Below are 235,945 nucleotides of genomic sequence, written 5' to 3' on the forward strand. Positions count from 1 at the left end.
TCACATGCATTGTCACAAAGGAAAGAAGGATGGAAGGCAGGATGACATGCAATGTCACAAAGGAAAGAAGGATGGAAGGAAGAATCACATGCATTGTCACAAAGGAAAGAAGGATGGAAGGAAGGATCACAAGCATTGTCACAAAGGAAAGAAGGATGGAAGGAAGGATCACATGCATTGTCACAAAGGAAAGAACGATGGAAGGCAGGATGACATGCAATGTCACAAAGGAAAGAAGGATGGAAGGAAGAATCACATGCATTGTCACAAAGGAAAGAAGGATGGAAGGAAGGATCACATGCATTGTCACAAAGGAAAGAAGGATGGAAGGAAGGATCACAAGCATTGTCACAAAGGAAAGAAGGATGGAAGGAAGGATCACAAGCATTGTCACAAAGGAAAGAAGGATGGAAGGAAGGATCACAAGCTTTGTCACAAAGGAAAGAAGGATGGAAGGAAGGAAAGATCACAAGCTTTGTCACAAGTGCAATACTTTAATTTTCTGCTGCTCATTCCTGTGCAATATCCCATCAGCCCTCCCGTCATATTTCTTTTCAAGATTTTCTTATTTAATCACTAATGTACATATATTTATATTTATAGATACATATATATTCAGTCATCTTTTCTCTTTTACCATGTCTCTCTAATATTTTGCTCCTTACTATTTTTCTATTTTCTTTATTGTTTTATTTTATTTGAATATATTTTCTCCTACTGTGCATGCTGCTGAGTGACTGCTGCTCGTCAAACACATTTAATTGCAATGTTGACCCTCTGCTAACTTGCATATGACAAATAAATCTGAAAACTGAAACTAAACTAAGGAAAGAAGGATGGAAGGAAAGATCATAAGCTTTGTCACAAAGGAAAGAAGGATGGAAGGAAGGATCACAAGCTTTGTCACAAAGGAAAGAAGGATGGGAGGAAAGATCACAAGCTTTGTCACAAAGGAAAGAAGGATGGATGGAAGGATCACATGCATTGTCACAAAGGAAAGAAGGATGGAAGGAAGGATCACAAGCATTGTCACAAAGGAAAGAAGGATGGAAGGAAGGATCACAAGCATTGTCACAAAGGAAAGAAGGATGGAAGGAAGGAAAGATCACAAGCATTGTCACAAAGGAAAGAAGGATGGAAGGAAGGATCACAAGCATTGTCACAAAGGAAAGAAGGATGGAAGGAAGGATCACATGCATTGTCACAAAGGAAAGAACGATGGAAGGCAGGATGACATGCAATGTCACAAAGGAAAGAAGGATGGAAGGAAGAATCACATGCATTGTCACAAAGGAAAGAAGGATGGAAGGAAGGATCACATGCATTGTCACAAAGGAAAGAAGGATGGAAGGAAGGATCACAAGCTTTGTCACAAAGGAAAGAAGGATGGAAGGAAGGAAAGATCACAAGCTTTGTCACAAGTGCAATACTTTAATTTTCTGCTGCTCATTCCTGTGCAATATCCCATCTGCCCTCCCGTCATATTTCTTTTCAAGATTTTCTTATTTAATCACTAATATACATATATTTATATTTATAGATACATATATATTCAGTCATCTTTTCTCTTTTACCATGTCTCTCTAATATTTTGCTCCTTGCTATTTTTCTATTTTCTTTATTATTTTATTTCATTTTAATATATTTTCTCCTACTGTGCATGCTGCTGAGTGACTGCTGCTCGTCAAACACATTTAATTGCAATGTTGACCCTGTGCTAACTTGCATATGACAAATAAATCTGAAAACTGAAACTAAACTAAGGAAAGAAGGATGGAAGGAAAGATCACAAGCTTTGTCACAAAGGAAAGAAGGATGGAAGGAAGGATCACAAGCTTTGTCACAAAGGAAAGAAGGATGGGAGGAAAGATCAAAAGCTTTGTCACAAAGGAAAGAAGGATGGATGGAAGGATCACATGCATTGTCACAAAGGAAAGAAGGATGGAAGGAAGGAAGGATCACAAGCATTGTCACAAAGGAAAGAAGGATGGAAGGAAGAATCACATGCATTGTCACAAAGGAAAGAAGGATGGAAGGAAGGATCACAAGCATTGTCACAAAGGAAAGAAGGATGGAAGGAAGGATCACATGCATTGTCACAAAGGAAAGAAGGATGGAAGGAAGGATCACAAGCATTGTCACAAAGGAAAGAAGGATGGAAGGAAGGATCACATGCATTGTCACAAAGGAAAGAACGATGGAAGGCAGGATGACATGCAATGTCACAAAGGAAAGAAGGATGGAAGGAAGAATCACATGCATTGTCACAAAGGAAAGAAGGATGGAAGGAAGGAAGGATCACAAGCTTTGTCACAAAGGAAAGAAGGATGGGAGGAAAGATCAAAAGCTTTGTCACAAAGGAACGAAGGATGGATGGAAGGATCACATGCATTGTCACAAAGGAAAGAAGGATGGAAGGAAGGAAGGATCACAAGCATTGTCACAAAGGAAAGAAGGATGGAAGGAAGAATCACATGCATTGTCACAAAGGAAAGAAGGATGGAAGGAAGGATCACAAGCATTGTCACAAAGGAAAGAAGGATGGAAGGAAGGATCACATGCATTGTCACAAAGGAAAGAAGGATGGAAGGAAGGATCACAAGCATTGTCACAAAGGAAAGAAGGATGGAAGGAAGGATCACATGCATTGTCACAAAGGAAAGAAGGATGGAAGGAAGGATCACAAGCATTGTCACAAAGGAAAGAAGGATGGAAGGAAGGATCACATGCATTGTCACAAAGGAAAGAATGATGGAAGGAAGGATCACATGCAATGTCACAAAGGAAAGAAGGATGGAAGGAAGAATCACATGCATTGTCACAAAGGAAAGAAGGATGGAAGGAAGGATCACAAGCATTGTCACAAAGGAAAGAAGGATGGAAGGAAGGATCACATGCATTGTCACAAAGGAAAGAACGATGGAAGGCAGGATGACATGCAATGTCACAAAGGAAAGAAGGATGGAAGGAAGAATCACATGCATTGTCACAAAGGAAAGAAGGATGGAAGGAAGGATCACAAGCTTTGTCACAAAGGAAAGAAGGATGGAAGGAAGGATCACAAGCATTGTCACAAAGGAAAGAAGGATGGAAGGAAGGATCACAAGCATTGTCACAAAGGAAAGAAGGATGGAAGGAAGGATCACAAGCTTTGTCACAAAGGAAAGAAGGATGGAAGGAAGGAAAGATCACAAGCTTTGTCACAAGTGCAATACTTTAATTTTCTGCTGCTCATTCCTGTGCAATATCCCATCAGCCCTCCCGTCATATTTCTTTTCAAGATTTTCTTATTTAATCACTAATGTACATATATTTATATTTATAGATACATATATATTCAGTCATCTTTTCTCTTTTACCATGTCTCTCTAATATTTTGCTCCTTACTATTTTTCTATTTTCTTTATTGTTTTATTTTATTTGAATATATTTTCTCCTACTGTGCATGCTGCTGAGTGACTGCTGCTCGTCAAACACATTTAATTGCAATGTTGACCCTCTGCTAACTTGCATATGACAAATAAATCTGAAAACTGAAACTAAACTAAGGAAAGAAGGATGGAAGGAAAGATCATAAGCTTTGTCACAAAGGAAAGAAGGATGGAAGGAAGGATCACAAGCTTTGTCACAAAGGAAAGAAGGATGGGAGGAAAGATCACAAGCTTTGTCACAAAGGAAAGAAGGATGGATGGAAGGATCACATGCATTGTCACAAAGGAAAGAAGGATGGAAGGAAGGATCACAAGCATTGTCACAAAGGAAAGAAGGATGGAAGGAAGGAAGGATCACAAGCATTGTCACAAAGGAAAGAAGGATGGAAGGAAGGATCACAAGCATTGTCACAAAGGAAAGAAGGATGGAAGGAAGGATCACATGCATTGTCACAAAGGAAAGAAGGATGGAAGGCAGGATGACATGCAATGTCACAAAGGAAAGAAGGATGGAAGGAAGAATCACATGCATTGTCACAAAGGAAAGAAGGATGGAAGGCAGGATCACATGCATTGTCACAAAGGAAAGAACGATGGAAGGCAGGATGACATGCAATGTCACAAAGGAAAGAAGGATGGAAGGAAGAATCACATGCATTGTCACAAAGGAAAGAAGGATGGAAGGAAGGATCACATGCATTGTCACAAAGGAAAGAAGGATGGAAGGAAGGATCACAAGCTTTGTCACAAAGGAAAGAAGGATGGAAGGAAGGAAAGATCACAAGCTTTGTCACAAGTGCAATACTTTAATTTTCTGCTGCTCATTCCTGTGCAATATCCCATCTGCCCTCCCGTCATATTTCTTTTCAAGATTTTCTTATTTAATCACTAATATACATATATTTATATTTATAGATACATATATATTCAGTCATCTTTTCTCTTTTACCATGTCTCTCTAATATTTTGCTCCTTGCTATTTTTCTATTTTCTTTATTATTTTATTTCATTTTAATATATTTTCTCCTACTGTGCATGCTGCTGAGTGACTGCTGCTCGTCAAACACATTTAATTGCAATGTTGACCCTGTGCTAACTTGCATATGACAAATAAATCTGAAAACTGAAACTAAACTAAGGAAAGAAGGATGGAAGGAAAGATCACAAGCTTTGTCACAAAGGAAAGAAGGATGGAAGGAAGGATCACAAGCTTTGTCACAAAGGAAAGAAGGATGGGAGGAAAGATCAAAAGCTTTGTCACAAAGGAAAGAAGGATGGATGGAAGGATCACATGCATTGTCACAAAGGAAAGAAGGATGGAAGGAAGGAAGGATCACAAGCATTGTCACAAAGGAAAGAAGGATGGAAGGAAGAATCACATGCATTGTCACAAAGGAAAGAAGGATGGAAGGAAGGATCACAAGCATTGTCACAAAGGAAAGAAGGATGGAAGGAAGGATCACATGCATTGTCACAAAGGAAAGAAGGATGGAAGGAAGGATCACAAGCATTGTCACAAAGGAAAGAAGGATGGAAGGAAGAATCACATGCATTGTCACAAAGGAAAGAAGGATGGAAGGAAGGATCACAAGCATTGTCACAAAGGAAAGAAGGATGGAAGGAAGGATCACATGCATTGTCACAAAGGAAAGAACGATGGAAGGCAGGATGACATGCAATGTCACAAAGGAAAGAAGGATGGAAGGAAGAATCACATGCATTGTCACAAAGGAAAGAAGGATGGAAGGAAGGATCACATGCATTGTCACAAAGGAAAGAACGATGGAAGGAAGGATGACATGCAATGTCACAAAGGAAAGAAGGATGGAAGGAAGAATCACATGCATTGTCACAAAGGAAAGAAGGATGGAAGGAAGGATCACATGCATTGTCACAAAGGAAAGAAGGATGGAAGGAAGGATCACAAGCTTTGTCACAAAGGAAAGAAGGATGGAAGGAAGGAAAGATCACAAGCTTTGTCACAAGTGCAATACTTTAATTTTCTGCTGCTCATTCCTGTGCAATATCCCATCTGCCCTCCCGTCATATTTCTTTTCAAGATTTTCTTATTTAATCACTAATATACATATATTTATATTTATAGATACATATATATTCAGTCATCTTTTCTCTTTTACCATGTCTCTCTAATATTTTGCTCCTTGCTATTTTTCTATTTTCTTTATTATTTTATTTCATTTTAATATATTTTCTCTTACTGTGCATGCTGCTGAGTGACTGCTGCTCGTCAAACACATTTAATTGCAATGTTGACCCTGTGCTAACTTGCATATGACAAATAAATCTGAAAACTGAAACTAAACTAAGGAAAGAAGGATGGAAGGAAAGATCACAAGCTTTGTCACAAAGGAAAGAAGGATGGAAGGAAGGATCACAAGCTTTGTCACAAAGGAAAGAAGGATGGGAGGAAAGATCAAAAGCTTTGTCACAAAGGAAAGAAGGATGGATGGAAGGATCACATGCATTGTCACAAAGGAAAGAAGGATGGAAGGAAGGAAGGATCACAAGCATTGTCACAAAGGAAAGAAGGATGGAAGGAAGGATCACATGCATTGTCACAAAGGAAAGAAGGATGGAAGGAAGGATCACAAGCATTGTCACAAAGGAAAGAAGGATGGAAGGAAGGATCACATGCATTGTCACAAAGGAAAGAAGGATGGAAGGAAAGATCACATGCATTGTCACAAAGGAAAGAACGATGGAAGGCAGGATGACATGCAATGTCACAAAGAAAAGAAGGATGGAAGGAAGGATCACATGCATTGTCACAAAGGAAAGAAGGATGGAAGGAAGGATCACAAGCATTGTCACAAAGGAAAGAAGGATGGAAGGAAGGATCACAAGCATTGTCACAAAGGAAAGAAGGATGGAAGGAAGGATCACAAGCTTTGTCACAAAGGAAAGAAGGATGGAAGGAAGGAAAGATCACAAGCTTTGTCACAAGTGCAATACTTTAATTTTCTGCTGCTCATTCCTGTGCAATATCCCATCTGCCCTCCCGTCATATTTCTTTTCAAGATTTTCTTATTTAATCACTAATGTACATATATTTATATTTATAGATACATATATATTCAGTCATCTTTTCTCTTTTACCATGTCTCTCTAATATTTTGCTCCTTACTATTTTTCTATTTTCTTTATTGTTTTATTTTATTTTAATATATTTTCTCCTACTGTGCATGCTGCTGAGTGACTGCTGCTCGTCAAACACATTTAATTGCAATGTTGACCCTGTGCTAACTTGCATATGACAAATAAATCTGAAAACTGAAACTAAACTAAGGAAAGAAGGATGGAAGGAAGGATCACAAGCTTTGTCACAAAGGAAAGAAGGATGGAAGGAAAGATCACAAGCTTTGTCACAAAGGAAAGAAGGATGGAAGGAAGGATCACAAGCTTTGTCACAAAGGAAAGAAGGATGGGAGGAAAGATCACAAGCTTTGTCACAAAGGAAAGAAGGATGGATGGAAGGATCACATGCATTGTCACAAAGGAAAGAACGATGGAAGGCAGGATGACATGCAATGTCACAAAGGAAAGAAGGATGGAAGGAAGAATCACAAGCTTTGTCACAAAGGAAAGAAGGATGGAAGGAAAGATCACAAGCTTTGTCACAAAGGAAAGAAGGATGGAAGGAAGGATCACAAGCTTTGTCACAAAGGAAAGAAGGATGGAAGGAAAGATCACAAGCTTTGTCACAAAGGAAAGAAGGATGGAAGGAAGGATCACAAGCTTTGTCACAAAGGAAAGAAGGATGGGAGGAAAGATCACAAGCTTTGTCACAAAGGAAAGAAGGATGGATGGAAGGATCACATGCATTGTCACAAAGGAAAGAAGGATGGAAGGAAGGATCACAAGCATTGTCACAAAGGAAAGAAGGATGGAAGGAAGGATCACAAGCATTGTCACAAAGGAAAGAAGGATGGAAGGAAGGAAGGATCACAAGAATTGTCACAAAGGAAAGAAGGATGGAAGGAAGGATCACAAGCATTGTCACAAAGGAAAGAACGATGGAAGGAAGGATCACATGCATTGTCACAAAGGAAAGAAGGATGGAAGGCAGGATCACATGCATTGTCACAAAGGAAAGAACGATGGAAGGCAGGATGACATGCATTGTCACAAAGAAAAGAAGGATGGAAGGAAGAATCACATGTATTTTCACAAAGGAAAGAAGGATGGAAGGAAGGATCACATGCATTGTCACAAAGGAAAGAACGATGGAAGGCAGGATGACATGCAATGTCACAAAGGAAAGAAGGATGGAAGGAAGAATCACATGCATTGTCACAAAGGAAAGAAGGATGGAAGGAAGGATCACATGCATTGTCACAAAGGAAAGAAGGATGGAAGGATGGATCACAAGCTTTGTCACAAAGGAAAGAAGAATGGAAGGAAGGATCACAAGCTTTGTCACAAAGGAAAGAAGGATGGAAGGAAGGATCACAAGCTTTGTCACAAAGGAAAGAAGGATGGAAGGAAGGAAGGAAGGATCACAAGCATTGTCACAAAGGAAAGAAGGATGGAAGGAAGGATTACATGCATTGTCACAAAGGAAAGAAGGATGGAAGGAAGGATCACATGCATTGTCACAAAGGAAAGAAGGATGGAAGGAAGGATCACATGCATTGTCACAAAGGAAAGAAGGATGGAAGGAAGGTTCACAAGCTTTGTCACAAAGGAAAGAAGGATGGAAGGAAGGAAAGATCACAAGCTTTGTCACAAGTGCAATACTTTAATTTTCTGCTGCTCATTCCTGTGCAATATCCCATCTGCCCTCCCGTCATATTTCTTTTCAAGATTTTCTTATTTAATCACTAATGTACATATATTTATATTTATAGATACATATATATTCAGTCATCTTTTCTCTTTTACCATGTCTCTCTAATATTTTGCTCCTTGCTATTTTTCTATTTTCTTTATTATTTTATTTTATTTTAATATATTTTCTCCTACTGTGCATGCTGCTGAGTGACTGCTGCTCGTCAAACACATTTATGTGCTAACTTGCATATGACAAATAAATCTGAAAACTAAAACCAAGAGCACCTGGCTGCAGCCACTGTCCACTGTGGAGCTCCACAGTAACCGGAAACACGTGACCTCCACAGTAACCGGAAACACGTGACCTCCACACTAGCCGTAAACACGTAACTTCGGTTAAATCGACTTTGACAGCGAAAACTAAATTGCGTTTTTGTTACTATAAAATGGTTTTAAGTGGGGGGTTTTTAACACTCTGGGTTTGTTCAAAAAAAATTCACCATCCCCTAAATTGTTCGTGGCCAAAAGTGACACTTGCTGTTTCGCTGATTTATTATTATTTTTACAGTACATCGTGTTGTGCGTTCTGATTGCTGTAGACCATTGTCAATCAATCTAGTCCAGTGTCTCCTGTACAGGAGCGGTCCCTAATAGGCCCACGGACCGGTCCCGGTCCGTGAGTCCTTTGGTACTGTTCCGCGAGGGTTGATCCTCCGGTGTGAAATGTATGGTTGTAGTTGTGTGTCTTATTTTGAAAGAACTATTTACGCGTTACCATAGCGACCAGAGAGCGTTAAGAAGCAGAGAGGAGGATGTCACTGTCATTGTTGTTGGCGCACAGCTCAAGTCACGTTTATTATTATATTTACAAAATACCACAGTTTCTTTTTTTTATTCTTTTGTTGTATTTATCCGCGACACCTTAAAGGTAGTTCCCTGAAAATATTGTCTGACATTAAAGTGGTCTGTGGTGCAAAAAAGGTTGGGGACTCCCGCTGTACAGTACAGAATGCGTTTAGCTTGTCGAATTTACATAAATCTTCGATCGCTAGCAGTGTAACTCTGAAGTGCTGTACTGTACGTTTGGAAGTTTTCTCCCAAACAAACACAACAATGCCGACGAAACGTTTTGCACCCTCAAATGCACCTTTAGGTTTCATTCCATAATACTGGACTTGTGTTTCTACAAAGGTTTGAACTCTAAGAGTGTTTAAACAAAGAGAAAAGTGTGAAAATGTTCATTCCTGTCTGAGAAAAGTGTATAAAGCATGTAGTGAGGGGTTTTACAGTCTTAACATCTGTAATAATTGTAAAAAATAAAGTTGGCTATGGATTTCACCTACCGCGGGTTATTTTTTGAACGTAACACCAGCGATAAACGAGGCACCGCTGTATTATTAATAGTAGTGTCTGGGACATCTAATTGATTAACATCAACATTGATTATTATGCACTATTATTTTTGTTCAAGGAGAGCCAAAAATATACAACTCTCTCTCAGCTTGTTTGTTGCCAAAAATGGCCACTTTTTGTGTATGTTCACAAAATGCTATAAAATGTATATTTCTTAAAACATTTATCTACTTTTACCGACGTGACTCTTTAAAATAGCACCAGTCCTTTTCATCAAAATCAAAATTGTATCTAAATGTTTTACTCTTTATAGCCAGTTAGGTTATATATTACCATTAACTTTTCTGGTAAAACGGTGATAAAGTCCTAATGTTTTCATGAAACTTCCTTTTTTTCCCCATCTGAGCATCGGGGAAAAGGCCGTCTTGCAATTGTTGAGGTCACTAGTGTGTGCCCCATTTCTTCCAGGATCACTCTCTTTATAGGTTTTAGTGGACTCCTAGTACTGCGAAGTGGTTTCATGGTACAAAGGGATTGTATTCCAAGATCTGGGAGACTGTAGAAATGAGCAGTGATGCCCTTCCTACCATCTTTCCAGAAAAATAAGTGATCTGTAAGCTGTTAGGCTGACTTACAGCAGCAGCACTTTCTGCACCTGCATAAACTCCAGGACACATTTACTAACGGTGTTTGTTGCTGTATGTGCAGCTTTGAATTTTTTAATAATATATATTTTGTTAATATTTTGGCTATGGTGTCTTGTTATGAAATGTAAAAGAGTAAAAGTGTTTTTAGCAGGTGCTTCAAAGCTAAGTTTGACTGGGAAACTCAAAGCTCAATTGGCTGTATCAACAGAAATTCACTGCAGCCTATGTAATATTTCATGCGTCATAATTTATTCTACTCTATCTTGCAAATACATATTTGTGTGGCAATGTCATGCACAACACACATAACTATTAGATCCTTAAGATCAAACCCGTGTCATTGTTTTGGTCCACTGCAGTGCAGTAGTCAAAAAAAAGAATAAGTGAAGTGTCCACAGATAGCCAGGATAGAGCCCAGAGTGTTAATGTTTAAAATGTATAAAAATATTATTGATTACAATTCTTTACTGTTAATATCAACAATAAGCTTTTTATTTTGAAATTACAAGTTTAAAAAAATGCTGTTACATTTACATTTAATGCTGTTTCACTGTAATCATTTATTATAAGTATGGACACAGAATCAAGTGAACAACATTTTGAAATAAGTTTAATTGGAATTTTGTACTATGCAAAAACAACAACAACAACAACAACAACAACATATTAAACAAACACAGCCAGTGCCTTCATTTGTCCATTACATGTCAAACATAGCACTGACCCTTAGCCCCTGATCATCAGCACATGCTTTCAAAAAGAGCTCCATGTCCTTTGCAAACTGAAAAACAAAGAGGAACAAGTCCCTTGCTCCAGTGTCTTCTTCCTCTGACATGTCTCTTAAGACCCTCTGCTGGTCCCCTTGATTTAAGGACAGATATTTGGGCATTGTTACATGTGCCTTATTTTGGACAGCCCACTGCACAGCAGGACGCAGATCTTCAACAACTGCTGGCTCCTGTGTCAGGCAAATGGGGATGAAAACATAGTTATTTCTCTGTTGCAGAACAGTTTTTTAACAGTTATTCAAATGTCACTAACCATGTAATTACACTACTGTTTAAAGTGAATACTGACCTGACTGACTTCCTGGAACTTGCGCTTTTTCAGTCTGAAAATGGGCACGTGTTGTCCTTCAAGCACAGCTTTGGCTTCCTCTCTCCAGTGTGCAAATAGCTTGCCAGAGCTACGAAGAGTAAGGCCACAGTGAGGGCATGTCATTTTCATGGACTTTCCATCAGCTGCAGTTTTATTGAACACAGAGGGTAGAGCTTATGAATGTTCTAACAAAGACTCAGAAAATGGTTCAGATACCGAAGACAAAACCTTGGGGGGGGGGGAGACGGGTCTCCTCGAAGAGTTCAGCGGGGAGCAGTCCTGATAATGGTGGCTGACTTGGCATTGAAGAATGCTGACAAGACAATAAATGCCTTGCCATATCCCCACGCCGTATGATTGTAATCTTACAGACAGGGCAGTGAAAGTGTCCTGTTGTCCTACAAGGCTGCCTGCACCGGCATATCATTTTATCTGTAAGAGAAAAAAACAAACAAACAAACAGATGTAATTTAAATGTAGTTGTATAGAATGCAATCAATTTGTCTAACAATCAGATTGTACATGTTAACAAAAACATCCAAGCCAACCTCAATAATGAAAGCAAAATGGTATGGATCACAAAAGTTATGTCAAGAAAAGTGGTGAAAAGTAAATAAAAATATATTTTATAAAAACACTATTTTTGTTGCAGATGAATGCACTGAACTGTACAATATCAACAGCAACTTTTAAGTCAACAAAGATACTGCAGAAGTGCTTAAAAAAGTGCATATTTATAACTATAAAGTATATTTAATACAAACATACCTTTTAAAGGCAAAGCATTTTTTATATGCACACTTAGATGCTCCTCAATCTTTGCCCTGACAGTAGGGCTGAAAGTGGGGCACAGAGGGCAGTGAAAGAGTCCTCTGCAACACGTGTTGCATTCCTGCAATTCTGGCTTTAAGCCTGAATTCCAGATTGATGTGTGCATCTAAAACACAGAGAGAAACAGATAAACACCATATACACATTTAAGTTAAGGTTTTAGCAGAAATAACAATTTACACTTGGCATGTAATAGATTTGGGAAGAAAATTCTTGAAAAAAAAACCCCAAATATTTTAAAAGACACTTTAATCTGTGAGATATGTTTCTATTGACATATAACAGTCAATTGAACAGAGGCTAACTAAAATCTGGGCAATAAAAAAGCTGTACAGAAAAGAATGACGAATAGAAGTATTGATAAATATATAAATCTGTTTGTGACGAAATTTGCAGTGTTGACGCTAACCAAAGGTGTCACAAGTACACACGTTCCTTACTACAGTTTAGATACCTCTGTTTAGAAAGCACTGGCTCGACTTTTTAGTCAAGTCGAAGTAAGAAGTACAGGGTCTAAAATATAATTTATGTACAAAATTTTGAAGTAATCTTGCGTCCAAAGCACGCGTGCTGATTTACAAATGTACGGATTACAAAGTACAGATACGCGTGCTAAAATGTGAGAAGTAGAAGTATAAAGAAGTATACAGTAGGCACAAAAAAGTACAGCAGTAAAGTAAAGATACCAGAAAATTCTACTTAAGTACAGTATTGAAGTATTCGTTATTTTGCATCTCTGACGCCAACAATAAATCATACTCTAATGCAAAATGTGGTTTTTGCTTCTTCTCGCCCACAGAAGCCGTTAATCCAGCTCTCTTACTAAAACCAGGCCCAGGAAAAAGCATATCTGTGTGTTTCTCTGCCATGGAGCACGATGAAAAAACATTAAAATAAGGAGGAATGTTGTTGTAACGCAAAAAAAGTGGCAACATGATCATTGTAAGAAAACTAGACGATTCCTAGAATTATGAAATCACTAACGGCAAATTTATATAAGAAAGACTTAACTAACCTTTGCGATCAACTTGCAAGACTTCCACGGTATCCATGCGTGTTTACGGCTACTGTGGAGGTCACGTGCTTCCGGCTACTGTGGAGCTCCACAGTGGCTGCAGCCAGACCCTTCTCACTAAAACTAAACAAAGGAAAGAAGGATGGAAGGAAGGATCACATGCATTGTCACCAAGGAAAGAAGGATGGAAGGAAGGATCACAAGCATTGTCACAAAGGAAAGAAGGATGGAAGGAAGGATCACAAGCATTGTCACAAAGGAAAGAAGGATGAAAGGAAGGATCACAAGCTTTGTCACAAAGGAAAGAAGGATGGAAGGAAGGATCACATGCATTATCACAAAGGAAAGAAGGATGGAAGGAAGGATCACAAGCTTTGTCACAAAGGAAAGAAGGATGGAAGGAAGGAAAGATCACAAGCTTTGTCACAAGTGCAATACTTTAATTTTCTGCTGCTCATTCCTGTGCAATATCCCATCAGCCCTCCCGTCATATTTCTTTTCAAGATTTTCTTATTTAATCACTAATGTACATATATTTATATTTATAGATACATATATATTCAGTCATATTTTCTCTTTTACCATGTCTCTCTAATATTTTGCTCCTTACTATTTTTCTATTTTCTTTATTGTTTTATTTTATTTTAATATATTTTCTCCTACTGTGCATGCTGCTGAGTGACTGCTGCTCGTCAAACACATTTAATTGCAATGTTGACCCTGTGCTAACTTGCATATGACAAATAAATCTGAAAACTGAAACTAAACTAAGGAAAGAAGGATGGAAGGAAAGATCACAAGCTTTGTCACAAAGGAAAGAAGGATGGAAGGAAGGATCACAAGCTTTGTCACAAAGGAAAGAAGGATGGAAGGAAGGATCACAAGCTTTGTCACAAAGGAAAGAAGGATGGGAGGAAAGATCACAAGCTTTGTCACAAAGGAAAGAAGGATGGATGGAAGGATCACATGCATTGTCACAAAGGAAAGAAGGATGGAAGGAAGGAAGGATCACAAGCATTGTCACAAAGGAAAGAAGGATGGAAGGAAGGATCACATGCATTGTCACAAAGGAAAGAAGGATGGAAGGAAGAATCACATGCATTGTCACAAAGGAAAGAAGGATGGAAGGAAGGATCACATGCATTGTCACAAAGGAAAGAAGGATGGAAGGAAGGATCACAAGCATTGTCACAAAGGAAAGAAGGATGGAAGGAAGGATCACAAGCATTGTCACAAAGGAAAGAAGGATGGAAGGAAGGATCACATGCATTGTCACAAAGGAAAGAACGATGGAAGGCAGGATGACATCCAATGTCACAAAGGAAAGAAGGATGGAAGGAAGAATCACATGCATTGTCACAAAGGAAAGAAGGATGGAAGGAAGGATCACAAGCTTTGTCACAAAGGAAAGAAGGATGGAAGGAAGGCTCACAAGCATTGTCACAAAGGAAAGAAGGATGGAAGGAAGGATCACATGCATTGTCACAAAGGAAAGAACGATGGAAGGAAGGATCACATGCATTGTCACAAAGGAAAGAAGGATGGAAGGAAGGATCACAAGCATTGTCACAAAGGAAAGAAGGATGGAAGGAAGGATCACATGCATTGTCACAAAGGAAAGAACGATGGAAGGCAGGATGACATGCAATGTCACAAAGGAAAGAAGGATGGAAGGAAGAATCACATGCATTGTCACAAAGGAAAGAAGGATGGAAGGAAGGATCACATTCATTGTCACAAACGAAAGAAGGATGGAAGGAAGAATCACAAGCATTGTCACAAAGGAAAGAAGGATGGAAGGCAGGATGACATGCATTGTCACAAAGGAAAGAAGGATGGAAGGAAGAATCACAAGCATTGTCACAAAGGAAAGAAGGATGGAAGGAAGGATCACATGCATTGTCACAAAGGAAAGAACGATGGAAGGCAGGATGACATGCAATGTCACAAAGGAAAGAAGGATGGAAGGAAGAATCACATGCATTGTCACAAAGGAAAGAAGGATGGAAGGAAGGATCACATGCATTGTCACAAAGGAAAGAAGGATGGAAGGAAGAATCACAAGCATTGTCACAAAGGAAAGAAGGATGGAAGGAAGGATCACATGCATTGTCACAAAGGAAAGAAGGATGGAAGGAAGGAACACATGCATTGTCACAAAGGAAAGAACGATGGAAGGCAGGATGACATGCAATGTCACAAAGGAAAGAAGGATGGAAGGAAGGATCACATGCATTGTCACAAAGGAAAGAAGGATGGAAGGAAGGATCACAAGCTTTGTCACAAAGGAAAGAAGAATGGAAGGAAGGATCACAAGCTTTATCACAAAGGAAAGAAGGATGGAAGGAAGGATCACATGCATTGTCACAAAGGAAAGAAGGATGGAAGGAAGGATGACATGCATTGTCACAAAGGAAAGAAGGATCGAACGAAGGATCACATGCATTGTCACAAAGGAAAGAAGGATGGAAGGAAGGATCACAAGCTTTGTCACAAAGGAAAGAAGGATCGAAGGAAGGATCACAAGCTTTGTCACAAAGGAAAGAAGGATGGAAGGAAGGATGACATGCATTGTCACAAAGGAAAGAAGGATGGAAGGAAGGATGACATGCATTGTCACAAAGGAAAGAAGGATGGAAGGAAGGATCACAAGCTTTGTCACAAAGGAAAGAAGGATGGAAGGAAGGAAAGATCACAAGCTTTGTCACAAGTGCAATACTTTAATTTTCTGCTGCTCATTCCTGTGCAATATCCCATCTGCCCTCCCGTCATATTTCTTTTCAAGATTTTCTTATTTAATCACTAATGTACATACATTTATATTTATAGATACATATATATTCAGTCATCTTTTCTCTTTTACCATGTCTCTCTAATATTTTGCTCCTTACTATTTTTCTATTTTCTTTATTGTTTTATTTTATTTTAATATATTTTCTCCTACTGTGCATGCTGCTGAGTGACTGCTGCTCGTCAAACACATTTAATTGCAATGTTGACCCTGTGCTAACTTGCATATGACAAATAAATCTGAAAACTGAAACTAAACTAAGGAAAGAAGGATGGAAGGAAAGATCACAAGCTTTGTCACAAAGGAAAGAAGGATGGAAGGAAGGATCACAAGCTTTGTCACAAAGGAAAGAAGGATGGGAGGAAAGATCACAAGCTTTGTCACAAAGGAAAGAAGGATGGAAGGAAGGATCACAAGCTTTGTCACAAAGGAAAGAAGGATGGAAGGAAGGATCACATGCATTGTCACAAAGGAAAGAAGGATGGAAGGAAAGATCACATGCATTGTTACAGAGGAAAGAAGGATGGAAGGAAGGATCACATGCATTGTCACAAAGGAAAGAAGGATGGAAGGAAGGATCACAAGCATTGTCACAAAGGAAAGAAGGATGGAAGGAAGGATCACATGCATTGTCACAAAGGAAAGAAGGATGGAAGGAAGGATCATAAGCTTTGTCACAAAGGAAAGAAGGATGGAAGGAAGGATCACATGCATTGTCACAAAGGAAAGAAGGATGGAAGGAAGGATCACAAGCTTTGTCACAAAGGAAAGAAGGATGGAAGGAAGGAAAGATCACAAGCTTTGTCACAAGTGCAATACTTTAATTTTCTGCTGCTCATTCCTGTGCAATATCCCATCTGCCCTCCCGTCATATTTCTTTTCAAGATTTTCTTATTTAATCATAATCACTAATGTACATATATTTATATTTATAGATACATATATATTCAGTCATCTTTTCTCTTTTACCATGTCTCTCTAATATTTTGCTCCTTACTATTTTTCTATTTTCTTTATTATTTTATTTTATTTTAATATATTTTCTCCTACTGTGCATGCTGCTGAGTGACTGCTGCTCGTCAAACACATTTAATTGCAATGTTGACCCTGTGCTAACTTGCACATGACAAATAAATCTGAAAACTGAAACTAAATAAAGGAAAGAAGGATGGAAGGAAAGATCACAAGCATTGTCACAAAGGAAAGAAGGATGGAAGGAAGGATCACATGCATTGTCACAAAGGAAAGAAGGATGGAAGGAAGGATCACAAGCATTGTCACAAAGGAAAGAAAGATGGAAGGAAGGATCACAAGCTTTGTCACAAAGGAAAGAAGGATGGAAGGAAGGATCACATGCATTGTCACAGAGGAAAGAAGGATGGAAGGAAGAATCACATGCATTGTCACAAAGGAAAGAAGGATGGAAGGAAGGAAGGATCACAAGCATTGTCACAAAGGAAAGAAGGATGGAAGGAAGGATCACAAGCTTTGTCACAAAGGAAAGAAGGATGGAAGGAAGGATCACATGCATTGTCACAGAGGAAAGAAGGATGGAAGGAAGGATCACATGCATTGTCACAAAGGAAAGAAGGATGGAAGGAAGGATCACATGCATTGTCACAAAGGAAAGAAGGATGGAAGGAAGGAAGGATCACAAGCATTGTCACAAAGGAAAGAAGGATGGAAGGAAGGATCACAAGCTTTGTCACAAAGGAAAGAAGGGTGGAAGGAAGGATCACAAGCTTTGTCACAAAGGAAAGAAGGATGGAAGGAAGGAAAGATCACAAGCTTTGTCACAAGTGCAATACTTTAATTTTCTGCTGCTCATTCCTGTGCAATATCCCATCTGCCCTCCCGTCATATTTCTTTTCAAGATTTTCTTATTTAATCACTAATGTACATATATTTATATTTATAGATACATATATATTCAGTCATCTTTTCTCTTTTACCATGCCTCTCTAATATTTTGCTCCTTACTATTGTTCTATTTTCTTTATTATTTTATTTTATTTTAATATATTTTCTCCTACTGTGCATGCTGCTGAGTGACTGCTGCTCGTCAAACACATTTAATTGCAATGATGACCCTGTGCTAACTTGCATATGACAAATAAATCTGAAAACTAAAACTAAACAAAGGAAAGAAGACAGTTCGACCAAAGACTGCAGCCAATGATTGATGAAGTTGAAAAGCTTAAAACTGAGCTTGACTACTTCAAAAAACAGGACACAATCAAGAACAAACGGATCGAGGATCTAACTAAAGAAAACAAAGAACTTTGGCAGAATAATGAGATGCTGTCTTCTGTTGTGGACGACAGGACCAGTATCTCAGACAGGTTGGACTCGATAAAAGATGACAACGAAGCTCTCATAAAGTTCCGCGCTGAACTTAATAGGAAACATGAAGAAGATGTTGAAGTGCTGCAAGCACTGCTGGAAACGGAAAAAGAAAAATTTGCGCGTCAGCAGTTTCACAACAGCCAAGTCGTCGACTTACTGGTGAAACGCCACAAAGAGGAGAAAAATCGGATGCAGCAATTTTATGACGAAAATACATCAAAACTCACAGACAAAGCATATGCTGCAGAAACAAAGTTAAAAATCGTCATAGGCATTTATGATAAATATATTGCAAAGCTTGAGAGGAAAATGGAAATTGGTAAACGTGTGAGCATCAATGCAGTCTATGAACGTGAGGAGGAACATAAACCCTCGCAGTTTTGGATCGAGGACATTTTGGCGCATAATGCGAAGCTGCAGGACCTAAATGAATTCATGGGTAAAACTGTGAATGATTTAACAGATGAGAAAGCTCAAATGGGGAAGACCATCAACGAAAAAACGGCCCAGCAAATGGAGATGAAACAAAAATGTCAGAGAAATATTAGGGCTCTGGCCTTTGAAAAGAAAATGAAGGCTGTGGTCGAAGATGAAAATGATTCTCTGAAAAAGAAAAATGAAGACATAAAAAAGGCCCTAAGCAAAGAGAAGGAAGAACACAGAAAGACAGCAGTGGACAGGCATAAAGTAAAAACGGCACACAATCAGGCACTGGCTGAAAAGATCTCACTGGAAGAGCAACTGCGCGCCACAAAAAAGCAAACAGAAATATTCACACAAAAAACGAATTGCCTGGAAAAGAAAAAGCGCCACTTCCAAGAGGAATTGTACTAGTGCGTTTTGTCCTTTGAAAAGGCATTTCCACATGCAGGTCACTTCAGAGAAAAAGAAAAGGTGGAATTTAGGGATATGTTCCACAACTTGAAAAAGAAATACGTAGACGGTGTGGAAGGCATCCCCTTTGTTGGAACAACGAAGGAGTTTCTTGAAAAACAGCTGAACTGTCTACGTATCAGATGCAAGGATCTAGATGCAGCTTTACTAGATAAAACACGGGAGTTGGAATCATTTAAAAAGCAGTACAGTGATATGGTAAAGTCTTCCGAATACGCTTTATTCAAACAAAAACAGGAGCTCATTGGACCAGTGAACCAGATGATCAGAAAGGCTGCCAATGAAGAAAAAGAGATAGGTCATCTAAAATCTAGAGTGAAAGACGTTCAACTCCAGCTTAAATTAGAAAGACAGAAAGGACAAAAGCTCGCACCGGTGGTCCATAGAGGCGTGATGGGGAGATGTTATGAGGAGACTCCGACTCCGTCTCAGATCTTTCCACAGATTAAACCTCATCCACCTCCAGTGCCTCCAAAACACCCTGGCAGACGAAGGCCTTCCCCAGAGTCTCCATCAACACCACCTTTCCTCAATTCTTATGATGTATTACCACCAATTGGAATAGGCCATTAGAAGTATACTTCATCTTGTCTCCCTCTATTCTCTTTCCATCACCCCCAACCGGTCGCAGCAGATGGCCGCCCCTTCTTGAGCCTGGTTCTGCCGGAGGTTTCTTCCTAAAGGGAGTTTTTCCTCCCCACTGTCGCCCAGTGCTTGCTCAAAGGGGATCATTGGGGTTTTCTGGCTTTTTCTGTAGTGTTTTCACCTTACAGTATAAAGCAGCTTGAGGAGACTGTTGTTTTGCCATGATGCAATATAGTATTAAATATTGCTAAATTATAGCATCAAAGTAAAACAAAAAATACTTCAATGAAATTAATCAAAATGTCTAATCTGGCAAAAAAAAAAGAAAAGAAAAGATAAAAGGTTTCACCTTTAAATAAAAATCCAAATCACAAACATTCTGATTTTTGTTGTGTTTTTTTTGTGTGTGTTGTCAAGTATAAAAGTTTTGCACTCTGTCACGGTCTCGATGTCTGCCCGGCCGGCTCCGCAAGGTTACATATGTTTATTGTGTTGCTGCTTTCTTCCACTCGTCATTCTGCCTGGGCGGAGCTCAGGCCCACGCACCTGTCTGCAATTACGCTGCAACGTGTCCTGTCTGTATGAAGACTGAGAGCTGTATTAGATTATAATATTATTTTATGCCATGTTAGACCCCTAAGTAAAGGTTGTGAATTATTATGTAGTTTTAGTTGGCATTATTCTCCTGAATTAGAATAAGCTGATAACTATTGCATTAGTTAAACTGATTTGCATTACATTAGACTGCTGATTTATTGTGGATGAATGATATTGTTTTATGATGCATTATACTGCTGAGTTATAAGAAATACTGTTTGCAGAAAGTCATCGCCTTATTTGTCTGATTAGAAGAGAACGGAACATGCTGGAGTTTTCTGCCCCATCTCAGCAGGAGCAGATAGACGGGGAGCCAAGGTCGTAGCTTAGGCGCTGTGTGAGAGAAAGCATGTGAATGTTTAGGCTTTTTATGATAAGGTGGAGGCACCAGAGGCTATAAGAGTTTGAGCAATGCTCCACCATTTTGAGATCTGAGGCTCACTGCATCAGTGTCCATCTCCCACGTGTGTGACCATTAAAATCATCGTTTGACTCAACCCGACTGGACCAGTGTTGTTATTGTGGTTTTTTCTCTTGTCTCCATCCCCAATATTTTGAACCTTAACATTTTGGGGGCTCGTCCTGTGGTATTGGGGTGGAATTTAAAAGTTTGGACGGTCTGAGGTTGTTGAACGGACAGGCACGAGCCAGTGGTCTGATGTGAGTGGGCACAAGCCGGCTTATCTAAAGGTAAGGCACTACCTGTTGAATTATTTCCAAAGTGTGCCAAATTGGATATGACTAAATTAAAGTCTACTCACTGAAATTACTGGTGGGTGTCTGTTTTGATTTTGATGAGGATCCCCGTGTGTGTGTTATGCAGTTAAAGTCGGCTAAGAGTCTTTAATGAAGTTTAAAAAGTATGAAAGAAATGCTGGGTTAGAGTCCCAAGGAATTGAGTAAAGGCTCAAGTAGTTTGGTAGGGAATTGGTCATGTTGTTGGTTAAAGTCCAAATTGGTTATAAGTGTGGTCCTGTGTGATTATAAGTGAGGGAAACGGCTCCATTGACCTCTAGGTGGCACTTGCCTTAGTCAGACTCTTGTTTTAGGGTGTTGACTGTTGTTTCAAATTTTTATAAATTATTATAGGACGGCACTGGAAGATGCTAAGAAGCGCATAGCCCGGAGGTTATGCTCCCTCCTGGCCGTGGACGCGCGGTCTTGACCTGTCGGCGAAAAGGGTTAGTTCAGTTTGGCTTATCTGTGGGGTACAGGGCATCCTGAAATAAGCTAGGAGTTCGATTCTCCTCACCGTTGGAAACGGTGTGATGTGCTTTTTTGGACACAGTTAAATTGAGTTAGGGATTTTAGAAATCAGGCCATAGGCTGTTCTGGAGGAAACAGATACTGGTTAATTGATTACAAAAAAGTTATCTTTCTTCGGTTAGACCCGTTATGGTAAAATTTGTCAAAATTGTTTAGGTTCTTTAGAAATCAGGCCATAGGCTGTTCTGGAGGAAACAGATACTGGTTAATTGATTACAAAAAAGTGAGACTTTCTTCGGTAAGACCCGTTATTTTAAATTTGTCGAAATTTGTTAGGTGCTGAATCTGTCAGGCCTGTCAGTGATTGTAAATATAAGACGTCTTTGTAATATAAGATAAAAGAGTTTTGTCTGAGCTTTGTGTGACCCTGTGTGTGACGACAGCGCACTGCAGCGCTGCGAGCTATTTTTAGACTGTGTGTGAACATGCAAATGAGCTGTGACGCGCACAGAGGACTTTTGCTTCCTGTTTAGCGTGTTATTGAGTTTTATAATTTTGATTTGCAAATAATGATACATGCCTGTAATTAAAACGCTGTTTTTGCTGATTATAATAGTACAGATAAGGTTTTGAATGACTACGCTGAATGTTTGATGTTTGGCTGAGTTTTGATATAGAAGAGACAAATCGTGCATGATTAAGACCGGCACGTCAGCTGGCAGAGTAAGATTGTGATGAAAATGATATTAAATAAATCTCTCAGTGTGTTGATACAGGTGGCCTGAGGATGAAGTTCAGGGTGCAGAGCTCGAGAGTTCTACAGTTTCTGCTCCGACCCTGCGACTCCTCAAGAGACTCTTTCAGCTCCTAATAGCGGCTGCAATGGAGAGAAACCCCACTCAGTTTCAGCTGGATTCAGGATGTCATCGCTCTCCAGTGTAGTATCATGCAACACCTATCCATCAAACAGAAGGCCTCATCAACAGAGTGGCACTTTGAGAAGAAAATACACAATCAAGTGGAACATCAGAGGACATGAAAAAGGCTGAGCTACAGAACAGACTGAAGGCTGGGAAAACGCCATCAGCTTCTGCCTCTGGACTGGTGAACCACATTGGAACAGAAACGGTTAAGAAGGAACCCGAGAGCACTGTAAATGCATGTGCCCAACAGAACTGCCCCACTGCCCCCACGATATGGCCCCACAGTGGCCAACAGAACCACAGGAGCCAGACAGAGCCCCAGGAGGAGTGTGTGAGCACCGATGAAAAGCCCTCCTTCTCAATCACCAGCAGTTCCTTCACAGATGCACCATCTAGAGGCAGCCAGGAGCACGACACAGTAATGTTTGGATCAGCACCTACTCCAGGTACACATCAGAAATGTCAAAGCTGCAGTCTAAATGTATCACTTTATACAGCTAATAATAATAATAATAATAATAATAATAATAATATACTCAAGTACGGTAATCATTATGTTACTCTCTCCTCATTATACGTGTAAGGGGACCATGGTGTGCATGAGAGAACATTTAATTTGAGGCTATAGCAACATTATTTTACATATTTAAATTAATATAAATACATTTTTAACTTTAAGAAATTGTGTTAATAGTCATGCTGTTAGGCTGAATTATTATTAGTATTAACATCTCCACTTTCATAACGTCTGTTTTGCATTAAAGCACAGAGAATGCCTCAGAACTGAGAATGGTTATATGCTCACCTTTCTTCACTGCAGCCACTACATGCTTGTTTGAAGGCTTACACACATTCACTCGCACACTTTAACACACATGCAGGGGCAGGGATAGCTCAGTAGGTAGAGCGGTTGCCCCATGATCGGAAGGTCAGGGGTTCGAATCCCCTGAACGGCTACCCTGAGGTACCCTTGAGCAAGGTACCATCCCTACACGCTGCTCCCTGGGCGCTGCACTGGTGGCTGCCCACTGCTTCACTGAGTGAATGGGTCAAATGCAGAGAAGAATTTCCCCACAGGGATCAATAAAAGTGTACATTATCATTATTATTCACACGCGTGCACACTGACCAACTCTGCTTCATCCAGGAGATGCGTTACTGTCAGAACTCTTTTTTCCCCTTATAATGTAAGAAAGAGCTCCAAGCAGATGGGAAGAAGGCCTTTTTATTTCATGCCTCAGTCTAGGATGGATGGGATGCATAGCTTATTTTATTTGGCAGATCACTTAAAATTGTGATTCTGTTATTTCTACTTTTAATAATTTATCAGTTTTTTGTCTTTAGGAAAATGTTTCTTCAAGAAAGTGGAAATGTGATTGTGATATGGGATGTAAATACAGTGAAAGAGTTGAGCTCTTTTGGCAGATACTGTGTATTGTTAAACTATCAAAACAAGCATTTTCTAAAGTGGAAACAAATGAAAAGTTCATTTTAAAAGACCTGAGTTTTCTCTCTTTTGAATGTTTACTGTTGCTATTAATTGAATACTCACTGCTGACATAATCGATAGTGCTAACAATTTTCTTGCACATTTTGTATCGTGCAGCCCCATTTATCCAAAGGATACATGGCCATTTAAGAGCACATTTTATTTTCAGTTACTGAGTTATGAAGAAAAAAAAGGTATTCAGATACAACTTGCTTTGCCTTCTATCTCAGTAATAGTTCCTGTGCACTTTTTTCCTTTATAGTGAACTATCAAAAACTGTGTTTTTTCTGGTCCTTCTTTTATCTCATCTCATCAATTTGTCTGTTTTTTTTTCTCTCCTGTCCCTCAGACATAAAGGCTGCTCCTGCACTGACGGACTCACTGCTGCCCAACACACTGCCCTCCATCACCAACCTGTCCAGCTGCATGAAGGATGGAAAAGAGGAGGATGGGGGTGAGTTTGTCACTCTGCGGCCACATGTGACAGTTTAAGAGCCTTCATATTGCTGTGTTCTGCTATGAAGCACACGAAGATGTAATTAGCTTTCAGCGGTTGTGTGTGTTTGTGTTTTTGTGCACATCGATCGAGCTGGACAAACTGGATACAGAGATGATCAAGCTCTTGGCACATCAGAGGATCCAGCAGCTCTTTGCTCCCAAAGTGCCCAGCACTCAACCTCCCCCCACCACCAGCACTACCCCAAAAACCTCAGCACCCCACCCAAACAGTAAGACACCTTTGCACTACAGTTTAGTCTGTTTACTTGTCAAGAAGTCAGTTTTTCTGCTGTTTGATTGCTGTTTTGTTCTAATTATTAAAACCTACACGCTCCTCCTTCCAGGTCAGAAAAAGGTGCAAGCCAGAGCGGTCTTTTACCCTCTGACAGGAAGAGGAGCAGCTGTCAGCATGTGCTATAGGACGTTACACATAGGATCAGGTAGGACATTCAGTCGCTGTGACTTTGACCCTGCTGCATTCTGTGCCCTGGCTCTGAGCCACTCTTAGGTTTCACCTGTGATGTGGGAAAGGTTCACGTAGGAGAACAGCATTAAAGCTGGTCTCACGTAGTTTTTTGAAATTATACCAGTTCACCAAACTCAAGTCAATCATGTTTGATTTAGGTTATATTCTTGCCTTGTGACTAAAGTTTAGTAAGACCGAAGTAGAACATAGGTAGGGCCCCATCATACCTGCTGTGTGGTGCCTGGCAAATGTCACCGTACAGCAAAGTTGATGTTGCATGTTGTAAGCTGTCATCTCTGCTGGTCATGCACTTCTCCATTTTTATAATCTGGTGTGTTGTTGCATTGCTGCTGCAGCTGGGTTAAAGTCTGTTTTTAATGGCATCCTAACATCATATCAGTACAGAAGTTTAGAGGTTCACAGGTTTCACAGAGGGAGATGTTGAAACTTTGAAACTTTGCAAAAACTTTAAAATTCCTTGTCTTCCAACTTTGACTTCTTCTCCTTCTATACCAGCGCTGATTTGGAGGACGGGCAACACCTGTTGTTCAGAAGAATACTGCAGCACGTACATGCACCGTAACAGCTAGCATGAATGGATATAGCTGTGTGATGGTATTACTGGTGACACGCAAAGCTGCCAACACAGCAGGTATACCAGGGCCCCTGGTTTGGTGTCTTTGCTCTGAGCTAATCACTCCTACAGATATAAAACTGGGAAGTGATGCAGAAGCAGTGTGTGGAAAAACTAACAACACCCCATCGTTCATCAGCTTGCAGAACCACCAGACAGATTTGCTGACGTGCTTGGAGTCATTGCACTGCCTGAGCCTTGGTGGCAGTTTTTGGACTTTAACTCCTGGGAATATTTTGCAGCTGTCTTGCATGTTTTCCACTTGAATAATGAATAATCTTTCTCATGGTAGAATTATGAGCATGTTTGGGACTGGCTTCATGCAACTTCAGATACTGACATGCAGCACTCATTTATTCTTTAAGACATCTTTCCTCTTTGGCATTATGTCGACAGACACCAGAATGCTTCTGAGTTTATAGAGGTGGTCACTCGTGCTGATAATCAGTTAATCAGCTACTGGTCATCTTTATTTATATGGAAGCAACAGGGGTTTGCTTAGTGCTTCATACACTAATTCTGCATTTTGGCTTCTTTTTTGTCAAATACATGACAGTAGTGTCATATTTTATAGTTCATTTGAGGTTATATATCAAGATTTAATTTCAAGACCTGCTAAAAACAAGATAATTTTTATTTTGTCCTAATATGTAAACCTTGACAGAAGGTATCCTTTTAACCATGACTGTACTTCTGCACGACATGCAGCAGTACACAACAGAGTATAATATAATATAATAATATACTGAGCCTGTACTAACTCCCAATCTCTGTATCATTAGTCAGGTTGAGTGATAGTTGATACCGTCATCTTTAAATCAGAGTATTTTAAGCGAGTTGTCTGTGAAAGTAAGTTCTTAGACCTGTGAGGGTCACAACAGGACCATGTGGAATAAAAACTACTGAACAAAAACACAATATGTCACATTGGAGTGCAGGTCATTAAAATACATTTTGACACGTCAATATTGCAGAAAAAAAATCCATGTTGCAAATCTGTATTCTTTGTGTTGTGGGAAAGGGTGTTTAAGTCTTTAACTGTTTCTTTAAGGTGCTGACATGGATGTGTGCCTTACAAACTACGGTCACTGCAACTACGTATCGGGGAAACATGCCTGTATTTTCTATGATGAGGTGAGGCCGTTAAACTACATCACTCTGCAGAGCACTCCTGTGGTTGTCAAAGGAGCTTGCAAAGAAGCTTGCAAAGCTCCTTTGACTACGATGACCTGGATGACTGAGAACCTTCACAGACACTCCTGTGGTTGTTAGTGACCAAGATGTAAATTATGTGTGTTTGTCGTCCTTCAGAATACCAAGCATTATGAGCTTCTGAACTATAGCGAGCATGGCACCACAGTGGATAATGTCCTGTACTCGTGCGATTTCTCTGAGAAGACCTCACCATGTCCACCCGGTGGCCTGGTAGCCAAAGTCCAAGGAATCATTCGTAAGTACATCTCCGTCATCTGTTTGGATTGGCTTGAAGGAACCCAGGTCTGCGTGCCCAGTTTGACCATCTTCATCCACTTAGCCACTCATCTGTATGTGTCCTGGTTAAAATAGTTAAAATTTTATTTGTGAAGAAATCATAACATCATTGCTTCTGTAAATTAAAGGAATACTTTAATTTATACTCTAATACTGAAAAGAATCATTTTTAGTTTGGCTAGAATTTCAGGAAGTGTAGCCCCCCATGTGCTTAATGTCAGTGTCCTGTTTGTTACACTGACACTGCTCCTGCAGTATTGGACAGCTTTTAGTGTTCTTCATCCAAATTGTGGTCAAGGTCACATTTGTCATTCTTAATGGGTACATGTAATTAGTTTATGCAGTGCAGTGAACCAATGACAAGAAAACTTATCACCTTCTTGCTGTAATTCATACCTTACAGTAGCCTATGAGATGTGCTGAGCTATACGTGCTTATTTTTAAGTGAATAATATTAAATGGTAAATGGCCTGTATTTACAGTGGGGCAAAAAAGTATTTAGTCAGCCACCGATTGTGCAAGTTCCCCCACCTAAAATGATGACAGAGGTCAGTAAGTTGCACCAGAGGTACACTTCAACTGTGAGAGACAGAATGTGAAAAAAAAAATCCATGAATCCACATGGTAGGATTTGTAAAGAATTTATTCGTAAATCAGGGTGGAAAATAAGTATTTGGTCAATAAGAAAAATACAACTCAATACTTTGTAACATAACCTTTGTTGGCAATAACAGAGGTCAAACGTTTACTATAGGTCTTTACCAGGTTTGCACACACAGTAGCTGGTATTTTGGCCCATTCCTCCATGCAGATCTTCTCGAGAGCAGTGATGTTTTGGGGCTGTCGCCGAGCAACACGGACTTTCAACTCCCGCCACAGATTTTCTATGGGGTTGAGGTCTGGAGACTGGCTAGGCCACTCCAGGACTTTCAAATGCTTCTTACGGAGCCACTCCTTTGTTGCCCGGGCGGTGTGTTTTGGATCATTGTCATGTTGGAAGACCCAGCCTCGTTTCATCTTCAAAGTTCTCACTGATGGAAGGAGGTTTTGGCTCAAAATCTCACGATACATGGCCCCATTCATTCTGTCCTTAACACGGATCAGTCGTCCTGTCCCCTTGGCAGAAAAACAGCCCCATAGCATGATGTTTCCACCCCCATGCTTCACAGTAGGTATGGTGTTCTTGGGATGCGACTCAGTATTCTTCTTCCTCCAAACACGACGAGTTGAGTTTATACCAAAAAGTTCTACTTTGGTTTCATCTGACCACATGACATTCTCCCAATCCTCTGCTGTATCATCCATGTGCTCTCTGGCAAACTTCAGACGGGCCTGGACATGCACTGGCTTCAGCAGCGGAACACGTCTGGCACTGCGGGATTTGATTCCCTGCCGTTGTAGTGTGTTACTGATGGTGACCTTTGTTACTTTGGTCCCAGCTCTCTGCAGGTCATTCACCAGGTCCCCCCGTGTGGTTCTGGGATCTTTGCTCACCATTCTCATGATCATTTTGACCCCACGGGATGAGATCTTGCGTGGAGCCCCAGATCGAGGGAGATTATCAGTGGTCTTGTATGTCTTCCATTTTCTGATGATTGCTCCCACAGTTGATTTTTTTCACACCAAGCTGCTTGCCTATTGTAGATTCACTCTTCCCAGTCTGGTGCAGGTCTACAATACTTTTCCTGGTGTCCTTCGAAAGCTCTTTGGTCTTGGCCATGGCGGAGTTTGGAGTCTGACTGTTTGAGGCTGTGGACAGGTGTCTTTTATACAGATGATGAGTTCAAACAGGTGCCATTCATACAGATAACGAGTGGGGGACAGAAAAGCTTCTTACAGAAGACGTTACAGGTCTGTGAGAGCCAGAGATTTTCCTTGTTTGAGGTGACCAAATACTTATTTTCCACCCTAATTTACGAATAAATTCTTTACAAATCCTACCATGTGGATTCATGGATTTTTTTTTTCACATTCTGTCTCTCACAGTTGCAGTGTACCTCTGGTGCAAATTACTGACCTCTGTCATCATTTTAAGTGGGTTAACTTGCACAATCGGTGGCTGACTAAATACTTTTTTGCCCCACTGTATATAGCGCTTTACTAGTCCCTAAGGACTCCAAAGCGCTTTACATATCCAGTCATCCACACATTCACACACACACATATTAGCTTAATATAAAACTAAAATAAATGGTAAATGGCCTGCATTTGTATAGCGCTCTACTCAGTCTCTAAGGACCCCAAAGCGCTTTACACTACATTCAGTCATTCACACACACACAGGCAATGGTAAGCTACATTGTAGCCACAGCTGCCCTGGGGCACACTGACAGAGGCGAGGCTGCCGGACACTGGCGCCACCGGGCCCTCTGACCACCACCAGTAGGCAAACACGGGGTTAGTATCTTGCCCAACAATATTTGGCATGCAGCCAGGAGGCAGCCTGGGATCGAACCACCAATCTTCTGATTAATGGCTGACCTGCTCTGCCACATGAGCTACAGCCACCCCAAAATAAATAAGTGAACATCATCATTAGCTGTCTTCAGTCAGCCCATGTTCTTGGACTGCAGCTGCTGGCTCTTGTTCTGCTCTGAGTCCCAGTGAGCTCATTGTATTCTCATTGTGTGAGAACTGCACACGAACCAGTTCTCCGTCTGTTGTAGGTTCTGGTTAGAGTGCCAGCTTGAAGTGCAGGAAAAAAACAAACCATGAGTTTGGTATTGGAATTCATCTCCATCCATAATGGCGATCTAGCCAGCGAGCCTGCTGGTAGAGAAAACACCAAATGGGAAAGAACGGGCTGGCTTATTATTAGCTATTGCAATTTCAAAGTAAAAGTAAGGATGTAGTAAACGTACAGTACAGTGGTAAACTTGGTGCATGTGGCATTGTAGCAATGAGAAAGGTAAATAAAGTGCTAAAATGAGCAGTCAGATATACTTGTTCTGTGGCAGACCACGTTATGTAAAGTCTGAATGTTGCTGTATCACATAAAGCTTCCAGTCTTAATCTGTTATTAAAGATCATTTGGACAGATGTTTGATTAGTAAAGAGCTGCAGTGTGAAACAGCATTAAATCAAATTTCTCTGAAACTGTTTATAGATGATGAGTGTAAAACATGTTTGCCAGAGTTCAGCTTTCCACATGATTTTAGTCTCATTTTCAAAACAAAGTGTTCATTTTTTATTTTGTGGATAAAATGTAATCAGTGAAATCTTTTCATGGTTGCATTGTCTCCACATTAATGGAGTTTACTGTGAGACTAGTCTGGACAGACGTCTTTCTCAGACCTGCTGCATTTCTTCTTTGCGTAGGTCGCAGTAAGAAACGGGAAGAGGACGAGGGAGCCAACTCCATGGTGGGGTTGTTGCCAGTAGGAGGAGTGATGAGTAGCCAATGTCAGGGTGGTGCTGAGCCGTCTTGTAGCTGCAAAGCGAGTAGCTCCAGTCTAATTGGAGGCAGCGGGGCAGGCTGGGAGGGCACGGCGCTGCTCCACCATGGTAGCTACATCAAACTGGGCTGCCTCCAATTTGTCTTTAGCATCACTGAGTTTGCCAGTAAGCAGCCCAAAGAGGAGCAGGCCACTACACCTGCTGCCAGTTGCACAAGCACCAACACCAGCAGCAGCAGTGTCATCAGCACCACCCTCACCACCACCGCTAACACCTCCACACCACCACCACCCAGCACTGCCACAACAAGCGGCTTTTCCAACCAGGATGAGGCTGACTCTGAGACTGTACCTCCCCACCAAGTGCCCGTACTGCGTTTTAACTCTGTTCCATAATCCGCACAGGAAGCCCCGCCCTGCCTCTTATTTTGCACCTTCTGTGTCACGACGAAGGGAAAGCTGCACAGCTGGTTGGTCAACAGGGAAAAGTTCTTTTTTTTTTTTTAATAGTTTATATCTTTGCATGAACTTGAAGTATTATTGACAATCTCTTTTTTTCTTTTTTCTTTTAAATGACTGACGTAACCGTTAGGACCGTTAGGTCTTTGAGCAAACATTACTTCCTTGCGCTCAATCTTTGTTTTTGCCAGTATATTAGTTATGTATGGTGTAACCTTTTTGTCAGTCAGCCCATTTAGCACAAACATTTTTTGTTTTTTTTCCTTTGTAGTATTCAATTCCATACATTCTAATTTCTTTTGCTGCTTTTGCACCACAGGTAGCTATATATGTATGAAAACATACATGCTTATACACTATAACATGTATATATAATGTAAATACATTTTAATTCAGTGCCTCTCGATTGGAGAAACATTGGATTTCATTTAGATTTGCCATTTTTTGGTTTTTAACTGTACAGCTCATTGAATTTGTGATACTGTGTAGAGTACCAGACGTTTTGTGATAAAACTCGTTCTTAGTCTGTACTTTCCGCTGTAGTCCATCTGTAAATACCGTATAGTTTTAGCATTCATTTTAACATCTTGTGCTGCTGTGTATATAAGCACTCTTTGTCTGTACCTGCTTGTCTGTTCAAACCTGTGAATACAGAAAGTTTCTAAGAACAAACTCAGTGTTTATGCCTGTTATTTTCAGCCTTGTTTTAGGTCCACTTTGAGCTCTAGTTTGGTTTTCACTTTCTGAGACAGCAAGTTCAGTACTGACAGGGGTGGATCTACAGGGGTGGCATTGGGTGGGCATGTGCCACCCTAAAATAATCTTTGCCACACCCTAGTTGTTTGCATATGACATGTTGTTTATTAAAATAAGCTAGCATTAACACTTTGAGCCTAGCTGCAATTAACGTTGAATATAAATTCTAAAAAATGAATATATTGCATAGCGTTACCCTCCCTCCCCTATTAGAAAATGGTTCAGCCCTGCTTTATTTCTTGTTGTTGGTAGCAACCAATGCCTATGATTGGGCAGAGCACATTTGGAATCAAGAGTTTATCAATGAGGTCGACGCGGACCTGGTCATCATACTGTTCATTCAGAATGCTGGTGGGCTCGGCTTGTTTCAGGACAAAAAAATAAATAAATAAAAATGGACAAAGTGATGACGTGCTCCATGAAAAGCAGACTGTGGGTTGGAACAGAAATAAACAGAGATGTGTTTTGTTTTCATTTCTGTACCTCATGGTTGTTTAATTCAAAAATACAGGAAGCAGCAACAGATGCAAATACAGTTATTAAGGTGTCACACATTAGGGCTTTCACAAAGTTGGTACATTAACTGTTTAGAAATGACAGCTTTAAAAAACATTGTTGTCTCTAGCATGATTATATCTTTGATATGATTTACTTTTAAACTCAAATGTTGCACATTCTTCACAAACAACTACGCTTTAGTTACACCACTTGACACAACATTTTACTATTTATGTAATCTGGTGTATCTGGGTGCTTCACACTATATAGCTACATTTCTTTAGTCCACCTGACAACTTACACCGGTTTAGTCTAGCCCATTGTTAATTATACACCGGCTAGCGAACTACACACCTGAATGCAGCCAGGCTGATTTCATTCTGGCTACATTCCTGTTTCCTATCCTGTTTCCTCAGTTGTCGCCAAATCGTTGCACTGGACTCATTACTCAACCTTGGCTCCCTCGCTTGCATACTCACTTTGCTTAAATTCACCTTGGTGTCCTTTTGCCAAAGCTGCTGCTGCAGAGCTGAAGAGCTGTGGAGAGAGGGCTTGAGTGGAGCGACGTGGAAAGCAGCAAGCTGCATGGTGTTACACTCAGTGTTGGGGAGTAACGCAATACATGTACCAATGCTACGTATTTAAAATACAAAATATGAGTAACTGTATTCCGTTACAATTACCGTTTAAAAAGGTGGTATTCAGAATACAGTTACTTTGTTGAAATAAAGGGATTACACGGTGGTCTTTTCCTGTTCCATATGTTAGGCTATGCCCTCTCTATTTTTGGTAATTCCACGCTGGTGGAAACCCAAACAAAACACGCATTAAGAGGCTCTTATGCCTGTGTCTCAATCTCGTGGCCCATGTCACCTCTAATGACATGAAGAAATATTTTTAAAAATTATTATGCAAGAAATTATTTAATATGAAGGCAATAGCAGAGTGTTACAGGCATCGCCCTAAAGAATGTAGCCTCATGGGCAGTGTAGTCCGTGCTGCAGGGAGAATGGACTGCCATACCCGTTATGTGTCTGTGAGCGAGGGAGGGAGAAAAAGGAGAGTGGAAAAGTACGAGCTGTCACTGAGCAGAAACGGGAGCTGGAAGCATGTAAATATAATAATAACCACTGCAGCCAAGAAGAGTGCCTGACGAGCCCAGCTGTAAGTAAGCTATTAAGACTCGACTGTACAATGTGTGCGTGTTTTCCTCCGAAACAATAAGTTTTGTTGGAGCAGCCTTTCAACGCCTCTCTCTGTCTCTCGCTAGCAAAATTGACCCAGACAACAAAGTAAAGCTAGTTTTCAGCTACGAGCCCGACACGAACCCGACGTATTAGCCAGAGGTCCTTTTACTACGGTTCGGAGCCGCGGACCTGTTTTATATAAGCGAGGAATAGTTTTCTATATGAGATCGCTGCAAAAATGGTGAGTACCTTCAGTAATAGTAATAAATCACACAGAAATAGTACATTCATGTAGTTGTAAAAAGCATGATAATATCTCAAGTATTCCAAAGTATTCAGAATACGTTACTCTCAATGAGTAACGTAACGGAATACGTTACAAAATACATTTTAGGGCATGTATTCTGTAATCTGTAGTGGGATACATTTGAAAAGTAACCTTCCCAATGATGTTGCCTCTCCTGACACTTTTCATGTTCCTTGTTTGCCTTGAACTGCTGCCAAGCCTTCCCGTTTCACCAAGTCAAGACTGTTTTTACAAGTTCTGTCATATCTGGGATAATTTTAATGGTTAAGTCAGTCACCTGATCTCAGAGTGTGCTTTTCAGTTTCTGAAGTCAGCAGGACCCACAAATAAGCACGATGAACAACTGAAGGTTTAGCACAAGTAAGGAACACATAAACGGATGGTGTAACAGATAAAATGCAGTTCCAATTACTATTTTTCTCATTCAAAGCAATCAAAAACACTTTGGGAGCTTTTAGCCAAAAGAACTAATACTTAGCAAAGACAAATACACCAAATTTAAACGTATAATTTAGTACAGGGAGAGGAGCTATAGAAAGTGTGCCTCACCAGTGTGGAGTCCATGCAGCTCAGGCTGGGAAACCCCACACATGCAACATGTTTACAAGTGGCGTCACACTGATTAATGCCCCACTTCAACAGTGACACGTGGGACCTTAGTGTAGATAACCTGCTGTTAGTTTGGTATTTTGTCCTAATCCGCTTGCCGTACCTCCGAGTAGGTGTGTATGTTTTGAGTGGTATAGGCGCCATTCGTTTAAGGAATCCAAGCATGTAAGTTCTCTGCTGCTGTGCTGGTTAATAAAACCACGTTAACCGAGACTACTGCTTCATCATTATCATACTGGTGAACATACAACATGGTGTCAGATGGGATAGAACACGTACTTCGTAGTTGAGGGTATTTTTTCTTCCCGCCTCAAGTCTTTTTTGTGTGTGCGTTTTTTTGTATCCGGACTGCAGACAACATGGCGGAGGGATTCAGGAGGCCCGACCCGCTTGTTTTCTATGGTAATGTTGCTGAAAATTGGCGCATTTTTGAGCAAGAGTATGACATTTTTATAGCGGCGGCACACTCTGACAAGCCAGCGCGCACACAAGCCTACATATTGCTCAACTTAGCAGGTCCCGAAGCTATAGAACGAGAGCGGTCTTTTGTTTACGCGCCAGAAGTGAGAGAGCCCGGCGATGGAGGACGAGTTCTCATTCCTGCAGAATCGAAGGAGGATCCTGAGTGTCTCAAAAAGAAATTCAGACAGATGTGCAGCCCTCAAACCAACGTCACGATGGAAAGACACAAGTTCAACACGCGGAATCAGAGGACTGGCGAGACTGTTGAATCCTATGTAAGTGATTTACGGATTAAAGCAAAAAGCTGCAGATTTGGCGATCTGAGTGAAGAACTAATAAGAGACAGACTAGTTTGTGGCATCAACAATGACAATTTAAGGAAAGTGCTACTGCGTGATAGTGATTTAACGCTAGCAAAAGCCATATCTGTCTGCCAGATTCATGAAATGACTGAAGAGCATAATAAACCACTTGCTTTTCCTCAACAATCTGCATCAAATGTTGATGTGCTCCAGCCCAAATTTACAAGAAAGCACAGAGGAGATAAAATGAAAATACAAGGAGACAGGTCTGAAACACAGCATGTTACTAACTGTACTAACTGTGGGGGCGCTCATGCTGCAAAAAAGAGCAAATGTCCAGCTTTTGGGCATGTCATGCATGCAAAAAGTGGAATCATTTTAAGAAACGGTGCAGAGCTGTTCAGCCTACCCAAAACGTAGCAAGACGCAGAAAGTCAGTTCATCATGTGGAACCAGAACAAGCTGATCACAGCGGAGATGACACCTTCTACGTTGATGGTGTAAATCTTCAATATGCAATCCATGCGACTGATGTGCATGTGGAACACAAAGAGGAAGTTTTTGTCACCGTACAGATTAATGGGATTCCTGTTGAGATGAAGGTGGACACAGGTGCTAAATGTAATGTGCTTCCCAAGAAAACGGTTAACATTGTAAGAGCTGCCTCCAAATGAAAGCACACCCCAAGTCCGTTAACCTAATAGCATTTGGAGGCAGCAAGATTCAAACCTCAGGTGTAATTAAGCTGCAGTGTTTTCTGCATGGACAGCCACATGTGTTATCATTCTTTGTTATTAATGAAGATGTACAGCCAATACTTGGACTGTGTGCATGCAGAGAAATGGGGCTTGTATCATTCAGCAATGACGTCGACCAATTGAGCACGTCTGCAGATGACCTGTCACAACAGCTTATCACAGAATACAGCGACTTATTTTCTGATGAGCTTGGGAGGTTGCCAGTCACCTATCGCATGACACTGAACCCAGATGTGAAACCAGTTGTTCACCCAGCACATCGCATCCCTTTGGCCATGAAAGACAGGGTCAAGGCAGAGCTGGTCAGGATGGAGAAATTAGGCATCATTACTCCCGTCTCAGAGCCGACAGACTGGGTGTCTTCCATGGTAGCCACCAACAAGAAGAGCAAAGATGAAACCAGGATATGCATAAATCCTCGAGATTTAAACACTGCTCTGAAAAGACCACACCATCCCATGCGCACAGTAGAAGAAGTGGCTGCAATAATGTCAAATGCTACTGTGTTCTCTGTTTTGGATGCTAAGAACTCTTTTTGGCAGGTGTCATTGGATCAGAAATCATCCATGCTAACCACCTTCAGCACTTGTTTTGGTCGTTTCAGGTTCCTCAGAATGCCTTTTGGTCTTAACGCTGCCAGCGAGGTGTTTCAGAGAGCCATGGAGCAGATATTCGCTGGATATCCATGTGCCATCATTGTTGAAGATATACTCATCGGTGGAAGAACCATGAAAGAACATGACGACAACCTGAGAAAAGTCCTTGATCGTGCCAGAGAAGTAAACCTGCGACTAAACCCATTAAAGTGCAAATTCTGGCTGAATCAGGTCAGTTATGTCGGACACATTTTCACAAGCGAGGGGCTTAAAGCAGACCCTTCCAAGAAAGCCGCAATCAAAGAGATGCCGGTTCCAACAGATGTCCAAGCCCTGCAGAGGTTCCTGGGGATGGTCAATTATCTTGGAAAATTCATTCCAAACTTCAGCCATCTGTCAGCTCCTCTGCGACAGCTCACACACAAGGACAGCGAGTGGATGTGGGACACACAGCATCAGACTGCGTTCGAAGCACTTAAAGAGCACATGTCTAATCCACCTGTTCTGTCATATTACGATGTCAGCAAACCTGTGACACTAACGTGCGATGCATCACAGTATGGTCTTGGTGCAGCTTGCTTACAGGAAGGGCGACCTGTGGCGTATGCTTCACGTACTCTGACAGACACTGAAACCAGATATGCTCAGATAGAAAAGGAGCTGCTGGCTGTTGTTTTTGCATGTACAAAGTTTCATGACTACATTTATGGCAAGCCTGTGGTCGTAGAAACAGACCATCAGCCACTAGTCACCATACTAAAGAAACCTATTCACGCTGCACCAGCCAGATTACAGAGGATGTTGTTACGGCTCCAAAAATACAACATCACCCTCACATATAAATGTGGAAAACACATGTATCTGGCTGACACACTGTCTCTCCCAACAGCTCCACTTTCCAGCAGTCTGAAGAAGAGGACAACTTTGATGTCATGACGGTGAGCTGCATCTCTTCTTCACGCCTGGAGGAACTTAAAGGACACACAGCTGAGGATGAGACACTGCAAGCACTCAGCTCGCTCATCAAACATGGTTGGCCACAACGACTCCACAACCTTCCCTCAGCAGTTCATCCATATTTTCCTTTCAGGGATGAGCTGATTGTGGATGACGGCATCATTCTTAAAGGTTCCAAAGCTGTGATCCCAAAATCACTGCAAGGAGACTACATCACCATCGTGCACAGAGGACATCCCGGCGTAGAAGCTACCAAGCAGAGAGCACGGGGATTGTCTTCTGGCCGTTCATGTCAAGAGATATTGAGCAAACAGTTACTTCCTGCTCGGTGTGTAACAGCACTAAACAAAAAGAGCCCCTTCATCTTCATGAAGTTCCAGAGCTTCCTTGGTCAACTGTGGCTGCAGATGTCTTTGAGTGGCACTATTTAGTAGTAGCCGACTCATACTCAGGCTGGTTTGAGATTGACCTGCTAAAGGATTTGACATCGGCGACAGTCATCAAGAAGCTGAAAAGACACTTCTCAGTTCATGGTGCTCCACACACTCTGATCTCAGACAATGGAAGGCAGTTTACAAGCCAGCGTTTCAAAGACTTCGCTTCACAGTGGGACTTTCAACATGTCACCAGCAGTCCAGAGTATCCTCAATCCAATGGGCTTGCTGAGAGAGCAGTGCGCAGTGCTAAACAGCTGATGGAGAAATCACACAGAGATGGCACTGATGTATTTCTCAACCTGCTGAATCTCAGGAATGTTCCACGTGATGTGAACCTGGGTTCTTCTGCAGAACGACTTCTATCCAGACAGACTCGAACTACGCTCCCAATCACAACGAAACTGCTCGAACCACAACACCGTGAATCTGAGAGAGTGAAAGCCCAACTACTCAACAAGAGACTGACTCAGAAGGTCTGTTATGACAGATCCAGCCGACCACTTCCACCTCTCAACGAAGGACAAGTAGTGAGGTTACAGACCCCACAGGGTTATGACCGCACAGGTGTGGTCAAGGAACTTTGTAAAGAACCTAGATCCTACCTGGTACAGTCAGATGGAAACACTTACAGGAGAAATCGCAGACACATATTGCCTATGTCTGAGCCCGTTACTGTTCAGGAAGACACTGATCATCATCATTATGATAGACTGCAGGGTGTGGATGAAAACAATGATGTAGAACAGTTTAAAGACAGCACTCATGTTGAGAGCTCTTCTGATGTTTTGCATTCTCCAAGACCTTCCAAGAGTGATGGTGCTTACAGGACACGCTTTGGTCGTGTGTGCAAACCAAATCCAAGATATAGGGATTAATTTGGTGCTAGTTAAAAAACACAGAACATTTTCAGGTTTGATGTTTGAGCCAACAGTAACTGATGTCAATGCCTCAAGATAAATTCTGTTTGAGGTGTTTTTCAGTTGTAATCATATTTTACTTTATACAGCAAAATGGTATTTTTGTCATGTTTATTTCTTCCATCTGCTTGCAAATTTAAATGTTCCTAAGGGTCAGCGTATGTCACCTTTTATGCTGTGAGTTTTATTATTCAATATGCACTAAACTTTATATCCGGTTGGGGAAGTACTAAAGAAGGGGGATGTAGATAACCTGCTGTTAGTGTTAGGTGTGGCTGTGTGCAGACAGGAATAGGACCCAAGGTGCAGACTCCGGAGACAGAACTTAAACCAAAACAGCTTTAATGCTGAACGCAAACATCATATAACTAGAAAAAACTCAAAATAAACTTACACCGGTGGACGAGTAAAACACACAGCAAAGTAAACGGTAGATCGCGACACAGAGAAACACAGGGCTTAAATACACAGAGGGAGCAATCAGGGAATGGGTAACAGGAGGGAAACACAGCTGGGGCAAATCAGGCCTAACGAGACAAGGGGAAGCAAAACCAGACACATTAACATCAGACATGGACTTTCAAAGTAAAACAGGAAACATAACACAGACTCACAGGCAGGCACTATAACAAAGGGAACAGAGATGTGGGACCAGGGCAGACACAGACACTGACTGGATGTGGGGATACAGCAGACAGGGGAGACAGCAACATGACACAGACAGAAAACCAGAACACCAAAACTCTAACCAAATCCCACCCAGAGAACCTAAACTAAGAATAATCCTAAAACCCATAAAGCAAAGCTAGAATATAATGAAATAACAAAAACACAAAACACTGGGTCAACGACCCAGGGACCCTAACAGTTAGTTTGGTATTTTGTCCTAATCCACTTGCCGTACCTCCGAGTAGGTGTGTGTATGTTTTGAGTGGTATAGGCACCATTCGTTTAAGGAATCCAAGCATGTAAGTTCTCTGCTGCTGTGCTGGTTAATAAAACCACGTTAACCGAGACTACTGCTTCATCATTATCATACTGGTGAACATACAACACTTAGTTTTACAAAAATTTAATTTACACAATAAAAAAAAAATCTATATACAATACAGTTTTGAGAATGTTCACACTCCGTATATTATACCTTGTTTCTGTAGAGAAGGTGATCAGGGTTTTTCTTCATTTCCTGAGACCAGCTGCTCTGGATCATCACCAGCTTTTCTCTTCATTTTTTTTTTTCACTCGGGGAAGTCTGTCCTTTTCTTGGCCATTGCTCTGCACTGTGTTGAGAAATCAGTTTTACCCCGGTTCTTTTTATTCCTCGAGCATCCAGAGATGGCACCGGACTCAGTAGTCATTTTTACAAAACTTTATTCATCTTCATTCATCTTTACTCATCTTCATTTAAGCATGCACTTCTAGAAGGGAAGATGAGGCCGGTGTCCCTCTCCAAAAATCTTCACCCCTTTGTTAGTTACAGCCAGCTTTATAGAAGTAACCCCATCATAAAACCCCCCACGGTGTGCTGCAAACTCTGTCTTTGTCTATGTGCACGAGCACGTGAATGCCTACATGTGCACGTTCCCACGTGTCTATGTGAGTGCTCGTGTGTGACTGTGTACGCATACCTGTGTGTATGTGTGAGTGCACATGAGTGAGTGTGCGTGTGGATGTGTGTGCGTGACAGTTAAAACACTGTGGGTGAAGATATCTTCCTAGAGGTCATAACCCCCCCCCCCCCCCTTGCATCCTCTGGGGAATTTCCACTCAATGGGGGAGAAGCCCTCTAAAATCTACTGCTAAATTCACAACACAATAAGGCCTTTATTACTCTACAAACAATGTCTCTACAATAATTCTACTTTCTATGATAACACATTTCTAAACTCTACATCAGCTAAACATTCAGCTAAACAGATATAATTGTAAATGTGCTGAGGTGAAACTATACTTTCAATAATATAACCACCGAAATAATCTATTTATATATATATTAGGGGTGCAACGATAAGGCTTGTTAGTGTCGGTAATCGATTGTTCGTGAAGTACCCTCAGAAGGTCTGCTAGATGATGTTAATGCAGCACTACGGACGATATATATATATATATATATATATATATATATATATATGTATATAGTATGTACATTGGGTGAATGTACAGTAGTAGCAGCAAGCAGGTGAATTCTGTACATTAATATGAATAGACATCTGACTATTTTATTATTATTATTGTTTTATGTGATAGAAGAACTGAATTGGGCATGTATGGCGTTATCACATCATTTGAAACTTAGCCCTGATTGCAGAAATTGGAAGTGTTACAATTGACCCACGTTACAACTATCCCCGGTCTCCCTACTAGCACTTAATAAAGTGGTCAGTGACTGTATGAGAAACTGATGCATAAAGCTCTGTAGCCAAACCCACATGTTGTATCTATAGCACAGTAAAGTGGAAAGTTACAGGAGATCCTACAAAGCATTGTTTTATCCAGGGGCAATTCTAGGATCAGAGCTTTGGGGGTGCTGAGCACCCAGAGCTGCTCAGCCAGGCAAGATAAACTTTACTCGTCACGATGAGACTTCTTCCCTGTCTCTGTTAGTCCCTGCATTCCACTCCAGTTGTCCTGAGTTCCCTGTCTCCTTGGTGCATTTAAACCCCTGTTCCTCCCTGGCCTCATCATCTGTTGTCTTCATCTCCGTTATCAGTCATCATAATTTTACCCTCTCTGTGCAAGTCTGCAAATTTCTTTATTAAATCATAAGATTCTTAAATTCATCAAGTCTCTCTGTGCCTGGGTCCACGTCACAAAATATGACATCGCTGTTTTGTACATTTTAACACAATTTAATCCCCACATTTGTGAAAGAAAAGCAAAACACTTTTTTTTTTAAAGTCTGTAACAAAACCATCAAATCTGATAAAGGTTATTTAAATGCTGCAAACGAAGAATGGATTGGAATTTAAAAAACAAACAAACAAACAACATATCCTAACCTTAATTACTTTACTGGGGGAAAATGATGAATGGTGATCATAGTGAGTAAGAAGTAAACTGAGTGCATTTTTTGGACAGAGATTCACTTTTAACTCATTCACTGCCATTGACGGCTATAGACGTCAATTGAAAAACTTACGTTGAACTTACGTTACTTACTTACTTAAAAATGCACAAAAACCCTGGCAGTGGGGAGTTACCTGATTTGAAAATGGCTGGCAGTGAATGAGTTAATGTGTATGGTAAATGGTCTGTATTTGTATAGCGCTTTACTAGTCCCTAAGGACCCCAAAGTGTTTTACACATCCAGTCATCCACCCATTCACACACTGGTGATGGCAAGCTACATCGTATGTATAATAAAATACAGATATATGAAAATAGACTCCAAAAATAGAGTCCTTGAAATGTACAAATTATTGATTAAAAGAAAATTATAAAAATGGAGGCAACTTTGCCTATGGTACAATGTATGAAAATATCTTTACTGCAGATACTACTATGGCTCTGCAGATTTATTCCTTTCATTTTAACCTGTGTTGCCTCACCTTAAAGTTGGCAAATACTTTTGGTGGTCAACTCTCACAAACAGTTTAGCAGTTTCTGTTTTGCCTGTCACTGTTCCCTGTCTGTTTTCTTACCTGGTTCTTTTCTTAGGACAATTTTAAATTTTAGATTTTAAATAGGCTGTATAAATTTCAATGGGAACAACAGGACAGTCAAATGTCGCTGATTTTACTACACAGTAGGATGGATTGTAGGGTAGCTAACATTGTCGCAAAACACGTTTTCAATACTGCAGGTTACCTGGGTGTAATGTTTTTCAGCTAAAAAGAAACATGGCCTGACTCCTACCTAACTAAATAAAAAGTAACTGAAGGTTAAATGCAGTTAACATGTCCCGTTTTAAACCAGGCACTTACACCTCCGACCCGCTGCGTCTCAGCCACCATCGCTCTGGCAGCAACGACGGCGCAAGAGCCAGAGTAGGTGAGAGCCGAACTGGAACAAACCATTTTGGGACGGGGGGGTATCTATACTTTTGTTGTTAAAATGTTACATCTCAACCAAGTACTGCATGCTTTTTTATATTTTTAGTAGTGTGTAGTAGCAAGTATTGTCAAAAAAGTAAGAAATATTTGGGGGTGCTTTGATTCATTTCGGGGGTGCTGAAGCAACCCCAAAAATGGGCTAAAATCACCCCTGGTTTTATCCAATCTCTGTAAGGAAATCCTGAAGTTCAAACAGGAACGTGTAGGGCGAAGAGAACTACATTTCCCTAAAGCCATCGCGCGAGTCTGAAACGAGGAAGCGAGCTGTTTATTAGAGAGAGGCAAACAAGAACAGCTAGCAAGAGAAAGGAGGCTGTAATAATAATTATTAGGCTGTCAAGGCAATATTGAATATTATTGAATGTAACAGACTCAATTTGGCGGTGACAATGAGCGAGGTTTTCTCGTATGAGAGTTTGGTTCATGCTGTCTCAGGAGCAGTGGTAAGTTGATCTTAGTTTCAGTATGCGCTGCTTAATTTTAAGTCACAAATGGGAGTTGCTGTAGCGTCACTTCTTATATGCTTTATCCAAACAGAGCTCAGTTCAAAATAACAATTTCCACTCCCAACTTTACCAAAAACAATAAATAGTAGATAATGTAGCTGTAAATGTGGAAGTGTTTACAATAATAATAACCTCTTTATTCGGCGAAATGTTTATGTACGTGTAACTTATTATACGCACCGAATTGAATACTGAATAACAATCATATATAAAACGTCTTATTTTAGATCCTAGTGTGCATTTTAAACCGTTTACATGTATGTTCCTGTAACTTGCTTGATTTTTATATGGGGTTCATTCGAGGATTTGTTCCATATGTCAAAAAAATGGCATGCCATGGATTTCTTACTGTTGCCCCTTTAGGGAAGTGTGACTGCAATGACAGTGTTCTTCCCTCTTGATACTGCCAGACTACGGCTCCAGGGTAAGAGAGCAGAAATCACAGTCTCATTTCCAAAAGTTTTGGGGTTTTTTGTTTTGTTTTTACTGAAAGAAAATCCCCATCTGTTTGTGTTCAGTGGATGAAAACAGGAAAGCCAAATCAACTCCAGCCATTCTGGCAGAAATTGTGAAAGAGGAAGGATTGTGAGTATAAATAGTGAAAATCTCAATGTGTTTCAAGCCAAAACTATTTTAATAAATTTGCACGCATCCCCTCAAACATCAAAATACAGTCTTTCAAGCAGTAGAAGGCTGCTAAGATGTGTTCCTGTGTTTACCTCTGCCCCCTAATTCAGACTGGCACCCTATAGAGGTTGGTTCCCTGTCATCTGCAGCCTGTGCTGTTCCAACTTTGTCTATTTCTACTGCTTCCACTGCCTCAAGGCTAGCTGGCTGAAAGGAAAACAGTCAGCACCAAGCACTGACTTGATCATAGGCATCGCAGCAGGTGAGGTGGTCATTGGCAAGATCTGCCATTTCAGACGAGTCCCTCATACCTTTGTCCTAAGAATGACTAGCGTGAACTCCTATTTAGTAGCCTATTCTGCACAGTGTATAAAACCAGTTTACATTATTTACATTTCTAAATGCTGAAACCGGTAGTAAAGATTCAATTTCATCTGCCTCTTTGTCTCTCCAGGGGTTGTAAATGTACTTGTCACCACCCCTTTGTGGGTTGTCAATACCAGACTGAAGCTCCAGGGCTCTAAGTTTCACAATGAAGACATCCATCCCACCAACTACTCTGGGATTCTGGGTAAATGACCTTACATTTTTCTTCTAATGAGTATTTGTGCAAACCTTCTACACATGTGCATACTACAAATTCTCTCTTTCACGCGTTTGTTTCCAAATTGTTTTGATTTTGCAGATGCATTTGTGCAGATCATCCGTGACGAGGGCATCGCAGCACTGTGGAACGGGACCTTCCCGTCCCTGCTGCTGGTGCTAAACCCCGCTATCCAATTCATGATTTATGAGGGCCTGAAGAGGCAGCTGAGGAGAGGCATTCCCAAGGAGGTGAGTAAGAAAAGGGAAGGGAAGTATGCAGACATTGTCTGGTTAGTAATTCTGTTCACATGATTTGTTCAGTGGCTCTGCATGTGTTCCCTGATCTTTTGAACACCACGTTTTGAGACTTTTTTGGACACTACCGCAGCGTTTGTTGGTATGTTTATTAGCTAAGGAAAATCTGATAGGCAGAGTAAAACTTTAAACTACACCTGTTACTGAGGTCATCTGAACTCAAAACTTTCACCTTTGGGATACGTTTGTTCCTCTGATGATACACAAAAGATTCAGGTTCTTCTTTCTGCCCAAAGCTGTCATCACTGGAGGTCTTTGTGATCGGGGCCATCGCCAAAGCCATCGCCACCACTGTGACATACCCACTGCAGACTATACAGTCCATTCTTAGGGTATGTCTACATTCTGTTGATCACTTTTAAAGTGACACATATAATCTTTTAGTAGCTAGATTTGTGAATGTATGAACCTGTAACAAAGAAAACATTAATCTCAGAGATGCTTTTCTTTTTTGTTCAATCACCACAGTTTGGACAGTACAACAACACATCGACAGAGAAGTCAAAGCTGCTGTCCAGTCTCAGAACTATAAAGTGTCTGCTGGTCAACAGGGTGAGGTAAGTGTTTACACACGCATATTAACATACTTGCAGTGCAAATTGCCACCATGACATATGGGTTAGAAGGTCCTGGGTTTGAAGCCGCCATCTGACTAGCGTGTTCTCTGAGGTTTTGCCTGTGTCTGGCTGTCGTTCTATGAAAAAGTGGTGATTGAATTGGATAAGGAGAGGAAAATGGCTGGATGGGAACCCCAAATATGGTTTTGGGTTTTGTTACATCCACATTAGAATCTGTTTGATTTTGGGTGACCGCATTTAAACAGAGCATACTAGGCAACATGGGTTAGAATTACTATGAAGAACAAGATGAAAAAAATAGCTCCATTTGGTATTTAAAAAAATCTGTATGCATACAGAAGCTGCTCTGTTTGTTTTTTTTGCGTTATTTTTTTTTATTTATTTACAACAGAAACCATTGCAAATGCATTACCATACACATCTGTAATAATTATATACAACTAACTGTACAATCAGACTCTAGAGAACTCATCAGGAAAACACACTGAATAATCTCTGCATTTATATTTTAACAATTAGATTAATTATATCCAGCATAACAAGCAAATAATCCCTGGTTTAATTCCTTGATCGAACCTTATGAATTAGGGAGTATGCTTTATATGGAGTATGGGCATTCATCACTGGGCCCTCGTGATGTATCATCTGAGTTACTGAATATTAATAATTTTGCTCTTTCACCTCTTGTTCTTTAACGTTTTCATGCTGGTTTTCTTCTGTAGGAAGTATGGCATGTTGGGTCTTTTTAAAGGCCTTGAAGCAAAACTGCTGCAGACGGTGCTGACTGCTGCTCTCATGTTCCTTCTCTACGAGAAGATCGCAAGCTGCACCTTCAGAGTGATGGGACTGAGCAACAACCACTACAAGAGGCGCTAGCTTACAAAGACACTTAACAATCCTGCACACTTGACCACAATAAAGGACAGATGAGCAATGGAAATCACTGCTGACAGACTGTATGAGTGACGGGGGCTTCACCTGCCTGGACACCAGTCACTTTTTTAAAAAGGTGAAACTGTAACTTGCGTAAGCCATCCAATAAAACATTACAAACTAAAGAGTCCTTTGGGAATTTATAGGTAAAGAGATAATGTTTGATTATGTGGAAGATGAGAAGTGCAAAGTTTTGGGTGTTTTTTGGAAACAGCCAAATCAGAAAAGTTCTTCTGTCTCTCTGGGTTCTGTCTCCAAGTCATCCATAGACACAAGAGAGCACCAAGATCTGGGTTACGGCATTGACTCATCTCTTTAGAAGCACAAATAGAAAATCCTTGGTGGACCTGACTGTAGGAATAACTGTAGGAATAACTTCCTGTTTACCAGCAGCAGAATAAAAAAGATGAGTGTGTGGATACAAAGATTTTAAGAGGCAATTAGAAAAACGTAAGCACAAGAATTCATGTTAAAAACCAAAGCTTTATTAACACAGCTACTTTCAACATGGATGTGTTTGATTCAGATGACAGGCTTGGTTTGGAATGGCCCTCAGCAAACAAACATTTTAAGCAGCAGTTTTATTATGACCTGGTGGCAGGTATAGTTTTTAAGATGAGGGCATTTTACAGACATTGAAGGCCTTAAAGGAAACTGTATCAGGTGGAAGTGCATTGCAAAGTATTTGGGCAGGGCAACTAAAGGTTCTGAGTCCCATGGAGTCCCAAGTGGAATAGACAAAAGACATTGAATATCAGATAAATACTAAGGAGCAAGGTTATGAAGGTCTGTGAAAGTGGGAAGGAGGATCTTGAAGTTGATGCATAGGTGAACTGGAAGCAGTAGGTATTAATGGGCCTAAAGTGTGGCAAGAAAATATACACCACCAGCATGATCTAGACCATACAACGATTTAAAATAAAAATTATATTTATATATATATATATATATATATATATATATATGTATATATATATATATATATATATATATATATATATATATATATATATATATATATATGCGCATGCATCAACTTCGAGATCCTCCTTCCCATACATATGTATATACACATATATATATTCCAAGGTGGGCCCGCGTGAATTGTAGCTTCAGTCTGCTGTTTTTAGCCGCAGCTTTAATGAATGTTTTCCAAAGTACAACACCTCCTATCAGCACATTTACCGGTTCCCACCAAGGTACGCACGTGGGGCTCGCACAGATCCCACAAGGTGTGATGGGTAAAAGCACCGCTGCAGCGTGCGCTCGGTCCATCCCTGTGGTGTGTTGATCGCTGGTGTAACACTTACGTGACGCGGCAGTAGACTTTCATAATTACGTAAGCACCTCAGCTCTGTGGCGCTCCCAAATAACTATTAAGCTTGACTTGTGCCTTTTCACCAAGATGGACTCAACAACGACAAAAGACGCGGAGAAGAACTGTGTTCTGTGCTGCCAAGAGGTCGAGATCTTCGCCTTGGGAAAATGCGACCATCCCGTTTGTTACCGCTGCTCCACCAAGATGAGGGTGCTGTGCGATCAGAAGTACTGCGCCGTCTGCCGGGAGGAGCTCGACAAGGTGCGCGTTCTTCTGCTACGTTAACCCGAGGATGGAGCCTTGTGGCATTAGCTAGGCCGTAGCGTTCTCATAGTTTTTACTCTATAAAAGTAGGCACAAGTTGTGTGTTGGCATCCTAACTGTGTTCAGAATCAATTAAAATAGTCACCAGGGGAAAAAAGAGGTGGCAGCTCATTGTGCGTACCCACTGTGGAGAACACTTTTTCTTAGCTGTCATTAACTTAGCTAAGCTAACTAGCGAATATTAGCAAGTGCATAAGTTAGCTTATCTGTTAGACTGACACTGGTCAGAAAGAGTTGGTTTAGAAGCCGGATTTTATAATTGAGCTGATGACAGAGTGCTTGTCTATCCGACGTTTATGGGTATACCTCATTTAGCCAGGGTGACAGTAAACTCTATAATACATTTTTAATTGAACACGTTAGCTGTCACCTCTCAATTTAGCATGAGCTTTAGCGGCGCTGGTATGCTACCTGTTATTACTGGGTTGTGATAAATGTTTAATTGATATAGTTTTAGAGGTCATTGTGATGTCTGCCTACTGTCAGCCCTGAATAAATTCCGAATCTTGATTGCAGATGACGGAATGAGTCAAAACAAGTGGACGGTGGCCCCGGCTTCATAACACTCCCCTAAAGGCCAAATACACCTGTGATCAGAAGTTTACATCCACTCACTATGGGAATTAATGTCATGGTCGTTTGGGGCTATAAATGATTTCGTTCTTTCTCCAGGGTAAAATGATTGTATAGCACACATCTTTAATGACTTTGATAAAACAAGATAGGGTTAAATGTGGACACAGTTCCAGTAGGACAATGATCCCAAACACACATGAAAACTGGATTTAGAATAGATAAAGCAGGTTAGTAATAAGCCTCTGGAATGGCCTTCCCAAAGTCCCTACTTCAGCCCCACTGAGCATTTGTTGACTGTGCTTAGAAAACAACTCTGAGACTGACTAATTTGATTGAAGTCTAACAATTTTGTCAAGAATAGTAGTCAAATATCCAGCCAGGATTACAGAGAGCATTTCAACCTTTCAGCACTAAATTAACACGACATTCATGGCCATGATGAGCGGACGTAAACTTTCCCAACAGCTGGATGTTGTAATGTCAAACTGTGTTGAATTGCCTAGATTAGACGCGTACCAAGTATGCATCCTCTGTACTGACGTGGTTTTGCTCGTGCATCATTTCATGTGATATTACAGTAGGTGTTTGTGTGACATCACTGGTATGCTTTCTATTTCTAAAACAATCATCTTCCTCCAGTTACCACAGGTTATTACTAATAAGACTGTCATGTTGTTTTCAGGTGGTGTTTGTGAAAAAACTGGAAGCCTTTCATTCTCTGCCCTATCAGCAGTTCCACTGTGAGAAAAAGTATGACATCTATTTTGTGGATGAGAAGATCTATGCCCAGTACAGGTACTAGATGTCTCTATTCTTTGTGCTTGTGTTGCTCTTTGGCATTTCAGTTCATTTATACTACAAAACCCAGAAATAGCAGTAAGAGAATTACAGTTAATATAGCTGAACTGTTGCTTGAAAAATACAATGGAAATGTGTATAGAGAGCCATGCTGGTATTAACTAATGCTATGTGTGGTTAGAGATGGTGCTCTTGCTGTCTCAGTATATGGTCATATTGTAAATGTATACAAGCATGTGTATAAACCGGTATAACTAAAAGTCAGCTTTTAAAGCCTTTAGTGTTATCTTCTTGAACACTCCATGCTGTGTTCTTGTTTTGATTGCTTTTAAAGTGAGTCTAAGTTTGTGTGATGACTAAAGTGAGCGCTTTTATTTGCAAATGTGTAAATGACTTGCTTTAGCAGGAAGTCTCCTCAATCTGATCTGTCATTTAACTAAACAAAAACTTGGCTTGAATTTTGGGTTTTTCCTGCTGTATCCAACTGCCTTTCATGCCCCTTTTGATTTTTACTTGACTCCGACTGAACTTTTCCTCGATGTGTGTCTGTCAGGCATCTGCTGTTGCCCGAGTGTCTCCGCTGCTCGGAGCCCAAGGTTTTCTCCAGGTTTGAGGAGCTTGAGCAGCACATGAGGAAGCAGCATGAGCTTTTCTGCTGCAAGCTCTGCACAAAGCATCTAAAGGTATCATCATCATCATCCCTAAAGAGTAAATAAAGGGGTGTCTGAACGGGTTCTCAGTATTACATGACTGGCCAAATGTACATGGAAACTTTGTAGCACAAACGGTTCTTTTTGGTCTTTTTCCTTTTAATTTACTGGAGCTACCACCAACAGTGTTCAGATATAAATATGAATGTTTAGTTAGTTACTCTATTTCAGTTTGAAGGCATTCGGTCATTGTCCTTGACAACAGTATCTGCTACTAAATGGTAACAAAAGCACTTACACAATACAGTTGTTGAATTGTATTAAATTCACCCTCCTTTTTAAGGTTGTTATTTGATGTATTGCTTTTCACACCGAATGAGAAACCGTAGCGTTGTTCAAGTTGTCTGTTGATAACTGAAAGTGCTGTGCATCAGGTCATTAACTTAAACGGTTTTGCTTGTACCATTAAGTCAGATTTACAAATTTTGCAATTATTTTTTTATGCATTTGTTGCTGTTGCATATAAAAATGGTGAGTTGGACAGACTTACATTTGCAGGCAAATAAGGGCTGGTTGAAGGAAGCCAGATATAAAGAAGACAGATGTCAATATCCTGATAAAGAGCTTTGTTTGCTGATCTCCTGAATAATTATTTACTTTAAAAGTTACTCTTTCCCTGCAGATCTTTTCCCATGAACGGAAGTGGTATAATCGTAAGGAGCTGGCACGTCACAGAGCGCATGGAGACCCAGATGACACCAGTCACAGAGGCCACCCGCTCTGCAAGTTCTGCGATGACCGTTACCTTGATAACGATGAGCTGCTGAAACACCTGCGTAGGGATCACTACTTTTGCCACTTCTGTGACGCAGACGGCTCTCAGGAGTACTACAGGTGTGTGTGACCCTTTCACCCATCCACACAAACCCTCCTTTGTTTTTGTTACCTAATGTAGAAGAATATTAAACCAGACTTTTGTTTTTAACCGTGCTACCAACAGTGATTACCAGTATCTGAGTGAGCACTTCAGAGAGAGTCACTATCTGTGCGAGGAAGGTCGCTGCGCCACAGAACAGTTCACTCACGCGTTTCGCTCCGAGATTGACTACAAGGCTCACAAGGCTGCAGCACACAGCAAGAACCGAGCAGAGGCTCGACAGAACCGCCACATCGACCTGCAGTTTAACTACGCCCCAAGACAGCAGAGGCGAAATGAAGGTCGGTCGGTCGAGACGGTGGTGTTTTTGTATTGCCATACCACCAGGATTTCTGTTTGGCATTTGAGATGATCAAAACACATGCGTTCTTACAGGTATGGTGACAGGCGAGGACTACGAGGAGGTGCGTCACAACCGAGGAGGAAGGGGAAGGCCTCACGGGGGACAGAAAAGCTGGAGGTACTCGAGGTGAGTATAAATGACCAGCTCCGAGTTAATTGGAAGGGAGCATTAGTGGTGGAGCTGTCAGAATTGGAAGAGATGGCTGTTGTTAAAGGGTACATTCGTCTTTGTCTGTGACATGGAAATTTTGCAGGATATAAAAAGATGGATGGGTGCAGTTATATGCATGAGTACTGGACTGCAGAGCATCCACTTGTATTGAGAGACAGACATGGAAAACATTTGAAGAATGACTGCACGGCATTGTTGCACCTGGGTGTCTCACATTGTGCTGTTACTGTGTTTGCGTGCTTGTGTATCTGTATATTACTTTAAAAAAACTTCAGCAGCTGTTAGAGTGGGAGTAGTTTCTTGCTTTTTACCGTTTTGTCTGCTTGTCTGCACAGAAATGAGGAAGACAGGCAGGTGGAAGCTGCTTTGAGGGCATCCATTGCAATGCGAAGACAAGAAGAGAGAGCAGCAGTGCAGGAGAGGAGCGCTCCCAAACACTGCAGAGAGGAGAGGGCCGAGAGACCAGAACCAGAAGAGCTCAGACACCCGATCGGACATGCCAAACAAGCGAGCAAACCTCCAGGTAAAAAGTAAACTGAAAAAACATACATAATGGTTATGGTTGCTAGATGTCAGGCGTATTTGTCTGCTAGTTTTAGTGTATTTATTTCTGCCTCTTTAACAGTAAAAACAATGAAGAGCCAGAACCCGCGAGATGTAGAAGATGACTTCCCAGCTTTGGGAGCCACAGCTGCTGCAGCTGTGTAAGCTTCATCAGAGTACAACGTTTTCATTATTCAGTGTGTATGTGAGCATAGTGTGACACAAATCTGTTATTTGTGCTGTTTTTTGTTTGTCCCTGCAGTGTAAAGCCAGCTCCTGCAGTGACTGCACCATCCCACGTAGCTTTAAAGGAGGACGACTTCCCCAGCCTGTCAACTGCCACGCTCACAACCCCCATGACTCCAGCTTACTCTGCACAGCCTAAGAAGACGTCCTCTTTTCAAGAAGAGGATTTCCCTGCTCTCGTCTCCAGAGTCCGGGCCCCCAAACCTGCAGCTGGTACCACCTCTGCTTGGTCCAACCACACATCTGCAGCTAAACCCAACACTCAGCCTACTCCTTCCTCCAGACCTCCCCCACCCCTTTCCTCTGTATCCTCTAGCCCTCAGCTCCTTTCCTCCTCATCCTCGTCGTCTTCACGGAGGAAAAAGAAAGTGGGTGAGAACGGGAAAGCGTTGTCAAATTACTCTCCCCTTCATTCCGACGATGAAAGCGGAGGAATGACGCAGCAGGAGTTCCGCTCAGTGCCCACCATGTTGGATATTTCCTCTCTGCTAACTGTTAAAGCAGGCAGCAGCAAATCCTCAAACCCAGCTGTGACCCTGAGCGCTTCAAATCCAACCCCCAACACCGATCTCCCGACCCCAAAAGCCAACAAGAAGAAAAAACCGAAGAACCCAACTGCTCCCCCTACATCTGCAACTACAACATCAGACCTGGGAACAACTGTAAATCCAGTCTCAGTGGAAACAACGGCACAAAAGGAAAATGTTCCTGAGAAAACGTGGAACAAACCGCTTTCCGGTCCTGTGACAGCGGCACTTACAAGTGGGCTGGCTAACGGCTACGCTGAGCAATCGCCACCCACTAGCAAAGATGACGCTCCCGTAACAAATCATCCCAATGCGGAGCCTGCAGATGAACAAGAGGAGGAGTTCCCTGCCCTCATGACCAAAAATCCACCACCAGGTACGGAATAACAATCCACAGTATTCATTTATCATCAATTTACATGTACTGTTGCTTCTTTCCACCCAATATATCCACCATACAGGTCTGTTTTACAGGACCTCAAACTACAAACGACTAATACATTTAAAACTGAATGTACAGCTGCTTTAATGACTGATAGCTGCCATCACAAAGAAGCGGTGGGGAAGACTTCCTGGAAATCATTTGGAAACTCTCCAACTTAGCTCTTACAATAAACAGAGTCAATAAGAATTATGGAAAGTCATTTCTGTTCTTTGGTTGTGTGGTTGATTGGAAACCAGGAATGTTTCATTATTAGGCAATATGATATTTGATTGATATGAGAGCGGTCCGGCAAGCAGTGGTAAAAAGGTAGACAGCTAAGGTTTTCCATAGACTTCATATAAAAGAAGAGTCATAGAGTTTGACTCCTCATTTAGTGAACGGTTTGGCTAATCTAATGTTTTGGTTTGGTTTGGGGTTTTTTGTTTGTTTGTTTTTTAGCCAGATGTTACTACAAAGCACCCACATCCCTAAATTTAAAAAAACAACAACAACAAACAAGTCACCCACCACACAGTTGTTGTAAAGAGGGAAACTGGTTAAAACTTTTTTATACCCGGCTGTGAACATGCTCTTCAAAATGTTCTTAGGTGAATATTTAAACCCTGAGCTCTGAGCTTTGATTTGACTTAATTTTCGGTTTTCATCAAATTAATGATGTAATGATGTTATACTATTGTAAAACCGTATAAATGCCTCACAAATAAGCATTTTGTTTGAACACTGCGGTGTTGGTTTTATAGTTAAAACCCTGAGAACTGTTTTTCAGAGTTGGTACTGCATCATTCAAAGTTCACGATCTCTTTGTTTTTCAGGCTTTAAGACCTCTTTCCCAATGAAAGCCTCTGCTCCAGCCCCATCCTCCACCATGCCCCTGCCTCCACCTGGCCTGGGTATGTCAGCCCCTAAACCTCCCCCAGGGTTCACAGGGATCCCCCTCAACAGCAATGTGGTGGAGTCTACACCCCCAGTAGTCAACCTGTGAGCCTCTCGTTTTTCTACATTACATGATCACTGCTTGACACAAAGGTTTTTGGTTGGCCTTGTTGGTACTTAGTGTTTTTTGTCTGTTCCCAGGCCTCCCAAAGTGCCGAGCAATGGTTACCTGGTGCCAGAGGACTTCCGCGAGAGGAACCTGGAGCTGATCCAGTCCATTAGGAAGTACCTCAATGATGACGAATCAAAATTCAACCAGTTCAAAAACTACTCTGCCCAGTTCAGACAGGTACTCACTACATAAGAGCTAAATACTCTGTTGGTATGGATATTGTGTCTGGGTTTTTTTTGTTTTTTGTTTTTTGTTCCCCGTCCCCTTTAAATGCCCCTGAAGTGGTTACAGCTCTGTGTTAAGGTTGTGCATCCCTCCAAGAGTTGTGAGAAGTAGTATCTCAGGGACAGACTTTTATTTTATTTTTTAAATTCTAGTTCACTTTGACTTAAATCAGTAAGAATTTAGTTGTATTTGGTCTTATACATCAATTATGACATAATAAATAATAACTGTCACTGCTTTATCATCCTCAAATGAGGATAAAGTGATTATGAAGGTCAAAGGTTAGCGTACATCATCGTAATCTTGCACATAAACACAACCATTATTCAGCACCGTTAATCAGAGTCAGGAGGGTAGTGTGCGTGATTACCATAGAGTAGATCAAGAGAATTCATTATAATGATGTCATGATTTTCCACATTTATAAAGAAATGTGCTGCCAGCTAAAAATGTGAATACGTATGTGCATGTACTACCGGATTTTTATGGCTGCAACTTTATTTTCTCTCTGAATCCGATTTTTTTTGGCCAAACATAATAAATTTAAATACCTTTGATTGGATTACATTAAAGCCTTCACCTCTATATTTTGCTCTAGTTCGGACAGATGTGGATGTAAAGTGCCACTCCCCTGGTTGTAGGACTGTGTAGTCGATCAGTAAAACAAAACTGCAGCTGATTTCTGCATTATATTAATTATTATTAATAATATAATAATAATAATGCTTCCATGTGTTGAGTGAAAAATGTTTAGCCCAGTGGTTATTTTGTTAGGGCTTACCTTTTCCCAAGACTATGTCTTTATTTAACATGAATGACAAACGAGAAGAAGCCCACTGAAAGAACCTGCTCCTCACATTTGGCACTTCCTGTTTGTTTACTTTGCTCATATGTCCTTTCTGTCTTTCCAGGGTGTGATATCAGCAGCCCAGTACCACCGCAGCTGTAAGGACCTGCTTGGGGATGGCTTTAACCGCATCTTCAATGAGCTGCTTGTGCTCTTACCGGACACGGGCAAGCAGCAGGAGCTTCTGACTGCGCACGGAGACTGTAAGGCACTGGAGAAGCAGTCTGGGGCTGGAGGAGGAAAGAAAAATAAAAACAAGAAGAATGCCTGGCAGACGCCTGCTACAGCGGTTAACATGGCAGCTGAGCTGGACTGCCGGGTGTGCCCCACTTGCAGACAGGTGCTGGCCCCCAAAGACTTCAACTCCCACAAGACCCTGCACATCACGGAGAGCGAGGAGTTCCCCTCTTTGCAGTCGATTAGCCGCATCATCAGCTAGCCCCCCTTTCTCAGCCTTCCTCTGGTCCGTTTGCCATTGCGAGGCGAATTCAGTTCTGTGGTTCTGACACAGCCACGCAGCAGCCGGTGTGGGAAAGCAGCCGCTCATTTCCTCTGGGAGGAGTCGGAGGCCTAGTGTAGCAAAAGAAGATGGTTCATGGTGTTTCCACTTTGATGGGGATTAATATTGATAGGTTTATGTGATTGGTTTACAATTCAAGATGCACAGGGTCGCCACATCTTATATCTTCTTTCAACTCTCATCGCTTGAGGACGTCCCCAGCTGGCACTGGCACCGGCAACGTCTAATCAGAACTCTAAATTTATTTAATGAAAGCGGAGAGGCGAGCCAGGGCTTTACTTGAAGAATGCAACGCTCCCTAATGCTGATATTATATTGATTTTCTTTTCTTTCTTTCTTTTTTACCTTGCTCTGGCAAGTTGATAAAGTCTGCATGAGTCTCCAGCTGTGCTGCTTGGTTAAATAAGAGGTTCAGTTTGAATATTTAGCTTTATATTTATAGCTGTCTAATTGCTTTTAATTGTTCATTGCTCTATGCAGGCCTGTCAACAGTGTCAGTGAATGGACTCCTCATTCAGGATGGTGTGTCAGAAAGTGAGCTGCTTCAGAAATTGGAACAAATTATGGATTCATCAGTTGAATGCTTTTTTTTTTTTTTTTTTTCTTTCAATAAACCCCATTCTCTTTTATTCCGTTTGCACAACTCACCAGTAGATTTCATAATTTTGTTTATGGACTGGTACAAATGTGGCCATGATGTTGCACAAGGTTTCAAAAGGAAATTAAAGAACTGAACAATGAGTCTTGTTGTATATTTCTCAACAGTTTTGTTCAAATTGTCTTTTTAAACATGGGAGAAACAAGATGGTAACAATTGAGATCTCCACTTCTGACTACACATTTGGTTATGATGAACAAATTCAGCTGAAGGCATCGTTGTTTCCACCCACACTCGGTCTGCGTACTCAAGTAAAATCAAGCACTGACACAAATTGAAAGGTAATGGATTATCTACTCATCTCTTTGTCATGCTTGTACTGTTGTCAGCAGGGTGTCTGTGTATTAAAGTGGCAGACTAGTTTTCACAGAGTAGACTGCTCTATTTTTGACCTGCTGCCAAAAACACAGTTTCTGTTGACACTGCAAAGTTCTCCATGTTTGACTTGATGGCAGTTTGTTTGTTTTTTTAACCATTTTTCATTATATTGCTCCAGTGGTCTGCTGACACAGTGCTGTGCAGGCTCACGAATGACCTTTTAACCCTTAGTTTTATGAATCGTAGTGCTATCGTGGTTCCAACATTTAGCTTGCTGTATTTTGGGTAACTAGTGAGGAGCATAAGGAGATCTAATATATGTACTACTACACCCCACACACATGATGGCACATTATTTAAGCACAAACAAAAAACGTCTTCATGTTTGATTTGACACCAAGATCACATAAAAAGCAAGTGCAGTGCAAGTCTAACTATACTGAAAATGGATCAGAAAAGCAATAATAAAACAGGTTTTGTACCAGTTTTGGTACTTGTATCCACCTGTGAATGATTTCCCTCTAAAGTTAAGTTATCTGGTGCACACTTAGAGCTTTCTTATTGAAGAAGTGTAGGGGTTGGCACAGCTTCCATTCTCTAAAGCTTTGGAAAGCCCAGGGAAATAGTGTGTATATGGAAAATAAAGTAAATGGTAAATGGCCTGTATTTGTATAGCACTTTACTTAGTCCCTAAGGAGCCCAAAGCACTTTACACTACATTCAGTCATTCACCCATTCACAAAGTCACAGGTCCTCACCCACGAAACCCAGGGACACAAACAGCCAGTCCAGAACATGGTTTCTTTTTTATTGGAGTGATGGTCAGACTGCAGTCCAGAGACATTCAGGTAATAGACAGTGATACACATCTCTGTACACGCGTTTTTACACTGAAGAGGTCAAACACCTTCAGGAAAGGAAGAAGCAACTCAGAAGAAACGTTTAAGGGGTAACACGCCATAAAATCAATGTTCACTTGAATTCTTGGTTGATGTATCCATACAACGCATTATACTATATGACATGCCTTCTTTATGACCTCGGTCTAACAGATTAATGGCATGAACGACTGATTTTAGCCCCTTTAAGAGTGATCGGACAAAGTATTTCCAACAGAGAGTGCTTTCTAGTTATAAATATGCATTATTGACATAAATTTATTTATTTGTTGTTGTTTTTTAAATTTTCTGTAGTAGTGGACACATCAGACCCTGAACAGCATCACACAATAATTTCATTTACTTCAATAACATACTGAATTTTACAATCAAACCAATACCACGGTGGTGTACATGGGCCAGAGCACGAAACACAGAGAATGCTTGTATTATTATTATTATTATCTACCACAGTGACTGAAGAAGAGACTGAAGCACTGAGAACATCAATACAACCTGACCTGACAGCAACCCAATCTACCCAGTAACACCCCAGCAGCACCTCTCACCCAACCACAGTTATCTGTTCACTACCATCCCGGCAACACTGAAGACTTAAAGGACTACATCGGTGCTTTCTAACACATAACGACAGACTATTTTCAAAACTCATGCCATAAACTGAACTTAAACTGTATCCATAGCTGCTTAAATCCGATTTCTCAGAATGGCAATGGCAGACTCCACCAGCAACAAAGCTGCTTTCAACTATGTCAAATGTCTCCTCTAGAAAAATGGTGTCAAAAATAGTATAAAAAAAACCCTATATTTATGATTAAATATTTTTTCAAAGTTTTTATTTATTAGCAGGTTGTGGTTTATGGTAAGCCAGCGTCCTTAACAGATAAATCTGAACAAACAAACAACACGTAAACCAAGCTGGAGTCTGTGAGAACATATTCAAAGCATTTTCAAATAAACTAAGACCAGCCCGTGTGAAAAGTAGGGGATCTGTGCACAATTTGCAGCTGGTGGGCTAAAACACAAAGTGTAGTCCTTTAACTCTTACAAATAGACTTAACGGTACTCCTCCTGTCCCCTATTCTAGCTGTAGTCCAGCAGCCAGTGGCGTTGCACCCTGTCCCAAAATAAAACTGAAAGACAGGACTGTTGGATTATCCCACGGTTTTAAAGACATGCTTAACTTAACACTCGCTGACAGACGGCGAGGTGAGTAAAACTGGGTTTTTTTTAAAGATCACAGGTAGATCAGTGTTATTCATTTGAGTGCTGGAACTGAGGACACACAGAAATTCTATTATTGCAGAATAAGAGTTTTTTTTCTATAACTACATATCTACAGTAGTTAACATTTTCAGTCTGTTGGCTTCCTGTAGCTCCAGTCCATGAAATCAAGGGCCGGATCTGGATTTTTAATAATACTTTAAGTTGTTTTTTTTTTTTTAATGTGTGTACACACTTGTGCAAAACTACAACTGAGGAATCAGAAAGTAAATTTAAAGTATGGATACATTGGCGGTTACAAACGTATAAAATGATCCTGTCAGCTTCACCGATGCTGCCAGTCTTTCTAAAACATCCTATCAGAGTCGGAGTGACACAGCATTCGATATATAACAAACAATTTTCTTTCCTTATTATGATGATTGCTTCAGTTGTCCTGCCGCAGCAGAGATAACCATTTACACTGGATCCATTAGAACAGCAAGCAAGGCTTTCGACTGGTCATGTGTGTCACTTTAACTAGAATTCTTTTAGATTTGGCCCAGTTAATTTGCTTTGCATTATGTATACCTTATCAGTGACACTGAGGTTAAATAGTGTTTTTACTGAGGCAAAATGATTAAATATCGTAGCACGCTCGTGATTCCCCCTCTCTGATAAATGCACGTTAAAGAAAAAACAAACTTCGATGCAGCACAGAACCCAACTGACTGCACACACTCACGGCTTTGGACACAAGCGTGCAGACTTACACGTCCCTCGTGCACGACGATGGTGCACGTGGACACACTCGCACGGTCGCACACACACCACACGACACCACAGATTCACTGATGAGAGCGTGCACGCGAAGCACAGCACAGACACTGCTACACACCGACATGGTTGGCATGGGTACTATCTACATCAGGGCCCCTGGTGACCAACATCCACACAACCCTGTCGTCATGGCAACTAATTATTACACCCCAACCCGCCGCTCTCTCCTTAATGTGGCGGGATTGCAGGATCAATGAATTAGCCAGCGAGCGATCTGTAACACCCCCCAACTATATTCTTTCTTTTGCCCCCCCCCTCCAGAAGATCCTATTAACAACATAGTAGTAACGTAGTAGTAACGTGGTAATCAGAAGACAGCAATAAGAACACAGGGCAGTTTGGCAGCTTCTAAAACGTAAACATAAACGGACCTACATAATTTACCCAGAATATCTCCCACTCTCCTGATTTTTGTACACACAGCAGTCAGCACAGGGCGCTGTCTCAAATAACACACTGAATACATTCCCTGGCACCGTGGATTGATTGTGAGACAAAGGCCCCCTGGGCACAGGCTGTAAAAGCCCCCACCCTCCCCCCGAACTCCTGATCAGTTTGTGTGTGTGTGTGTGTTTTTAATAGTCATGTAACTGACTTTCCAGGATTAATAATCACTTCCAGCGCAGGAGCCCATTAGGTCCATTTAATAATCCATTCATGCCAGGCACAGAAATATACCAGACTGAATGGTGATTCAATAAGGATGAAGGTTTCCACACTGAATTTGAAGTGTAATCAGGCTGACCCCCAAAATCACACCGGCTCAGTCAGGGTGACACTGTACCATTTATATTTTGCACCGTGAGTGTCGTTTGCTTTAAAATGTGCGATAGATTTCATTAAGGGAGACTAAAACATGTCTGAAAGGATGATATAGCACAATTTGAACTTTTCTAATTATATATATAATAGCTCAGCTTCCATGGAAGAGAAATTCCCTCTTTCTCTCTCTCTCTGGAGCGCTTTGATCATCTGATACAACTTCCATTTCCTGCAAAACATCACCAGGGTGGTCAGATCGTCGAGACTTATCAGCACAATCCAAAGAATTGCATGTGATTTGAGACAGCACCTGAAATTGACCTAAACTAGTTTACCTACAGTACTGCATCTACCTACTTACATAAGAATGTGAAATATTGCACTTGGTCACAAAAACATTGCCGTTGTGTTTTTTTTGTTTTTCTTTTCTTTACAGCATGTGGAAAACTACTAAATTAAGTCACTGTCTGAAACACACAGTACAGTATGGCACTTAGTTGATCTCTAAGTTTGGAAACATGCAGATTTAATGCAGATGATGGTTTCTAACTGCAGCAGGGAACATACGAGGAAAGACCAGACTCTAGCTAAAAAAGAAAAAGAAAAACAACAACCAAAAAAAAGAAAAAGAAAAACGATTCCCTGCAGTGTTTGGCATGAAAGGGGATTTGGAATAAATGAAAAGAATAAGACAAGGGTGCTCTCTGGATGCGAGTGCCTCCTGCACTATTTTTAGGGATCTAATACTGCTTTGTTGTGGTGGAGTCACTGACTTGTTGATCACTTTTTTTTCATACTTATTTTTTGTCAAAATGCGTTTGAAGTCGGCAAAAGTGGCCTCCTGCTCTGCATTTCCTCCACTTGTTTTTCTTTTTGATTTATCAGCTCTCGTACCTGTGCTGTGGCCTTGCTCCACAGAGAGGCGTACAAAAGTGACGATAAAACTGGAATGTTCGGGAAGGAAAAGGTACCAAGAGGAAGAAATGAGGAATCAGAGGCCGCTAATTCAACGCTTACTGAAAACTCAGCCCGGATCAACATAAACAACTGCACGTGTAACATCACAGAAAGCAGTTTCCTCTTATCTGCATCCCTCTCCCCTGTCGTCTTCTTCTTCTTCCACCACCATCACCAGGTCTATCCTTTCTAGTAAATGGGAACCTGGTATGTGGGTGCTGCGTTGTTTTCGGTGAATGGTGGGCTCTGGTAGGTCTCCGTGGTCTCGATGGTGGTGCCGCCGCCTCCCGGAGAGTTGGAGGGGTATGGCTGGGTGGGTGCGCCACCGTCCATGTGTTCGGTGGTGAACAGTGTCATGTCTGTGCCGAGCAGATACTTCTGGACCGCACGCACTGTTAGACCAGCCTGGAGGACCGGGAAAAGGGCCACAGAGAGGGAAAAGTGAGTCTGAGACTCAATGTGAGGTATTCCTAATCATAAAAGCACATTATAACTACACTTTAGCAACAAAGGTTTTAAAAAGAAGAATTTTATCATTTATTTTATAGAATTTAGTAGAAATAAAGCCAGCTAATTTATAGGTAAGCTGGCTAGCTAGTTATACAAGCTAGGTAGCTTGTCTGTGCCAACAAAATGTCAGAAAGAAGAAGGGAAAATAGTGAACTGAGTTTACAGCTAACAAAACAGCCCATCATGGAAACCAATAAAACTTCAAGAAGAAGCCAAGAGAGAGTCCAAAAGAAAAGCCTTAAAACAAATAACATTTCTATAGTTAGACTTAAACTAGCTACACTGCAGTATGCGCTAATCGAGAAGTGCTTTAGCAGGTTTTTGTATACTGTGAGCCAGGCAGTTATTACAGTTTTGTAACTTCTGATTAGTTTTTATTTATATTTTATAAAGGCAATGTCAGAGGTAGCATTTAGGAAAATCAGTACAGCTATTACAATAAAAAAAAAGAAGCTTTTTGAAAGTCCAAAGTCTCAATAAATACGTACATCAATGCCTCATAAGGCCAGTTGCTGCTGGAGTTTCATAATTAACTTTAGACATGGAATCAACTCAGATAGAAAGATTTCCAGCCTCAGCTCTTGGGGTTAAAGGTGGTTTTGCTTTTAGGTGGTTGGAGGGGCTTACCCAGGTGATTATGGAGAAGAAAGAGAAGGCGATTGCTGCCCGAGCGGCATCTGCTCCTTGGTTGAGTGGCAGCTCTTCAGCTCTGGTCCGAGACCACTGATTGGCGAGGAAGCAGAAACTTACAAAGTATAGAAAGGTCCAGAAACCTGTCAGAAACCAGCAGAGCAATTAATAGTTTATTCAACGTTAGCGTTCCACATAGATGAAAGAGCACCTGTAGGTGTTGATTTCTCCAATTTTTGGACTGGAAGCACTTCTTTGTTCCCTTTTAGAAACATAAAATGCTCCTTAATACTATTTAAAACTTAAATTCAGGTGACAGGTTTCATTCCTTTGAATGTTATTTGAAATAAAGAAGCAAGCTGGTATCTGTAGCATTTTTGTTATTTTTGGGGAACTCCGGCCTTTTGAATCATGATTCCAGGCTTCGTTCACTCACTTCAGTTTCAGACCCTTTAGGCATTCAGTGGTTAGCCTGTGATTTGTCAAAGTGCAGATCTGATTTGAGCAAGGAAATCAATGCTAGTCATGTATATAATTGGTTTTATCCACTCATCAACCAACTTATTTAGGTACACTTTGCTGGTACTATGTTGGACCCCATTTGTTCTTCAGAACTGCCCTAACTCTACCTGGTACAGATTCAACAGTGTGCTGTGGTCATAAAGTTATGGACATGATCAACACCAATCAGTTACCCACAGAGTTAAAAGCCAGGGAATAAAAATAGGTTTTTAACCCTCGGAGGCTTTAAGTCAAAAAAAGCTTTTTTGACTTAAAGCCTCCGAGGGTTAATAAAGACTTAAAAACTGGCACTGATGTAGCCTGTCTAATATGGAGAGGAAGGTTATTCCAAAGCATCGGCACAGCAACAGAGAACGCTCGGTCTCCTCTAAGTTTCAGCCGTGACTTTGGGACCGAAAGCAGCAACTGCTCAGCTGACCGAAGGGAACGAGTGGGGACGTGGGGCTTCAACAAGTCAGACAAATAAACAGGTGCCAGACCATTTAGAGATTTAAAAGCCAATAAAAGGACTTTAAAACGGATCCTGAATTAAATTGGAAGCCAGTGTAAAGAGGCCAAAATCGGAGTGATGTGATCAAATTTTGTTCTGCCAGTTAAAAATCGTGCCGCAGCATTTTGCACTAATTGCAAGCGTGACAAAGTGCCCTGCCCAACCCCTATTAAAAGAGAATTACAATAATCTAAACGTGAGGTAATAAAGGCATGAATAACACTTTCCAAGTCACACTTGGAAAGAAAGGGCTTAACCTTTGATAAACGTCTGAGGTGATAAAATGCTGATTTTACCACCCCGTTTACATGGTCATCAAAGGTGAGTGCAGAATCAATTTTAACTCCAAGATTTGTGATCGAACTCTTTAGTTGGGAAGTCAAAGCTGCAAGATCAACATCCAGAGTATGAGAAGAACGATTTGGGCCAAATAAAATTGCTTCTGTCTTCCGATCATTAAAATTTAAAAAGTTTTTTGCCATCCATGCTTTGACATCAGTAAGGCAGTCAAGCAGAGGTCCAGTTGGGAGACTATCAGAATGACTAAAAGGTAAGTAGAGCTGGCAGTCATCTGCGTATAGATGGAATGGCACTTTATGCTTTCGGAAAATCGCGCCAAGAGGCAAGAGGTACAATGAAAACAATAACGGCCCAAGAATAGATCCCTGTGGCACACCCCAAAGCAGAGGAGCCACAGAGGATGAAGCCGACCCCAACTTAACACAAAAGGTCCTATTTAAAAGATAGGACTTTAACCACAAAAGTGCCGAACCATTTAGATTAAAAGTACATTTTCCAAAAACATCCAGTGCACAGTCCCATTACGCGGTTTGGCATTATGCACTAGTGATGATGTATTTTGTTTGATTTCTTCATTTTTTCTCACAGCAAGACCTTTTAAAAACGAATCACTTCCTGTAGCTGCCATAACTCAGACACACCAGGACAGCCTGGAAGAAATGCTCTGTGCCTTCCCTGTTTGCTTGTGTCTGCGAACAAGACCTCCCATCACATGTCACATCCTCACCTGAGAAGCCGATCTCAAGCATTACAGCCTTCTTCCTGTCTTTAACAGAGCTGATGGAGGAGAACTTGTAGTCAAGCAGGAAGAAGAAGGAGCATGCCAGCAGGCCAACCAGGCCCACGAACACGCCGTAGTTGCACGCGTCTGTGTTCTTATTGAAGATGCAGTGGAGTCGCTCGCTGCCCATGTTGACATAACCCTCGTTCACGATGGAGGCGAAGACCACCAAGGAAAATATCTGTTGTTCGAAGGGAAAGTAGAGGGTGGAGTCAGAGTCAGAACAAAGTGAGCGACAGGAAGGAAGAGCTAGATTAAAGAAAACAACAAAAACAGATTACCATTTAAAGCGATACTGTTTCAGTTTTCTGTCTATCCAGCAAACAAACACTGCTTGCAGACTCACTGGAAGCGGGATTGTGGCTAGACTACTCAAAAGCATCTCTCTGAGCATACTCAAACCAAAAGGCATTAACCTAATTTCCCCTCTTTCTCTCTGACTGACTGGAAGAGGTGGATGCTTCGCTTCCCCTAAAGAATCACACAGTCCCGAGGCAGTGTGTGTGTAACTGCACGTAAACCTACTACCATAAACTCCAACTTAAATTTCTCAAGTTCATTTTCAGCCTTTCTTCTTCCCTCTGTTGATCAGCTGACTAACACTCATGGCAGAGTAGGGCCATGTGACTGACACACACACTCACAAAGAAAAAATGCACTCCTACTGGGGGGGGGGGGCTTGTGGGTCATATGACAGAGGTGGAGGGGACACACAAAGGAATAATGTCAGGTCCACATTTTAAACTAATCACATGTGTGGATTTAATCTGAGTAGACGCACACTCGGGTGCTTTTAGTGAATCGTTGTGATAAAAAAAATAAAAGCTGCTTAAAAACAATATGTCTTTTTAAGGGTTGGCTTCTCCTTTTACCTGCCTGCTCTAAACTTTGATTCGCTTCTTCCTTAATTAAAAAAATCCTGCTGTGAGATTTCTAACTGACGAATAGCTTTTTTTTTTAAACAAACGAGAGGAAAGGGCATTAACATAATTGCCTGTTTACTGTGGATTCCCACTACAGACTAGAATTCATTTCCCCCTCCTCCTGAAATAGATTCCTGGTATACTGTCTTCTGTAAACTGCCACTGCAGTGGTGGGAAGTACCACATGGGGCTGGAAGCACAGGGCTACCTTAACGTATATCAAGCAGAGTTTAAAAGGCTCCATCTTGAGTGGCCACAGCTATAAAGTGAGGCAGCTTTTTCTGCATAAGTACATCACAGCGCGTATCTTAACTCGACGTGGCAACCTCTGCATCCAGTCAAATTCTTTAAAATCACGTGATGATGATGACATTAATTGCATACGATCCACTGGCTTCCTTTTGAGGCCCTGGCACCACTGAGGAAGACCTTCTCTGTGTCACCCAGAGGTGATGCGTTTAGCCTACACGAAACGTCAGGGCACGAAGCTTCTCGTGGCCCTCCGTGCGTAACGACGATCGCGGACCAATCACAGGTGGGATGACGAACGGCGACGGCAGTGTAGGGGTAAATCAGCAAAATCATGAGCTGAAAATTGTGACTTAACAGTGTAAACGACAGGTGAAATGATAAATAAGAAGTGGTAGGTCAATGGGACCGTAAATAAGTAGCACAATTGCCCAGAAACGTGAATGCTGATGAGTGAATATGGATGTGCCTCTCTTATTTTCAGCACAACCCGGTCTGCTGCTCAGTGTTTGTTAAACACTGGCAGGTGGCATGTAAAAAAAAAAAGGAAAAAAAGGGAAAGAGAATAGGTGAGGAGAGGTCGTTTACACCTCACAAACACACACATCTGTAGTGAAATCACTGGTCACGGTGTCAGATAAGCACCAGGCCCTGGTTACACCCTGTACAGCACATTTCTGTAAATCACCCCCAGCATTAACATTGATTTCATGTCTCCATTTACACCGCATCCTTATCAGCTTTTAGTGGATTTCTCGAGCCTGTATTTACAGGGAAAACACGTCACTGGTTTCGCGCAGCAACGACAACAGAGAGGACCCCCCACCCCCCGCACACACACACACGGCAGCACCGTGAAAACCCGCTCTCACCCAGGACAGCACTCTGAGGATGGTCTGCGGCTGCTTGGCGAAGGTAATCGGGTCGATAGTGGACCCGGACCGGCCCGCTCCGAACGATCCCACTCCGTCCATCTTCTGTCGCTCTGTGTGTGCGCTCCTCGCGGCTCCACGCTCCCGGCTCCACGGCAGGATGGATGCGCTGCTGCTGCTCGCTGCTGTAGGGACGGGTCCTGCGCGCTCCCAAACGGCGCGCGGGCGCTCGGTGGAGAACGTGCAGGAGCCAGAACGTGCCCACGCTACGGACGAGCGGGATAGGCCATTTATGCCAGAGCTCACTTTAATGTTGTTACACAGGAATAAAACAGGATAATGGAATACAATTATAGGAGGATAGCGTGAGAGCGGGGATAAAACGATGGAGGCCACTTGGACCAATGTTGTTGGTTCAAAATAGAACAGGTTAATGAAATACACATTTATGTTTGACCTCAAAGGGCTTTTGCAGTAGGTTAGTGGGATTAATAATGGCAAAAACAGAGTACACAATACCCGTGTGGGACAGCTTATGTTGCCATACTTTTCCCAAATCTTTGGCCAAACTTTATGTAAACAAATAAAAGTTTAAAAGAAAGGAAACCCAAGCTGGGATAAGGTTATTAAAGAGCGCTATTACAAATTACTGTAAGAACTACATGATTTTATTATTATTTTATGCTGTATTTTTAAAAATACAGTAAACTTCTACAAACAACAATGCATTCTGGGAGCCTGTGGAGGACTGTCCGACATTAAATCAAGTATAAAACCTTTCTTGTAAATTTTAAATTAACAGATGCATTGTGGGATTTCCATTTTAGTGTTTCAAGTTCTCTGTTTAGGAGGTTTAAATTTGGCATGTTTTGTAATGTTAAGCACACATTACCACTTATCGTCTGCTAAAAAGGTTAAGGTTAGGTTGGTTGTTGGTAATGCAATCAGTGAGCTTTTGGAGCTTTTGGCACCTCAGATATTTTACGTGGATGAACTGGATTTTATTCTATAAAATTACTGTTTTGAATTACTAGTAAACTTTGCTTAAATCTCCTAACCCTGAGCATATGTCTTTGTTGTCCTGAGCACCATCTAAATCTACAGGTTTACAACTATTCCAAGAGTTTCATATAAGTTAGCATCCAGCTAAGCAGGCTATAAACAATACAGTGGGTGAGACTGTGCGTGCCCCAGTCACAAACACTCTGCGATTATGAAATATGGAATAAAGAAAAGTCTTATGATGGTACAGGAATGCCAAATACCACAGAAAGTATAGTCACAAGTGTCTCATCATGGGATATTTATTCATTCATGAATCCTCAATGATGACTGAACCATAAAAATCAACATTATCAGCCTTACTAAAAATCCCAGCACAGGTTTACAAGTCATTCCTGGTAAATTTATGTACACTGCCTGAGGACACGTGGTTTGTGATTCAATAAATACTACATAAATTAAATAAATGCAACTTGGCTGTACAACCAGTGCATTGTGAATACTAAAAAATATTATATTATTACACCTGGAGAAAAACAAATGTGCCATTTTTAATATTCAGTGAATTGTTTTATGTAAAGTGTTCTGAGAAAGGCCACTGAAGCAGTAGATGTGTTGATTTATACAATGAGGTGCATTTATGGCTGACACCACTAGAAGTCACTAATGTTTTTTGTAGTTTAATAGTCTATGTTTGAGGAAATAAAATGAATGTGTGATGACACTAGGGTTATAAAGGAAATAATTCTAGACAAGATATGGCAGGAGAATATGGCATAAATAGAGAAAAAATTATATGATCAGTAAAACAAATATAAGAACTCTTCAAAATAAGAGCTTTTATGTAGTCTTTTGAGTCAGTGTGCTTAAATTTTCACAAATGCAATCATTTTGATTAGACATGTTTTATTCCCTCTGGAAAACAGACACATTTCTGTCACACGTTTACACAGTCTAGTGATTTCTGTTGAGTGATTACTTTGTCAGACCAGCAGACAAAACACTGCATAGTGTATAGTAAAAAATGAAATGACAGAAATTTAGAAATTTTACTGGTCCAAAATTTACAGTACTTTAACAAAAGTCTTGACTCTTCATTTCTCTATATTTTGCTGGGAAAATGGGAAATAGGTGCAGTGATATACTGAAACATGCAAAAATACATGAAAATATAGTATACAAGACAAAATGAAAGTTAATATTTCCTATGACTGCCTTTATTCTTCAACACAGTCTGAACTCTCTTAGGCAGCTTTCTTGTCTTTTCTGTGGGTAAGGGGTGGGGGAACTCCAGGCCTCAAGGTCCAGTGTCCTGAAGGTTTTAGATGTATCCTTGATCCAACACAGACAATTTAAATGGCTAAATTACCTCCTCAACATGTCTTGAAGTTCTCCAGAGGCCTGGTAATGAACTAATCATGTGATTCAGGTGTGTTAACCCAGGGTGAGATCTAAAACCTGCAGGACACCGACCCTTGAGGCCTGGAGTTCCCCACCCCTGCTTTGAGTAGTCTTCATTAATAGTTCTCCAGGTTTCTTGAAGGACATTCCCAGCTTTACTTTGGATGTCCAAAGATAAACTTTGAAAGACTTTCAGAAAGCCTGGAGAACTATTGCTTAGGACCACTTTGAAAAATTACAAGAAAATCTGGCTCTTGGGAAGCAAAATATAAAGAAATGATGACTCGATATGTTTCCACAGCACTGAAGGTTGGTGATAACGAACCAATACACAGGTGTCTTTGCTCTAATGGTCAAGTGAGAGTCATACCTGGTTAAGCACTTCCAACAAGGAGAGGATTATAATATAACCCAGAATCTTGAGTTTAGTGTTTTGAGTTTCTCTCTATAATATTGCAGAAAACTGTTTTTATGTTTCAGTGCTTTACAAATAAAACTGAACTGAAAGGATCTGAACTCAAGAAACACTGAGGAAAACTATTATGTAATCTTTAATTTTATTAATAGATTAATTATACTATATTAAAACAAAACCAGAAAAACCCAACACTCAAACATGAGCTCAGTTTAGTGGTGTTTTATACCGACGACGGGGTTTACTCGAGTCTTCAAATCTCTCTCAGCACAATCACTCAATCACAGGAGCCATCTTTCCATCCATCTCTCCACCTCTCATCCACACGGGAACAGTCAAACTCAGGCTTCCCCAACCTGACGTTGATGTTGTTGTGAAGACGACAGAACCACTGAGAAAGAGCGTGGCGGCTGCTAGTGTCTGGCTGATTGGTTTTCAATCTGTGGAGAGGAAATGTGGTTTGGTGATCGTGGCATTTCATCCTAAAGCATCTGAAAGTGTGAGGGTGGTAAATAAAAGAGTAAAATATGCCAAATCATTTCTAAGATCCTTTATGTGTGAAGATGTGCGCAAGTGCCGATATGTGACTTTCAGCCCTGTACATTAAATCTGGCAGCACTCGTGTGGTTCTGACCTGTCCCTGAGGTCTTGTGCACATTCATCACATGGGAAGAACTTGGAGAAAATGTTGATGAACTGCCCCATCTCTTGCTGCTGAGTGGTAGATGGATGATCCGGGTAATACGCGGCCATAGTGTGCAGAAAGGACCAAGTGCTGCGGCCCAGCTCTTCCCTGTCCAGCGGACACTGGGGATCTTGTGGCTCTGAATCTGCAGCTTTTGTCTCCTGCAGGATCAACACAGACAGTCACCTGATGAATTCAAGAGAGACTAGTGGCCTGCTGCCCCGTCTGAATGAATGATTTATGGTTGTTTGGTTATCACAAATACATATTGATATCTCTCCAGTTTGCTGGCTGCCATCACAACCAAATCTTAAAACAGTGAATCACAATGTTACGACATCATAAACTTTACACCGTCGAAGTAATTTGTCAAGTTTCCAGCCTGACTCCATTGTGTCACCTGTGCGGTACCACCACTAGCAGTTGTCGCCTGCTTCTTCTGCATCTTTATCCACGATTTAAAGTCCGTACAAGCCCTGCATGGCTTCTTTTTCACATCCCCGGTCTGCTCCTGCTCTTTACCGGAGCTGTCCTCCGGTGGTCTGCTAGCCATTGGAAAGGGGAATCCTTCAAACGCAGAGGGCACCTGTGATCCTCTCGGTCCCGTGGGCGCAGCCATGCTTACTTTACGTATAAGCTAATACCGCTAACTGAACACTTGACAGGCATGGACGTATAGCTGTTTAAAATGCAAATGCCTCTTAGTGGACGGGTAATTGCTCTTTAATATTTCCTCTACCGTGGCGACAGTGTCATGGTCACAAGCGGTCACTTCCCCGACTGATGTAACGACATCGACACACGCGGTAAAAGTTTCCCCGAGTTTTCTTGTTTCCTCCCGGACATTTCACTGGAACGGACGGTGTTCCGGTTGGTGATGTCGGTTAACTGTGCATGCTGTTGAGTGTATCCTCTGCTAAAGTGTAATTTTCTACAGTATTTCAATAATTTAAGCTGTTGACATTACCCGTGTTGTATTCGGGTGCTCGCTTGCTTTATCATATCCTCACTCTCTGTTTTTGTTTCTCAACTGTTAAAGTGTTACTAGTTGCCCGGTTAGCCGGGCGGCTAACAAAGCTAACAACTCTGGAGTGACACGTTTCTTTTTTTTTTTTTATTTGCTGATTTTTTTAACAGTGTAAGCGTTGACACCTGTCTGAACTTCAGCCATGGGAATCCTGGAGAAAATCGCGGAAATAGAGAAAGAAATTTCTCGAACACAGAAAAACAAAGGTGAGAGGGAGAAGTCGCAGCGCTAACTGTTAGCGCCACAATGGACCAACTTGTACCCAGCTGTGTGTGTTTGTCAGCTATGAGTGTTGCATTATACCTCAAGACGAATCAATATTTAGTCTTATTTCCACATTTTGTTTATGCATATGTTAAGTACAATCTAAAAACAACTGTATTGTTGTTATTTTAATTGCAGCATTAACAGCTCCATTATCCCCCCTTTCCATTCACTCTTACTTCCAGCCACTGAGTACCATCTGGGTTTGCTCAAAGCCAAGCTAGCCAAATACAGAGCTCAACTTCTGGAGCCCTCCAAGTCAGCAGGGGCCAAAGGGGAGGGGTTCGATGTCATGAAATCAGGAGATGCCCGTGTCGCTCTCATCGGTTTCCCCTCTGTGGGTAAGGTATGTCAACATGGTGGACGGTGGGTTGTGTTTCCTGGTCTGGACGTAGAAGATAAAGGAGTTTGTGCTTGTCTTCCTCTAATAATGTCTTTATTTTTCCATAATCCTACCACGAGAAAGCAGGGTAAATTTTAGTATGTTCAGGTTTCCTTGAAGCATGCCTTATTCTGATCATTTGCTGGATCCTAATTTATTTTGGAATTTTTTCTGGAATAACTTTTAAAGGCTTTAAAAAGGGTAATTTTGAGCATTAATGTTTGCTTGTACTTTGTAGCAACACCTCTTGTCACCCTCTGAAGGGCTTAGCTTTAAGTCCTGTCTCTTTAAAAAACCCTTCAGTCCAGTTTGTTCTGATTGCTTAGCCCTTATGACAAAGCTGAGGCCAAAATAAAATTTAGTTGCATGCCATAACTCTTATTTGTTGTTTAAATTAGTGTTAAGGGGAGTCTTTGTGATTTATATGGACAGAATTCATAGGCATAGCTAGTTGGTGGTCTCAGAATCTCGTCTCTGCTGGATGATGATATTCTTTGGCTTCATTGAGCAGCAACCTCGAGCTTGTTTAGGGAGCTTTGCAGCCGAGTACAAGGCGATGGAAAAAAGAATTAGCATTTCCAGGTCCAAGGCCATGGTTCTCTACCAGAAAAATGTGGAGTGCTCACTCCAAAGCTGGGACAAGTGGGAATTTCAGGGTCTTGCTAATAAGTAAGGGAATAGTGGGGCGAGAGATTGACAGTTTAATTGGTGCTGCATCAGTACTATAACAGACTGGTAGTCGGTTGTGGTGAAGAGAGAGCTGATCGTGAAAGTAAAGCTGTTGATTTACCAGCTCGTGTTCTGATCCTCCACTGTGGCCACAAGCTCTGGACAGATGGTTCAGGCATCTGACTGGGTTGCCTCCTGGACCATACGTAGGTGATGTGTTTCAGGCATGGGAGGAGGTCTGAGGCCCATCTTTCAGGTGGCTTGGGAAGGCCTCAGTGTTTCCTTAGATAAGCTGGAGGAGGGTGTCAGGGTCACCTGCTGCCCCTGCAGGTGAACATCAGGTTATGTAGAAGGTTGCAGCATAGGGTTAGAATGGGGTTTCTTTTATGGCATAGATCTGATGCAGAAGTATAATTCACGTGTAAGGCTTGGCGCATTTTGGTGGCTGAAGCAAGTAACAGAAGAACTCTGGAGTACACAGTGTTTCATGTGAGAGAGAAGGACTCACTTTGCCTTTTGTAACACTACAAACATGTCAAAAGGCTGCGTAACATACTAAAACACCATCTTTGACTAACGTTGACACTTTCATTCTCTGCTGTGTTCTGCAGTCCACCTTCCTTAGCTTGATGACATCAACGGAAAGTGAAGCTGCTTCCTATGAGTTTACAACCCTCACCTGCATACCTGGTGTCATAGAGGTACACACATCTACATTAAAAATATTTTGACACATACAGTGTGTTAAGCGCTGTATCTTGAAACTCTTCTACTCTGTTTTCCCTCAGTATAAAGGGGCCAACATCCAGCTGCTAGATCTGCCGGGAATCATTGAGGGTGCTGCTCAAGGTACACTTAGGATTTATATTTTTATATTTTGTCGCTTTAAATTTAAAGTGTACAGAGACTTTAATATTTAGGTATAAGGGTGTGGTTTTTATAGTTGTGGTTAGAATTATTTATAAACAGATGAATATGATTTTACATGTATTTGTTGCTGTGTTTAATATTGTGGGGAAAGGGAAAACCAAATCATACCTGTGGAAGTAAGTGCTTCTAAAAACTGTGGAAAAAAACATGAATAAAAGACCTTAATTTGTAGTTGTTGTGTTAAGCTGATCTCTAACTTTTATACTTCTTATAGGCAAGGGTAGAGGTCGACAGGTGATCGCTGTTGCCAGGACGGCAGATGTTGTCGTCATGATGTTGGATGCCACCAAAGGAGATGTTCAGAGGTTTGTGAGTTTGGAGAGCTTGGATGGAGTTTCAGGGACACACAAGTGTTTATTTAGAATTCTTATCCAAACATATTCTTTGTTTGGTTTTTTGTTTGTTTTTAGGGCACTTCTAGAAAAGGAGTTGGAGTCAGTGGGCATCAGACTCAACAGAACAAAACCCAATATTTATTTCAAGGTACAGTGTGTATATTTGTCTTTTTTTTGTCTCACAGTTGGAATAACTGAAATAAGAAGATTGTAAACAGCATCCACTAACAGCCATTTGGCTGTTTGTTCTCTATATGTAAATGTTGATTTGATGGTGGCAATAACTACTGAAGGGGTTTAGCAAAATATCAACACAGCAGTCTGCTCTTTCCCTGACTCTTGCAATACATTATCAATACACTAAACATTTGCAGATATTTATATTTTTATCAATACATCTGTTCTGAATTCCTGCCAGTTTGAGTTACCGGAGTTAATCTTTCATGGTGCACATTAAATAAATAGAGTTGACTGTCTGAGACGGTGCAAATATCAAACATCCTGGACGGCAGAGTTATCTTTGAGTTACCTAATTGAACTGAGATATTATTAACACCGAATAACTCTAACTATACTTTAACTATAATAATCTTTTTATTATTGTACAGCTGGTCCTTTTGGAGTTCACAGCAGATCATCTGCCTCCATCTAACCCTGTCTTTAGCATCCTCCTCTGTCATACCAACTCTCTACATGTCCTCCTTCACTTGAGTCTCCTCTCAGGTTTTCCTCTTTGCCTCCTGCCTTGCAGCTCCATATTCAGCATCCTTTGTCCAGTATAGCCACTGTCTCTCCTCTGCAAAAGTCTGAATAACTATACTAATAATACCCTATATGCACAAAGCAGTGATTTGATGTTTTCCTCTAAGTGATTCTTTGTGATGTGCGATTCTGCTTTTAGCTACAGACATCACGATATACCACAAATGACCACGTTATGTATCACTGGTATTTTTGAAGCTGGAAAACAAACATTAATTTCAGCGCAAATGTGCTTTTTTTTCTTCCCCTGTAGCCCAAGAAAGGTGGCGGCCTCTCCTTCAACTCCACAGTTCCTCTCACCCAGTGCTCGGAGAAGCTCGTTCAGCTCATACTTCATGAATATAGTATCCTTCGTTGATCTCTTTGATGTACATTTAGCCCAGTTAGCATTTCTGTGACATAATTTGTGAGTAGGCTGCAGAAGTGTCTGGTTATTCCTTTAATTCTGCTCCTCAGAAATCTTTAATGCAGAGGTTCTCTTCAGGGAGGATTGCACACCAGACGAGTTCATTGACGTCATTGTTGGGAACAGAGTTTACATGCCTTGTCTATATGTGAGTCAGTTAAAGCCTTGGACTTATTTAGAAGCTTCCTTGTCATTTTAGAGAGATTTGAGATGATTTTCTGTTTTTTGACTCATAACAAAAGGGAAATAATTTTGAGATATTGGGCAAATCTCTTGAACTTTGACTTTGTGTGTGTGTGTGTGTGTGTGTGTGTGTTCACAGGTGTACAATAAGGTGGATCAAATCTCCATTGAGGAAGTGGACCGCCTAGCACGCAGACCTCACAGTGTTGTCATCAGGTCAGATATCTTTCCACAGGTTCACAAGAAATAAACACCATAATGTTGTTGTTCACATGTTGAAATAAATTGCCAATCAATCAATCAATCAATGTAAGTTAGCTAACTGGCTCCAGAGTAGAGTCCAAATCAAATCATGATATTTTAAGAAACTTTGCAATAACGCTCACAATTTCCGACAATGAAGGGGGAAAAAAAATGCAACGTTTTATTGATGTTTGCAGGAACCAGTGTTTGTTCGTGTCATTAAATGAAGGATATTTTCCATCCTCCTTTTCCAGTGAGCTGCCACTGATGACACCACCTAATTTGAGTGCCAGCAGCAGCATTATATCCATGATATAATGGATATAATGTAATATAATATAAAGCATGATGCAAATGTGAACTCTAAAGCAGCTTAAGTTGTGTTAGTAACTTCTACCCACATGAAGCTAAGCTTGTGTGGGCTCCAGTGGCACTCGTCGTCTCCTTTGTTTACCTTTAAAAAGTATTTTGACTAGTTGAAGGTCTCTGAAATAGCTCCCTTTAAGTGCCTTATTACTAAGTAATTGTAATCATGGGGGACATGCCTGGGAATCTAAACACATGACGTTGCTATAGCACTGATATTGCGATATGACATTTTTATATTATATAAAAACTTTGTATGTGCACAGTCCAGTTTCTTTAGTCACTTTTAAAATACAAGAAACAGACACATAAAACCTGCTGGCTTAAGTAAAACAATGCAACTTATAATTGTGATTCACTCATGCTCGTGTAGTTGCAGCAGCACAGAAGGAATTCCTTTATTTTGCCTCTTTGGTCCCATTTTCAGCTTAATTAGAAGGTTGGAGGGATTCACAGAGTTTTGTTTTTTTTTTTTTTCTCAAATGAGAGCAGTCACTTCACACCTTTTCTGTTTGTATGAAGGAGGTAAAAGTATCCTATTTTTCTGACTGTATGTTTCAGTTGTGGGATGAAGCTGAATCTGGATTACCTTCTGGAAAGGTTGTGGGAATATCTGGCTCTGATCTGCATTTATACAAAGAAAAGAGGAGGTATCCACATGTGCACACATGTATTTTTCTCTTAGTCATTTGTGAGACTTTTGTCTTACATGGATGAATATACACTAGATCTAAATTAATTTACCCTTTTCTGCTTTCTCTGTTAGAGCGCCCTGACTTTAATGATGCCATCATCATGAGAAGAGGAGCAAGTGTAGAACATGTGGTAAGGAAAGCGCATTTTCAAGTCAGATGCTTTTACACGCATAATAAGTTAGAAGCAAACTATGTGTACAGTGGGGCAAAAAAGTATTTAGTCAGCCACCGATTGTGCAAGTTCCCCCACTTAAAATGATGACAGAGGTCAGTAATTTGCACCAGAGGTACACTTCAACTGTGAGAGACAGAATGTGAAAAAAAAATCCATGAATTCACATGGTAGGATTTGTAAAGAATTTATTCGTAAATTAGGGTGGAAAATAAGTATTTGGTCACCTCAAACAAGGAAAATCTCTGGCTCTCACAGACCTGTAACGTCTTCTGTAAGAAGCTTTTCTGTCCCCCACTCGTTACCTGTATGAATGGCACCCGTTTGAACTCATCATCTGTATAAAAGACACCTGTCCACAGCCTCAAACAGTCAGACTCCAAACTCCGCTATGGCCAAGACCAAAGAGCTTTCGAAGGACACCAGGAAAAGTATTGTAGACCTGCACCAGACTGGGAAGAGTGAATCTACAATAGGCAAGCAGCTTGGTGTGAAAAAATCAACTGTGGGAGCAATCATCAGAAAATGGAAGACATACAAGACCACTGATAATCTCCCTCGATCTGGGGCTCCACGCAAAATCTCATCCCGTGGGGTCAAAATGATCATGAGAACGGTGAGCAAAGATCCCAGAACCACACGGGGGGACCTGGTGAATGACCTGCAGAGAGCTGGGACCAAAGTAACAAAGGTCACCATCATTAACACACTACAACGGCAGGGAATCAAATCCCGCAGTGCCAGACGTGTTCCGCTGCTGAAGCCAGTGCATGTCCAGGCCCGTCTGAAGTTTGCCAGAGAGCACATGGATGATACAGCAGAGGATTGGGAGAATGTCATGTGGTCAGATGAAACCAAAGTAGAACTTTTTGGTATAAACTCAACTCGTCGTGTTTGGAGGAAGAAGAATACTGAGTTGCATCCCAAGAACACCATACCTACTGTGAAGCATGGGGGTGGAAACATCATGCTATGGGGCTGTTTTTCTGCCAAGGGGACAGGACGACTGATCCGTGTTAAGGACAGAATGAATGGGGCCATGTATCGTGAGATTTTGAGCCAAAACCTCCTTCCATCAGTGAGAACTTTGAAGATGAAACGAGGCTGGGTCTTCCAACATGACAATGATCCAAAACACACCGCCCGGGCAACAAAGGAGTGGCTCCGTAAGAAGCATTTGAAAGTTCTGGAGTGGCCTAGCCAGTCTCCAGACCTCAACCCCATAGAAAATCTGTGGCGGGAGTTGAAAGTCCGTGTTGCTCGGCGACAGCCCCAAAACATCACTGCTCTCGAGAAGATCTGCATGGAGGAATGGGCCAAAATACCAGCTACTGTGTGTGCAAACCTGGTAAAGACCTATAGTAAACGTTTGACCTCTGTTATTGCCAACAAAGGTTATGTTACAAAGTATTGAGTTGTATTTTTGTTATTGACCAAATACTTATTTTCCACCCTGATTTACGAATAAATTCTTTACAAATCCTACCATGTGGATTCATGGATTTTTTTTTTTCACATTCTGTCTCTCACAGTTGAAGTGTACCTCTGGTGCAAATTACTGACCTCTGTCATCATTTTAGGTGGGGGAACTTGCACAATCGGTGGCTGACTAAATACTTTTTTGCCCCACTGTATGTGCACAGTCTAATTTTTGTCTTTAAATACTTGCAGTGTCATCGAATCCACAGAACTTTAGCCAGCCAGTTCAAATATGCCCTGGTTTGGGTAAGTTCAAGTTTCCAGGGTCAACAATCTTCAGAGACACATTTTCTGCTTGTCCTATGAACCGTTTGAGCTAACTCTGTACAATTGTACTCTTGACTAGAGTAAACATAGTCTGCTGACGTCCTGGTCACAGGGCATTTAGAACAGACACTTTCTTTCTACTAGAGATGTAAAGCAAAATTCTCATTTTGAAACATAGAGCAGAGAAGGCAAATAAATATACAGTTTACACTTGAACATGAAGCCCTTTGATTGAAGGGGAACTAAAATGTGTTGTCTCTCGGTCTTTTAGGGAACCAGTACCAAGTACAGCCCTCAGAGAGTGGGCCTAACGCACATCATGGAGCACGAGGATGTCATCCAAATTGTTAAGAAGTAAAAGAAAAGAAGAAGAAAAGCTTCTGTTTGGACAGAGGAGGAACTCGCCAGGAGAGGAGGAAAAAATAAACTGTATAGTAGAGAATAAAAACAAAATAATACCCACCATCCTTATTTTGTATATGGAAATTAAGAGAGGCAGTGAATCAAAGACCTTACAAGAATTGGATAAGGACAGAAAATGGTGCATTTTACCTTTTGATTAAGATAAAGAGAACACAAGATGCATTGATTCAGAGAGAACATGGATAGAATAAAGTCCATACAACATTTCCAGTCTTTTTATGTGTGTTTTATTTGTAGCCTTATCTCAATCTTAGATTGAGGCGCATGCAAACATGTATGTTTTTGTGTCCTTTATTATTATTATTATTATTTTTTTTATTTTTTTATTTTTTTTTTTGTTACACTTCTTTTGTCAAAGTAAAGATTACTTTTTGGCATTTTATTGTCTGACTTTGAATTTGGTTATTTATAGCAATAATAATCCAGTTAAATTGTATTTGTATAGCACAGGTTCACCACAAAAGTCGTCTCAAGGTGATTTGTAAAGAGAACGCCAACAATCAGAAAATCCTAATGAGTGACATTCAGCTGTGGTGGGAAGGAAGAACTCCCTTTTAGCAGGAAGAGACCATCCAGCAGAATGAGGCTCAAAAGTTCATTATGTGAACATGCAATTATTTTTAATGAATTTGTTTTGCCATGTGAACTTTTTCCATTGTCAGAGCAATGATGCCTTTGAATTTATAAGCCGAGTAAACAAACTTGTAGCAGCACTAGCGGTTCTATTTTATTCTACTTTCTGCTTTTACTCATATTTCTGTTGTAATTATGATTGTGTTTTGGACTTCATACCATTTATTTTTAAAGAATTAATAGTTTTCAGTTTAAGTGCATTATTAAGCAATTCAAGCTATGTAGCAAGCAATAGTACTATCCAAAAACCTCGAACCACCCTTTATTTTTTGAATAGTTTCATATTTTCTGGGTAAAATGGCTGCAGTAATTTATGCACACACATAAGTGTAAATGGAGTATATAGGGCAAAAACAGTGTTTCAACGATTCTAACAAACTTGAAAGTCAGTATTTGATGTGACCACCTCAGTCTTCAGGAATAGTTCTCCACATTTCTTCAAAGCTCTTCTTTGAAAAGTCGAGAAGTAGGCCAAAATAACAAAAATTGTCATTGTCCAAAAATGTATGAACCAAACTGCATGCCTACATCATCATAAGCTTAAGGTCAAGGGTGAGAAAAGGCAAGTCTTTTCCCTTCGTATGTGTCAAATTAGATTTGCACTAAAGCCACAGGCAACTCCCTTTTAAGTAGAAAGGCGTAGTGGTGGTCCCAAATAAATGGGAATCCTACAAAGGTCTAACTAACAGTGATAAAGACTATCACAAAAGGCCAGCTGTGACTTTAAAATGTTTTTGTCACATGAATCCTTCAGGTGCACAGTAGCTGATGGGGATGTCCCCTCTGAGCTCCCCCTCCCATACTGCCTCCTTGCAGCCGAATTGTTTGTATAGCTGTATCCAACGCTCCAAAGCAAGCTGACCATTTGTCTTTCAGAAAGTGTGGACTCCCAGCCAATGGACCCCATTCACTCGCGCACACACAAGCATAATAGGGCCATTAAAAATTCACAAGCATCTCTTCAGTCTAGGAGACGAGGACTGAGTGGATGCTTTATACTAGAAAGAGAGAGGGGGGCTGTGAGTTGACAGGGTTGTACTTCAAGATGCCTTAAAGATGTCTCATCGAGTGTGTCATGGATGGAGACATTCTGCTTTGAAATTACCTGAGCAGGAGAGGAGAGATGGTGGGATGATATCGTGGTGCAGAAACAGAAACAAAGGTACTGTTGGCTGGGTGTGTGCTGAGTGGTGCAGGTATGACACTTGATGCTGTTTGGCTCCATATGGCATGGCTAAGCGTGAGTGAGTGTGTGGGGTGCAGGTGTCCATGAGCTAGAGTTGTGTCCTTGTTCATTAGCTGTTTAAAGCAATGAGCTGAGAGAGCACATTTAGTGTGTGAGAGGAAGAAGTAGCTTGTAATTCCTGGATGTAAATAACTTTTTTCACAGCTTGGTGAATAACCGTTAGAAACACTTGACTGGGTTACCTATGAGTCACCAACGCATCTATAGCTCCACAACTGCTGCACCTTGTGGTTAACTGAAACCAAAAGTGCATCTTACCTTTGAGATAAGACAATCATAACATGAGGGCCAGGGTCATGACCTGCTGAGACAGTGTGGCTGTTTTTCACACTAAAAGTCTTTCCTGTCTCTCTACTGCAGCTATCATAGTCTGTAATTTTTTTCTGTTCTTATATATTTTTTTCTGTTTTTAGTTTAGACTGAGGTTGTTTGTTTTAGTTTAGTATTTACTCTTTGGAAACGTTTAGCTTTATTGTGATTTATATTAGTGTCAGAGACAGTTTTTAACCATGGTATGCAAAGTCAGCCCACCAGGGGGCAGCACAAGCGAGGGAAGGAAAAAAAGGTGTGACTTTCACTATAAATACTATTAACCATTAATCTGGAAAAATAATCCCACATTATTTAACTGTACAGTAATAATAATATTATTAGACTAAACCTGCTCTCTGGAATTGTATTTTTTTAGATAATAAAATTTAATTACGTTATATAGTCTGCATCTATTTATTTATTTATTCCTAATTCATTTTATTATAATAGTCATTCACACTTTCAGTTTTTGGTTTAGTTTTAATATAATAATGGGGTATTGAGTTTTGTGACCCCTGAAAGCATTATGACAATGTCAAAACTGCCAAAACAGAAGAAGACAAAAAGAAAAGAAGAGGGGGAAAAGATAACAGAGAGAGAGGTACAATGAAGTTAATGTGATGAAAATATTTGTCTGTTGTTTTAGCTATCGAGCAGAGTGTAGCGTTAACATGCTAATTTGCTAGTTTTGAATAGCAGTATCCTTTAGCCTAGCATGGCTTGCTAATCAATAAATAGCTTGTTTTAACATAAGCTAAAGTACTGCAGCATTTTATAATAAATATGTACAGTACAGATATCAAAGACAAAGCTATTCAGTGTCTTGTGTGTCTTAAATCTTGCCATGGCAAAGTGTTTAGAGGCAGGACTGATGGTACAGTGAGGTATTTGTCAGGGAAAGGATTTAAGAAGTCCATAACACCTTTTAACAGGGACAAAGGCTTCACTCACAATTTCCTTGTCCCAGTTTTGATAAACAAATGCACCAAAGGATCTTCAGGTACCTTGTGTTGATGAATTGTATATTTTTATTTTAGTTAGATTGTAAGTACAAAGTAATTTTTTTTTTTTTTTAATATAGTCTAGTTTAGATTTTTTTTTAATTTAGTTTAATATATTCACACTTTCAGTTTTTGGTTTAGTTTTAGTTGACTATAATAATCTGTAATATATTTGTAACTCCCTAAATGAGGTAGACTATGTTTATTTACGCAGATAACAGTTTTTCACAAATTTTACTTAAAGAAGGGTACAGTGAGGTTTTTGGACAGTGACCTTTTATTGCAATTTTGCTTCTCAACACCATTATAGTGGATTTGAAGTCCAACATTTAAGATATACCAACTTTCAACTTTAATTCAAAGGATTTAGCAAAAGTGTTGCATTGTCTATTTAGGAATTGCAACTATTTTTAAATATTCCTCCATTTTCAGAAGCTGGAAATAAATTGAAGTAGCCACCTTCAGTTGCTGCCTGTTTGTGGGTTGTTCTGCATTCAGTTTTGTATTTGGTAATTGAAAAGCACGCTCTGTTGGGTTGATATCGGGTGACTGACTTGGTCTTTGAAGAATATCTAATTTCTTTTCCTTGTCTTTGAGAGACTCTTGGGTTGCTTTTGTAGTTTGCTTTGGGTCATTATCCAGCTGCACTTTGAAGAGGAGTCGGTTTAGCAGCGTTTGGCTGAATCTGAGCAGATAAAATAATAATAATATAACTCTGTACACTTGACAGTCCTCCTGGTACTTACATCAGCAGTCACATTACTCAAAAAAACAAACCCAAACTGACTTGATTCAGTTAGCATTCACACCATAATATTGCCTCCACCATGACTTAAAGACATTGTATTATGGTTTGGATCGGGAGCTGTTTGTGTCATCTTCCATACTCTCTTCCCAGTGTTCTGGTACACGTGGTTTCATTTGTCTAAAGATGTTTTTTTCAGAACTGGGCAGGTGATGTGGATTGTAGACTTTGACAATGATTTGGTTAGATGCTGTGAAATTGTGTTTCCTGACATGAAAATAACTCTGTGATTGTGCACTTTAGCTGTCTTATCTGGTCCTTCAGGCCATCATTATTGATTTGGCCACTCCTAAACCTTCTTCTATCTATCTCTAATAGGTTTATTTTCTTCTATTTCAGCCCACTGATGGCTCTTTCATTTGCATTGATCTCTGGGCCTCATTGAAAAATTCCAGTGAAGAGCTGCTAAATGCAAGCTCAAGACTTGGAATAAACTTTAAATGTCTTTAACCGTCCACAGGTCTCGTCTGTCCATGAAGCTGCACGTTAGTCGATGGTTTAAATTATTTTGAGCCTTCATGAATGTTAATCCAACGATAATGTTATCCCCTTTGAATTAAAGCTGAAAGTCTACACTCCAGTCACATCACGATTGCTTGATTTAAAATCCATTGCGGTGGTGTGCAGGGGCAAAAGTACAGAAACATGTGTCACTTTACAAAAAACCTACATACCTGACTGTATGGGCTGAGAAAACTTCATTAAAAATAGTAAGCAGACATGCAAGTCTCACGAGACTCTAAGTTGAATAGTAGTTAGTGGGAACCAAGCTTTGCTTTTTTTAATAAATATTTTTTTAGGGTGCCTTGAAAAATAATTACAGACAAAATCACACTGTGAATAATCACATTTGACAAAAAGTGTAAAATTACAAACGTACAAAACAACATACAGAACTCAAGCGTTGATCTGAGAGCCTGGATCACGTTGTCTCTCCTGCCCTCTTGTGCTTCATTTTGCTCACTACATGAAGTTGCATACTTGAGTTAAGAGTCCAGTTATCACTGTGTTTACTGCAGTGAAAAGTTAACAAACAGAAGATGACTAAATGTCACCTACAAAGAAATCTAAATGTTTAAAAGTTGCCAAATGAGAGCAACAGTTGAATTTATCTGACAGTATAAAAAAAAATTATTATAAAACAAAAAAAAACCCCTCTAGCAGATCATTACATGAAGGAACCTTTTAAAAAACAAAAAACAAGCGCGTCCATGCTCACAGGTGTACACACGGGTGATCACACCCACAAACTACACCCTTTTTGGCTCCTACCTCAAAGCACACTGTGTTCTGTTGATCTTATGTGCTGCACAATAATGTTTAACATTTAGTATTTACTGTCATATTCCCATATATCATTGTGATGTTGTTTATTCTATTACTCTTGTTCTCTTCTGCTTGTTTTCTTTTTTCTTTCTCAGCAGGTGACCCAGGTGATTGATATATGCATTTTTTTTTCTTTTTTTCTTTTTTTCTTTTTCTGCTCATTCTGTTGGTTTTTGGTTTTTGCCCTTCTCCCCCGTCCCTCTTCTCAGCTGTTTCTCTTTCCCTCTTTCTTTCTCCCCTTCTTTCCCCCAGTCACGTCTGTCCCATATTCAGTAAGTGAAAATAAAATAAACAATAAAAGGTGAATCAAATGGACCATTATGGCAAGGCTGGGATGGTCAATTTGGTAAAGTAAATCCGTTGGGCATCTTTCTTTGCCTTTAGACAACAATTCTGATGGCAAAAGAGCCAAACGGGACAGGCAAAAAAAAAAAAAAAAAAAAAAATTGGACATTGTGAAAGAGTCTATATTGTTTTAGCCAATTGGTTCAACCATAAGAGATCAAACCAAGTGTTGAATGTGCAAATTAACTTTTTAGAAGTTGGACATTTCTGTATTTTGATCCTTCATTGACCTTAAGAAATATTCCAATGATTTGAGATATTGAATATCTTATTTTCAAGAGATATATGCCATTTTCTTCCACTTGGAGCCTGTCCCATGTTTCCCATAACCATGAAAAAAGGATTGAGACTTTTCATGGATACAGAATATGTAAGTTCACCTTTTTTGAAATACTTTTTAAAATGAAAAAATATTCTAGCTGTGAAAGATTAAGAAGAATATGATTACAAAATACAAATGTCTCATTGCTTTTGATGTTTTTATCCTTAGTTAAAGAAACATTTGTGCAGTTTCATGTCTCTATAGACAGCAAGACATATTTAACTACTCATATTACCACTACTTCAGTTGTCAGAAAATGTTTGCTCAGCTGCTACAAGAATAGAGTTTTACCTTTTGCACTAAGTTATATAAAACACTCTGCAGTAATATCTGTGGATGTTAGTTTCTATAGACATTGTTTGTATTGATCATGTGTACTTTTGTAAGGTAAAGAATGGCAGACTGCTAACAGACATTTGCCTTTGTGTGACTTATATGCCTTTTAAGGCCAGTAATAAGTGGTCCAGTTGTTTCTCTGTCTAAAGCATCAGTGACATCCATAAAGAAGCAGGCCCGGTACAGAGAAACGAATCCAGCATTGTATTCTCTCTTCTCACATGCAAGCCCAGTTTCTGTTTTGTTAAAAGCACAGATTGAATCATTAACAGTTAAACACACTTAGTAATTTCCCTCGCAAATCCGATTCCTATTGGCCCGCTTTAAATTTTATTTTAATTTGAAATACTCACAAAGTCATGAAATATTTCAACAAACCTAAAAAGTAACCAAGTGAATGCAGTTTTCACATAACTGTCGTGTTTCCTGTTTAAAAAAAACATTTAAGTAAAGAAGAAAATGGAAAGCAGGAACTGTTGTGTTAGAATTATAGCCATTTGCCACTTTATTAGGTACATCTGTGAATCAGATGGTGCAAATATCTAGTCAGTTTAAGATGACCTGCTGAACTTCAAAGCAAGAATCCAAACGTGGAAGGAAGCAATGCAATGTTGATATTTTGTCCCAAAAATATAATTTTCCTGTAAAAACAGAGTTAATAGAGTTCGTCATTTTATCATTAGTATCGTTACTTCTGCAGATATCATCTGATGTGAAAGATATTCTCAGGTCTGTGAGGCTCTGTTGTGATGCTATTGTTATCATAGGCATCCTATCGCGCTCTATTATTCTGGCATCTGCAGAATGTGTCGATACACACACACACACACACACACACACACACACACACACACACACACACACACACACACATATATATATATATATATATGATCAGAGCTACAATCTTGTGATTTATCTCTGTGTGTGTGTTTGAAAGAGAGAGACAACTTCTGAAAAGGCACCCCAACAGAGAAACGCACACACACACACAAATGTCTCACAGCTATTGTCACCGCACAGGATTTATAACAAATACGCTTTGGCAATGATGATAGCGTGATATGTGTTTGTGAGTGTGGTAAGGAGAGGATGCTTGTGTGCCAGTCCTGCCATTAATACACAAAGGATCCACCCGGTTGTTTGCTTAAACACTTTATTGGGACAGGAAGCTGGGTAATGCTGCACGTTGACATTTGTAAGTGCAGCGTGTTTACCTAGAAACCCAATCACTGCGCTAATGATGCGTGGGACAGCAAAAAAAAATGCATATGTCTGAATCACCACTGTTCTCTCTCTGCTCCCTGTTGTGCCTTTGTTCTGTAGATGTACAGGTGGATACTGAAACATCAGAAGTTATGTTTACCATTCGATCTGCTCATTTCATTTCAGAGAAGCGAGGTGAACTTTGTGTGTCTGTGCGTGTGTGTGGCCACTATATAAATGTCCAGAAGAGGAGTCGGTCCATGCACAGAGGAGTCGGCGAGTTTAGTGGTTTTATTCCAGACGGTGGGTGGGTTGGTTCATAAATTGATGGATTTTCGTAGCAAACAGATGATCTGAATATCAGTCACAGTCACTCAGATTAACAGATGAGGTAAGCTACTTAAAAGCCAGGGGCTTATTGTGCTTTTAGAACTAAAGAAGGGCCATCAACTTCACTGTCATGAGATGTTTTATCCACTTGTGCTGCTGCTTTCTGTGGAAAAAGAAAAAGGGAGATCGGTGAAATAGCAGATGCCATTTAAGGCTTTAAAACTGTGTTTTTAAATTTGGCACAAATCGCTGTATAGTGAATTATTTTTAGCTGCTGTGTTCCAACTAACAAATATTTGCACTTGTATATCTTTAGTCGGTTAAACTTTTACAACTTTGTGGAAAACTTGTTAAAGAGAAGTCCCAGTGAGGAACCTAACAGTTGTTAAAAAAGATGTTATTTTCACAGTTACAGTTTTAAAGTAAAATTTGTAGCACAAAGTGTCAGATCTCTTTGTGACAGTACTGGAGGAGTTACAATACTGTAACAGTGGCTCGTGTTGATTTAGCACTGTGAGTTTGTGTTTGTGTGTCCTCATGCAAATCTGGATCTGCTGATGCCTTCTGTAGGAGGAACTAAAGACCTTTTTAGTTTTTTTAAACAAGTTTTTAACTGTCTTTCGGCTCCTCAATAGACAAACAATAGTGTTGCAATGACGAAATTAAAACCGTTAAAGGGAATCAAGGGCACCTACGTCAGTGTTGCTGTTTGAATGAGCTGATGGGTCATTGCAAGTATCTTTATAAGGAATGTTTTTGAAAATAAGGTCGGAGAGCGCACAGGCATTCTGCTTCGTGTGGTCTGATGACAAAATGGTATATATAAGAACCAGTCTATTCATTCATGTCCTCTGTCATGTCATTCATGTGTTTTTGGTCTATATATTTTGACTTATTTGAGCTACCATACTGATCCTGATGTACTAAATAGAGGACATCCTGAGCTTTCCACTGACATCTCATGTGTTTGGGTGGCCTCTTTTAGCTCCAAAGAGGCAGGAAATCAAAAAGTTCAATGGGAAGATCCTTTTTCCTTGGATCTTAGGAGGCTATAATTGGTCAATTTTCCATTGTCATGGATAATCGCCCACATAATATAATTATTATCTGAAAAGAAAGCATGCTCACGCTCAATTCTTTTAAAGATAACATTATAAATGCTTTAAAAAACCTCACATCAAAGCAGAATATTCTCAGCCTGCATAACCTTTATCAGTTTTTGACATTCAAAGGTTCGCTTTAGTTGTTTGCAGGGATAAAGTTGGACCCTGTTATTGACAAAACTAATGACTTCTCTTCATTCTGGTCATAGGGATCAATCACAAGTACAGAATTACATCTTATATTTAATATAAGCCTCACACACTGAGGCCTCATATGAAAGTCCCAGTTTTGGAATACAGCTATTGGGTTTAGCCAACAGCCCTGGGCCCTGCCTCTGCACCACAATGTTTGTGATTGTTTCATTCTCTGTAGAATGTAGAAATATAAAACATAGTTGGCTGGTTTTACACTGAAGACCTAGGATTGGCCCAAACTTTAATTCTAGACTTCTAGGCTTATTGAACATGAGGTTTGGGGGTTATACTTAGTATGTGCAATCTTCAAAACTACATCCGTGCATGTACTGCAGGAAGTTTGTCAGTATTACTTCATCAAAAATATTTACAAAGCTGTGAAGTATTCTCTCTTTTCTCGAGGTCTGTTCTTTTTGTGAAAATTCTGACTAATTTTCTAAATGTCTGTGTAAAGTCTGAACTTGTACATATTTTATTATGCATTTATTTTCTTTACCACTTTGTGGTAAAAGCTCAGTTTTTTACAGAGCGATAAGCAGGGTACATAAGTGAATAGCCAGAACATTTACACCCAGTAACATTAAACAAGTCAAAGTGTGTGTCTTATCTTTAGTGAGTCTGTTCAAGCAGTCAAACCAACCAAGAAATGATGTCTGATCCTCTGAGACAAGTCTTCAGTGAGTTACTAGCTGCTGGCATTTCCTGCATTGTCAAGTCTGACAGCGCAGGTTAAGACCTGAATGGGGCTTAAAGGCTTACAGGAAACCTGAATCCAGCCTCCTCATCCTCCTGTCTTTCCTTCAGTCTGAAGGACACTCTCCCTCCTTAACTCTGTGTTTCTTTCTGTCAGTCATTTTCCTCTTTATGTTTTACACCCATGTTTCATAAGCAAATATGTCACTGTGGAGTATTATTCTGTCACTTTGACCGTATAGCAGGTTGCGTGATCATCTCCAGCATTGTGTTTGTTTAAAGGTCAATTGTAGATCCATTACTTTGGTCTGTTTATATTATATTTATGGCTTGTGAGCAAAACTAATGATGTCATCTAAACTTTGTGTTTAGTGCTGCTATGTAGTAAATGTTAACATGCTAACATGCTAAGCCAAGATGCTAAGATAATTAACATTGTTATTGTGAAAATGACATGATGTTCATCAAGGTTCAGGGTTCACATGTCTTGGTCTCTGGGCCTATCAGTGTGCATGTTCTCCTCCATGTGCTCAGGTAGTGATGCTAAATATGCCATAGTTTTGAGTGCAAGGTAAATAAAGCTCTTAAGTGCTTAGATTAAAGTGCTGTATGAATGTGACTGATAATATGAATGGCCATTGGGGAAGTCTTTATCAACAGGAAAAATGTATTCAAATACATTTAAAAGTCCAAAAACGTATACCCTTCTTCACTGTTTCCAGTGCTGTCCAGTTGGTTGAAACCCCTGAGGTGTAGATGCATGTAGCAATTAACTAATGCAATCATAATAAACGCTGCTGCTTTTCCTGCAAATAAATTGCCCCTGTAACACTAGTGTGTGTGTGTGTGTGTGTGTGTGTGTGTGTGTGTGTGTGTGTGTGTGTGTGTGTGTGTGTGTGTGTGTGTGTGTGTGCGCACGTACCCCCACTCACTGAATGAGCTTGTTGGCTATGCTCTGCTCAGGTGATCTCCTTTATTAGTCTTGTATCAGTGAGTGGGTTCACTGAAAGTCTGTTGTCAGTGGTTGGCACACGGATGAAAAGACTTGATCGTCATCTCTCGTTCACTCTCTATCTTCCTTTCCTGCCGCTCCTCGTTTTCACTTCTTCTCAATAACAGTTTTCTCTGAGGGACACCTATCACCACATAGTAATCCATAGTTTATTTGGAGTAATCTGCAGTTTACACACTATTACAGATTCTGTCTTTTACATGCCTTCTACCTCCCCTCTTTTTCCACCTCAGTCATTTCTGTCACTTGTGCTCTGTTCATTGCACATTCACTCAGTCAGCAGGCCACATCAGTCAGACAGCAGATGCATATCACACATATCAAATAGAGCATTTTGTGTGTCTTGTTACCTGCCTGGTGACCAACAGTGTTCACATGGAAGGAACTTTTGAACTTTCCTCTGGGCCCGTTCTCTGTCCTGTCTTCACCCTCTTATCTCTACCGGCAGTTAGATGATACCGACAACTGCTGTTGTTATTGCTGCACAGGCTGCAGACAGTTTAGAGTGTGCTATGGTCACTGCCTTCGAGGAAACGTGATACCCATTTCTGCTTGGATGTACTCTCAGGTCAAGACTATTAGTCATTCCAATTCAGTGGTTAGAAAAGTTAGAGGTCAACCTGTTAACTGTGGTTGGCATTAATAACCACAATCCTTATTTTGTTCATTGTAATTTTCCTTGTAGATGAATGGTTGTAAATGCCAGTATTAAACCATTACTTTCCATCTGCTGTATGATGTCTGGCTGTTAACCCCTGACAGCAGTATGTATAATATATTGGTTGGGCAGCGGGCCTGGGTGGGGTTGACCCTTTGTGATATATTTAGAGGAGCCCTTGCTGAATGTTTTATCCATGCTACGTAGAAAGAACACAGGGCAGTCATTAAACATTCATATCTGCCACTGAGATGACCTCCTGGAATATCAGCCCATCATCAATGAATCCACGACAGACACTTCTGTAATTCTCTCAGTCTTTTGCACTTCCCATTGCGCATCTACTGACAGCCCATACATGTATGTATGTGTTTGTGTTTTTACCAGTTTAAATATGCCAACATGCCACAATAATGAGGGGGAAAATAATAAAAAGGTTTTTGTTGTTTGGCTGTTCTTTAGTTTGCCTCATAGCAGCCATCATTAATATTTAGAAAGATGCATAATAGCCAGTTTATGGTCACGAAGCAAACTGAGTTTTTAAAAGATCTGGGCAATATCAATAAGAAGCAAAGCGACTTGATTTTCTTAAATCTTTCCTAAATCCTTACTTGCTTTTTTAGTTGACATTTTAGATCCTTGAATGGTGTCTTTTTCCATAAAATGTATTGTGCATATGCACTGTAGGAACCTAATAGAAGGCATCACTCTCAGCTGTGGTCCATGCTGCTTCTTGTGTGTGTGTCTGTGTGCGTGTATGTGTGTGGTTAAGCTATTTGAAGCTTTGCCTCTCAGACACAGTTTAGCAACAGCTCAGCCAGCTTGCATTATTCATACAGAAGTGAGGCAGCAGATAGTGTTACCCCAAGCCAGTATAGCTGGGACATTATGGTTCCCCTTTTCAATTGTAACTGGAGAGACTCATATTCTGATGCACATGCACGCACAGACATACAATATATTTCTATATTTCTATATATGCTCCTATGTCATGCAACTGGATTGAGATGCGGAAGAGGCCTCGTGTTGAGGTGAACTGGGCTGTGGAAGTTTCAGTAACCAGAGAGAGATGGAGAAGGTTGCAGGAGGTCACAAAGGCAAGCTGACGCGGTTGTGGGTGGATACAACCGCAAACGCAACACTTGTGCACACTCATTCTGAGACAAAGAAGAGGACATCCCTTGACACGGAGACTCACTCTGACGCACTTGCATCGGCTCTCCTTGTTGGGGGGAGCATTGCGCCAAAGTTGGTGCGGTGGCCAAGATGAGGATTCACTGCTGGACTCACAGGACGAACTGACAATGGGAGACACACAAAGGACTACACAGAGTCTGTCAGTGGGATAGCAGGGTCTTTTATCTGTCGTGTGAACCTGGGAAATTACTTACAAACCCATACAGACCATCGGGACCAGGAACTTGCTTTGCCATGATGGATTATTTTCTTATTTTAGATGTTAAGTGGAAAAACTCAGTAAGTGGGTAAAACTTGGAAACAATCAGCACGATTTTTTTTTCCATATGTGATATTTGAAAATCAGTAAGCATCTGCAGTTTGGGGAGTTTTTGGGGGGTTTTTTGTTTGTTTTTTTGCAATACTCCTGGAAAGGAGGTTTGTTTCTCTTTTTGTGCTTAGAAAACAGCTCTTTTGCCGAGGATTGAGGACGTATTGTAATGCGAGCGAGCACTGATGGCTGAGATTCCGACTCTGTTACTAGATCGTCTTTTGAAGGACTGTGGTTTGTGTTTATCTTGGTGTGCATTATAGAACAACTGACTCGAGACAGAGTATCCTGAAGTGTGTGTTTGTGGTGTCACACTGACAGATCGGATGGAGGAAAAAGGAGAGAAGACATGAAAGCAACTGGGGATGAGAGGATGTCGCTTCTGTTTAAACTGCTCTTCTCAATGCTGCATATCAACATTTACATTAATGCTGCCCTGTCCAGCATGCGTTTGGGAACTTCCTGACCTTCTTTGAAATGATTTGACTCAGAATTCATCATGCCACCCAAAAAAGGTGACCCAAAATCAGCTGCCAAGAAAGGCAAGTCAGAGGAACCAAAGAAGGGAGGGAAGGATGATAAAAAAGGAGGAAAAGATGACAAGAAAGGGGGGAAGAAGGTGGAGGAGCCCCCAGCTAAGGGGAAAGGAAAGGATGATGGAAAGAAGGGAAAAGGAAAGAAACCTGTCAGTGAGTCGGAGGAGGGGTCGGAGGAAGAAGAAGAGGAGATGAAGACTGAGGAAGAAGAAAGTGGTGACAGTGAGGAAGAAGTAGTGACCAAGAAACCAGATAAAGGGAAAGGGAAAGCAGCTCTTAAAGGTGCATCCAAGGCCATGGCTGTAAAGGGTTTTAAGCCTCCTTCTAAACAGCCTCCTCCATCAGATGATGAGAGTGATGATGGAAAGCCACAAATCAAAAAAGGAATGGGTGCAGTAAACCTGAAAAAGATGAGTGATGTACACATTAAAGGAGCGTCTAAGGCCATGATGGGATTTGCTGCAGAGGGGCAGAAGAAGACCTTAGGAGCAGCAAAAGTACAGAAGACACCCGATGTGAAATCTCACCTGAAAGGAGCTTCCAAAGCCATAACAGGCCTTACAGGAAAGGCATCCCCTTTCAGTTTTCCCTCTAAACAACAGCAGCCAGAGAAGGCAAAACCAAAGAGAAACCTTAAAAGCACATCCCGTCTCTTCCTACGACTCTCCAAAAAAAAGAAACCAGCTGCTGGTAGTAAACCACTTCTAGGCACCAGTAAGCTTTTTGCTGGTTTTGGGGCAAAGTCTGCTGACAAAAAGCCAGGCTTGTCTGGCTTCAGCTTGCTTAATAAAAAAGACAACAATGCAAAAGAAACCACACCACCTAAAAAGACAATAAATCTATCCAGTTTAGGGGGTAAAGGAAACATGGCAACAGAGGCAAAGGGACTAGGAGGGAAGTTCAAAGGCATGTTTGGCAAAAAGAAAACCACACCAGGCTTTAAGGCTAAAAGTTCGATGTTAGGGAGGATAGCTGCAGCAACAAACTGGTTGACAGGGAGGTTCCTGACTTCAAAGGGCCATGGTCAATTTGGTGCAAGGGCTGGAGGACGAGGCCGAAAGCGCTTGTCATTTGCCAACAGGGACACTAGAGGGAGACAGACACATTATTACAATGGAGAATATGAGTATGATGATAATGAGCATGGATATGAGGATGATTACCATGACAGGTGGAGGCCTAGAGGCTTTGGTAGACAACCAATTGCCTATGACCCATATGACCCTTTTGGAGAGGAAATGGATTACTATGATGATGATGAGTGGGAAGATGAATATGGTTACTATGATGAGGAAGGCAACTTTTATTACGATGACGAGCTTTACTATGATGATGAAATGGATTACTATGATTACCCTTATGGCTACTATGAGGATGAGTATGACGATTACTATGGTGATGAAGGGGTGGAATACTACTATGGTGAGGATGGAATGCTATATGCAATAGAGTCAGAACCATATGGCTATTATGGTGATGCCATAAATGGTTTCTCTGACCCATATGACCCTTGGCCATATGAAGAATACTTTGACCACAATGTGGGATCTGCCTTTGGCCTTTCAGACTCTTATGGACTGATGAACGGTGGAAATGGTTTTGTTTCCGGTCTATATAATGACCCAATGCTGGGATATCCACAGCCTGCTCCTACTTATAATCATTATCAGCAACCTTTCCATATGGATTCTGGGCTGATTCCAGTTGAGATTGGGCAGCTATATGGACAAGAACAGCTGTCTTATCCTCTACCTGAGCCAGTTCCTACACAGCAGTTCAGGTTTCCCAGGCCCCAGGTTAGGTTATTTGGAAAAGACAGACTAGAGGTGGAAACATTGCCACCACCTCCTCTTCATTCTCGTCCCCCATCCCCTATGGTTCCTCCTCCCTCCCCAGTTCTGGCCCTCAACAATCAGGAGATGATGTCAGATATACAATATGAGCAACCCATCCACACATATCATCCCACACAGCCAAATTACCCTACTGTCATGAACCAACAACACACTTCCATTCTTGCTGGACACGCCCCTTTTCTTACAGCCGCAAGCATTCAACAAGAACACATTCCTTTCCCTCAGCACACTTACCCTCCTTTCCCTGTTTCTCCTAGTCATCTGACCCCATCTCCCCTGCCACCTCAGTTCTCCTCACAAGTCTATCAAGATCCCCTTGCACAAGACCCACAGACATTCCAGATGGTTCAAATGACACCACTGGGTCCACCAGTGCAGCCAATGATGCATTCACAGCTACATTCACCTGTTGCCTCACCTAGGCCAGTGCGCCGAATGAGTCCCCTTCCATCCCCACAGCTATCACTGAGGCTGGGATCAACTAGGGCAATGGCGCCTCCTTCATCTCGCCTTTCACCACATCACATGGACTTCCAAACAGGCATCCGGTCTGACCTACACCTCTCTCCTCACCCTCATAGGCGGGTGCTCAGTCAGCGGGCCCCAGTGCCAGGTCAAAGGCCAACATCCCCAGTTAACAGGCGCAGACCACACAGCCCACCACCTTCTTCTCCACTACAACATAGGAGAGGTATGTCAGTGAGAACTCAACCTTCAATGACAAAAGAGAGGGGAGATATTCGGTTGCGTCGAGCACCTTCATCTGTCCGACCCCAATCCCCAATTTCCAGCCCGCTAGCTTCTCCCCGGGGATCGCTAAGGAAGAGAGCAAGCCCACCACCTTCCCCAAGACTCTCCTTTAGACAGCAACCTCCACCAGATGCAGTCCATTTGCCTTCTACCAGACCACAATTGTTCAGAGGAAGAAAACAGACATCTAAGATGAGGCGTTCCCCCTCTCCACCCCAGCCACATTCACAAAGAAGGAGCCCGACTCAACCTGAAAGAGCTGAGTCGCCTCCGCGATCCTTCCGCCCCACCTCTCCCCATCGCCCTCCTTCTCCATCGCCGTCGCGCATCACCAGTAGACCCCTCCCCACCCGCTCCTCTACTCGCAGAATGAGAGGTGGTGCAGGGATTCGAAGTCATGTGCCCATGGGGGCTGTGAAACCGTCTCCAGCCAACCCCTACTTACAGAGACACAGTCGACACGGGGCCCCTGTTACTCAGCATGTTGCCCCATTTAGGTCCTCCATCCATAGTGGTCCCGCCCCTCTTTCAGGTCAGATAGAGGATATAGCTGGAACACCGATGTTAGCCAGGGCAGGCTCCCGGCCTACAGGGTTAAGGGAGTCCAAGCGAATTGGTACCCCCCAACGAGGATTCCACAGACCTGTAGGTAGAGGGCAGCCATTAGTCCGAATGCCCAGAAACCAGTCCTCTCTTCAGTCTAGGCAGTCATTCAGAGCACCTCCTCCAGGTCCCCCTGCCCCTCCACAGCAATCATTGAAACAGAGTGGCCCTCTTTCTTCCCAGCCATCAGTGCGCCGGCTTCAGAGTACACCTCCATCTCCACAGCCCTTGCAGCAACAATCTCCAATGCTGTCCCGTTCTGCATCTCCCATGCACCATTTGTCTCATCCACCCTCCCCTTTGCCTCACAGGGCAATGAGTCCCCATGGTTTCAGACCAGCATCTTTTCAGCCTCCTGTTCCTAATGCTAATATTTCTCTTGCTACTTTTCCACCATCACAGAATATCACTCATTATGACTATACATTGATGGAGCCAGGCCCATCTCCAATGCTTACAAATGCTTTACCAAACGGTCAAATTGTAGGCTCACCCTTTCCTACCTCTCCTCTCCCTTACTCCACTATAGCTCACACTTCACCTTTACAAAGGCCCAGCTCCCCACAAACACAACATGAGATTTACCCTCAGAGCCTCCCTCAACTTACACCCTCATCACCTAATCTTGGACGCACACTCCAGAACCCTTACCTGCACAATGTCAGCAACACCACAGCTTTTCAGAGGAGCCCGTTACCTGTCATGCCTGGTGGACAGGAGGAGATATCAGCTAATGTACAGGAGAGCCAGATGATGCCCCAGTATCCCACTGCTGGTCTATCCAATGCTTTAATGCAGAACTCACGCCTACGGAGTGCCTCCTACTCATTTCCTCTGCAACGCAATGCCAACCTCTATACAACAGTTCTCACGCCACCTGAAGCAGCAGTCCCTCTTGCCCCTTCTGTCCCTTCCTCCCCACAGTTGTCCCCTGCTATGCTGACCTCTCAGCTACGTAATGCTTCTTTTGCTTCACCATTTCAGCGACAACCCTCCCCCACATTGCCAGGCTCACCTGCTCCTCCACCTTCCCCACAACAACAAGGAGGTGTCAGAGGTAGCTCACCACTTCTCTCAGGTGGATTGCGAACTTCACACATCCAGGGATCCATGTTCAAGCTTCCAGGTGGCACTTTGACAATGTCCCGGGGCCCTGTTGAGACTCCAGTTAACACTGATAGTGTAGGTGGTGTTAGCAGTGGGATGCTCTCTAATGCCTTACAGAACCAAAGCCTACATCGGGCGACCTATAGACTACCCGATGGCTCTTTTGTCACAAGAAATGAACCTGCTGAACATGTCTCAGGTCCATCTCCACTGTCTTCCCCTATGCTGTCCTCTGCTTTGCTCAATCCCAATTTGCGACAAGCCACATATCGTTTACCTGATGGTACACTTGTTACCAGGACAGAGTCCACACCTGCACCCTCCCTTTCCTCTTCTACACTCTCCTCTGCTCTTCTCAATGCTAATGTTCGTAACGCCTCTTATCGATTACCAGACAGTTCATTTCTCACACGTCCAGGAGAGCAGACGCAGAGTGCAGAGAGCTCAGTAGCCTCCCCTGGGCTTTCTAGCGCCCTGATGAATGCTAACTTGCGTAAGGCAAAGTTTCAGCTCCCAGAAGGATCTTCATTGTTCTCACGGAACCAAGCTCAACCTTCTTCCTCTGCTTCTTCCGGCCCTGTCCTTTCTGGTGCATTGTTAAAAACCAACATCCGTGGTGCCTCTTATAGGCTTCCAAACACATCATTATTTAAGCAGCCTGGATCTACTGATGCCTCTCAACCGCGCTCACTTGACCTTTCCAATGCTCTTCGCAACCAGAACCTCCGATCTGCCACTTACCGTTTGCCAGACGGAACTCTCATGACCCGCCCTCAGCCGGCTTCGACACCCAAAGCGCTTGACCTATCTAATGCCTTATCAAAAAACCCAAACCTTCGTGGGGCGAAATACCGCCTCCCTGATGGCAATATCATGACACGACTCGGTGCCCCCAAAGCACCAGAACCTCGAACACTCAACCTATCTGGTGCTTTGCAGAACCCTCACCTTCGGGGGGCCTCCTTTCGCCTACCCTCCTCATATGCAGTAGTATCACCCCAGGTGCAAGGATCTGGCCCTAGACAGCACTGGGCACAGAACGCTGGAGTTGAAGCCCAACAAGATGAAGATGTGTGGGGGGCAGAGAGGGTTTTACCTCATGGGACAGTCCAAAACTTAAATAAGTGGTCCATGTATGGTGAAGGGGAGCTGCTGGACCCCCGCAGCTTGATGGGACAGGAAGGCTTGGGGAATGAGCAAGGAGAATGGAATCTCCGCAGGGAGGGGGAACCACATGGGCAGTGGTTTGACAAGGTAATTTCTAAAAACGAATGTGGCATGACAAAACTATGTATCCACAATGGCTAAAATTGTCATGGTGTCAACCTGTGAAGTGCTTTTGTTTATGCAGTGAGTTCGAAATATCTAGTGTAACATTAGAGTGAAAAAGTTCCATAAATGATTAGGTATGTCTTGATGTTTTTGTTTTGAAAAAGCAGAATGTTTTGCTAAACAGCAAAAAAGGTAAAAATTTCTGAAATGTTTTTCATAAAGTTTGAGGGTAAGCAACTAATAATAATTCAAAAGTAAGAGAATCAACAGTTCCTTGTGAGTGAATGTGTTCTTGTAACATGTACTTGCATTTAATTTCTGAATGTCTGTGCTTGTTTTAGATGTATGCTATCAGAAGCCTGCCCACAATGGTTCAGCGGGAGCAAAGAGAGGAAAATGGTGTTGAAGATATGACACAGCTAGAGTAAGTTAAAAACAAAAATGCCACAGTACACCACAGTTACACTTAGAACAAAGCAGTGGGGACCTTGAACACTGTCTGGTTGTTCAGTATTTGTATATATTTAAGTCATATTTTTGGTTATCAGATTATGGAGGCAATGCATTGTGCTCAGCAGGCAGTGTTGCACAACACATTTTATAACACCTTTATAACTAAAGAATGATGAAAGGGTGGAGAAAGTATTTGGCTGTAAGAAAAAAAAAAGCTCAATTTAAATTCAGTTGAACTCAAACATGAAAAAATAGTGTGGTTTTGGGTTGCTTTTTTTGTTCATAACCCCATAAATAATACTCTAATTGCTTCTTTCCCCTAGTGACATGCATGAAGTGGCTGTTCTGCTGAACATAAGGAAAAGGTTTGAGAGAGAGGTTATTTATGTAAGTATTTAAAGTATTTAAGCAATACACACATTGCAAAAACAACCCTAAGGATGTTTTTTTGTTTTTGTCTTTGCAGCACTCATGTATGGTCAAGTTATCTTGTTGTCTTAAAATTTTCCTTAATTTTTATTTAGTTGGATGACAAAAACGTTGTCTATAAACATCTATGGCTACTTCACAAACTACATTGAGTTTGAAAGACAAACAAAACCTGACCTGTAAACCTTGGGTTACACCAAAAAGCGTACATTTTTAACCTGGAATCAAGAGTTATAAAAGGGACATAGTGCATGTATTTAATTCTTTGGTCAATAATTTTAGATACCAGTTTTAATACACATTGTAGCCAGATGGATTTACATCTTGGCTGTACATCTAAATTGACCCACAGGCTGATCATTTAACCTACGTCTGCTGCCTTTAGCAGTACTTGCTGTGTATGGCGTTATTTTTGTGCCACTATTCTGAGCGCATGTAAAAACAAATTGCAGGTGCAGGTGTTGCATTTTGAGGAGAAATTTATTTTGAGTGAAGAAAAGCTAAATTAGAGTGAACAAAATTCATTGCTGCTTGCAAAAAATGTATTTCAGTGTTTGCTATTATCCACACACACACACACAATAGCAGCCCCTCTCGCTCAGTTTTTGCATTTGTGCTCGCTCGCAATGTGTTGCTCGCGCTCTCAACATTTCTGCCTGTGCGTGCTCAACTCTTTCTGTACACCGCTATATTTGTGCCACAAAACCAGCCAATCACAGACTTGGATGCAAAAAAAATCTGATTGGCTGTTTTGGTCTCCAATCAGTTCGAAATGACGAAATGCAATATCCCAGAATCCATTTCGTCCAAAACTCAAACGAGGCAGTGGCGGAGGAACACAGAGTGGAGGAGTTTGAAATATTACTCTTTCTGGGTCACAAAATAAACTTTTAAGATATTTTCATGCGAGAATGGTGCTGTGTAAACTTCAAATATCTGCTCGATTTATCGAGACATCACATATTTGCATAAGTGCTCTAACGTTTTCGGAGATGCCTGTTACCCACCAGCTGACCTGGTGGTCACTCGGGTTAAACATAATATAAAAAGCTGAACTGACAAAAAATCGGCCGACTGCACCACCAGGTATTATAGGAAAAACCATAAAGCCTTTCAACTAAAACAAACGCTGTTGTGACAGTGATGTACACTGTCTTGTTGGTATATATGTATGATTTGTATCACCTTCATGTTTCCCTCTCACCACATATCCAAACCGATATCATGACCAGCAGCTTTTACAGCTGTGGCTCCAGCAAACATCAGCTGATACTAGAAAGTAATATTAAATAAATTCTAACAACAGCTTATCAAGCTTGAACGTGCTGCTGTTGTTTAGCGCGACATCCGCTGGTTTCCTGTTTCTGGTGCAAAGTGGGCGATAAACAAACAAGAGAGACGATCAGCTGATCATTGATCAGTTTCATGATTGAAATAGCAACAGGAGAGGGGGGGGGAGAGAATGAGAGAAGAAGAGGAGCTGTGCGTTCCTTTTCCCCTCAATACGGATGTATTGTAATTGGTCCAGCCCAGAGTTGATCATGACCAACTGGCTAATCCACCACCTTTCATTGTTTATATTGTTACAAAAACAAACATAAAAATGAAAAATCACCATCGGCCCACCGGGCAAATGTCCGGTATGCCCAACGGCCAGTCCAGCTATGCGGTCAGCTGGTGGGTAACAGGCATCTCCGAAAACGTTAGAGCACTTATGCAAATATGTGATGTCTCGATAAATCGAGCAGATATTTGAAGTTTACACAGCACCATTCTCGCATGAAAATATCTTAAAAGTTTATTTTGTGACCCAGAAAGAGTAATATTTCAAACTCCTCCACTCTGTGTTCCTCCGCCACTGCCTCGTTTGAGTTTTGGACGAAATGGATTCTGGGATATTGCATTTCGTCATTTCGAACTGATTGGAGACCAAAACAGCCAATCAGATTTTTTTTGCATCCAAGTCTGTGATTGGCTGGTTTTGTGGCACAAATATAGCGGTGTACAGAAAGAGTTGAGCACGCACAGGCAGAAATGTTGAGAGCGCGAGCAACACATTGCGAGCGAGCGCAAATGCAAAAACTGAGCGAGAGGGGCTGCTATTGTGTGTGTGTGTGTGTGTGTGTGTGGATAATAGCAAACACTGAAATACATTTTTGCAAGCAGCAATGAATTTTGTTCACTCTAATTTAGCTTTTCTTCTCTCAAAATAAATTTCTCCTCAAAATGCAACACTTGCACCTGCAATTTTTTTTTACATGCGCTCAATTTTTTTTACGTGCGCTCAGAATAGTGGCACAAAAATAATGCCATAGCTGTGGGGTTCATGCAGTCCTGGTCACCAAAAACATCGCCTGTCAAGTTAAATGTCTATGATATTTCAGGATTTTTTTTGTAATTCTTTATTCAATATTTGGTGGTGACTAAATGATGACAGTACGGTGGCCCTGAGAGGCCAAATGGACTGCAACTTAAGAAAACACCAGCAATAAGAAAAATGCTGCAAAAGCACACAAAACACAACAGAAATAGGAAAAAACACAAGGGAAGTGTTTCTGGGGAGACAATAACCCGACAGACCAGTTCCAGGAACCCAAAACATGGTAGGCGTGTTTTATCATGATTCATATAATACTGATGACGGATTTTTAGGCTAATAGTTAGGCTAACACACTTAGCTCTCATCTTTTCTTTCCTCACAAAACCGATAGATCCTCCACTTCTGTTAAGTGTCTTCCAGCGCAATTCTTAACATATTTTGGTTCCTGCAGCTGGTCCGTCAGATCTCCCCAGAAACACTTCCCTTGTGCTTTTGGATATCTGTTTTTTCCTATTTCCGTTGTCGTTTTTCCTATTTCTGTTGTGTTTTGTGTCCTTTTGCAGCGTTTTTCTTATTGCTGGTGTTTTCTTAAGTTGCAGTCCGTTTGGCCTCTCAGGGCCACCGTACGACAGATACAAATTTTGATGTCTTTTAAATTCCACGCAGGTGATGTACAGGGAGTGCAGAATTATTAGGCAAGTTGTATTTTTGAGGAATAATGTTATTATTGAACAACAACCATGTTCTCAATGAACCCAAAAAAATCATTAATATCAAAGCTGAATGTTTTTGGAAGTCGTTTTTAGTTTTAGCTATTTTAGGGGGATATCTGTGTGTGCAGGTGACTATTACTGTGCATAATTATTAGGCAACTTAACAAAAAACAAATATATACCCATTTCAATTATTTATTTTTACCAGTGAAACCAATATAACATCTCCACATTCACAAATATACATTTCTGACATTCAAAAACAAAACAAATCAGCGACCAATATAGCCACCTTTCTTTGCAAGGACACTCAAAAGCCTGCCATCCATGGATTCTGTCAGTGTTTTGATCTGTTCACCATCAACATTGCGTGCAGCAGCAACCACAGCCTCCCAGACACTGTTCAGAGAGGTGTACTGTTTCCCCTCCTTGTAAATCTCACATTTGATGATGGACCACAGGTTCTCAATGGGGTTCAGATCAGGTGAACAAGGTGGCCATGTCATTAGTTTTTCTTCTTTTATACCCTTTCTTGCCAGCCACGCTGTGGAGTACTTGGACGCGTGTGATGGAGCATTGTCCTGCATGAAAATCATGTTTTTCTTGAAGGATGCAGACTTCTTCCTGTACCACTGCTTGAAGAAGGTGTCTTCCAGAAACTGGCAGTAGGACTGGGAGTTGAGCTTGACTCCATCCTCAACCCGAAAAGGCCCCACAAGCTCATCTTTGATGATACCAGCCCAAACCAGTACTCCACCTCCACTGGCGTCTGAGTCGGACTGGAGCTCTCTGCCCTTTACCAATCCAGCCACGGGCCCATCCATCTGGCCCATCAAGACTCACTCTCATTTCATCAGTCCATAAAACCTTAGAAAAACCAGTCTTGAGATATTTCTTGGCCCAGTCTTGACGTTTCAGCTTGTGTGTCTTGTTCAGTGGTGGTCGTCTTTCAGCCTTTCTTACCTCGGCCATGTCTCTGAGTATTGCACACCTTGTGCTTTTGGGCACTCCAGTGATGTTGCAGCTCTGAAATATGGCCAAACTGGTGGCAAGTGGCATCTTGGCAGCTGCACGCTTGACTTTTCTCAGTTCATGGGCAGTTATTTTGCGCCTTGGTTTTTCCACACACTTCTTGCGACCCTGTTGACTATTTTGAATGAAACGCTTGATTGTTCGATGATCACGCTTCAAAGCTTTGCAATTTTGAGACTGCTGCATCCCTTTGCAAGATATCTCACTATTTTTGACTTTTCTGAGCCTGTCAAGTCCTTCTTTTGACCCATTTTGCCAAAGGAAAGGAAGTTGCCTAATAATTATGCACACCTGATATAGGGTGTTGATGTCATTAGACCACACCCCTTCTCATTACAGAGATGCACATCACCTAATATGCTTAATTGGTAGTAGGCTTTCGAGCCTATACAGCTTGGAGTAAGACAAGATGCATGAAGAGGATGATGTGGACAAAATACTCATTTGCCTAATAATTCTGCACTCCCTGTATGTTGAACGTGACAAACAGTGAAAGATAGCATTTGCAGGGGGATAGTGAAATGCACATATAGTAACACAGAAAATCAAAAGAATTGGGATTTATAATAAGTGTTTTTAAAACATATATTAATAATTGTGGTATGTGTGACAATGTTCATGAAAAGTTTTTGTTCAGATTGGTCCACGTGTTAAGGGATAGATAGGGTACACAGACACATGTTCCTACACACATACACTATGATCATTATGGTAAAATTACTTTCTTTGTGAACCTCTTCTTTCTTTTTTGTCCAGACATACATAGGCAGCATTCTGGTGTCTGTGAACCCCTATAAGATGCAAAACACCTATGGGACAGACATGGTGCTCATGTACAAGGGCTGTGCCTTGGGAGAAAACCCTCCGTAAGTTATTTTCACTCTAAAATTGTTGAACCGTGAACCTTATATTTAAAAAACAAAACAATAAATGTCAAATTATTAAGTATGTTTCATCCATGCTGACAGCTGTAAATAACTGTCAGCAACAGAGGATCAAAGTGCAGAAAGAGGGAAGCAGAATACTTTGTTGCGCTTCCTTTAAGAGTCTGAAGGCTTGTTGTGTATCTCTTTCTCCTTCAGGCATTTGTTTGCCATAGCAAACGCTGCTCATTCCCAAATGATGGATGCCAAAAAAAAACAGGTCATAATAATCAGGTAAGAGGCTGACTCTCATTGTTTCTTCAGTCACTTTCTCTGTAAATATGAATCAGACAACAGAGACGTGCATGCAGTTAATTATACGGTGCATTGTATTTTTAACATCTGAGTCTTGCAATGTGAAGCTTTTCTTTTGTATCCTTTGATATATCATTGGTAACCTTTCAAGGTTGTCCGTGAAGCTTCTTGGTTAAAGGTTTCCATCTACAGATGGATTAGTGTTTGTAAATTCATGAGTGTCTGTCTGTGGTTTACTGGCCAGCAAACTTAAGATGGAGTGTTTTGCTCCATGTCAGAACTGATCTCTTGGAAGAAAAAACACACACACACACAAACACACACACGCACATAAACCAGTGAAGTTAAATTTACCAACACTTGAGTGTGACTTCATTTAGTGGCTGCGCTCATCTGTGAAAACAAACACACCGACATCCAGAGGTTTGCACAAACATAGGTCTATGCTTTTGGATATGACAAAAGACACTCATAATATACACATAAACGCACACTCACACATGCACACGCCCTCACAAACCTGGAACACTTTAGCCGTATTCGGAAGGAGACACCTGTAAGGAAAGCCCAGCCAGGTCTGAGTTGGAGCAGGTTATGTTTCAGAGGTGTGTGTGTGTGTTTGTGTGTGAGTACATTTGTGCGGGCTGTGTGCTTGCAAGTGTGTCTTTGTGTTTCAGTTAGTATGTGTTAAGGGGTAACTGAGGTCTGGTGTACAGTGACCAATAATGGTCCTGTTTTTAGCTAAGCAGCCATTGAGCTGAAACCCTATGCTGGAATGCGGTGAAGGTGCCAGCATCCCTAAATGCACACACACACACACACACACACACACACACACACACACACACACCCTTTGGCCAAGCTTACATAATGGTGGTATTTAGTGCTTGGCAATGGTAGATCAATGGACCTGTGTGTGCATGTGTGTGAAACTCTTTCAGGTGGTTTAATGCAAAAGTGGAACCGAAGCCTTGCCTAATGCAAGATTAGCCTTGTCTCACATCACTTAGTCAATTAAGTCAAACACTCTGCAAGCACCACCACAGAGGTGAAAAGGATCAAATAATGGACGCTCTAAATGATTTCTGGAAGTCCTGAGAAGCTGTGCTCTAATTCAGGGTAATGTTCACACTTGGTGAGCTTTTCCTTGCATCAAACCTGTTTTTGTATTTCCACTAGTAGAATGCAGATGATCAAAATAGTTCAGAGTTATTTTTGCCTACCATTAAAGAATATAATCTTTTACACTGCTCAAAAATAAAAGGAACACTTTTTATTCAGAGTATACCATCAAGTTAGTTAAACTTCTGGGATGTCAGCATGACTGGTTTGGTGGTGGGTCAGGGATGGTCTGGGGGGGCATATCCATGGAGGACACACCTCTACAGGCTAGGCACTGACACCATGACTGGCGTTACATATCGGGATGAAATCCTTGGACCCACTGATACACCCAACTCTGGTGCAGTGGATACTGGATTCCTCCTGCTGCTCAACTCATGTACCAAGAGTATGTAGGCAGTTCCTGGAGGATGAAGGATCTGATACCATTCACTGGCCCCCACGTTTGCCTGACCTAAATCCAATAGAACACCTCTGGGACATTATGTTTCAGTCCATCCGACGCTGCCAGACTGCACCTCAGACGGTCCAGGAGCTCAGTGATGCCTTGGCCCAGATCTGGGAAGAGATCCCCCAGGACACCATCTGTCTCATTAGGAACACCCCCCGACGTAGTCAGGCATGCATGGAATCATTTCTATCACTTGATGTGCCATCATTTCATTGAGCACATTGCCCAGTCCATATCTGTGTAGATATCAGCATCATTTCTTTCCACTGAGATCAGTGTTTCCAAAGTGTTCCTTTATGGAAATGGCACCTCATAATTAACCCATCATGGCTGTATAACAATAAAGCTTTTTGTATCTGGGCTTTGAAAAAGCACACACAAATTTTAAACATTAAAAACTGGGCATTGTAATGTTTGATAAGCTCAGTTTGTATGCACTAATATTCAAACTTTCCAGGTGCTGGTTATCTGAGGAAAAGTTGTCTCCAGCTCAGCTGAGCACTGGGGCAGTTCTTGATTGTTTTCATTGCCGTGTTGATGGGTTTTCTGTATTCCCAGTGAGACTCTGTTACTGTGTTTCAGTGGGGAGAGTGGGTCTGGAAAAACCGAGTCCACCAAACTCATCCTTCGCTACCTAGCAGCTGTACTTCACAAAACTAATCTTGCGCAACAGGTATGCACACACACTTCCTGACATGAATAAAGAACTGCCATCAGAGTTGGATATTTGCAAACTAAGACACTCAAAGTTTTCCTTCTTGTAATGACGACTAATGTGCTTGTGCATATTTTTTATTTGCCTGTATCTCCGGTGGCTTTCCTTGGGTGCAGATTGAGGTAGTTGGGGTTTTCTGCATGCTGCGTGTTTTATATTTTACAAGTAATTTTCATCAATGGCCATAAGAATATCAGGTTACTGTGTTTTGCCGTGGTGTGTTTTTCTATGATTCATTTGGCCAGACATTCCCACTGAAACAGCTTCTTTCCTGTGTGTTGTACAGTTACAGTTACTGCTCCCTTTATAAGGCGATCTGATAAAGGTTTATATATTGTTTGTGTGTTTGGCATCCCTGATAGATACTTGAGGCAGCTCCTCTTCTGGAATCTTTTGGAAATGCCAAAACCGTGCGGAACGATAATTCCAGTCGCTTTGGGAAGTACATTGAGGTCTTTATGGAGAAGTGAGTTGTTGTTTTTTTTAAAAAGCAACAAGCAAAACTTTGACCTCTGCTCTGATCTCATTCCAGCTTCTTTTACTTCTGAAGCTGCTTCTTTTTCACGTGTGTTTTCTGATTCCTTGTTTTCCCAGTGGTAGGATCAGTGGTGCCATAACCTCTCAGTATCTGCTGGAAAAATCCCGCATCGTCTTTCAGGTGAGGCAAGCTGACACAAAGGTCTCGATAGCTTGTTTATTTCTGTATATGGAAGTGTTGCTGTAAATGTGCCGCGTGTGCTTCAGGCCAAAAATGAGAGGAACTATCACATCTTCTACGAGATGCTGGCAGGTCTTCCTTCGCAGCAGAAGCAGGCCTTCTATCTACAAGAAGCTGAAACCTACTATTACCTCAACCAGGTAGAAGAAGTTTGAGTTTGATCATCATCATTGTCAGTGATTTTGGGTCACGACCCTTCCAAAAATCCTTCTCGGGTCACGTTTAGCACTGCTGGTCTTCTCGTTCTGCACACAGGGAGAGGATTGTGGGATAAAAGGGAAGAACGATGCAGAGGACTTTCTACGTCTGCTTTCTGCCATGGAAATCCTTCACTTCACTGCGGATGACCAGTCGTCCATCTTTAGAGTCCTGTCTTCCATACTGCACCTGGGCAATGTTTACTTTCAGAGGCATGAGGTGTGAATTATTTTATTTCTCAGGTTTTTCTCGTATGTCATCCCTTTTTTAAAATTTTGATTAATATAATAATAAGGTGCAAAGTGTTCAGTCACCTAGACTAATGAGTTAAATTCTAAAATAAACTAAACTTTATCAGGACAATAAAAACTATGTAAGATAAGCAGCAAAGATTTTCCCACAGGTAATTCTTCTTTTCTTTTTTCTTTTCTTTTTGCATTTCTATTTTCCTCCTGAACTGCAGGCTGATGGCCAGGAGGTGGCGTCAGTGGTTAGCACTCAGGAGATCAGAGTAGTCGCAGAGCTGCTGCAGATCTCACCAGAAGGACTACAGAAAGCCGTCACCTACAAAGTCACAGTCAGTATCAAACCGTGTCCCGTCTGCATGTGCACTGATGTTCTGTCTTTTGTTCGTTCAGTGCTTGAAAACAACAAGCATAGCACTGCAGTCTGTGACATTCCTGAACCTGGAGGTGATTTTTCTACATTGTCAACAGGAAGGTGATGTGGCACTATGCCAGCGTTTCTACCTTACTTACACAGCTGTGGTTACATTAAAGGCATTGTATCGCCCAGAGTGTCGCTTACGCAGACACAAAGGAGACACATGTGTTGATGCCACACACAGAGTGAAAGAATGAAAGACAAGAAAGAGGCAAACTGCTGTCATCGACCTGCTTGGATGGTTCTTTTCTCATCCTGACCTCCTCTGGTCGGTTATTAGGATCGTTTCTATCCAACCTGACTATTTCTATAAAGCAGGGGGTTTTGTGGAGTATTTGGTTATCAATTCCAATGAACCATGCCATGTTTTAAAGGGGAATTTAAATATACTGGAGTGCAAAACATTGGAAGATACTTTGTATATGTTTGCGTTTTAAGGCCTTAAACAGAACAATGAATTTAGAAGTGAAAGAATTGAAAAACAAATCAAACATGTGCATATAGCAGCCTGTAAACTAGGAGAGCCTTCAGCATTTGTGAAGGAGGTGCATGATTATTTATCGAAGGACTTCACTGCTGATTTAGTTTAAATCTAGGACAGCTCATAGCTCTGTGTAGTGCAGGAGAGTGACTCAGTTTATCAAAGATTTATTGGAGGAGTCTGATTAAAATTGTTCCCTTTTTTAAAAAAAAGTTTTGATTCCTTTATTAAGAGCCAAACATTCAACCCAGTAACTTTTTTGACCCAGCTGATAAACTACCAGCAAAATGGCAGACATCCTCAAGTGAATGTACAGCATGAAAAAAAAGTCTAAAACTGAGTTTTGCAACTTTAGCTTTTACCTTTGTTGGTGTATTAGTGGTATTCAAATAAATGCAGATGTGCCTTTAATAGGTCACTTTTAATGATCTGTATCACTTTCACATGGTGAAAACAAGACTTTGCAACATTATACACAAACAGCACAATTTGATTAAGCTCTTGACATCATTGAGGAGGAAACGTCTCTCACCAGGACCAAGATCAGGAAGGGCAGCCATCTGCCTCAGCCAGTGAAGGCAAAAGGGGCAAAAAAGTATGATGCACAGACAATATATATAAAAAAAAACAAACCAAAAAACAAGGACGGGTCAGTCTAAATTAATTCAGTTCTATTCAGTTTTATTTTATATATCGTTAGCTTCATAGCATAAGTGCCTAAGTCAATGACTTAGGCACTTATGCTATGAAGCTAACGATATGGATCAAATCACAACAGTTGCCCCAAGACACTTTATATTGTAAGCTAAAGACCCTAAAATAACACAGAGGAAACAGAGAACAACAATAACCCTCTGTTAGCAAACACTTGGGAACAGTGGGAAGGGAAAACTCCCTTTTTACAGGAAGAAACTTCCAGCAGAAAGAGCCTCAGGGAGGAGCAGCCATCTGCTGTCACCGTTTGGGCCTGAGCGGTGGAGACAGGACAAAAGACAGACTGTGGAAGAGAGCCAGAGATTATTAATAACTAATCATTAAATGGAGACTCCTAAAACGAGTGACTGAAACCATCAACTCAGCAGGAAATTGTATAGAGTGGTCAAGTCAGAAAGTCCTCTTTCTTATAGGCCTCTATAGGTCTGAATGTCTTTTTTGCAGCCATCTGGTGGTCTGCAGTTAGAATGCAATTTGAGGGCACTTTCACACTGGTTTAATTTTTCCAACCCAGAACAGGAGGCAGCCCACAGCGCTGGAGACTCGCAAGGGGGAAAGCATGAATGTAAACGGCTGCACACATCCACACATCCTCGATACATCAGAGGACACAGAAAAAATTCATATATAGTATTTAGACTGAGCTATGCTATTTTAAAAGGGAAAGCATCTTTTTACTTCTTTTATTTTTAGTGTGCTGCAGAGATGAACAGCCACATTCAGCTTATAGCTCCAGGGCGTGAATCTGTCAGTCATGCTTTTGTTGTGATTTCAGCTTTTTATGCTTCTGGTTTTTGAATCTAACCAGCTGGGAATCCTCTTTGTCCAAAGAACGCAGTTACTTATTTCCACGAGGCTTTGCTGTTTGCATCTTAGTGTCTTCATTTCTATACCTTACACATTCTCCTGCATAAAGAAGAAATGCTGTTTTGTTTTCATGTGAACTTTCTTGAGGTCCATTGAATTCAAACTGGGACAGGATGGTAAATTGGTCATTTTTTTTATGCTCTGAAGGAACTTCTTTAAAAACAGTAAACAGTTAGGTGGTGACAATTTTAAAACCTAGATTGTTTGCAGTACAAATAAATAAATTTGGTTCCATTTTTCCTTATTGTTGCCCACATGGTCAAGTGTGATTAAAAAACAAACTATTTTTGTTATTAATTCCAAACTAACCCAAACTGAGTGTGGAGAAGTGTCACAATACCAGTAAGTATTAAAACCAGAGAGCATAAAAACCTTTGCAGAAGCCTGGCTTTACTTGAACTTATCTCCTTTATTATTTTAAAGCAGCATAAGAGATTTCACAGCTCCAGAAAGTTTGATGGAGCTTTTGAAGGAACTGTCAGTGTTAACAGCGCAGTTAAAGGACTTGCACGTGACTTACAATAGCCAAAAAAAGAGAGGATCCTCCATCGCATTTGCTGTTCAGTTATCCTTAATTACCAGTACATGAGCTATTGATGTGGTCATTATCATCCAGCTAGGAAATGAAGTGAATCCATACCAAATCCAGGAAAGGAACAATTAAAATATCCCACTGTCCATACAAGTGTTCCAGTTGGTCATCCACCTATTTGTGTATTTCCTTGTTTGCTTAATTTCCATCATATCCATGAACAAAGTAGAAAAAAAACATATTTTTTTTGTTAAGCAAAGTATTTCTCCTCTTAGTATTTCGTTTTTTGGATCCATTTTCTTTTATGTGTAAGTGTCCAGTAGTTTCTCTGTCCGGTTTAAGGGCTGATTCAACTCGTCCTGACCCCTCTGGTGCTGCCTCTGGTGAGGAATGAGGGTGATGGGAGAATTAAAAGAGAGAAACATCTAATTATCACCCACCTTATATCTTCCACATACACATGCTCCTATACACTAACCAAGGACCTTTTGTATAATTGAATTCCTAATTACAAAGGTGCCTGAGTAACAGGAGAGGGGTGAGTCGTACCCACTCATTTCCTCTCACTGGAGGAATCATGTGTACACATTAGTGTCTTTGTGTGAGCGCACACGTGTGTGTGTGTGATAATTAAGTGTGTTTGGCAAGAGAGGGTCTCAAGTCTCAAAGCATTCTTTATCTGATCAGATCTCAAGTTTAAGACACCCGAATCAATGAATAAGAGAGTAGAAGAAAGGGAAGAAGGGAAGAGCTGAAAGGATGCAAAGGAGTGGATACAAATATAGGAAAAGAAGTTAAATAGGAAGCAGTTCAGTAAAAACAAAGGGTGAAAAGCCTAACTCTTCAGCCCAGAACTTATGGCATCCTGTTGTGATTCTTCAATTGCAGAAGAAAAAGTTCTGCTTCTATAAAATATATATTACAGTGCAGGAAAAAAAAAAAGGAAAAACAGACTGGAAGAAGCAGGAAGCAGGTGGAGGATAAGACCACCTGATCTGTCAGCCCAAGATGAGAGCCTCACCACAGTTACTGAACAGGCACCAATGAGGGGCACATTAGCAGGAAATTTGGGTGCAATTCCATTTTTAATTTGAACTTAAAGCCTTTCAACTTCAAACCAAGATGAAAGGAGGCTTGAGACTCTATATTATCAGGTAGACGCCTGCGTAAAACGTGCTGACTTAATGTTTTTTCACAGGAAACAATGAGGGACAAGATCTACACCCCTCTGAGTGTAGAAAGTGCTATTGATGCCAGGTGAGAGACAGCTACACACAGAACATGCCGTGCATAAAAAATCATTACATTTATTACCGTTAATTTATTTAAATAACATGTTTGCATCTTTATCATTATGTATGCATGCACACTAATACATGTGCACTAAATTACTAACACATATGCAATCTTAAAATCCCTTTTGTCTTAAAGTCTTACCTAATAAAATTCTTGCTAATAACAATGCATATGTTTTCTTTCTCCTTTTTAATTTCTTATATCATTGTGTCACTCGCTGCCCACCACTCACACACATCCAGAGATGCTGTTGCCAAGATCCTATATTCGCTGCTCTTCCGCTGGTTAACAGAGAGGATCAATGGTCAGGTGTACCCTCACCAACACACCCTCTCCATCTCCATCCTGGACATTTATGGATTTGAGGTAACGGAGCCTTGTTGTATGTTTGACCTTAAATCCCTCAGAAAAAACTAGAATGCAATGAATCCTTAGTAGGTTCTAAAATTATTTTAAACTTAATCACAGATGAATAACAGCGCATGATATATTGCACCTTGTCATTATTTATTTAATAATTATTAAGCCAAAATGCAGAGGCAGCTTTACTTCTTCTATAGGAATTATAGGAATGCTACTTTCAGCTGCTCCTTTGCCACATGGGGTCGTCGCAGCCGGCAGCTCTACGTCTTTGATTCATTAGAGTTTTGCACCAGATACCCTTCATGACACCACCCCAAAGGGGATTTGTGGCTTTGGCTGGAATTGAAGCAGCAACCTTTCACTCACACTACATCATGAGAATGATTAGTCACAAGTGGAAAGTATTAAAAACTGCTGCCAATCGACACAGGAGTGAACGACCCAGCAAATTCACCCTGAGGTCATACCGTGCAATATTCAGAAAAACTGCAAAAACCCAAGAGCTCCATCTCAACTCTACAGGCCTCAGTTAGGATGTTGAATGTTAATGTTCATGACAGTATAGTTATAAAAAAGACTGAACAAGTGTGGCCTGTTTGGAAAGGCTCACAGAAGGAAGCCTCTTCTCTTAGGACAGTTTAAGTGTGCAAATTTGCGGTGCACGAGCAGCTTATCAACACAAACACCTGATACCAGCTGTTAAACATGTGGTGCAGGGGTGATGATTCGGCTTGTTTTCCAGCCACGGGGCCTGGACGCCTTGCAGTTACTATGTTGACTATGAACTCCTCTGTATACCGAAGTACTCTAAAGTCAGATGTAAGACTGACAGCTAAAGCTAAAGCATTTGAAATAATCCGTCGCATTCCCAGTAATGCAGTCAAAGCTTTTATTGACATAACTTATAACTATAAGAGAAAAGATTCAGATTACTATCAGCAGGGAAGGAAGGAAGGAGGGCTTAACAATGTTGCACGTTAAAGATAGAGGGACGTCCAGATAATCACTTTGTAGGCATGATGATGAGACAGAATTACCATAAGAATTACCATATATATGTGTGTGTGTGTGTGTGTGTGTGTGTGTGTGTGTGTGTGTGTGTGTGTGTGTGTGTGTGTGTGTGTGTGGGACAACAGGATCTGGTCCTCAACAGCTTCGAGCAGCTTTGCATTAATTATGCAAACGAGTACCTGCAACTCTTCTTTAACAGGATCGTATTCAGAGAGGAACAGGTGAGTCCACGTCACACTTGCCGATGAAAAGCACACACTCACGCACTTGTCCTATAACAATTGAGGACAAAAAATGCACATATTTGAGGCATCATATGCACGCAAATGGATCTCATTAAGTGTAGATTAGTGGCATATAAACATGTGAATCCTTTGCTTATTTCAGGCGTTGGCAACGTTCAACATCAAAACAGCCATTTTACCTCCTCCTACCAAACAGCAGGAGTAAAAGAGCAGCACTTGGGGGATGAGGGATAGACGGGTGGATGACAGATGTAACTGGGGGAGGATAAATGAATGTATTGCATATAGTATATGTATTAATAGGTAACCCTAACCTGTACCTCGTGAGCTGCAGGTTGCCAACATCTGGCTTAGGTAATAATGCAACTAATATTTTATGATCTTTTATGTGATCCTGTTGAAGGAGGAGTACAGCAGGGAGCAGATCCCATGGCAGGACATCACATTCAACGACAACCAGCCCTGCATCGACCTCATTGCCACTAAGCCTCATGGGATACTGAGGATTCTGGATGACCAGAGCGGTTTCCCGCAGGTGAGGATGAGGAGAAAGTACTGACAGACTTTCAGATTCCTTATATGGATTATAAAACTGGGACTTTTGGTGTGGTAATTTGTTGACAGGCAACAGACAACACTTTTCTTCAAAAGTGTCACTATCACCATGGCAGTAATCCACTGTACATGAAGCCAAAGATGCCGGTCCCAGAGTTCACAATTAAGCATTTTGCCGGGCGGGTCACTTACCAGGTACTAAGCTCCTCACTGAGATTCTCTTGGCTAGTTTCATTGTATTATAATTCATTGAAGTATTGAAAATGTGGTGAACTGTAATGACAAACAGAGTGATCATCTGTCACTGATGCAGGTTTACAAATTCCTGGATAAGAACTACGATCAGGTGCGTCAGGATGTCCTGGACCTGTTCATTCAGAGCAAGAACAAGGTCGGCTTGGTCTTAAAACTTAATCTAATCGACACAATCGCTAAGCAATGTTTTTGTAAAGTCTGTATTAATCTGTGCATTTGTGTGTTTCCAGATGGTATCGAACCTCTTCCTGGTTCATGCAGAGGCCACGGGTCAGCAGAGAGGTCACATAAGGAAGAGCAGCACAGTCACCAGAAAATACCAAGCTCCCACCGTCAGCAGCAAGTTTCAACAGTCCCTGCTGGAGCTGGTGGAGAAGATGGAGAGGTGAAGTACACATGTTCTCTCTCAGATCATAATTGGTTTTTATTGTTTTCATTAAAAAAAAATTATCATGTTTTTGTTGTTCCATTTCAGGTGCAATCCTTATTTCGTTCGCTGCATTAAGCCAAATAACATGAAGGTAGATCTTGAAGTGTCATATATTTAAAGTTAATTACCTGCACATACATTAGTGTTTCTGAGCTTTTGGACACCTGTCTTTAGCAACCAGGTGTGTTTGAGGACGAGCTGGTGAACAGCCAGCTGCGGCACTCTGGTGTCATGGAGACCATTAGGATCCGCAAAGAGGGATATCCAATCAGAATGCCATTCTATGTCTTCCTGTTCAGGTAACATGAACTCTGATCCTCAGCGTATTTGTTGAGTTTGTGAAGCTATTCAGGACTTTGTGTTCCCAAAAAAAATGAAGATAATTGATCTCACAGCTGAGGCAGAGGAGAACCTTCTATAACAGAAAATCCCAGCAATAACTGAGCAGACCGCGAAGTGGCAACTCATAGCTGATGCTCTTCTGATTTGCAAATATCATATGTCATGCCTTATTTAAGCTACTTCAACTGGTCCACAGTTGCACGTGTCTCTGCAAGTCACTTTGCAACCCAACTTTAACTAATTTTCTTCTTCTCATGCTTTGTCTGACTTAATCAGTGTCATAGCTGCTGTCATTGCGCTGCTCTTTGGTGGGGTCTTGCTGCTGCCCTCCCAGTACAAAGCCATGCCACCAAAGTTTAAAATTTTAATTCATGTGTAACTTTGTTTATGGTGTTGTCTTATTTGGCAAAAAAAAATGAACTATGGAAGATTCTGTAACCACAACCACAACCATAAAAGCACACAAAAAGAATAATTACACATTTCACACAATATACACTACATTGACTATGAGGACACGTACACATTATACCTACAGGAGCCTTTATTACATCCCATTATAAATCCACAGCCATTCATAATGTGTCTGTTAATGCGTCCATAATGCGTTTTCCTTCCTCCACCAAATTTTACAGTTGGCACAATGCAGTTTGGTGTTCAAACCCAGACTCATCCATCAGACTGCCTGATAGAGGAATGTGATTTGTTATGCCACAGAACTATTTTCCACTGCTTCAGAGTTCAGTGGTGGCATGATTTACTCCGCCTAGCACTTGGCATTGTGTCTGGTGATCTAATGCTTAAAGCATGGCCTTCAGCTATGGAGAGCCATGAAGTGAAGCTGCCAGTACTCCAAGAGCTTTGGTGTAAGTTGGCGACCCTGCTCTGTAACTTTGCATGGTCTGAACTACTTTGGCTCCTAAACAATGCAACTGTTAAACAACAGTTTAACAGCTGATCGTGACCCAATACCTCTGTCCATATTACGTGTCTGAATTGCGACACAGTCAGTATCAATTTATATCAGGACTTCTTTTTTAAAAATCACTATTATCGACTGAGCACCCCTAATTTGAATGTGTGTCTCTGTCAGGTACAAGTCCCTGGCGGGGATACAGACACTTCCTGTGGCAAATGGAGAGAACTGTGTGTTGTTGCTCGGTAAACTGTGTCCTCTCCGACCAGGAGCCTACCATGTTGGAGTCACAAAGGTGAGCTTGTTCACATTAAGCCTCACAGTTAAAGACAGACCCAGCACCAACTGCTGGTCTAATGGCTGAGTAGAGATTGTTTTCCTGCTTTGTAGCTTGAAATTTGAGATACTATGGTTTGTTGGATCAATGTTATATCTTTTTTTTTTTGCATGAACTCACACATGTATTTGAATAATTGCACTTATATGTGTGTGTGTATGAATGGCAGTTGTTCCTAAAGGAGGACATCTACCAGCTGCTGGAGTGTAAGCGAGAGCGCTCTCGTCATCTTGCCGCCCTCACCCTGCAGCGTTACACTCGCATGTTCTTCGTCAGGAAACGCTACGTTGAATTCCGCAACAAAATCAGCAGGTTTCAGGCACACTGCCTAGGCTTCCTCGTTAGGTGAGGTGTCCCACAGAGATCTTACATTTTCAGTAGATTTTATTACAAAACAAAACGCAAATTCAGATTCTGATTGGAGTCCTGCATTCTTTCAATGTAATGATTCTGAATTCCAGTATGTGCTCAACCACATAGTTTAGGTTAAAAGGGCAGTGAGGTAAAGAAAATGTAAATTGTGTCTTTACATTAAAATCACTATAATTAAGAAATAAAGCTTTCAGTGAACTGTTGTGCTTGAGCTTGTAGCATGCTTGTGAAGTTTACCTCTGTGAATGTGGCAAATGTTAGGAAACAAGATCAACAATCAGTGCATTAGGATTCATTGTACTGAGATTCTCTTCATCTTCTAGGAAACGCTATGTGAAAATGAGGGAGAGTCTGGTCCGTTTCCGCTCTCTGGTCCACATGTATGTCAACCGGAAGCAGTACATTAAGGTACACTGAGATACTGTGGTTTGTTGGACTGATGTTTATACCTTCTGCCTGTGATTTTTTTTAAGTAACACATGTATTTGATGCAGTGTCCTTTCAAACATCTTCATGTTTTCTTCATTTCTAAGAAAATAATTTCAAATATGACCCACCCTTAAGCCTGCTTTGTGCTTTTGAGTCTTTCTGCTCTGGATTTACATTAAAACACTGACCGTGTGTTTTTGGGATCTCATTGAAGATGAAGTTTGAAGCCAGGAGGAAAGCAGAAGAGGAGAGGAGGAGGAGAGAGATGGTAAGATGAAGGACTAGCTAAGACAAGACTTCAATGAGAAAAGCATCCGTGTTTTTGTTTTTGCACACTGGCATGAGTTCAAACCAGCAGCCTATGTTAGAGCTCTTCTAACCTCATTGTTAGTTTGCAGATAGATTAAAAGTGGTGTTTCTTTCAGGAGCTGACCAAAAGGGAGGTGGTTAATGTGACCCACTTGGTGATCCCTGCAGAGCTGGGCGCTTTGCTGCAGACAGCAGGAGGTGTGTAGACGTCTGTCCGTCTTTCCCGTCAGTGTGCATCACATGCACATAGATTATTCATGTGTGTGTGAGTGCTCCAGCCAGCTGTTTGTGTCATGCTTCGGCCGTGTGGCAGGCAGGATGAGGACCCAAATTGCAAACTCAGACACGAGGGGTAAACTCAAAAATGCAGCTTTATTGCTGATAAGTGATAAACAATAACGATGATACAAAAGCAATACAAAACTACACTAAACTGGGAAAAGCTAAAGTAACATATACCGGAAGACACGGGGAGAACCACACACGGCATGAGGGAGAACGCGACGCCGAACAGAGGAAGACGCGGACAGAAATACACAGAGGGTTAACGAGGAAAGTGGGAACACACGGGGAACACAGGTGACACAGATAACCATAACGAGACAGGGCGGGGTGAACATAACACTGACGGGTACAGGCACAGAGGTTCAGACAGGAGGAGAGAGAGCACGGGGAAAACACAGACATAACAGGCTGGGGAAACATGAAACAACCACAAAGGGAGACGAGGGCTCATAAATACATAGAGGGGCACACATGGGGGGAGAGAGAGCACGGGGAGAACTTAGACATAAAGGGCAGGGGAAACATGGAATAAAACATAAGGAGAGACGAGGGCTCACAGATACACAGAGGGGCACACAGGGGGTAAAAGCCATGAAGGGAAAACACTTAGGGAACAACACAACAGGGCAACTCAGAAAACATGGTCTAAATAAGGAACGAAATACAAAAATACAAGGAACTAAGAATACTGGGCCCACATGGCCCAGGACCATGACATCACCCCCCCCCTAAAGGGCTGGCTCCCGACAGCCCAAACCCGAGAAACAAAAACAAAAACAGAAAACAACCCACCCAGGGCGGGAGGCGGGGGACCAGGACGGAGGGACCAGAACGGGAAACAAAAACAAACAACAGAAAACACAGGAGCACATGACCATAGTCAAAATAAAGTTCAGGGGGCCGACCCAGAGCCCACAGGCACAAGAGTTCACGGGTCACACGGTCGGGGGGCCGACCAGGCGGGTGGCACAGGTGGCAGAGCTGGTCCGGAGGCCGGCCGCGCGGAAGGCAGCGGCGGCGGCGGAGGAGACGGCAGAGCTGGTCCGGAGGCCGGCCGCGCGGAAGGCAGCGGCGGCGGCGGAGGAGACGACGGAGCTGGTCCGGAGGCCGGTCGCGCGGAAGGCAGCGGCGGAGGAGACGACGGAGCAGTTCAGGGGGCCGGCCGCGCGGAAGGCAGCGGCGGAGGAGACGACGGAGCAGTTCAGGGGGCCGGCCGCGCGGAAGGCAGCGGCGGAGGAGACGACGGAGCAGTTCAGGGGGCCGGCCGCGCGGAAGGCAGCGGCGGAGGAGACGACGGAGCAGTTCAGGGGGCCGGCCGCGCGGAAGGCAGCGGCGGCTCTCCAGTGTCAGGCGTGCTGGCCATGGCCCGGTGAGCACAGGACCAGACGAAGCACAGGCCGGAGCTGCGGCAGGTGAGGGCGAAGGCTCTGAGGCTGGGCCAGACGAGGGCGAAGGCTCTGAGGCTGGGCCAGACGAGGGCGAAGGCTCTGAGGCTGGGCCAGACGAGGGCGAAGGCTCTGAGGCTGGGCCAGACGAGGGCGAAGGCTCTGAGGCTGGGCCAGACGAGGACGAAGGCTCTGAGGCTGGGCCAGACGAGGACGAAGGCTCTGAGGCTGCAGCTGACGAAGGCTCTGAGGCTGCAGCTGACGAAGGCTCTGAGGCTGCAGCTGACGAAGCACAGGCTGGAGCTGCAGCTGACGAAGCACAGGCTGGAGCTGCAGCTGACGAAGCACAGGCTGGAGCTGCAGCTGACGAAGCACAGGCTGGAGCTGCAGCTGACGAAGCACAGGCTGGGCCAGGCGTAGCAGAAGGTGGCCGGACGGGCTCCTCGGGCCCTCCAGCTGAGACAGGAGGCTGAACGGGCCCCTCGGACCCTCCAGCTGACGTGGCATGAGGCTGGTGCGGTTCTCCTGAACCCCCAGCTGACGAGGAAGGTTGCTGAACGGGCCCCTCAGACCCTCCAGCGGAGACAGGAGGCTGAACGGGCCCCTCGGACCCTCCAGCGGAGACAGGAGGCTGAACGGGCCCCTCGGACCCTCCAGCGGAGACAGGAGGCTGAACGGGCCCCTCGGACCCTCCAGCTGACGAGGTAGAAGGCGGCGTGGGAGCCGCGGAGTCCTGGATGAGCTCATCCGAGCTCCCAGCAGGAGCTGATGCAGAGCCAGAGAGATTTGAGACCCCTGGCTGACTGTTAAGCTGACCAGCGGACCGTACTGCTATCGGGGACTGGGCTACAGGAGCTACTGGAGCCTGCGCTACAGGCGGCACTGGAGCTACTGGGGCCTGCGCTACAGGCGGCACTGGAGCTACTGGGGCCTGCGCTACAGGCGGCACTGGAGCTACTGGGGCCTGCGCTACAGGCGGCACTGGAGCTACTGGGGCCTGCGCTACAGGCGGCACTGGAGCTACTGGGGCCTGCGCTACAGGCGGCACTGGAGCTACTGGGGCCTGAACTGAAACAGGTGGCTCTGGAAACTGAGCTGAAAGTGGCTGCGGGGTAGGTGACACTGGGAGCTGAGCTACTGGAGACCCAGGTGACACTGGTGTACTGGGGTGAAGGCAGCGAGGACGCAGTCTCTCTCTTAAGGGAGGATCGAATGATTTAGCGATAAACCTAGACGGGAAAAGATGCCGATGCTGAAAACACCAGGCAGCGGGGCTTCCAGGAGGGTAGCTGACTGAGCTGTGAAGGGCTGCGAGGGAGCTAACTGAACTGAGCGTGGCTGCGAGGGAGCTAACTGAACTGAGCGTGGCTGCGAGGGAGCTAACTGAACTGAGCGTGGCTGCGAGGGAGCTAACTGAACTGAGCGTGGCTGCGAGGGAGCTAACTGAACTGAGCGTGGCTGCGAGGGAGCTAACTGAACTGAGGGTGGCTGCGAGGGAGCTAACTGAACTGAGGGTGGCTGCGAGGGAGCTAACTGAACTGAGGGTGGCTGCGAGGGAGCTAACTGAACTGAGGGTGGCTGCGAGGAAACTAACTGAACTGAGGATGGCTGCGAGGGTGCTAACTGAGCCGCTGGTAGCTGCACAGGCGATAAGCAGCTCGCTTTAACATCCGCCACACAAGACACAGCTCCTGAATGAACAGTCATAATGTCTGGAAAAGACACAGAGTCCTCACTCACCACAGCAGGTGAATTAGAAGTCCGAATGTCCGGCTGTGGGGTGGTACGACGGCGGCGTGAACGCCGTTTTCTCCGGGATGGTGGAGGAGCTGAGCCGGGCCGCGAATCCTCCAGCGGACCGGACTGAACGTCCTCCGACTCTTCCCACCGGAGAGGCAGTTCCGGGCGGATGCCCATGGTGGACACGAGGAAGTCCCAGATGCGGGGGTGTAGCGCGCCGAATAACCAGGGGAGTCCGGACACCATCCGCTGTAGACGGCTGGCTAAGATCTCCCGGTATCCTCCCCTTGGCAGCGTCAACCACTTCTGACAGTCATATACCACCGTGTGGATTAGATCCTCACGGAGCTCAGCGGAGGGGTTGTGAATCGCTGGGTCCATGTCGAGGTTCGCGTTCTTCTGTCATGCTTCGGCCGTGTGGCAGGCAGGATGAGGACCCAAATTGCAAACTCACAGACACGAGGGGTAAACTCAAAAATGCAGCTTTATTGCTGATAAGTGATAAACAATAACGATGATACAAAAGCAATACAAAACTACACTAAACTGGGAAAAGCTAAAGTAACATATACCGGAAGACACGGGGAGAACCACACACGGCATGAGGGAGAACGCGACGCCGAACAGAGGAAGACGCGGACAGAAATACACAGAGGGTTAACGAGGAAAGTGGGAACACACGGGGAACACAGGTGACACAGATAACCATAACGAGACAGGGCGGGGTGAACATAACACTGACGGGTACAGGCACAGAGGTTCAGACAGGAGGAGAGAGAGCACGGGGAAAACACAGACATAACAGGCTGGGGAAACATGAAACAACCACAAAGGGAGACGAGGGCTCATAAATACATAGAGGGGCACACATGGGGGGAGAGAGAGCACGGGGAGAACTTAGACATAAAGGGCAGGGGAAACATGGAATAAAACATAAGGAGAGACGAGGGCTCACAGATACACAGAGGGGCACACAGGGGGTAAAAGCCATGAAGGGAAAACACTTAGGGAACAACACAACAGGGCAACTCAGAAAACATGGTCTAAATAAGGAACGAAATACAAAAATACAAGGAACTAAGAATACTGGGCCCACATGGCCCAGGACCATGACAGTTTGAATGTGTCTTATCTCATCAGCACTGACAGTATCAAATTAAGAAATGATACGAACAGTTCTGACAGGGTGGAGCAGGAGGCCCATCATCTAATAAATAAACCAGACACTGAAAAATTGTCAAGGAATGTAAAAAAGTTTTAGGATTTTGTACATGTAAGTTTTTGGTGCTCTTGCATTACTCCTGGCTGACTCCTCGTTTAACCTTGTCTGTTACTCCCTTCAGTCCGGAGGGAGTTGCACTCAGACTGCTTGGCTCTGCTTCAGGCTCCTCATATCCAGGATGATGCTGAACTCACGTTGCCTCTGGACATCAACAACTACCCTTTCTTCCGCTATGTTCAGATTTACTTCAGGGTGAGATGCACGTGCATCAGCATGTCGTCATATGCTGTGTAACATACTGTGTATGTGCGTGGTTACTCAGATTTGAGGACAGCTGTTGAAGTTTGTGTTTAGATTTATCGGTTATAACATAATTTTGAAAGGTTTTAGGTAGATTTGTTTGAAAAACTGTTTATTAAACACAGCAAATCTTTTGTTGCTGTAGGAGCCAAAGTTTGGGATGTTGATGGCTCCTCTGGAGTCATCTCTGACCCGTGTGGAGGACGACCTGAGAGGGGAGGCTCTGGAGCTTTTCAACATGGTAGGGTGATCTTTGTTCTCCCCTTAAAAGGCAGAGACTATGTAAACTGTTCTTTTTGGTTGTTTGTCTGTCCGTCGTGCACAGTTTTGAAACATCGAAGAGCTCGAGCTGATTTCAGTTGGGTGGAAATCGCCCCAAGGTCAAGGTCAAATGTGAAAATCAGTAAAAACCTTCCTATTACCCAGTTTTTATGAATCGTCTTCAAACCTCTCAACAGTATAGCAGGTCTTGGGGAAATGAGTACGTAAGTTAGCTAAGCATTTGACCTTAATCTTCATTGTTAGTGCCGAAGGTCAAATTTAACCTTGAACACAAACTTCAAGAAATCATATCAAGTGTCATACACTTTTTTAATGCAACGCCCTACGACGTCACAACTATGCCATAACAGGTTGTAATGAAAGCATCATAAAACATCAGTTTAAGTTTCCCATTTACCCTGAATATTCTTGAGCACTGCAGTAATTTAAAATGATAACAGTTTCACAGAGACACACTTGCATCATGTCATTATGTTACTCTCGTTACACAGAAGCAAACCATCCTCTAATTATGAGGTTCTGCTACTAACTGGGAAGCAAATAAGAAATTTGGAACATGCTTTTTACATTGTAAAAGATTTAACAGCAGAATAAAAAAGTCTCTTCTATTTTCTCGTGTTTGTAGGACAAACCTACAAAAACACACACAAATACGTCACCAGACTGCCATAAAGCTGTAAAACCGACAGAGTTAGTTGTTACAGCTTTCACCTGGATTCTGTTTTCTTCAGGTATTACGGTTTATGGGGGACCCTCATCTGAATGGGGCGCAGGAAAACATGTTTGGGAATTACATCGTCCAGAGAGGCTTGTCGTCGCCAGGGTTACGAGATGAGATCCTGGCTCAGGTTGTCAACCAGGTGTGGAGGAACATAAACTCTGAGAATGCAGAGAGAGGCTGGCTGCTGCTGCTGGCATGTGTCTGCTGCTTCGCCCCATCGGCCAAGATGGACAAATATCTGCTCAAGTGAGAAATCATAAAATGACCTCGCAACTAATTATTTAGCAAATAGTTTGAGAGGTTAAAAAAAACACATGTTAAGAAGCTATATGCTGTAAGTAAGAGACTTCTACTCCACTGTTGAACCTCATTTCACCTCTGCTCCAGGTTCGTGTCGGACCACGCTCCTGCTGGCTGGCAGGTGCTGCTGCAGCACAGACTCATCCAAGCGAATCAGAAGATGCAGCTGGGATCAGGCTCCGCCCCCGAGACTGCGCGGACGTATCCGCTGTCGCTGCTTGAGTGGACCGCCAATAGGAAGAAGGCTAACATGGTGTTGCACGTGCACTGTCTTGATGGTAATATCTCACCTGCTTAATGTTGCGTTGTTCAACTTTTCATCGGTCTGCTTCTTTGCTCTTTTCCAAGAACTCCAAATGATTCAAGCAAAGTAAATAAAAAATTCACAACATTTTCCTTTACAATCAGTATCTTTCTTTTGAGGAAAAAAACCAGGAGCTGTTCAAATATTTAGGAAGTCTTTCACACCCAGGGTCTAAACTGGCACACACCTCAGAGAAAAGAAAGAGGGACGACCTGGCATTGCTTTTATTGTGTAGGATCAATTACATCCCCAGATCATTGATTATTCATTGTCATTCAGGATCAGGTGATGTGACTGTGGGGCTCATGTGCTTTGTATTGCGCAATTAACACAGTTTGTTAGTTAATGAGTGTAATTTAAAGCAGCAAAGGAACTATTTGTTGCATTTTTATTAATTTATCTCTCCCTGCAGGAGGGTCCTTCCTGTGTCCTGTCCATTCCTGGACCAATGGAGAGGATTTAGCAGGAAACATTCTGCGTCACAGGTTTGGTTTTGTATTTTTAGCTCCATAACATTTAATGTAAACATCTGAACATGCCATGATAATGTTTAGAGAGTAGTTTTAACACGTGTGTATAGATATTGTGAACATCTGAATCATGCATCTTGCAGGGGAGTGTCTGACTGGTGGAGGGGGAGTTCAATTCTGATGAAGGAGCAGGGTCAGTGGGTGGAGTTAGCTGGTCATGACTATGTCATGGACCTGATTGCAGATATGGAGCTTCCTATGGACTTCCCAAAGCAGAAGAGTTACTTCATCATCAGCACTGACAACCCAGCTAAAGTCAGAGCTAATGCCAGCCTGTTAGTATGCAAGATGCACACATGCAGTTCATTACTCACGTGACTAAAGCTACACCACGTGGCACATTACTCCTCTCTCCTCTCATCTCTCAGTGCTTTGTTTGGCAGTGGCTTTGACTCAGATGAGGAGCTTCCTTCCTCCCTTCCTCTCAGCAGCAGCAGACCAGCCTACAGCCTGCCTGATTCAGATGGTTACTACAGCCACGGTACACACACACAGTTAACTCTTAACTGCATAACTGAATTTTTAAGCACTTACAAATTAAAGATTTTCAAATGATCTGATCAAATGTACAAACTAATCTTTCTGTGAATTGAAGCCCCCATCGGCTGTTGTTTTTAACTACTTACTAGCGTGTATCACTCCCAAACTGCTGAACCCAAAACTTTTATGCTCTTTGTGTTTAACAAATGCTTCAGCTGTGTTATAGATGAATCCCACCTGTCCAGATGTTTAAAGCTGAGTACCAAGGATGGCACTCAGAAAATAGCTTTTTTGAGTCGTGAAATCAGAGGTTTCAGGTTTCCAACTCACTCTGGGTTCCAAGAGATACAGTTAGCAGGATTATATGCAAATTTAAAACTTGTGCTAGTTTGAGTACACAGTCTATAAGAGGAACACTAATGAAGCAAGCTTGATCCTTGCATATTTGCCACTGCATTTTTGATATGCAAGAAAACACATGGATAGGCCTGCAGGGTGCTGTGAGTCTGTTTATGGACTGATGAGACTAAAGTGGACCTGTATTGACCTCTGGATGGGCTACGTGTGTGGTGTAGGAAGAGTAGGCACTATTTTACCATCATGACAGCCAATCCCTCTGATGTTCTTTGATGGGACTTAAAGAAAGCAGTGGATTCATAACTGAGCTGGATGCTTTTGGCTTCTTATTAGGAAATTACCGGAATGTCTTATTGTAGATTTTAACAGTTAAAAGGTGCCCAACAAAGTAATGTATTTGTTGATGATAACCTTTTTTGGAGAAGTTCATTAAAGCTTTAATTAAAGCTAATTTGAATAATTTTAATCACATGACCGGAATGTCTCTTACATTAATGCAGTTGAATAATTGTTTGTACAAGTTTCTGTATTTAAGTAGTTTTGTTTATTAGAGTTTTGGTTATGATGTATGCTCACCTAGTCCTCACCACTGTGTTGTATGTTTCTAACTCTAATTAGTTACTTCCTGGTTCATTTTGCAAGCACTTGTTTTTCTGTGTCTTGTGTTTGTGTTTTCATTAGGTTATTGTCTTCGTTTCCCACATTATCTGGTGTGTTTGTATTGTGTGAGTCTCCATCTGTTCCTTGTCGCATCATCCAGGTTGTGTGTTTCCTTTGTTCAGTGTTTCCCCTACGTTTCCTAGTTTTGGGCCCTTTGCTTCAGCTGTGCTCTTGTTTTGTATCTTTGTATCATTTGAAAGCATTCAGCACTACAGCTGCTGTTTGAGTTTACACGCTGTTTCATGAGCCCTGGATGTGGGTCCATGTCCTGCTTGTCACAGAGCTGCACTTTGGCAACAAAAATGGAAGAGTTGGGAAAGTTTGAAAGTCTTGTGATCTTGAAACAGTTTCCTGTGTGTTGTCCGAAGAGAGAGAGAGACGTAGATAAAAAGCTGGATCAATTAATCAAGGTTTCTGCAACAAATGTGACAATCAAAACCGTGAAAAAACAATGAACTGACTTAGGTTGCATTTTTGAGAATAAGACATTTTGATCAGTGACTAACAACCTTTTCTCTACAGTTAAAGTAAACCTGATCACCTGATAAAACATGCTTGATTAAAAGAAAGAAAATATCAAACATGACAGTTTCTGTGCACTAAAAACACTGAAAATACAATGTTTAAAGCATTATTGCTGTTTGTCTGTGTTCAGAGTCAGAAACATTGAGCGAGGGTCAGCCTCAGAGAGGGATGGACCGCTACCTGGACAGCCTGTTTGACCCTGTGCTGTCGGACAGCAGCACGGTGAGTGCTCGTCCTGATTTCTCATAAACTACACATGTCAACCAACTATTTCCTCTTTGTTTTTAAAATTGCTGTAGTGTTATGAAACTAACACGCAAAATAGTAATAAATGATTGCTTGGTATAATCTTTTAAGTCATCTACCAGGTGAAATACTCGACAGATGACCATATTACTGCATTGCCACTGCTTTCATTTTGACAAAGACTTTTCACTATAAATGTGTCTATGTAGAGCTGCAAGTGCTTTCCTGCCACTGCAACTCAAAGCTTATTACTTCTTTGTTCAGTTATATTAATTATATTATAAGACCAATCAGTTAATTGCCGACCTAAAAGAAAAGTAATAATACAGGTGGATAGCTCTGTGTCATTGATCTGTCCTCTGAGTGTGAACAGAAGAGTGCTGATGGAGGAATTGAGCATGTGATCCTCGGCTTGTGTTTGGGTATGAATGGAGCACACGGGACGGCTGATTAGGTTACCGAGTGACCTACCGTATATGACCGCAGCAGCAGTCAGCATAAACGAGTCACCGTGTGGGGAAAAGATTCCGCTCATAGCTTCATCTTTTGTTTATTAGTGGAAACAAAACGAGTTCAGCGTCCTCATCACTCGGGTTGCACAGGAAAGGTTGCATCAGGAATGTTTTAGGGCTTTGAGTAGTATATATCAATGGCAATAGTTAAAATAAAAACATAATATCTGTGTTTGGCAGAAGTCTTGATAGACCTGTTTAGATTTTCTTGAGCAGTTTTGGCTTTAAAATCATCTGACACTGGAAACAAAGTAGCTGAGAATTTCAGTCAGCTCAGGAGAATGAGGTCTGTCATGTAGTGGTGAATTTTGTTGTAGTCCATTTAGTGTCTTTATGCTGGAGCCTCTCCTCCTGCGTGTACGGTACTTCCTGGAGAGTATACTGTTCCTGCAGCTCTGGCTCAGAGAGGGTCTAAATCAACCAATCCAGTTCACTCCCTCTTGCTTGTTGTCTTAGTCCCTCTCCTTCCCTCCCTGCTTCTGACACCTTTTCTTTTTCCACTTCAAGCCCCTTAAACTCCAGTTTCTCAACTATAAGCATCCCTTTCCTTCTGCTGAGTCTCCTGCTGCTCTTTGCTCACCAGGACATGGAGAAGAGTGGAAGTTTGTCAGAAAGGATGAAGGGAGGAGGAGGTATAGGCATCACAGGAGAAGGAAGGGAAGAGGGAGAGAGTCGTCCAGCTTCCAGCCGGCCTTATCCACCAGGAATACATCCTGGAGGTAAACACTGAGTGCTGTGTGTATTTGTTGTTATGTGTGTCAGTGCTGATTGGCCATATGTTTGTCTCTGGACTTCTATTTTTTTTGCTGCCTATATTTTGTGTCTAAGCGGATATTGCTGTTTCCAGAATTAGTGGCACCTTTCTCCCTTTTTGTCTGTGAATATTTTGCTGGACTTTTCATTTTCAGACATTTCTTTTGTCCTCACAGCTCACTCTCTCTGCACTGACATTAATAATTCAGCTTAACCTAAGCGCTCCTAAATCATTGGCTTTTGTCTCAGGCTAATAGAGTTTCCCTTTGTTTCTCCTTTGTAAGCTCCTCCTCAATAAATTAATAATAACGCATTTAAAATGTTTTGGTGATGCTTTATTATCAACCTACTTTCATTCCCATAGTAACAGGCAGACAGAGTATTTCTTTATTGGTATCTTAAAGGCAATGAACAGACCTGAACTTTAAAAGTTTAACTTTGAGCTGTTGGCTGTATTGACTGTCCTCATAGATAATACATTAAAAGCCATTCACTATAACAGGTGACTGTTATTTCTCTTAAACACCAGTCATTACAAATTGATCACTTTCCACACATCTAGTAATGTTAAGTACCTGGTACTATTTTTACTGGCTCTTGTGTGCTCGACTGTAAAATTCCAGAATTTTTATTTATTATTTTACCTTCACAGTTTCCTCTTTTTTCCCCTCTAATGTACTGATGCCAGGCTTACGGCACTGAGCAAAACTCACATAGTGACAGTGCCAACATGCTGATGTTACACTGGTTTGATGTTTATCATCAGCAAGCATGTTTGCTTTACTTCTAAAGCAGGGTATTGGACAAATTGAGATTTTGACCTGACATGTGTTCAAAACGCAAATCTAAAAAGAGGAAACCATACAGTATCAAACAGCACATACTGTAGAGAAATATTGGACTTTTAAGACCAACACTGATAACAATATTTGGTGATTTAAAAATCTGATATCCTGATATATCACCAATGCTTTTTTTCCCCCTTTCAGACACATGAACAAACAGATTTCCCTAGCGCTTGCTTATTTACTTGCTTGCATATTTCCTGAGTCTGATTGGATAAACTGGTTGTTATGCTTATGGTGTTTCAAACATGTGTGTTGCCCTCTGCTGGACGACCTAAACAACGTCAACTCCCAGGACACGATTGAAGCATGTTTCACCTGTCTTTACTTTTTTGTTACATTCTCATTTGTCAGCCGTTATGTTATAAGTGTGACAAATAGCTGATATTGGCCAGTAATATCATTCCACTGATGTGCTCTAACAGTTACTACTACTTTACTCAATAGTAAAAATGTTAATTTTACAATGGCTCCAGCGTAAAGCTGAAAAATAAACCGAACATTGGCATGAAACTAATTTCTGAGATTTGTAGAAAGACCCTTTGCAACAGTGTTAATTTTGACAGCAAATTTTGATTTAGTTGTAGTCACAGACTTGACTATGATGTCATTTAGTTTTAGTCGACTAAATAGCTCATGATGAAGTCAAAAGCTGCCCAGCAAATTGGGGAAGTTGGTTGTGTTTTCACTGATGAGATTTGCTCAACACGATTTACAAAGTGTCTTATTTTCCTTGCCATCAAATGTAAAATGTGTACATGTGTCTACTCTTCTCTTCCTCCCAAGCGTTGACATTTTGTCGTGTTTTCATGAGAATCGGGGAGCATGGGAGCTGGTTGTAGTTTCCCTGGGGCGGCTCAGACGTGCGTGTCCAACCTCACAGCACAAGATTAGTTCTGCTTGGATCACTTCCAAACTCGCTTTTCTGTACAACTTAATTAGTTCTGATTGGATCTCGTCTCTCCAGAATGTTTTCATCTTGTTTTTTATTTGTTGAATGCATCAATACATTTTATCATAGATTTTGTCGTCCTGCATAAGTTTTTATTAAGTTATTGTTCTCATTCGAAAAAACAAGGTTGTTGATGAAAACTATAATTAAAATTATTTTTCAACATAATTAACAAAGCGATAAATACAGCACAAACATCTTCACACCAGCACTGATACAGAGCAGAAAAACATAACAGCTTCTTCATACAAATTGTATGAATACAGAAGTTGTTTGCTCAGCTTTAAGGACTTTTCTTGTCGTAGTCATGTCAGCACCTGCCTGATAACAAAGACACGGAAAGTGCCTCATGGCCTTGAACAGAGTTTACAGTTAGATTTGAACCTGTTGCTTCCCATCTTCACACACGCACACACTTTGTACTCTTTGTACAAGATGTTACAGTCACATACCAGCAGAACACAGAGATTAGAAAAGCTGAAACAGGTTTTCCATTACACACTCAGCAGGATTTGTCTGGGTCAAAGTTGGGGAGTAATAAACACATTAATATTGATGTTCTATGAACCACAGCATCAGTGTGGCTAATAACGACCACTCTGACATATTTTATTTCTGAATCTGAACTTGATCATACCTTGTTTGTCGTAAAATGTGAAATATTTCCCAGTCACTAACAATGTGTGGACTAACTGCCACTTAAGACCTGTCTATCTTCCTTTTCCCTGCCTGCTACTCCTCAAGCTGTGCCAGTGCTTCCAGTAGCAGGAGGAATGATGCCCCCAATCCCTGCTATGCCAATCCCCTCCCACCACCATCATCACGAGCAACATCAACAACAGCAGCAACAACAACAATACCACCAATACAACCGACCCCAACACCCCTACCACCGTCAGCAATCGTTTTCTGCCACCACTCCTTCTAGTCGTGTAGCACCCACGCAGTCACCCACTCGCACCCCCGCTGCTGCCCCCGCAGCTACCCCTGCTGTTGATACCAATGTCGCTTCCAACGTGTCTGTTGTCCCGGGTCTGCCTGCGGCGCCCTCACTCCCAGCCATGCCTGTGGTTCCAGGCTTGCCTGTGATGACAGGTGTGCCAGGTAGAATAAAAGGATGTGTGTTAGGTTTTCCAGCATGTTTGGCCTGAAGTGTTTGGGCATGATGGACTCCTTTATTTCTTTTTTCTTTAATTAAAGCCAGTTTCAAGTTTTTTTGTGTTTGTTTTTTATGTGGGGTTGCAAAGTTCATTCGTGTGGTTTGTTTTAAACAGATAATTCTGTTTCTTGTGCTCTTAGTGCAGCAACAACATAACAGTTATATGTTTGTGCTTCTCCAGGATCGGAGCAAGTGGTACTGACTCAGCAGCAACAAGCCATCATCAACCAACAAGCCATCATTCTGGTCTGACATCATTTCTCTGAACAACTCTGATATTAAAACCACTGTTCGTACTGGGCGATACAGTTCTGTGTAAAAGAGAGACTGTACAACACTTACACCTAATGATTCAGTAGTTTGTAGGAACACATCTAGCAGCAATAACTTGAAGTAATCATTTTCTGTGTGACCGGTTTGTCACATAGTTGTGGAGGAATTTTGGCCCGCTCTTCTTTACAGCGTTGTTTCAGTTCACTGGGGTTTGTTTATGCTTTCTCTTAAGGTCACATCACAGCTTTTCAGTCAGGTTTCACTGGACCATTGCAACACATTGATTCTTTTCTTTTTCAGCCATTCTGTTGTAGATGTGCTGCTATGCTGGGGATCAATGTCCTGTTGAATGACCCGGTTTAGGCCAAGTTTTAGCTGCCTCATGTAGACAGACATCACATTGTATTTTCTTTCTGCACCAAAAATATGACACAACAATCTAGTTTTTTGTTTGTTGGTTTTTTAGACTTGTTCAGTATATTTCCAACTTTCCAACTTACCTAATATTCATATTTAACATGCTAACTGATGGCTGCAGAGGCTTACATGTAGCTAATGGGTGTTTTGCAGTTCTTCTGAGTATTGCACTGTCTGACCTTAACTCGTGAATGCACCAGAGCAGCAAAGCGCCAAAACATCTGATTTTATAGATGTGCTCACACTTGCTGATGATCAGCTAATCCATTACATTTGATTTGCTGCTACTTACCCTCTCAATTTCAATGGAAACATTAATGGTGAACTTTTTTTACAGGACTGCACAGAGTCTTTTTCACATGGCTGTACGAGCAAATGAAGTATGATAAAACTGTCTTTATGCAGTCAAATGCTAAAAAGATAATGCTGCACTCTGAGCCCTTAAACTAATGTTTAAGTGAAAGATACCATAATCAGTACCACTTTCACATTTGTATGTCACAGTACACATGACGCTAAAGGCTGTACTACCAAAATACTTGGATAATCTAAGCAGTTAATTCATTTATTGAGTGAAAATTGACAACTTTACAAATGTACCACATTACTTTACTGACTCCTGACATCAAATGTCTTGCCTAAACAAATGATATCAAGTTACAAATTGACACAGTTAACCTAAACATTAAGTTAAACCATAAAAGATGAATATGTTTTAAACATAGGTATAAACTGTTGTTTACTAAATATTGAATATATGTTGGATTGTTTGTGTTGCAGGCCCAGCAGATGACGATGCAGGCCATAGCAATCCAGCAGCAAATGTTGTCTTCTTTCCCCCCAGCTGCTCCAGCCCCACAGTCACCACCCTCATACTATCACGCGCACTCACAACAGCGCTCACGCACAGCCAGTCCTGTGAGTAAACACACACGCTGCTGTGTTGATGTAACGTTCAATACACTTTATGCATGCAAATCTGAAATATAATCTTGAAGCCGTATCACTTATTGTTGTTTTTCCTGCAGACCAAAGAGAGTGAGGCGTCTCTGCACAAGCCAAGCGCTGCCGCTGTTCAACGGAAAACGAGTATGTGGTACACTTGCTGTGCGGTTTCTGAATCAAAAAAGAGTGGAAATAAAAATATTGGTGCATTGCAGCATAGTGATTTGTGGTTGGAAAGCCCACTGCAATAATTGAAAATGCAGAATTGAGTAACTGTCCTTAAATAAGTATATGATTATCACTTTAAGGAGTTCTCCCTGTGTGTCATGAGTCGCTGTGTGGCAGGCAGGAGTTGGACCCAAAATGCAGGCACTCAGGCATGAGGTTTAAACACAAAAAAACTGAGCTTTATTTGCTGGCAGGGGAAAGTCATAAAAAAGCAACCTAAACTGGAAACTCATAAACAAACCTCACAGTGAGCCACAGGGAGATCCACACAGCATGAGGGACAACGCAACACTGACTCAGAGAAACACAGGGTTTAAATACACTGGGAAGTAACGAGGGGAATGAGACACAGAAGGAGAGCACAGCTGGGGGAAATCAGAACTGACGAGACAAGGAAGCGTAAACTGAACACACTGAGATAAGACAGAGACCTTCAAAGTAAAACAGGAAACACATAACACAGACTGAACAAAAGACACAGACTCACATGCAGGCACTACAACAGAGGGAACAGAGACGTGGGACCAGGGCAGACACAGACACTGACTGGACACGGGGATATAGCGGACAGGGGAGACAGCAACTAAGGATTACACAGAGACAAACCATAAGACATGACTCTAACAAAGAAACCAAAGACTAGAAATGATAAATAATATATAAACTCAAAACCCTGGTTCAACGACCCAGGCATCCTAACACTGTGGCTACAGGGGTTAGGGATGAACCCTGAACAAACCGGGTTCGTGTGTAATCAAACTTTTTATTCCAGGTCCATTACGTGGCCCCCCTCCTGAGGATGTGGTCCGCTCCACTGTGAGTAACACTGAGCACTTGGACCCCAGCCATGATATTAAAGACATTATCAAACAGCACCAGCCTGAAGGCACAACATCTTCCTCTGGATCTCCCACGCAAAGGTTAACACACACACACACACACGATGATGTGAGATATTGACGACTGTCATACTCTGTGGTATTTAATCTGTTCTGACTACTGTGGTGTGTGTAGGAGAAGTGATGGAAAGTTGTTTGGAAAGAAGCCAGACCCTCATGATGAAGCGATGGAGATCCTTAAAGATCAAATGGCAAACCCACCACAACCGGTATCCTAACTCCACACCTACCACACACACACACACACACACACACACACACGGCAAAACAATATCTAACCATTTTCCATATCTCAGACTCACAGAAAGACTTCGTCCGCCCAATCTAAAGAAGACAGGGGACACAAGACTAGCCAGAAAGCCAAGCCTCGCCCCCAAGGGCCATCTAGCTCCAACATAAGCCCCGCCCCTCCTCCAGGTAAATTTACACTGTAGAAATACCTGTGAATAAGCTCCAGATTAGACTGATACAGGTGTGTATTGTTCATGATATAAATAAATAAATGAATGTTCTTGCTTCCAGTCTCCAGAGAGTTGCCAGTTGAGGAGGAGATCATTCAGACTCAGCTCCACAGCAGAACCAGTGATGAATATTACACTTATTCCAACGTCCCGTGGAAACTCTACATGAGGAAAGAGGTTTGTTTTTACCTCAGTTTTTTTTTTAGCTAAGTACAAAAAATGGAGCTGTAAACCCCAACGTCAATATAATCATTTACATAAAAATACAGTTTATTTATGTCTGTCCTCCATTTACAGGTTTTTTATCCTAAAGAGAACTTGAACAATCCACTGATCCTGGATCTGATCTTCAGACAGGTTGGTTTATAAATCCAATAACTGTCAATATTCATCATCTTTATTTATTTTGCTTTTATGCAATTCTTTGTGTAAACTTGTGTAAATTATCATAGAGACCTCAGGGTGTCTTCCAGCTGGTCTAGTTAACAGTAATTATGGCAGTAGTTCAGATGGTCATGATTCATTAATATTAAAATGCTAAAATAGTGTCTGTGATGTAGTTATTTTTCACTCCAAGTGTTTCCCATTAGCACATTCCTATTCCTGGCTGTGTCTTCCCAGATTGTACATGACACCTTTTCTGAGGCTTGCATACGGATCACGCAGGAGGAGAGACAGAAGATGAAAGACCTGTTGGGTATGAAACTAGCATGCATGCTTTAAGGTTTATGACTTACTTGCATCTATGTGACGCTCTCTGTTGGTTCTCAGGAGTTCAAACCTTTACTGATCCTCTGTTTCTGTGACAGCGGAGAACAAGGTGGATCAGGTTTCAGGAACATACAATGAGAACGTGAAGAAGAAGGTGGTCACCGTGGCTAGAGACGAATGGGAGATCTACTTCTCTCGCCTCTTTCCAGCCTCTGTGAGCTGTTGTTTTGCTTGGCATAGATAAACTGAATTAATAAATAGTTTCATGTGTTTATATTGTGGTGTGTGTATATGGTTGTGTGTGTTTTCCAGGGCAGTGTCGGGACAGGTGTGCAGGTGTTGTCCGTGTCTCATAAAGGTATCAAGCTGCTGAAGATGGTGAAGAGCAGCTCTTCTGCTTCAGACTACTTCAGAGTGCTGAGGCCTTACAGGTGAGTCTCATACAACATATTCCTGTTAAAAAACCCTGTAAGTTAGATTGTTTTAAATGCATTTTCTTGTTTTAAAAACACAAATCAGATGCTAAAAAGAAGATCTGGCCATAGATCTTATTTAACTTTCTGTGTATACATGTCAAATGCCTGATTGCTTTGAACTATGACTTTAAGTTGACTTCCTGGTTTGGCGTATCACTTCCTTTGCAGCTATTCAGACATCCTGTTTGTGTCTATTCCATCTAAGAACATGCTTGAGTTCAACCTGACTAATGAGAAGCTGATCTTGTTCTCCGCCAAAGCCCCGCACGTCAAGCATATGACCGACTACTTCCTCACAGAGCTTAAGAAGGTCAGAGGAATGTTGTCAGTGTCTGCGTGTGACGAAGTGTGAATTATGAATGGATGAGTTTTTGTAATGCACACTGATTGGCACAATTAAATTAGATAACATTACTGTGTAAAAAAACTCATATAATTTTTTTTTAATATATGTATGCATGGGCTTTACTCCATGTCCTCTTTGATTTGAGTGTTTTTTTATTAACTTTCTATTTATTTATTTTTTTACTTTAAAAAGATGAAATTTCAGGTGTAATCCAAATTTATACTGATGCCATAACATTGACATCTAAGCGCGTTCACAGGGTGTGTAGTGCTCTTTATCCACGTGTGAAACTGGCTCAGTTTTCAGTGTCTTAAAATTATGTGCAAAAATAATTTTTTTTAATATTTTGCTTCCAAGAAGCCAGACTTTCTTGTATTTTTTTTAAAGTGGTTTTGAGCAATACTTTTAGAGTTTTTCTTTGGACATTTTCTTCTTTTTCCCTCATTTTCACTCCTTGTACCTGACCATTTTCAGAGGAATTTTTTGTTTTGTTTGTTAAGCCACTTAACACTGACCTCTGAATCATTCAAGCACCAAAAAAGGCGCTTGAGTCAAAGGATAAGTCTGTATTTTGTCTACATGTGACACACAACTTAGCAAAAAAAAAAAACAACAACAACAAAAAAACCAAACAGGCACTTTGTTTCTAGCAGCCTGTAAAAAAAAAAAAAAAAAAAAAGAAAATCCCCATTTCTGGAGCTGGATCTTCAAAAAATTCCAAAGACAACAGACATGAAATAGCAATTAGCAATTTTACACCAAACAGGTCCTTCCCAAAGAGCTGCTAGCTGAAACCTGGGTGTATACCGGCATGGTGTGCAGTGTGTCCTGACACGTGACCTCATCAGAAATGGTTTGAGTGGAAGCCATTCTTAAGGAACGGAAACGGGGAGAAAAGACTGAAGTGTGCCAAATAACCCAAGAAGTGGACTAAAAGTCAGTGACAACAGGTGTTATGCACTGATGAATCCACATTTCAAATGATCGGTTCAAATCATCATCAGTATGTACGGAGGAGGAGGTCGGGAGAGATGTACAACACTGAGCGTCTCCAGCCATCTAAAGCATGGTGGAGGCGCCGTCATGGTTTGGAGCTGCAGACTACTTAAACAAAGCTTGCCTGATGATTTCAGGCTGTGCTGAAGAATAAAAATGGTCACACAAATCTTGTATTTCTTGTATGCTTGCACATGTTTCAATAAATCAATGCACATATTTCCCATTTTCTTTGTAAAATACAAAACCATGAAGTGTGGCTTAAGACTTTTATACAGTACTGTATTATATGGCACTTTAACTATAAAATATCACTACCTTTATTTCTTTATTTTTTACTTATGGAGATGTGATCAGTACGCAGGAATAACTATTTAAGTTTATAAACTTTAAAACAAACCTACAGTGAGTAGCGCTGACAAACCCATGAATTCAAAGTGGACATTAAGCTGTGAGTGAGGAAAGGGATTTTCTTGGCACAAATGTTCTTTGGCTCTCTGCTGGATGTCAGCGTGCCCTGTCTTTGTCAGGACTCGGAGTATGTGGTGGCAGTGAGGAACTACATCACTGAGGACAGGACTCAGCTCAACTTCCACAAAGGCGACATCATCAGACTCCAGCACATGGACGGACTGGAGGCTGGTGAGATACAGGAACAATCCAACACTGAAAATTGTCACAGTGATAGATCTGCGTTCTGCCTCTGAATTATTTCACAGTGCCCATTTCATTGTGTGGTTGTATCTCAGGTAAACGTTATGGCTGCATTGTGAGGAAGAAGGTGATGCTTCTGGAGGAGCTAAAGAGAAACACCGCTGAGTTTGGTGCGTGTGGCGTGACCTTTCTTATTCTAGCTTTCTTCTAACATTTTGGAGTTTATTTATGTTGGTTGTGTGACGCAAAATCTTTACGACATTGAAGAGTCTCTATTTTGTGTGCAACCTTTTACTTATTTTGTGTGTGTGCATGTGTGTAGGCTGGCGGTTCGGCGCCGTGTATGGAAAGTCTGGAGTGTTCCCCAGCGAGTTCATCCGTCCTGTGGCTGCTCCGGACTTCTTGGTCCTGCCTCCTGAACGCGTGGAGCCCCGAGACCGGCAGGGACGAGTCGCTGCCTCTGCTGCTGTTGCCGTTGCGATGGGCTCAGCTGTAGCTGCTCATGAGCTCGACCTCTCTACCGAGGTGCTAACTGCATTTTTTTACTCTTTTTTTCTGCTTTTTCAAGCTTCCCACTGTCAGAATAATAGATTAAAGGCTAGTGTAACCTACAGAGCTCAACATGAAAAGTACCCTTACATTATGGTATTAGCCAGTGTTTATACAGCATACATTGGAATGCTTTGGTTAGCAGAAATGGAAATATTTTTTAGATAATTACACTGTTGGTGCTCCCAGTAAGTGACACTCTTGCTTTTGCTCCTCATGCTGTGGATTTGTGTGTGTCTCAGGTAGTGAATGAGATCTATGGAGACAGCCTGGGTGTCGAACTGGACGACCTGCCTCTGCACAGCAGCCAGTACCACATGGTTGAGTTTGCCAAGAAGTACTTCCGAGAAGCGCAGAGGAACAGGAGGTCAGACACACACATGTGCAGTGTCAAAAACAAAAAAGAGTTAGAAGGGTTCAATGTAAAGCTAAAATTTGCACTTACGGTGATAAATAAATAACCAAGAGTTGATTGTCTGCTTTTCCCCACAGTGATCAGAAAGCGAAAAAGGGGAAGGAGCTCAGGGACCCTGCTGACATGGTCAAATTCTCCAAGGTAATTCAAATCACAATCATGTCTCTGTGTTCAAATATATAGGATATGTTTCTCTGTGCCTGTGCACAGACATCTAAAATGTTTTTCTTGCCATCGTGTTCTGGTTTAACATCTTGTTTCTCTTTCTAGTCTCCAATCCAGGAGTCACTGATCGACTTCTCAGACAGTGGGATGAACCGAGTGGCTGCTGACATCTTCTTAGGTGAGAGCAGAGTGTGGAAACGAAAAGAAACATAGGAGGTTGAAGCAGAAGATAGCAGCATAAAATACGCATATATTTCGTGTTTCTTTGTGTTTATTTTTAGTTTATTTTTAGTATAAAAGCATTAATGTGCTTTAAACGAAATACATCTGAAAAGATGTGGTCCAGCTCCTTCTGTTTCTTTTGCCCAGCTATAATGAAGTTTATGGGAGACTTCCCAATGAAAGGCCAGACCGAGCAGGACCTGGTCACCACTATATTAAAGGTATGCTTACATCAGCAAATTGTCTATCCATTGTAATACTAAGACGAGGTCTGTGTGTGTGATTTTATGTTTTTCTTCATGCATGTGCTTAAACAAATCTAGTTAAGTGGTGACCATGGCCTGATGAAGGATGAAGCCTACTGCCAAGTGATGAAACAAGTTACTGTCAACACCAGCTCCAAACCGTAAGGCTTCCAGCGCTCGCTTGTTCTTAAAGAGCGGTGACATGATCGTGGAGAGGCTTTAATCTGTGGCTGTGTGCGCGCTTCTCTGTGTGCAGGGACAGCTGTCAGAGAGGATGGCGGCTGATGTATATTCTCACATCTTTCCATCGGTGCTCTGATGTTATGAAGCCGTTTCTGTTGACGTTTCTCCAGGATGCATGTGCCAGCCCTGGTTTGCAATACCAAGGTGGGCATCGTGTTCATCAGTCCATCTCTTTTGATCTTCACTGGTCTAAAGTGTTTACTAGCTGCTCTTCCAATTGACAGGTATTGCCAAGGCATGCGAGCAGAATCTGAGGAGGACTTTTCAGTATGGCGGGCGTGTGCAGTATCCCAACAGCATGGAACTCAAAGCAATGATGGTTAGTTTGTAAATAAGCTACACAGTGTTCCTTTGTGGCTTGAAATATGTCAAAATTGTAGGGATTGCTAACATTTATTAACTTAAAGTGTCAACACGTGTTTAAAAATACGGAAAAACAATCGGGATAGTCCTGTATAGTCTCCTTTATCAGGTAGATCAGGCCGTGCTAATTAATCTACAGCGATATCTTTCATATTGTGGTGTCTGTCTGTCATGTTCAGATGTGACTTTGCTACATGACTTCTCAGTAACAGCTGTGGATAGCAGTGTGTGACGTTTCCCTCTGATTTGTTGTCCGTGTACAGGCCGGGCGTAGCTCCAAGAGACAGCTGTTCCTGCTCCCAGGTGGCATCGAAAGGCACTTAAAAATCAAGACATGCTCTGTGAGTGGAAAACACACACACACACACACACACACACACACACACACACACACACACACACACACAGAATGGCTGCAGTCTCTAAATGTAAAACACAGATGCCGAATTTGTAGCCTGTAGTGGCATATTTGCTTTTTCCTTATCAGGTTGCTTTGGATGTGATCGAGGAGCTTTGCTTTGAGATGGGACTCCAAAGAATGGAGGCACTGGATGAACATGCCGTCTTTCTGGTCACACACAAGGGTAACAAGGATCTCTTGTTTTAGTGGAGCTCTAAAATGCTAACATTTCCTTTTGCCGAGTTAGATATTGTTACACGTTTTGGATAATAGATGGTTACTAAAGTGTCTTTCTGTGTAGGTCAGAATGTACGTCCCCTGAACAAGCGAGAGTACATCCTGGACATCGCTACAGAGGCCGAGCCCGTGGATGCCAACTACAGTCTTTGGTTCAGACGGGTTATATGGAGTCTAGCTCTCAAACTTGACAATGAACTTTATGTCACCATGCACTATAACCAGGTATAAATCTCATTTCACAGAGCTGTAGATTGAAGCAGTCCTGAAATTTTAGCTCACGTGCTAAAAATTTGTGACATCCTAATATTTCATTGGATAGCTGACATCTTTTTTTTTGTGGCCACATACGTCATCACCACCTGATGAGGGTTTGTTTTTTTTTGTGGTCGGGCGGTGTGCATAGAAGTACATCTTGTTTCGTCTTCTCATCAGTTGATATTTGTCATAGAAACAAGACGGACTAATGCACATTGTGCATCTCTTTTCAAGGTGTTGCCAGACTACCTGAAGGCCTTGCTGAGTGTGGTTCCTCAGGGTAAGCCCAGTGAACAGCATCTGCAGCAGATTACCAGGCTGGCTGCCCTACAGCATCGTGCCAAAGACACCATCTACCTCCCCACCCTGTAAATATATCCATTTGTTGTTGGAAACCTTTTGCATGCTAATGTACCAACTCACACTTGCATATCAATTACTTTTGGGCAAGTTACTAGTGATACAAGGGACAAATTAAAGGTAGGTTTATGTTGATTTTTTGTCACCCATCATATCTAATCATATCTATGCAATCAACATGTGACTGAAGTGCAGACTTTTAGCTTTAATTCAAACGGTTTAATGAAAGTGTTCCATTCACTTTTTAGGAATTAAATTGATTCAAAGTGATTTAAATTAAAGTTATCTAAAGAAACCAGTGATTGAGACTTTTAGTAGCTTAATTTTTTCCAAACAGTAAGACATGGCTGACTTACAGAAGAGCATGTTTGGCCCAGATATCCCTTTTCTACTATTTCTGATATTGTGGCTATATCACAAAGGGCTGAGAAGGTTGCTGCTGCATCCAGGGACTAAGTTAGTTACCTAAGGGTTTTATATAACAACACTCTTTAAAATGTAGTAAGATAATAATAGTAGACCCAGGACTGAACCTTGGGGAAACCTACAGGTTGGAGAAGCAGTGGAAGAGAATGTACGGTATCCCTGAGAGGTCAAACGTACTGCAACGTAAAAGAACACAAATAGAAAAATGTTCCAAAAGCACACAAAACACAATGAAAATTCATCAGGTTAGACCATTACATGGTATGTTGAACAACTAATATAAAACATTCATCTACAGTGTTATATGTATCATTCAATTACAACTTTACTTCCTCACAACAGCTACAAATCCTCAGGTTCTGTGTCTCAGTCGAATCCTTTGGATGTCTCTGTTTCTCTCATTTCCACAGCTGTTCTGTAAGATTTTCTGCTAAAAAAACACTTTTGTTGTGTTTTGGGAGCTTTTTTCCCCCAACTTCCACTGTGCTATTTATCTTTTTATTTTTTATTTTTGCTTTACATCTGTTGTGTGTTTCTTTTTTAATTTCATTGTGCATTTTTGTGTTTTTATGTGCTTTTGTAGCATTTTTGTATTTTTCTGGCCTTTTCTTATGCTGCAGTCTTTTTGACCTCTCAGGGCCACCATACTCTGCTTTGCACATTGTCGGCTTGCACAGAAAAATACACCTAACATGCACATGTATAATTTGATCTGCTGTCTCTCAATTACACCTTGTTCCCTCTTTGTGTGTGCGTGTGTGTTAGCCGTGAGGTGCAGGAGTGTATCCCTCCGCAGTTCTACAGCAAACAGGGTTCACAGCAGTGGCTGAACATGACAACACAACACATGCAGCAGGTCCAGCCCTTAAACCCACACCAGGCCCGTGCGCAGTTCCTTGGTAAGACAACAGTTCTTTGTGAGTGTGAAAGATACTCACAATTTGGCCATTTAACTTTTACATATGTCCTATAATATTAATAACTTTTGTATTGTTAATAGCAAAGCCCATTGCATGTTCTGTCACAATTCTATTAGGATAAACATCTGAAACATCTGGTAAACAAAAAAAAGGCTTATTCTGATCCCAAATAGCAGTTCTAAGTTGATATGAGTGCAGCAAGGTGTCTTCTTAGAGCATTTTTGTTGGACCAGTGGGAAAGAAAATGTTCAAAAGCACGCTGAGTTGTCGCGACATTTTCTGTAAACATCTTTACCTCGCAATTTGAATGCGGCAGCTTATCAGAAGTGAGCTTTGGTGTGTTTTTGCCCAGGTCTGGTCAGTGCCTTCCCCATGTTTGGCTCCTCCTTCTTCTACATCCAGAGTTCTGGCTCTTCGTCCGTCCACGCCCCATGCATCCTGGCTGTTAATCTGAACGGGCTTCATTTTCTTAACAAGGACACACATGTGAGTCAAACAAGCATTTTACCCTTTTACTGATCTATTGTGATTGAAAAATACAAAAAAGGCAGGAATTTTATTATATTTCAACAAAGCTTTTGGCTCCCCCTCTTGGTTATGGTGTTTACTGGCTCTCCCATCCATCATTTTTTAATAAAATCTAAATTACAAATAAAAAAAAAATCTGTGCAAGAGAAAATATAACCTTTAAAACTTGAGATATTTAATTTTATATTTTATGTCTCTGTGTCCCCTGAATGCCTATTTATATGCACATTGGTGTGTTTGTGTGTGATTAGGAGACTATGGTGCGTTTTCCTCTGAAGGAGATTCAATCAACTCGCACTCAGAGGCCAACATCTGGCTCCAGTTACCCATATGTGGAGATCATGATAGGAGACCTGCTTAACCAGCGTGTCACACAGCTGCAGCTGGAGCAGGTGGGTGTATAAGACATAGATGGAAGATTTAGATGTGTGTGTGTAACAGTGTCTGTATTTACAGTGACACATTTCTGCAGTCAACATGTGACTGAGGTGCAGACTTTTAGCTTTAATTCAAGGTGTTTAATGAAAGTGTTGCATCAACTTTTAAGGAATTAAAGTGATTTTTATACGCAGTACCCCATTTGCGAAAATCTTTCGCAGTCAACGACAGCTTGAAGTCTACAACCCAGGGTCATCACCAAATGCTTGGTTTTCTCTCTTGAGATGCTCCCCCAGGCTTTTACTCCAACCACATTCAGTTGCTGCTTATTTGTGGGTCTCTGCCTTCAGTTTTGCATTTGAAAACTGAAGAGCATGCTTTATTGGTTTCAGAAAGATATCCCATTTCTTTGCCTTGAGAAACTTTTGGGTTGCTTTTGCAGTTAATGTGTTATAATCTGCAGTTTGAATCTGCATCAATCTGAAAGTCTGGACTTCAATCAAATATTGATTCATTTGAAATTCACTCTGATGGTGTACACACGAAAAATTACAAAAGGAAAAAGTGTCCACAAACTTTTGCCCCTTTCTCCCCTAACTGTACCACTGAGCAGTCTATATTCACTCTTCATCTTAAGTCCAGTGTTGTTTCTTTAAGGGTCTATATGATGTTTTCCAGGGCCTGGAGCTTTGCCGAGTCATCGCCATGCACGTGGAGAACATGCTGTCAGTCAGAGAGAAGAGACTCACATTGCCACCAAGTGAAATCACCCTCCTATAGCACAAACACGAGGATGACATATACATAGAAATCACAGTTTATGCCTTAAAAATGTACTCTACCTCTATTCGTAAGACAGGTTATTTTTGTATGTAAAGGCACTGTTATGTAAGTTGATAACTTGTTTATTGTGATGATTTTGAAAAAGTGCTTTTCCATTATGGCCATGAAAATGTTATTTTTTCTTAATTGATCAGCTGTTTTCTTAATGAATGATTTGGCACATAAAATGTCATTCATGTCAGTCACATTCTAGTTTTAGGAGAAACTTGAATGAATGCCTTAATCTTTAATGTTTATAATTTTACATAATCATCCAGAAATGTTTAAGATCTTGTCCAATATAACTATAAGGGTTAATGTCTCCTTGTTTCCATGCCCCCTCTTTAGAAGAATAGCATGATTTGCTTTGTTCTTGGGACAACATTAATTTAGTGTAATGGTGGCGCCAGTTTATTGCTGTATAACAAACAAACCCTTATAACCTCATCTTGGTTTTGACATTAATGGAAACTTTTGGTTTGATAGGATAAAGAACTTTTTCTGACACATCTCTTATTCTCTGCTTTGCCAAGGGGCAAAGTCTTTTTGGCACATAAGCTTTGAGGCCACATCACTAAGAGTTTGCACTAACTTAAATATTTTATTTTTACAATAATTTTTTTTTGCAAATAGCAGTTTTACATAATTATTGCATGTGAATAATAAATTAAAGCTTTAGTATAACAGTAGTGGTGTGTGAGTACTTTATTTTTTAGCAAATACACAGCAATGTATATGAGTTAGGTGGAATTAAAGAGTATGGAAAATCATTGGTGAATACAATACTACTAAAAAAAAACAACTAGTAAAATATAATTAAAATAAAATATATGCTAATTATAACCTTCAATTAATGGTCAGAGTTACCATTCTTTTCATGTTTTTCTTCCTAAACAGGACGTATAATCATGTTTGAAGTAGTCATTCAAACATGATTGAATCTGTCTGCTTCCATTATTTATCTTAAACCCAGTTTTTGACATCTTAAAAAAACAAATTTACAATAGTTAAGGTAAAATATTTACATTTTCTCCACAGTTTCGAGTGAGAAAAGTTAGCCGTTATTGGCTATTTAATCTCTGGCCGTTCCATTTTGTTTAAAGGAACTCCCAGTTGTCGCAGTGTACAAACTCAAGCAGCTGGGACATACCGCCGGTGTATCCTGTGCTACAAACCGAGCATCCGTCTCGCGAGCCCTTGGTTGTGTAGGCGTTGCTGAGTAATTGCTCGCAGATTTCCTCGTCCCTATTGGTTACCAATAACGGGATCCGTGTGAACCGGGAAGAGGAGGGAAGGGAGGGGGGCTGCTGTGGTCAAACCCACCAGGACCTAAACAGCACCAGGAGGGAGAGGAGGGAGGAGAGCCGCAGCAGAGGCAGTAGTGTTGTACCCCCGCTTTCAGCCTGCATGGGCTAGTCCGTTAGCTAGCTTAGCATCTTCCGACTGCGCCGAACCGCCTCTAGTCCCGCCGAGAAGCTCGGGTTGATACCTCCGTGTTACCCTCTCTGTCCCCTCGGTCCTGCCTCCCCCGTGACCGGCTTGAAGATGATGAAGTTTAGGTTTCGTCGGCAGGGCACCGACCCGCAGAGAGAGAAGATAAAACAGGAGCTTTTCGCCTTCAACAAGGTAAAGTAACGGGACAAGAGGAAAGAGAGGGAGATGGTATTCCTCCTCTCGCCTGGTTCCCCTAAACTAACAGACTTATTTTTTAAGTATGGATATATAAAAAAGCCAGTACTTTGCAGCTGAAGTCCGGCCACTCCTCTTGCGCTTGCTGTTTTCTGTCCTACTTCGCGGACAGAAAAACAGATTAGCTGTGAAGTGCGGGTGGTGTGTTTGCAGGGCGCTTTGTTGATGTGTGTTTAGTAGCTGTTGAGTTGTTTTCACGGCGTGTTAATTACCCCTCACCCAAACCAGGACCTCGCTCAAAGTGAGCACCGAGCAGCAATCAAGGAAAACTGTAGCGCTAATATTGCTGTAATTAACCAGCAACAGAGGATTGTGTGGGTGTTGGGGATTATCAGCATGCAGATTAACGGGATTAAATTACAATACATGCTTTTCCAGCAGTTTGATGCTTCGTGTGGTGTGACCCATCTGTCATGCAATGAGCAGGGGTGCCTCTCAGCGTGATGGCACTTTTTACTCCTCTCGTCTGGTTTTAGTAGAAGCTGCCAGAACTCTGCGAGCAGGTTTTTTTTTTAAATCTCTGCTGCTTTTTGTTATGCAGAGTCCTCATACCCCTTGTTCCAGTTCTTGGGGGTCTTTGGGTGCAGCCACGAGTGTCAGGTTTCATGCTGGCATCACATCCACATGGATATGAACCAGTTCATGTACAGTAAATCTGAGCGTCCTGTGGTAACATTCAGTGGTGGTGATAGTGGGTTTCCCCTCTGGACAGTCAATGTAAGAGCTCATTTCAGTTCCACTTTCAGTATAAGCTGAATCTTGTCACCCAGATCACTGTTGCTCCGCCGGTGGGAACATAAAAGCAGCTTGCACCACCCAGATCTGTGGAATGTACTGATAATTCTGCATATCCAGCGTCAGCTGTAGTAACTTACCTAACAGGTTGTTTCTAAGCTCATACTGAGCACTGCAGTGGCCTTGAACTCAGGTTAGATGAAGGCATGGTCTGCATGCTGTGTCTCAGAAAGTGTCCCAGAGAGCCGGGCTGTCTGAACCTTTTAAATGTTAAAAGAATCAAGTTTGTCCTGCACGCTGGATGTGATAGTGACATTAACCCTTCTCAGCAGGATTGTTTAGGACTGCGGTGCAAACAACACGATGATGACTGATGATCGTTAAGAATCAGCACTACAGTAGATTTATTTCTCCAGAATTAAGTACTTCAAGTCTGAAGTAAAAAGAGTCCTCTTTTAAGCCATTTTAGCAAATGAAAGAATAAGTAATATAAAAAAACACGAACCAGCGCATGTCCTGGAAAATATTAATCAGCCTTTCGTGGCTCCTAGAGTCGTACTTGCATGACCTTGCAGACTTGGGTAACCTCAGTTGTCTGAGTAGCATGAATGAGATTGCTCACTGTGGCCAGCACAGTGACATGAGCGCTTTGACAAACTGTCCTTACACCATCCCGCCTCAGTATCTGCATTCCAGTCGAGGCCCTCATTGAGTTTGCCATTGAACGGTTTTAGATTGTGGCTTTCCTTAGAGCCACAGCAAATAGTCGATTTGTCAGCTGGTGGATCTGACTGAAAATTAATCAGCAAGCATGTCTTTTGGTAATAGAATGATCAGGTGTTTGTTTTGTTCATTTAATTTAGTTATGGGATAAAACAACTCTCACAAATTTGAAAGTAATTGCTCTTGTTAACTTCTCAAAAATGAGGTGTGATCAGTTATTGTTTTTTTTTTTCTTTGTTTTTCTGTTACTTATTCCTGATGATATCCTATGTGGAAGTAAGCTTTTGTGTGAATGTGGCTCAGGCGGGCAAAAACTCCAGAGCAATCAGTTTGACATCATTGTTGCCGTTACACAGCTATCAGAAATGTGTTGACGAGAGTGATTTAACGAGAGTTGGTGTAGTGCCGAGTCATATCTGATAAATATATTTTGTATTATGTCTAACCAAACGAGACATCTGAGAGAATCGCCCACTAGATAAATGCCTTTGTGGTAGGAGAGTACAGTTAGGGCCATTATTTGTTGGACAAAGACATCATTTTCTGTTGTAGTTTTTCTTCCATACACCATCACAGAGGATTTAAAATCAAACAACCGGGATGTGGTTGAAGTGCAGACTTTCAGGGTCATTTTAATAGGTTCAACAAAAGTGCTGCGTTAACTATTTAGAATTCACAGCCATATTTTTCACAGTCATCCATTTTTAGAGACTGAAAATAAATTGGAAAAAAAATGAGGGATTTAAGGAATCCATGGAGATCATGAAATGCTACGTTTCCCACCATGAGACGCTCTCCTCGGCCTCTGCTGCAGCCAGCTTCAGTTCCTGCTTGTTCAAGGGTCTTCCTTCAGTAACTAAAATGACATGCTCTGTTGGGATGAGATCAGTTGATATTTATTTTTCCTTGACAAACTCTTGGGATGCTTTTGCAGTCTGCTTTGGGTCATTAACTGTCTTCACTGTGAAGTACCATCTGGTCAGTTTTCAGCTAGATCTGAGCAGAGGCTCTGGTCCTGTACATGTCACAGTTCATCCTGCTGTTTCTGTCAGACTAGACTGTGGCGATGATGCACCTCCCTTCCAAAGGAGTGTTCTTGTTGCTCGGTTAGATGTTGAAAGTAGTTCTGTCATGAAACATTTTAGTTGTCTTCTGTGGTCTTTGAGGCCTTTCGGCTTTTCTAAGTATGTGTCAGATTGTTTGGTCACTTCTAAAGTTTTTGCTGTTTCTCTAATTGGTTTATTTTACTTTTTCAGCTTTCTCCTTCACTTGCACTGACATCTCTATTTATCTCTTACCCATAATTCCAATAAACAGGTACCAAATGGGACATCAACTACTGATCTTTTATCTGCTATTTTGTTATGGAATAATGAGGGAACAGGCTTCACCTGCCCATCCAATTAATTTGGACTCTCTGAAAATGAGGGACTGTGTATAAAACTTACTGTAATCCATAAACAGTTAATGCAACACTTTTGTTAAACGCCTTGAAAAGAAAACTGAAAGTCTACACTTGAATCATATCTTCTTTGAGTTGTAAAGAGGCCAAAGCTGCAAAAATGTTGTCTTTGTTCAAATACTTACAGACCTCACAGTTTTTAGGTGGGGAGACACTTAAACAGCTTATGTTCATGTTAGCCAAATGATGATTCTTTGTTTGAATCTCTGATGAAAGTCCATGGACTGTTTGTTTTGCTGTAACACACACACACACACACACACACACACACACACACACACACACACACACACACACACACACACACACACACACACACTTTTGTAATGTTTGGCAGCAGCTGCCAGACTGTCACAGACGTTGTCTCTCTTCAGGAGGGTTGTTTTGATGTGACTGTGTTTGTGTGATAGAGACAGATCGCACTGCACCGGCACTTTAAAGACAGAAGGAGTTAATGTTTTACGTTATGTCTGAGTTCAAGCAAACAGCCAGGCTCAGTTTTTTCAGTTAGCCATGCCGAAACCTCGAAGACCTCCACAACCTGTTTTTAAACCAGTTTTAGGTGTCTCTCTACTGGTTTCTGTTCCCTTTTTCTTTGTTGACATAAACACTTCTCCAGCTGTCTCACCATCTCCTGACATGGGCTTGGAGAGAAAAAAGCTGAAATTTTATTTCAACCCAATTTAACAAGGTCTGCAGCACATTACAATAAAGCAATGCTGCTGCCATCAGTACTTTTTAAACTACTTTCCTGTAACTTTATTAAGGGAGTCCTCCCTTTTAGACGCCTCGCTGACTATATTCAGCGAGTCTGATGAGCAGAAAATGACACGCAAACTCTCAGACAGAACTGGGTGCATTTATGGAGGAAAGTCTGGAAAAATAAATGCAAGTGTACTTGTTGTTGTATTTCTTGTGGCATTTGATAAATCTGTCTCATCAGTTTGTCTTCTCTACCCTTTCTCTGCCTGGCTTTCTCTCACAGACTGTGGAGCATGGGTTCCCCCATCAGCCCAGTGCTTTGGCCTTTGACCCCAAGTTGCAGCTCATGGCCATCGGGACAAAGTCAGGAGCCATCAAAATGTATCCTTCTGTCAGTGAGCTCATGCATCTGCAGAAGTTGTTTTGGGGGCTTGGTAAGGATTGACATTTTCAAATAAGAAACAACAGCATCACACTTTTTAAATGAATACATCGCATTAGACTAGATTAACAGATCATATTGTAGTCCAAGTCTCAAAGTGGTCTTGCTGTATTAGTCAAGGCATGCATACTACAAGTGATCTAACACAAAGCTGAGGTGACTGACTTGTGTTTGTGTCAAACAGATTATAATTTATCATATTTTAGGTTGTGTCATGAAGCTGATAAAGATTTTGGGGACAGGAAAAGATCTAGGAGTACCTCGGATAAGATTACAGAGACTGTTTCTTTTTCACTGCTGTCAGTTTACATCTTTTGAAGTGCTGCTCTGCTTATCTCGCTGCAGTGCAGATACCGTTTTGCTTTAGCTGTGGGTTTGTGGCAGAAGTGTTTCATGGATGTGTCTTTTTTTTTTCATGCTCTTTAGTGAAAATGCACATGTTGTGGGATGACAGCTAGTCATTCTTTCAGCTGCTGTTATTACACCAGGTCTACAGTGATCATACTCTTCATTGCTTTTCAATAGAACTATATCTTATGGTCTGTCTTTCTCAAGCTCCACTTTTTTTTTTTTTTTTTTTTTTTAAATGTGGAGGAATGTCTGATCAGTCGGGATTTGCAGAAGAGCTGTTTACATAACATCAGTTTGGTAGAAGTGTGTGTGGGTGGGTGGGTGGGTGGACCAGTGTGTCTCTAGATTTTCATGTTCCATGTTTTTGTTTTTTTTGTTTTTTTTAAGTTGTGACATTAGTCACATATATTTACCACGCCAACTGTGTTTCTAGAAAGAAGCCTACCATGTGACGCAGCCTGTGACCAGAGAGGTTGTGAAGAAACCCTCAATTTTACTATAATTATTTCTCTAAATAACTGAAATTTTACTTGCACTCACATTCTGACAAGTGGGTTATAAGATATGATTGAAGTGGGGGGGTTATTTACCATCAGTAGCATCATCTGGTCACATGTACTTGCATCCCCAAGTAAGTTGCTGGCAAAAAATGTCATCACAGCTAGGGCTGGGCCATATTATACCGTTCACGGTAATACCGGTATAATGTTAGGCAACGATAGGAAAATGAAATATCGCGATAGAATGGGAGTAAAACGCGCATGCGCAGTGCCTTTGTTTTCATACGCACATGGCCGATTGTTGAGTGAAACAGATGAACCAGAATTGGTTTGTAAAAATGGTGCAACTTCCGTGATGTGGAACTGGTTTGGTGTTTGTCCGTCAGATACACAACAAAGCACATTTTTTTGCAGAACATGCAAGCGGCCGTTCTAAGATGCTCTTAAATCTGGGAGTAATCTGGGTCCTAAACTCCGTAAACTTCAGGTCAAACAACACTGCAGCATCACTTAGAGTTAAAAACTGTCTAAATTCTTTCATCTTTAATAAAACGATCAGCATTGCTGCTTTACCAGGTGTAACTATAAAGTTTAACTTCCAGGCATCCATGAAAACAAAAGTTATTACATTTAACGGAGTTAGAAGTTAGCAGGAAGCTAGCGGAAGTTAGCTCGCTAGTTTCGCTAGTTACCTAAGCATGATATTGCATGTTCTGACGGAGAGATTTCTGAAAAAAATCAAACGTACAGCTCTGCTATCACTTCCAACATAAATGAAGACAGGAAACTAAACAGCAGTGACGTTTGTAGGGTTACTGAAGTTGGGCTAGCTGGTATATAATGATGTGCTACGTGATCGCTAGCGACACAGCTATGTTAGCATAACATAAACAGTGAAGCTGGAGGACGAACACTAACACTTTTCCACTTATAAAAGTTAACGTGAAGGTTCTTCATGGTTAGAGATAAATGCAATCGCATGGCAGGATACTGTAAACGGACCAAACTTCAGTCAGGAGAACAACTGAGATAATCCATCCACAATACGAGGTTAGTCATTAATATACTGCAACAACATGGGAATAGAGCAGCTGCCAGAGAATTCAACATTAATGAATCAATGGTACAGAAGTGGAGGAAGCAAGAAGAATGAGTTTAATAAAGTTGGATTTATCTGACTGCTTTGTTTCGCTTAATGTGCCTTATAATCCCGTGCACCTTATGGTCCGAAAAATGCGTACTGCACACTGCAGTTTAATGTTGCAAAGCACCTCTTTTTAACTTCAGTGGATATTATACATGGTTATGCTCAGGATATGTCAGCCCATTTCTACTGGAAATGCCTTTTGGTTAAACTTTCAGCAAGGAATTTGCATTTGCACTGTTACATTTTTATAAAGCTTTAATGTACATAAAAACCAGCTTCTTGTTTAAGTGAAAATAAATGGAAGGTTGTCTTTTTGCGCTAGTAATGTTGTGGAGTTGTATTTTGTCTCGCATCAATTATATCGTCGGTTATATCGTAATCGCAAATTTTCAAATATATATCGTGATAAATATTTTTGGCCATATCGCCCTGCTCTAATCACAGCCAAAAGGATGGTCAACAAGAAGTATGAGACTGACACAAAGCCTGGAAAAGAAAAACTGATAAACAACATCATCTTTGTTGCAACAGAATTTAGATGCTTGAAGAGGATTTCATCCTCAGAGGCTTAGAATACCTTAAATGCATTTCTTGGTGTGCGGTCAGTGGGGGAATCTTAACCCCCCGACCCAGGGAGTGGCAGTGTGACGTTCACTCTGTTTGAGTAATGCCGGATGAGCCGAGTGAAGCTGTGCTGGGAATCTGTATCGGGTTTGGCTCATGATATGCATTATGACAAAGCCATAATCTGGCTCAGTGTGTCGGTTGTGTCAGAAATTCCAGCAGCTCTGAGGCTAGTGCTTCATCCACACCAGCAGCTCCGTGACATGTTGTTGATGTCTGTTATCTCTGTGGCATTCAACTCTGCCGTATTTATGCCGTAGCTTCTAGAGTGAGTAGCAGTCTGCTGCTGCGGTGTTGTATTCAGGATTGCCCAGAGTTGGGCTTTCCTCCCTTTCATCGATCAGACAGGTGAACTTCACCAGAGTAAGACCTTAGGTGGAAAACGAAACGCTGGGATATGTTAAAACTTGCATTAAAGGTGTTTCTGCGCAGATTATAGTAACTGCGTGTGTGTGTGTGTGTGTGTGTGTGTGTGTGTGAGTGAGTGAAGGGAGGCTGCCGGCTGTGTGTGCATTATGCTGGAGAATCGACTCTTTCACATTCAGATGGGAGGAGAGAGAGAGAAACTGGTGGTACCAGGCACTTGCACTGCAGAGAGGGATGGATCGAGGGGGGAATGGTGAGATGGAGATAAACGGCAGCAGTGAAGACAAGGGAGTGTGAAACAGACAGTGGGGGGGAGGCAAAAATAACTCCAGTCCACGGCGAAATGTCTGTATCTAGCAAAACGAACCTGCCATCACCCTGCCTTTTAACAAGATTCCAGCTGCTGGAGAACATTTACCTACATTGCATTAGAACTTCAGCCTGTGGCTCAGGACCACCTAAAGCTGGTTAACTTTCCCAGGTAGTTACACGAGACACTGTTTTAGAGGGCTGGACCAATAAGCTAATAAAGATATAAAATTAATATTGAGGTCAGCTTTTTGGTGCAGTCCTCTACAACATCCCAGTTTCTCATGTGGCCCCTTGGGCGAATTAATTGCCGACCCCTGAGCTAAAGTTGTAAGTTGTTTAAAAAAAGTTTTATGGTGCCCAAATCTGAGAGTTCTCCTAAATGTTAAAAAACTAAACACTTGATGGCAGTGAGATGTTTGTTTGTTTTTTCCCTTGGAAGAATGTTTGTCACAAAGAGCTGCAGCTAATGATTTTTATGTTAAGCTGATGGAGTTACAGTAATGTGGCAGCTGTGACTTTTGGTGTTGGATGACGTTTGATCTTCAGTAGAGATTCTTAGAAATGAGGGGTCACAGAAAACTTGGCCAACCCGCTGGCTAATCACTGCTTTCCATTCAAGCAAGAGAAAAAAGAGCCAAACCATACACTACAAGGACAAAAGTATTGGGCCACACCTCAGTCTTTGAATTCAGGTGTTTTCAGTTTCGTTGCCACAGGTGTATAAATTCAATCACCCAAGTCATGCAGTCTGGCTTTACAAACATTTGTGAAAGAATGGGTGGTTCTTAAGAGCTCGCTGAATTTGAGTGTGGTGTTTTAATAGTGTAGGTTTAGTTGTAAATGCTTTTATTTAGACCGTGAGAAGCTGAGCAGGAGCTTTTTTTTGTGTGGAGGTGAAACACCATGTCCAGCTGGTATTTTTTAACAAAGTGGCAGGTTAATTATTTGTAGATTTCCATCTGGTGGTGTTCCTATCTGTAGATCCACCACATTTGGTATCAATAAGAACAATGTGAGAGCAGCAGCACCAGTTTCCTTAGGTTTGTTGTTTTTCGTGAGTGTCCTGTTGTCTTTGAGTCTCAGCCTCCGGTCATCTGCATCTTGTTTTCTGTTTGATTTTAACTGCGTGTCTAAGATCTGGTTTCTTCAGAGAATTATGAGTGAAACAAACTGCTGTTTACTAATGAATACACTGGTGTTAAGGTCATCTTATGGTTTTCCCCAGAAACTCTTCATTTCCCCAAATCTCTGTAGACACTACAGGGATCTGCATGACACTTTGAGCCACAACAGCCACTTTAGTGGGAAATTCATTGGAATTTCCCTTTAATCTCTCAAAGCCTACTACTTGTTTGTTTTAACATTTACAGTGATATACAACAAATAATAAACTTGAAGAAAGCAACACCGTTTTATTCCACTTCCGAATTCAAGGTTGGGGGTAAACTAGACAGACAAGCAGTGAGAATGAGTTTCAGGTTTGTGTATGTGAGTGAGTGTCCACATTCCTTGTTAATCTGACAGGCTCACTGACTTTGGTTTGACCTAGAAGTGGTTGCCAGCATACCTGTACTGTAGTACGCATTCACAGCCCTGTAGAGCCAGATGTGCAGTCCTGCTTTCTGACGCTGATGCCTGAACTGTGCAGAGAGCGTGCTGAGTAGTAGGACTAGAGAGTATTCACAAAAGAAGAGTAGAAAATTGCTAAATTTGAGGTACTCGTTTCATTTGAACTCATGCTATCCGTCCTGGCACCACGTCTCCTCCTCTCCTCTTGTTCACATTCAGCCTCTCGTTCAAGTTTCTCACTTGCTCCCTCTCCTTTTCTCCTTCTCTCGTTCTGTGTTTATAAAGGCAGGGTCATATTACACCCTCAGAGTTTCTGCTTCGACCACAGACTGGGGCTCAGCAGAGGGAAGGGGACAATGTAGCGTGGAGGGGTTTTTTTTTGTTGGTTTTTTTTCCCCCCCTATCATCTGTGGGGGTGGTGGGGCGACTTAGGAGTCTGTCTCCTGTCATGGAATGCATGTTGCGTTGCCCTGGGTTAACCCTCCCTCATTGTGTGTGTGCGTGTGTGCAGATCGGGTGAGTAAGAGCTTTGTTGCTGAGTCGAGTCTTAATAAAGGGCGCTTTTGAAATGGTTTCCAAGACGACCATTGCAGTTGCCTGGGATGAGAAGTACTTGCACACTGGAGGGGTTTAAAAGTCTGCAGCTAAGCACATCAGACATTAGAGTTTGGTAAGAAATGCATCGGTTAAAGGTAAAAAGGTCAGAAAATGCTGCCTACAGTATTACAGAACCTCTTTGCGATGAACACATTTATTTCAGAATGACAAGTCAGGGCTCTGATTACTTCTAGACAATGTGGTACGTGCTCAGTCGCACAGACACTCTGACCATTTATCAAAAGGACCGGCCATCTAGCAGCCAGGACGAGCTAATATTTACACACTCGGGCAGCAGAGCTTTGATCTGTGTGTTTGTGAGTGTGCTCCAGCTGATGGCTCTGCATCTGTCTCGCTGACATCCTGCTGGTCAATTGCCTGTTGTTGTTCTGATTCATCAGTTCCTATCTGACACTTTATATTTGCATCTTTATTCAGTATTTTTATCTGTACTGAAGTCACCATAGTCCAGCTTAGTTTAGACCACAGGGTTGTTCACTGATTTTTTTTTTTTTTTTTTTTCTTTTTTCGGGAATTCAAGAGAAATCTGTCTTTAACACCATGAGTCATGCACTATTGCAATGTCACACTGACTGGATTTTAAAAAAAAAATAAATAAAAACAAATCCCTGTTTTCTTAATTTCTTCTCATGATGAGTTGATTTTATTCTGACAGCTGTTTTAGTTTAATGCGTGTGCTCATGTCTGTGTAGTTGGTGGTGAAAGCGGTGCATTTCCTTTGTGCTTGTTGGTGCCATCAGTTTCCCTTCTAATTGTAGTACAGCTTCAGCTTCTCCTGCCATTTCCCCATCATCAGTCTCCAGCTTTTGATCAAGTTATATGCATTTGTGTTTTTATGCACAACTGTGTGGTCTGTGTTGCAGGGGAGTCTGCAGAGAGGGTATACCATTTTATGTAAGCTGCATTATTTTTGTTTGTGTTGAACAAATCAATGCAAGTATTCATTGGTATAGTTGAGATCAAGTTAGACTTTGATTTAATCTGGAACACTCCTCCTATCCTTTACCTCCTACCTTCTCCTCCCCCAATCACCCACACACAGCCTACTCTCTGCTTGCTTATACGGATGTCTTATAAAGTACTTTTCTCTCTACAATATTTTTAGTTTCTCCCTCCTCCTATCATACTTTTGTCTTTGTTTTTTCTTTTTCACTTTCTGTGTCACTTGGTTTCCCGACTATTCCTAGCTCCTCATTGATATTCCTGAAGAATTGCAGGACCTTTTAACCCCACCCCTTCTGCTCTCTCTGCCTTCACCCTCCTCACGCCTCATTCTCTGCTTTTAGTCCCTGCCTGCTTTTACACCCACACACATGAATTAATGTGCACACACTCGCTCGCCCAGTTGGCAACAAGTTGCAGGAGTCTGTCTGCGGGGATAAAGACTGTGCGGGCTTACCAAGTAGAGCAGATTGGATGGGTTGTATAATAGAGTTGAGGCATGAAAAGGAAAACATTTATCTGAACTGACAAATCAAAGTTGTCTGATTTGCTGAATGAGCAGGGTAAGGTGACTGAATTAAAGAGAGCATTATGGCAGCATTAGCTACTTGGTAGCTTTACTTTGAGTTGTATTTGTAAGCCATTACCTCCCAGTGTTACTGGCTCTGGCATTGCAGATAATAAACCTGTTAAAGCTATGTTTACATCTTTACATAAGTAACACTCAAAGCACAATTTTTATTAATTTTTTTTAAAATTTCCTTTCCTTTTTTGTTTTTTCTTTTGTGAATTAATCAGCAGCTATGCTTCTGGGTTTGAGGCTGTAATTTCAGCCAAAAAAAAGACTAATGACAACATTAACATGCCCATAGTCACTATGTCCGAAATCAGGTGTTATTTACAATAGAGTAGTGTAAAGTTTCAGTCAGTGTACTGCAAACCTGGTGACCTGCATCACCTAAACATCAGGAATTGTACAATTTTTAGTTAAGTTTATTTTAGGTTTTCTGTACGTTAGCTTTGCTAATGTATCTTGTTGGCTTTTGCCTTAAACTTGCGTTCTTTTTAAAGGTGGGATTGTTGCAAAACAAAAGCCCTCAATATGTTGTACATATAAATAACATCCTTTTCTATTTCTCTTTGATGTTACTTTTAGTAGAGGGTTTTCTCTAGCTAGACCTGGCTTAGGTAGAAATGCTCTACTCGAATTGCTGGACTTGTGCTGTTTGTTCCTGCTAATGATGTTATTTTGTTCAGCTGATCTTCTTGGGACCATTAATGTTTGCAGTGTTAAAATAAACCGTGTACTGTTTTGTAGTGATTCTCCAATGTACATGTACATCCACTCCTTCAGGTTTGACTGCCTCGGTGTGACAGAACGTGCACTGAGGGGGCTGCACAGAAAGGGGAGTGTGGGAGGTGGAGAGGTACTAGCAGAGGGAAAGGATGCAAATGAGACAAGATTGTTTCTCTAGTGGGTGGGTGGAGTTGTTTGGCTTGTCTTGTTGTAGACTTTTGCCAGACGTCTGAAGAGTTTGTGCATGTGTTGCTATGCATGTAGGGAGGTGAAGGAGTTAGAAAATGCACATAAATGATGTCTTTCATCAGTTCAGCTTCCCTGAAAGTCTGAAACTTTTAGGAATATATTTTTTAAACCTTTTTTAGGGCCTTCATTCTCTTTCTGTGTGTGATTAATTTGTACTTCATCTTTAGGTCTAGTGATGGGGTCAGGCAGGAAGTAAGAACATATCTTCTGTCACTGTTTGTGGGTGGGTGTGTGTTTGCTGCTACCTGTGTGTCCACATGGAAGACAATGCCTTCTGTTTGTCTGTATTCAGACCGTGAAATCGCTTTATCCTTGCTAACGCACTCTCTCTGCATCAGCGGGCAATTGTGCGTGCGTGTGTGTGTGCGCGCATGCGTGTGTGAGGACGAGACAGTGATTCAGTGATTATAAGTTACTGTAGGCCTCCATTGTGTGCTTTTCTGTCCTCTGGTGAGCAGTGAAGCAAACCTTTGCATGCTACAAACAGAACATATAGATCAGTTCAACCAGTCTGTCATTCAACAGGTGTCGTTCTTTTTCTTTAAAATTTTCTCTAAACCCTTGGCATGCTGTTTAGGAGTGGTTTTACACAGCTGGAGTGTCTGTTTATACTTTTTTTCCAGACTGGATGGAGGAGGACTTTAAGTTTCTGCTTTGAGTCAGCGTTTCATTCTGTTTACGAGTATTAAAGTCTGACTCCCTTTAGTTTTTGCTGTTAGAGCCTTGTGTGTGTTCGAAGTGTCGATGAAACTTCTGCCTTATCTGGTGAGGCACCCTGAGACTTTGCAGGCGTTCCTCTTTACCTTATCCTGCGTTTGGTAGGCACATAGTTTAACTCTTTCCTCCATAAAGATGCCGTTTGATGTCCTCCACCTGTACTCTTAATGACAAGCTTTGACACCTCAGTAATAGATCAATAAAGACATGGTTCAGGTTTTCCAAGGGTACCTCCATAAGCAGAGACCACCCTCACCAACTTCTGATGCTGCTCATTTCAAAAAAAGAGCTTTCAGGAGGTAAAGAGCTGAGCCTCAGAAGCGTATTTTGTACATGATAAAGGAAGCACTTGGTCCCCAGAGGATAAATCCTTACATATTTTATTATAATCCTACTTATTTGTGTATCAGCATCAATATCAAGTCATGGGTATAAAAATAAAATGTGTGCGTATAATGGGCAGATTGCCATGTCTTCGATCTGTTGAGCACATTTGTGCTTCCCAGAATACAAAACCATTTGAGGATCAACACTGCAGCTCCAGGGATATCTAGTGAGCCTTCTGTGTGTGTGTGTGTGTGTGTGTGTGTGTGTGTGTGTGTGTGTGTACATTATTCCTATAAATGTTTAATCAGTTCCCCTCTGATCACTTTATTCCTGTTGGCATTGCTTTATCTTTTGTCTTGCTGGAAATGAAGGTATTGGATATCAAATTACCTGATGCTTCTGAAGGGATCAGGACTAGAGTTGATGGGGAAATTGAATTCAAACACATTTTAAAGAAACTTTTATTGAAATCAATAATATATGTAGGTTTTTAATATTTTCTTTTCAGCTCACCTGTTTTTTTTGTTTTGTTTTTACCGTCAGTGCTTTGTTTTTTTTTTGGTTTTTTTTTTTTTGTTTTGTTTTTTTAAGTGCGATTTCTCAACATTTTAATGGTCCAGCTCTTCTGAATAATAATCTAACGACATTCCCAATCAGCCTTAGTCACACTTGTGGTTTGTGCTTCTTGACAAACATTTGCATGTTAACAGGCTAAAGTAAGACTATGATCATGGTGAACATTATACCTGCTAGACATCAGAAATTGTGAGCCTGTTAGCTTTTGGCTAGTACTCAGAGGTGCCACCATGCCTGTAGACTCTTATGCTAAAACTTCTTAATGTTTATTTTAAGTTTCGTCATTAATCAGAGTTTACTGGAATGAAGATGACAAAGCTGTGAGCACAGGCACATAGTTGTAGAGGCAGGAAGGGTGACACATTTACTCACTTATTATGACCCCACAGCTTTTGGGGGCTTGTATTATTGGCCAATGAGCAGACCTCTTGGGGGAGGGAGCTTAATTCAGACATGCACATAAACTTTTAATGAGGTCAAAGCAACAGGGTGACATCATCCCTGGGAATCCCTCTACCAGCTGTCTGCTGACACACCAGGAGCAGGAAGTGTGTGTGTGTGTACACATTTTTACTTATAAATTTTTCTAACTGCTCCTGATTGATAAACGTTTTTATTCCTGGTTATGTGGTGTTGGGCTGGTTTCTGTCTGAGCTGCTACAGACCAGCCAAAAGTCAAGTCTCCTAAATATTAGTGGTCTTCTTTTTTTTTTTTTTTTCCCCCTCAATGTGCTGACAGCTTTCTTTGCACTCGTTTTTGCGTAGCCAACCTAAATGTGTGGGAGCTGCGAGATTTGTGATGAATGAGCTGTGGTCACCATGACATAGCTGGAATATATGCACAAACCGCTGCTGTCTGTCTGTTTTTCAGTCCCTCTCATCTTTCCCACACAGCTGTGATTTTTCTCCGTTCACTTATTCTCCTGTCGGCTTTTTCACTTTTACCTTTAAGTTACAACAGAGCACTTTTAATTTGTCCCTCGGTAATTTACCTTTCTGTGGAAGCTTATTTCTGCTGCTGGAGGGGAACAAAATGCCATCCATAACTTAAAATTTGGGTATCTCACAAGTTTAATTTAGTAAGATTGACAGAGCTAACACAAAATTCAATCCGGAAGCTTCACAAAGGAAAGCAGATGGAGCAGCATGCACACTCAAAAGCATCAGAGAGCTACCAGTGAACGTGAACAAAGACCAGGATGAGTGTGTTCATGTCAAACTGTTGGGCAGCGAATACTGTCAGCCACCTCCTTGTTACCTGCTTCCAGATGGCAAGGAGATGACATATCTTCATAGACCTTCCTGATTGGGAGAGCTAACTTTAAATTTCAAGTTATTATTTTTTTTCCTCTCCCCATTGGCGGTAATGCGGTTCTGTACCTTTTTGCCATTATTGCTCCTCTTTAGATCGTGATGCCTACTCTGCTCATTGAATCTGCTTTTAACACAGATGTTGTAATGCAGCAATTCAGTCCTTTTAATATTTTAGCACACATGCTGTTGTGCCACGCACAAATTGACTCACAGCTTTGGCTTAAAAAAAAAAAAAAAATCTGCACTGGCAGTTCATGACCCACAAATGAAAGCCCTCCTCACACCTCCACCTCCAGCTGTCTGAGACTTGTTACTGCTGTGTATAAAACACAGGGACAGGAAGTGACAGCACTCAGGAATGCCAGTATAACACCCAGCTTGGTCTCCAGGGGATCGGCGTCGTGAGGGAATGAAAAAGAGGGATTTAAGTTCTTCCTGATGGAAGAAGACAGCTTCCATAAACAAGAGGATGGAACTTACAGTTATGAAAGCTGTAGGAGGATTTTTTTTGTTTTTGTTTTGTTTGTTTTTTGCACCCCCTCGTCTGACAATAGAGCAGTAAAGCAGTGAGAATGATGATGATCGAATATCTGTGACTTTCTTAACAAATTCCTGACTATGGGGATTTGGAGTCCTGGGAATAGGAAGTGAGGGAAAGAAACGTATAAATTAATGTAATTATAATATTGATCTTTTCTTTTTCCTCAGATAAAACAGGAATGTAGAAAACCCGCTGTGCACACAGTAGAATACAAACATGCACTCCCCAGATTTCCTCTTATTTTTCTGCATTTTTAATCCACATTCCTACAGGCTTATGTAAGCAGTGTGCTGAAGTGTGTCGATATTGCTTCCAAGCACCACGTGTGTGTGTATATGTGTGCAGCTTCTAGTGAGGAGTGTGTGTGTGTATGCGCGCTAACTCACAATTTAGTCCTATTTAGTGCAGTTGTCGTCACAGATCTTGAGAGTAATCTTTATTTTATCAGCTCGGCTTCATTTCCTGGGCTAACAAAGGGGTGACTGCGGAGATTGCCGCTGATTACACACACGCTCAGACGTACATATATGTACACAGTGGTGGTTTCAGGCATCTGCGTCATCTGGTTTTGATAATTGCTATGAGCTTTGTTATAGTGTTCTAATTCCACCCCTCTATTACACCTAAACTGTGTGCGTCTAGTTTACAGCTCAGAATTATAGCACTCTGTCCTCTTACTCACTAGTTTTGTTTGTTTGTTTTGTTTTTTTAAATAAAGTGAGATACTTTAAGGTACTCCCCTCTGCCTGCTGGTGTGTACGTGCATCTTTTTTTTTTTTTTTTTTTTTTTTGTGCCGTGATTGTTTTGTGTATTCACATTGTCTTGTAGTATCTGAGGACGCTGAATTTTGTTACAGAATATATGCATCTAAACAGACAGGAGGACACAGACGACTATGTTATGGTCCCCTCTATCTCGTGACCTTTCTGAAAAACTAAAAATATCCACAGTTTGGTTATCTGCTTTTAACAGCACTGGTGTTCCGTACCAGTCATGCATATTTTTAAACCATGATGGGAGTCTAATTGCTTGCCCTGGCAGAGTTGGCGCCACACTTGGTGCACAGTGTTATACTGATGTGCAGGGAAATGGGAAGGAGTAAAAGAATGATATTTTAAACAGGAATGTTAATTTGGGCATGTGACAGAGAGGCAGATATATCCAGGTTTATGTTTTTAAACCTCTCAAGCTTTGTTTTAGGAGTGTTCTTCTTGTGTATAACTAGCCATTGACTTAAAAAATAAAATGTGCTTTTGCCCGTCTCTCTGCTGAGACCACTCGGTGTCTAATAATTCATGCAAGTTTTTTGCCTGCAGAAATTATATTATGTCTTGCTGCACCAGCTGTGGCCAGAGGCATCTTCTCTATAATGTGATATCTCAGGATACTGAAAAAAATGTACTTTTCTGATTTTCTATGAGTTTGAACACGAAAAATTAAATGATGACAATTTGTCTTTTATGCAATGACACGCCATGGGTTATGTCTTTGTCAGCAAGACGATTGTAAGACTGATGAAATTGCCGTTAAAGGTTCAAATTTTATCCTCCTCCGTTTGAAATGACCATATTTTTGAAAGACCAGGAGCAGCCGGGACCCCCTGGCAATATGTTTGACACTCCTGGTCTAAAAGAAAACATTATACATGGAAAAAGCCAAGCCTGGAATGACAAAGAGGTAAAATGCAACTTTACTGACTGGTGGAAGCAGAAAGTTTAGTTTGGATTAAGGTGGAAACTTGTAGTATATGAAGTGTCTTGGTAAGGTGTGCAGCCAGAACAGCCTCAGTGCACGTCTCTGGAGGGATGAAGGACCATTGTTCCAAACATTTATTGATTTGCAGTGAATCTTCTCTTTAAAGGGAGTAGTGGACACAAATTATACAGAAGAACAGAGATTCCCTCCTTCCAATCTTTTTTTTTTTTCCCCTCCGTGTCTGTAGCTCTAGACAATAAGTATGCTGCTTTGTGACATCTTAACTTTAGCCCACTGCTCATGCCAGTCTAAATGTCTGAATGCCAAGTTGTGTATTTCTTTAACGGGATACCTGCAGCTATGGGGCGCCTGGTGTGGAGTTCACAGGTCTGCACAATGACACCACTGCTGTCACACAAATCCACTTCCTGCCTGGACAGGTGAGCTCAATTTTCTCCTGAATGTTTAAAAATGTTAAAAAAAAACAAAACCCTCCAAAACATTAAAAATTAAGTTAAGGTTTCGGCAGTGAGTCATGGCACACATCATATATTAATTCTTTTCTCCCAAGGGTCGTCTGCTGTCACTGTTGGATGACAACACAATCCACCTGTGGGAGCTGGTGGCCGGACCCCTGAGAGAGGTCGGTGGGGTTAAGAAAGAGGGCGTGGTTTCTCTACAGGAAGTGAACACCTACAATCTGCCCGGCAGACCTGGCATCGAGAGCTGCAGGTACACAAGAGTCCTCTTTACAGAAACCTGAATGAAAATTGGGAACTTTTGAAAGTCTGTAATCATGTCTCGCCTTCTTTCACACCCCAACTTGTTGTTGGTTGTGCCTGTTAGAATTTTGAGTATCATAAATTTTCCTAATTTCCTTTCTCTCAGTGCCACTCGGGTGACTGTCCTCCTCTTGCTGAAGTCATGTGACCTCCTCTGCGTTGGAACAGAGGGAGGAGGCGTCTACTTCCTAGAGGTGCCCAGCCTCTCGCTGAAAGATAACCAGACACTGCTCCAGGATCAGATCACACACAGGTGAGATTGTTACACAAAAGGAATTAATACAAAAAAACATGAACAAAGAGACAACCCAAGTACAGATCAAGCAATAAATCTGTGTCTTTTTTTGTTAACTTACACTGTTAAACAAAAGAATCTGGTGGATACAGCAGCTAAGCTGATATTGGAATGGAATACATAGCCTTATTGTCTAACTGTCAACACATGTGGAAGGGTTATATTTTTTATTTTGCAGATATTTATTAGAGAATATGAAATTATCCTTGTAAATAGCTTCACATGCTTAAATCTTTTGACTTTTCTTCACCATCCTTGTTCTCCACTCTTCTCCGTCCTCCATCACAGTGAGCGTTCCTGTAAACATTAAACACTTCAGCTTCCTCCACTCACAGCTCCAGCTGAGCAGCTCACACACATGCGGATACAAATATCCCCACTGACCCTAGCAGCAGCAGGCAGGTCAGGTTCACTGGGTTCAGGCTCCATTAAACGCTGTCAGATGTTTTATATATTAATTTATTTAGCTTTTAAAAAACCCAAAAAAACCCGACAAGTCAAAAATAATTACACACCGTAGTGTGAGTGAGGAGCACTAAAAATGAAGATATGGCTGCTTTTACTTGCAGAATAAAATGATCAAATCAGTCATGACAGTAAAGTTGACCTAACAAAGCAGCCTATTACCTAATTTTGGCTTTGTTCCGGTAACTCACTTGCACAGTTTTTTAACAGACATGTTCTGTGAAGCTTATTAAAAATGTACGTGTGTTTTTTTCCTTCAGCGCTTTTGTTTTCACATAGGAGGTTTGTGTGTGTAGAGTTCATTTGAACAAAGGTAATGTCACATAATGGATTTTTTGTTTGTTTGTTTTAAACCAGTGCAGATTAGAAAACCTTCTTTAATTATGTGTGAGGGTTTTCAGCTTTAATTCTTCATTTTCTGCCATATTATGACAGTGGTTTATATAATATTATTACAGTGGTATTAAATATGGCCAAAGTTGAGCCTCATTTTTGTGGGTTTTTTTTTTCTTCTTTTGTCTTAAGATATCAGAGTGAGGGGAATAACGTTAATATTGGTCCTCTCAGGCTGTGGCTGTGAGCACAGTAGCTCCAACCACCTGCTGATGAAAACCTTCTCTATGCTAATAGCAGCCAACCATTAGAATTAGAAAGGTTTAGAGGAAGGGTGGCCTTAAAGAAAAGCTAAAAACGCCTTGTTTCAGACTGGGGGTTGCACCATGATATCAGTTGTAAAGGCTGCAAAGGAACTTGCTAACAAAGCAGTGTTAACTAGATATACAGACACCTGAAAGACGGCTATGTTACTTCAGGGCTGTTATTTGTAAGGTGTTTTTACCCCCTCCCCCTTAATGATGGTGGAGCCTCACTGTGGCAAGCAGTGATGTGAGAGCTCAGCAGTGAACTAGAACAAAACACAGTGAGAGTGGAGCACAAACACCGATCATCACGCACGTAAAGGAATTCAATTGTTATCATAGAAGAAAGGAAATGCAGAATGTTGTATGATATCTGACAGAAAACAAACGTGATTTTTTTCTGCCTCCCTACATACCACAGACTACTTTGTGGTTCGTGCTTGAGCTTTGCTGTGCTGCCACACTGGCTGTGTATCAGTACTACTGTTGTTTCTTTTTCATTCTGCTGTGACTGTGTGACTGCTTGGCCAAACCCCTCATTAACCAGGCTTGTCGAGGGAAGTAAGCAGAACTGAAGCCTAACGAGGGCGCTGATAAGGCAGGCGTGCGTGCGTGCGTGCGTGCGTGCGTGCGTGCGTGCGTGCGTGCGTGCGTGTGTGTGTGTGTGTGTGTGTGAGAGAGTGTGTTTGTGCGCAAAGGAGGGGAGGTTTTAGACAGTAAAGCTTTGTACCAAATGCCAAAACACAGTATTCCGGTTGGGGAAGTGTTTCAACACACACACACACAAGCGTACACAGGATCATCTCTAGGACTCTATGGCAGGATGCTGGATTCCCTAAAAATACTTATGAACAGGGCGACAGAGACAATGGAATGCTTTGTTGGGAATGTTTCTGCCGCTGTGCTTCCGGAGAGGATCTTCCTCAGTGAAGCCTACAACAGCAGACAGAAGTTATATATGTGTGTGTGTGTGTGTACGCTTCACCCGGCGCTGCTGTTCATTGATCCTTGTTTCATCTGCATTAAAGTCCATAAAGCTGCAGTACTTTCTTTCTTTATCACTTCATTTTCTCTCTCTGTCTTGGCTGTTTCGTCTCCTTTCTTCTTCCTTCGCTGAGGGAATCCTCTGACATCTCAAGGGTGTGTCCTGCTCTACATTCCTGCTCTGGCTCAGAGGAATGTCTTGTTCTCAAACTTCAGCAACTTGGGTCTTTGCTCTGTGCTGATTATACATGTTTTAGCACTTTTGCTTTGGGGTGTTTCGGTGCAAAGAACAACTTTGTGTATTTGCTGCAGTGACTTCAACATTTTGTATAATCTCCTTGCACTGTTTCCGAAACTCTGTTGCGCCGTATGTGTACTGCATTATTTACCCTCTCCCTCCACACACCATAATTTCAGATGATAACAAACACTAAACCAGTTTGAGGATGTAGTTGTTGTTGTTTTGTTTTTCAAACTCAGCTGTTTACTGTGTCTGTACAGTGTAACCAAAACACAGAATTTCTCTCGCATGGAACCAGGTGACTCTGTCCTCTGGTATCTCTCGTGTCATTGGATAATTGTTTCATCAGACAGATGTCTGACCTCGTCAGGATGTGTAGATAAATGTAATTTACAGCCGTGTGGATCACAGTAAAGCGGGAAGCTACAGATGTGGGATAATGGATAATGTTTGTTTTCATTTTCCCAGTCTGCCAGATGACTACAGATGTGGGAAATCTCTGGGGCCGGTGGAAGCTCTTCAGGAACACCCTCAACAGTCAGGGAAGATTCTGATTGGCTACAGCCGAGGCCTGGTGGTCCTGTGGGATCTGAGCATTCGTCACGCTGAGCAGCTCTTCCTGGGCAAACAGGTACCTGTTACAGTTGGTGCTCATTGTTCTTGCTCCCAGTTTTCAGGGTGATGTTATAGCTAGATGACCTGCAGTGATGACTGTGTGTCTATGACCCTCCCCCCAGCAACTGGAGAGTCTGGTATGGGAACGCTCTGGAAACTTATTTGTCTGTTCCCATAACGATGGAGGCTATTCAGTTTGGGCTGTTACCAGTGGCAGCACCTGCAATCACCAGCCAGTGTCCTCCACTATCCCCTACGGTGAGAAATGCATACATCACATGTCACACACTCCACACATTTGCATTTCAAGTGTAGGAGTGAAACATTCTCAGGTCTGGAGGACAGAGTGGAACCAGTGATGGACAGTGGACTCCACAGTGATGAGAATAAGTGCTTCAGCTGAGAGCTCGCTGTGGCTCCACACACAGGCTGTGTTAGATGCATTTTTCCCAGTCATGCAAATTGTTTTCAGAATCTTTTTACCTGTCATTTTACATTTCTTTCATGATCATAAACATTTCTAAAGCATTTAACTTTTGTTCAGTAATGAGCTCTAACGTGATAAAACTCTGTTCTGCATCTTAGTTAATTCTCTCTACCACGCTGCAGACGTGTAGAGAATAGATGAAGAGCCACAAACCATATAGAGACTTTTCATGCTTACCCTTTTATTTTTCCTGTAGTAACAGAAGCATTGAAATAAAATGGACTAAAACTTCACTTTAAAGAGAACCTGAGAGAACTTCGCACCTAAATTACTTTGGGTGTGAATGCTGAACTCGTACTTCTATTACAGTTATGAACTCGGAAGAACCCTTCCTGGAAAGTGTTACAGCTTCCTCGAGTTGTGGTGGATTCTGTAATGGTTTTGCTGCTTAAGATTTGATACTATGTTAAGAACAGACCACTACTAGTGCGTACACGGTTTCTGTCTGTGTTGGCTGTAAATTATTTAATATTCCCGTGGAGTACCCTGAGTGCTGTCTAACAGACGGCCCCTTTCATTTGCCCTCTCTTGGACTAAAAAGGATCTCTGGTAGCTTTTAATAGTCTTCTTTTTCTTCTTTCTTTTGTAATTGTCTATCACAGGTCCATTTCCGTGTAAAGCCATCAGCAAAATCCTTTGGAGGACAACACAAGCAGGGTGAGTGTTAAACCTCGTTTTGCAACCTTCCTGTTAAAGTGTGTTTGAGTCCTTCTATCAAACAGGTCATTTGGAATCAGCGCTGGCGAATTTTCACTTATGACTGTTTTCTCAGATTCATTTTCATTTTATTTTTATTGGTCTTTTCTTTTGCATCCCTATATTTATGCAATTGCTGATTATTTTCCTAGTTTTGTAAATCTAAAAGGTATAATTTACCACATCATGTAACTATTATCTGTGGTGAGAAAAATACTATTAAAACATAATAAAGAGAGAAGTTAACTTTTTGTTTGCAAGTTAATGTAAAAGAATGCAGTGATGCAGAGTGAAAATAGAAAAAAATTGTGCGGTAGAAAAGTAGCTAATCTGTGTTTCTCACTGTAGTTCTCCAGTGCTTTTATACAGTGGAGGGATGCCCAGAGCCAGTTATGGTGACCGCCACTGTCTAACGATCCAACAGGACAAAGATCACGTCACCCTCGATTTCACATCTCGAGTGATTGATTTCTTCACCGTCCACAGTGTGGAGCAAGAGAGAGGTCAGAATCTGACCTGTGTTAAAGATGGTGTATGTAAGGTAACATTTTCACGAGTATCAATCCTTTATCCCCTGTGTGATCTTTTCTTCTTATAGAGTTTGATGAGCCATCTGCTGTAGTGGTGTTACTAGAAGAAGAACTGGTTGTAATTGACCTCCAGACCCCCGGATGGCCCTCTATGCCCACTCCCTATCTTGCTCCTCTTCACTCGTCAGCCATCACCTGCTCCTGCCACATCTCCAGCGTCCCTCCTAAACTCTGGGAGAGGCTGGTCAACGCTGGCAAAGCACAGCAAAGCCGGCAGCACACACACAGGGTAAGAAGCTCATTGGCACTGTGAATGACAGGATTATTTAGCAAATTGGTTTATACATGGCAGTACGGGATATTCAGTCGCAGGAAATCCGAGATCCTCATAAGAGGCTTAACCTGAAAACACCTTAGACAAAGTCTGACCCATCAGCTGACGTTTTACTTGGATTTATATTAAAATTGCTTGTTTCAAATCTCAAAGGCAAGAACAGTTGTAAATTGATCAGAGGAGGCTATTTGCATGTAAATGGAAGTAATAAGTCACAGGCTCTCAGCCCAGCAATGAGAAGAGGAAACAATCAGGAATGTAACCATGAGCCACTGGTAGTGTGTGAGCTTTAAGAGCAGGTGTAGACAGTTAAAGGCTTTTCAAAAGCTCTGTGGCTTAGATCGGTTGTGCGATCAGTGGGAGATTAGCAACACACACGGACACACAGCTGTTACGCTCTTCATCATGGCTCTTTGTTTGTCTATGTGAGGCCAAATCAGATTGGCAGATCCTTTATGAGAGTGTGAATCTCTATGGTACATTTTTCTGCTCTAACTTTTAAGACGAGTTCATGAGAAAATATGTTGATGTGAAAAATGATGAGTCCTAGCTTGGTTCAGAATGATTATTTATTTATTGTTTGTGTGTACAGAGCTGGCCGATATGTGGGGGGAAAAATCTGGCACCTCCACCTAAACAACAAGAACTGCTATTGACAGGGTATTTCCACACACACACGCACACACACATACACTCTTTGCACATGTCTACCCTGCAAATGAATTCAGGTCTCTTGTTTTTTCCCATAACGTAAATCTGATGCTTTCTAGTAAGATTAGGTCACTAAAAGCAGCGTGAAGAAAGGATATCCTGCATTCAAAAAAATGGTGAAGGGGAAATCCCGTGAAACTGTTGGTGTTGCCAACCGCACACTTGACAGAGCTTGCATTGGCCTAAAGTGCAATAAAAAGAGTTATGTAATAGAAGTGGTTTAAAGACAATTTGAAAACTGAGAATAGCGTGAAAGCAGGAGGAGAATTTTGATGCCGCTGTTAGTTTTGTTAGCAACAAACTGACTGATGTTATCCTTGTTTTTCTCTTTCTTTGTCCTTTGTGTTTCTCTCCATTGTTTAAAGTACAGGAACTTGTTTCCATCACCAAAGATGAGTTAACTAAAAGCAATGGATTGCAGCAGATAAACACTTATATGATTTTAAAAACTTGATGGTCAGAAAGTGACAGGTTTGAATAGCTAGCTAAGAGTATAAATAACTGTTGAAGTGGGTAGTGGATAAATTGGTTAGTGTATCTATTAAACATTTTATATAGCGACCTAAAATTCAGCATTAAAAAGGAAATTATTACTTACAAGTTTGTTTAGCATAGTGACCAGCTGGTCATGCAGAGGTTGAGCTTGCAACACTCTCAACCTCTGGGTAACTTTTTTGGATTGCAATGTGGTTGCACAGGTCGTTGAGAAATAACATGTCTGCAAACCATCATGCTCTGACTGGGACTGACTGCAGTCACTCTCATACAGTTCGGTGAAGGCAATCAAATAAATGCTGACCAATTTACAAGCACGGAAGGATTGCCAACATGTTGCGATCAATTTGATTGTGCATTAATGAGCGCAACTCGTCTGGGCTGCGCTGCTTTGCTGCAGGGTACTCGACTCAGCCAGTTGCCAGCTGGTTGTATTTTGGTTATTTTCATATATAAAAGCAAGTTACTGAGTGCTTGTGTTATTCTGCAACAACTGTACCACTACGTGTGGAGGATTTTCTCTGACTGATTGCAATGTGTTGACAGTCTGTCTGCATTTATAAATTAGATGGTGATTATTTGCAAACTTTTGCCAGTCAGTCTGAGAGTGATTCCAATCGATTCACGTCAGACCACGAGTGCTTCAACTGCCATAGCAGGCAACCTGAAAACTAGCAACTACGTATCCAGCCAGTAAAAGTGGAACAAATTCAGTCATTGAGCAGACACTGATTTTTATTTTTTTATTTTATTTTATTTTTTTCACTAGTGATAATGAGGTTGCCATCTAATTTTTACTGCAGTGTGACTGACCCATGATTTGATTGTCTCTGTATGAACACGGCAACTTATGTAGTCATTTCTATGCCAGTTTTTCCCAGTCAATCGCCACATTATCACGTGATCCCATTCAGTCATAAACTGATGGAATCAGGTGAATCTGCTATCTTATTGCCTTTTTATTGCTGTCTTGATGCACCAACATCACTTTGAACATGGCACCTGACTAGCTGGACATAATAGACTAATAGTTTAAACTGGTCACTAGCTGTTATAGATGGCTGTTAAAGGGAGCAGTTATTGAATTTTCTGTGATTGTTATTTATTTTAAATCTGTTGTGATTACAGCCATGAGGATGGCACGGTGCGATTCTGGGATGCTTCGGGTGTCGCCCTCACTCCGCTGTACAAACTCAGCACAGCCAACGTCTTCCACACCGACTGCGACCCTAGCGATGACCCGCAGGACCCCAGCAACGACCCCGATATGCAGCAAGAGGAGGAAGAATGGCCTCCGTTCAGGAAGGTGAGAAGCAATGAGGCTTTTCACGAAAGGAGGTGAAATGGACATAAATATAAGTCTCTCCTCAGAGTTCAGACACAGGGTCTGGTTTTACAAGCTGAGGGAATAAAAGCAATCTGTCTTTCGCACACATGCAGCCCTGTAATGCTGCATCTGTGGCCCTAATTTTCTGATTGTTTTCATGTGTTTGGATTTGAGACTGACCCACCCCATTGTTCCTCTTATTAAAACTCGACTCCAGCGTAAACCGCAGTCTGTTTCTGGTTTAATGGACAGTTTTCTGTGCAGAAATACATTCAAATGAAGTGATTCACAGTCTGGAGGCAGAATTTTGTGTCAAGGGGAATCTAGCTGAGCTGTTTGGCTTCATTAGTCAGGAAACGGAGACGGGAGATTTTAAAGAAACGGTTTCTACAGTCAGAAATGTTTCTCAGTGCTCGGGCATGTGATCAGGATAAGAGCACATTATATCTGGGATTTGATATGAATGGAGAAAAAAAATAGAGGCATCACACCAGTAGAAAATAGATGAAGTATTTGTACATGCTGATAGACAGAATGGCAAGTTCCTTCTGCTCACTTCTTTTCTTCCTCTTCGCTCTTTAACTGCCTTACAAACACATCTCCTCGTGTATCCTGTGGTAACAGAGCTGCATGTTCAGGAATGTGGCCCTCATATGGGATGAAGAGCCTTTCCCTTTTTTCTCCTCTGTAATGAAAACCAGACCCATCATCCCACTCTTTCTGCTGTGTGTGTGTGACAAGCTTCTCTTACTCCTTGTTTTGCTAAGACAAAACTCCAATGTGAGAGGGATTCCTACTGTGTGCGTGTGTGACGGACAGATTAATGCGCATTTGCAGAGACTGTCAGGGTAAAGTAGGGACTGTCCTGGCATTTGGTTGATAGTAAGAGGAGAGAGGCCTTTAAAGGAGGAGGAAACCATCAGGAGGGCATTTTGGCATTAAACTAAATTTGTAATTGGGCCATTAAGACAAAATGTTTTACACTGATGATGCAGTTTTTACAAGTTTCCAAAAAAGGTCTGCTTGTGAAGTCAGGTAGAGTTTATAAGATAATTTCTGACATAGGTACATTTCATTAACTGATTTGCAGCTCACTTCCTAGCACTTTTCCATGGGGATATTTATGATGAACTTGAAGTGTGTGGGAAGTAATCTTCAGTGTAACTTTGCGTGGCTTAGTGTCACTCACTGCATAGTTCAGTTTTGCTTTGATCATCTAGAAAGGCACAGTATTCAAAATGGTTTAATGTTAACAACTTACAAGAAAGTGGTTTTATATTCAAATGAATTAAATCCAATGTGTGTGTGTTTAGGTGGGCTGTTTTGACCCCTACAGTGACGACCCCAGGCTTGGCATCCAGAAGATAAGTCTGTGCAAGTACAGCAACAAGCTGGTGGTGGCCGGAACCGCCGGACAGGTGAAGATCAAAAACACACTGTCACAAGTTATTAAAAAAAATAAAACCAACATTAAGTAAGTTTGTTTCATTAATTATATCATAGAAAAACTGAAATCTAATTTTAGTCATTTTCCAAGTGTTTGCTTATAGGGCCTTGTGTGATTGTTGGTTTATTTCTTTTTATTATTGTGAATTGGGGATATGTAAACAAAACTGAATTGCTTGAAAAAAAAAAAACCCAAAATGAGCCACGGTGTTTCTTTACTGTTTCTAGGTGATCGTGCTGGGTCTGAGTGATGAGCGTTCGGACCACTTGGTCGACGTGTCAGTGGTTGATCTGCTGTACGACAGGGAGGGCTTCACCTGGAAGGGCCACGACAGGCTGGAACCGCGCTCTAAACCCGCACCTTTCCCCCCGGGCTTTCAGCCGCTGGTGGTGGTGCAGTGCTTGCCCCCGGCCTCTGTGACGGCAGTGGCACTGCATGCCGAGTGGAACCTGATCGCCTTTGGGACGAGTCATGGTTTTGGCCTTTTTGACTACCACAGACGAAATGCTGTGCTGGCAAGGTTAGGCGCACACAGTCATGTGATTTGTATTCTTTGGTTATCGGGCAAAGCCTGAGTATTTTTGGCATAATGAAGATCTACTTAGTCCCTGCTTAACCCATTTTCCCGCTGTCTTTACATTCATTCTGGTGCTCTTTATGCTCTCCTAGGTGTACCTTACACCCTAATGACTCCTTAGCAATGGAGGGTCCCCTGTCAAGAGTCAAGTCCTTGAAGAAGTCCCTACGACAGAGCTTCAGACGCATCCGCAAAAGCAGGGTTTCAGGAAAGAAACGCACCATCACTACGCCCACCAGCAAGGTGAGAGACTGTGTGTCTGAGAGTAAACTGTCCAAAAAGAACACTGTCTATACTATTTATACTATGTATTGTATGTGTGTATAGGTTCAAGAGGCAAATGCTGCTCTAGCGGAGCAGGAGGAAGTAGCTCCGGTGCAGAGGCGGATAGAGCCGCGGTCAGCAGATGACTCGCTCTCTGGAGTGGTCCGGTGTGTCTGCTTTGCAGACACATTTCTACGTGATGGTGCGTTTACTTACTTTTCAACATATTTCCACTCTGTCTTTACTTCATTCACTTTTTCTTAAACTGTTTGAACTGCATTTGTTTGTTGGAGAAAATGTCAGGATTGAGCTAAGGAAGGTTGTCGTTTATCGTTTGTGCCGCGCTAACAACACGCTCGGTCTTACTTAGGTACACACCACGGCCCCACGCTATGGGCAGGCACCAACTCGGGCAGTGTGTACGCCTACGCTCTGGAGGTGCCCGGTGTGGGTTCGGGGCGAGTGTGTGAGCGTGGCGGTGCGAGTGAGAGCAGTGTGTGCGTGGAGGCAGTGCTGGGTAAAGAGATTCAGCTGATGCACAGAGCGCCTGTGGTGTCGATCTGCGTGCTGGACGGTCGGGGGAAACCTTTACCAGACCCGTACGAAGCCTCTCAAGACCTCGCCATCGCGCCTGATATGACCAACGCTCACTCTGTCCTGATCGCTTCGGAGGAGCAGCTCAAGGTATCGTCTGGAAACAACATCACAAAGTCTGTATTTACATTTTTATTGTCATTTTTTTTAAGTTTGTAATGGATCTGGGCTTAAAACGTGGTCTGTTACTTGTATATTGTTTTAAATCGTACCTTTCTTCCTCCTCTGCTTAATTCCAGGTGTTCTCTCTTCCCAAAGTCAGCGCTAAGACTAAGTTTAAGCTGACTGCACATGAAGGCTGTCGGGTGAGGAAGGTTGCCATGGTGGTCTTCAGCTCCACAGCTCAGGAGGATTACAGCGAACACACACTCGTCTGTCTGACCAACCTCGGGGACATGCACCTCTTTAGTATTCCTGCCCTCCGACCACAGGTGCAGCCTCAGGGTTTGATCAAGAGCTTGACAGCAGCGTGTGCTTTCAAATGTGTTTTTGTGAGTCATAACTGTGTTTTATGTGTCCTCAGGTGCGTTATGACTGCATCCGTAAGGAAGACATCAGTGGCATTGCATCATGTGTCTTTACCAGGAATGGACAGGGTGAGAAGAATATGCTTGAATTTAAAGTGAAAGAAGTTATTTCAAGACACCTAAAGAGCAGAGTGGGATTTCTTTCATTATTATTTTTTGCTTTTAGATTTTCATCACGATAACATTTGCCTCCTTGTCTCTGATATACACACACATGAGGTAGTGCAGGAAAAAATTAAATTAAATGTGGAGGCAACATAAAATGAAAGCTATGTATGTTCAGAAAGGTCAGCGTATGACTAAAAGGATGGTTTCACTCACTAATATAAAAAAATTGTTCTTCTCTGCAGGGTTTTACCTGATCTCTCCTTCAGAATACGAGAGGTTCTCTCTCTCCGCCAAGGTCCTCACTGAACCGCTCTGCTTCGTTCAGCTCGACCGACCATTAGAGCCCACACCCACCAGGTAACACACACACACACTCCGATTGTAAGCATCATTAAATCTCAGGCTGCTTTTACTCTGTGATTATGAGCGAGTGTGTTCAAAACTTTAACGGGTGTGTTATGAAAAGGCGAAAGGGAAGCAGATCCTTCTTTGCTGAAATTTGGTTCTAGATCTGAGGATCCAGTTAAACTAGGGTTGGCTATATGGATTAATCCTTTATCAGAATATACGTGCTAATAAATATATCATAAATAATAAAAAAAATTTAAAAATTCAGTGTCATTGTTACTGATTTGCAACATTTCCCAGGACCAGTGTAAGTCCCTGGGAGGTCTCTGGACACCGCACTGAAAACCACTAAGCTGTGACTGTTCATTATGATTTCTCATGTGAAACCAAAGAAATGATCATTTTATTGTTATTGCTGTATTATTCCATCGACTGCCAAAGTAAATGGTGCATGCTTGTGTGTGTGTCCACAGCGATGGTACGACAGTGCAGCCTCAGGCCAACGGAACCCACAAGAACCAGATGGGTCAGGCTGAGGGTAGGTCTGGACACACACACACACACACACACACACACACACACACACACACACACACACACACACACACACACACACACACACACACACACACACACACACACACACACACTTCTTCCTCCTGCCCTTCTCTCCTTTTTTTTTCTTTCTCCTCTCGCTTATTCTTCCTCTTCATCACTCTCTCTTCTTTCTGTAAACCTCTTACAACCCTGACCGTGCCTTAGCAGGGGTCCCCCCCCTCTGGTCTCCACGGTAACCATTCAGTATGCCCCACTCGCCTCTCCTATCCAAAACCACCTTCCACAGCAGGAAACTGTGGTTGCTGTGGAGACCAGCAGGCCTTTCACCTGGGACTAGGTCATTAAGAACTTTACACGCAGGCACCAACACATTATCCTGGATTATGATACATTGGGGCAATTTTTACTGTCTTTGTACAAGACAATGTCAATTTTGGCACATCAGAGCAGCTCCAGTGTCTTCAGACAGTGTAGCAGGGTGCAGATGTTTAAATGTTTTGATCACATGCAAATATTTCTAATGAGGAGAAAACAGTAAAATCCAGCTCAACACACAATAATGAGCAAGTTACTGGAGGAGGGAGTGGTGGTGGTTTGTTTCCGGCTGTTCAGATGTGGCTTGTGGTTACAAGTCTACAGAATACAGTAAAGTGCTTTATAAATATCAATCTGTTCGCCATATTTAAATCATTTGTTTTCTGGGGCGACCAATCAGTCACTCTCTGTCACTCTCTATCGGACGTAGATGAATCTCTGGATTTGTCCCTTGCAGGGCAAACAGAAGAGCCTCCCAGCTGCTTGTCCTCGCCAATCCTGGACACCCCACTGGACTCCCCCCTTAGCTGTGCTGACCTCACCCTCGACTCGACAGCAGAACTCACCGTGGAAGACGTCAGGGATTTCCTAACGTAGGTACACACACACACACACACACACACACACACACACACACACACACACACACACACACACACACTTATTAAATGTATTATCGGCAAAGACGATAAATAATTTGCGTGTCCGTGCTACAGAAGTGTGGACGAGGCAGAAAATAACCTGAAGAATATCAAAGAAGAGGAAGGACGATCGACTGGCATCCTCATCAACTGAACAGGTGAGAAACATTGGTTTATTAACCTCATAGTCCTTGAAGCCCGTCCACCTCTATGGTGAGGGTATCAGAGCGAGTGGACACACACACACACACACACACACACACACACACACACACACACCTGTTTCTAATGGAGCGCATCCAGACTGTGCAAACTTCAAAGAGCCGCTCTGTCTGAGCGCTGCATTCCAATAACGAGCCGTCCACACTGTTTCCACCCAAACTATGTGTCTCTGAAAGCCAGTCGAGCTGAAAACCTTTGCACCGAGGCGCACTGAAGCTTCAAGCTGTAGCTCAGTATTTTTGGTTACTGTCATTATAAAGTACACGGAACGGGCTCATGAACTTTTTTCTTTTTTCCTCACTGTTCTGGTTATTATTTCAAACATTTGCAACTTTTACTTCACATCAATCAGATTTTCTGCAGCTGTGACCAACACGAGTGTCCTCAGCGGGTTTCCTTAAGACACTGGGGTTTCACAAATAAGAGCTCGTTTACTTGATTTAGATTATAAGCTTATTATTTATGACAGGATAGTATTTATTTTAAGTCTTTGCTTCCCTCTTGTGGTGCTCAAAAAATATCTTTGCACAGATTTGACAAAGGAAACTCAACATCTGTCGTCACCCCTCCCAAAATAAATAAATATGACTTCAAGTTTTTTTTTGTTTTTTGTGCAAAGCAAGATTGTCAGTCGTACTAACAGTGTGACTGAAAACTGCTGTAAATGTTGCCATAAGACGGTGTTACACTGCATGTAATTGCCAACTTGACCCCATTCAGTTGCAGTCTGTTTCAGATATTACAGCAAATAACTGATAAATCATTGAAAATCACGTGTTGCGGTGTACACAGACAGAAACATTACATAAGTAAACATTTGGAAATCTTTTCTTCTTTTGTGGATGTGAGACGGCTGCTGTTCAGTATTTATTTTTTAATTCATTTTTTTCCTTGTGTGACTAAGTCATTAGCTTGTTCTGAATTAGGAGTTAGCTTCATGGAGCTCAATGTGTTGTGTGTTTGTTTGTTAGTTGAGCCGATTTATTGTGAATTTGCTTGTAATTATGTATTTGTTTATTTCAGTATTACAGGGAGGGGCTCAGGTGGTCGTGATGGATTGGATTTCAGTGCTGGACCACAAACATCTCCCATCAGCCCACAGTGGAGCCCCCTGCCAGCACTCTGCACTCTCTTGTTTACCTGGCACAAGCTGGGATGAAAGTCTTACTCCAGACACAGAATCCAACGTTAAAAACACTTGTTGTGGTTCCTCCTGCTGGAAGAACAAATTCTCTATTGTCTTCTTCTGGAACCCCTTTGGAAACATGTCGTTTCCTCCGATGTGGAGACACAAAGTGGGCACAGTGTGGCGTGGGGTCGGCCTTGGAGCTGATGGTTCTGATTTCAAGAGCTCAAACTGAAACGTCCGTCTTTGAGGTCTTTGTGTTCATCTGTTATCGGCCCTTCAGCTCAGCATTCGAGGAAAGAGCCGTCACAGTCTACAGCGGAGACTCGATGGTCACTTTTTTCCCTCCACCTGCAGCCTGTGGCGCGCCTGGCTCGGCCTGAGGTTTTGCAGTTGCCAAATTCCCTTCTTGATCTTCAGCACATGAGCGGATGCGATGGACCGCTCTTCCTGACGCGTCCTGTGAATAACCCGTTTAAAAAGAACCGAGATTGTCCAGCAAAGCCTGAAGGAGAGCACTGTAGTGTTGAAGACAGAATAGCAAATGAAGTATTTTGAGTATGAGTCTTAAAGTTGTAGCATTTCTCTATAGGTGCCAACAAAGGCAGCTGACTTTTTCACCTGTGGGGGTCGAGGCAGCGCTGAAATCGGCAGCAGGCTCTGAGAAGCTCTCTCCACTCTGTGGGTACTGAAGAGGAAGCTGAGTGTGGGACAGTGGAGGTGTTTTTGTATTGCAAACTTTTCTATGGCTTTTGGAGAAAGTGAAGATATTTTCATTGATGAATGAAGTGAGGAAATATTAAAAATTCATACTGTGACTACAAAGGGAACCAGCTGGGGCAGAGGGCAGATTTTGGTGATTTATTTTTTAACTTTTGAAATATCTTTATTGCTAAAGAGCCGGGCAGTGATGTCACAGGGGTAATAAACACAGAATTACCATCCTCGTGTTAGTGACTGTGGCAGAACATCTGCTTTCCCTCCCACGTTAACACCTCTTATAAAGGACCCCCGTGGCATCACTGTCCCCGACTACAGTGGGAGTCAGCGGGGCCATGTGATGTGAGGTTACTGTGCAGTGTCAGCCTGTTTGAAATTTAAAATATATTTTGTCAATAATTCAAACATGTGGATGAAGGTGGAAAGTGGGTCTCTCTCCTGAACCCTCCTCCTTCATCGCAGCATGCAGAAACCTTCGGGCGGGACTCAGGGAAGTGTTGCAAGCTAAGCAAAGTTAGCGTGGAAGTGGAGTGGGACTACTTTTTTGGAGGGGGGGTCTCTGAGTTGGTGCATTCTGCATAGTGTTGGTTACACACAGAGCTTTGATTGCTAGTATTTTTACCCCCCTTGTGTTTTTTTTAAAAGACGTTTTACTGTATATAGAAACAAATGTATACAGCATCTATATCTGGGTTCACACAAGAAAAGAGGGAAGTATTTGAAACTGTCATAACCTTAAAACCACTGTTCCCTCACTTTAACACACGTCACCACTAACTAATTTAGCTCAGCAGGTAGGAGTCATGTTAATGCCTTTTTAAAATGTTAGCTTTTTCCCCCCTCTCGGCGTACTGGTTGATGCACATAATTAACCCTTTCATGCTACAGCTGGCACGATTTACCTTCTTAATCCACATTTAAGATGAATCTGTTTCTATTTTTGTCAGTTTCGTGTGTAGGAATTTATTAATCGGGTCATTTAGCAGTTTGGCTGATGAAGAATTGAATGTTAATAAAATTATTTACACTCAAACTCAAGTTTGGTTTGTGCTTACAAATCACCTCTGCTTTATTAGAGCGCTTAAGAGGTTTGACACCTTGCTTGAAAATGCCTCAGTTTGAAGAGCTGATGCTTTAAAAAAAGAAAAGACCAGATGGACAAAGATGTGATGTGAAATTTTATTTTTATATAAAATACATAAATAAAGCATCTGCAGGTGGCATCAGGAGCATGTGCAAATTTTCAGATACACACATGTATGTGTGCAGGACTCAAACACACAGACAGGCATACACCCCACACAATATTAACCAAAATGATGGAAGTTGCAGCCATCTGGGAACACAGACTGGGTTTTGCCTGCACCAGTGCCAACATCCAACACAGGTCACATGATCATTAGAAGCACTGCAGCAGTTTAGTTTGACGGCGCCGGCTGCAATGATTTTTAAAAAGTGCTTTAACAACTCAAAGATTAGCAGAACCAGAAGTCACGATACAATGCTCGAGCTCTCCCATTTCAGAGTTCTGTCCCAATAAGGAAGCTATTTGAAAAGCAAACATGCGCCTAAAGTTTTAAACCTGTAGCATTTTAAATATCATGCATTTACTTTTTCAAATGTAGGTACCCATTCTATTTTTTTTTTTTTTTTTTTTTAATTTGGAAAGAAATATCTTCTTTCTTCGGATTCTCTCCAGAAAATAAACATTTGACAAGTTAAAAGCAGCCTGTGATGAAGAATACAGTATTGTTCAGTTTCAGAAACTCCCGATCTTCACCAATTGCACAAACATCAGTCCTCAAACATTACAAAAAAACCAAAACAAGACTTTGCTCTGACCTTGACAAGATTTCTTTGGCCAAATAAACGTGACTGTGTTACTTTACTTCAATTACTGTCCATCATGCTCTTAACAGGATCAGGAGGTGAGCGCAAAAGTATACTAATATGATGACAGGAAAGGGGATGACCCCATTTCAGCAAAGGCGCACAGGGTAGACACTCACACTTCATGAAAAATATATAATATATAAAATGACATTCCTCAGAAAAACTATTATAGTGCTGTTTCGTGTTCAGTCCCTCAATGACGACGAGAATACACACTAGTCCCTGCCTTAAGCTGCGTGAAGGAGCGCCTAGCCCTCCCCGCTGACGACCGTCGACCATGCAGCACGAGCCACGTGAAAGCAGCAGAACAGATCGATATGTTAGATGGTGCAGCTCCCTTAGGTTTTCATAAAGCCCATTTTTATCTCAAAACATAATTCTTTAATTCAGACTTGCTAAGAAAATAAAAAAGCTTGGGGGAAAAAGGGGAGGGGGTAATTTGCAGTCTATATCAGATACTTAGCAGCCAGCAGCCGCTTGACCAAAAAGGCTGCTGAGCATGGATGGAGGGGAAGGGTCTCGGGTAAAGCTGGGATAGATTTCTGTAGAGAACTCTCTGGCAGTGTGTGTGCACGTGTGTGTGATTGGGATAGTGTTTGGCCTATGCAGGGGGAGTTTTGAAGGGTCCCCAGGCGTGGAAGCAGCGCGTGAAGCAGTGAGGCTCGTTGCCCTTCCTCACCAGCCGAAGCTTCCTCGGTTGTTCGGTTTCCTTGGAGCGCATGTGCTGGATGTAAACCTGAGAGGGAGGAGGAGGAGTTACAAAGATGTAGATAACACAAAGCACGCACACAGAAAGTGCACTCCCCCTACTCACCTGGCAGGCTTTCAGACTGAGTTTGATCTCCACCTGGCTAGTCTGGGTACCAACCCACATGTACACCTGAAGGAAAAATGATATCAAGTATGATGATAAAACCTAACAAAGTCCATCAACACACCAATCCTTAATCGTCTCTACCTCTTTGCCGTTATCCAGCAACATGATGTCATCATCAGCCAAGTCATCCTGGCAGAAGTCTGAGCACTTCTCTGACACAGAGAAATAACCTTTCTCGTTTGAACACCTGAAGCAGAAGAGTAGAGGGGAAAGGAGGAAAACGCCACAAAGATAGAACCAATGTGATGAGTGAAAGAGAAAAGCAGCTGTTTCATACTGTAATGTGTAAAAACACGAACAGTTACTCACCGGAAGAGACGAGCGTGTTTCATGTACTCTGCGTCTTCATCATAAGGTTTCTGAGAACCAATGCCGACCCAGAAGAAGTTCTCTGGCTCCTCCCCTTCATTAATCACCTAGGAGACACATTAATGATGGTGCTGTGACTGCATTTCCACTGCTGAAGGCACACAATCTTCTTTAGAGAGTTTAAAAGAGAGGCCAATGCTTCCATTAGTCACAAGTGAGTCTCTCATTTCCTGTATGATCATTTTTACCCGCACACCTGCCGAGCTGCTGGGGGGGGGGGGGAACTGTCAAAAGTGGCCACAAACAAGTTTTTGGAGGTAAATCTCAAAGTGACGATGCTGTGAAGTTTCATCACTGCCGAGGAGACGTATGAAGCAGTCTCAGAAAAATTAAAGATTCATTATCTTGCTTTTTAGCGAGGATGGATTTTGTTTTATCGAATGACTCATAATGCCAGCAGCTGTCACGTCCCAGCTTTTGAAGAAGGCCCCTGTGAGTCGGCTGTTTGGTAGCCTACTTTCAGAACTTGCTGATTTGTCAAATCTGGTAAAGGCCTGACTTTTTGTTTTCCTCTTTCAAACACACGACACGCAAATAGGTTTCCATAGCAACTGCTGGGTGTAGTTATTTGTGAGTCCTTAATAAGATAATGTTACAGTATATAGTATACAGATTTTGCTAACACGGGAAGTTATAGAGTGCCCTCTGGTGGACAAACTATGCAACATCAGCACCCGTAACATGGCTGAAGGGTGTTCCTCCTGCGTCTTTCTCACTTCTACAGATGCTGATACAGATAAATAACAAATATCAGCCAGGTTACGAAGAATTAAAGACTAAATTGAAATTAAATCATGTTATATAATGTAATGGAACATGTAATAAATCAAGAATTTATAAAAAGGTATCTGCTGTGTAAGCACTGAGCAGCTGTAGTAAAGGATGAAAGCACTTGAACTCAAAGTTAAAGGTTAAGTGTGCAGAGGTTTCTACTTGACTGTATTAGCTGTATGCAGAATAAATAAATAAACACTGGCGGGTACCAGTGGTCCCCCTCAGCCTCCCAGTAGACACACCTACGGTGTCAATTTCAAACTCCTATTTTGCCTTTCTCTTGAGTTACCGCAGTCACAAACTTGGGTGCCTACACCGCCTGTCTGTCTGGAAGGGTGACGACAATACCCGTGAAGATCCATGCTTGCACATGATCTCACCTGCTTGCTGTACGTGTCGTCGAACATGCTGTTCATGATGTCCTCGGCCAGCTTTCCTTCATCGGGATCGGCGGCTCTGCCCACCCAGGTGTAAACGATGCCCTGATTATCTGTGCTCTCAAACGGTACCTGCAGAAAGCACATTTTGGGATTGGATCCACATGAAATCATGCTTTGTCTTTATTAAGTTGCTTGAATGACAGATGTTCTTTTTTTATATCCAAACCTTGAGTATGTAGCAGAACTCAGAGTTGAGATTGCCGGAATCTGTACCAATCTGGATGGTTCTAAGAGAGAGATGGAGGGAACATGTTTAGCTTTTAAAAAAAAAAAAAAAAAAAAAAGATCTTTCTGGGGGAGTGGAAGCTGGCATGCGTCAAAACATTCAAACTTTTCTGAGGACAAAAGAAGCAGGTTTTGCATGCCTGGTGCAAAGTGCGCTGCCATTGGTGCGTATGTGGTAGAGGGAGGGCTGGGCAGAGTCGGTGTTCTGTTTCCTCTTCCCTTTGTGGATGATGAACTTCCTCTTAAAGTGGGACAGGAACTTGAGGTTCTCCTGCTGCTGAGTCATACGCACCACCTAAACAACAAAACAGGACGTGACTGTCATTGTGATGCTGATGGATGTAGTGTGGTAAACATTTTTTTCTTATTTTGGAAAAACAAAATTCCAGAAACTAGATTAAACTCTTTGCTCGTACTTGCAGTTTTCCAGGGAAAAGACTCTCAAACTTCTTCTGCAGGGAGAAGGTGAAGGTGAGCCAGCCCATGTTGGAGGCCTGCCTGCCCTGCCAGAAATAAACTACACACTGGAAGTCCTCCTCAGGCTGTTTGTCCTCCTCCTCCCCATCTCCCCCTGCTCCTTGCTCACCCTCCTTCTTTTCCTTCTCTTCATCCTCGTACTCCACAGGCACCCAGTATCTAACAAAGCACAGAAAGTCACCAGTAAAATGAGGTTTTTCTTCATCTTTGAAATCAATTCCAGCATTACAGCCCCAGAAAGACTTGTCTACCTGCAGAGGAAGACATAACAATCTTGGGTGTAGAAGTGCCCAAACTCCTCCTCGGGGAGGCGAGCAAACTTCTTTCCCTCCAACACAAATCCTTCCATGCCATCCAGGTCCTCGTTCCACTCCTCCATCAGCTGTTCAGCCTACACAGGTAATACAGTAAATATGTGAGATGTAAATATGTTGTTTTACTGTGCTTTACAAAGTCAACAACAATCAAAGGTAGAAATCAACTGCACTGCGTTGTTACCTCAGTGAGGGGCATGGGTGGCTGTCTGGGAAGGAAGAGAGCTGTGAGGTCAGCTTTCATCTGGTCTTTCTGCTCTGCATCCTTCTTCACCTGAAAGAAGAGCACAGTTTAACTTGTGCATTAAAAACAAAACAAAAAACAGTCTGATGCTGGTCAGCATGTGTCACTGACCTTGCCCTGCAGATTATCCTTCTGTTGCACAGTCTCCGCTGCTCTGGTGTAGTCCACCTTCAGCACATCATCCCAATTCTTAAACTTGGACTTGAAAACCTGAGGAAGAGGATGAAGCAGAGGAGAGGTTAAGCAGGAAGAAAATAGTTTTAAAGAGTGTAGATTAAAAAGTGACAATGATATTTAAACCGTATTCAACTGCAGTGGCTTCAGTAGACGTTTACCTGGCACTCTGTGCCCTCCAGGTTGCGGGTGACACATGCGTGTTTGGGCCGGTGCAGCATGGAGCACAGCTCCTGACCAAGCTTTAACGCGGCGGCTCGGACGAGACGGGGAGACTTCCTCCCGATCCAGATGAAGACGTCAGACCAGCAGTCCAGGATGTAAACGCACTTTGTGTCCAGCAGGGACTGCAACTGAGGAAAGGGGCAGACATAGAAGGAAAGGAGGGTGAATTTATGGAGTGCACCATGAAGGGAAGAAAGGTGAAACAGGACTTTACTGCTGCTCATTTGCAGCAGATGGACGTACCAGTCTGAGCTCTGGTAGGACGTCCAGTTTGACCTTGTGATCTTTGTGCTCGACTGAGAGCTTGTAGTTAATCTGAGGCAGCTCCAGGTAGCCAAGACCCAAGCCCACCTAAAAGAGAGATTAAAAAGTAAAAGCCACTGATGAATCTTTGCTTTGACTCTCTCTCATATCCGAGTAATGTCTAAGAGCTGTAAATTAAATATGGGCTGTCATGCAGATGATTTTTCAGGCTACAGAAGGGTTACGGTTAACTGATGTAAACAAACAAACAACCCCCCCTCCAAAAAACCAAACAAACAAAAAAAAGCCCCACATGCAGCTTCAGGTCTGCATCCCCTACAACACTGACCAACACACTTTACACTTGTGCCACCTTAAAACTTAATGTGAAGTTCAACTAAAAGATATGCACAGCATGTAAACATCAATAAATATTTACTTTATATAGTTTAGGTCTTATTGGAGTGAAGTCATCTGGCACGTGTTTCTTGATCTCCTCTGGCTGCCCTCCCAGCGTCTCCCAGAATCCTGGAGGCTCCTGGTTGTGCATGAGGGTGATGATCTCTGACTTCCCCTTACGTTCGTTCTTATTTATCTTTTCAGCAAATAACCTGGAGGATGACAACAAATCACATGACATTTCACCAACTTTCTGGGCTGTAATAATCGGTACAGTGTCTCTAACACCGTCGGTTAGCGTCTCACCTGGCCTTGGTGGTGGCGCTGAGAGTAGCGTTGGCTCCTCTCCAGATAAAGATTTCCAGGCCTGAATCCAACAGGAAGACGAAGCTGCCGATAAGGAAAAACGCAGAATGTTATGGACACAATGCTCCGAGTTCCAATAGGAGAAATTAAAGCTTGAAGATTAAGGATATAAAGAGGATGATGATTGTGTGTCAACTGTGCTGGAATGTGTAGAGAGCTGGTGGGTGTCAGAGAGTGTTGCAGCAAGAGTGTGTTCAAAGTCACCGTGGATCGAGGGACGAGGCCTTTACAGGAACAGACTCCAGTTTGATGTTTTTCTTGCCGTAGACTCTGTACAACCTGATAAACACATGAAAGCATTCGAGCCTGTTAAAGTGCTCTGAGCCTGAGCAGACGCAGTACTTTGAATTTACCGCTGATACACTCACAAAATTAGGCTCAACATAAAGATATGAGCAGCTGTTTAAAGCTAACGTGTTTCTGCACATTGCAATGAGTCATTTTCTAAGTAAAAAGGTGCTCCAGCCTACCTTAGTGGATACTGTGTCTCTTCCACAGTGTAAAATCCACTGGCTGTTCCTCCCTCGATGTAAGAGATGTCATTGTTAAAAACCTGAACACAAGAGAAGGTCCTTTATGACAGCACAAAGCGAATAACTGCTCACACAGGTACGTGTAGTTGTTTTAATGTTTCTACATACGGCAGTAAACTCGTCGCTCTCGTCTCCCATCTCTTCCCTTATCGTCCTGCACTCTGCTCCCAGGAAATTTCTGAGGTTGACTGCATGGATTGCAGAGCCGGCCTTCTTGTCCAGGGTGGCTTCCTGACCAATCCAGTAGAAGATCTGCCAGTTTAATGCCCCATTGTCATCCAGATATGTCTGTAATTGAAAATTGTAAGATTAATGACTGGAATATTGTTTATATTGCACATTATCGTGACCAAACAGACGAGTTTATCCCGCTTTGTTTTGCTGATCAGACTCCTCTGAGGCAAACACACTTAAATGACACGTTACCTTGAGGATGATGTAACAGTCGGCCTCGTAGAACTTGCCGTGCAAAGCTTCGTCCACTTGTAGGGGAATGAAGTTCTCTATCTGCCACACTGTCACACCTGGAATCTGGAGAAGAACAACAACAGAAATATGTAAGGTTACATTTAGTTTAGACCTCTAAACTGTCGAATGACCACTTTTCTGTCCCATTTAAGGGAGGATGTGGCTCAACAGGGGGTTTGATCCCCAGTTCGCCCAGTCTGCATGTCCTTGGCAAGAAACCCAGCCTAAAACTGCCCCCAGCTGTGTCGGAGTGTGGAGAGAAAGCCTTCTGAGAGAATGTGAAGTGCAGCATACAGCACTCTGAGGAGCCAGCAGGACTCCATGTGATGCAGACTGTAAACAGTCATTTAAACACAAATAGGAAGTAGGAGTTGCTGATTGTTGGAGTTAGGTGTTTATATACACACACACACACACACACACACACACACACACATTACCTGCCCCACATCCTCCATATAGAACTCCGAGTAGTCCAGCTGAGGCTTCTCTAGGCTCTTGTCCCAGCGCCGGACTTTTAAATCACCATATTTCAAATCCCCGTTTTCCTGCAAAATTAAAGGATTTCTTTGTAAGGATTACGCAGCCATTTCTTCTACCAGTCGTTTAGATTATGTTTAGATGAAATATAAAGACATTCACACGACAACAATTACTTAATATAGCCGAATAACCTGACTTTAAGTTGGAGTAGGCTGAACTTACTCACTTATCAGATTACTGTAAACCTTAGGCCTTGATTATACTCTGCTGTGCACACAGACAAACAGTTAGAGACCCAGCAGCTGAGCAGTCATTCCTACCATACGAAGTCCACCGCCTGGACCACATGTATAGTTGGTACAGTGTCATTAAATTCTTTGCAGATAAGTCCAAAAAACAGACATCCATACTGACCATTGAGCTCACTGTCTGATGATTACATTTAAATCACGTGGATCTGAGTGGACCTGTGGACGTGTGAAGCACAACCCCAGCTTTAGGTGTGTTTACACCACAGGGCTGCAGTAATCTGAGGGAACCACTGCGGGTTGTTATCTATATCACAAATCATGATGTCATCACATTACCTAACAACCACCTATCAATAGGTTTAAAATACACTTCTGTTGTATTTACTTATCCTGTATAACACTGTATAACCTTCCAACAATAAAATCTAAGTCATAACCACCTAATGTTATTCTGATGCAATCATGTTGCTTAGTAACAACCTACCAAAGGGCTAAAACAACTCATTTATAATATTTATGCACCTGCAAAACATTTATTGCTAACCTAAATAGCACATTTTACACATATTTAACAAATGAAATTAATTTATATCCACAATACTTGCATGTTACATAATATATTAAGACGCCATCATGTTGCCTAGCAACCACCTAACAACTGATGATTAATGACTAAACTCACAGGCCAAATAATCCTGAAGCATTACTAGTAAATTTAATTCCAACAGCTTCCAATAACATGAATAATAACTGTCATGCAGAACTTAAATCCCTATTTCTTCTGTGTGAAGTTCCAGGATCTGTTTGATGTCCTTAACTTGTCTTTTGCCTTACCTCCAAATTCTTCTTCTCATGTGCGACATCACTCATGCCCTTCAGCACTTGCTTTGCTTGATCATCCTGAGAACAGTCCTTCCTCCTCCTCAGTCGCATCCTCCTTGCCATGGGATCCCGGGGGCTGGCTCCTGGACAAATGTGTACAAAGATGCAGATCTGAGCCTCCAGGAAATGATCAAGATGTATGCAAAGAAGGAAACAACAAAACATACTGTTGTTACCAATACATTCATTCATATTTAGAAGCTGTCTTACCTCCTCCTGCGGCTGCAACGGTAGCAGGGGAGGCTCCGGCCAGACGGAGCTGGTTCTGTAGGGAGAAGTCAATGTTGTACCACTCTGCTGCGCGGTCGACTGGTTTAGGAGGCATCACGAGGTTGGGGTTCTCACGCACATCAAGCACCTACAGAGAGAGACGGGAGTGTGTTTGTGAGTGCGTTTCAGGCAGAGATTCTTTTCCTAAATTACAGCAGGGGAAAAAAAAAAAACCAAGGCATATTTAATAAACCATTTGTTTGTTACAAGGTCAATCACGATTCTAATTTGTTTAAGAAAAATATCATTACATAGTTCCATCTCATTACATTCACTGCTCAAACTTCTTCCTGGACTGTCTCTTCAGTCATGACTCAAGCTTGCTGGGGTTTTTTCCGCCAATAAAAGGATCACAACCACTGTTATGCTCCATTTAGCCAAATATTACAAACATTGTGTGTAAAGGTATTTTAATTTTAATATAATCTGATTACTTTACTAGAGTACTGTACCTCTAAGTCTGTCAAGAAGTGGATAGCCTCAGGTAATGTAACCAGACGGTTTTTATTCAGCACCAGCTTCTTCAGCTTGCCACACCTGGACAACACAAAAACACAAGAAGCTTTAATATTTCTTGGTGTAAACTGGAATGAGCAATGTAAACTAAATTATTTTAAGTGTCAGCTGATTGCCCAAAAACTGTGTGTTTGTTTATGGGTTAAACTGACCTGCAGAGTCCCTCAGGGATGAGTTCCAGGTTGTTGTTAGCAGCCATGAATTCAGTGAGGTTGGACAGTTTGCCCACTCCGGGTGGAACCCCATCAAAGTCCAGTTTGTTGGAGTTGAGGTACAGCTTCTTCAGTTTGGACAGCTTGCAGATGGCAGACTGGTTGGAGAAAACAAAACCAAACTTTATATTATGGGAAATTCCACATGAAATACATTTCTTTTTCCTGTGTCTCCGCTTCCCCTCTGCAGGATACTAAAGCAACAAATTTGTTTCTGCTTGTGCTTCTAATGTTAGTTAACAGAATAGAATAGAATATAAAAATGGCAGCTGCCTGCTCATGGCCCTTACAGGCAGTGAGGTGAGCTGGTTGCGGCTTAGGTTAAGCGTCTCCAGCTGGGTCCACTGGTCGATGCAGAGCGAGAGCTCAGAAATCTGATTACTGCTCAGGTTCAGCCTCTTCAGACTGCTCAGTGAATACAGGCACTCTGGTACTCGAGTCAGGTCATTACATGAAAGGTCAACATCTTGGAGGGAGAAAAGAATAGAATATGAAACAGAGAACACATGTTTGCAAAACGCCGATAGGTGTGTGTGTTTATGGTGTTACCTGCTAATTGTGTTAGTCCCTCCAGGCTGGTGGGCATGTTGCTCTGTGTTCTCTGGGTGTTCCTCAGGTGCAGAGTCTGTAATGCCACCATTGCTGGGAGCTGACTGCTCAGACAATAAAAGAAGAAGCACTAAAATCAGTAAGGAGGTTTAAAAGATAAAATCATCCTTTCTGGATGTTTGTTTAAAGGTATAAGGTGACTGTTAAATTGAACAGAGGTTGGCAAAAAATGATGCAATATTAAATCTTTTTTTTTTTTACCGCAACTGGGCATGCATCAGCGGGTTGTTGTTTAGAATCAGAGTCTGCAGGTGCACCAGGCGTCTCATCTGGGGTGGCAAGCTGTCCAGTTTGTTGTCACTCAGGTCCAGATACAGCAGGTCTGTCAGATTGATGAACAACTGGTTGGGGATGGAGTCGATGCTGTTGTGGCTCAGATTGAGCACCAGCATGTTCTTGCTGTTCTCCAGGTCCCTGGGGATCTCTGTCAGCTGATTGTAGCTCAGGTCCTGGTGGAGGAGAATGTGAATAAATAAAGAAAAAGTAGTGGACTGGAAGAAACCGATTCATGCTCAAAATGTTAGTGTTAAATTTAAGGGTATGTTGAAAGTATGAGAGTTAAGAGACGTTTGTGTACCAGCACAGAGAGGTCATCGAGCTGAAAGATGTCATCTGGGACTCCAGAATTTTTCAGATTGTTGGCTCTGGCTACCACCGCCTGCAGACAAAATTTAGAATACTAGATTACACACTGGTGTACAAAGAAAGAAGCAATCATGTGGCAGGAGCTCTGTTTTTTAATGTATGGGTGGAACATCATTTCCATTTTTTCTATTTTTTTTTAAAGGCATGCGGTTTTTATGTTTTTTTAGTTACCCGTAGATTCGGTAAGCTGGACAGTTCCCCATGTAAAGTGGTCAGGTTGTTGTGACTCACTGAAAGGTGCTCCTAAAAAGGGAAAATACACACAGACACATGTCACTGCTATACTTTGGTCTTCACAAGTCATGAGAATACAGGGTATGTGTGCGTGTTTCACAAGCAAATCAATCTGCTGATTGCACCCTTGTAGTTACCTGCTATCAGATTAAATACTTCTATGTTTTGACTTCAAACACAGTTTAAACTTGTTCATGTGACCACAAATACAAAGTTGAATCCAGCAAGGACAAAATGAAAATATATTGAGCTTTGATCTGTCTCATCTCCTGTATAAATAATTTTCTTGCACGAATATCTACCTCACTTGATAAAATAAACAGTTCCTTGATCCTTTTATCTTTGGAAAACTGCACAGTACAGATGTAAAACAAAAAGACTGTGGCCATTACAACGAGGTCTACTCACAAAAAATTCTTATCTAATTGAATTTTAGATGCACATACACACATATAATGACATAAATGACTTCATGTATGAGGATGCTCCTAACTAGTCAGGATGTCTCACCAGCTTCTGCAGAGAGGCCAGCTCCTCTGGGAGGTAACACAGTCCTGTCCTGTTCAGTTTCAGCCATCGCAGGCTGCTCATACACTTAACGTGCTCTGGGAAGTATCCACCCTGAATGAGATGACACAAAAATACATGACTTTTGACAGCAACAATGCAAGAACTTACTTTGTTATAGCGCAGGGGGGCTGAATTTTTCAGGATTTACCAAAGCACTGAAACACCTGAAACAAAATCGCAGACATGCTACCAGAGAAAGATTATATTTGTAAACAACTTCCCCCAAAATATACTCTAACAATCTCATTGCCAATTATAGGAACGAACTGCACGCATGTTCAGGTTGCATAAAAAGTGACAGTGGCACATTTTCATACAAATGGGCAGATAGCATTAATCTTGATTTTTTTAACAGATGAAAAGTGCACACATCAAGGAAGAGAAATGCTAGGTCTACATATGCTAAAGCATTTGGAATATAAGGAAATGATCTCTTCATGTACTGGCAGATTTCAATCAAAAGCCACCGATCGACTAACAGATAACTCAGTTGTTTAAGCAGCATATTTCCAATACTTTGACGGGGATACGTAAATAGTTGTGTCAGGACAAATACATGCCAGGTGATCGCAGCTGTCAATCGGGCTGTTTTTTCCACTCTCCCAAAATAAGCTCACAAAAGGGTGTCGCAACCTAAAATCAACAGCAGGCTCTATTAGTTAGCTGACGCTGTTTGTCAACTTCACTTTCTGACAAGTTACAACACGGAGCTTGAGCTTCTGTAACAGACATTTAGTTAGCCATAAGTGTGGCTAGATTACTTAGCTAACATGACGGTGAAAAGAAGACCTGGCTCATCAACAACTTCACAAAAATAATATTAACGCTAGCTGACGAGCTAAAAATATATATCATTCGCAAACCAACACGTCAAATAAGAACTGTGTTAACCACCAAACTGGGCGGTGGTGGCTGAGAGCAGACTGTGTCACTCTGACAACTGGCTAACGCCCAATGCTAGTAACGTTAAGCTAAGCTAGTTTATAGCTAGCCCTGCCGTTTGTTGCTCTGAGAATGACTGAAGTCGCTCCAGCCACGCTAACGTCGTATTTACTAAACATCGGAGGGTGTGAAAATCAGTGAATGCTGTTTAAAAATCCTTACTTTAAAGTCGTTTCCACTGAGGTCTACCCCCCGTATAAAGGGAAGAACTCCGGTGGCAGCCATTTCTAACTATTTGATGTCTGCTGCTCTATTTTGGTCAAAAGAGGGTTGTGGCTGAAAAGACTGCCGTTTCTTTTTCTTATTCTTTTTCCGTGTCGCAAACCAACGCGATGAGTGGCATGTCGCCACCTAACGTACAACCACTGAGTAACAGCTGTCCCAAGCATGGATGAGTGGAGTACCAGGAAGGGCATCCAGGGGAAAATCTACTCCAAATCTAATACGCGGATCATTAAATGATTAAATCCCCAAAATTGTGAATTTGCTGCAAAAACAGTAAAAAAAAAAGTCAAACACAACCCCAATAAATACATAAGAAGGTCAACAATTAAAAAGTAAAAATCTAAAAACAATACATATATATATATATATATATATATATATATATATATATATATATATATATATATATATATATATATATATATATATATATGTATATATGGGTGTTTTTATATATATATATATATATATAAAACACCCAGCACGCCCCTGCGGGCGGTTTATCCTTCAAGCTCGGGTCCTCTACCAGAGGCCTGGGAGCTTGAGGGTCCTGCGCAGTATCTTAGCTGTTCCCAGGACTGCACTCTTCTGGACAGAGATCTCCGATGTTATTCCCGGGATCTGCTGGAGCCACTCGCCTAGCTGCACCTAGTGCTCCGATTACCACGGGGACCACCGTTACCTTCACCCTCCACATCCTCTCGAGCTCTTCTCTGAGCCCTTGGTATTTCTCCAGCTTCTCGTGTTCCTTCTTCCTGATATTGCTGTCATTCGGAACCGCTACATCGATCACTACGGCCGTCTTCTTCTGTTTGTCTACCACCACTATGTCCGGTTGGTTAGCCACCACCATTTTGTCCGTCTGTATCTGGAAGTCCCACAGGATCTTAGCTCGGTCATTCTCCACCACCCTTGGGGGCATCTCCCATTTTGACCTCGGGACTTCCAGATTATACTCGGCACAGATGTTCCTGTACACTATGCCGGCCACTTGGTTATGGCGTTCCATGTATGCCTTGCCTGCTAGCATCTTGCACCCTGCTGTTATGTGCTGGATTGTCTCTGGGGCATCTTTACACAGCCTGCACCTGGGGTCTTGCCTGGTGTGATAGACCCCAGCCTCTATGGATCTTGTGCTCAGAGCTTGTTCTTGTGCTGCCATGATTAGTGCCTCTGTGCTGTCTTTCAGTCCAGCTTTGTCCAGCCACTGGTAGGATTTCTGGATATCAGCCACCTCCTCTATCTGCCGGTGGTACATACCGTGCAGGGGCCTGTCCTTCCATGATGGTTCCTCGTCTCCCTCCTCTTTCTTGGGTTTCTGCTGCCTGAGGTATTCACTGAGCACTCGGTCAGTTGGGGCCATCTTCCTAATGTATTCTTGGATGTTCGTTGTCTCATCCTGGACTGTGGTGCTGACACTCACCAGTCCCCGGCCCCCTTCCTTCCGCTTAGCGTACAGCCTCAGGGTGCTGGATTTGGGGTGAAACCCTCCATGCATGGTAAGGAGCTTTCTTGTCTTTATGTCAGTGGCTTCTATCTCCTCCTTTGGCCAGCCTATTACCCCAGCAGGGTACCTGATCACGGGCAGGGCGTACGTGTTGATGGCCCGGATCTTGTTCTTACCATTCAGCTGACTCCTCAGGACTTGCCTGACCCTCTGCAGGTACTTGGTGGTTGCAGCTTTTCTAGCGGCCTCTTCATGGTTCCCATTCGCCTGTGGGATCCCCAAGTACTTGTAACTGTCCTCTATGTCTGCAATGTTGCCTTCTGGTAGTTCAATCCCCTCAGTTCTGACTACCTTCCCTCTCTTTGTTACCATCCGACTACACTTCTCCAGTCCGAACGACATTCCAATGTCATTGCTGTATAGCCTGGTAGTGTGGATCAGTGAATCGATGTCTCGTTCACTCTTGGCATACAGCTTGATGTCATCCATGTACAGGAGGTGGCTGACAACTGCTCCGTTCTGTAGTCGGTATCCGTAGCCAGTCTTGTTAATGATCTCACTGAGGGGGTTCAGGCCTATGCAGAACAGCAGTGGGGACAGAGCATCTCCTTGGTAGATCCCGCACTTGATGGTGACTTGTGCTATGGGCTTGGAGTTGGCCTCTAGTGTTGTACGCCACATCCCCATTGAGTTCCTGATGAAGGCTCTTAGGGTCCCATTGATCTTGTACAATTCTAGGCATTCCAGTATCCAGCTGTGGGGCATTGAGTCATAGGCCTTCTTGTAATCAATCCAGGCAGTGCACAGGTTGGTCAGTCTGGTCTTGCAGTCTCGGCTGATTGTTCTGTCTACCAGTAGCTGGTGTTTTGCGCCTCTGGTATTCTTGCCAATTCCTTTCTGTGTCCCGCTCATGTATTGACCCATGTGCCTGTTCATCTTAGCCGATATGATGCCTGACAGGAGCTTCCATGTAGTACTGAGGCAGGTTATTGGTCGGTAGTTGGAGGGGACCGGTCCCTTCTTGGGGTCCTTGGGGATCAGGACCGTCCGGCCTTCAGTTAGCCATTCCGGGTGTCTCTCGTTAACTAGCAGCTGGTTCATTTGTGCTGCCAGACGCTCGTGGAGTGCAGTCAGCTTCTTCAGCCAGTAGGCGTGAACCATGTCGGGCCCTGGTGCTGTCCAACTCTTCATACTGGAGACCCTTTCTTGGATATCTGCCACTGTGATGGTTACTGGACCCTGTTCAGGGAGGTCGCTGTGGTCAGCCCTCAGATCCTCTAGCCACTGAGCATTGCCGTTATGGGTTGCATCCTTCTCCCATATGCTCTTCCAGTATTGCTCCGTCTCCAGCCTTGGTGGTGCTGTTCTCTTATTGTTCCCTTGCCACTGAGAGTACACCTTTGCTGGTTCTGTGGAGAACAGCTGGTTTATTCTCCTGCCTTCTATCTCTCTGGTGTACCTCCTCAAGCGGCTGGCCAAGGCTGTGAGTCTTTGCTTGGCAGTTTCCAAGGCCTCAGGTATGGACAGCTTGCTATATATATATATATATATATATATATATATATATATATATATATATATATATATATATATATATATATATATATATATATATATATATAGCAAGGTACCGTCTCTACACACTGCTCCCCGGGCGCCTGCTTAGTGGGCTGCCCACTGCTTCACTGAGTGAATGGGTCAAATGCAGAGAAAAACAAGTAATTTCCCCATGGGGATCAATAAAGTATCCATTATTATTATATATATATATATATATATATATATCCTCTCGAGCTCTTCTCTGTGGAGGGTGAAGGTAACGGTGGTAATCGGAGCACTAGGTGCGGTGACTCCCAAGCTAGGCGGGTGGCTCCAGCAGATCCCGGGAACAACATTGGAGATCTCTGTCCAGAAGAGCGCAGTCCTGGGAACAGCTAAGATACTGCGCAGGACCCTCAAGCTCCCAGGCCTCTGGTAGAGGACCCGAGCTTGAAGGATAAACCGCCCGCAGGGGCGTGCTGGGTGTTTTTTAAAAAAAAAAAAAAATACTTGGTGTATTCAATTAAAACCAAGCATGGCAAATATCAGTCAACATAAAAATGGCTCACTGTAACCCACAAAAGTACATTTTTTCTTTACAGTCTTTAGTGCAGAGTGAAAATAAAACATTTGCTCTCATCTAATTTCTTTTTTCGACCCTTCATCCCAGTTCCTGCAGTTTGTTGCCCTTGTTTAATATCTGTGTCTCACTTTTTCTGCCAGGAATCCCACATTGCCTCTCTTCTTAACCAGGTCGAATTTTCTAGAGAGAACCTTCATAATTTCTTCCTCCTAATTGCAGCACTTTTTTTGTATAATTTCACCTGCTTTCTCAAAAAAAAAAAGGGGGGGGGGGGGTAAGGACGCAGCAACCTCCAACAAGCTGTATTCTCTACATTATGGAGAAAAATATCCACCAGTCAGTCATCTCCTTTTATTTCTGCTGGATTTAAACTAATATGGTCTGCTAAAAAATGTAAACAAATTACAGCTCCCTCGGGGCTAAACTTCTTATCTATCATCATTTCCTTTGCACACACGGCCATTGTCTCATATCTTGTCTCGGAATACAGCGCCCTCCAGTGGTTACCACTGATCATAACAAATCCAAGGACTCACTTGTGTCCCACTTTTTCTACATTTTTCTCGCTAACAAGCCAAAACCTGTAGAAATCTCTGTATAGAGGTGATATATTTATATATTGTGGTCCTTATTTTTGTTTAAATAAATAAACGAATTTTTAAAAATATATTTTTAAAAATGGCTCCCTTTTCTGGGTGATATTAGTGTCAGCTATCAGGCTACCGAAGCGTTTATTTAATCTTGATAAACCTTGTAATTATTTTCTATTCGAAATAAAAACACAAGCTTTGTGTTATCAAATTAAAATTCTGTCAAGTCATTCACAGACAGCGAACTAAAATCGGAAGAGCCACAGAGATCCTTCAAAATAAAGCAATCTCACAAGAAAACAGTCGACCTTTCATTAAAGATTCTCTCCAGCCGTTCTTATTTTGAAAGCAGTGAAAGCGGAAGTGCTTGGGCTATTTAAAGGCCTGACATCATTCCTTTCGTTTAGAACCTCGCAGGAGCGTATGTTGAGAAAGCTCTGTGGCTTAGCTAGCTAAGGAAAAATAGAAAAATAAAATTTCTGAGTTTGAGTTATGGACAAGAATCCTACGCGATACAATGTACAACTGTATATTTATGATTTGTCCAGAGGAATGGCTCGGAGCCTTAGTCCTATAATGTTGGGTAAGTAGTCTGCAGACAAATACTGATGCAGTCTGGCCTTGGGGGACAAATAAGTGATGATAACCGGCTGGAGAAGCCTTCTTTGACGGTCGTCTAAAGTAGATGTTGCTGTTCTCTGGTTAAAATATCAAGGTCAAGGGACTTTTATAAATATTGTTTGGTTTAAAATAAATGGCGAACTTAATCGACTTGCACCCGTACATCATTAGAAATGGCTCATCTCTTGTTTTACCGGCTTCTTGCATTAGCGACCATCTCCTGCCTTGCATGCATTAATCCCCCCCCCCCCCCCCCCCCCCCCTTTTCTATTGCAGGAAAGCAGCTGGATGGGATATGGTAAGTGTAACCTCCTTATCACGAAAACACAGCTTTTACTGTAGATACATCAGGTGTAGGCCACTGACCTAATTCTGGTCCCAGGGAAGACGGCAGTGGCATTAAAAATGGTCAAAACACCTCCTGGTGGTCTGCCTGTTTGTATTTATTAATGAAGGTGTCTGGGGATGTATGTGAACTGACCAAGTGAGCTATAATTAAAAAGATTAGGCAGATACATATGATATTTTAACACTAAATAAACAGCTAGTTGCTCACTCATCCACTCGTCTGTCTATGGATGGATTTTTAGTCCTTATAATTGTTGTATTCGGTAGTTTGTAAAATGCACCGTGACTGTATTGTGTTATTTGGTGTGCCAAAGTGGATTAAGCGTCATGAATGGTGCTAATGTAATTTTAAATATGCTGTTATGCCACTGAGATGCTCTGACCTGGATTTACCAATGTAATAATTTTGCAGGCACACAGCTATAGTGGCATATGGTGATGAGTTCTTCTTTGGAGGGGAGGGGATCTCCAGCTGTTCTCCGGTAAGGATGTGACGTCCATTTCACTTATATCACCAAACACCTCAGCCTTCTCCCAGACTGCTGCACACATGTGGAAAATAATTTTTGAAGGTGTTTTAGACGTGTGTCGGCTGCCTCTCATTTCTGCAGTACCTTTCATTTTTGCAGGACTTACAAAGTATACCCTGAGTTTTGAAATGGTTGTTGTCCCGAAACAAACATTTGTATGTTTGTCCCTTGGGGCCACAAATGAATCGACCAGATGTTTGTGATGTCATGATAGCGAGCAGGGGGAAACAAAGAAACAAACAAAAGCTGTGCAAAGAAGGCAAATCACAACGCCTGAGACCAGTGTGACACTTGTCAAGAAAGAAAAAGTACAATTGGGTAGGTGATATTCTACAAAAGAACTCAAGAAATGAAGTTCTATCCATTTTCTTTATTTATTCGTGGGGTGATGGGTTGAGGAACCTATACCAGCTGCTGTTGGGTGAGAAGCAGGTCACCAGCCTGCACAACGCTAACACAGAGAGACGCTTCATACCTACATAGAATTTAACTATATCTATATGTACTACTCATACATATGAAAGTAGTACATACCATTTTTATATATATATATATATACACACACACACACACTATCAGTAAAGAAATGTTCAAATTTGCCTAATAATTTAGATCATAGTATATCGTATAATATACATTTCATACATCTATGGTCTGCTACCACAGCTTTATTATCATGACAAAAGTCCACCTATTAAAAATAATAAATTAGTTAAAAATAATATAAATGGGTTGTTTTAATGTTTTGGCTGATTGCATATTCTTACCTGTAAGTTGAAGTATTTTACTTTTTTCCAAGACCAAATAAATGATGTGAATTCAATCATCTTTTCCTGATTTTTTTTTTTTTTTTTTTAATTTATTTTTTTCCCCCAAAAAAAACAAAAAACAAAACCTCAGTCATAACAATTAGCTTATTAGCTTAGCATTTTTCCCACCTTGGAGGTAAGGTGGCTTGCTAACTAACTTAAGCGTGTATCACAAATACAGAAAATTGACTCAAGAAGACCTCTTTTATTTTTTTATTTATCTAACATTTCTTTATGCAGGTAATCCCATTTTATGCTTACTAGCGAGAGTTGTTTTAGACATGCATAATAAAATTAAAACAATAGAAGCTAATAGTGCAGCAGCTTCCTCAGACCATCACTGATTTACTCTTTAATCATGTTTCTGTTTTATGACACATTTTCTTTGTTTTTGGCAGGGTGGGACTATGCTGGGGCCTCCTGACACAGTGGTGGAGCTCGGTGAGACTGAAGTCTCTGAGGAGATCTTCATGGATTACCTCTCTTCCCTGGGAGAAAGCACATACAGGTCAGTTTCTTTCCCGCATACAGAAAAGCTCCAAGCTCCTTACATAAGTAATGTATAATCAGGAGATAGTCAGGTTTATTATTTGAACTTTGCATGTTACTGAGTTTTTTTGTTGTTGTTGTTGTTCAGAGGTGACAGGTATCGTCTGTTTGAGCACAACTGCAACACTTTCACCAACGAGGTGGCTCAGTTCCTGACTGGCAGGCCTATCCCGTCCTACATCACCGACCTTCCATCTGAAGTCCTCTCTACGTGAGTGAAACTCGGGCTGTCAGCTTACATTCGCTTCATTTGAGTCTGTGGTATTAATAATGTCCCTGCTCACCACTGCTCACCCCATGACTGTGAATGTGTCCCATTGAAATCTGAACAAGGCGGCAAGTCTTTGAACGCCACATTAGTCGTCTAGACCTCCAATTGCAGTGAAGTTATGTACTATTAGTCATGATCGCAGCTAAATTATGAAATGTTGTTTATTATTAAGCATTAATTATAAACTACAGTGTAGCTTTGATATGTTGCCATACAGTCTTGGATGAAGAGGAAGAGATTTTAAATTTGCCCACTAAATGTTAATATAGTGCAGCCTGCAGTGGAGTTGTTTGTACTTTGCCCTGGTTGAACTTTTTGTGGTATTTAATTATTATGAAAGCTCAGTTTGAGCCTTTTTTAGCCAACAACAAGGGCAGTCATAGCAGAGGCACAAGCTTTTACCACAAATTCAGTGTGACTGCATGAAAAGGGAACAGGCAGCACTACCTTAGGCTGTTGCTATTGCTCCTATACTTTAAACATCCCTGCAGAGATTTGCTTCACATCTGCTGATGCATAAAAGTAAATATGTTGGAGGGAGTTATTGGGTTAAAAATGGGGCAGTCATTGTGCTTATGTGTTTTTAAAATGTCAAATGAAATCTCTCCATCTTTAGACCATTTGGACAAATACTGCGGCCCATCCTGGACTCTATTCACATCGCCCCTCCGGGAGGAAACGTCATCAACGGGGGACGAAACATGTAACCTGAGAGAGTGCAGAGTAATCTCGAGGTATTCCAGTGTAGTCAGTCAGTGTGAAGTCTCAATCGTTCTTTTTTTCTTTCTTCATATACATCACTAATATATAATATAATGAATGACTTGGGATTGGGGGGGTATTATTTGACACTTTAGCTTTTCAGGAGTGAAAAGCCGTCGAGTATGTTGAGTCATGTTTTGTATAGAAGAGGTTTGAAGCACTGAAACATTGTTTTGACTTTAAAAAAACAGACTTTGTAGTATTAAGAACAGCTCATGTGGTAGCTGTAACTAATCCACCTACGATATAACTTAGTTTTGTACTGAGGTACAAAATGCTCTTTTATCTTAAAGCTGAAATTCATTTGGTCACATGTTTGATCACAATTTTCTCGCTCCGTTTGCACGACTAATATTTTTAATAACACTCACCTCTGAGGATCTTCTGCTGCTGACTACAGTGGATTGAAATCTCAGCATATCAATTTCCAGTGGATAAAGACTGACATGAACACAATGGCTGATTAATGGAGAGGTTTTTTTTTTGTTTTTTTTTCCATTTTGGTCAATCATGTTTTGATTTTGCACTTTTATGTTGTTAATTTTCCATCTTCTGTTCTTTTGTACCTGTAATCTTTGTCTTTGTTTGTATTTAGGTCAACTAATGTGGATGCCTACTTACATGATCGCTCCATTTGTCACAGAGTGCGATGTAACATACAGCAGGTGATTGATTGTCTATACCACGCCAAGGTTGTAAGACTAGAGTGTATAGACTGTATATAAAATATGATTGTAGCCGTGGTGGTGGATTGGCTTGAGAGGTCACCAGTAGAAGCCTCCAATTGAGCGTTTTGGCCACACCCTTTTTTGTACCCAGACTTGTTAACAGTTAAATTCCGTGTTTTTTTTTATTTTTTTTTTTTTTTAAAAAGACCGTAAATGAGACTATAAACTCCTCAGACAGTGTTTACTGTGATAATAGATGATGTGATCAGTACTATAATTCTACACAGTCAGGCTTCTTTTACCTGACTATGGCTACGTTCACACTGCAGGTCTTAATGCTCAATTCCGATTTTTTGATCAAAGCCAATTTTTTTTTTTTTTTTTTTTTTTGTCTGCTTGTTCACACTACAACTAAAATGCGACAGCAAACGCGCTCTACTGTGAACCCTCAAAGCGGCCCACATGCGCAAAAGAAGACGTCACACACAACTCGCTCTGTTTAGACCCAGAGCAAACAGTATTGTTTGACTGATGGCCCTTAATATAAAGACTTCGGACTTTACGTTTCCCAATTTTTGCTTTAAGTTATTTTGTTATTTACATAATAATGTAAATAACCTAATAATGATCCTTATTGCTGTTTTAGAGGAGCGGTGCTTCAAAGGATAGTTGCAGATTTCTGTCAGAATCTGCAGATTATACAGTACAAATAAAATGTTCACGTTGTCTTCCCAACAGTTTCACTAACATCTACACTGGATGGCCAGGAAGCGTTCACGATGTGTTCTCGGGCGCTACTCCGGAGCTGATAATTGGCGTCTGTCTTGTGTCAGTGACGTAAAAGACGGATTTAATTCGACCTGACCGTTCAAACAGCAGTCGCTTTCTAAAACATCGGATATGTATCGGATTCAGTACTACATACGAAAGTGAGGTCGGATTTGAAAATATCGGATTTGTGCCGTTCACACTGTCATACCATGATCGGATATGGGTCACATAGGGTCAAAAAAATCGGATTTGATGCGCTTTTGCCTGCAGTGTGAACGTAGCCTATGAGTCGCCTCCTGCTGGCGATTAGAAAAGAAATGCAGTTCTGCTTCAGTCGTCAGATCTGGAGGCTACATCTGTTTTTATATACAGTCTATGGAGTTGACTACTGCTTAAACTTGTTCTTATGTGTGCACATCTACAGCAGGACTGTAAATTCTCTGTATATGCAAGTAATCCCTGGCTTTCAATAGTTAATTGCAGAGATGATTACAGGCAGCAGAGTTCCACAGTGCTGTAAACTAACTTTCCACACAGTCTCTCTCTGTCTTCTTAAAAACAAAGAACAAAGCAGTGCGTTTGGCTGTTTCCGATTAGGCCGAAACATTTTGAGAAATAACCTTGTTTTGGTGTCGAGTCTACTGAAAGCGATGCGCGTCTCAGTCCCGCTTTGACAGAAAGTTGTCATAGGTGCTTCGTGGTCTGAATTAACTCTAGAAATAGATGCTGATCATAGATACATTTTCTTATATAGATATATTTTTACAACTGCCTGTGATCCAGATGCCATGACAGTAATTCCAAACGATAGCACATCCACATTTGCAGGCAAAGTTGACCTGTACTCTTAATAACTTCCCGCTCGAGTCCTTTAACAACCACCAGAGTGTGTTTAAAAATACAATACACCTCTGTGCCTTCATTCCCCTCTGCTTGGCTGTAGTTACACTGTTGGCAGGTGACGTGGTTTCCATATAGCATGCAAGGTAATGCGCCGTGCAGGCTGCGTTATAAGCATCTGATCCTACGTGAAGAGAAAGGAACTAAAAGTAGTAAGAAGCAACACTCATTAGAACATTTACCGTAAACTATCAGAAATATTCAGATTTAATATCAGTAAGTGCACACACAGCTAACTTCAATATAATGCATTTAGTAGGTGTCAATCTGTTAAGCCGATGTTAAACACGTAACCCACATTTGAACTTACTAACTTTTCTCTGCTTAAACAGAGTGATGGGTGAAAGAAGCACAGAAAAAACAAATTCTCACCGAGTGATTAAACCAGCATTAACTCTCCTCACGTGTTCCTGTGATAAACAAACCCTGCACACACTATCTCCATCACTTTGGCACGGCACCTGTGGCTCGACTCTTTCTTTGTTGCACGCGCACAAGCTAACTGGACCTGCAAGCTTTTTAAAACTTTCTTTTAGAGTTTAAGCTGACCTTTGCAAAGCTTTAACCGTACACGTTTGGAATATTTCTCTTCAGCGAACTTTTGAAAAACTCAGGTGATTCTGAGTTCTGTAAATCTGCCTTCTACTAATCAACTAACTCATATAATAACCCGACCGCTGAAATGTTTTTAAAAGTCACCCTTCGTTGCTCTGATTTTTGTTGTTGCTGGCTGCTACCTGTAATGTGAACTTGCAACAGATGTTTATGGATATTATTTCCTGATTTAACTAATAACTATGATAGATATATTTATGCATATTGTTTGTATTGTTTGTGTGATTGTTTTTTGTAATTCTACCTATACATAAAGCCATTGACTGCAAATACTAGTTGTATTTTCTTTTTAATTATTTTACCCCATAAATGTAGCATTTTGCCTTTTTTTTTATACTTTTTCATAGGCATACATAGATCCATAGGACCTTTCTCTCCCACAGCTGCACTGCCGCTGATGTTCATTTCAGCTTTGACCTTTGGCCTCTGGGGGCTTCTTAATGTAAGCCTGGTCTTTACCCTATTCAGTTTGATGCTTTCTGTTTCAACAGGAATAAAACCCAGAGTGAGAGCACGTGATACCACTGTGTACATCTGTGAGGAAAGTGCTTTAAAAAAAACACGATTAACGCTGTAAAACTGAATGTGTGTGAATGGAGGAGCCAGAGTGGCAAAATCAGACAGCATCAGACTCTGACTACACACATGCAGAGACACAGATGGGAGAAGATAACAAAGAGTTTATGAATATACAGATGTTCAGCAGCTGTGTTCGCTCGTGTGTTTGTGTTTTACGTACAGTTCTCTAACAGGATGCAGGTACTGGACCATGTCGTCAGCAATCTTCAGCACATTATGCTTGAGATGATGATGATGATGATGATGATGGCTATCAGACAAGCTGCAATGCTACCATCTATTCAGTAGGTGGTAGAATTTGCCCTCTTTTACATATAAAAATTGAATGTGTGCGGCGATAATATACATTCACGTGAATGCTGGGAGACTGCAGTGTGCGAACAGGAGCTTACTGGGTTTGAAGGAGTAGCAGAAAGAACAGTTGCTGTTGTTGCCGCTGTGCATAAAACTGTAATACTGACACTTAGGCCGGCATTTCAAAGACTAATAATGATAAACAGCACAGAAACATGAAAGTGTGGAGTGATTAAACCTTTGGTAATCTCTTTGCATGAACTATGCAAAGTAGAGTGAACATGTGCAGAAACTACATTCATTTAAGTTTCTATTAAGACGTGCTACACAGACTGTTCAGTTTGCTTCACAGCAAAGATGTACTATATCGCCTAAAGTATTCACTCACCCATCCAAATCATTAAATTCAGGTGTTCCAATTACTTTAATGGCCACAGGTGTATAAAATCAGGCATGCAGACTGCTTCTACAAACATTTTGTGAAAGAATGGGTCGCTTTCAGGAGATCATTGAAATCCAGGATGATACCAGGATAGGTCCACCTGTGCAACAAGTCCAGTCGGGAAATTTCCTCACTACCTATCATTGTTTGCAAAGCACGCTACCACTGGACAGTAGAGCAGGGGACATGCGTTCACTGGAGGGATGACGCTCTGGTGGTTGCCAGGAGAACAGTACTTGACTGCATCGTACCAAGTGTAAAGTTTGGTGGAGGGAGGTTTGTGGTCTCGGGTTGTTTTTCAAGAGTTGGGCTCAGGCCCTTAGTTCCAGTGAAAGGAACTCTTAATGCTTCAGCATACCATTTTGGACAATTTCATGCTCCCAACTTTGTGGGAACAGTTTGGGAACCTGACTGCACATGCGAGCCAGGCTTCTAGTCCAACGTCATTGTCTGACATCAAAATGTGCTTCTGTAAGAAATTTCTAAACCTTGTGGAAAGCCTTCCCAGAAGAGCTGAGCTGGCATATTAAACCCTAGGGAATAAGAATGGGATGTGACTCAAGTTCATATACGTGTGACGGTACAGCAGCAAATACTAATATAGTGTATAATGGCATGAACAAACACTAACAGTTCCTCTGGAGATAATTTCCTAATGAAGCATTTGGTCTTTACTTGCACTTTGCTCGCCTGAGTCTTTGGAATTATGATTCACTGGAAGTGATTTAAGTTCACTGATCAGCAAAGCCTCACAGCACAGTTACACAAAGGTAAACTACAAAGAAGATAACAGCAGATTGATTTTTAGACTCAAAAAGAAGTTTTTCTTTCATTTGGCCTGAAGCATCCAACAGTTTCAAGCACCTTTATCAATAAAAGTCTAATTACACCTGTCACTACCTCCAAGTGTCTCATCTGTCCCTGGCTCTCTGTGCCTGCCTGCCTGTACATGTGAGATGGCAGCATAGTGATGGGAGCAACCATGAGTGGAACTTGCTGTTGAGACAGAGGAGGAGCTGATCTCAAGCAGGTGTAGCTGCACTCGGACAGCCACCCACAAGATTTAGAGGAAATATTTTTGTAGAAACCGTAATCATGAGTTAAAAGAATCAAGTGTATTTGTTTAGATTAAACAACCCGAGTTTCAGTTATTTTAAAACCATCTATGCCAGTGCTTATCAAAGTCATTCAGTGATGGTTCAGTTTGTGTTGTAAAATTGGGGCGACCGTGATTCAGGAGGTTGGGAAGCTCGTCTGTAACCGGAAGGTTGTCGGTCCGATCCCCCAACAAGACACTTTACCCTACCGCCTACTAGTGTGGCTGTGGTTTGCCTGCACCAGTGTGTGAACGTGAGAGTGGAACTGTAAAGCGCTTTGGGTGCCTAGAAAAGCGCTATATAAATGCAATCCATTATTAAAATGTTTGAGTTCATCTAAATATTTCATTGGATTCCTGTCCATTTCTCTTCACCCACAATCATCATCATGGTGGGATCAACTTCCATGGAGACCCCCAGCAGTTACTGGACCCCCACTGACCTAACAGTACTGCGAGATATCGCTATACACTTATTTCCTAAAGCTCCCAGGTGTGATGCTGATGATTTTTGGACATATTATATATTTAATAAATGAACTGACTTTTAAAGTAAATTGCTTTCTTGCAATTCATTGCAGTTATGCAAGCATCTGCCAAGTGAATTAGCGTTGGGGTGAGCATGGCAATTAAACTACTAATTGCCGTAAAAGGCCCTCAACCACTAACAAATGACTGATGTCCTACTGAGCAAGTGCTCCATCATAAGTGTGAGCTTTGAAGGTCAGTGATCCTCAGCAATTGTGGGTCATTTCTTGGAAAACGCAGAGTAAAAAAGGGAAAATGCACAGAACACACATTAATGTGTGAGCTTTATACACCTAAAGCGCTACGGTAATTTACTTTTAACTTTTAAACAAAACTCATATGCAACAATTAAAGTTCATCATTCTTCAGCAATTTAACCATCAGCACAAAAATATACAAGACCTCCTCTGTACTGTGCTGTCAGTTTGTCAGCTAACCCCTGTGCTGCGTGTTACGATGGCAAAAAAGATATCACTTTTCCAGATGGCCGACTTCTCGCTGTGGAGCAAAACTGTTGTGCAAACAGATGTGCAGCAGACTTTCTCAATGGCCTTTCGACCAGCATCCCTCCTAAGTGAGAGGAAAATAAATGCATGCAGACCTAGCCCGTCCTTGCTCCCTGCGGCTGGGTATCTGAATCAGTTGAGTTAGTGACACGATTATAAGAGAGCGTGTGACATTTGACAAACGTTAACCTTCTCTTTTACTTCAAGGATACTCTCAGGCAGGGCCAAAGTTGTAAGCATGGCACCTGTGTGATAAAAGCTGGTGAGTCACACCAAACCTCCTGCTGTGGTGACACATCCTTCCATGGCATACAGAGGTGACTTGGCTTTTCTTTCTTTAGGGTCTCTTATAACTGTGAGTTGTTCATTTTACCATTATCATTAAAATATGAAATGATAAGGCTGAAGATTTTAAGCCAAACAAGTTAATATATTTAATGTGGCTGATAAAATAAAAAAAAGAAAGAAAATATGACTTATAATACAGTAACACATTATATAGTACTGCACAAAAGACTTGAGCCACCCCTCCTTTCTCAGAATATGCATCCAAGGATCAAAACTTTGTCACTTTTTAAAGTCGTCTTCAGCAATAGTTCTCCAGGCTTTCTGAAGCTCTTTCAAAGTGTTCCTTTGAACATCGGTTGATTTTCTTTTTCACTTATTTTCAGTCCAATCTTTGTACCTGATCATTTTCTGGTTGCCACTTAACAGCAATCTATGAATGATTCATGCATTAAAAAAAGGCAACTAACTCAAGGGATGAACCAATGTTATATCATATAACAGAAAACTTAGCAGAAGACTGATTTTAAATTGTAGTTCCATTAGATTTGAAATGCCTGATTGGTAATGGTTTTCTTTTTCAGCATGAGAGGAGGACGGCGTTTAATCTCGCTGATCAAATAAAGTTATTTAGATATAATGACGCTATTTTCTCAATTGCTTTTTTGACAGTTTGAGGTGTAAAGTGCAAATGAAACATGTAAGATGTAAAACTACACAAACTGATTTTGCATAGACTTAAACATCACAGATCTGTAATGATCTGTGATGTTTAAGCTTAGAGAGATTGGGATCAGAGGACAGGTGCAACGGCAGGCTATAAGAGAATTAGCTAACACTGCTGAGAGGACCAGTCACTGGCTATGGCTAAAAAAGGCTGACATCACTTGGGCAGCTAAGGCAGTCAGCTAACCGCGAAACACCCGCCCAGGATTGATCAACCCGTGGCTGGTCTGCCTCAAGGGGGCGTCAAAAGGGTAAAACACAACATTAGAAGTTTTGCTGGTTGACTGATACAGCTGTCTCAGGGCCTCCTGGGGACTGTGCAGTTAACCTCATGGTAGTGAAACTAAAAGGAGGAATAAAAGAAAAGAAAAGAAAAATGTTCCGCTCTTCTCCCCTCTGCTCTTCTTCCCTTTTCTGGGAGCCAGTGGGGAGGTAGGGCGTACAGCCCGATCCAGGGGGAGGGAAGCCAGATCCGGCTCTCCTCTCTGCTCTCTCCTATCTTGTCCCCTTTGTCTTACTTCTCTCTATCATCTATTCTATCCCTTTGAAGAAGTGAGGCTCCATGAATGTTAAAGAGGTAAGTATTACTTCTCAGTTGCAGTGAATAGATAGAAGAAAATAAACTGTAGAAAACTAAAAATTTTAATATGACAATCTAGATCAGATCTCTAATCTAAGTTGGGAGTTGTGACTGCTTATCCATAACAGGATATGGTGAACTCACTCTGTAGTACAGGGCCCTGATTTGCTCTACCAAGTATACATGAGAGCTGATGTCTGCATCAGGGTGTGAGCAAAAGTAAGAGACAGGGAACTAGTTTGTAAAAGCTCTCCTGAAGGTTTTGCAGGGGAGATCCCCATGGCCTAATGTTTCATTTAGCACTGGTGTGCATAATTAAAGGGATTCATGTACCATTTTTGAAGGTTACCCTGCAAGAAATAATTAATGAACATAGCAGCGGAATACCAAGTTCCTGGTTTTGGGGGTAACTGAATGTGGTGTTTTGCAGGAAGGCAATCCAAATCTTATCTGGAGCACTTAAAAAACACAACGTGTTGCAAAATCGTCTGCACAGCGCAGCTTTGAGTCTCTGATTCATCACATTCCAGCAACAGGCTCAAGTATTTCCGGACACCTACAACAAAATATTGCATTACTGGACCAAATTACTTACACACAACTGAGGCAGTAGAATAAATGTGTCTGGCGTTGAAATTATTCATTAAAATGTGTATTGCTTGTAGGTACTTTATTGTGTGGTTACAACAGCTTTCTCCACATTTATTAGGCTGTTCTCAGAGGGATCAGGCTAAATGCTGTAGCCACATCAGTAAGTGCGATGATTATTCTTGTCTGGTCACGCTTGACCAGACATGGTTTCATCTTTGCTGTAAGTGTCACTTTAAATGACTGTCAGTTTGTCGCAGCCCCTGTAGTCCCTCTTTCCACTTTTCCAATTCTTTTCTTTCTACCATACATCCCTGTGTTTACAACAGTCTCCCTCTGAATTCGCTCTTCAGCATCTCATCAGTCATCTATTTATTACCGGCATCTTTTTTTCAATAACATACCTTTAGCAAACAGTGGATTACTTACCTTCTTAGTCTTTATTTCTTGCCTGTTTCTCTTCAGACCTTCATTCCCTTCCTTTGCTTTGTTTCCCCAACTCCATTCTTTTTCCATCCTAGTTGACTTTTTCTCAAAATCCTTAATTACCTATGAGTTTCTGCCTCGCTGCACCTCCTTCGCTTTCTGAGCCTCCTCTCATTTCTCTACTTGCCTCCTTCTCCTCCTCTAACTTCCTTGACCTTGTTCCTCAACCTGTATCATTTTCTATTATCCATTTTGGTTTGTAGCTCTAATGGCCTAAGACTTTTCAGCCATTACAAAGTACTCGAGTACACCATTTTTAAAAGAAAACTCTGAGAAATGCAGTTATGCAAAGTGCAAGCATTTAAGGTCGAGAGTTTCTGAATGTCATTGGGTTTATGGCTGTTGCATGGTCAAATGCAGAGTTAGCTCATTTCTGAGTCCTGCACAAAATTGCGTCTTATGTGTTTGCATAATGCTCTAAGACATTAATTTTTTTTGTTAGAATAACACTGAAATGAAAGCATGTTGCCAGAGTTTGACACAGTGTTCCACAGGAAAGCCAAATAACACGTGTGACCCTTTTGCTTTTTACCCATCATGCTCTGATGCTGTTTGTCTCTAGGTTTTCTTGAATCCACCTCTATCCACCTTCTCTATTTCCTTAACCACCTTGTCATCTCCCTCTGAGGGCAGCCAAAGGGGGGAGGCCCACCAGCTGGCCAGGTCACGGATTTGAAATCACTTGGGTCAACAGCATCTGTGTGCTCCTTGTCTATGTAAAACCAAGGCCAGGATAAGTGCCATGTCCTCGCATAAATACATAGATGCATAAAGGCGTGGACACGTGAAGTGTCCTCAAGGCCTTCTGCTGCATCAGTCAGGTTCCTTGAACGCCCTTGGTTGGTCCCAAGTGGAAAATGGGTATGAACTCAGGTGTTTTTACCTGTATACCCATCTGTGTGTGCAAGAGATTAATTCTGTGTGCTTTGTGTCCTATTTTGCCATCTTGAAATTTGATCATCATAATCTTGCTTTAAGAAATAACACTGATGCAATCACTGATAACGTGCTTCAGCCAGGAGCCAGTCAGCTGCTGCTCCGTACTTCTACAGATAAAACATAAATGTGCTAATAAGAGGGCATTGGATATGATGGTTAGTGAAGCTTGATACATTTGAGCACTATTTGTTTCCACTATTTATGCTAAGCTACCCCAACAGACTTCCTAATAAATGGGCAAGCATGTCTTCATGTAGCTCTGCACCAATTTCCCACTATGTCAAACATATTCATTGCCTCTATTTGGCAGAATAGTAGGAAAGTAGACAGAGAGCAAGAGGGAAATGCTCCAGGGCAGAATAAACACTCAGTCAGTCATCGACTGCATATAAAAGATGGATAACTTTCAAAGATGTGAAAGTGCTTTAAACCTGCATGCTTCTGCACATCCAGCAAGAGGCTACTACAGGCTGGAAACATCTAAAAGAATGGAAGTTAAATGACCCTACTGCTCACTTAATTTATAACCTCAGTTATCATTTAGAGTAAAATCCACAAACGTTGGGTCAGTTTTTTATGTGCAGTCTATACTTAAATATAGTACATAGCTAATTTTATTTTGAAAAGAAAAGAAAATTTATTTTGAAAATATACAGTGTAACTTCCAATGCAGTTCAAAAAAGAAAGCATAACAGTATCTGAGACTTGCCTTGTAATTAACCAACAATACATAACGACTTGTTTTATGTAGTTAAATAGAGATAAAAAATAAAAATAAAATAACAAGACTGTATCAGCCATGTCGACCCAGTAATAATGTGCTTTAATCCACAGAGTAACTTTGTAGGATTAGAGCAGCAGATCATTTTTCATTACTCTCATTTTCCACTTGATGGCACCAGCTCAGAGCAGTAGCTCCCACATGTAATGTTCTGGGCACAGACGTTGCAGCTGCTATAGTCATCGTTACATTAGAACAGGGTTGTGTTTTTATGGTATCATTATAAGATGCGATGTGTCCTCGGGATTTGTAAAAAAAAATCTCTACTTTGATAAGGGCCACTGAACGCTTTTGGAGGCAGATTTATAGGACAGAACAACCCGGCAGGGTAATGTTTGTATTACAGCTGGAGCCTGAAATTGAAAACACTTTTCCCATAGACCTAAATGTAATTTGAACATTATTGTCTAATTCTTGGCAAAAAGGGGAAAAGGTCTCCAGAAATGCCAACCTGTTCTTTTAAGAGAGGACAGTACAACAGTTCTATACGTGTGTGCATTAAATTTGGAAGAGCACAGTATTTATTCATTTAAGTCGGCCGACTTTCTTACTTACATTCTAAAGCAACGCCATAACCTGACACATCAACAGCATTCATGCCTTGTGCTCACTGATGTGGACGCAGCCAGAGAGGCTGAGAAAGATCTCTTTGCACTCATGCAACCTGTAACTAGGGATGTCAGTACAAATTTTAGACCCCGTGAAAAGATGTGACACATGTACCCTCAACTTGAATGCATCGGATGAATGCACACTGGAGAGTCAGCTGTGAAGATGCTTTATTTGATGGGAGAAGAAGAAGCAGCACTCTGAATGTAGAAGTAGTCCTGGTAAAACATGATGTTAGGTTGGGCCAGAGAAGGCAAAACAGGAGAAATTTGACAGCAGCTTTGCTATAAAAGAATCACATTAGTAGCATTGTAGCTTACATAGTTTTGCCTCATCTACTTGCTGGCTTGCTTCCTCCCTCATTTTTGTTCTTGTTTTTTGGCACCACTATAGTTCAGCTTTTAGGTGCAGCTGCAGACCATCGGCAGGACAAAAAGAATCGTCATTCAGAAGTGGACTGCTGTTAAATGTGTGGGATGTGTGATATGCGAAATCAAACTCCTGTGTTTGTGTTTTCCTGCCTTCACCCTTTCTTGTTTGTTTACTGTGATAAACAGCCATAGACCGCGAATCAGGAACACCACCTGTTCAATAACCTTCACTTTTCCTGTCTGGATTGTGTTTATGTCACGACATTTTCGAACAGTGCTGCAGTGACGATCAGCTAAGATTCCCACCTACACTGAGGGGGTAGTGTCTGCAGCAGAAGGAATATAGAGAAAATTGCTGCCATTACTACCAAAAACAGGCAAAGTTGAACTGAATCATACCACACAGGGAAGGCTAATGTGCAAATAAGAACCAGTAACTAATGCAGGACATTAAGCATGGTTTCATATACTTGGCCACCTGATCCAGCTGTCTCTCCACAGTTAGCTGTGGACTGGTGGATTACCACAAAAACATGTAGAGAGTTTGATGAGTCATCCTGTAATGACTGGTAAAAATATATGAAATACAGTGAAGGAGCTGTAGAAAATGTTCCCTGAGCCCTGAGGTTTGAAAAACAGCCGAAGACAAGTGAATCTCTGACAGGAAGAACATCCCAGAGTCAAAAAGACAGAATTTACAAGATTTTGGAGACATGATGAGCTGTTCAGTAGGGTAGGAGTCCTCTTGAGGACAATCTCTGCAACCCCGCATATGAAAAAACCTTGAGAAGGTTTGGAAAAAATTGTCACTGAAAATAGAATAAGGATGAAAAATTGCACACTGTGTTTCCTTTTGTCCTGCAGCATCCGCTACATAAATACTGCCTACAAATGCGTAGAAGTCCCCAACCTGTAATTACCACACTTTATGGAAGGTGCCAACACGGGCGTACGGATTAGCACGCACTTTTAAGGAATAAATTATGCATTGCTGCGTCAGAGTCGATTCGCCGATGTGTGAAAGATATTTTGGAGGCAATAAAGCTTTAATTCCAAAATGAGGTCACAGAATCTGACAGCTCACATAATACACCTCAGCACCGAGACTGGAAACAGAATGAAAGATAGACTGTCTGTCGCTGTCAGTGATAGAGCGTATTTACATTTCAGATCCTCTATGAAGAATACAAAGACACTTTTTTCATATACGCTGCGACTTCAGATATGTAATTGTGCTTGTCATCACCAACTAAAAAAAGCAGAAAAGTAGAAAATAAAAACCATCCACGCTGACACTTTTTCGCTGCTCTTCTTTCTTCTGTAAGTGGTAGTGTGAGTTGCAGCCTCAGTAACAAAAGATATCACTGTCATGCCGAACTGTCAAAACAATCAAAGACAGAAACGGCTGCGGGTAATGGAAACTTTTCAAACAAACTTTGTACCAACTGTTTGTGTGTATGCATGTATATATATATATATATATATATATATATATATGAATGGGAGTCACTATGTTATTGCTGTAAAACATTAAAAGATGATATCACGAGTTTTCCCTCCATTACATTTAGCTGAGAGGATTTTGCATCCACATCACAACATGACACAACCCAGTGGTCTTATAATTAACTCTCGAGGGGTTGATTCTGGGACTTCACTGCTCTTGATGACCCGTAGCGTCATTCATATCATGAACCCAAATGGGAACATACAGAGCCAACCCTAATGCCTCAGCTCAGAGTATCTGCGCATGCTGAACGCTTACGTTATTTAAAATCTGCACATCTAACTGTGTTGAAACTGCATTCATAACGTTGATAGATCAAACACTGCTGGATCTAATGTGATTTTGTCTTGTGCGCTTTGGATCGTGGTTTGAGGAAGGCATCCATCTCAGTCGAGTCGAGCAGCCGCCTCTACGTTTTTCAGTATACCGAAAAAGGTAGAGATGGCTGGTAGAGGTGGTTGTTACATTTACAAAAGTCTAACTTGTAATTTGAATAAAATAATTTCATGTTTCTATGGTGAACGTAATCAAATCATGTAGGATCTGTAAGAAATTCAATAACTTAATTTGTTCTTGTTGAGATAACGTGATACAATCTAGTAAGAGTGGTTAGTTGCTGGACTCATGAAATTCAAAAGATCACATGAGATTTTAAACTGTAAGAAAATCACTGAAGTCAAGACGCAGACAACTACACACACACCAAATGTATGCTATTGGTATTTATTGTGGTTTAACCTGCCAAGGACAAAAACATACAGAAATCATAGCTTTCCTACTTTCATTCAGCCTGGATTGGTGGCATGGTGGTTAGTGCTGTTGCCTCATAGCAAGAAGGTCCTAGATTCAGGCTTACTGGGCTTAAGCCGGGGTCATTTTTTTAGAAGCCCGGGGTCTTTTGGAGTGTAATTTGTTTCATAGTTAGATGCCTTACTGACAACTGTATAAAACAAAAACTGCACACATTATTCGAAGCACATAGCGCACAGTCGTAAATTCTCCCTAATTTTGGTATGATCCGAGCTCAGGCACTAGGCGACTGAGCACAGCACTTAGCATGTGCAGTGTTGCCAACTTAGCGACTTTGTTGCTATATTTAGCGAGTTTTCAGACCCCCTCAGCAACTTTTTTTCTAAAAAGCGACTAAAAAGAGAGAGCTGTCTATTTTTTTTTATCACTTTCATCAAATTTAAGAGCACATATACAGGGAGTGCAGAATTATTAGGCAAATGAGTATTTTGTCCACATCATCATCTTCATGCATGTTGTCTTACTCCAAGCTGTATAGGCTCGAAAGCCTACTACCAATTAAGCATATTAGGTGATGTGCATCTCTGTAATGAGAAGGGGTGTGGTCTAATGACATCAACACCCTATATCAGGTGTGCATAATTATTAGGCAACTTCCTTTCCTTTGGCAAAATGGGTCAAAAGAAGGACTTGACAGGCTCAGAAAAGTCAAAAATAGTGAGATATCTTGCAGAGGGATGCAGCAGTCTCAAAATTGCAAAGCTTCTGAAGGGTGATCATCGAACAATCAAGCGTTTCATTCAAAATAGTCAACAGGGTCGCAAGAAGCGTGTGGAAAAACCAAGGCGTCAAATAACTGCCCATGAACTGAGAAAAGTCAAGCGTGCAGCTGCCAAGATGCCACTTGCCACCAATGACATGGCCACCTTGTTCACCTGATCTGAACCCCATTGAGAACCTGTGGTCCATCATCAAATGTGAGATTTACAAGGAGGGAAAACAGTACACCTCTCTGAACAGTGTCTGGGAGGCTGTGGTTGCTGCTGCACGCAATGTTGATGGTGAACAGATGAAAACACTGACAGAATCCATGGATGGCAGGCTTTTGAGTGTCCTTGCAAAGAAAGGTGGCTATATTGGTCGCTGATTTGTTTTTGTTTTGTTTTTGAATGTCAGAAATGTATATTTGTGAATGTGGAGATGTTATATTGGTTTCACTGGTAAAAATAAATAATTGAAATGGGTATATATTTGTTTTTTGTTAAGTTGCCTAATAATTATGCACAGTAATAGTCACCTGCACACACAGATATCCCCCTAAAACAGCTAAAACTAAAAACGACTTCCAAAAACATTCAGCTTTGATATTAATGAGTTTTTTGGGTTCATTGAGAACATGGTTGTTGTTCAATAATAACATTATTCCTCAAAAATACAACTTGCCTAATAATTCTGCACTCCCTGTACACTAAGCTTATTGTTAATTAATAAGAAAACTCCAGACGATTCCACTCTGAGCTGAAGAAGCTTCTGATTGGTTAGTAGAGTCCATGTGAGTAAATTGGTGGCACACCTTTGGATGCATATAAGGCAAAACACAGAGCCTGGTTCTTTGACATGGGAAAATCAAGAGATGTCAACCAAAACACCAGAAAAAGAATTGTAGACCTCCATAAGTGTGGCTCAGTTTTGAATACAATTTGGTGCCATTTACAATTAAGAAATACAGATAGTTTCTCTCTTTACTCTTAAAGTTAACAAACATGTGTCATGGTCCGCGGCCCGGCGTCCGGGGTGCTGCTGGGATGTCCACGCCCACGAGCGTGGCTGCTAACCCCACACCTGCATCCCATCCCAGGCGATCACCAGGTGGACTATTTAATCCTGCCCTACCTGCTGCTCCACGCCAGTCCGTAGTCGCCTCTCAGCGGTAACGTACGCCTGCGGAAAAGAACTCGTATGACAAACTCTCCATCGGACCTAACACTGTTTTCTTTCCCTGTGTACCCAGATCACAACTCGGCGTGTTTTTTGAGCCACCTGCCTGTCCACCTGTCCGCCTGAGATTCGGTTCACATTCAGCTTCGCCGTCTCGACCCCTTTTGGAGCTCCACCCCCCTCTGGTTTACTCGGCCCGGCTATCACCGTGAGACGCACACTCCACCTTCCCTCGTATGCTGCCCTTTTTCCGCACCCCAGTAATCTGTCTCTCTTTTTGTTTTACAGCCTCTCACAGCCCCGCTCTCGGCGTTCCCTGTGCGGTCCCTCGGTTTCGTCTGGTTTCACCCGTTGTTTTTCTGGCTACCCTCACGGGACACCTTTAGTTTCAATAAAATATTACTTTCTTTATTCGCTCATTCTCTAGTGTGTGTGTTCTGCTACTGGGTCCTGCCTGCGCTCGGAACTTCGGTTCATGACAGTACGGACTGGCCAGTATGGACCCAGCAGATCCACTCCGCTCCGCTATTAATAAACAGGGCGCTATCCTCGGTCGCCACGATCAGCAGCTCCAGTCTCTCCAAGACCGTTGTCAAGAGCTCAGTGACACTCAGAATAAATTACAAACTAGGCCGTCCGACCCCGTGCACCGCGGCGTGTCGCCTCCGCCGCTGGAACCCTTCCACGGGGAGCTAGACCTGTGTGGGGGGTTCCTTTTCCAGTGCTCCTTGTTTTTCAGTCGCACGCCTGACGCGTTCCCCACGGATACTGCTAAGATCTCCCACTTCGTGGGATTGTTACGGGGGCGTGCTCTAGCATGGGCTGAAGCCTACTTAAGTTCTCACCCCATTCGTGATTGCGATTACGATGACTTCCTGGAGGAGTTCCAGGCTACGTTTTCCCCTCCGGTATCGGAGGACGATGCCGCGCAGAAGTTGCTGGGGCTCCGTCAGGGGCGGCGCAGTATTGCGGAGTACCTAGTTGAATTCCGTACTCGAGCGGTCGCCGTGGGTTGGCCCGATTCGGCTCTTCGTGGGGTTTTTTTACGGTCGTTAAATGACCAGATGAAGGACCAACTGGCTTTTCACGAGGAGACCAGATCCTTTGAGGAATTGGCCTCCCTCTCCCGTCGGATTGACAGACGCTTGCGGGAGAGGGATGCCGAGCGGCGGTCTAAGCCTATGGGCTCCGTATTGCGCCCCGGGTTTCGCGTTTCTCCGCCCCCGCCCCCAGCTGCGTGTGCGCGCTCTCCGTCGCCGCCCCCGCCTGAACCCATGCAGATCGGACGCTCTCGGCTTTCTCCGGAGGAGAGGGAACGCCGATTTCGGGCTGGAGAATGTCTGTACTGTGGGAGGCCCGGTCACCGCATCGCTGTTTGCCCGGTCCGCCCAAACGACCCGGCCCACCGGTGAGTCCGGGGATACGGGTGGGCAGCACTCTAAGCACTACTAGACCCCGATTGTTACTGTCCGTTACTATCGTGACTTCTAATCAGACTTTTACATGCCCCGCGTTAGTGGACTCCGGGGCGGAACAGAACCTTATGGATGAAAAGCTGGCTAAGAGGCTAGCTGTGTCTCTTACTCCACTCGAACCGCCCATCCCTGCGTCTACATTAAACAACCAAGTGTTTGCATACATAACTCACCAAACCGCACCTGTACGGTTAATCACATCAGGTAACCACCAAGAGCAGCTGTCCTTTTTCACTTTTCCTGCTCCTGACACCCCGCTTATCCTAGGCTACCCCTGGTTACAGAGACATAACCCACACATAGATTGGGCCGGAAAAAGTATCGCGAGCTGGAGTGTGTTTTGTCTGGCGAACTGCCTGAGGTCAGCCGTTCCCTCCGCCTCAACGGAACGGAGGCCCGCCCCGCCACCCGCGCCGGACCTCTCTTCCGTGCCCCCCGATTATCACGATCTCCAGCAGGTGTTCAGTAAAGATGAGGCGCTCTCACTCCCGCCTCACCGTCCATATGACTGTGCTATCGATCTGCTCCCGGGAGCTTCGCTGCCCTCTAGCAGATTATACAACCTGTCTCGCCCCGAGAGAGAAACCATGGAGAATTACATCCAGGAGTCGCTAACTGCAGGACGTATTAGGCCATCATCCTCTCCCGTGGCTGCAGGTTTTTTCTTCGTGGGAAAGAAAGACGGGACGCTCCGCCCGTGCATCGATTACAGGGGGCTGAATGACGTCACCGTCAAAAACAAATATCCCCTCCCACTCATTAGTTCTATTTTTAGCTCACTCCAGGGAGCTACGGTCTTCACCAAACTAGATCTGCGGAACGCCTACCACCTGGTACGGATACGTGAAGGCGACGAGTGGAAGACCGCCTTCAATACCCCACTAGGGCATTTTGAATATCTAGTGATGCCGTTCGGGTTAACGAACGCCCCGGCGGTTTTTCAAGCCCTAGTCAACGACGTGTTACGGGATTTCCTGAACGTGTTTGTTTTTGTTTACCTGGATGATATTTTGATTTTCTCCAAGACGCTCGAGGACCATCGCATCCATGTGAGGAGCGTGCTACAACGGCTGCTCGAAAATAGACTGTACGTAAAAGCGGAAAAGTGTGAGTTCCACGCCTCATCCATCTCCTTCTTGGGCTACATCCTCGCTGGTGGGCAGGTGAAGACCGACCCGGTGAAGATCAAAGCCATATTGGAATGGCCGGTTCCGGAGACACGAAAGAAGCTTCAGAGCTTCTTGGGGTTTGCGAACTTTTATCGCCGTTTCATTCGAAACTACAGCCAGGTGGCCGCGCCTCTCACCCAACTCACCTCACCCAAGGCGTCTTTCACATGGTCCCCTGAGGCCCACGCAGCCTTCGCTAAATTGAAGCGATTATTCACATCCACACCCATTCTAACCCATCCTGACTCTTCTAAACAGTTTGTTGTTGAGGTCGACGCATCTGACGCGGGAGTCGGGGCGGTTCTTTCCCAGCGGTCTGGGCCCCTGAACAAACTCCAGCCGTGCGCCTTTTTCTCACGCCGACTCACCCCCGCAGAAAGGAATTACGACATCGGCGACAGGGAACTCCTAGCGGTAAAACTCGCATTGGAGGAATGGCGTCACTGGCTGGAGGGGACCGAACAGCCCTTCGTTATATGGACGGATCATAAAAATCTACTGTACCTTAGAACCGCCAAGAGGTTAAATCCCCGTCAAGCTCGCTGGTCCCTATTCTTCGCCCGTTTCAACTTCACACTCTCCTATCGTCCCGGGTCACGAAACATCAAACCCGATGCGCTCTCCCGTCTGTATTCCCCCGACAGCGAGGCGCCCCCCCCCGCCACCATCCTGCCTGCCTCCTGCGTGGTGGGTGCTCTCACCTGGGAGATTGAGGAGACCATTCGTCAAGCGCTCCCAGGGGACCCTGACCCAGGGACCGGACCGCCGGGACGGCGCTTCGTTCCCGCCGCCGCCCGGGGAGCGGTCATCCACTGGATCCACACAGCACGATTCGCGTGCCACCCGGGCGTGAGCAGAACGGCGCGCCTCCTCAGCAGACACTTCTGGTGGAAATCGCTACTACGGGACGTGAAGGACTACGTGTCTGCCTGTGCCGTCTGCGCTCGTAATAAACCATCCACGAAACATCCCATGGGCCAGCTCCACCCACTCACTACTCCCCACCGGCCCTGGTCTCACATCTCGCTCGACTTTGTTACCGGTCTCCCCACCTCTTCTGGAAAATGTGTCATCCTCACCGTTGTGGATCGGTTTTCTAAGGCCGCCCACTTCGTCCCGCTAGCCAAGCTGCCCTCGGCTGCTGAGACTGCCCAAGCGTTAGTCACGGAAGTCTTCAGGCTCCACGGAATTCCCCTGGACATTGTCTCCGATCGCGGTCCCCAGTTCACCTCACAAGTGTGGAGGACCTTCTGCTCCATTCTCGGCGCCAAGGTCAGTTTGAGTTCCGGTTTCCACCCGCAATCCAATGGGCAAACTGAACGCCTTAATCAGGAGCTGGAGACTATGCTGAGATGCGTAGCCAGTCAAAACCCCTCCTCCTGGGTTACTTACCTGCCCTGGGTGGAGTACGCCCACAATACTCACACCTCGTCCTCCACCGGCTTCTCTCCTTTCGAAGCGTCCCTCGGGTATCAGCCTCCGCTCTTCCCGGAAGAGGACCTGTCCCTCTCCGTCCCGTCGGCCCCTCATCACCTCCGGCGCTGCCAACGTGTGTGGCGCTGCGCTCGCCGCGCCCTCCTGCGCGCAAAGGAACGACAGGCGCACTACGCCGATCGTCGCCGCACCCCAGCCCCTGACTACCAGCCGGGACAGAAGGTTTGGTTGGCTGCTGGGAACATCCCGCTCCGGGGCACGTCCCGCAAACTAGCTCCCCGTTTCATCGGGCCGTACGAAGTGGACCGAGTCATCAACCCGGTGGCAGTCAGGCTCCGGCTTCCGGCCTCTCGGCGTGTGCATCCCACGTTCCATGTATCTCAACTTAAGCCGGTCCGCCTCAGCCCCCTGTGCCCTCCTTCCGAGCCCCCTCCTCCCGCCCGGCTCGTCGGCGGCCATCCGGCCTATGCGGTCCGGCGGATCCTGGATGCGCGCCGGCGCGGGCGCGGCTGGCAGTATCTTGTGGATTGGGAGGGATACGGCCCCGAGGACCGCCTCTGGGTCCCGCGCTCCTTCATTCTGGACCCTCGTCTCATCTCTGCTTTCCGTGCTTCTCTCCGCAGGCGGGGTCCCGGCCGGCCGCCTGGGGGCGACCCTTGAGGGGGGGGTACTGTCATGGTCCGCGGCCCGGCGTCCGGGGTGCTGCTGGGATGTCCACGCCCACGAGCGTGGCTGCTAACCCCACACCTGCATCCCATCCCAGGCGATCACCAGGTGGACTATTTAATCCTGCCCTACCTGCTGCTCCACGCCAGTCCGTAGTCGCCTCTCAGCGGTAACGTACGCCTGCGGAAAAGAACTCGTATGACAAACTCTCCATCGGACCTAACACTGTTTTCTTTCCCTGTGTACCCAGATCACAACTCGGCGTGTTTTTTGAGCCACCTGCCTGTCCACCTGTCCGCCTGAGATTCGGTTCACATTCAGCTTCGCCGTCTCGACCCCTTTTGGAGCTCCACCCCCCTCTGGTTTACTCGGCCCGGCTATCACCGTGAGACGCACACTCCACCTTCCCTCGTATGCTGCCCTTTTTCCGCACCCCAGTAATCTGTCTCTCTTTTTGTTTTACAGCCTCTCACAGCCCCGCTCTCGGCGTTCCCTGTGCGGTCCCTCGGTTTCGTCTGGTTTCACCCGTTGTTTTTCTGGCTACCCTCACGGGACACCTTTAGTTTCAATAAAATATTACTTTCTTTATTCGCTCATTCTCTAGTGTGTGTGTTCTGCTACTGGGTCCTGCCTGCGCTCGGAACTTCGGTTCATGACAACATGTTTTTTATATTTATCAATCAAAAAAAAACATTTAGTCTGATTTAATGTTACAATTAAAAAAGTGTTTGTGTTTTTATCTGAAGAGTTTGTAAATATCTGGTTTCAACTGTATATTTGATGATGTTGGTGTTTGGCTTGATTGTCAGCACAGAAAGAAAGGGAGAGAGGAACAGACAGGAAACAAGAGCAGGTGAGACACACATGTTAGTCAAATGGTTGTTTGCCAAAACTCATCAGAACATGTATCTCGTACCTAGTGTTTCTTTTTAGATACCATTTGTTACTTTTCAAATTCTACATTTATTAAGTTCTGCAGGCTTGTTTGCACAACAAGGCTAAATAATTATATAAACTTTTCTCAATCTAAATATTGTACTTTGGTAGAATTAAAAAATACCGGTAAGTGTTGGTCAGGTCTATGATGATTTTTAGTGCTACTATCATCTAGTTCTGATTCTGGTTCTGTCTTGGTTACTGTTGTAGTCCTGTTTTAATTCCGGATCAGTTCTGGGTCTGGTTGAATTGGGGTTTAGTCCTCGTATCTTGATACAGCCCCGACTTTGTTCTGCCTTGCTGCTTAATTAAAACAACTAGTTTAAGGTGTCCTGCATATGTGATATATATATTTTCCTATATGAAGTCATTTTTTTTAACAAAACTCTAAACACAGCCTAATAAATCTTTCATTCATTTCAAAAGCATCAGCTCTAAGAGCCGTGCTTACAGAGTGCTTTGTAGTGAATCAGAAGAGTCGACGCCCATTGAGTGAGAGCCGGCTCCTCACTTAATTTCCTTTCGCTGCTCAGCTCTCACACAGTGGCTCAGCTATGCTCCAATCCCTCCATATTGTGGCCAATCACATGCGAGGATATAGGACAACATCATTATGTGAAAAACAGAGAGGGTGAGAGACGCGACAGTCAAGTGGAGCGTGTGTCTGTCCTCTCAGTAAGTGAGTGAGACAGTAGACAGCGGTGAGGAGGGCTGTGCGAAAGCAACAACACATAAATATGCCTGACACCCGTAAACGAAGCAGCATCTGACTGCAGTTTAAAGACTTTTTTGTCTTGTCTTGGTCTCAATACCCTCTGGTCTTGGTATTGTCTTGGTCTTGGTTTAGGTGGTCTTCACTACAAGTCTAGTAGAGTGTACGAGTACACACATACACACAGAGAAAGTGTCAACCCGACAAAGACAATAACATCATTGCTAACTGAAGTGTTATAGCCATTGAACACGCTCTCACTCAGAGCTAACACACACAATTTCTGTTACAGGTAGCTCGAGTTAGGACCAAAGGTAATCATTTGCATGGGCAGGTGGGCAGTGGATCATTTTGGAGCCTGTCCATTGGAGAGATGAGGGCATGACACGCAACAACATCCTGACAGAATTCGTTTCACCGGGTCAACAGAGAACTGAAAAGCTCTCCCATCCTGGAGTCAGGGTGAGAGGCTGCTAGGTTGGTGCTCTGCATTTCCAGCAGGTGGAATGAGGATTATAAGTGCAGCATTTGACTACTCAAGCAAACTGCGTTTTCTGACCTTTGAGAAACAATTACAGAGAGTCCTGGTGTTGAGTTGAAAGGTTAAACAATATGGAAGAAAAATTGAAAAAGCAAAGAAGACAATGAGCAAAAATGGGTGCCACATGGGTTGCAGTGGTAGGCAACTAATTCTAAAAAGCAGTAGAGACTGATCACAAGAACATTAAAAAGATCACCTGAAAACAATTCATAATAAAGAAATGTCCTTATGACAAGAAAAAAAAGAATGCACAAAAAAGCAAAAGTGAGAAGCAGGAGGAGAAGTCCTGGCTGTTGGAGGCAAAGTATGTTCCCAAAATAGTGTAAAGACAAGTTGTAATATTAAAAAAACAACTTTTGAGAACATCTGTTCCCAATGGATAATCGACATTCTTCTGAATCCTAAATTTCTTGAGTATAAACTCCAAAACAATATGGTTAGAAAAGTTGGAGTCTCATATGTATCTTCTTGTGCTACAAGCCGCAGTCGTCTTACCACAGGAAACCGCACAGGCGTTAATCCAAAGTACCGTATATCATTTGAAAAAGTCTCAGACAGGCTTCCAGCAGTCATGAATGAGTGATGATGATCTCGCAACCACTTTGATCTTTTTGAAGACATTCTCCTTTAGTCAAGACGAATGCATTTCCACACTGTCAACGTTATGACACTTTTCAACTGACAAGAGAAAAGTTTTGTTATGAAGCCAAAATATATTTTCAGTCAGACAACTGACCCTGTTCTAACCACCTTTTGCTTACTCTGTTTGGCATCTTTAGCTTCTCATTCTTGCATGACAACAAAGCCCCAAGGAATAAAACTGGGCTTTGAAGTGATTTAAGGGCAGTGGCTGCTGACTGCATTCATCTCAAGATGTACGATGGCCTAAAAAGCATTTTTTCTCACATAAACTATCAATGAAAGAGAAGTGCAAATCGGGTAGTTACTCAAAATTTCCGCACAAATCACATTAGGAATATCATTATATGAACAATGCAGACCAAATTGCATATGCTTTTATTGAATCCTCCATTAATTATTCCTCTCAAACAGTTTCATCACCAAAATATGATTGTTTAGGAATATCTCCAATGTTTTGTTACGGTTAAGATATCTGCCACCTTTAGATAAGCTACAGAGAACATTTTGCAAGGTTAGAACCCCGAACATTATCCCCGTAGAAGCGTCCAAGACCACACTGCACTATGCACTGGTAAAAATGAAGCATCTCTTAATTACCGATCCATGACTGCAGAATCACTGGTTAAGGAAAGGGATTTGAAAGCCATCACTTTAGACAGCTGAGCAAGGTAATTGAAACTGTGGTGTGGTTACCCAGAATGTATGAAACTTTAAACCGGCTCCGTGGAGATGTGTGAGGTTTTCTCAAATGTGAGCAAAGAGCCAGGGAGCCACAGAGAGCGCGCCTGTGCTGTACAGTTGACTTTCCTTATGAGCTGTAACAAGTAGCCCTGAGCAACTAAGTGTCAGCCCAGCAAGCAAAAGATACAGAGCCACACACAGGGAGTGAGAGAGAGAGGCAAAAAGGGAGCTGAGTCAAGAGAACAAGAAGAGGGGGACACACAAACAGAATTAAAGAGAGACGCACATACAAACAGACTTGAGGGGGCAGATGCATATGTAAAAAAAAACACAGCCAGTGTTGCACAGATTCAAGTCTTCATGCTATGTTTGGCTGTCTGTAATTATGCAAGGCTTCCCACACGCTGCATGGCTCTGTCATCGCCCCGCACATCTTCACATTTCTTTGTCATTTTGGTATTTTTCCCAAAGCCTTAATCAACGTGGCTCCCTGCTTTAAACGTTTCTAACAATGTTCACGCTTTAGTCGCGTTAGTCATTTCCTCGTTGCTGCTGCATTGTGGCGTTCTCTCCCCCCCACCTCGCCAAAGCCAAGATCATGCAAGACCGATCTTCCTACAGGGACAGAGGGTGGAGAAGAAAAACAAACAAACAGAGAATCTGATGGCAGGGTTAATACGACTGGCAGTGAGCTGCAGTATCTCTGACTTTGTATTCTGCTGCTGTCAAATGCTGCTGCTTTAATTGGAACTGAAATAAGCCAAACACAGCAGCCGGCTCTTCTCAATCTGACCCCAAAACAGCAGACACTCACTCTCTCAGCCTGTACACGTAGCCGCCCCCACACTCCTGCACTCACGCGCTCCAGAAGAGGCGGAGAAGTCAAGAAAGATGGAAACGAAGAGAGAAAGTTGGAAAAAACTCAAACGTATTGCAGGATTTACCAGCTGATAAGATGATGGCTACATTTGATGGCTACATTCGTTACCTTCACTCAACTCACTGCTAGCTCTCCGTGTTTTAGATGACTGCTCCAATAGTATTGGCCCGACTTCGACTTATATAACGGCATGTTCCATCCATTCATCCATCCATTTTCTAAAGCATCAAGTATTAAAGTGTTCTGAGCCCCAATCAACAACTATGAGAGGGGGTGGCATCCATTTATTTTCTAAAACAATGATAATTATGTGCTTGAAAGCCTTGGCAATATTGTTTCCCATTTAGCAATCACAAAGACAGTTGGCCTGAATTGATTTAAAGTCTGGTGAATTGGATTGGATTGTTCATTGTGTCACAGAGGGAGCGACAGGCCAACTAATGGCAACGCTGAGTGTAATAAATGAATTCAGCTGTTCACAGGTGCCAAATGTATTGTCAGGTGTGGCTGATTAAAAGGTGGGACCTGCATGGGAAATCAGAGCAACGGCACTTTGTAAATCTAAATGTAAATCTAATCTGACATACCATTAAAAACAGATAGCGCTCTGAGTGAAAAATGTGTGGGAGAAACGTGACAGATGGTTTATTATGAGCCTGCAGTCTCTCAGAACTCTTGATTAGTTGATTTTTTTGCTTCTTTACTGAAGTTACTGATTTCTAATGTTCATGCAGACGTTTTTATTGCGTACTTGTGCTGGTGTAGCAGGGAAGAGTAGATGTGAAAGCAATTGTAATGTCATTCTAGGAAATGTCTTTTCAATAATGCTTTGAGTGTGGTATTTGTACTGCTAAATACCAAGTTATAGTTAACTTACTTGCTAACTGTTAAAAATAAAACCACTAGAAATGCATGGAATGGTTTAGGAACCTGCTGAGTCCGCCTCCACATACTTTGGCCTTTCTATTTACCAAGCAGACCTTTTTCCTTGACTATTTGAGCCAATATGGATGACCCGTAGCTTTTGTGACTTCCCTGTTGGCTTTTGAAACTTGTTGCAGTGGGTTGTAGTTGCTGCTTTAGACCATTGTTTGGTGGAGACCCTCATGAAGTCTAATGCAAGAACTTAGGCACAGAGTCAGGTTGAGCGCCTGAATGTTCATCTGGCTCATAATCAATTCCAATTCACAAGTTATTGTAATGTATGAAATCCAGAAAGAAAGTGAATGTTCCAGGAGTGATGACAGCCATCTGTGATTTCGTACCTCTAATCTTATCACTTATCTAATCTTATCTAATCTAATCACTGATGGGGACGACAAGGAGTACAGAGGTCTGACCCAAGACTTTGTGGACTGGTGCCAGCTGAACTACCTCCAGATCAACGCCAGTAAAACCAAGGAACTGGTGGTAGACTTCCGCAGGCACAAGCATTCTCCACTGCAACCACTGAACATCCAGGGTATGGACATTGAGGCTGTGGACAGCTACAGGTACCTTGGTGTTCATCTGAACAATAGACTGGACTGGACTCATAACTCAGACGCCCTCTACAGGAAAGGGCAGAGCAGGCTGTACCTGCTGCGGAGACTCAGGTCGTTTGGAGTGGAGGGCCCACTCCTGAAGACCTTCTATGACTCTGTTGTGGCTTCTGCTATCTTTTATGGTGTGGTCTGCTGGGGCGGCAGCATCTCTGCTGGGGACAGGAAGAGACTGAACAGGGTGATCCGAAGGGCCAGCTCTGTTCTAGGATGCCCTCTGGACCCAGTGGAGGTGGTGAGTGACAGGAGAACGGCGGCTAAGCTGTCATCCCTGATGGACAACATCTCCCACCCCATGCAGCAGACTGTGACAGCACTGAGCAGCTCCTTCAGTGGGAGACTGCGGCACCCACGGTGTGGGACGGAGAGATTTCGCAGGTCTTTCCTCCCCACTGCTGTCAGACTCCATAATAAAGACTTTAACTGATCAAGCACACACATCCATACATATGCAATAATACTAAGTGCAATAATCCTTTCTGTCATCGTTGTATTTTTACTCAGTTGTATATAGTATTTGTATTTGTATTCTATTTTTATCTTATTGTATATTTATTTTATTTTATTCTACTGTATATAGTATTTTATTTTATTCTATTCTGTACAGTTGTGTACTGTATTTATTCTTATTGTATTCTAATTTTTGCCTCATAACTTTTGCACTGTCCACTTCCTGCTGTGACAAAACAAATTTCCCATGTGTGGGACTAATAAAGGTTATCTTATCTTAAACTGAGTGACTCGAAACACTGACAGAACTAGAAACACAATAAGGTAAAACGATAAAATCAAAGCAGAAACCAAACCTCTGCGTTATACAAACACGAGACCACGAAAGAGACATACTCCAAGACACAAGTACAAACTCTTACAACTGTGTTTTGTCTTGATCAGTTTCTTTAGCTGTTAAAATGAGACATTTTCCACACTTTTGGGCTTTTTGGCTTTGATAACATATGTTTTTTTTTTAAACTTGCACAAAGTTGATTGTGTTTACTTTTCTTTGTTTTCTTTATTGAACATAAATGGAAATAACTAATATTGTGAAGAATACTGAAAAAATATATGTTTTTAAGTGTACAAAATTACGTTTTTTTGTGTTAACACAAATGTTAGTAATAAACAGTGATAGAATTAGTATTTATGGAAATATTGATTTGTTTAAGTTGAATTTTAATTATCTTTTAAAGTACAAATAGGAATATGGCTATGTCTCTAAATGTGACATTAAATGATGACGTGAAGCAAAAACACTTATTTATGATCATGATTATTTTTAATACTTTTATTTGTTTTTCTATAACTTACACATTTTGGACAAATGTGAAGGACACATTTAATCGCTGTATTCGTTAAATACCTTTTAAGATCAAAGGAAAAGAAGATAAATGTATGATATGGTACATTTCATTGGTAGTTAAAAAGATAATTAACATTATATGCGCACACTTATTTTCACTTCATTTAATTACAACCTTGATATGCTGAAATTGGTGGTCTCAGAAAATCATTAGTGAGAGAAAAGAAAAAGAAGGGGGAAAAAAGAAAACTGGGTGTTTTTGACCCCTGACTTGTGTAGCGAGCGAAAGCCACCGAGTAACCGCTAAGGGCCTCTATACTACTTGTGCAAACTTTCAGGCCCAAAGCTCTCACAGGAACGAGCCCAGAATAAACAGGACAAGAGGGTCAATATCAGTCAGATATGTTAAAATTTATTATTTTAAAAGAACACAAAGGGTTTGCAAAAGGCCTAAAACATCAAAATGGTAAAAAGGTCACTAACGACCACAAGATAGTGTTATTGGTGCAACCTGCCAGCAATGCAACTATCACCTGAGGGCTTGCTCTCCCTTGGCGGTCCCAGATGCTCGTTGCTTTAAAAGAAACAAATCCACCCCAAATAAATACGAGCCCAACAGAACACTTATCGCATGCACTAAGTGCTAGTTCAGGCAATAATCGGTGGCACTAAAAATCACTCTTAATAAAAACTTATTCACTGCAAATCCACACAGAGCACCTCTAAAGATCCTAATTCCCCTAAGGTAAGAGCCCCACTCAGGGATTGCACATTGCCCGACTAATATTGCACCAGCCCAGTAGAAATAAAAACAAACCCGACATAAAAAAAAAAACAGTTTTAAAAGGTGACCCTACCAAAACCAAAAACACAACAACAAGGAGAAGGAGGGGAAAAAAAAACAGCGACAAATTCACATGTGCAGCCTGCCCTGCAGGAGGCAATACAATATAAATTAGATTATAGTGCATCAATATACTTTTTTTAATGTCAAATATATTAAGTTAACATACCTCCAGCAGACAACTGTGTTTGCTGCACACCTGGCTTATCTTGGCTTATCTTGTGAAAATCACTACTAAAACATAAAATACAATAAACATCAAATACATTTCAACAAATTAAAAAAAAAAAAAAAAACACTAAAAGAAAAACAGCCTGTACCTCGAACCTCTGCTGTAGAGGTTTACAACAACTGTTTGTGTAGCAGACAATTAAAACTTCTCAGGCTCTTCACCTACTCACACAACCATTGTTCACAGCCGCTCGTCAGTGGAAATGAAGAGCACCTGCTGCTACTTCCTCTTTTATACCCTCCATTGGGTCCCCTGGGTCCTAAAGACTTCCCCATTACAATTGCCCCCGTTTTAAAAGGTCACCGTCCCGGTGACCACTTACTGCCAGGGCCTAAATAAATTTTGGGGCAAATCATTATGGACAAGAGAGCTCTGTGAATCGCTAGTGAGAACAGCAGTAGTCTGATTTACTGACCGTGGGAGATTAAAGGGGTTAGAATGCTTTCCTGCTGTACTTCTTTTAGGCCGCCCCTGAACTCTTCCCGAGTCCTGCTCTAAAACATTCTCCCTATTATCAATGGATACTATGGATACAGGGTTCAAGTTGCTCGAGCCTATGCTACTAGTTTCACTAACAAGCTCGGGAACACATACCGAGGGTGGCTGATCTTTGGGTGGGTTTGGAACAAGGGCGAGTACAACTCCACCAGCCTCACTGTCATCATCTGGTGTATCTGATGTTGACTGCCGGGGTGACTCAACTACCAGCCCTGGGTCAGAGAGAGGATATTCGTCTGGAGCAGGTGCTACAATACCTGAGGGTATTACTCTCAACTCGGCCCGATTTAAGTTCTTGTCTGGACCTGAACGATCTCTAGGGCGTATTTTGTAAACCCTGCCTTCTTTGTCCATACTCTGCACAACAACATACACCATAGGATCCCAGGCATCGTGGATCTTATGGCGGCCTAAAGGATGACTTTTCCGATAAACCAGAGTACCTGGGGAGAGAAGGGAAGTAACTGTGGGCTGAAAATGTTTATTTCTCCTCTCTGCAGCTTGTTGGAGTTGTTCTTTCGCATGCACATAAACTGAACTTAGACGTTGTTTATGCTCCTCTACCCACTCCTGCGCAGATCTAGACATTGGTTCTGACTGGGAAGCCCCCAGTAAGAAGTCAACGGGCAACTGGGGCTTCTGACCAAACATAAGCTCATAAGGTGAAAAACCGGTGGACTGATGTTCTGTGGTATTGTAAGCATACAATACCTGTGGCAAGTATTGCGGCCACTTTCTTTTCTTATCAGGAGGGAGCGTACGCAACAGATCATGGAGTGTTCTGTTAAATCTCTCGCATTGTCCATTGCCCTCAGGATGATATGGTGTGGTCCTGCTTTTGTCTATGCCGTACAGGTGACACAGACGTTTCAGCAAGTCTCCCTCAAAGCTCTTTCCCTGATCACTATGGATACGCTTAGGGACCCCATAGATATAAAACCATTTTTCAGTTAATACCCGTGCCACTGTACTTGCCCGTTGATCTACTGTAGGGTATGCTTGAGAGAACTTTGAAAACACGTCAGTGACCACAAGTACATTCTCACGCCCATCACTAGACTTGTCCAAAACACTGAAATCAATGGCAATGACTTCCAGGGGTTTAGAAGCCACCAAACCCCCCCTGAATGTGCGAACTTTTGGTTTTACAGCCTTTGCCAAGACACAACGATCGCACTCCTGACAATATTTCTCAATGTCACGTGCCATAAAGGGCCAAAAACACCTTTCTCTCACCAGGCTGGTAGTGCGTCCAATGCCTTGATGCCCATGATCATCATGTAAACTTCTCAGGACCTCTGTTTGCAAGCACTGGGGTAGCAACAGTTGAAACAAAACTTGGCCATTACCAGGTGTCTGAACTTGACGATACAAGACACCTTCCTTCAACTTGATTCTGGGCCACTGTTGCACCAACTTTTTCACTCCCTTACTTACATTACCCATTTCCTGCTTGGTAGGCAGCCTCCCTCTTTCCCAATACTGTGAAAAAGGGCCAATTACCGGGTCAGCAGCTTGAAGGGATATTAGATCAGCTTTAGGTCGGGATGGAAATGCACCTATGGCTCTACACGTAGCGGCAACAGCATTTCCCAGTTGACCTACATCTGTCTGATCTTGCACTTCCTGTGGAACCTTCAACCCTGGAAGCAGGCCAGATGGACTCTGTGGATGCAGTTGCCGTGACAATGCATCAGCATTGCGATTGCTGGGACCTGGCCTATATTTAATCTCAAAGTTGAACACAGCTAGTTCTGAGGCTCATCGCTGCTCTGCGGCTCCCAATTTAGCAGTTTGCAAATAGCTAAGGGGATTGTTATCTGCGAACACGACAAACTTATTTCCCAACAAATATTCACGGAATTTTTGAGTGACAGCCCATTTTAGTGCCAAGAATTCCAACTTTCTAGAGCTATAATTGGACATATTCCTTTCACTAGGTCGCAGGCCCCGGCTAGCAAAAGCAACTGGCCGCCTCTTTCCTTCTTGCTCCTGAGATAAAACTGCCCCTAACCCTGCCTGACTAGCATCTATCTCAAGGACAAAAGGTTTAGCAAAATCTGCATATGCCAATACTGGGGCACTAACCAGCAGCCTTTTTAGTGTTTGGAATGCATTCTCACATTCCTCACTCCAAAGGTGACACATTGCCCCACTGGCACCACTTCTACGTTTCTTCTTGGTACCTCCCAGCTCGCCCACCAGCCGGTGGAGCGGGGCAGCATACTTGGCAAAACCTTCAACAAAACGCCGATAATATGAGGCAAATCCCAAAAATGACTGTAGCTCTGTACAAGTAGTCGGTCGTGCCCACTCAGCCACTGCACTAATCTTAGAAGGGTCGGTCGCCACCCCAGAAGCCGATATCACATGCCCGAGGTATTGAACCTCTGGCTGGAAAAAGTGACACTTCTCCAGCTTCAACTTTAGATTGTGTTCTTTGAGCCGCGTTAAGACCAAGTCAAGACGCTCCAGATGCTGCTCAAAGGAGGATGAAAACACAACAATATCATCCAGGTACAATAAAAGGGACTGGAAACTTTGATCCCCAAAAATCCGCTCCATTAGCCTCTGAAAGGTGCTAGGGGCATTACAAAGCCCAAATGGCATTCGATTGAATTCGAACAGACCAAAAGGGGTACAGAAAGCAGTCTTGGCTTTGTCCTTCTCGGCCACTGGTACTTGATTATACCCACTTGCAAGGTCCAATGTAGAGAACCACTGTGCTCCCGTCAGGGCATCTAATGACTCATCAATACGGGGTAATGGATAAGCATCTTTCCGTGTCTTGGCATTAAGCAAACGGTAATCAACACACAGCCTAATCTCTCCATTTTTCTTGAAAACCACCACAATTGGGGAAGAATAAGGGCTACTGCTTAGACGCACTACCCCCCGATCCAACAAATCTTTAATATGGGCTTTCACTTGTTCATACTGAGAGGGTGGGAGCCTGCGATACCGCTGTCGCACTGGGGCATCATCCATTAAAGGGATCTCATGTTCCACCAATGTGGTACATCCTAAATCTCCCTCCCCATAGCTGAAAACTGAACAATACTTCTGCAAAAGTGACACTCCTTGTTGTGACTGTTCATTGGACAAGTTAGGCCATGAGAGCTCGGAAAAATCAAGGTGCGGATGCGCCTGTACAGTCACTTCGTGCATCGTTATCTGCAACGTGGGATCATCAGACTCTGCAGTAATGACAGAGTCCCCAGATGATGGAGGGTCAACCAGATGCAATTCACCTAGTTGTGTACAGGGCGGTAACCAAACATCCTCAATTCCCACATTAACCACCGGAATGTCAACAACACCCTGTTCAACAGAAAGGAGGGCCGGAGAAACCAAGATGCCCCCCGGCAGGGGATTACCTGTCGCTATGGGCTCCAGGAGCACTGATGGAAGGTTAATGTTAGCAGCAGAGGGGCAGCTAGTACGTATCCATTTCAACGAACCAGCAGGGACACAAACAGCTCGACCGTGGACTTTTGCTTTACCTAAATACCCGGATGTATTCAAAGCCTCAATGCGCTGACACTTGTGAAGTGTCTCTCTCCACGTCTTACTGGCATTTTCAAGGGCAGGAGATTCAAACAGACGAGGGCCAAACTGCTCAAAGAGTAGGTGGTAACAACGGCTAATGATATTCATCCCCAAGAGGCCAGGCACACTCTGTGGCTGCTGAACGCTCCCATCTAGAGGGTCCTCCACCACCAACACGCCCATTTTTGTCAGGGTGCCACCAAAAACAGTCACATCAAGCTCCATGTAGCCTATATAGGGGATTTTCAACCCATTAGCTGCCCTGAGGCGTGTGGAGCAGGGAAATTATTTTACTGCTATTGTTAAATAATTGTCATCATTACCATTGCATTAATAATATAATCTGGAGTTTATATTGCATTCAGGGGTTGAACAGTGTGTGTCTTTCAGAAAGGCTAAAAGTCACAGGCTGACAGGAAACCGGCTTGGAGAGTTTTGCAGAAGTGAAAGTTATTTTGAGCAGCAGGCTAAGACGAGGCTTTAACAATGTAACAGATAGCTTTAAGAAGGCCTTAAGCAGTTATGACTATTTTATACACAATGCATATCTGTGCTTATTAAAGAGTTGGAGCTCGGTCAATTAATTGGGGGTCGGAAGCTTTGTTCGGCGCGATGTTCGGACAATCTATTGTGCAAGTGACTTGGAGCCATAGAAGGAATTGCAATACATGCTTACAAAACATTTATATATCAGATCATTTTATATTAAGCTTTTAAGTAGAAGTTCTTGGTTAAAACATTTATTTAGTAGAAGACATACACATAGTCTCAGTGAGCCTCTGGTCTGGTGAAAGGTCAGAAGTGCAACAGGTGAATTGAGAAAGAGCATGTGAGGTCGTGACACACACACATGAGTTAAATTTATTTAGAGGAGAGATTAGTCATGTCTGGTTGTAACTACAAAAGTGTCTCGGTAAAAGAGGAACCGTCCTTGTTGTCTCGGCAAGAAAGAGGAACAATTTACTTTAAGACAAGAACGGAAAGTACCAGCCATGAAAATAGAAGATGATCTTCTGGGTTAAAAGCCATTGTGGTGTTGATCTGATCTATGTATAAAATGTATCTGTGACGCATGAAGGGGCGTCAGTAAATCAAACCCTGATGCTATAAAATATCTGTTTATGCTTTGATTAAGTTGGAGATCACTTGCTGTCGGCGTACAGAGTGTTCTTCCCACACGTGTGTTCATTAAAATCATTGTTCTTAAAATCTATGTTCTTAACTTATTAACTTATATTTATATATATTGACCAAGACCTTCTGGACCATGGGTGGTTTGTACTCTCCTTCCTCAATTTTGAACCTTAACATTTGGGGGCTTCGTCCGGTGGTTGAGGAGGGAGGATTGGAGGTGTAGACGGTGATGTATGGTCCGTTGTGGTCAGACAGGCAGGCGTGACCCGGCAACCAAACTGAGGGGACAGGCGCCTTTAAAAAGAGGTAGGCACAGGCCTGTTGATTTTATCCGAAGTGTGCTGAATTGGATGATAAAATTAAATGTCTATTCAGTAAAAGTTGCCGGTAAATGTCTGCTTTGATTTTGATGAGAATCTCATGACAGTACTGAGGATTTAAAAGCAGTTGGACTGCTGGTAATGATTGAATGCGGTTGGACCGCTAAAAGGATTTAATACGGTTGGACCGTGGTAAGCAGTTGGACTGCTCAATGATTTTAGTATGTTAGGGAATTTGGTTATTTTTTGGTTATAAGGTTGGACCTGCTTCAGTCATACACTTTGTTGGGTGTTTTACTGTTGTTTCAAAGTATTATAAATTATCTTAGAACGGAACCGTGGGGGTTCTAGGAAGCGCAGAGCCCGGAGGTTATGCTCCCTCCTTGTCGTGGACGCGCGACATTGACCTGTCGGCGAACAGGGTTAGTTCAGTTTGGCTTAACTGTGGGGTACAGGGCATCCTGGAATGAAGCTAGGAGTTAGAGTCTCCTTACCGTTTGGAACGGTACCTGCGCTTTTTTGGTCAGCAGAAGTTGGACTTTGGGCGTGTAACTTTAACTTAAAACTTCAGGGTAAGCCTTGGCTGGGAAACGCCAAAAAATAGAGCTTCAGGCAAAGTTTGGGT

At 42.1% G+C, this 235,945-nt stretch overlaps 10 protein-coding genes and 1 long non-coding RNA gene across 14 annotated transcripts; 7 read left to right on the forward strand and 4 right to left on the reverse strand.

Annotated features, from left to right (window-relative positions):
• Nucleotides 1-10,887: 10,887 nt before the first annotated feature.
• LOC143418491 (uncharacterized) lies at nucleotides 10,888-11,554 on the reverse strand. The gene is made up of 3 exons (XR_013098483.1): nucleotides 11,537-11,554; nucleotides 11,300-11,408; nucleotides 10,888-11,180 (listed from the first exon to the last, which is right to left on the reverse strand). It is a non-coding gene; the product is annotated as an uncharacterized LOC143418491 (long non-coding RNA).
• A 10,370-nt stretch (nucleotides 11,555-21,924) lies between these two features.
• Nucleotides 21,925-31,603, forward strand: LOC106676979 (PHD finger protein 12). Its single transcript, XM_024800840.2, has 6 exons — nucleotides 21,925-22,954; nucleotides 24,347-24,725; nucleotides 24,840-24,935; nucleotides 26,647-26,729; nucleotides 26,907-27,045; nucleotides 30,405-31,603. The coding sequence occupies exons 2-6, from the start codon at nucleotides 24,608-24,610 to the stop codon at nucleotides 30,875-30,877; spliced, it is 909 nt and encodes a 302-aa protein (XP_024656608.1). The 5' UTR covers nucleotides 21,925-22,954; nucleotides 24,347-24,607; the 3' UTR covers nucleotides 30,878-31,603.
• Nucleotides 31,604-42,999: 11,396 nt separating this feature from the next.
• Nucleotides 43,000-46,447, forward strand: slc25a17 (solute carrier family 25 member 17). The gene is made up of 9 exons (XM_004575830.2): nucleotides 43,000-43,221; nucleotides 43,648-43,708; nucleotides 43,803-43,869; nucleotides 44,022-44,173; nucleotides 44,366-44,482; nucleotides 44,597-44,745; nucleotides 45,048-45,143; nucleotides 45,280-45,368; nucleotides 46,112-46,447. The coding sequence occupies exons 1-9, from the start codon at nucleotides 43,168-43,170 to the stop codon at nucleotides 46,263-46,265; spliced, it is 939 nt and encodes a 312-aa protein (XP_004575887.1). The 5' UTR covers nucleotides 43,000-43,167; the 3' UTR covers nucleotides 46,266-46,447.
• A 1,100-nt stretch (nucleotides 46,448-47,547) lies between these two features.
• On the forward strand, nucleotides 47,548-56,578 carry znf598 (zinc finger protein 598). Its single transcript, XM_004575829.4, has 12 exons — nucleotides 47,548-47,901; nucleotides 49,223-49,335; nucleotides 49,892-50,021; nucleotides 50,671-50,882; nucleotides 50,989-51,206; nucleotides 51,301-51,394; nucleotides 51,775-51,962; nucleotides 52,065-52,143; nucleotides 52,245-53,131; nucleotides 54,013-54,178; nucleotides 54,275-54,422; nucleotides 55,382-56,578. Exons 1-12 carry the CDS (start codon nucleotides 47,728-47,730, stop codon nucleotides 55,754-55,756), a joined length of 2,784 nt encoding a protein of 927 aa, XP_004575886.1. The 5' UTR covers nucleotides 47,548-47,727; the 3' UTR covers nucleotides 55,757-56,578.
• A 1,022-nt stretch (nucleotides 56,579-57,600) lies between these two features.
• On the reverse strand, nucleotides 57,601-66,982 carry syngr3a (synaptogyrin 3a). The gene is made up of 4 exons (XM_004575828.5): nucleotides 66,752-66,982; nucleotides 64,654-64,888; nucleotides 62,612-62,757; nucleotides 57,601-61,879 (listed from the first exon to the last, which is right to left on the reverse strand). The coding sequence occupies exons 1-4, from the start codon at nucleotides 66,851-66,853 to the stop codon at nucleotides 61,664-61,666; spliced, it is 699 nt and encodes a 232-aa protein (XP_004575885.1). The 5' UTR covers nucleotides 66,854-66,982; the 3' UTR covers nucleotides 57,601-61,663.
• Nucleotides 66,983-69,289: 2,307 nt separating this feature from the next.
• drg2 (developmentally regulated GTP binding protein 2) lies at nucleotides 69,290-79,063 on the forward strand. Of its 3 annotated transcripts, none has more exons than XM_004575827.6 (14): nucleotides 69,290-69,463; nucleotides 71,392-71,487; nucleotides 71,731-71,891; nucleotides 73,208-73,297; nucleotides 73,385-73,445; nucleotides 73,741-73,831; nucleotides 73,937-74,009; nucleotides 74,877-74,967; nucleotides 75,080-75,177; nucleotides 75,352-75,428; nucleotides 76,383-76,471; nucleotides 76,588-76,646; nucleotides 78,360-78,413; nucleotides 78,706-79,063. In XM_004575827.6, exons 2-14 carry the CDS (start codon nucleotides 71,424-71,426, stop codon nucleotides 78,790-78,792), a joined length of 1,095 nt encoding a protein of 364 aa, XP_004575884.1. In that variant the 5' UTR covers nucleotides 69,290-69,463; nucleotides 71,392-71,423; the 3' UTR covers nucleotides 78,793-79,063. The 3 variants fall into 3 exon arrangements, with proteins under 3 accessions (XP_004575884.1, XP_004575883.1, XP_004575881.1); XM_004575826.2 differs by lacking the exon at nucleotides 69,290-69,463 and adding an exon at nucleotides 70,924-71,060; XM_004575824.4 differs by lacking the exon at nucleotides 69,290-69,463 and adding an exon at nucleotides 71,055-71,177.
• gfer (growth factor, augmenter of liver regeneration (ERV1 homolog, S. cerevisiae)) lies at nucleotides 69,693-70,873 on the reverse strand. The gene is made up of 3 exons (XM_004575823.4): nucleotides 70,655-70,873; nucleotides 70,204-70,415; nucleotides 69,693-70,009 (listed from the first exon to the last, which is right to left on the reverse strand). Exons 1-3 carry the CDS (start codon nucleotides 70,871-70,873, stop codon nucleotides 69,847-69,849), a joined length of 594 nt encoding a protein of 197 aa, XP_004575880.1. The 3' UTR covers nucleotides 69,693-69,846.
• A 13,323-nt stretch (nucleotides 79,064-92,386) lies between the features above and the next one.
• Nucleotides 92,387-144,624, forward strand: myo15aa (myosin XVAa). Its single transcript, XM_076883561.1, has 68 exons — nucleotides 92,387-94,347; nucleotides 94,537-94,624; nucleotides 94,821-94,970; nucleotides 96,275-97,993; nucleotides 98,353-98,435; nucleotides 98,788-98,851; nucleotides 103,715-103,824; nucleotides 104,041-104,115; nucleotides 106,292-106,382; nucleotides 106,541-106,546; nucleotides 106,787-106,890; nucleotides 107,019-107,082; nucleotides 107,169-107,282; nucleotides 107,398-107,559; nucleotides 107,804-107,917; nucleotides 111,796-111,854; nucleotides 112,136-112,259; nucleotides 113,393-113,488; nucleotides 113,916-114,047; nucleotides 114,137-114,262; nucleotides 114,381-114,458; nucleotides 114,553-114,707; nucleotides 114,798-114,843; nucleotides 114,927-115,051; nucleotides 116,188-116,305; nucleotides 116,517-116,692; nucleotides 117,043-117,127; nucleotides 117,363-117,416; nucleotides 117,574-117,659; nucleotides 122,218-122,341; nucleotides 122,535-122,630; nucleotides 123,403-123,638; nucleotides 123,780-123,970; nucleotides 124,409-124,481; nucleotides 124,610-124,801; nucleotides 124,895-125,007; nucleotides 126,679-126,770; nucleotides 127,890-128,025; nucleotides 131,197-131,261; nucleotides 132,486-132,623; nucleotides 132,734-132,794; nucleotides 133,651-133,798; nucleotides 133,893-133,986; nucleotides 134,074-134,194; nucleotides 134,300-134,415; nucleotides 134,536-134,595; nucleotides 134,860-134,935; nucleotides 135,048-135,163; nucleotides 135,262-135,380; nucleotides 135,594-135,735; nucleotides 137,298-137,409; nucleotides 137,517-137,591; nucleotides 137,744-137,946; nucleotides 138,213-138,337; nucleotides 138,463-138,526; nucleotides 138,656-138,728; nucleotides 138,920-138,993; nucleotides 139,096-139,178; nucleotides 139,274-139,404; nucleotides 139,485-139,579; nucleotides 139,887-139,964; nucleotides 140,111-140,207; nucleotides 140,325-140,485; nucleotides 140,753-140,886; nucleotides 142,070-142,203; nucleotides 142,577-142,710; nucleotides 143,004-143,144; nucleotides 143,809-144,624. The coding sequence occupies exons 1-68, from the start codon at nucleotides 92,387-92,389 to the stop codon at nucleotides 143,908-143,910; spliced, it is 10,890 nt and encodes a 3,629-aa protein (XP_076739676.1). The 3' UTR covers nucleotides 143,911-144,624.
• A 531-nt stretch (nucleotides 144,625-145,155) lies between these two features.
• Nucleotides 145,156-179,931, forward strand: llgl1 (LLGL scribble cell polarity complex component 1). 2 transcript variants are annotated; one of them, XM_076883002.1, is made up of 24 exons: nucleotides 145,156-145,578; nucleotides 149,547-149,644; nucleotides 163,210-163,291; nucleotides 163,423-163,583; nucleotides 163,740-163,886; nucleotides 166,725-166,887; nucleotides 166,994-167,129; nucleotides 167,961-168,015; nucleotides 168,403-168,557; nucleotides 168,653-168,873; nucleotides 169,511-169,578; nucleotides 171,253-171,430; nucleotides 172,765-172,869; nucleotides 173,126-173,418; nucleotides 173,568-173,718; nucleotides 173,803-173,941; nucleotides 174,110-174,423; nucleotides 174,573-174,764; nucleotides 174,857-174,929; nucleotides 175,211-175,325; nucleotides 175,790-175,854; nucleotides 176,647-176,782; nucleotides 176,909-176,988; nucleotides 178,076-179,931. In XM_076883002.1, exons 1-23 carry the CDS (start codon nucleotides 145,498-145,500, stop codon nucleotides 176,982-176,984), a joined length of 3,204 nt encoding a protein of 1,067 aa, XP_076739117.1. In that variant the 5' UTR covers nucleotides 145,156-145,497; the 3' UTR covers nucleotides 176,985-176,988; nucleotides 178,076-179,931. The 2 variants fall into 2 exon arrangements, with proteins under 2 accessions (XP_076739117.1, XP_004575878.1); XM_004575821.5 differs by having other exon boundaries at nucleotides 145,157-145,578; nucleotides 176,906-176,988.
• Nucleotides 179,932-180,063: 132 nt separating this feature from the next.
• Nucleotides 180,064-192,853, reverse strand: flii (FLII actin remodeling protein). The gene is made up of 31 exons (XM_004575820.4): nucleotides 192,696-192,853; nucleotides 191,532-191,642; nucleotides 190,959-191,030; nucleotides 190,720-190,800; nucleotides 190,344-190,591; nucleotides 190,083-190,186; nucleotides 189,824-189,999; nucleotides 189,474-189,631; nucleotides 189,258-189,342; nucleotides 188,746-188,893; nucleotides 188,488-188,618; nucleotides 187,360-187,467; nucleotides 186,878-186,982; nucleotides 186,560-186,739; nucleotides 186,389-186,471; nucleotides 186,123-186,197; nucleotides 185,859-185,942; nucleotides 185,593-185,764; nucleotides 185,154-185,261; nucleotides 184,847-185,038; nucleotides 184,623-184,721; nucleotides 184,452-184,541; nucleotides 184,205-184,344; nucleotides 183,893-184,112; nucleotides 183,617-183,771; nucleotides 183,418-183,478; nucleotides 183,192-183,320; nucleotides 181,978-182,084; nucleotides 181,750-181,855; nucleotides 181,606-181,671; nucleotides 180,064-181,527 (listed from the first exon to the last, which is right to left on the reverse strand). The coding sequence occupies exons 1-31, from the start codon at nucleotides 192,756-192,758 to the stop codon at nucleotides 181,393-181,395; spliced, it is 3,792 nt and encodes a 1,263-aa protein (XP_004575877.1). The 5' UTR covers nucleotides 192,759-192,853; the 3' UTR covers nucleotides 180,064-181,392.
• Nucleotides 192,854-197,311: 4,458 nt separating this feature from the next.
• desi1a (desumoylating isopeptidase 1a) lies at nucleotides 197,312-204,031 on the forward strand. Its single transcript, XM_004560787.5, has 6 exons — nucleotides 197,312-197,500; nucleotides 197,815-197,836; nucleotides 198,299-198,368; nucleotides 199,624-199,733; nucleotides 199,863-199,985; nucleotides 200,662-204,031. The coding sequence occupies exons 1-6, from the start codon at nucleotides 197,410-197,412 to the stop codon at nucleotides 200,750-200,752; spliced, it is 507 nt and encodes a 168-aa protein (XP_004560844.1). The 5' UTR covers nucleotides 197,312-197,409; the 3' UTR covers nucleotides 200,753-204,031.
• Nucleotides 204,032-235,945: the final 31,914 nt, after the last annotated feature.

The sequence above is a fragment of the Maylandia zebra genome, linkage group LG4, assembly GCF_041146795.1.
Source record: "Maylandia zebra isolate NMK-2024a linkage group LG4, Mzebra_GT3a, whole genome shotgun sequence".
Lineage (NCBI taxonomy): Eukaryota > Metazoa > Chordata > Actinopteri > Cichliformes > Cichlidae > Maylandia > Maylandia zebra.

Excerpts from the sequence above, each read along its gene's own strand:
- gfer (XM_004575823.4), bottom strand. The coding sequence starts at position 70,873 with ATGGCTGCGCCCACGGGACCGAGAGGATCACAGGTGCCCTCTGCGTTT. Across the intron at positions 70,416-70,654 it reads CTAGTGGTGGTACCGCACAG|GAGACAAAAGCTGCAGATTC; the intron begins GTGACACAATGG and ends TTGATCCTGCAG. Across the intron at positions 70,010-70,203 it reads GCACAAGACCTCAGGGACAG|ATTGAAAACCAATCAGCCAG; the intron begins GTCAGAACCACA and ends TCCTCTCCACAG.
- desi1a (XM_004560787.5), top strand. The coding sequence starts at position 197,410 with ATGGACAAGAATCCTACGCGATACAATGTACAACTGTATATTTATGAT. Across the intron at positions 197,837-198,298 it reads AAGCAGCTGGATGGGATATG|GCACACAGCTATAGTGGCAT; the intron begins GTAAGTGTAACC and ends ATAATTTTGCAG. Across the intron at positions 199,734-199,862 it reads CTGGGAGAAAGCACATACAG|AGGTGACAGGTATCGTCTGT; the intron begins GTCAGTTTCTTT and ends GTTGTTGTTCAG.
- flii (XM_004575820.4), bottom strand. The coding sequence starts at position 192,758 with ATGGCTGCCACCGGAGTTCTTCCCTTTATACGGGGGGTAGACCTCAGT. Across the intron at positions 190,187-190,343 it reads CTGATGCATGCCCAGTTGCG|TCAGCTCCCAGCAATGGTGG; the intron begins GTAAAAAAAAAA and ends TTGTCTGAGCAG. Across the intron at positions 188,894-189,257 it reads ACTTCTTGACAGACTTAGAG|GTGCTTGATGTGCGTGAGAA; the intron begins GTACAGTACTCT and ends CTCTCTCTGTAG.
- myo15aa (XM_076883561.1), top strand. The coding sequence starts at position 92,387 with ATGCCACCCAAAAAAGGTGACCCAAAATCAGCTGCCAAGAAAGGCAAG. Across the intron at positions 133,799-133,892 it reads TCTGGATCTCCCACGCAAAG|GAGAAGTGATGGAAAGTTGT; the intron begins GTTAACACACAC and ends TGGTGTGTGTAG. Across the intron at positions 137,410-137,516 it reads CATGGACGGACTGGAGGCTG|GTAAACGTTATGGCTGCATT; the intron begins GTGAGATACAGG and ends GTTGTATCTCAG.
- llgl1 (XM_004575821.5), top strand. The coding sequence starts at position 145,498 with ATGATGAAGTTTAGGTTTCGTCGGCAGGGCACCGACCCGCAGAGAGAG. Across the intron at positions 173,419-173,567 it reads CGAAATGCTGTGCTGGCAAG|GTGTACCTTACACCCTAATG; the intron begins GTTAGGCGCACA and ends ATGCTCTCCTAG. Across the intron at positions 175,326-175,789 it reads TTAGAGCCCACACCCACCAG|CGATGGTACGACAGTGCAGC; the intron begins GTAACACACACA and ends GTGTGTCCACAG.
- LOC106676979 (XM_024800840.2), top strand. The coding sequence starts at position 24,608 with ATGATCAAGCTCTTGGCACATCAGAGGATCCAGCAGCTCTTTGCTCCC. Across the intron at positions 24,936-26,646 it reads GACGTTACACATAGGATCAG|GTGCTGACATGGATGTGTGC; the intron begins GTAGGACATTCA and ends TGTTTCTTTAAG. Across the intron at positions 26,730-26,906 it reads CCTGTATTTTCTATGATGAG|AATACCAAGCATTATGAGCT; the intron begins GTGAGGCCGTTA and ends GTCGTCCTTCAG.
- drg2 (XM_004575827.6), top strand. The coding sequence starts at position 71,424 with ATGGGAATCCTGGAGAAAATCGCGGAAATAGAGAAAGAAATTTCTCGA. Across the intron at positions 74,010-74,876 it reads AACCCAATATTTATTTCAAG|CCCAAGAAAGGTGGCGGCCT; the intron begins GTACAGTGTGTA and ends CTTCCCCTGTAG. Across the intron at positions 78,414-78,705 it reads TCAAATATGCCCTGGTTTGG|GGAACCAGTACCAAGTACAG; the intron begins GTAAGTTCAAGT and ends TCGGTCTTTTAG.
- znf598 (XM_004575829.4), top strand. The coding sequence starts at position 47,728 with ATGGACTCAACAACGACAAAAGACGCGGAGAAGAACTGTGTTCTGTGC. Across the intron at positions 50,883-50,988 it reads GGCTCTCAGGAGTACTACAG|TGATTACCAGTATCTGAGTG; the intron begins GTGTGTGTGACC and ends TGCTACCAACAG. Across the intron at positions 54,179-54,274 it reads ACACCCCCAGTAGTCAACCT|GCCTCCCAAAGTGCCGAGCA; the intron begins GTGAGCCTCTCG and ends GTCTGTTCCCAG.
- syngr3a (XM_004575828.5), bottom strand. The coding sequence starts at position 66,853 with ATGGACGGAGTGGGATCGTTCGGAGCGGGCCGGTCCGGGTCCACTATC. Across the intron at positions 64,889-66,751 it reads TCCTCAGAGTGCTGTCCTGG|ATATTTTCCTTGGTGGTCTT; the intron begins GTGAGAGCGGGT and ends TTCGAACAACAG. Across the intron at positions 61,880-62,611 it reads TCTTCTCCATAATCACCTGG|GCTGGTCTAACAGTGCGTGC; the intron begins GTAAGCCCCTCC and ends CCGGTCCTCCAG.
- slc25a17 (XM_004575830.2), top strand. The coding sequence starts at position 43,168 with ATGAGCGAGGTTTTCTCGTATGAGAGTTTGGTTCATGCTGTCTCAGGA. Across the intron at positions 43,870-44,021 it reads ATTGTGAAAGAGGAAGGATT|ACTGGCACCCTATAGAGGTT; the intron begins GTGAGTATAAAT and ends CCCCTAATTCAG. Across the intron at positions 45,369-46,111 it reads CTGCTGGTCAACAGGGTGAG|GAAGTATGGCATGTTGGGTC; the intron begins GTAAGTGTTTAC and ends TTTCTTCTGTAG.